Source organism: Sander lucioperca, chromosome 9 (genome assembly GCF_008315115.2).
Source record: "Sander lucioperca isolate FBNREF2018 chromosome 9, SLUC_FBN_1.2, whole genome shotgun sequence".
Taxonomy (NCBI): domain Eukaryota; kingdom Metazoa; phylum Chordata; class Actinopteri; order Perciformes; family Percidae; genus Sander; species Sander lucioperca.
Genome location: NC_050181.1, coordinates 5,907,891 through 6,196,248, shown reverse-complemented (window position 1 = coordinate 6,196,248; position 288,358 = coordinate 5,907,891). Strand labels below are relative to the sequence as shown.

The window sequence follows — 288,358 nt, the reverse complement described above, 5'->3', positions numbered from 1 at the left end:
ATTGAATAATAGAAGAGGTAGAGAAAGAGAGTTGCAGTAGAAATCCTGGATAAGGTGCATCTGGGCAAGCAATCAGAAGTGCTTTTTGACCCAGAAATCTCTTGCATGGAGAAGCTGGCTCACCCCAACCCCAAGAGGCTCTACCTAGTGCTGGAGTATGCCAGTGGAGGAAACCTGTTCTCCCGTATCAGCACCAGCACCAGGGGGTGCCTTTCAGACCTGGAGGGCAAGCTTGGGTTTTCTTAGGTCCTGTCTGCAGTCAAACATATGGTACAAGTCAACAGCAAGCCTTTAGGTGAACATTGTGAGCAGTACAGTTTGCTGTAAAATGAGAGAGGAGATTCCCAGTGCAGAACATAAAAACAACAGAATGTTTGTTTTTAAGGAAAATACATCATTTTAAGATACTTTTATAGAACTAATATTTTAGAGCTGTTGAATAATGAATCCAGGCAACACTTGCTTTACTTGTGACTTTGCATTTAGGGTTTTAAGGTTCTCATACTTTAAACCAACTAATATATATGCAGGAGAGCTGATTAACTTTCTAATGCCTCAAACATTTCTCTCTTTTCTCTTTTCCCAGCATGATAATAACGTTGAACTGAAGGCTGAGAACGTCTTCTCAGAATCAGAATCAGAATCAGAAAGGGCTTTATTGCCAAGTACGTTGCACATACGAGGAATTTGTCATGGTGTTGTTGGAGCATGTCACACATACAAATATAAGAAGGATAAAAATAATATAAACAATATAAGTATAAACATATACACACAGTATGTATTAATAACGATAAAATAAATTTAAATAAATAGTAAAATAAGTTAAACAGTAGTAAAAAAAGTAAAAAAAGTAGTAAAAAGGAACGCTACAGCAGAGTAGGTACAGTGGCATGAGAGGTGGGGTGTGGAGAGAGTCAGGATGGATTCCGGGCCTTGTTAATAAGGCTAGTGGCGGAGGAGAAAAAACTGTTTATGTGGCGTGAGGTTTTGGTCCTGATGGACCTCAGCCTCCTGCCAGAGGGGAGTGGCTCAAAGAGCTTGTGACCGGGGTGGGAGGGGTCAGCCACAATCTTTCCAGCACGCTTCAGAGTCCTGGTGGCGTATAGGTCCTGGAGCGGCGGCAGATTGCAGCCAATCACCTTCTCAGCTGACCGAATGACACGCTGCAGCCTGCCCTTGTCCTTGGCAGTGGCAGCAGCGTACCAGATGGTGATGGAGGATGTGAGGATGGACTCAATGATGGCTGTGTAGAAGTGCACCATCATTGTCTTTGGCAGGTTGAATTTCTTCAGCTGCCGCAGAAAGTACATCCTCTGTTGTGCTTTCTTCACGAGGGAGCTGATGTTCAGCTCCGACTTGAGGTCCTGGGAGATGGTAGTTCCCAGGAAGCGGAAAGACTCCACAGTGTCAATTGTGGAGCCACAGAGGGTGATGGGGGCAGGTGGGGCTGGGTTCTTTCTGAAGTCCACAAACATCTCCACTGTCTTTAGAGCATTGAGCTCTAGGTTGTTTTGCTTGCACCAGGTCACCAGGTGGTCAGCTTCCCACCTGTAGGCGGACTCGTCTCCATCAGAGATGAGGCCGATGAGGGAGGTGTCGTCCGCAAACTTCAGAAGCTTGACGGACTGGTGACTGGAGGTGCAGCTGTTGGTGTACAGGGAGAAGAGCAGAGGAGAAAGAACGCAGCCCTGGGGGGATCCGGTGCTGATGGACTGTGAGTTGGAGACGTGTTTCCCCAGCTTCACATGCTGCTTCCTTAATGCACTTAAGGATCAAAATGGGTGAGTTTGGTTTTAGCTCCTCAGCCGCCCCAGCGTTCTGTGGCTCTCCATCTTATGCAGCTCCTAAGCTGTTCGAAGAGAATGGTTACATTGGTCAATCTGCACATATGTGGGCACTGGATATCTTGCTTTTATTTAATTATAAGCCTTTAAAGCTACTAATGGCGTTTTTCCATTATATGGTACCTGCTCGACTCGCCTCGACTCTACTCGCCTTTTTTGGTTTTCCATTACGAAAAAAAGTCCCTGGTATCTGCTAACAGGTATTTTTTTTAGTATCACCTCCATCGAGGTTCCAAGCGGGCTGAGGCGATACCAAAAGGTGATGTATAAACCTGCAGACTACTGATTGGTCAGAGAGAATCGACACTAATCACTGCTAGCGACAGACGGGGGTGTCCTGAACAAACCTACCATTTTTAAATAGTTTAGCTAGTGGTGTTTTATTTTTTTGCTGCCTCCAGCTTCTTTTGAAACAATTTTTTTCTTGCAGAGAGTAAAAAACAACACACCTTCGATGTTCTGTGTGTGTATCGTGTTGTGGTCATGGCAGTTTCCTGTGGCATCGCTATCAGGCATGAGGCGGTACTAAATCTGCAATGGAAAATGGAGGACAGGGAACCGCGGCCGAGCCGAGTCAAGTCAAATCAAGTCAAGTAGAGTAGAGCTGGTACTAGCAGTGGATAAGCACCATAACACAGGCAGGCTTAGGAGTGGTAGCCTACAGGGCTCCTATGCCATTCCTCCCTATGTACCCAGATCACGCAAGGAGATCATGAAGGGCCTCCTGAGGCCGGTTCCTGTGGACTAGCAACTGGATGAGAGGTATTGCTATAGCTTGCAGCCCTACACCTGGTCAAGCCTTCCCACATCCTTAGCTCAGATGAACTGAATGTGAAGGCAGCGCTGGAAGATCTTGGCATCACCAAGGTCCATCTCCTCAACAGCAGTCTAGACTTGAGAAGCCCCATTAATGGGGCTTACCTGGTTTTACTACACTGCATCCAAAAGAGGAGGCCTGTGGAAGCTGTGGGCTACAGCCAGACTTGCACTAAAGAGTCCCAGAACAAACTCACATGGAGAGCAGGCTCAGATGGCCTGCTAAACAAACACTCCTTTGTGGTCTGTATCATCATGTAGTTTAGCTTCTTAAAAGAATAGTTCGACATTTTGGGGAAATGCGCTTATTTGCCTTTGGTGCTTATAGGTGTATTTTTGAGCTTTGGAGGGAGCCAGGCTAGCTGTATCCCCCTTTTTCCAGTTTTTATGCTAAGCTAAGCTAATTTGGCTCCTAACACCAGCTTCAAACTCAACACACAGACAATTAGAATGATACTGTTCTTTGTATCTAACTCTTGGAAAGAGGGCAAATAAGCAAAATCCCCAAATGTTTGACTATTCCTTTAACAACCCCTCTAGTTTTACCAAAGCTAAATGGACATAATCTGATTTTGAATAGATGTAATGCTATGGAAGTACATTGATGACCAATGATTTACGTTCCTGTCATGCTAATGCATGTCACTGTGAAAGTGTGGACCCAATGGCATACTCTGTAACCGTACTCTGCTGTAAAATAACTAAGATAACATCAAACATTTTACAGTGGGAGCTGCATTTAAAGCAACGGAGCATGAAAGAAATTTTGCATGGGGGCTGACAATGACCCAGAGATTCCTCTTTCAGTAAGGCAATAGGAATGTGGAAACATCAAAACCAAGGATTTTTTTTTTTTTTCAGAAAAAGGCATGCCAAAGTACTAGGGATCTACCAGTTTTGTAGATCCCAATTTAGTTTTTGTTTGTTTTTGCAAATTCCATACAGATCTTTTATACAAAGAAGGATGTGGAGTTAATATCTGAATTTAATTAGGTCATTTTTATTTCTGCCAAACTGGGAATTTTCTACTCTTGTATGTCATTATATTTCAAATGTATAGTATTTTTTCATTTTATCAAAACAGTAAAAATACATGTATAAATGTAAATATCTTAATTTTTAATAACTTAAGAGATGAACCCTATAATGAATTGAACTCGACATTGACCTTTGCTGACCATTGTCATTCATTGGTGTTACAAAATATTTCTGTCACATGTTAGCACAATATAATAACATATTTATTAAAGCAGCCATATTATGCTCATTTTCAGGTTCATAATTGTATTTTAAGGTTGTACCAGAATAGGTTTACATGGTTTAATTTTCAAAAAACACCATATTTGTGTTGTACGGCAGTGCTCTCTCTCACTGCTGCAGATCCTCTTTTCAGCTGGTCTCTGTTTTAGCTACAGAGTGAGACCTCTTTTCTTCTTCTTCTTCTGTACTATCTTTGATTGCACTGCACATGCCCAGTAGCTCAGATGTAGATCATGTCAGCTAGCTAGCTCCATAGACAGTAAAAGAAAGGCTGACTTCGGTCAGTTACAAGGCAGGATTAGCTGGGAGACTTCTAAATGAGGGCACACATGTAAGTAGTTCTTTTGTAGATTATGGTGAACTTGTGTGTGTTGTAGCAGTGCTTTGCTACTGAGAACGAGGTAGCATGCTAGCGTTAGCATTAGCGTTAGCATGCTAACGCTACGAGCTAATGGTTGCGGTTAGCCTGCTCGTGACGTCACAAGCCGTGCCGATTTTGAACAGCTCACCGAGAGACTGAAGGCAGGACACATTCAGAAACCGTATCTCACTCTAAACAGCATGGATGGATTTTTTTCAAAGTTTGTATGTGTGTGGAAGCACCATAGACAAAACATAACACCCCAAATCCCAGAAAAAGTGATTTTTTCATAATATGGGCACTTTAATGACCCTGCAAATACAGTAAAAGAAATAAGCTGCCATAACAGGTTTAGGGCTTAGGTTAAACAGTACACAACATAACAACTAACACAACTAACACGCTATGTGTGTGTGTGTGTGTGTGTGTGTGTGTGTGTGTGTGTGTTTGGCAAATGTTTATCAGGCAACAGAACGTGGCTGCGGTACCACTTGCCAGACGGCAGCAGCCGAAAGGCTGCGGTCAAGGTGACTGTGGTCTCTGATAATCTTCAAATAACGCTTTCTGGTCTATATGTGCTTAATCATCCTATTTCCTGTAATGTATCACATTTGTTTCAGTGTAAAGGGATTCCTCCACATATTGGTTCCATCTCATGTTTTCCTTCCATGGTATTTTCCCCTTGATAAAAGAACGAAAGCTAAAATTTCTGATCACAATGCCAACCAGCTATTTCTTTGTGCCCCAGCATGCAAAAGCAAAGAGCGCAGCACATTTGTCTGTTGTGATATAAACAAGAAGAAACGAAAGCCGCTGCACCAAAATCCTTTTCATGCTGCAACCCAATTCTTTGACCTCTGGGGGTGGTGCATCTATTAGTTATACAATGCAATTTTGGATTTCCATCAAAACTGTATATGCTGATAATGTCTTGGTAATTCATTTTGGATTTGTCAGGTTATCTATCACCGTTGCCTTTGGGCTATGTTGGCAGTCTATTCAAACAGATACTTTACCTGCGTGCATGGAGGATTCTCTGCTTTTTATTTGATTTCTGTTGATTGCCCTAAACATTTTTTTTCTTTTTGACTCTCACCTCTCAGTCAAGTCCACATTAGCTTAGAAGATGTGTTCATACCTTTCCTTTAACCAACAAACATCAGATAATTAATACACTGTAGTGCACAGGCCTGTATTGTCTGATAATGTTGCTATGGAGGCACACACAGTTTGCAAGATGAAGCCTCTGCAAGGCAAAATGTGTGGAAGTCATAAATCTCCACAAACAGCGCAGTCAAACACACTGCGTTACTCATAGTGAGATTTTATCAGCTGCATGTCCCAGCAGTTCTTGTGGATGCTCATAGAGATGAGAGAGTAACAGACGTAGATCAATGAGTAAATCCAGCACCATGTCAGATCAGATACTGCTCGGTGTAAATCACCACATCACATTCACACATACTCTCTTTGAAGCTTTATGTGTACCTGCTTTCTTTCTGCAGGTACTTTGCACTGCAGTTGCAATCAGAATATTTAAATCTTGGGATAGTACAGGCTTAGTTTGTTAATTGTTAGATCTAATTAGCTGTGAATCCTGTGCAAAGCAAATCAACTGCAGTCAAAGTTCTAATGACTGTGAAGTTTCATGAGTACATAGGAAAAGCAAAACATGAATATGGGGAGCATAAAAATGTATGATTATATGCATCTTAAAGGCAAAAAGTGTGTACAATTATTATAGCATCTAAATGACATGGGGAAAACATCTCACATTCACATGAGCCACTTATATACAGCAAGTGGAAACATTAAAATGTGTGAAATGATGAACATGTCACTTCAACAGTTATGCTGCCTACATATCAATGAGTTCAGATTAGTGTTGGTTTCTTTTTATTGCAGTGATCTGTAATGGAAACTGTGTTTAATGTGAGATTAGTTACATATTTACTAGTTACATAGAACTGTGTTGTATTTAAATTGTATTTCAACTTTTGTAAAGTTAAATATTGCCAGTATAAAGTATATTTAATGATGATAACATCAGCTGATGAAAGCGGAGAATTATACTTTATAGCAGCCTCATAAAGAAACCTTGAAATGAGACCATGTGCAGACATTTTAGCGAACTCAGCCTTTTAAGGTAAACATTTAGATTGTTACTGCTGTATGCCTTGTGTTAATACAATATAAACATAATTGAACCTTGCTTACACCATACAATTCCCAGGAGAAGTATTTTCCTCATATAATTCAAACTCTTCATTAATGTATACCAGCAAAGACAGGAATGGAGTGTTTCCTTTCCTCTTTCCTCCTTTCTTTTTACATAATGTCCCCAGAAAATACAGTGTAAAAATGTGTTGAAATTTGAACAACATGAAAGAATAAACCATAATTGGGCCAAGAGGAAAACACTGTATAAAAACATTTATGTGTACATAATCATAAACCTTTAAACAACACTGAGAGGGCGGTGATAAGAAAGTTTATTGTAATAATGTTTTTATGAGAACGCATAATAAAACACAAAACATACGGGGGAAAAAAACAGACATTTAAACTATTTAGAAGAAATTAAGACAGGAGTTTCTCCTTTTTCTATGACACACATTTCAAAAAGGCATTAACATTTAACAATTAGTGTTTGCATACAAACAAGTATTTGATGAACATTTGGACACATCATGCAAGAAATACTCTAAGTATTACATACATATTATTATCATTTACATTCCATCACCATTAATTAAACAGCTTATTGAATACCTCATGAAAACAGTCGCAAATATTCTCATTGAAACAGCCATGCTATGGAAGGCATTTATATGTGTGTGGTGGCCAGTCGGCATTAGCAGTCCAACCCTGAACAACAGTGTTGCTGTGATTCTACCCAAGCTTTGACCTTTATCTGACTGCAGAGTGAAAGCAAAAGTAATGCTACAAAATTTCCTTGGCCAGCTTCCTCGACTGCCTTCCAGTAAGACACCATAAAACCATGTGTTGCTTGATAAGATTTGGCAGCTGGAGGAAAGATGACTGGGGGCCATTGTCACATGCGGTCACCCTCAGCCTCTGGACGACCATTGATGCTGTGAAGAGCAAAGACATCCGTTTGAACACCACTTCACACATATTTCAAATTGTTTTAAGCACTTTCAAATGTGTCATTTTTGTTGATTCTAGAGCAGCAACATGTCTTCACGATGCAAACACTAATTTCTGGATATATTAAAAACAATGATTTCCATTGGAAACTGGTTGAAAAATCTACTACTAGTGCATACTAGTAGAGTTTTTCACTAGTTTTAAGAAAACAAAGTTGTTAGGACTTAAATATAGACTGACATGACTTGATAAAATGATGCAGTGCAAACATCTCAGTAATCACCCACCTTCCTGGGTTTCTTGTGGCCCTTTTTTGGTATTTTTTCATCAATCTTTGTCATCAGTTGTTTGACCCATGTGTCTCTGGGGTCTGTGCAAAACTCAACCCCCTTCTTCATGGTGAAGCTAGAGCATAATTGATGCAAACAAACGTTTATTTTGAGTAGTAGTGATAGAAAACTTCTGTTAAAATATGAAACATTTAAGAGTTGTGTAAGTCGGTTTTAAGTGGATGTTCTTATAGTCTGTGCATGTGTACTTACATTATAGCAGGGATGTTGCAGCCTCCGTCTGTCACCTGCCTTCTGTACTTCACTGCACGTGTTTGAGTGGCTTTGCTCATTCTTTTCACATACCTCAAACAGCAGTCGTCAAAAGTCGCTGAAGAATTAGAAATCCAGTAGTTAGAAATTCAGTACAATCCAGCACCACTACAGTATGTATAGTATACTATTAGTTGTACAACATTAGTTGTACAACAGTCAAATAATTCAATCAAAAGGTAATTGACACAATGCTAAAGGTCTTAACAAGTCAATAAGTACACAGTGAGGCCACATCTGCCCACGCAGTTATTGAGGCAATAAAGCTGCCTCATCATTTTATCTTTGCTCTGTATTAAATGCCACCTATGTGACACTACTGTCAGATACCAGCTGCTCTTTTACAGTGTCTTACTTTGTGCCAGTGCAAGGCAAAGACAAGATAGGATCAGCAGGATGATCAGCGTGGGGAAGCGCATGGTGCAGTCTGTAGTTGCAGCTCTGAAAGAAGTCAGACGGATGCAAAAATGATCTGCAATCAGCCTTATCACTCTGTGAATCTACTCCCACGCCTTTGAAACCTTGAACCTTTAGCAAATAAATATATTTCATAATGGCTCTCTTATACATTCTCATATACATATGTATCTTAAAACTTTGACCTATGTTTCTCGACAACTCCCTGTTGTTAAACAAATTTCATTCTCTTTGAGTCTCTTTCCATTACAGGACATGTTGACACCTGTTGAATAAAGCAATCACAGTTCTAAAAAATGAACCAATTTGTTTTTTGATGGCCATAAATGTTTCCATTATTTCTTGCTTTTTTGTAAGAAACAAAATTAAATGTTACTGTCTGTTCACTGAATATGTGCTTTTACTTTAAATCTGTTTGACTTAAGGCATAACATTTAATTTCTTAACATAAACCTGCCATGACATTGCAAAAAAAAATTGCCTTTTGGCTAAATCTGACACATTTACATTGATTTGATGTGAATTGATATGTACTTTTACTTTTAAAGTAAAGTTAAGTAAAGTAAAGAATAACCGAAACAAAACTTCTACAAATTATATAAATCTTAATCTTATCTGAAATAATACGAATGACCATTACTCCAAATTAAAACAGTGCAGAGTCTCTTTTTATATGAGAATTAACAGGTTACTTACCTCTAAAGCTCCAGGTGTATATTGTTGCGCTCTTCTTGTCTCTGTGCAGGTGAGGCGAGGCACTCTTATAAAGGACTCAGGGGCATGGATCATATTTCCATAAACGCAACTCACCTTTGCCCCTCGACTCGTATTTCTTTTTTTCCCCGAACCAATATCACATCAGTGTTTTTCTAAAAGATTTTGGAGTTAAACTCATTAAGGTTTTAACATCCCCTCACACTGACAGCTACATATTAAGAAACACTCAGTCTTCAATGGCTGTTGAAAAAAGGTGTGTATTGCACTTGTTCTTACAGAACTTGTTCTTAAACTCTTATCTAAAAAGTTCTTCTGGTTAAATCATTGCACTTAAGAACAGCATTTAACACAAAGGATGGAATAACAGACTTAGACAGTCACATATTTGTGCTAAGTTGCAACGGTTAAAGCTCATCCTGCCCAACATCCTGGCCTTATATAGTTTCAAGTGTTTTAAAATAAGCAACAGACCAGATATTTGTATCTCAAATGATATGTTTCTCTTTGAATACAAGCACACACTCATTTCATTGTGTCCTTTTTTAATTATTAGGTTGATATGCTTTTGCTCAAACAGGGTAGATATTAAAGGAAGGAACACCAAATATCTATTGATATCAATAAAACAATTATAACAATACAACATATACACTATATATATATATATATATATATATATATATATATATATATATATATATATATATATATATATTATGCACATGTACATGAACATGCATTTTCACCATGGAATGTGCACATTTCTAGAGAAATCACACTTTCAGCCTGTTAACTTGCCGTGAAGTAATTTCTAAGCTTCATTTGATGATATAGAGAATGATCACCATGCGCACAGTCAGAAATGACATCCTATCTCTATTTTATGGGTATTACTTTATTGGTAAGTCATTTAGCTCTTATGCATTCTTTTAATGCTGAGATGAATTACATTCACTGTCTCTGGCTAGCTTTTTAAGTGTGAAACATAAACACTGCATATAATTTAGAGAACATTGGTTGATGTACAGTATAAAGGTGAAAGTGATGCTGTTGCACATTTACTTTTAATTGTGTGTGGAAGTCCCCAAGTCCCCAACAGATGGCACAGAGCAAGTTTTATCAGACCATAAAAGCTGTTTCTCAGAATCAATAAAGCTCGCCTGAACTTGTTTGGACCCTTGGAGCCGACGAGAAATAGAAAGGAACAAGTCATTAGTCACTGTGTTTTAAAGTAATTATAACTATGTCTAGAATGAATGGCCTATATGTGTCAACTTTATTAGTCTGATATCACTATTGCCTGTCCGTTTAAAAACACCTTATATCGACTTGAGTAAAGTGTGACAAATAAAGCAATTACAAAATGTAGTTGATGTACATACTCGAACCAGAAAAGTGTAAAAATACACCATGTCTCATGTAAAAACCTGTTGACTCCCTCAGTCATGCCATGTTCTCAGGAGAGCTTCTTCCGAATTTCAGATATGAACCAGATTTGAAGTAACCTTCTTTTAGTCATATTGTTATCTGACAGGTAAGAAGCTTTGCATTAAAAACACTTGTCAGCATTGCCATATCGCATATCCACCCAAAGCCTTTCCTGTTAGCTCCTGACAACAGGCATCAGTGTTCCTTTCACAGAGATTTGTTGTTGAGCGCTTTGTGACAGATATTAATGAGCCTTGAGTGCCTGAGTGGACATTAGAGAGCACTGTTCACTGTTTATACTTACTCACATCCAAACACCCGACTCAGCCCAATGAGGTGTATCCTGAACCTGCCCTTTTCATTTCCTTTGCCTGCAGGATACTGGTGCACACTTCAGTTGTTTACTGCACATTTTCTAAAGTGCCCTGGTAGCTCACCTGGTTGAGCGTGTGCCCCATATACTAAAGCTCAGTCCTTACCGCAGTGGCCGGGGTTTGAGTCTGACCCGTGGCCCTTTGCTACATGTTGTCTCTCTTCCCCTTTCCTGTCTTCAGCTGTCCTATCAAATAAAGGCCAAAAATGTATCTAAAAAGAATCTGAGAATTTTGTGTATCTTTCCAGTTCCCACCCAAATATTAAAGGAGTTCATATGCATTTGATTTGCTGTAATTTATTTACTATTTGCCTCAGTCTTTTTTTGCAATTCTGGTCTTGCTAGGCATGTGATTTTGATCACAATACAAAAAGAAAAAGATCTTAATGTTCGTTGGCAAAGTAACCTGCAACTTGAACAAGAAGAAAAAAACTAGAGATTTGGCTGTGGTTATCTGTATTCCTGGTTGCGCTTGCATATTTGAAAAATATCGTGAAGGATTAATGGCATTGAATATTTGTCAGGAGATGATGGTCCACTGGCAAAGGTACTTGGACCCAGGCCGTGTGATGATATAGTGTGTTGTCTTCAGCATTCCTTTCAGACAATATGATATGTTTTTTTCATCACCGTTGCTGTAGTTTTGCATAGACATCTCCAAGAAGCCGTTTATCAGTGTGTGAGAAACTTTACTTTGGCACACAGTACAAAACAAGTACAGCAGAGATGAGGACAGAGCTGTCTCACATGCTGTAGACTGAATAATGATACTGATTTACTTTTTTTGCAACCCTCCATTTGTAAACTGCATGTGCATGGAAAGGAAAAATTAAAGCAAACATGGAGGAAAACAATCAAAAAAGAATTTATTCTCTATCGGTTGTCTTATTTCTTTTTTTTATTTCTTTTTTCTTTTTATTTTTTTTTTATTGATTTTTGAAGCATCATAGGGGTTCAGGTTTTCTGGGCATGATAATGACAAACAGAAAGGTTTCTCTCCTGCTTGGAGCATGATAAAAAAAAACATATATGTTAATGTCAAAAGGTTCTGATAAGTTCATTTGATACATTTGATTAAAGATAAATTTTGCCCTGACTGTTTCAGATTAGGAAACGTCATCAAGATCAAAAGGTGTCTTACTCTTGGGGGCATGAATGTACTAGACAGCAAACTTCCCTTCAATCCAGCCATTACTTTACTTTTCTTATACCAGCAACAAAAAACATAAAAAGAAATGACCAACAAAGGCAATCCCATAATTAGCAGAGGTGAAAACAGCAATAGCAACAACAAAAGAAACAAACAGGCCACAAGCCGAATCGCTTTGGTCAAACAATAAAGTTGTTCTGTGTACTACAAGTGTTGCTGGAGTTTTACCTTTTCAGATTTTTTTCCTTCTCCATGCACCTTGGAAGTGAAGTTGTGTCAGAAATCCCTACTCTGCTTCTATAAAAAAATACTTCCAAAAAGCACTTTGGTATACTAACTAACTTAGCATACCTGTGTGATTTTTCATGGGGGAACAAAGGAATTACATTCAGATTAGACAAATTGATCTATATCCAGTACCAACATGTGGTGCCAATGCAAGTAGTGTTGTCTTTATGCAGCAAAGTAAGGGTGTATCATAATGTATCTGACTTTTTTGCAGGAGACTGGAGTTCCTTTCCCTTCACAGACCTGTAACTAATTTTTTTTGTACCTTAACCATTATGTTTATCTAACCTCAACCATAGTTGCCATGCACAGATATTGTAGACAGAAGTTTAAAAAAAATGCAGGCACTGGATGTTGTTGAACAAATGTAATCTAGAGTTTTGCACAGACGTCCAATATTAAAATTCTTTCTGGAATTAGGCCTCTGCAGTTTTGTTATCCAGGAATATCCTACGCAAATATGTGCAAAATTGACCTGAAATTTCGATCGGTTTCATTGCTCTATTGTGAGTTTTTGAACTAGCATTCTTATTTTATTCTAATTTATTCATCACTCTGCTGTATTTAGCTCTACCCAGAAGCTGTGTTCTTCAGATGACACTGCTCAGAAGATAAGATCAAATATTACACCACTCAACAAGTGAGATGGTTTTGGGTTTTGTGAAAGAATGTTTGCATCATAATTACCTTTGTTTTTTTCCAGTGAAATTCCCCTGGGTTTTATCTTTAGGTGTTAGTTACAATGATCTGGGAGGAAAAAAAAGAAGTCTGTTATGTAACAGAGTGTGGAGATGGTCTTATTGTACTTCTAAGCAGCACATATGATTATTATAAACATATTACACACATCAGGAGGACAGGAAGTCAGCTTTTTTTTCAGTCTCTGATAGAGCCACTTGTACTATATTATAACAACAACAATGTTACAGAGCATGTTTAGAAATCTGCACTGGATGGTAACAGACAATTTTGTCAGGCACAACACAAATGCACAAACATTTAGTTGGAGTATAATTAGAGGTTAGTGAGAGTTAAGCTCCCTGGCCTGCAACCAATAAAAATGTTGACTCACTGATTTGCAGTGGACATTGGACAACGGCTATGCTGATGGATAAGAAAAGAAATGAAACTGTTATGGCTCGAAGCACAAGCCAAGCTCCCTTGACAGATGAGGGCTTTTGTGGCAAACAGCATAAACACATGCAGTGGCTTGTTTTGAGTTCTGCCTGAAGGAAAATTTGAAGCATGATTCTTGCTGAAAACTTTTGGTCGGTATTGTGCAATGAAAACTCTTATGAAATGTGCCCCATACAGTGTTCCTTAACCATAAATTGCTTTACACTGTACAGGGACGATTCACACACACATTCAAACACAATCAATTTGGGGTTCAGTATCTTGCCCAAGGACACTTCAACATGTAGACTGTAGAGGACAGGGATCGAACCACCGACCACAACCGCTCTACTTCCTGAGCCAGCCACCCCATAATTGAAATAACAAAGGCAAACAACTGGTTTATGTTTATGTCTGTGCTGTATTTGCCCGGTGTTTTCTGTCTAACTCCTGTTTCTTTATCTGGCACCTGGTCACTTCCTAATGGAAACATTTCATATGTTGGAGAGAGAGAGCGAGAGAGAGAGAGCGAGAGAGAGAGAGAGAGAGAGAGGGAGAGAGAGAGAGAGAGAGAGAGAGAGAGAGAGAGGAGAGAGAGAGAGAGAGAGAGAGAGAGAGAGAGAGAGAGAGAGAGAGAGAGATGAAATGAATGTTTTTTTAAATCCTCAACAGAGAAGAGTTATGATTGTAATTATTGTTTTAATCCAATTATCTAATTATATTTATAGTTTATCTATGATTCTATGAACATCCATTGCCCTTGATTTAATTACACCCACTGGATAAAGTAAAGTATTTTGTTCAAATTATTTATTTAAAACCTGCTCAAGAATTGCAAGCACTGAAAAGCGTGTTAAGGACTACTTTTTCAGTTATACAATGTTATGTTATGTCTGGAAAATGTGTATAAAAATGATTCATGAGACATTTAGAATATTTCCAGTTGATGGAATAGTACAGCAATTAAAAACATTATAGCTTCACTGAGGTGTTTGAGCAAGTTGATTCAGAATAATAGACAGTGTTGTATAACTGTCTGTGTATAAAGAAGGCCTAGCTCCAGCATTCAAATTTAAAGCTAAACTGTTCTTGCCCTCCAGTGGCAGATGAAGTAAACTGCTTTGGCTTAAAATAAAAATAAAAAACAACACATGCAAAGCAGCAGATCATCTCAGACAGCTGTACACAACAAAAAGTTGTAAAAACATCCATATGAAAACAGTTGGATTAGACATAAATGTCAGGCAATAATGTCCAGAAAAGATGGACTGAAAGTGGTAAAGATTTTGATTCATGCTTGCATTTGTAGGTGCCCCAAATGCCCAAGCATGTGACAATCCTGGGTTTGATCAGAGCAGAGTGGCTTTTCCGTATTTACACGTCTGGGAACCAATCTGCACTACAGAACAGTCCATGATGCTTTCATGTCTGATTCACAGCATAGTAAATGTGGCCCTCCATAAAAGGCACCAATACACCAGTAAAAGAGGAGAAGGAAAATGCAGGAAGGTGGAAATAATGCTCATTTAAAAACACTTTTTGCAAATTTTTGGTTTTGCAAATGTTTTATGAGGTAGAAAATGTATTCAACGTCTTTGTTAGAAGGATAAACACAAAGTGTTTTGATGGGAACAATGACCATAAAAACTCAGCAGGCTATCGTTAATTAAGTCTGTTTACTGAAATTACTCATTGAAATAGAAAGAGCCTCAGATTTTAGTTTTGATTGAAAATCCTTTTGTTCATTGCCATAATTAACATGCATATTAATCATCATATCTGTTTGTATCATTGTCGTCAAAGGTGTTTTTCTGACAACGCTAAAGAAATGCCCAGCTCTCTGATAAATTCAAACCCATTAATGTTCTCACTGTGAGGCAGCACTGCATCACCGTGTGTATAAATGTAAACATATATCCAATGGAATGCAGCGGAATGTTAAAGTAGAAACCATTGTGAGAGAACCATTCATTCCTTTTCAGTGCTTTTTTTCAGATTACCTGAAACCAGGGGAGTAGCATTTTGGGCCCTGTAGAAAGGCATTCTCTATGGGCCCCTCCGAGCATCCACAGCTATTCATTCTAGCATCTTTTTGGGCCCTCATCAAATGAGGGGGCCAGCAACCCCCCGCCCCCTTTGCTATTTACTCACCCTACCCCTGTCACATCTGACTTTGCTGCAGAAGCTTAATTTTATGTATTTTTCAGCTTCTTTTCTGTGGTTGCTTTTGCTTGTGAGTGTCAGATCTGTGCAGCATTTCCTCCTCCTGGCAATTTGTCACATCCCTCAAGGCCTTGATCATCGTGATTCGTGACAATAATGATGATGCCAACTAAGCTATCTGTTTTCCAAAAAGATTGTATAGTAGGTTAGGCTATCAAAGCAATTCATTATTTAGAGCTGGTTGAAACATGTGTTCTATTGAAAACATAAACATAGTGAAAGCCATGGACAGACAGTATTTTTGTGGCTAACTGACGGGCACAGGAGAGAGCAGGGGGTCGCTTACTCACTGCATTAGTTAACGTTACGGTGGCAATGTGCTTTCTGCCGCTGAAAACATTTCTGCCTCAACTTGTGTTATCTGCGCGGTGGGTTGTGGGTGTGTGAGCGTCGAAGTAAAATGGCGGACTTGGCAAACGAAGGTGAGTAAGTGGCAGTATGAGAAAAACAATACAGCTACTGTGCCGTTATAAACGGTGCCTATACATCGTCTGCATATTTGATAACTGAAATGACGCTGCTTGGCTACATGTTAATAGCGAGTTCAGGTGAATTATAGTTTCGCTGCGTTTACAAGACTACAGCGTTAGCAAGCAGGCTAACAATGTTAGCGGCTGGGCTGTGGGTAATACCTGGAATGCCTCGGAACGCCCTCGGATGCTGCCTGCCACTAGCTGGCTTATAACACTAGCTAGCACCCGGCTATTTATAGGCAGTATGTTTTGCCATTTGTGGTGAGCTAAAAGACCTAACGTTAATGTGGAAATAAACCAAAGCTTGCTAGGCCAAATATGCAAAGGCCTGCTTGTAACAAATATATTAAGGTGGTCTTTCAATTAATACGAAACATTTGTAACACGACATCCTCCTTGGTTAATGTAGCCAGCGTTAAGTTGCAGAATTGCTTGACGTTCATTTAGGCGCGTAGAGAGAAAAACGTCAGCTAAGAGACAATGCTTTGGTGTAATCGCTGCTTTTTTATATTCTCAATGTATTAAATTTAGGCAGATCAGTATGTTGATTAACAACGGGATAATCTATGTGTCATCTCAGACGAGATGACTCATGCGGGATGCGGGATGGAGCGCATTAGCAAGCTAACTATAGCCAGTAAGCTAAGCTAGCTACGTTCAGGGCTTTAGGGAACAACCGGTGGCGCCGACTATTTGCTGGACGGGTCAGATAAGTGTAAATACTAGCTGGTTAACATCATAAGCCGGGAGCATCTCGGGCCCCAAGGAATGTATGCAGTTCTTACATTTAATAGCCAAGATAGCTGACAACACGTCGCAGAGAGATACAAAGCTGGATGTTAATATAGGTCACACAACATTGTCTTGTTTTCTGCCATAAACGTGTTTCATACATAAACAGCTAGTGTTAGCCATGAGGGGTTGTGTTTGAGACGTTGACTGTTGGTCGAGTAAGCAATTCTGGCAATGTGCTGTTGTCTATTTGGCTATTATTGCATGCATATGCACCGACAAGGCTTACAACGACAACGATGCTCAGTTAATAGGCCCAATCCAGACAGAGGAAAACCTTTGTGTGCTCACGTTATAGGATTACACATTTTACAGAGGCAACAGTGTGAAGGTACGTTAGACGCAGTAAGTGGCCTGATGTGAAATCACTATCTTGCCTGGCGATTACTATTCTTATTAGTTCTGACAATAGCTTATAGCAGCAGAACAATCTTTGGTGGTGAGCTGAATAAAATCACCTTTTGATTACGAAAGTAGCTACACTTGCTTCTGGGCCTTGTGGAATGACTGAAAGTTTGATAGCTGTGGTATTGATGGGTATTTTCATTAAGTTTTTTTTCTTCTTTTAATTGGTAATATTGTTTGTTATTTGAGGATTGTTTAGTTTAGCCTAGGTCAACATAATGTGATTCATTTTTCCTGGTACTAATATGATTGCATGATTAACTGTAGGTATAGTATTAGTATGATTTAAGAGTTGATTTCTTTTGACTGGCTGACATTGATAAGCATTATAGAAATGTATTTTCTCGATTCACCTTGGTCAGATTGTTTTTACCTCTTCCTTCTTTTACTTATTTTTTGAATCAGCTAAATTTAAAGAAACTTTACCTCACTGGAAGCTTCACCAGAAGTATTTAAATTAAGGCAGGTATTGTAAGTTTGTGAAACAAAACCTTTGTCTGCCGTACAGGCTGTGAAATATGGGATGTCTGAGTGCACCTCTCCATATTTTGACTTTTGGCATAATATGTTAATGCCTGTGGTATGTATCACTGTGCTTTGCAATTTGTTTTGTTAGTACTAATGCACATAACCTTTTTAACTTTATCAACACTCATGCTGTCGCTGCTTGTTCAGAGGAAAATCAAGCCCACGGAATGAGTAGGCAATAGCCTTAGCTATTTTGTTTTCTACTGTAAGCCATGAATAAGAAAGGACGGAATTATCATTGCTGTGTACACTTTAAGTTAGTGTTTGGATGACTAGCCTTCATCTTCTCTTGACAGACAAGCCTGCCATAGCACCTCCTGTGTTTGTTTTCCAAAAAGATAAAGCACAGAAGGTAAGTTCCATGTTATTCAAGTATTTATTGAGGCTGAAGCCATATTTTATAGTTTTGCAGACTTTATTTATACTGATGTTCAGTCTGGACAGCATTCTTGAAAAGCACACATTGCACAAGAGTTGTTGAGCTCAAATCTTTTACTTCTTTTGCAGCGATCTGCGGAGGGCTCAAGTGCAGAGGATGGAGAAGGTAAATCCAATGTCCAAACTGGCCACTTTCTTTAATATCTTTCTCCAATATTTATTTTAACTGCAATATTATTTATATTTTGTTAACATTTTCAGATTCAGATAAAGACGAGGGGAGCTATTGCCCCCCTATGAAAAGGGAAAGGACGTCATCGTTCCCACCCCCACATTCTGGTAAGGGTATGTGGTGACTAAGCAGAACATTTGTTTTTTCTTGGTTCTTGCTTGTGGTGTACACATTGATTTGTATGCTGAGTGTAATGCCTGTTCGCTACTTTGCAGTTCCCAAGAACAATGTATTCATGCCCTCAAGTTTCTGCCAGTCTCCAACTGGGAACTCTGACTCTGAGCCAGGTGAGATATCTAGACCAACATTAGTTTCTCATTACATCTTAAAGACCCCCTGCAGTAAAAATCTTAGTTTCAGAGGTCAACAGTTTAAGGCAACAAATACACTTGGTAAATAATAACTTAGCTCGGCAATAACTAGCCCGAGGCTAAACTAGCAGACTTATTTGCTAAGGTTTGGGATCCCTGTGGGTCAAACATGCAGTATTTATCATATTGCACTATGACAGAATATTTGTTATAGTTACCATGTGCATTTAGTTGCAGGGAGTAATGCAAAACTGACATCAAACAGTGACTGAAATTATGACTGCAGCGGGACTTTAACAAAAATGTATGTGTGTTTTGGGGAATTATTTTATAGTGTACATTTAATGTTAATAATGTCTTATTAAATTAGTTGGATCTTGATTTGAATTCTTATCACTGGCTCAATTGTTAAGAGTTGGCAGGGGTGGTGTCACCAGTTAACACAGATTTACACCGAGGACGGGGCATACACTGGAGCAAACAAACAACCCATAATTAATTAGTTTGATAAAATAAGTTTATAGCATATTGTATAAAGCACTTATTTGGAAGGAAAAAACAAATATGAACACACTAAAAATCAAACTCTGATTGTAAAACTACTTGCATACAGAACTACAGGAGTATGGCAGGTCCACCGTACTGTTCTGTACTGGTCATTTTTGTTAAATTGGGCTTTTTTCTTTTATAGTTGGCTTTTTCCATTGCACAGCTGTGTCTTGTGCACCTCCATATCCTAAGAATTGTGCTAGTTAGTAAAATGAAAATAAGGTCCAGGTTGTAAAAAAAGAAAAGAAATGTCTTTTAAAATTGATGTTCACTGGACATGGGAGTGATCTCATAAGTGTTGAGGAAAAAGGGAATGCAGTTTATAAAAGTGCTTTCTGCTTTAGCACTGATTAGGGCAAGGTCAGGTCAAGGCTAATTAAGCCACTGAGATGTAGAGTCAGAGGTAGAAACAGATCAAAGGCCCTAGAGCCCGCCATGTTACTGCACAGGAGTTGGATTGCAACACAACTCTCGAGGCTCTACCATGGTTGCTGTGGTAACAGGCCCTGTGGTTAGAAAGGTGCAAAGACAGAAGGAACGTACCATTTGTACCATTTAAGTTTTTGCTTTAGCAGATACAAGCTTAATGCATACCATTTAGATAGCCTATCACTGATCTGCAGCTGAGGACCTGACAAGTTGCTGTGTGACTCTTGGATCTTTTTTTAATGTCTGCCTTCTCTTGTGCTCCGTTTTACCAGAGGAGAAGCCTGTAGGATTCCGTTTAAAGCCACCAACTCTCATACATGGACAGGCACCAAGTTCAGGTTGGTTTGAGGTTGTGAGCCTTCACACTGATTTGAATGAAATGGAAAAAAGACTTGAACCCAGACTTGCACCCTTTTATATGACTCCTCTTTGAAATGGAAATGGTACATCTAGACTTGAACATGTAGACCCAGAACATCTCATTGTGTTCAAAAAGTATGAGACAAGTTGGCTCTGTTGCAGGCGTCCCAAGTCAGAAACCCAAGGAGCAGCAACGCAGTGTCCTCCGCCCTGCAGTTCTCCAGGCGCCGCCCTCTAAATCACATATAGAGTCCAGTGAGTGCAGCCTGAAGTCACCTGCACTCATTAGTTGATACATTCTCAAAAATCTTTTAAAAAAAAAATTGTCTGATAATGCATTCAACTTTGAATATTTATAACTTGCGTAGTGCAAGCGCATAGTGTGTTTTTAGCATGTGCCTTAGAAGCTGTAAAAAATATATAAATAAGAAACTAAAAAGTAAATTATTTTTATCCTTGCTGTCTGTTCATTAAGATTCCAGTTGTGGAACCAACGGTGTGAAAAAGTCATCCGATGGGGCATCTGTGACCCAGTCCTTCTTCCTGAACAACACAGAGCACTCAGCCACCCTGGCCAAGTCACAGGTCAGGAGTGGCCAAATCTTATTTTTTTTTAATCTTATAATCAAGGGCTTGGTATCAATAAACAATGCCAGTCAGTTAAGTACAGGCTTTGTTTAAGGCATTAGACAGAAAGATTTGTGGTCATTTCTGTGCTCCTCTGTAATGAGGAAGTATATTGAGTCTGGTATTCATAAAAACTTAGGCAAATGTTAGATATCAAAAGATTCACTGTATTGCAAGTGAAATTCGTAAGTAAAATTGCTTTTATTTTTCTCGGCAATGTTGAAAGCATTGTTGTAGAATTGGCATTGTAAAGGAAAATACAGACAAATTACCCTGGTGCTTATTTTGGTTCCCATTTTAGAAACATGAAAATGAGGAAGATGGAGCAAGTGGTAACAAAGACGGAGACGAAAGAGAGAAGAAGGAGACAGATGTAGCAATATCTTTTGTGTTTGGTCAGAATATTAAAGACAGAGCAAAGGTGGGTTGTTTTCCACTCGTCTTACACCTGTTTTTTAATATACATTGAGCGTGATATGCACAGTTAAATGTGGCAGACAGAGGAGGGGCTTTTACACATTTGAGGTGATACTCTGAATAATGAGTTACCTTTTTATAGTCTACATTTAATGTTTAATTTGTGACTTCTAAGCATTTCTATACCAAAACTATGTCAAGGGTCTCAGGTCCCTTGCTAAGAGAATTTCCTGTAGTGTTTAGTGATTTCAGTTCCTGATAAGAGGTGCATTTTTTGTGGTGTTTTGTACAATATCCAAAATGATTTAGTATAATTTTGTGGTCAGTCTGGAACTATTGTTGCAGGAATGTTTGGACAACAACATTTTGGAAATTGTCACTCGCTTGCTATGCTGCATGTTAGTCAGGAGTTTCATTAATGTGGATTTATAAATGTTTTTTGGTCTTGCCATTTCATTATGCATATATCCAAATGTAACACTTTTTTTCCTCTAGTTGGAAGAGAACAGTACAGAAGGCAAGTCAAAGGATGGTGTGCCGCTGGACTCTCAATCAGAGGGCACTAATTATTTCTTACAGTACATCTCTACCCCAAGGTAATAAAAGTGTGTCCTCCTTCGAGTATTTTTAGCAACTCATCTTCATTCATAATTAACTTCCATCAACTATTTTTTTTTCTTTCCTGTGTCCTTTCAGTTCAGAAAATGCCGCAAACAGTACAGACAGTGGGGCAAAATTTGTTTTTGGGCAGAACATGTCTGAACGAGTTCTGGTGAGTTGATGCAACATGTTGTCTGCCATCTGCCATAAACTCCTGATAATTAAGCTTTGAAACAGTTCCAATCATCAACTTTGTTGTGTTTTCAGAGTCCCCCGAAGGGCGAGTCCTCAAATGAGGAAAATAAAGAAGTTTCAGCTGCCCCTGCTTCAGAGCCCTCATCACAGGAAACCACCCCAGAGAAGGGTAAAAGCACAACCACACTAATTATTGAAAAAGTGTTTGTTTGGCTTGTCTACTAATAGATTTAAGAGATACGCTTGGCTGCACTCTGGAGATCACTACAAACAACAAAAGCAAGACCAGGCACGGTTAAATAAGCAGTTCAACAGAGATGTGACATTGAAATTATAATATAACAGAAATAGTCACTGAAATATGTCTTATCTGTTCCATATGTAATGTTAAGTCTTTAATATCTGCATCAGATTTAGTTGGGAGCTAGGGTTTTATTAGCACTCCATAAAGAGCTGTGGGTGTAATAAATACATCTGTGATTTGAGTTGCAAATTTCAAACCACTAGTAGGGCTCAAAATTGTATGTGCATATGCATGGTAGTGCTCCTAAAATTTGCCTGATGGCCCGGGGCCAGGAAAAAAGTATGTCGGGCAAGTTAAATGGCCAGCTGCTGGCCCGTTCAGGCCAGTGATATTGTTTGTGCCAATCAAAGTCACTAGTAAGTTCTTTGTTATTTGATGCTAACGCTTGGTGCTCCACTATCTAACGTTGATTAGAAATGGAGTTCGCTAAAGTCAACCAGCTAGAGATGCACCGATTACAATTTTCCGATTCCGATTTTTCATTGAGTTTGACTTGCCGATAAAATTTCATTTTTCTAACCACTTTACAGCGCACACAAATATTTATTTTCTATCTTTTCTTTAATAGAACAGTTTACATTTTGCATAGAACATTTTTTGAACAGATAATCAATCACTATAAAATAGAACTATATAAATTACTCCTGGTGTGGGAATTTCACACACATCTAAAGTGCAATGTTATGGAAGAACCATTTCCTTCTTTTCACATCCAATATCCAACTAAAAAAATGTGATATATTTAGCAAACTAAACTTCTGTATGAAAACAAGTAATGGCAATACAAAAATATATAAACTTTTTCCTTGCAGGTGTTGCATATTGCAAACTTGTTATCATCTTCACACATGCTGAAGAATTTCCAAACAGCTGACATGTTGCAGGTTAATTCACAAGGTTTACTACATGTGCGTTCGTGTGCACATGTGATGCTGATGTTGCGCGATGTTAATCATGCGGCGCCCAAGTGCATTTGTACGAAAGGCCGTCATGTTAGAGTGCATGTCGGAGAATAGCGCGGACACGCGCTTCACACCGCAAGCAGGCACGCACGCCACCCGGCGGAAAAGGGAGAGAAAGGAAAAAGAGACCAGAGGATAACTAGCCAGTGGAGATTGCTTGTATGTGTGTCCTTGAGAACTGTTAAGTCGTATAACTTGTTGTTAGTTCATTGTTAGCTGGTGATTTCGTTGTTAGTGTTTTTCACCTGCTAGCTAGGTTGCACATGGCTGTTGATTCGATATAATGGCGATTGTTGAACGCCCTTGCTCACGTTTTTGTATTTTATGTGCATTATTTACATGCTACAGTAGTTACACTGCATTAAGATATTGTAATAAATTTGCTAGCCTATATATAATTCCTATGCATTGTGTACGGTAGCCTTTACAATGTTATTTATTTACAGCATTTGACCAGCATAAAATCGGCATATGTCAGACTGACCGGCCAGTCGCCGGTCATGCCCGATCACGTGAAAATCGGTCAATCAGTGCATCTCTACAACAAACAACTCTAGCACCCGCCACCGCCTCCGGAGCTGCTGTCCGCTCTCCTCCTTTGCTGGGAGCTATTTTGTAATATTAGCTGCAGCAACTGCTGTTTGCTGCTGTCTGCTCTCCTCCCAGTGAATTAGTCTCCTAGAGGCAGGGAGTTAAGCAGAGGGTGTGCTAATAATTACTAGCTAATGTTAGCTAACTGCATAGTAAGCTTCCCCAGTGCTGCGTTCAAACGCTGTCAGAATTTTACAATCATTTCAAAATGAACGCATAAAATAGCCCAGTAAACATGGTGGGGAAATATTCAGGTTACTACAATATGAACACGAAGAGGAAACACAGTGATGGCTGTAATTTTACCTTAAATATCTGATATTTTCCTGATCAGCGTGTCTTCTTCTCTTTTTGTAACATTGTGGCAAATTAGCTATGTTGCATTATTTAAGAACCATAATAATATATACCAAAACCATATCACAAACATTATCAATGATTGCTCTTTTTTCACCAAAATACACAAAATTGATACTTGATCTAGATAAGATAATCCCACACTGGGAAAATTCCTTTGTTACAGCAGCTCAAAAGAAAAATTCACACATCAGAATAACACAAATACACATTAAATAGACATTGGGAAAAAAAGAATACACAGAAAATAAAAATGAATTTGTTATTATTAATTATTATTATAATAATAATAATACAAACGTTTTTACACTATAAACACCCTTATATAAACAGTGTGTATATATACACAGATATATAGATGAGTGCGGATGAATAGAAAATGACATATTGCACAGTAGGAGGTGACACAGAGTAATAAATAAACACATATGCATAGTGCAGAATATTGTCAAGTGATGGCTCATGTTGCAGAATCAGTTAGCAGTGCTACATTATACTGTATTATAGAGCCTGACTGCTGCTGGAATGAAGGACCTGCGGTAGCGCTCCATCTGCACGTGTGAAGTGAAAATCACTTAGCTTACTAGAAAAATCAATTGTTTGTTTTAGGGAAAAGTAATTCATTACAATTCTGTTTTGATAAATGTTTACATCAATGGAGTTCATGGCTATATATTGATGTTTTGTTTTTAGAGAATGATATTTATTTGATTTTATGATCTAGTTATAATCAAGGTCAATGTGATAACACAAATTGGCAGTAGTCAGTTATACATGACCTAGTGAGATAATACTGTACATCATTTTTTGACCGTATGTTTTAGTGACTGTCCTCTTTGTCCAATGACAATGAAAAGACATTCAGCAGCTGCTGCGTGCACAAACATTCATTAATATGAGCTGAGAGCTGAAGTGTCTGCAAATGATCTGCAGCGGATTGTACAGCTCCTGTGTTAAGTGACGGAGTTCCAGCCTGGGTCTTTCATTATCACCTGTCAGAACTAGATTTTGCAGAGAGGGGTTTTTTTTGTGTCACTGCAAGAACAATATGGGAGTGAGAGGAGACACTCTCAAACTGACACATCAGTTTTTGATAAAGATCTTAGACACCAAATGTTAGCTCCAGCTAGGTGCAGATTTCTCACCACTGTATTTTATCTCAACAGTGAACAGCGTGTCAGAGTCTTTGGAGGAGTCTGCAGCAGCTTACACCAAAGCCACAGCCAAGAAGTGCATCTTAGAGAAAGTTGACGTCAAAACTGGAGAGGAATCAGAAAGCAATGTTTTGCAGGTAGAAGGCAGGCTCTCTTGCTTCAACACATGCAGTAAATAAATGTGGCAGAGCAAGCAATACAGTTCTTGTTTTTTGTCACTCTCGCTTCAGATGCAGTGCAAGTTATATGTTTTTGAGAAGACGGCTCAGTCGTGGATAGAGAGAGGTCGAGGTTTGCTGAGGCTCAACGACATGGCATCAACAGACGACGGCACGCTACAGTCCCGTCTAGGTAAACACACCTGCAGAAACTTTTTAGTTTCAAAGTCATCAAAAAAAACAGTGCCTTTTTTCTGAAAAGTTGTAATGCAAAACATCCTATTAGATCATAGGCTCATACTAGATAACATTTCTGATCTTATATTTAGATTAACACAAAACTAGCACAATAAAATCTTGTCAAACATCCTCACATATGTGTCACTTTGGAAAGGACACATGCTGGGTAGGTAGATAAAATGGATACAATTTAATAGTAGTTATTTTATCTTTCATGACAAGAACTCACAGCACTACATTGAGTCATGTAGAATACTATAGACAAAAAAAGCTACTTGGGCCTGTACTTCATTGCTGTTCTATGTGTTTAAACCCTTCTAGTGATGAGGACCCAGGGCAGCCTCCGGTTGATCCTCAACACTAAACTTTGGCCCCAGATGCAGGTGGACAAGGCCAGCGAGAAGAGTGTACGAATCACTGCCATGGACACAGAGGACCAGGGGGTCAAGGTCTTCCTAATATCGGTATGTAGGAGTTATATATACTGGAGAAAACTTTTCTTCCCTTATACAAATGCAAAAAGACTAAAACATGTCCTATACAAATACAGTATGTAGAATGTCACTACCACACGCTTCAATTAAGTAAAGCATGGACATATGCTTTAATATCTCAGTTGTAGTCGGAGTTTCCGTTGTCCGGTAATTACCGGTCATGACCAAACAAAAGTAAAGAGGACCGAAAATTCTTATTGTCTCCGGTGAGAATGACCAGTGGAAATAATTCCCTCTGCACAATTTGAATTGTGTCAAAATAGACTACAGTGATTTTCATATCTTTTGTTCTAATAAAACAATGAACAATCGTGTTTTATTCATTAAAAGTACATGCCGCTTTCTGAATGAATGCAGGAATAGACTACCGTAGGTTTACAAACTACAAACAGCGACAAGCAAGCGGGAAAGTCAAAGCCCAAGCCATGACGAAACAGGAAATATATTGCAAATTACTTCTGTGGTCTAATGTAAATTAAGCCAAGAAATTGCCAGCCAGGATGAGTCAGCACCAGCTACAGCCCCTCTCATTAACGTTAATGACACAGATGCACATCCAGATGCCATATATGATGATAGCCCTCCGCGGTTACAAGGCTTGATTTTCTCAACAGCCTGCAAGGTTTTTCTTAGGATTATGGTGAAATCTATCCAGAGTGGGTCGAACTGACCAAGGTAGCCTTCGTAATTACCGTCTCCAGTGTGCCGACAGAAAGATGCTTCTCCCTGCAGAATCGCATCAAAACAGCGCGGCGGCGCCTTGGGGAAGGCCGTCATGCGCATCGCGAGTTGCAGAGAGACACTTGTTTACAATTATTTTGATTCAAGTTTGTACTTTATAATTTTATGAGCCAGTTTGTTTGTACTGTAGTTTGTATTGTTTAATTTCCTCTGCCTAGCAAATGGAAAATAGGCCTATTTTAATTCAGATTGGCCCTGTAAAATGTCATGTGCATTGATTTAATTATTTTGGCCTCTCTGCCTGTAGCAAGTAGGCTACATTTCAATAAAACAGTATAGATCTACATCCCTTGATGATATAGCCTGCCAATCAGTTGTTTTTAAGCGCAATAAACAGAAAATATTTGACCAGAATTTTTACCAATTGACGGTAAAATGAAGAGAAACTGAAAGCTTTCTCATAGTTCAACTCCTCCCACTTCTCTTAACAAGACATCATGAGCCTGGTTATATCTGCATGCAGCTGGCTAGGTAGTGTTAGCTACACAGCTATTGGAAGTGACGGAGCTTAAAAGTGGAATCCGCACACTAATCAATTCCCTCCCATGGCTTTACCTTGTGAGATAATGTCTCTTCATAACACACAGCAAGTACAGATCAGTGAGTCTTATAGAGGTTATTTTAGTTTCATGACATAGCCAGAGCCAGCAAGCCATCTTGAGTCACAACAGCCTGATAAATGTTGGTGGGTGCACATGTAGTGTAACTATTCACCTCACAGTTTGGTGTGACTTGAGCTAATATAGCAAGTTGTCATAACTTTGGAAATAAAAGTAACCTTTATTTGCATGTTGTAAAAACTTGACTTCCGTGATGTAGACAATTAACACAAAAAACAACACAAGCCAAATAACACAAATAACTGTACTTATTTCCATATATCGCCTAGCCCCTAAATTAACCACAAATTAGCATCTTGTACCCTTTATTTATCCCAACCACTGAGAGAATCAGGACCTAGTTTAAGGTGGGCTCATTTTCAAGACAGGCCTATATTTAAAATGTTCCCTTTTATATTTTAGTAAGAAGCGTCACTGTTTTCTGATCTGCTCCTGGTTTAATTGGCATGATTCTGTTCTGGTTAATGCAAACGCAATAATTCCTTCATAATTACCATTCCAGTTGCCTATATTTTTATTTACCATTCCAGTTGCCTATATTTTCTTTTTTCTCTATTTCTAATTACTTTTATATGTGTATGCATCGTCAGGGTTCATGCTTCGTTGTGCGAGGACAATAGAGAAATGATATTCTGTTGATGAATTCAGGATAATGTACATTTCCACTGCACTAATTCTATCTGTACAACAGCGTAGTCATGCAATACTCAACCCTTTGTTTCGATTTTAACATACTGTAAGTACTGCTCTCATTCAATCACTTATTCATTTCAGTTGGTGCCAAGCTACTGTTAAGTAGATTCGAAACTTCCTGCACAGATTTTTCACATCAAAAGCCTTTCAGTGGCTCAAAGGGCATATTCTTCTTTTCAAGCAAGCTTTTAATGTGAAAGATCTACATAGGGTGTTGTTTTGTGCTCCATAACTGCACTGATCACATTGATATTTGTTTCTCCTTCAATGTGCTGAGTGGTCTCTCCCTGTGTCTTTTTTCTTCAGGGTAGCTCTAAGGACATAGGTCAGCTGGCTGCAGCGTTGCATCACCGTATCTTAGCCCTGAAGAGCAGGGCAGAGCAGGAGCCTGAGACCCCAACGACAACCATCCCCGATGCCGAGGTACCGCAGTCCAACGAGGACGACAGCGACGAGGAAGACAATGCCTCTGCCTCAGCTTCAGCCTCCACTCCTGCTACGAGTAAGTGACATTTATTGTTAGCGTGTGTGTGTGTGTGTGTGTGTGTGTGTGTGTGTTTCAACACTTCATGGTTCACTTATTCTTAAACCAAATGAATGTCATGATTTGGAGTTTTGTTGCTGCGTTTGCTTGTTGGTATCACAGCAGTTTGTTTTGTGATGTAAATATTTAGACCACTGTTCTGCAAAACCCTTGTCAACCTGCTGTCACTTTCCTTCTTGCAGGTAATTCAGAGGGAGGAGAGAGCCAGGCAACAGGAAGCACATAGCGTCACTCTTGGACAGCCTGCTCAGATGTTGCCGTTGAGGCATTTTGCTGTATGCATCTCCATGGACAACCCTTGACCAACATGGGTCCTCCAGACCAGTACTTTTGGATATTAGAAGTCTAGCTCCAGGAAATAACCCCTTGTGCCAGAGTGTTCCACCCAACTCGTGCAGTTCATCTTCTCTGCATTCAGCGTAATATCTGGAGTCGTTTATTCCCTCCCTCTCCTGTTTTGTGTTTTATTTTTGTTTTCGAGTATTTTTTCCTCTCCCCGATAGCAAAAATAAAGACTTCAAAGCTTTGGTTTGGGACTTTTCTGCTCATCATATTGATGAGTGTAAGGGTGTTTTCCTCTACATTTTAAAGTATGGCACATGTTAAGACTGCAGTTTCTACTTTGGGACCTTTTTACTCACTCTACAGCTGTATCTCTGGACGCCACACATCCAGAGGAGCTTCATTCACAGTGTATTTGACTAGTCATCAGTCACTTGTTCCTCCATTGAGTCCAACCCTTCTCCTAGCCCCCCCATCCCAACCAGTCTGTGCGTTAGGTTTCGGCAAATGTAATTTATTTTGGATTGTCCGTTTCATGAGGCATCTCAACCCATGTGTGCGGTTTGTAATGGCTAGCCAAGACCACTCGACATGACAAGTTGTCGTTAATAGCAGTTTCTTATATTTCCTATTGACCTATATTATACAGAATAAAAGACTGAAAACAATGTGGTTTCTGCTAATGTGAGTTAATGATGTCAGGACAAAACAGAATAATTCACCTCAAATATTTCTCTAAATTAATAAGATGTGTTTGTCATTCACGTTGTCGGTTTTTTAATGATTTCTTTTTCCAAATCAAGAAACTTGACTCATCAGTCTACATTTTGCATGTAACTCTTTTTTTATTCTTTTCAGCATCCCAAAGGTTTACTGTGTTGATACATATTTTTATTTTGAAAATATACAAACATTTTATCCATTTTCCTTTGGAAAATATGTTGGAATGAAGACTTAAGTTCATGTGTGGAAATATTTGAGTGATAACTCTAATACCCTTTGAATGTCATGTACATTTGAATATATCATTTAGTAGCACACCATGTTTTTCTCATCTCCTCCAAATACTCTCTTTACAAAATAAACCATTTTGGACTGACATCTGGGATCTTTCTGTCTGATATCTGATTTTCTGTGTGAAACTTAAATCCAAATTTTAGAGAAGGACATTAGTAGAGTGTGGCTTACTTTGACATTGCTTGTCTCCTGTAGATGTATTAAATCAAAATAACAGCTAAAGAAATGGAGAGTGGTTCATCTGTTTTGTATTCATGTGTTGGATTTGGCCTACAGGTTGATGTATGTTGTGCTCTGACTGCGCTGATTAGGAATAGGACCAAAACCAGCTAATATACAGTATGCATCATGCACAAAGTCATGAATATTTGATACCTATCAGCCCAACACAATCATATGCATCTGAACTTGAAATAAAACAGCTGCTTCTCCCAAAATGTATCTGCCTTCCTGTGGAGCCATAAATGACTGTGACAGTATAATGAAAAAAAGATGTATGGGACAGTATAAAACAAATCTATCTGCATAAGGAATCCTCGCAGAGGTTCTTCTGTTTCACCTCACTGTAATTTCACAAACTTCAAGTTCATTTAAATGAAACTACTGGAGAAATGCACAACCAAGCAAGCAGGCTTTATTTACAGGACTTTTCTAAACAGAAGTGCTTTATGAGAAGAAGAATGGGGAAAGAGGGAGATAAAAGAGAAGGCAATGAAGTGTACAACCAAAATTACAAAGTGTAAAAAATCGAGAAAGCCAAAGAAAATAGTCGAGGAGCAGTAGTCGAAGAAGTACTCTGATCTTTTACTCTATAGCAATACCACGGTGTAGAAATACTTATGCTTATACAAAAGTATAAGCATCAAAATATACTTATAAAAGTAAAAGTAAAAGTAATCATGCATAATGGCCTATTTTAGAATATTAAATATTTTTTATTATTGGATTATAATCATTGATGCATTAATGTGTTCATCACTTTGATGTTGGAGCTGGTAAATGTGGAGCTGATTTGAATTACTTTATATAGTGCTGGGAAACTTGTGAATTTACCCCCAGAAATCAAAGTCATATCTTAATCTATAATAATACATCATAATTAATTTATTCTTTATATTTTGTATTAATAATCTGAATCTGCAAAGTAATTTTGGTTATCAGGTAAATGTAGTGGAGTAAAGAGTGCAATATTTCCCTCTACAATATAGTGGATAGATGTATAAAGTAGCAGAAAATGGAAATACTTCAGTAAAGTACCTAAAAACTTTACCTAAGAACAGTACTTGAGTAAATGTATTTAGTTATTTTCACCACTGTCGAGAAGAAACAACAACAAAAGCGTGATGACATTTAGTGTTCAGCCAAAGAGGATATATAATTATTATAACCTGTTTGGTTCAGCCTTGACTTTGAAAAGCCAGAAGTCGCAACTCTGAAGATGTGAGCCTCCTCCTAGTGGTCAGAGAGGGCACAACAACTCGTATAAGTAGGACCATATAGTGCTCTGTATGTCAAAATTCAAAAGTAAGTAAGTATTAGCATTAATAAATCATACGATACAAGGTTGCCCACATTTCCTCCGGTCAATTCTTGTCTCATGAGTATATGAATAAAAATTGATCTGATGACCTGTTATCTCATTCATAGCAGGAACAAAAGGGTTCCCAAAACACAAACACCTTCTGATACTTCAAAACTAAAAGTACTCATTATGCAGAATGGCTAATTTCAGAATAATATATTGCACTCTATCATTGGATTATATATATATATATATATATATATATATATATATATATACTACCAGTCAAAAGTTTGGGGTCACTTAGAAATTTCCATTCCACTCCATTCCAGACAGAATACCAGCTGAGATCAGTTGCATTGTTTTTTAAATCAGGGCAGCAGTTTTCAGATTACATTATGTGTTTACATAATTGCAAAAGGGTTCTCAACTGTTGTAGAAAGAAGTGGCTGATCTTTAATGCAATATCTACATTGCCCATTATCAGCAATCATTCATCCAATTTTCCAAAGGGACATTCTGTTTACTAATCTGATATAATTTTAAAAGGCTAACTGAGAAAACATTGGAGAACCCTTTTGCAATTATGTAAGCACAGAATGTAATCTGAAAACTGCTGCCCTGGTTAAAAAAAAACAATGCAACTGATCTCAGCTGGTATTCTGTCTGTAATGGAGTGGAATGGAAATTTCTAAGTGATCCCAAACTTTTGACCGGTAGTGTATATATATAATAATTGATGCATTAATGTGTACATCACTTAAATGGTAAAGGTGGGGCTAATTCTAATACTTTATATACTGCTGGGTAGCTTGTGTGTGGTGGTCTTGGCCTTGGGCTGGGAGACACTGCTGTAGGTAACACAATAACTGTACAAGAACAGGATCTTTGTCTCAGTGATGTACAGTATTTGGAGGATTACATCTTTTAGGTATACTAGGTTCCCTCTCCCAGAATTTTACATTTTGCTTACATCATAGTCTTAAAGTGAAGATCAGACACTCGATACAGTTATTTTTAATCTCTCAAATAATCGTTTTGTCACATAAAATGTGAAAAATGCTCATCTCAACTTCTCAGAAATCAAAGTGATGTTTTCAAATGTCTTGTTTTGTTAGATCAAACAGTGAAAACTTCAATATATTCTATTTACAATCATACAAAACTAAGCAAAGCAACAGCAGAAAATACTCACATTTAAGAAGCTTGTTTTTTTAATCACTTTTTTCAACATACTATACTATGACTATTTTTAACATGCAATACTATGACTTTTTTCAACACACCATACTATGACTTTTTAATGGCTTTTTTGACATGCTATAGTATGACTTCATCAGTTTTTTTTACGTACTGTACCATGACTTTTTAACCCCTTTTTCAACACACAATACTATGACTATTTTTGACATATACTATGACTTTTTTCAATAAACTTTACTATGACCTTTTTCGACATACTATACTATGACTATTTTCGCCAAACCAGGGGCGATTCAAGGATCAGACCTTTAGGGGGGCTCAGCCCCTATGACAATGTGACACGGATACAGTGCCTTCAAAAGTGATAACCTCCCTGCTAAATCAGTAATTTCACTGGATAACAATGAATATATGTATTTATTACTATAACAGAGGATGAATGCAAAATATTGAACATATGAAAAAACTATGACTATGACTATTTTTGACATACTATACTATGACTTTTTTTTAATATACTATACTGACTTTTTAATGTTTTTTTCGACATTCTATACTATGACTCTTTTATCACTTTTTTCAACATACTATATACAATGACTTTTGAATCACCTTTTTCGACATTCTATTCTATGACTTTTTTATCACTTTTTTTGACATGCTATACTATGACTTTTTAATGGCTATTTACAACATACTATACTTTGACTTTTTTTGACATACTATACTATGACTTTATCAGTTTTTTTACATACTATGACTTTTGTATCACTTTTGTATCACTATTTCATACCATACTATGACTTTTTTAATGGCATTTGTCGACATACTATGTTATGACTGTTTTCAACATAATTTCATTGCTTGTAGAGTGGCTCTCTGATTAGCACTGCTCCAACAGGCCACCAGCAAGTAATCACTGCAGACTCTGACCCAGGTTCGATTCCCAGTCTGGGTTGGTTCTTTTCATGATGTTTTTTTCAACATATAATACAATGACTTTTTCATTACTTTTTTAGACCTAGTATACTTAGCTTTTTTTCGACATACCATACTATGACTATTTTTGACATACTATACTATACCTTTTTGATATGAAGTGCCCTTTTCAAAATTTCTTGTTTATTAGTGTGCCATGTCAACATTAAGTTTAATTATGACATCACATCAAAATGTAATATCCAGGGAATCTGTAATTTAATTCCATAGCAACATTTGATAACATTTATTTCCCATAATCAGGACATTGTAATTATTATTATTGTATATTATTATTATGATTACAGAAACATGGTTGTAGTATGCAGCGTCCTGATTGGTGGAAAATGCTTGCAGAAAGAAATGGCTGTTGTCAGGTAAAAATATTGCTGTCAAAGAGGCTGAAGCGAAAAGTTGACGTGGAAAAGCCCAGCTTTAATGATGAATGGACTGATAAGCAGGTCCTGTATGCCTCATTTGCAATGAAACAATGCTGTTGCAAAATAATACAACCAGCATCATCATCAAGAATGAAGAACGCAAACATAACGATTGCGTCATTCACATGCATATTAAGTAGCCACATGCATCTGTTTTTGGTCTTAATACATCCATAGATTTACCGCTCCAGCGGAGAGGATGGTTCGTTTAGCCAGCAGTTAAGTTTATAAAAATGTGTCCAAATTTCAAGATTCCAGGCAAACTAAGATAAACAGTTAGACTACAAACCGACTGCTTTTGTTTTAGCTTGTTTGTAAAAATTCGCTATTTGCAGAGTAGAGCTGTGTTTGCATAAAACAGTACGGTGGACAAAAGTGGACTGAGCAGACAGAGCAGATTGAAATATTGCTTTCTACATGTTTATGCCTGTAGACAGGTGAGTGCATTGATAAGTATTGGCTTTTTACTCACAAAGGTTTTATTGTAGCCAACTTACAGTAACGAGACTAGCGTTAGTTCATCTGCCCCGGCGGCCATTGGTAATCCTCTTTGTATCGTTCCCAGTCAGAGATATGAGTCAATCAAACTACCGTAAATAACAGGTTGCGCAACTGTGAACGTTGTAATTTGGCATGCGGATGAGAGAGTGCTTCATCATTTCCACCATGATTTCAACACATCAATAACTCTCTTGCACACATATTGTCAGCGTGCCATTGGTTAAGGTCCCATGTGCCCATGGTGGCACGCGTGCCTAAGGTTGCCGACCCCTGTACTAGGCTATGATTTTTTTGACATACTATACCATGACTAGACTAGTGACTTTTTAATCACTTTTTTCAACATACTATACTATGACTTTCTTATCACTTTTTTCGACATACTATACAATGACTTTATTCTACATACCATACTATGACTTTTTAATGACTTTCTCGACATACTATACAATGACTTTGTTATCACTTTTTTTGACTAACTTTACTTTTACTTTTTTTATCACTTTTTTGACTTTTTTTCGATATATTATACTGAGTATTTTTGACATACTTTACTATGACTTTTTTCGGCATACCATACTATACTAGTCTTTTTTAACACTTTTTTTCGACATACTAGACTATGACATTTTTCCATAGACTATACTATTACTTTTTATTACTTTTTTCGACATACTATGACTTTTTATCACTTCTTTCGGCATACTATACTATGACATTTTTCGATATACTTTATTATGATTTCGTTAACATTCTATACTATGACTTTTTTATATATTATGAGTATTTTTGACATGAGATTTTTTTGATATATTACACTATAACTTTTTTATGACATTTTTTGACATTCTACACTATGACTTTTTTTAATATGCTATACTATGATTTTTTAAACATTTTATACTATGACTTTTTTCAACATACTATACTATCACTTTTTTTTAAATACTACACTATGACTTTTTTAATATACTATACTATGATTTTTTTAACATTGTATACTATGACTTTTTTCAACATACAATACCATGACTTTTTTATTACTTTTTTCGACATACTATACTATGACTTTTTTTTCAATATACTATACTATGATTTTTTTAACATTCTATAATTTGACTTTTTTTACATACATACTATGACTTTTTTATCACTTTTTTCGACATATTATACTATGACTTTTTCCTTCATACCATACAATGATTTGTTTCTTTTTAAATACTATGCTTTAACTTTTTTTGACATACTATGACTTTTTTTCCGATGTACTCTACTATGACTTTTTTTTTTTATCAGTTTTATCAACATACTATACTATGCCTTTTTTATCACTTTTTTCAATTTACTATACTTTGACTGTTTTCGACATACTATACTATGACTTTTTATCACTTTTTTCAACAATCTATAGTATGACTTATTTCGACACACTATACGATGACTTTTTATCACTTTTTTCAACATACAATATAATTATTTTTTGGGAATTTCCGCTTTTAATATATAGGACAGTTCAGATATGACAGTAAAGGGAGAGGGGGAAGACATGCAGGAAACCGTCACAGGTTGGACTCAAACCTTGGACCCGTGTGCATATAAGTGTGCCTGCTCTACCAACTGAGCTATCTGCCCATGACATGCTGTACCGTGACTTTTTTCGACATACTATACTTTGACTTTTTTCAACATACTGTCCTATAACTTTTTGATGGCTTTTTACGACATACTATGCTATGACTGTTTTCAACATAATTTGTTGACCCAGGTTTGATTTCCAGTCTGGGCTGGCCCTTTTCATGACATTTGTTTTCAACATACAATACTATGACTTTTTAATGGATTTTTCAACATACTATACTATGACATTGTTATCACTTTTTTCGACATACAATATTATGACTTTGTTATTACTTTATTCAACATACTATACTATGACCCTTTTCAATATACTATACTATGATTTTTTTCAACATTCTATACTATGACTTTTATCGACCACTATAATATGACTTTTTCATCACCTTTTTTTGACATGCTATAATAGACTTTTTATCACTTTTTTGACATACCTATACTATGACTTTTCAACATGCTAAACTTAAAACATTCCACTATTGTTTAATATATTATTGGTTATTCAACATTTCAATGAAATTCGTACTAATTAAAACCATTCCCACTTTTCCAACTATTCTCACTACTACTTTTTTTTCAAATATTACTTTTAATTATCAAAATAGTTGCAGAAATTAAAGGTCAAGCCCAGTTTTTTCAGCACTGGTTCTGTCCTTGGGAGCTTGTTTTTATACATTTAAGTTTTGGAGTTACGAAATATTGAACAGAACTATAACCTTGAATTGATTGTCTAGTCTGCTATACATACCTATGTATCATTCCTTTATTCCCCATTTATCTCTCTCTCCCATTTCTTTTGATATGCTGCAAATTCTTTATACTGTCATTTGTAATAGTTTTATTATTTTAAAGGTTTCTAGATATAGATAAATCTTTCATGAAGTTTTTTTTAACTTTTATTTTATTAATTAATTAATATTAATATGTATACATACATAGATATAGATACATATAGATATAGACTATGACTTGTTTATGACATTTTTATGACATACTATACTAGGACTTTTTATGACATTTTTATGACATACTATATGACTTTTGATATAATATTTGTATGACATACATTAGTATACTATGATTTTTTATATACTATTTTTATGACATACTATACTATAACTTTTTATGAAATTTTATCACAATGTGTTAAATTTATTTTCTTCCTCATTAAAGTGCTCATATTATGCTTTTGGCTTTTTCCCTTTCATTTATTGTGTTATATATCTTTTTGTGCATATTATAGGTTTACAAAGTGAAAAAGCCCAAAGTCCACCCCAAAGGCACTTACCATCTCCAACAGAAAACACTGTTCACAAACTGCTCCAAACGGCTCTATTGTAGTCCAAAAACAAGATGCAGATTATGCAAAATAATATGATCCGCTTCATACTGTCTAAACCTTCTAGGTATCATGTGGGAACAAATGAGTTTAAGAGGGTTGAGTTCTTGCTTGTTAAGCTTAGGGTTGAATAACTTAAACTCAATCATATGTACAGTATTATTAATGGTGTAGCCCCAAAGTATTTGGGATTTCAGATTTTGATTCCTATACTAGGATTTTTTTCAACATTTCATTCTCTGCTTCTGACTGGATTGTAGTGCTGGCCTAGGCACTGCGCATGTGTGACTCCCAACAAAGATGGAACAGAAGTGAGATGCCTCACTCGGTAGCTAAAACAGAGAGCTCAACAAACAGGGTGAAAAGAGGAGCTGCAGCAATGTGTAGTACAACAAAAATATGGTGTTTGTTGAAAATTAAACCATGTAAACCTATTCTGATATAACCTCTTCATACAATTATGAACCTGAAAATGAGCACAATATGAGCACTTTAAGTATTTGCAGTGCAGATATACAGTATTACATTTCAAATTGTGAATGGATTGTTTGATGGTGCACACTCAACATGCCCATGAGACTAGGGCTAGTGTCCGTTCATGTAAGGTGCCAGGTGTGAATAGTGAAGCAAGAAAATCCTTTTTTTATACAGGAATTATTTTATGGAATAGTCTTCCACTTCATATTAAAATGGCAGCAACGAAAAGGGATTTTAGATATAAAGTTAGGGTCTACTTGTGGAATAAAATAGATAATTAAGGGAAGATAAAATCTAGACTGGGGACAGGGTAATTTATTGCATTGTAGTTCATGGTGTTTTTATCTGGTATTTTGATGTGTAGTTTTTTATTTTTTATTTGTTTTAACCTCAGAAGGACTGTATGTGTTTGTATGTGTTGTATGTCCTGTTCTCTTACATCAGGGACCATGTTGGAAAAAAGTGTTTTTCGCTTTTACATGTTATCCCTTGGATTTTACTTTAACTTTTTTAGACATACCATACTATGACTTTGTTATCAGTTTTTCGACATACTATACTATGACTATTTTTGACATACTATACTATGACTTTTTTTTCCGATATACTCTACTATGACCTTTTTATCACTTTTATCAACATACTATACTATGACTTTTTTTATCACTTTTTTCAACTTACTATACTTTGACTGTTTTCGACATACTATCCTATGACTTTTTTATCACTTTTTTCGACATGCCATACTATGATTTCTTTCGACATACTATGCTATGACTGTTTTCAACATAATTTGTTGACCCAGGTTTGATTTCCAGTCGGGGCTGGCCCTTTTCATGATGTTTTTTTTCAACATACAATACTATGACTTTTTTATGACTTTTTTCAACATAATGTACTTTGATTTTCTTTTCAACATACCACACTATGGCTTTTTAATGGATTTTTTGACATAAAGTACTATTATGACATTATCACTTTTTTCAACATACTATACTATGACTTTTTTTCGACATACATACTGTCTTTTTTATTACCTTTTTCGACATACTATACTATGACTTTGTTATAACTTTTTTTGACATACCATACTATTATTTTTTTCGACAATTACTTTATCACTTCGACATACAATACTATGACTTTGTTATCACTTTATACAACATACTATACTATGACCCTTTTAAATATACTATACTAGGATTTTTTTCAACATTTCATTCTCTGCTTCTGACTGGATTGTAGTGCTGGCCTAGGCACTGCGCATGTGTGACTCCCAACAAAGATGGAACAGAAGTGAGATGCCTCACTCGGTAGCTAAAACAGAGAGCTCAACAAACAGGGTGAAAAGAGGAGCTGCAGCAATGTGTAGTACAACAAAAATATGGTGTTTGTTGAAAATTAAACCATGTAAACCTATTCTGATATAACCTCTTCATACAATTATGAACCTGAAAATGAGCATAATATGAGCACTTTACATATTTGCAGTGCAGATATACAGTATTACATTTCAAATTGTGCATTATTGATATTCATGTTTCATGTGTAGCAGTGTTCTCCTTCCCTACCTTAGTGAGTGCTTTACTGCCACCAACAATCAGTGACCCACTGATAAAAACATTACTTCATAGCGCTGCACAGGGTATCTTAAATATTAATCAGGGAATGTTAAAATTGTTCTTTGTTGTAGTTGCCCAAATAGAATTCCTCTGTATCTGCACAGAATTAATTTGCATTGCTTTTGGATCAAATGAAAATTCAGACTGTTTTTTTGCCCAGTAAATGTAAATGACACAGCGTAGAAATGTATTACTTCAGACCAGGTGGAAGCTGTAGTAAAGTGATACCCCTCAGTTACAGCAGCTCCTGAATTTCAGTAGACTTGGACAACTTTCAAGCCTATACATGTCATGATGTCAGAATGAGAAGCACCTAATATGCATTGTTTAAAAAGTAAAAGCCCAGGAAATAACCTCTTATGTCATTCCTCAAACAGCTCCTTTTAAGAACTCCTTACAGAGAGCAAATTGCACCTGCTAACACTAAACTCTTTCCTCTTCTTCACACAGTCAGGTCTAGTGTTATAACTCAGCGAGTCTTTAAAGGGAGTACAACATTTAAATTACCGCCTCAGACGCCACATTTTTAAGACCTGTTATCACCTGTGAGCTAAAGTATGTTTATAAAAGGCAGATCTGTAAATGAGTCATGCACTTCTAGTTGACGTGGGAAGTTTTGGCAACCCTTTAAAGACAATCATGTCAGAGTAGATTAAGTTCAGAGGGGAAGTTGATAAAAGATTGTGATGAAAATACTTAGATTAAGAATTTGTGGAATGCTTTGACAGAAAAGGGAGAGTAGTGTTTTTATATCGGTGAACAGTAGTAAATATCTATCAAAGTCTTACTATATTCTTCCTTCTGAGCAGCTTGGATAAACAACAGGTGTCACATAAAAAACAATCCTCAAACATTTATATGATCTACCATATTTATGATTCTTTATTTGTGTCATTTATCTCCTTACAAGGAGTCAAGACATTAAGAGGGCTGGGTAAAAAAGAATCACTGCGACATGACTTTCTTTCAATGAGGCATTTGCAAGAAGCGTCCTCCTCCAGGATGATGTTGTATAAAGTAAAGATTACTAACAGGAATAAATGAGTTAGCATGACGTGGATTTGAGTTAAAAGTCCAAACCTCAGCATATAAATAAATAAATTACTCAACAGTCAGATATGGTTCCACACTCACTGCAGTCTGGGGACGCTGAACAGACAGACATGAGACACAAATGTTTTGTCTTTTTTCCACATTGATGGTCTAGGAAGATAAGACAAAAGTGTAAATGCGTGATTATGTATCTGCAGCATTATAACTATCATTTCCATTCTACATTGATTTTAGATTGAACTATAACTACAGTGCATTCTTATACCCTGTGATAATATAAATACAAATAATTGCCCAGGGGCCACAGACTTTCAACTGACCCAAAGGGCAGATATTCATTGTGTGTCAGCTGGTCTGTTATTGGATTAACTGTAAAATTACTTGGGAATATGCACCACTACAGCAGAGTATCAACTGAAATGATCAGGGCCTTACTTATGCATCTACTTCACATTGCAAAGGCAAAAAAAAAATCTTTTTCCTCTACTACATTTATTTGAATGCTATATCTACTACTACTGTACTACTACTTTACAGATAAAGTTTAATAAAATAAAATAAAATGTAATAATGTACATACAAACTGTGTCATACGCTTATAAAATATGATACACATAACCACCCAACAGTAGGAATTAGCTTCACCTGGACCAGCTGCAACATTAAAGTTATGCTTACAAATTAATGCATCAGTAAGAATAACCAATATTCTCATATAATATAATCCAAAGCCATTCTGGCAGTACAAGTACAATTTGCTATCATAACTCCCAGTCAGTCTAGAAAAGCCTCTGGGATGTGATCAAAATGTTATTGATATTTAATTATTATGTATTCATGTATTCAATGTTTTCATATAATAATTTTCAATTAAATTGACAGTATTTTTAAGAGATTGCCATGTACATCCACGTACAGTAACCCCAGTTAGATTAAAATGTTTTTTTTCTTGTCATTCTTTTGTTATTCCACAAGGGGGAGCTGTTATGTGGAGAAAAAAACATATCCTGAATAGGATATTTCCTAATACTGCGTGATTCATTTATGAATTTCAGATATGTTAAAGGTGTAAATCACAGTTTAACAGAGGTGCTTACAGGCAGTTAAAGTTAACTCTTGATTCAGAGGGTCAGTGTGGATTTTGTTAATTATAATGACAGTATGAAACTGTAAATGTTTTATTATATGATGACAGTAGAATCTAAATTCTACCTAAAATGATTTCAGCCTTTAGTGTCCTAAAGGGTCCCTTAACAAACCTCCTGTTGACCATCAAACAGAACAAATAAAAAAGGACGTGGCCCAAATACTCCTTCAACTCTCCTTCATACCTTCTGTCATTTATTCCTCTTTCTGTCTCGGATTCCATTCACACAGTACTAGATTACTACTACTAAATAAAGCTAATTTTTGAGTATTTTGTTTTGAAATTATAATCAAACAAAATCTTTATCTAAAGGGATTTGCTAGCTAATTACTGTTGTTTGTGACACAGCATGCGTTACAACTGGGGGAGTTTAAACACTGAATGCTAAATAAATATCCTGGATCCAGGTCAACAACATTAAATATGGAGACGGGAAGGCTCTATACACTCAGGTCCAATGCACGTATTCAACAATAAAGTCTATGTGGTGGAGAAGGGCACAGAGGCTGCATGCTGGAGCGAGTGAATTGATCTGCAGGATCATCACTTCCTTCGGCCTTCCAGCTCTACACCTTGCCCCATTTCTCCCTCTTCGCCCTCTAATCCCCCCTATTCCATCAAATCCTGCCACTCCCAATCATCACCCCACCCCCATGGCCCCTATAAAACACTCTACATGCATACTACAAACACACACACACACACACACACACACACACACACACACACACACACACACACACACACCACTAACATTGAAAAATAAACATCCTGGCATGGACAGACATTTTTATATCTGACTCCAATCAAAAGCCTTTTGCCAACTTAAAATGCTCCCTTCTGCCTGTACAGTGTTTGAACTGTGGGGCCCTTGTATAAAGAAAAGGCAATGAGAATGCAGTAGGTGAAAGGCTTCAAGGTGTGGAGCATATTCTGATCCACATGGGAGCCAATGATCTACAGTAATAGCAAAAAACAATGACTAACAACAACAGCACTACAGTGAGTAGCACACAGAAAGAAAGGAATATGAGGCAAAGATAACTGTTTCTACAAAGACCTGACATATCTCTTTGTACCATCAATAACATTAATGTTGATTGTTAAACAGTGAATCCATCTGCAAAATGTCCAAACAGCTCTCCACATAGACAGCTATCAGCAGCATCTCTACAACCACATTCACCTCAACAAGAGCCAAGTGAGACTGTTTGCAAATTGTCAGACTGCAGGACATTCAAACCAGCAAACAGACAAGTATCTGTTCAACCAGACACACGCCAGCCTGCTCAAAGAATGGCCATCATTATTTTCAACAGCAGAGCTGGTGCCATCCAAGATCTATTTAGATTCAACACTGCCAAATTAAGCAGTCTTTGCTTCTCCAGTACCACCCTCTCAAACTCAAACCAGCCAATCAGAGAGCTACAGCACTGTAGCCGCACCACCAGCAGCCCCTCTGGACCACCTTACTCTACTCCAGACTATGTATTAACACTGTTTACATGACATAGACGACAGTCATTTATCATGAGTCGAATCCGCCAGTAAATTGTTATTCTCTGAAACACTAATTGTATTCATGCAAGTCATCTTTTCAATCAGAAGTTATATAAATTCAGTGAATTATTAATTGGTATTTAGGTTGAAAGGTTTTAAATATTTATGGATGTGAATAGAAAAATGCACATGAATTATGAATGAATTTGAGAAGTCAACAAGGACATCTATCTCTTTTATGAAATGATGCATCCATGACCTCACATTTCCCCCCTCAAACCAATCCTGTATAAATCTTAAAATGCAATTAAAAAACGCCCAACGTCTAAATGTAACAATTTCATTATTCAAAAAATAAAATAAAAATACAGCCAAAATGGATTGTGTTAATTCATCTTTGGAGAGTTCAGAGTTGCTCAGGAAGAGGAGAAACACCTGCTCGCAGCAGTTGTTCAGGCTGTCCTCCAGAGTCACTGCTGCATCCTCCGTCCTGCTATCTTCCTCTAAAGATGTCTGAACTCACCAACATGCTGCAGCTGGACATGGGAGGGGGTTGTAAAAGTTTGGCATGTTTATTGTAGATCATGTCAGTGCTGTTACCAACAACAGATGTCTTGTATACAACAATACTAATATCCTTCAACACGCCACAATGTTGACATGAATATTGAGGGGTTTCCTTTAAATCTACAAAAAACATAATTGTTCATTTGAGCAGATAGGATAAGAAGAGGATCATCTGTGAAGTAAATTACTTTAGTCTCGCAAAACATCTCCTCTGTTCAGTTTAAGTCTCTAGCTGGCAAAGAATTTTACTTCTTTCATTTTGGAGTTCATAAACTCCCTCTGGCCCAAGGTCTAATCAGCCATTATCACCCCATGAAAAATATGTCAAGAAAAACAAATAGCTGAAACGATGATTTCTTTGAAAATGTCAAGCGTGGTACAAATTCCTGTAGATTAATCATAGTTTGTGATCAAAATGGATGCCATGTGTTATTATGCAGTTTAATTTTCTAGTGTTGCTTTCATTAAAAGGCTTTTGTCTTTTCTTTCCCTCAAGTCCTGCAATTTTCTGCTGTGGGTGTGTAGATATTTTGGTTGAAGGCCATGTACTGCAGTGGCAAGTAGTGAAAATATCTGTTTATATAGGAGGTAAAGTGGTTCCACTTTTATTGCTGTTTTAAACATTTTAAGCATATTTTGGGTGCTCAGAGTAAAAAAAAAATAAAAAAGTGTGTAAACACAACGTGCTGGGAAATGCTTTCCAAATCTTTCTCTTTGCTCTTGTAACATGGAGCGAAAGTTGTTACCGCTGTTGAAATTCTTAAATTGGATTACAATGTTTGAACCCTTTGATGTGAGGGCCATGTACCTATCTGTTATTCCTGTGGTTGGCTTTAAAATATGAAATTCCTCAAAATACAAACTGTTGAAGTCATTTCTCCCCCACAGCTGTAGTAAGTAGTAGTAACCCAGTCAATCTGAAACATGTGCTCCGCTTGGCCAAATAAAACCCAAAGGGAAAAATACAACAGGCACCCCAGACCATTCATCAGCCACATAATCCTGTGTGACCTGCCTCTGATTGACTCTAAACTCAGATAACTCAACCTGACTTCTGTATTGCTTCCAAATGCCTGCAGCCATGGAATAAACTCCAAGAGATGCTGTTGCCTCATTGGATCTGTCCAGGAAGTTGTGTAAATTATGTTGTCTGGCCTTTTCTGGGATTTTTGTCTCCTAGGGAAAAACACTCAAGTCTTCATGCAAACATAACTCAGGAAGAGCTTTTCCTGCTTAATATAACTGATACTCAAGAGATGAAATATAGTGATAACATATTCAATTTAAGATAACTTGCATTCAACGTTCAAGCCAGTGTCCAGGTTTTTAGGGTGAGCCATATACAGCACTGTGCCACCATTACTTTTACTAGACCTTCAATATATACTGTAGTTCATACGGACTCCAAGTCAGAGCTGTCTATATTCTGTATACAGTATATCGCTGCCATCACGCAAGAACCCTCTTACTCCACTTTTGGTGTGTTTAACGTTCTGACTTCAATTTGAAGCAAAGTTCCGGCTCAGATACTCTGTTGTATATTATCAAATGTCATTTTCAATGTACTGATGAGTTGTCATAAACTGTTGATGTTAGCTTTCTTGATTAAACCACATCCCCTAAACCTGCCCTCTCCGCTTCCTCCCAGTTAGTCACATCCGAGAGTGCATTTCAATGGTAACGGCAATAATTTTTCACAGACATTTTGACTTTTCCTAGCAAGAAAATCACAGGTGTAAATCATGACATTAATTATGGCTAAGTTTCAAAAGAATTTAGCTACAATTATGGTAATGACGCTATGACATGTCAAAGGGATTCTCCCTTGGAAAAATCTAAAGTTATGCATTTATGTCAAAATGCCAGTGCATTGTATTGTGGCTGTGCTACATTCTGCTCTACTAGTTTAACCATTAGTGGATAAATTTGCATTCACTACAATCATGGGCGTAAATTTCATCTAACAGTTGGGGGGGACAATAAACATGACATTTCTCAACAGCAATGTTTAAAGGGGACACAAATAATACAGCCAAAATTGTACTTGTACAGGATACGTCCATTAACTCCAGTAAGAAAGCTGGCAAGCGATTTTATTCACTTTAAACATCGGATGAAGTGATTCTTTTCTCTAATACAGATGATGCTGAACTGAGAACTGAACCCCGTAGCAAGAAAGCTAACTAACTAGCATTTTCTGTAACCAGTGAAAGCATGTTAGTTGGAATTAGCAAGCTAGCTAGCTAACATTAACTAACTATCCAACAAGCTAGGTGACGTTATACCGCTAACATACATAGAGGATTCATGGAAAAATCTTTTGTCATGACTAATTTATTAAAGCAGCCATATTATGCTCATTTTCAGGTTCATAATTGTATTTTAAGGTTGTACCAGAATAGGTTTACATGGTTTAATTTTCAAAAAACACCATATTTGTGTTGTACTGCACCGCTCTCTCTCACTGCTGCAGATCCTCTTTTCACCTGGTCTCTGTTTTAGCTACAGAGTGAGACCTCTTTTCTTCTTCTTCTTCTTCTGTACTATCTTTGATTGCACTGCACATGCCCAGTAGCTCAGATGTAGATCATGTCAGCTAGCTAGCTCCATAGACAGTAAAAGAAAGGCTGTTTCTACAACTTTGGTCAGTTACAAGGCAGGATTAGCTGGGAGACTTCTAAATGAGGGCGCAAATGTAAGTAGTTCTTTTGTAGATTATGGTGAACTTGTGTGTGTTGTAGCAGTGCTTTGCTATTGAGAACGAGGTAGCATGCTAGCGTTAGCATGCTAGCGTTAGCCATAGCGTTAGCATGCTAACGCTACGAGCTAATGGTTGCGGTTAGCCTGCTCGTTTCGGCTTGTGACATCACAAGCCGTGCCGATTTTGAACAGCTCACCCAGAGACTGAAGGCAGGACACATTCAGAAACTGTATCTCACTCTAAACAGCATGGGTGGATTTTTTTCAAAGTTTGTATGTGTGTGGAAGCACCAGAGACACAAAAGAACACCCCAAATCCCAGAAAAAGTGATTTTTTCATAATATGGGCACTTTAAGGACACAGTGGAAATAATCACTTCCCTCGATTTTTAAAGTGAATAAAATAGATGCGTCTACTTATTGGAGTTGCACAACTAACCTTAAGTTACTGAAGTGATTCAAATTTTGTTCTCTCTCACACCCTGCGCTGTCTCTCTTCACAACGCAGCTCCCACCAAACGGACCAAACCACTATGAGGTAAGGAAGGGGGCTCAATATATTTTTAAACTTAAAACGCAATTTTTGCCCCGTTTATATTGTTTTACTACTTACACAATTATTTTAATTATATATTATTACATTATTTACAATACACAGCGTGTTATTTAATGATTTTTTTAGGGGGAGACAACCCTCAGATTGGGTAGGTCCCGACCCCCCTGCAATTACGCCTATGCCTACAATACATCTGTCTGTATGATTAAAAGTCCGCATAAAATGACTAATCTTAACAGAACTTTGTTTGGTGTTGATTCATAATTTTCATCTCTAATCCAAGCGTGGTTTCAGACCTCAAAATTGCTGCACAGTGATGACCGGAAATGAACAAATGCATCTTTTTAATTGATGCATTGAAGAGAAGTTTTGTGGGGCGGGCAGCACCTGTGTTGTAGAAGCTGATGTGCATGTACTAAAACGGACTGTGTCACTGAGAAATTGGCGCCATATTTTGAAAAAATAAATAAATTTGAAAAGGTTCGATACATTTACATGTATCAACTCGAAGGAACCGATTCTGTGAAAAGAGTCTGTCCGCCTATCACTAGCCCACATCTCTGAGTTTTTCATTGATATTTGAATTAGTCTTTTTCGTAGTCTTCTTAGTTTCCTTGGTTAGAAAATGTGTAGGTGGGACTAAGAATGACAGCCCCTGCCTGTGCCACAGCCTGAAAAATGGCGCCAGAAATTTATGCAAAAATTGAGACACTTGTGGATGACATTAACGCAGCTGTAGATGGTTGAAAGTCAATTCACCGGAAAAAAGAAAAAAGAAATCAGCATTTTTTTTCCAATCATCACAAAACATTAACTGCAAGCAAATCTAAACCAAAACGTTCTGCATGGCTAGATGCACTGGGGGAAGTTATATTATTATTATTATTATTATTATTATTATTGTTGTTGTTTTTGTTGTTGTTGTTATTATTATTATAAATCTGAATTTGGATGAACCTACCCCCTAAAATGGAGCTTTCCTGTAGAAAATGTAATGTTCATTTAGGGGTTTTTCATGGAGCCCTGTGAAGCCCTCATAAACTCAAAACTGCATGGTGGTCAAGTCAAAAACAAGGTGTTTGTTCATCTTTGAAAAGCATCCACTTAAGGTCATCTTCAATTACTTTCCGTCTGTGGGCACTCAGCCCCAAGTCCATTGGTTCCTGCTGAAAATGTAAATCTTTAAAAACAGCTCACAGATGTATAGTTTCAGTAATTTCACAAAACATCTGGGCACTGTTGTTAAGCTTAAGTTTCTCAAATAGGAGTAAATAGTGCACTTTCAGCCGTGGATAAATATACATTTGAAATGAGTAGCTGTCACAGTCACATCCTTGCTGATTTTTCCTGCCAGCTGGAGGGATCCAACTGTCTGGTCACATTGTATAAGCTTATGTCATCACTGCTGTTCAGCACATGAGCTGCTGTATAATAGATGATTTCAGGGAGAGAACCTCACTGAGTAAACCAGTGTTCTCGAGAAACGTTTAGATATTATCATGATAAAGGTATTGTGTTTTTATCTGCCATATGGTTTATTTAGTGTAATCTGATCGTTTACTTTCCCAATAGGGATCCCCTTCTTATAGTACTTTATTTCATTACTAACAGCATCTCACATTGTAATAGTTTTATTGTTTTATTTATTAATGTATTTATTTATTTTATTTTAAATACAATCTGAGTACAGAATATTTGATGCCAAAAGATCGATAATTTGGGAGAAATGATAACATCCATACCTCTGAAATTATGTTTATTCAGCAGTCAATATAGAATGTTAGATAAAACATTTTTTGGCACTTTGCTTAATGATAATAAGCTGTCCCGTTTCTGTGTGGTAATCTAAATAAATATGCAAAACCATAATTTACTTCCCAAATAAATACAATATAAACTACAATAAAGATGCACTGCATCCACACCCCACACTGCACCTCCTAAGGAAATAAAAAACAAAAAACATAATTTATTGTACTTCACACTGTTGCAATGGGTTCAAACCAAATAAAGATTGTTGAAGGTGAAAAAGTTGCTTCATAATTCATTTCAACAGCTTACTTTCTCCTTAAACTCTACCAGGCAATACAACAAGGAGGAATTTGATGGGCCAACAGGAGGCAGTACTGTGGGCTCTGGATCATAGTAAGTTACAAGGTTTTATGGAGGGGCGCAAACACATTTCCAGATCCTGACTCTACGTCATAGTTTTCTGTCAGCAAGAAAAAAACATGCCATTACTGATCACTAAAACCATTCTTCTTTTTCACACTTGAGCCTCAGATTAGCTAAAAGTGTAAACGTTCTTAAATTACATCCAGAGACAATATTAAAGAGGTAATATCACCTGGAACTTGAGACGTGAAATATTTAGGAATCTAAGTTTGTGAATTTGTCATGCATGTTGAATTGTCTTGGAGTGTTTTGGCAGTCTTTGAGGAACATAATTCCAAAGGATTATGGGTAATTACAATAATGGGTTATTTGGGAAAAGTATAAAAAGAAAGAATTTCTTTGAGTGTGATGAGTTATTTCATGGAGAGCAGATGGGATACATTTTCATGTTCTATTATTAAAGATAGTATTTATGTGTTTTGAAACAGGCCCTTATTGTTAATCTACACAACATCAATATACACAATAATTAAAGGTGGGTATCAAACCTGGAGCTATAGAAGAGGATTTTCTTTCATCGTCAAACTCTTATCAATAACACTTGCTCTTTACCGTGTAATAACACTGCAATCAACAGCAATGCAAACAAGCAGGGAAACAGGTCCCAACGTCATAGCCCATGATAACAACTCAACACACAAAATACCTTCTGGAGACAGCTGATCATTTTAGGTCAATGGTGCAAACTGTCCTGCGCAGAACTTGGAGTAAACATTTGTGCATTACATGTATATTCATTTTATTTGTGGCTTTGAAATCGATTTTTGAGCATTTTTTGCCTGAAAGGTGATTTACTGTCACCATTATAATTATGCAAACTAAATTTCGAATTACTGAAGTGAACGCCCATGGATATGAAGTGTAGTAACAGCAACAATCTAGTCTCTCATGGCTCATAATGTAGCTCATCTATCGCCTGTTCTACTACTACTCAAATGTAATTTCACAAACATAACGTTGCTACATTGTTGTTGTACCACAGTTTACAGTGTTACTAGACAGATAGAAAAGTTAATAAAAACGTTTTTGGTATGAACAGTCATTTTCTGTGTATCTTTACATGGATTCCACACACAAACACAGCACTTGCTGTTCATGTGATGTGGTTCCCATGTGTATTGACAGACGCACAAAAAAAGGTCTGCCTGTCACAAAAAGGCTGCCATGGAGCAGCCTCAAACATATTCCCAGCCTTTCCTCTTTTCCTTGAGTTTATATTCCATAGTTTGTCTTTTAACATAATTCATGTTCAACTCTACCAACAGAGGCTGAGAGCAGCATGAAGAAGTACATTTTACTGGGTCATACACAACCACAGTTCTTCGCCGACACATTTTGTATCGTGTGATAGCGGCTCTTGTTGTCCAGGAAGGAAAATTCCTTTTCGAAAGCGGTGGGTCGGCAGCAGGGCCCGTTGCTAACTTTGTCCCTGCGGTCCTTCTTCCTGAAGCCTGTCCGCATCATGTGCTCCATGGTGATGTCGTAGTTGTGCCGGTGGGCGGTGCATTTGCCGCTGCAGTAGCGCAGCAGCACCGTCTCGTCGCTCTCATAGCCGAGACCCAGTTCACTCACGGTCAGCTCCAGCTCCCTCAGAGAGCAGGGCTTAGGCCTCCTGGCTCTTTTAGTCCTTCGGGCCTGGTTCTCACCCAGGCGCCGGCTCTTCCTTCTCTTCCTGTCGAGCAAGGTCCCGACTACATGCTGAAGCTCACCCTCTGTGAAGCTCTGGAACATCATGGAAACTGGTAGAGAGGAGATAAAATCATATGTCTATAGACAGCAGGTGGTAGAGGGATTATCTGATTTCTGCGTAATTTTGTGACAATGGTCAGATCACAGAGATAGCATAGGGTACTGTAGTTGGCACTAGCAGGATAATGACAAGTTGTACAAACAGTATAACACAAGTTTGTTTTATCTGACATCATGACAGCTACAAACTATTATCATTATCAGCATCACAGAAAGAGTTAGAGTTCCTTGAAGCATATTTAAGTTGATGAATGCCACTCAATGAGGCTGTGTGAAACCAAAAGGGAAAGTGGGTATATCATCCTCTCCTGAAGGTTATAGTGGCTCTATGGAGAGCCAGTGAACTATGAGGTGCTAATTGACTGCCTGTTATTGTGAGACATTAAAACCTGCTCTATAAACAACAGAGTCAGGTACTAAGTGTTCTGTCTGAACCCCAGCCGCCCTTTCACACAACACCCTATCTCAGACCAGACAAAGGAAGGAAGACAATAACAGTTTATCTTACACTCTGAGAGGAGAGAGTTCATCTCGCTTGCTGAGCGGGTTCTCCTATGTGGACCACCCATCTGCCGGGACAACACTGTTGATTCTGCTGCTGCTGCTGCTGCTGCTGCTACTGATGATGATGATGAGGGTACTGGCGGTGAGGTCTTGGGTGTTGATTCTAATGATGAAGACGGTCTTGATGAGGATGGAGATGTGTACGGATATTTTGTTTTAGGTTTGAACTGTCCGATATTGGCCATGTTTCTAACAAGGAGGATGGACAGGGCTGCGCCACAGAGCATGAAGGCAAAAGTAGCACCTTTCCATAACTTCATCTTAGAACGTGGAGGAGCATTGAAACTCTGTTGGGAAAGGCAAAGCGGACAAACGTCAGACATGTTCAAACAGTCACACCAGTCGTCTAAACAATCTCATCAACTTGTCACATTAAAGCACAGAGAACAATGCAAAAATTGTTATCTTCTGTGCCATCACAGTTCTTTGACCTTCCCATAAATCCACTTCTCTCACCAGGGCTTTTATTTTACCGTCAGTTTACATTTTCTGATTCTCGTGTCAGCTCATTTTCACTCTAAGTGGTTTCATGATCCGCAAGCTTGACATCTCTTGCTGACACATAAGAATGCAGTGTGTTTAAGCTGTCTGAAGAAGAAAAAACATAACTTGCTTTCTTATTTTAACTGAAGGCAGGCTGGATTAGTTTCGCAACCCCTTGCCCCATGAAACCTCTCAAAAGTTTGGAATTTTTCGGAGAAGACACTTTTTTTGCAGAAGTAAATGTACCTGAACCATCCTTTTAAAGGAGGGAAATCCATTCCTTCCTTTACAGGAACCACACCTATTCACAATGCTATGTATGATGAGACCTCTGTGAACATGTGTGTTTGTACATCCCTTTTTTCTTATACTGCCCCTCCCTTTCAATAGACACTGCACCACAGTAGCCACAAATTTGTTTTTGCAGGAATTCGCAGTATTCAGAGTTATATCTTATGTTTTCTTTCTTCTTATTGTTATGATACAGGTATTTGAGAAGTTTTACAACCTCACTTCTTTGTATTTTTCATATCATGTCACCAGTGAGCAAAACATTTCCCCAGAGCAGGAAATGGTATACTGGCAGTGACTAACAGCAAATCCAGACCAGCCTCACAAAGTGTTTTGCCAGACTGGATTCTGTAGTGTACATATACAGGCTGCTGGAGTGTTTACAATGGGACAAAATGTCACATATCTTTGTCTAGTTTAGTACAGAAGCAAAAATCTGAAACGAATAACTTCTGTAAGTTTCAGCGTGTGGGTTAGTCCTGCAGATCACATTTAAGACAAAAGTTTATGGAAAATACAGGAAGATTTTGGTTTTCTGGTTGAACTGAACTTTTTGCAGTGATGTAAGTAAAACAAAAGAACTAAATGCAAATTGAGATAGCGCTCCACAGTGTCTGACTGTTTTGGACACCGCAGAGGGAAAATACAAAGACGTTGCACGCATGAGTTGCAGTGCTATAAACAACGTATAAACAGGTAAAACCAGTCCTATCAGTCAAAGCTTGACTCATCACTCATAATTCCATATGGGTTTGACGTGGTAAGCAGCCTCTGCACAATGAATGGGTAGAATAGTATTCATTTGAAAGTCAAACATTTCAGCTAACAACCTCATTTGACACAGTCTATGTAAATCAAATGTGAAGCCGCGGCTGCTGCAGAATGTTACTCGGTGCCGGGCTATACGTCTGATGTTCGTTCCTCACTGTTTATATTGTATTTAATCACCAGACATGATAAAACCCTCTATGGAAAGTCTCATTTTGTTTCTGTTGGTTCAACACCAACTCCTAACACCAGAAATCTTGCTGCTCCTGCTCTAAATATGATACATTTTTCATTTTAAGATGAGCCAGTTTCTTATGATATATGGCAGAGGATGAGATCATTGTTTTCTTATGCTATTAATAGGTCAGTTTGGGACAATTACTCAGCCTCGGAGTTAGCTGTTTCACACGGCCGTGATACATCAATGTCTGTGGCCCGTTAGCTCTGTGGCTCATCTTGATGAAACAATTAGCTCGTAAAGAACAGATGAGTCCTCCGATGTCTCAGTCGCTGACACTGGACGAAGCCTGGTCATCAAACACCTAATATCATGTCCCTGAAGACACTTTGATTGTCATAATTACTCCACTCAGAAACACATTAGTCCCATCTGCAGTCGATTGGCGCCAATAAAAGTGCCAAGGAGCATTCTGCAGCTTGTTCAGATGGTCATGGATGATTAATCAGCACAGAAATGTAATATCTACCACTGCCCCCTCGCTGTCATGGACATAAATATACAGATATTGATAGGGGGAAGGGGCACCAGTGTTTTCTTAGGAGAGCAACGGAAAGACATGAATGAGTAGTCAACTTCCTGAGATGACAAATGCTGCTGTTCTCCAGCAAACAGAGAAGAGCAACAACGCAGAGGATATAGCGAATACCCAGAGGACTCCCCAGCAGAAGGAAAAGACATCCTCAAACTGAGACATAAAAGTGCAGATGACTCACAAAGACAACTAAAACAGCTCACACACAGGCACAACATGCCTGGCCGTCACAAAGCATCAGTGCTGATGTGCCCATGCACGCTCCTGTGTGTGGAGATAAGGCTGGTCCCAAGGTATGAGGCCCAAAAGAAATGCAAAACATCATCTATTCACAAGGAGAAAGGACAATTTGCATGCATGAAGGTTCTTATTAGGATTTTGTGTTTCTAGTGAGAGTGGGAGTGAATAGAAAATAGTACACCTGATGTTTGCTGTCAGCCTTATGTTACCCAAAGAGCTACCAGCAGAGTGAAAACTGTCCCAGAGCATCATTAAGATGTTTGAGGCAAACCATGAAAGTAAACTGCTAGGCTAAAACCTTCTCAGTCTGTCAAAGCCATTCCTGAGACATTATGTATTCTCCCACGCATGCATCATACAGTTGGAGCACGATCCTCAACCAAGCTCTTGTTGTGACTCAAAGGTCGCATTATTTCAAATGACACAATAAAATTGATGTTTTCAAGGAATAATTGGGCCACTGGCGATGGTGCTGCTAAGCTGGCGGTAATGTAATTACAGCAGCATGGCACTCGTGTCCTCCCCTCCCTCCCATGCCAGAAGAAGACACTCAACAGAATGCCACAGCCTATGGAATATGAACTAGAGATCTGTCAAAATGGGGATAAGGGGCGTCTGTGGTTAACACTTTTGAATGAAGCGGGCAGACAGGGGGTGCCTTCTTGTCAGCTTGCTTGGATCTTGACCAGTGTGACATGATTACAGCGAGAGAAGATCACAGAAAAGGAATGAATGAAGAGCGTCTTTGTACTGGAAAAAAGCAGATACCAACTTTTATGTCTCACAACTCTGTAGAATTTGCTCCTATATATTCCCCCTAAATACAGCCTGTTCTGTCTTACTCACTCTCCCTTACTGTGACTCACACATACCATAAACACACAAGCAGCACTTGCGTGGTTTCACTTTTCCCAAATCATCTGACACGGGCTTGTTTAGAAATCTAGGCAAAGTCTAACCTTCCATGGTTGTCCAGACTCCCAATTACTTCCAGGGCACACACACACACACACACACACACACACACACACATTCCCAGTAGCACCATCACATAACACTAGATAATCCAGTTTACATAATACTGCTACTTCTTGATATCTAGAAATGTCCACAGGTCTAACCATTGTGTATTTGCCACTGCACAACCTAAGGCCTCTACCTACAGAACATTATTACGACACTGTGTTTCAGCTCAGCTCCACCCATGTGACCGGCTGTCTCTGCGCTACTCTGAACACACCCCATAAATACCTGCACTGAAAAGATAACAGAGGAGCATAACAAACAGCGGGAAAGGCACCTACTGTGTTGTTCCAATGAAACAACGTGCTTTAGGGAGTCCTAGAGAGGCCTTGTCTTGTCTTTTCCCTCTTAAGTGAGCATCAGGAGGCCTGGGGACAGCTAGAGAGTGCTTGGGGAGGTAATAGGGACATATTCCAAAGATCAGGGCGGGATTAGCACTAATGCCTGCCGGCTTTATCTGCAATCACGTGGGTTAACACCTGGCTGCAGTGTTGGTGGCGCAGCCTCGGCCTTGCTGTATGTGTGTGTGCGTCTGTGTTAATCCATCAGACACCTCTAACTCAGGGGTTAGGCCAGCATGCAGGGCCCACAGAGAGAGCACCTTCTTCTTCTACTAAAACATGTCCTGCTTTCAATCAGAATGATGAAGAGGAAAAGTGACGAGTTTGATTAGTTAGATGTTTTGTGTTGGCACCAGGGTGGGCCAAAAGGCTGTAAAATAAACTGGATGTTCTGAGCCAGGATTGGCTCTTCTAAATCCAGCCTTGGTTCTAATGCAACTGAAAAAGGCTTAGGTTAGACTTCGCTGTAATTGTGTTGGGCAACTGCTTCAGTTGGCCTGCGTTCTGTCACTCAGTAACCAAAGGATAATTAAAACAAGCCTGTACCTTGTTAGTGAGAAAGCTGCCGTTCATTATTGAAAAAAAGAAAGGGGCGATACATCTTTGGGCAATGCCAGAAAAACTGTGATAATTTTTAAACACATTCTGTAAATACTAAACAAGATTCCTTTATCCTTTTACTCGACTGGATGGAGGTGAGTTGTTAAAAAGATTTTTTTTATTGTGGAAGCTTTACTATCACATCCCAAGGATTTATATGGATCAATCAGTGACCCAACAGCCTAGCACAATATCTCACAACTCAAACCTGTTGCTGTCAGGGTGGCGTTAATGAGGTGTGAGGGGAAAATACACTTATAGATGCACATTTGACACCAGTCCCAATTTGTCTGCCCTTTGCTATTCCTGGAAGAGTTCAGTCAAGGTATAGTTCTGACATGTATTAAAAAAGGCTTTTCTAACAGAGGTTTAGCAGGAAATTGTTTTTGTGTGAGGTGGTAAGATTGATGATTGTTGTCTTGGCTACTTTCTAAAGAAGAGTCCATAAGCTGCTATTCTGGCTGCTAATCTGTCCATGCCAGATCCTCTATTAACATAACAGCATAGCCTCTAAACCCATGTTAAACATGTTGATTTTGCTGTTACAAAAGGTTGACTGCCATCTGGCACACGCTGAATACTACTTTTAAATATGACCCACATGAGCATGCACAAGCATGTGAAATATGATGACATTTTGCGTGTTTAGCCTATGCTCTTTTTAAACTACTAACATACTAATTATTTTCATGCACAATGTATATTTTGACAAGGATCTGACAAAAATTGCTGATGACACGATGAGGAGTGGTGCAGGAGTTCAGCTTTCCCTTTAGTTTCCTCCAGTTATGACCAGCTCTGGCAGGTTATGACAGTTGAACGGCTCAATTGACTTTAGGCTTAACCTCTATCCGGCCTCTTGGGGCTCCGCTGGATACAGTATAATCTCTAAGTATGATATGAGCTTAGGGAGAAGGGGATCATCACTTCAGTAAAATGCCCAAAGTGAGTATTATCAAGTTGCTTCTCTCAGAGTACCTTCATTATATTTTTAGATGACAAGTTCAGCAATTTGATCCAGCTCCTGTTTAATTATTTAAACTATTAAAGGCATAGCTCTGCAAAACGGTTGATCTCTAAAATGATGAACGCAGAGAATAATAATTATCTAAAATCAGTATTTCATAAGCGTTCAAAGTAGCGCTCAAATATTTGGGAGAGAAAAGCCAGAGAGAGTTGAGGAGCAATTACACATTATAATGAGGTAAACCACCATGTTGGATAAGTGACAGGAAAAGAAAATATTCCTCTCTGATAAAACAAACTTGTCTGTGTGGTGAGAGGTTGTTCAAATTCTGCAAGAAAATTACAATAATAATTTATTTTTCTTGTTTTTTTTCCCCAACATAGTGGCATGCCTCATGTAATCAATGGTAACTGCTCTGCAAACATTTCGTGACAGGCTGCTCTTCACTATTGACATGCGTTTCCAGCAAGGGCCGCCTGTTGATACAGATAATCCAACGTGTGTTTTCTGCCACTCAAGCACTTGGTGAGGCATCCCTGTCAGTGGCACCTAACGCCTTCCCCATAAGCCGCCAGCTTAAACTAACAAAAGAAGATGTGGTGTCCTTACCGTTCGGCCGGCTAATCCAGACTTAGCTGCGTTGCGTCGTCTTCAGCTGACCTCCACAGGCAAGTGCTGGCTGGGTAAGTCCATCATCATCACAGGCGAGGGCTGGACTCCTGCATGTTACCCAGAAAATCATCACAACTCCCTATGCCTGCAAGTAGGGGAGGTGTCCTGACTTGATTCAGGTCCAGACTGTACTATTCTTTTATCACATTTGCATTTCCATAGAACACTTAGGTTGCAAAGATCAAGATCAACATTCCTCTGAATGTAAGCGTGCGCTTCATGGCACTCAGGTTAATCCATTCGAAAAGAGGAGAGTTTGGTGTTTAGAGAAGTCCCTGACTTGGCATCTGGTTCACTTCAGAAAACTTCTGTCATTATGTTTTTCCATACAAATCTTCTGGTCCTCCTTTTAGCACAAACCTGAACCTGAAACAGAGGAACAGAGCAAAACAGTGTCATGTAATAAACAGATCATACAGAAGACTTCACTTTTTTCCATCTGTTGTTAAACTCCTTCCACTTTGAATCATTTTATCTCCATGCAACAGCGGCGTTGGAAAGATAATGCACATCTCCTTACTCTTTTACCAGCAGCAGGTCTTCGCTTCAGCTCCAGGGAGGGGAACTCTGCGGGTTGAGAAGATGGGTTAGGGTGAGGAGGGAGAGCGTGGTTACCGTAAGTGGAGCAGAGAGCTTCTCTGATGCCTCTGCCTCCTGCCTCCCCCCCTCAACTGTTGCTCCTCCTCCTCCTCCTCCGTAGTTGTGCTTGTAGGCCGAGTCGGATTACTCCTGACATGATAATCTCCCTGGCTCTAGCTCCAGGAGCACCAAAGGATGCTTTGGCCTGAGCAAGGGCTTACATTTACCTTCTGCCGCAAGAGAGTCTGCCATCTTAAGTGGGCAATTGGTAATAGCCTCAATTGGGCAGATAAGAAGGGTCTGCTGAAAGCAAGGGTTTTCCAATCTTTTAGGGGGAATTAAGGAAGTTTACAATTGGTTTAAATGGTGCTAAGACAATACTAACCCCTGTTAAATGGAATTTTCACAGCAGACGTATTTCATGATGATTTAATCTACAGTTGGCTTGAGATAAAACCAGGGATGTTGTTGTTGAGAATCTCACGTTCACGTCCCCTCCCATACAACTAGTATTTTAGCCCTTGAGCCTCGACGGCAAATGAGGTGCAGATGGTTGTGCTTTTGGAAGGCATCAGGCACTCCAGACTGCAATCTAAATAAATACCCCATCCATGAGGGGAAATGTGTCAGGTGTGGAGGGTCAGTCATATATAAACAAAGGCCAAATAGTTTGGAGACAAGTGAAGCAATGCATGAGGGAGGGAAAGACGAGGGAGATACTTAGTCTTACACGTGCCGTTTCGGAGCATAAACCAGTCAAATAAATCTACAGGTACAATGTTGATCTAAACAGAATTGATGGTTTCAGAATTGTGTCCACAGCCAACGATGTTGAAATAAAGCAGCTATCTCTATTAGAGAAATGAAGTCATGGTCACAACAGGAAACAAATTATTTGCTTACAAACATCTCATTCTAATGCCATGAGTCATTCTGATGTTCATGGGCCATATTATACACAAATCACGCTTTGCAAAGTTCCACTAGTGAGTAAGATGTGGCTAAGCGCTAACTTTCTAGGACTTAAAATTCCTTTAGTGTTGACTGAGAGAAAAAACCAAAGGAATCTTTACCTAAGCTTTGTCTCTAACAAAAACATGTGTAGTGATGGATATTCTAAAGTTGTTATCTCAGTGACCTAAAATGTAGATTTCATTTAAAGTTTGAAACGAAGCCAATATCAACTCTCCTTTTTACTGAAACCCTTCAGTGCTGCCACAAACCAAGAGAACACTTATGCTCTTATTCATACTGAGAACATTTTGGTCAGCAGGTGCAAAGTCATCTAGATCCCCTCCCCAAAAAACTAAGAAAAAAATGAGAATTATTACAACTAACTTGTTTGACATACCCCTCAATTATTGGTTGAGGAGACTATGTAAATGCATAATGACTTCGAGTTAGCAGGAGATATCGTGCTTTTCTAGCCTTGAAAAGGCACAGCACAGAAACATTTCCTGACATTGGCCAGGAACATTTCTACTCTATACATATTGTTCACAGATGTGTAAAGTTTTCATACTCCACTACAATAAAAGTCAGACAGCTGTTAATTGCTAAACCAAGTCAGAGACAATAAAAGTAAAACATTTGATCTGCACACAATGCTAAGTCTCACTCAACAGCTAAGATTACATTAGTCATGAAGACAGTCTGACATTCAGCGTATACAAGCAGAGAATGTTTGCAATTTGAATATGATAGAATCCCATACACATTGGACTGAATCTTTTCCACTGGGCGTGGATGAGTGAAGAAACACATTTTGTTTAGGTTTGGGCAAGATTTTAAGGAAGCCCTCAATCAGTAACACTATAAACACACCATTCCAGCCAAGGTGTCATTAGAAAGTCTAGAAATAAGGCACAAATGTTGCTACTACACTCATCTTGCACAAGATGTGGTTTGATGATTGGACAAGTAGCCTTCAGCCAAATGTCATCTCAGTGAATGGAAAACTACTTTTTAAAGAACCAAAACCTAAACAGGCATTTGTGAAAAAGATGCAGTGAGACAATGAGGGCTCTTTTCTGAGCGTTTCATGTTGAAAGACAACACCTCCCACCCACCAGAAAGTGGTAACAAGGTAAATCCATCCTGCCCCAAGAATAAATATACATTGCAATTTGCAGTTGTGACCAGATGAGCTGAGGCCCCAGGTGTGCAGAGGCCACTGGTGTTTCAAAAACAAAAACTTAAACACCTCGGTTTGTGTAACAATTTGTACCTCCAGCTAATATGTGTTGTAGTCTTTACATGCTTTGCAGTCTATTTACATCCTACATAACTACTGCTTGACAAAGACAAAGTGAGTTTTGTTTAAAATAACACAGCTGTGAACACAGCTAAATGCTGCCCCCATCTGTCAGTGGTTTGCACCTACATGTAACCCAGAATAAACAATCTCTCACCAATAGAGATACCAAAACCTAACTAGTTTTTTTGTTTAATGCAAAACATTTTTTATTTCCTTCATCAGCTTATACATATATAAAAAATTTTTTTGCTCCACAAATCTGTTATCTGCTATCTCAAAACTGTTACTGAGCACTAGTGGTGTTACAACTTCCAAGGGAGAATTTGAGCTCTTCATGCTGCAGCAGTTTCCCTCTGCTCTGAAAGCCCTTGGTGCCATCAGGGCCGAAGGGCTGACGCAGCACTAAGCAGGGCGCCTTCACGTGCCGAGCCACCTTGGGGTTTAATACACTGGCTGCAAATTTGCGCCTTAGCACCCAGGGGCTCCGAGAATTCTCTTTATCACAGTCTCCAGAGCACCAGCTGGTCTTACTGTACCTCTGATTCAAACCGGAGAGGGACTGGCTGTTACAGCTGGTGGAGATCTGCTCAAAGGTTTTTTGCATGGAGTTATCCAAGGATGTTTGGGGCTGAGATGTGTCTGGAGTCTTGTCAGAAACTTTAACTGGTGCGGAGGGTTCCTCCTGGACTGAATCCCCTGAGGTTTCAAGTGGATTTTCCTGGGAAGGTGTGTCCTCAGGTTGGTCCTTTTTGTTTTCCTCTGATGGTTCGTCCTTGGCCACTTGGTGCATTGACTGGAATCCCAAAGGTACCACACACATGCCCTCACCATTAGACTTCTTCTCTTCTGCTTTCAGGGCGTTGTAGGCCTTACGAACTTCCCCCAAATGATCAAACTTCACCACTGCACACAAATGTTGGCCGAGCTCTTTGTGACACTTGGCATAGCGCTGTAGCTCTTTGGGAAGCTCTTTGCCAGGATGCAGGATCCAGACTGAAGTAATGTTGCCAAAAGTACTGAACTTTTGGAGGATCCTCTCTGAGAGTAAAGGGTGCTCCAGGCCTCGAGCCGCTCTGTCTTCTCCAGTTGTTTTCTCCACAGAAAGATTCCAGGCGAGGAGGAGCTTGGTAGTGGGGGAACACAGCAGCCATTTGGGAAGTGGCTGTATCCGCCTCACTTTGGTGCATTCATCGTTCACCTCCAGAAGTTCTGAGTACTCTGCTCCTGCTAGAGTCATGTACCAGTTGGTGGTCAGGACCTTTATCTGTGACAAACAGTGGCAACCTCAGCTTTGTTTGCATTTGATTGTTTTTATTCAAACTGGTGGAATGTAAACCACAGAAAGCACACTAAATCTTGCTATTGTTAGATCCAAAGTGAGATTTCTTACCTTTTTCAAACAAGTGAGGAGCTTGAGACTGACGTAGCCCTGATTGTTCTTCTGCATATGTTTCAGCAGGAAGCCGTCCTCTGCCAGGTGGCTGTCGGAGAGCAAATCCTCCAACTGGGCTTTAATCTTCAAGCAGAGCAATTCACCCTCACGGTCTTTTTCATCTTGGACAGATTGTGCATCATCTCTACAAGAACACACAACCCAGCATCATCATATACTGCAATGTAGATTAGTCAACCATATGTTTTCTCATTTCCTTACCCAATCGGATTACTCATGGTATCTCCAAAGGATAGTGATAACAGGTCACAGAGCTGTGCTGTTTCTTAGTGAAGCAAAGACGGGTATTAAGGAAAAGCAGCAGGCTAGATACAGTTAATACTACTGAATGAGGAAAAAATGCACCTGGACACAGTTCATACAACCACAATGATGTCAGTTGGTTCTGTTAGATCCAGAACAACATTTTGTAAAAGGCTACAAGAAAAATTCTACATTACACAATACCACCTCTATTACAAATCATAACTTGCACTCAAAACAACTGTCAACAAACAAACTATTGGTTGCTATAAACAAGAATATTATCAGTGCTAACATTAAGGCCCACTCTGCAGAAAGAGAGATGTACCAGTACTATTATCATAACACAAAAGAGCAACAGCATCATTAAAGTATTGAATTCATGCAACGTGGTTCAGAGCTAAATGCACAATAAAATCAAAAGAAAATGATATTCCTAGATTCCCAAATACACAATATACAGCAGCACTGAAGTATAAACCAGCTACAGTAATTATCCTTTAAATCCAGCTTTGTATTCTGTTTGTGTGCTTTTCTCTTGAAATAATTCATCCTCTTCAGGATGGTTCAAAATCCCAACAAATCTGCCTAATCAGGACTGTGAGGTTTTATCTGACTTGATTGACAGTGACTGACTTTGTGGCATCAGATTTAAGTCCTGGTTTATTTAGAATTTCTATTTAAATGAAAACAATGGAAGTGTATGTGTTTAGCAGTCTGGAGCATAAAAATAATAATACATCTCTATCAATTTCTATGCTCTCTTGCTGTTGATACATGAACTTCAAGTTTTCAGAATTGTGTGCATAGTTCAATTTTTGTGTGTGAATAAAATGGATAACTGTAATACAAGATTTCTTCCAAGAGATGTCACACCAGACACCCAGTTCGTAATACTGCAAACATATAAATATTGCAATATTTTCATCAGTGGGCCATAGGCCAGTCACCATTGTGGTACCTCCTCCAATGATAGATAGTGATTTAACAGACATTAATTCAAATGAAAATGTTCGAGATTACAGCTTTAATCACTGGATAATAAACACTATTAGAGTATTTAACTTTATAGTAAGCAATATATTGATTTCAGGCACTTTTTAATCAACATCATTTTGCTTCATTACTCACGAATGTCGTTTTGCATGACTGTAATTATTGAATCCACAAAATGAGATGCATTGCATTGTGGATTTTTTTTCAGTTGATATTACTCTTTTTTTGTAGGACGTGTTGAGGGCACATTTGACACTTAGAATTCGGACATTAAATATAGTGCGCTATTTAGTAAATAAGGGTTCATTTTCGACAGCTATATCAGGCAACAAAAGCAAACAATGTGACATCATCTTTCACCAACAGAGCTGGCCCACTTCAAACCAGTCAGAAAAGCACAATACAAAAAAATATCTTAGCTGAAATGATCTTAATAATTACTGATGACAACTAAGCTAGCTCCATGACAACTGAGCAGAAAGCCCTGGAAAAATTAAGTTTTGGGGGGCCTTATAGGAGGGGATTACCTTGTACGGCAGCTGGATTCTCGGGATTTACCCCTGCAAACTCACACAGACATACACATACACACTTTCAAGTATCTGACCATTAAGTTGCATAGTTGGAATAAGAAGTTCCTAGAAATACCATAAGTCATACATCAGGAAAAAAAAATTGGGCAAATTAATGGGCAACATTCCTGGAAACGGGTGATAAAGCAGACAGTTTCCTGATGTCACTAAGGGTGAAGGGCAAAAGAGCGAACTTGTACTATGAAGGACTTATCGGTTAAGAATTTAACTATTCACATTTTGTAAACAACAGCATCAAGAAACATCACAAGCCAAGATTTGTACAAAAACCCAATTATTTAACTTTATTAACATCAATGTTTTTTCTTTTTCATCAACAGTTTCTTTTAAATTCCAGTTCTTTATCAACAAATAGAAAACAGACTGTGTGTACAACAGATCGAACCCCTACAGCACTAAGCATTCACAAGGTAAAAATGAACATTTTAGTTTTTCGCAAGCATTTTCAAGTCCCCCCTCCCTCCCACCACCGCCTCCACCACCGCCACCACAACGTTTAGGCCTCTCGCGATCAGACACTTCCCTCCTGCGGCTCGTGTGGGAGATGTGTGCTTGAGTGGTGCAATTGGGTGAGGACGGGTGGGGTGGGGAGTTGTGCTGTTTTTCCTCATTCAGACGGACAACCAGCTGTCAAAGTTACTATGGTAGTACAGTAGATACAACGGTGTTTCCATTAATACACACTCTAGGACAGCAGGCTCTCTGCAGTGTCTCTAGGGTTGGTAGATCAGCAGAATGAATCCTTTTTAACAATATACCTTTGAAGCTGTGTATATATCTATGTGTAATTGTACATATATATAATCAATCATAATTATATATATATTTATAGTTCTATTTCTGTATAAAATAATATCAGGTTTCAGTCCAACGGGCCGAGTCTCTTTCCCACTGGTAGGAATGGTTGATTCTGTACAGGTGCCAGCTTTGATGGCTCTACTCCGCAGCCCATATGAACCACTTCCGCTCCTTTCGGTGTGTGTGGCTCAACTCCAGCAAACTGACCAGGCTAATGGGCAGCGAGGAGATGGGAGGGACTTGAAGAGCAACTTTATTTAGAGATCAGGGAGTTTTTTTGTCAACTACCCTTTGGGTACAAAAGTCTGTTTTCCTCAGGTAAATTCTCCGCTGTGGAGTATGAAGGCCTCAATGCCATAGGCTTCTGATGAAAAACAAAACAGACAAAAAAAAGACGTAGAAATCATGTGCTTTCCATTTCTGTACATCTCTGATTTAGTCTCTTGTTAGCTAATTTACTTCTTGTTTTATAAGTACCTACCACGTTTACAGGCCAAACGTTAGTTTAAAGGTGTGCTCTGAAATCAATTTTGTCAAAGTTGATTTTTTTTTTAATCCAAACTGGCAAGTGAAAAGGCAATTTTTTGAGTTATTTAACTGAGTAAGACCAATGTTTATGACATATATTGAATAAAACAATAATGTCATGTGACAAAATAAATCTGACAGCAGCTCAGAGAACAGTGGTCCTCCTGTATTAGTATCTAGGAACGTGTTAAAAATACATGTCCCTTGTGCTAAACCCTAAAATAAAAAAACAAACAAAAAAGTACCGATTATGAAAATAATGCACGCCCCAGGCTGGGCAGTTTAAGACAAAATAAATGTCTGATGTTAAAATGAAAATTAAAAACAACAAATATACTAAACAATAACATTTGACACAATAAATCATAATATTGACAATAAAATTAACAAGAAAACAGAGAGAGAGTGCTCTCTTAGTGCTACCAGTAGCCTTTGACAATCAGGGAGGTTTGGCTTCGACAGAGCAGAGAGGCGGGCTGCCAGTCTGCGCTGTCGCATCTGTACAAGTGTTGTCATATTTGTCATAGTCATTGTAATGTTTTTTTGTTGTTATTTTTAAAGCAAAATCTTATGTGGTTGGTTAAGTCAGCGTGGATCTCTGTGATTGGTTAAACCCGTCGCCGGGCGCATCCCTTTCTCCTCCCCTCTGGTAGCTGCGAGGGGTCAGGTTTTAGGGGGTCAAGTGAGTGGATGGTGGCTGAGATGGGACACTTGGCACACTCCTGAGAGGTTTGACCAGGGCGTCTGCTCGGTGAGAGTGGTTATGTTGCATAGTGGTCAAAGCTCCCCAGGTACTCCAATGCTGCTCTGTAGCACAACTGGTACTGGTCCTGGAGAGAAGAAGAAGAAGCCTCAGTAAGAACGTCTGCATGCATGGCTGGAATATCACATTTCAAACCTGTAATTTTACTATTCTGGTCTGCTCTTTAAACACGACATCTATTGCATTTCTGTCTGTCCTGGGAGAGGGATCCCTCCTCTGTTGCTTTCGCTGAGGTTTCTTCCATTTTTCCCCCTGTAGAAGTTTTTTTCGGGGGAGTTTTTCCTCATCTGTCTAAGAAAAGAGGGTGTTCTGTGCTGTACAGATTGTAAAGCCCCTTGAGGCAAATTTGTGATGTTTGGCTATATAAATAAAATCGACTTGACTTCTTGTGATTATGGCTACATTTTGGGTAGCTAGCCAGTGTATGCATTTTCTTACTGTGCGTCAAGCTTTTCAGGTGACGCAGAGAGCTTTTCAACAAAAAGCTGGTCATGTTCTTTTGTCACTGCAACCTCAGCAGTAAATAGATGTGTTGAATCTCACTGCTGTTACTTATAGAAATTGATCATTTTGCATTTTGCAAATGTAATTTTGTTCTGTACAATAAATAATGTTATAATGTGTGGTGAGGTTAACCACCATTATGTAATAATAAGTGTATTGGTGTATATCCAAAAATGTTTTTGAACTCATTTAAATTCACATCATGGGTGGCTTCTTTTATATGTTTTTTTAAAATGCTTTGCCTGTTTGTTATAGAATGCAGTTATCAATTCTTAATTTGAGGAAAATTTGACATTCTGTGATAGCACCAGATGTGTTTGCTACAGGATTTCTGAAGCACCTCTAAAACCTCTATTAAAGAAATAATTGTTAGTAAGTCAAAAAAGGACACTTGCTAGATAACATAATGTGCACACCATAAAATATTGAATATTGACTTTGGAATACTATCCTGTCACTGTGGGATACTGAGTATGAACAATCTCTGTTCTTACCTCGGTCTGCACCATGGCAGGCCGCTGGGTGCGAAGTGTCTTCACTGTCTGGAAGAGGTCGACCACTCCTTCGTACCTCATCCTCTCCAGCACGATGCTGAGAGTGATGAAGACTCCGGTCCTGCCCACCCCGGCACTAAGGAGCACAAATTCAATAAACGCCTCTTTAAACGATTTTCAAGAAAAATAAACATTATAACCTTCATGAAGGTATGACTTACTGCAGACCTAAGGCATTAGACTGCATTACCTTTATCCAGGTCTACTTAATAAACTGGCAACTGAGTGAAATTCTTATGAAATCTTAAACAAATTGAAACACCATTTACATGTGATTTTTTTCACACAGGATGATCTGAAATTTGGTATAAATCTATGTCATTATGTTGAGCACAGCTTATAAGCCTTTTGAAACTGCAGAGAGAATTGTGAGAACTCTGCTGCTACACAATCAATAAAAAATAAATGTTGCAAGCATGTATAGAGCTCTAAAATAGCAGCCATCCTTTATGCCTACAGATTTGTCTTAATTGTATTATTAATTTGTGCCACTTTTCCTCCTTACCTGCAGTGTACAGTGATTGGTCCATCCTGTCCAAACTGTTCCTTGGTTTTGTGCACTTGTCCAATGAAATCAATGAAGCCTTCTCCGGTTTTTGGCACTCCTTGCTCGGGCCAGTCAGTGAACTGGAATTGGCGGATTGTTCTGGACTGCCCGTCCTGAGGGACAGCAAATAGAGGTACATGGTACATTTAAGAGGCGTAGAAAAACTGACTTATATGTGATATATATTGTGTGCATAATTCAGCTGAGCTTTCTTTGATGCTTTTATTCAGCTCTATGAGCAAATAACACTCTTACACTTGGGATGCAGTACGAATAAAGCTGACAACCTGGCAGGAGAGAAAACTAGAAGGGTTGTGGCACTCGAGGACCAGGACTGACAGACACTTAACATGGAGTCCCACATTTGAAGGCACCATGATGTCAGCATGTGTGAATTAAATGTTTTTCGTGCATATTATCTAGTGCTGTCAAACGATTAAAATATTTAATCGCGATTAATCGCATTAATGTCATAGTTAACTTGCAATTATTCGCACATTTTTATCTATTCTAAATGTCCCTTGATTTCTTTTTGTCACATTATTTTTTCTCATTTTAATGCTCTTATCAACATGGAAAAGTGGATCGGCTTGCTTTGTGCAAATGTGCTTCTGTCTGAAATCATCCATTGTCGTCTAGCTTTGACGAGGGGGCGGAGAATTCGCATCAGCTGTATACTTGGACATCAAGTGGTATTTCAGACTGGACGTGCTGCGATGATAGCTCAGTTCACAACGACAAAACACACGGATCACTTTGGTCTTGTCAATGGAACCATTTGGCAACTTTTTAAAAGTAAACTTTCCATTCAGAATCTTATTGGCATCCATTTTGGCGTCTCGCACTCGCCATCCACTCAAAACGTAATGTTAGCCTACTACTCTTTGGCCGCCTCGCAAACCCAAACAAGTGTGTGCGGCGTGTCTGTTGTTTTGTTTCCGGTCTAGCTAGATCCGGTGTGGTGTTGCAACAGCACGTGAAAAAAAATACAAAGTTTGCTAGGCCAAAAAGAATGTTAATCTCGCAATAAAAAAATGTATGCCGTTAAAATGGATTTGCGTTAACGCCGTTAATAATGCGTTTAACTGACAGCACTAATATTATCATATTATGTTTCATGCATATAATATCTCTTTCAAGGCACATACTGTATGTATATATATGGCTGTGTGTGGAAGAAGGAGTGGATATGGGATTAGAGTGCTGTGGGCCTTCTGATGACAGTAAAGTATATTTATAGACCATTGAAACTACTGCATCACAGGGAGCTGCAGTACTGGCCCTTGGGGATTGAAGGCTATGCTTTTCATGTATTTTCACAGTGATCTCGAAACACACACACACACACACGCACACACACACACACACACACACACACACACACACACACACACACACACACACACACAATCCATAGATCAAGCATACTAAATCCGGGTAAACATGTTTGATGGTGCATTCACTTGATGTCAGCCTGTCATGAGAAATAACACGGGATGCATTCTGAATAACTCTACCTTGAAATCACAGCTGGTATCATTTTTAACACTTAGTACGACTGTCTGTATTTGTAAGAAAACCTAAAATTAAAATGGATTTTGGGTTAGTGAATCCAACATACCCTGGCATCTGTGACTTTGAACTCTCTGAGGATGTACTGTGGCATGTTGTACTCAGCCATTGGATCCACCACAAAGTATTGGTACCTGGCTGAACGCTCTGCTGGCCAGTACTGATGACACTTCTCCTACAAAAGAAAAGGGAGGCAAAATTTCAAGTACTTATATTTGAAGAATCTTTTTTCAAATGCATTCAGGGAAAAACAAATGGACTTCTCCATAATGATTGCAGGATATGATTAGTACGGTTTTATATAAGTTATTAGTCATTTTGAGTCATGAGAAGGTCTGCTTACAAAAGAAAATTGAGGAGAGACTTATCTGTGGTTTTGAAAAAACTGTCTGATTTATCTTAGGTCGCAAATATTTACATACTTTGTGTTCTTAACTACAGCAATGATGTGCATGAGGGCTTTTGTTCATAAACTGTGATTATAGATGAGAGGGTGATAAAAGCTATGAAATGCTGTTGAGTGCTGTTGGAATCACTTGCTTAAAACTTGCACAAAAAACAACTCAGTCAAAGATATTATGAATTTAATCAAACTGGTACCAAGATGACAGCACTGATTTTTTCCTTAAAGGCTTAGTTTGAAGTTAGGGAGATACGCTTACTCGTGTTTTGCTGAGAGTTAGATGAGATGATAGATACCACTCTCCTATCTGTCCATTTGATATGAAGCTTGTGCCAGCAGCTTGCTAGCATGGCTTACCATAAAGACTGGAAACAGGGGGAAATAGCTACCGTTGCTCCATCCAAAGGTTAAAAAAATCTGCCAGCACCTCTTTTGTTTTTGTTTGCATTTTTGCCTTAATTAGATGACATGCAACAAAGGTCCTTGGCTGGAATCAAAGGCAAACCAGAAGAGAATCCAAGAAGTTACTTTTGACAGAGCCATGCTGTATTTCCAGTCTTTATGCTAAGCTAAGCTAAGCTAACCCTCTCTTGGCTGTAACTTTATATTTAACAGACAGATGTGAGAGTAGTATTGATTTTCTTGGCAAGAAAGCAGATTATTATATTTCCCAAAATGTTGAACTACTAAATTTAAGATTCACTCCTTGATTTTGTTGTGGTGCCTCATGACCCCTCCCAAAATCCCCACATTTTCTTCAAGGTCACTGTTGCTATTTTGAAAAAACTACTCTAAACTTTCTTGAGTTCCAAACTAGCTTAAGTAGTAGGGGTGCTATTCCAAAATTATTAGTGTATTTCTATAAAGTGTCTGCCTAAGAAAACACTTTTAAAAAGTCAATATTTAGCTCCCTTATTACCAAAACACTTCCTGTTTTCTTTTACAAAGTTTAATGCAGTCATGCAGTTCGGGAATCATCAGTATGCTTGGAATACAACCAATTATTGACAAGCATGCTAGCTTCAACCCAGATGTATTCCAGTCGTGGTGATAAGGAAGTTAACTTTCAACCAAAATTACTGTTCAGGGTTGGAATTAATTAATATTTGAACAGTGTAATGCAGTAGCATAGCTGAACCGACCTATAAACATTATTATCATTCCCTGAAATGGTCCAAGGGCCTTACAGGTGCATGCATTTATTACAATATGTGTTTATGTATTACCCGTCCCATCTCTCGTAGCTTCGTGAGCATAACGACGATGGTAGAGTTGTGCTCCCACAGCATCCTCCAGAAGTCCTCGGTGGTCTCTGCCAGGGGGCCCTGTGTGGCCAGGTAGGCCTTCTGCTGTCTAAAGACACAACACCACATAGAGGAAGCAGGATTAATCATAACACATAATCATTATGAACTTTATGGTGCTTTTACAACTGATATTATAAAGCACATCACAAAGCAATAACCAGAAATGGATTTAATGATAAAGGAGTGCTGCTGTTGTAGAGGCTGTTAAACCATCTCGCACCCCAATATCTAATAACAAGATATAAGTCATGCACAAAACTGGTGTTTTATAAATTGCTCAAATACATTCAAACACAAATGTATTCAAATAAAAATCAATGCCTGGGGAAGAGCTTTCTGTGTTACTCCACTTTTGTTCTATCAAAGCAACACATACCATTTAGTGGACATTTGTATACAAGGAACCTACAGTGGCATGACTTGTAGGAAAGGCAATGAAATTCTGCTTAAAAGCATTCAGCTGCAAATTGTAGTAGAGGATGTACGGTCCTGTTGTCCTTTTACTGTTTGTCAAAATTGTCTCTACCCTACAGGGGCGGGGCTAGAAGGGGTGCACCGCCCCCCCCAATCAATAGAGTGCTGTCAATCTGACAATTGTGATTTCCATTGGTTAAAAGTAGTGCCACTTGGCTGCTTGTTCTGCCAATCTTCCCAGCCCTTGTCACATGACCAATTAATGTTTCCATGACAACTATCCAAAATTCTGATACCATGGAACCAGCACTGGAAAAAAAAGTGGCAGACTGAGCTTATAGAAAATGTGTTTTGTATTTGGATATACAATTTGTTTAAAATGAAATTAAGTGAAGTTAATAATGAATGTGATGTTTTATTTAGCAGAATTACATACCCCCCCCCCCCAACACACACACACACACACACACACACACACACACACACACACACACACAGATTATTGCCCCCCCATGTGCCACCCCACTTAAAAAATCCTGGAATTGCCCCTGCTACCCTAATGCCAACTAGATGAACATAGCAAACAATCCTTGGCACTTATCATCATCAATGAGCTATTTAAGCCTGTATATACCCTCTACATCGTCCTCCTTCCTCTCTGTAAGGCATCACAGAATGAGAGAGAGAGAGAGAGAGAGAGAGAGAGAGAGAGAGAGAGAGAGCTCTTGATATGCTGACAAAACTAGAGATGAGCTCATCCACTGAGCCAGAGCTGTGCTGGTGTCCTACGTGACTTCAGCTGAGCAGCAGTTTTTCTGTCAAACAGCAGGTGGCAGCAGCGCACCGATCAACAGAGTGAGAGGGAGCTGAGTAACCCAACACAAAACACACACATGATCGTGCACGCACACTCACATGTTTGCAGCACATGTAAGTTTGCATTCAGGTGTACACATATACGCGTGCAGTAGTTTCGCATGTATATTCAGACACGCACACACTCAGTCACACACTGAGCCACGGCTGAACAACTAATGAAGGTGCTGCAGGCAAGGCACTAATGTGGAACCGGGAGATTAGAATATGCTCAGAGCCTCACTCTCACAAATAAAGAAACAACAGATTGGTTGAGAGGAGAGAAGACGGCATACGAGGAGAGGAAGGCAAAAAGTGAGAAATCAAATTAGAAAGATGAAAATGGAGGAAAGAGAAATGCGAAGTATAGAGAGGAGATGTACAAAGTAAAGGGAGAAAATGTAAAGAGGAAAATGTGAGGAGATGAAAAGAGTGAGCACTACTCTCCAGCTGGTCATCAGAGCGCAAAGTAAAACTGACTGGAGAGGAGAGGAGAGGAGAGAAGGAAGAAAATGAGAATGTAGGAAAAGGGATTGTTAGAGCAGAAGAGGAAGAAAGAGAAGGGAAAGGAGGCAAACCTAAGCACGGGGATGAATGCTAAATTTCAAATTGATAGGATGGACCCCTCTAACCTCCCCATAATACAGCCCCTAGCCAAAACAAAAATAATTCTAACTGTATCACACAATACTGACTTCTCTGCACACAGTGTCCTGATGAGCGCTCTGCCAAACAGCACAAAGCACTCTCTGCATCATCCCACATGACTGCAGTGCTTGAGGACATAGCGTTTCATTTCAACCTCATTACAATGCTAAAACTCCAGCCTGCATCGGAGCATATCCAGGGCTCCCGCCCCTGATAGCATAGCTGGAATCAATGGTTTGCCTCTCATTAGCTTAGCATATTATTGGCTTTTCTTGAAGACACTGGGGTGAAGGGCACTGGAGGCCACTGTTAGATTTTTATTTATGCCCAGCCTTTAAAAGTGGCTTAATCACACAGTGCCGCCGGTGCACACAACAGGTCCCCACCCGGATATGTCTGTCTGCCATGATGTTTGGATGGAAAATTAAGATGGTGAGTGAGAGAAGAGGGTGGGAGGAGAGATAGTGAGGAAAGAGTTTGCGAAGAAGACAGATTAAGGAGGAGAATAGAAAAGGAAAAAGAGAGAAAAGCAGAGAACATGGAGGAGAAAATAAGGGAGGGAGGGGTTTGGAGAACACACTTCATTATACTACTCTCTTGCTGCATTTATGCTATTTACACAGCAACAATAGAGGTTCTGCCTCTGCGAATCATTAACAACAGGACCGGAGAAAGAGGAGGGAGTTAGGGGGTGGGAGTGGGGAGGTGTTGCCCCGTATGAAGCAAAACCCCATATGGACTCAATGGCGTTTCAGGCTTGCTAAATCCATCTGTTAAATACCTGTGCACTTCAACCACAGAGAGTCAGCTCTGTCTGTCTCTTCCGTGGTACGTATACAGGTACAAAACAGAGAGCTGCCTTTTCATCTTCCTAACTCTAGGAAGCAATTTGGACTCAAAGAGCACACAATGACATGCAGTAGCTTCAATATGAAAGCGGTAGTGGCTCAGCGGTTGAGAGCCACATTGACAGAGCCGGGTGTAATTCTTGCATCTGAATACTTCCCAGTGGGGACCCGTCTTCAGTCCCCTCCCATACATTTTCATCTAATCCACTGTGAATACCTACTGAGTTTTTCACGCCTATAACAACCTCTGATGCCAGAATACAACTGCAGTCCGAAAGGTATTAGGACAGTGATGCAATTTTTGTTGTGCTGGCTTTGTTCTCCAGGACATTGGATTTGACTGTGAGGTTAAAGTGTAGACTCTCAGATTTTATTTAAGGATGTTCATCCACATCAGAGGAACCATGTGTGAATATAGGAGACAAGCAAGTAATTAGAATGTGTAACATATCCTTCGATATTTCTACCTTAAAGTATGTGACTCATTAACATCTACAGAATGCTCCAACCAGGCCTAAACAGCATCCATCTTCACTTTTTGCCTTCAGTCTGGTCCAACCTACTAAGTTGGATTGACAGGTAACTACATCACTGTGGAGCCAAAAAAAAAATTGTTGGTTGCTTTGTATGTGTCGTGTTGTTTAGGACCACGGTTCTGCTGAATTTTCCAATTTTCCAATGTTTTTAATAATAATAATACAATTATTAACAAGGACCTCCTTGATCTTAGGGTCAAGTGGAATGTTCACAGACAAGATGAACAGGGTTTTATTGATCACCTCCCTCCAGAATATTTTAATTTTGTCACACTCCCAGACAGTGCATAGATGCTCCTTTAGCCTCATTGCATTTAAAGTCCTTAATTTTTACCACAAAATTTATGTGAACAATGCACATGCATTAAATACTCACTAGAGTACCAAATATGTATTAATCCGTCACTGAAAATAGTCCAAAACAAATGCTCCCATTTGAGTAACGTTTACTATAAACTACAGCTGTTTTGGAAAATTACTGAGCCTTGGGAACTACACATTTGTGAACCAGTTTTTAAGAATACCTCCCCAGTAAGAACAAATGGGCTTGGGGATGAGAGCCAAAAGTAGTGTGGCAATTGGGTAGTGAAGTTGGAAAGTATTGAGAAATGAAAGATTTGGTCTTTTTAATAGGATTTGTTAATATATAAATATGTATCTATAGATACCTCTCCTGGAACCATCACCTTATCATGGTGGAGAGGTTTGTGTGTCCCTATGAACCTGAGGGCTGTGTTGTCTGGAGCTTTGTGCTCCTGGTAGGGTCTCCCAAGGCAAAGTGGTCTCAGGTGAGGGGCCAGACAAAGAATGGTTCAAAAACCCTATGAGTGACCGAGGAAGAGATGGAGTGACCCTGCCCGGAGGAAGCCCGGGGCCCCCGTCTGGAGCCAGGCCCAGATGGAGGGCTCGTCAGCGAGCGTCTGGTGGCCAGGTTTGCCACGGAGCCCGGCCGGGCACAGCCCGAAAAAGCTACGTGGCATCCATCTCTCCATCCCATGGGCCCACCACCTGTGGGAGGAACCGCTGGGGTCGGGTGCGCTGCCATATGGGTGGCAGTGAAGGTCAGGGGCCTCGACGGACCAGACCCGGGCAGCAGACGCTGGCTGGCTGAACTGGTGCGGGAGGTGGAGCGCTACCGGTTAGATCTGGTGGGGCTTACCTCTACGCACAGTCTCGGTTCTGGAACCATACTCCTGGATAGGGGTTGGACTCTTTTCTTCTCCGGAGTTGCCCAGGGTGTGAGGCGCCGGGCGGGTGTGGGGATACTCACAAGCCCCCGGCTGAGCGCCGCTACGTTGGAGTTTACCCCGGTGGACGAGAGGGTCGCCTCCCTACGCCTGCGGGTTGTGGGGGGGAAAACTCTGACTGTTGTTTGTGCATATGCACCAAACAAGAGTTCGGAGTATTCGGCCTTCTTGGAGACCTTGAGTGGAGTCCTATATGGGGCTCCAGTGGGGGACTCCATAGTTCTGCTGGGGGACTTCAACGCGCACGTGGGCAATGATGGAGACACATGGAGAGGCGTGATTGGGAGGAACGGCCTCCCTGATCTAAACCAGAGTGGTTGTTTGTTGTTGGACTTCTGTGCTAGTCATGGATTGTCTATAACGAACACCATGTTCGAACATAGGGATGCTCATAAGTGTACTTGGTACCAGAGCACCCTAGGCCAAAGGTCAATGATCGATTTTATAAACGTTTCATCTGATCTGAGGCCGTATGTTTTGGACACTCGGGTGAAGAGAGGGGCAGAGCTGTCAACCGATCACCATCTGGTGGTGAGTTGGGTCAGGGGGTGGGGGAAGATTCTGGACAGACCTGGTAAGCCCAAACGGGTAGTGCGGGTAAATTGGGAACGTCTGGAGGAGGCCCCTGTCCGACAGACTTTCAACTCACACCTCCGGTGGAGCTTTTCGTGCATCCCTGTGGAGGCTGGGGGCATTGAACCCGAGTGGACAATGTTCAAAGTTTCCATTGCTGAAGCTGCGGCGAGGAGCTGTGGTCTTATGGTCTTAGGTGCCTCAAGGGGCGGTAACCCACGAACACCGTGGTGGACACCGGTGGTCAGGGAAGCCGTCCGACTGAAGAAGGAGTCTTTCCGGGATATGTTATCCCAGAGGACTCCGGAGGCAGTGGCAAGGTACCGAAGGGCCCGAAGGGCTGCAGCCTTTGCCGTGAAAGAGGCAAAGCAGCGGGTGTGGGAAAAGTTTGGAGAAGACATGGAGAAGGACTTTCGGTCGGCACCAAGGTGCTTCTGGAAAACCGTTCGCCACCTCAGGAGGGGGAAGCGGGGAACCATCCAAGCTGTGTACAGTAAGGATGGGACGCTGTTGACCTCAACTGAGGAGGTAATAGGGCGGTGGAAGGAGCACTTTGAGGAACTCCTAAATCCGACTAATACGCCCTCTATGGTAGAGGCAGAGCTGGAGGATGATGGGGGATTGTCGTCAATTTCCCGGGTGGAAGTTGCTGAGGTAGTTAAACAACTCCACAGTGGCAAAGCCCCAGGGATTGATGAGATCCGTCCAGAAATGCTTAAAGCTCTGGGTGTGGAGGGGTTGTCTTGGTTGACACGCCTCTTCAACATTGCGTGGAAGTCTGGGACGGTGCCTAAGGAGTGGCAGACCGGGGTGGTGGTTCCCCTTTTCAAAAAGGGGGACCAGAGGGTGTGTGCCAATTATAGGGGTATCACACTTCTCAGCCTCCCTGGTAAAGTCTTCTCCAAGGTGCTGGAAAGGAGGGTTCGGTCGATAGTCGAACCTCAGGTTGAAGAGGAACAATGCGGATTCCGTCCTGGTCGTGGAACAACGGACCAGATCTTTACTCTCGCAAGGATCCTGGAGGGAGCCTGGGAGTATGCCCAACCGGTCTACATGTGCTTTGTGGATCTGGAGAAGGCCTATGACCGGGTCCCCCGGGAGATACTGTGGGAGGTGCTGCGGGAGTATGGGGTGAGGGGGTCCCTTCTCAGGGCCATCCAATCTCTGTACAACCAAAGCGAGAGCTGTGTCCGGGTTCTCGGCAGTAAGTCGGACTCGTTTCAGGTGAGAGTTGGCCTCCGCCAGGGCTGCGCTTTGTCACCAATCCTGTTTGTAGTATTTATGGACAGGATATCGAGGCGTAGTCGGGGTGGAGAGGGGTTGCAGTTCGGTGGGCTGGGGATCTCATCGCTGCTCTTTGCAGATGATGTGGTCCTGATGGCATCATCGGTCTGTGACCTTCAGCACTCACTGGATCGGTTCGCAGCCGAGTGTGAAGCGGCTGGGATGAGGATCAGCACCTCTAAATCGGAGGCCATGGTTCTCAGCAGGAAACCGATGGAGTGCCTTCTCCAGGTAGGGAATGAGTCCTTACTCCAAGTGAAGGAGTTCAAGTACCTTGGAGTCTTGTTCGCGAGTGAGGGAACAATGGAGCGGGAGATTGGTCGGAGAATCGGCGCAGCGGGTGCGGTATTACATTCAATTTATCGCACCGTTGTGACGAAAAGAGAGCTGAGCCAGAAGGCAAAGCTCTCGATCTACCGGTCAGTTTTCGTTCCTACCCTCACCTATGGTCATGAAGGTTGGGTCATGACCGAAAGAACGAGATCCAGGGTACAAGCGGCCGAAATGGGTTTCCTCAGGAGGGTGGCTGGTGTCTCCCTTAGAGATAGGGTGAGAAGCTCAGTCATCCGTGAGGAGCTCGGAGTAGAGCCGCTGCTCCTTTGCGTCGAAAGGAGCCAGTTGAGGTGGTTCGGGCATCTGGTAAGGATGCCCCCTGGGCGCCTCCCTAGGGAGGTGTTCCAGGCACGTCCAGCTGGGAGGAGGCCTCGGGGAAGACCCAGGACTAGGTGGAGGGATTATATCTCCAACCTGGCCTGGGAACGCCTCGGGATCCCCCAGTCGGAGCTGGTTAATGTGGCTTGGGAAAGGGAAGTTTGGGGTCCCCTGCTGGAGCTGCTACCCCCGCGACCCGAGACCGGATAAGCGGACGAAGATGGATGGATAAATATGTATATCTCTATATTATATATAAATATAGAACAATGCAGCCTCATCCTTTAAAGCTCAAATTCAGCACTTTAACCTCACTCATTGTCGTTGTAAGCAGCTCAAATCTTAAAGTTGAAGTCTTTTGCTTACCTGTAGCCATCAATGCAGCTGGCATTGATATAGTCAGAGCCCTCGACGCCACGGATGGGCTGCAAGCAGACACGGGTGGACTCAAAAGGCATGATGTTGACCAGACGGTTCTTGAACTTGTTGCAGGGCAAGTTGGCGCTGATGAAGCGTGACGTGTGGGCTTTGGAGTTGGCCAGTCTCTGTTTAAACAAAAGGTTGGAAGAAATCAGACAGGGAGAAGGATGGAGAGAAAAAAATGAGTGACCTGTGACCCGCAGTAAACAAACAAGGAAGTCTGAAATGCTTCGCTGTCAAGTCTCTATTTAGATGTAGACTTAAGGTTTCTTGTCAAGATAAATAAGAAATGCTGCTGGTAGGTATAACTAAGTACAGTGGACCTGTCTCCCATAGAGTGGGAGTCCCAGAGTTTGGAGGACTATGGGCGTGACAAGCTCAGTGCTGGCAGCGGACAGAGCACAGATGGACAGCACAGGAGTGTGTGTGGACAGTCATGATACTCCGGGAGAAATGTGTGTGTGTTGTGGCCAGACTGTGTGGGCATGGAGGCTGTGGCCCCCACATACGCCACAATCATTCTCTCACTCTTTCATTCTCCATTGTTGGCAGGAGTGTAGATGCTATTATCACTTCAAACAGAATGGATCATGGTCATAAGAGGGCTAATGGCAGAGTCGCGCTGGGAGGAAAGTGTGTAATAACATTGCAGTCGATGGCTATTGACAGAAGGTGTGCGTGTGCATGTGATTGCAAGTCACCTTGAACACCAGCTGTGTGTATGTGTGAGTGTCAGTCATTTTGTAATTTTCCACGTGTAGCTGTCTTTGTGTATGTTTGTTCTGGCCCATTGTCCCTGAAAGATGTGTGTTCGTATGAACTGATGCAGTGCTACTGTAGCTGCTGAGATGTCTCAGCACCAATGTCACAGAGACCAATTCCTGTGCATTGGCTTATTTGGCAGATTAATCATTTCAAACATGTTTAAACCTCTATATGATCACACTGGCACAATAGTGACACCCTGGACATGAGGTGAGAATTCACAACTGCAGTCTAATGTCTTTTTTCATGACGTTAGACAATAACAGTGCAAGTGCAGCCTGGTGCTTCCAGATCAGAGTGGATTGAGACTTTTTCTAATTTCTGTTAATTATTAACAAAACTCACTTGATGTACAGTGTCACAATGTCACCCCTGCAAACTATCCAATGCACTATAAATCAGAAAAAGCTATTCTGAAATGTCTTTTCTTAAACCTACATTGTGTAATGTTTTGAGTTGATTCTTAGCAAAAAAAAAAAACTTTGTTCTTTCACAAATATGTGCTCATTCAAGTGTAATTACTTCCACCAACTAATCAAATTATTCTTGTAAGCGTAGAATCTGCCATTCAGAATCATTCAGAATACATACGAGCGACTCGCTCGAATGACGGCAAGCCCCCAGGAAGAGCGCCTGAGTCTAAAAGCCACCATGGGCTTAGCGGATAACGGTGGTACTGCACCCCATGGCCCAGAAAGCCTTTTCACATAGACTTTGCATGGCGAAAGAAACGTCTATATTTCAGCGGATAATTTGTTTCTGGGTATATCAACTTACCAGCCCGAACACTGAAAGGGTCCTTGTTTAAAACGTTACGTTTTTAACATTTTTAACATTCACTAGAAGCAAATCCAGAATTATTAAATTTGACATGATGAACGCGCATAGTGGACGCGAGCAGAGCCGCGCACACATGACTGTTCTCCCGAGCTCATGTAGCTAGCTGTAATAATGGATATAGCTAATGGTTGTAATTCACCATGTGTTCTATTAATACGTCCATGGTATTATCTTATGAAGTCATGATACATTCCAGGGATGTATGTAGCTGCTGTAAAGCCTGTTAGCTACGTGGATGTAACGTCATTAGCGTTTCCCAAACTGGCGGGCTATCGGCTAGCTAGCTAGTTGCTAACATCAGGGGTAGCTAGCATGGCTGTATTAAGATCTATACATAGCTAGCTATATGCCTACATAACGTTACTACAGACATAGTGATTACATCGCCTTGGTTCTCTCTTATAATACATCCGAGGGCTGTATGCTGTAAAGCTTGTAACGTGGATGAGAGCTGAAGCCATGGATGAGCTCTGTTCACGAAACTGCAGGCTAACAGCTAGCTAGCGCTAGTTAGTAGGTAGCTAGCTAGTAGCACAACATAATTATTAAATCTCCTTGGTTGTCTAGCTAAATACATCTATCGTTTATTTAGCTAAGCATATAAACGATAAGGAACAACGAAAACAATGTTTAACGTTAGTGAATATTTTAGACAATTAAAACGGCGAGTTCATGAGTTCGCCAGTAAGAGACACGACAGAGAAGCTCATGAACACGCATGTTGCTACCGGTTGCTACGACAACGCAAACAAATTGTTGCTAGTGCGCATGCCCATCGTGAGCCAACCAGCGTTATGGGCCAACAATGCGGAAGAGCCGAGCTCCATGTTTGCTTTATGCGCTTTTGAGCCAAGCCCCCAGGAAGAGCGCCGAGTCTAAAAGCCACCATGGGCTTAGCGGATAACGGTGGTACTGCACCCCATGGCCCAGAAAGACTTTTCACATAGACTTTGCATGGCGAAAGAAACGTCTATATTTCAGCGGATAATTTGTTTCTGGGTATATCAACTTACCAGCCCAAACACTGAAAGGGTCCTTGTTTAAAACGTTACGTTTAACATTTTTAACATTCACTAGAAGCGAATCCAGAATTATTAAATTTGGCATGATGAACGCGCATAGTGGACACGAGCAGAGCCGCGGGACTGCGCCCGCCCGCTCACATGACTGTTCTCCCAAGCTCATGTAGCTAGCTGTAATAATGGATATAGCTAATGGTTGTAATTCACCATGTGTTCTATGAATACGTCCATGGTATTATCTTATGAAGTCATGATACATCCCAGGGATGTATGTAGCTGCTGTAAAGCCTGTTAGCTACGTGGATGTAACGTCATTAGCGTTTCCCAAACTGGCGGGCTATCGGCTAGCTAGCTAGTTGCTAACATCAGGGGTAGCTAGCATGGCTGTATTAAGATCTGTACATAGCTAGCTATATGCCTGCATAACGTTACTACAGACATAGTGATTACATCGCCTTGGTTCTCTCTTATGATACATCCGAGGGCTGTATGCTGTAAAGCTTGTAACGTGGATGAGAGCTGAAGCCATGGATGAGCTTTGTTCATGAAACTGCAGGATAACAGCTAGCTAGCGCTAGTTAGTAGGTAGCTAGCTAGTAGCACAACATAATTATTAAATCTCCTTGGTTGTCTAGCTAAATACATCTATCGTTTATTTAGCTAAGCATGTAAACGATAGGGAACAACGAAAACAATGTTTAACGTTAGTGGACATTTTAGACAACGAAAACGGCGAGTTCATGAGTTCGCCACTTGTAAGAGACACGACAGAGAAGCTCATGAACTGTTGCTACCGGTTGCTACGACAACGCAAACAAATTGCTAGTGCGCATGCCCATCGTGAGCCAACCAGCGTTATGGGCCAACAATGCAGAAGAGCCGAGCTCCATGTTTGCTTTATGCGCTTTTGAGCACTCTCATTGGAACGTACGGGGCTTCCCGCCGAACACTGTATCCAGTTCTCTTAATACATCCATGTTTTGAGCACTCTCATTGGAACGTACCGGGCTTCCCGCCGAACACTGTATCCAGTTCTCTTAATACATCCATGAATGACGGCCGCCATGTAGCGCCTCCATCTTTAAAAATGAGGAGGACTTACCTCCGCCTTTCGCGCTTTTACACTCAGTGGCACGGTGATGAATGCCAGGGAGGGGGAGAAGATTACTCACGACTGCCGGCAGATTTGAAAGCCTGTTGAAGATGGAGGGTCACGCCTATTCTTGAGGACATGTAACGGAGTCGCCAAGGAAGTTAAAAAGAGAATTAAAACGACAACGCGACAGGCAAAGCAACAAGACCAAAGTTAATATTGGAGCGGCTTTTCCAAGATGGAAAGAGGAGCAAGGATTTTAAAAGTGACTCTGAAGTTGCCTGCTTTCTTCTCGACAGGTAATTTAGCTTAACTCACATCATGCAGTTGTAACACAGACAGCTAGAACAGCTGTGTGTAAACGATGGAGATACTAAGAGCTAATTTCGGGTTCGGCCACCATAGGAGTTACAACGCGCTCAGAATGGGAGGGGCTAGAAAGTAATATTCAGTTGGTTGTCATATACAATTTCACCACTAGATGGGAGAAATTCTTACACAATGTAGCTTTAAGTTAAATGCTTCATTACATCCTGCAGGAGTCAATAACAGCACTAGTAAAAATTAAACATAAACTTAATACACTAAAATAACTCATCAAATAGAACCCAAAGTAATCATTGTCTGAAGTGTGTGCTTATCAGTCACCTTGAACTCCAACTCCATGGCAGTAACTGTCTCGCCGGGTGGGGGCTGGGTGAGTTTCTGGATGTGGGCGTACAGGTTGCGTGCCGGAACCTCAGTGTTGCCGCAGGTGGCGGCCTCCAAGAGTGCTTCATGGATAAAGATGTACTGGTCCTCAGTCTGGACCATGTAGTTCCTCTGGGCACGCATGCACGTCACATGGCCGTAGATGTCTACAGACTTCTCGTGTTTCATGCGCTCCAGCATGGCATCGATCACAATGAAGCAGCCAGTCCTGCCCACGCCCGCACTGATTGAAAGAGGCAGAGAGAGAGGAGGGGTAAATAACTTTATGTTTCTATAAATAAAAATAAAATATGAACTTAATCTCTCTATGATTGAAACAAATAGACCTGAACAATAAATATCTCCTGTGAGAAGGATTTTAATGCTCTGTGTAACGTCTCAAGCACAAGACTTTTCCTCAGACTTCTTAATTTAAATAAAACTTAATTTCTCTAACCTTCAGCTTATTTTGCTGTGTATACCCTTATTGTGATGTATGCACATATGTGTGTGTATCAAAATGAAATTTCACGTAACATCAGGATATATGTGTGCACGGATGTTCATCTGAATGTGGTCAAAAAGATAAAGATGAGCCAAAATGCATTGAAAATATGTATTGTAAGTTTTCCAGTCCTATTATGTTCTGGACATTTTGCTTTTTAGATTAGTTGATTTACACCTTCTAGCACAGGAGCTGGAGCATAATGTTATTGTTGCTGCAGATTCTGCACAACGTTTGTGATTGTAGAGGCATCCTGAGAGGCTTTTCGACTGGCTGGAACATAGGAAACAAAGAACTATTGAGGTCAAATTCATGGGGAAGAAAATAAGGTGTTGACCCCAAAAACAGGATTTCAGCATCTCTGTTGAATGCGGTGTCCTTTCAGGGTATTGGCACTGATCTTTGATTAAAGAACACAACCCTGTCTTAACCAAACCTTTTCACCCATGAAGAAAACAAGCCATGCAAAATAAATACATGTGATGGTGACAATTAGCAGTTTATTTACTATATGCACACATTCTGAGCTTGTTCCAGTCTACACCCACCTGCAGTGGACCACCATAGGCCCAGCATCTGGAGGATTGCAGGCCTTTACCCGCCGTAGGAAGGCCAGAATGGGGGTGGGGTACTCTGGCACCCCGTGGTCTGGCCAGGCCATGAACTGGAACTGTCTCACCTCTCTCTTCTCACTGGAGCCATTCTGCAGGAGAGTCAGTGAAGTAGAAAGGTATAAGTTTGCGCTTAGGTGGATACCCTGACATGGTAAATTGTAATTGGCTGCTTTTTGAAGATACATTTTGTCAGGCTGGGAAAAAAACATTTTAAACAGGTTAAGTTCACACTGTTTTGATGAAAGGGAGCTGAAATTCGACACATTTGGCACTAGTCATTTAATCAGAAATGTAGCTATTTTAAGCAAAGGTCTCGAGTTCACTCATAACTTTGATAGCAGCACATAATGTGTTCTACTTAATGGCTGTGATCATTCTACAAGTGTAGTTGTAGATAAAGGGTATAATGTTTTAATTAAACAGTTTTTCGGAAAAGGTTTCTTGGCCTTGTCACCATTCCTGATAGAAACCGCTGCAGCTGGAGACTTTGCATTTAATTAGGAATTATAATAATGTTAGAATTTATAACGGGAAGAGGAGAAATAAAGCACACATCAGTCACATCATCATGGCACTGAAGTATATGAATCAAATGGAAAATTGAAATATCTTGACTTTTAGAGAACAAGAGACCAATCTTGGATGTTAAAACCCAATTACAGCAGTAAAAAATGATTCCAGTGGTAATAGCCTTTATCTGTCTTCAGAAAAATAAGAAATTACATTTAAAAATGTGACCCCAGAAATTATGAACTGCAATTACCGGCTGGAAACATGTCCTTCATGAGCATGCCTCTCTATATGGTTAAGTGCAAATGAAAAAGGCAGTACTGTACCTTGTACAGGGCGAAAGTACGAACGCTGTAAGTGGCCAACTCCACAGTGTCCAGCATGGTGACCTGGATCATTCCATAAGTCTCTGTTCCTCGTGATGGCCAGTACTGGTCACACTTCACCTGGCAGAGCGAGAGAGAGGGCACACCGTCAGGAGTGAACTGCCGCTAACATCCACCATGAGGCTCGTAAGATCACACTGATTAACAAGGACAGAACATTAGAGAGGTCAGATCAGAGGCTTTGTCCACTGTCTAATTAAAAACTGAACACTCAGAGTCAGCTCTTGCTAAAAAATGAGCACAAGTGATTTGAGCATGTGCATCCATGTGTGTCTGCATTTGAAGCAGGCTTCAAAAGGGTATTAAAAAGCCCATTTTGTCTTTTACTGGCCTGCAATCATTTTCAATTAGCTAATTGTTGGGTGGTTCGCAACCCTTTGTCATGTATGCTTTTGGCGCATTTGTGATGATTGGGCGCTGCATTGTGGAGGTAGATGTGTCTAAAAGCCTGTTCACGCCTGCCGTGAAGGGACAGCAGGTCTAGCCACCTGGCTCCATATGTGCACAGAACTAACTGTGAATGAGGCTAAAGATCTTCCAAACACTGGCATTGAGTGGCTTTACTTCACTCTGTATATTTATGAAAATGACAAACTGCCCTTTGCCACAATTGTCACTTTACTCCCTCTCTTTGGCAAGGATCAATTGGCATTAGACCGGAACAAAAAAAGGACTTTAAAAATGGTTGAACTCTCCTTCACTCAAACATTTACATGAACCTTTCCTCATCACATTGATAATAGTCACTACTTGCTGTCCCTGGAGTTTGACTCCGGTTTTAAAACAGCAATAATAAGGCGTCTGTTCTGAAAACGTAGGGTAAATTTTTTTTTTCTTTTTCTAACACCTAATTTAATAGTTGTTCACAGGGTCTGCAAGTATCTAGAGGTGATTAGCCACATCATTATCTAAACACTTGGCATAGCCCGCTGATTGGCTTCTGGGCCTTAACAATTTCCTCTACCTGCTATGTGTCTTAAATAAGAAGATTAACTAATTTTCAATCTGAGAGGCGCACTGAATAACAGCATGAGCTAAAAAACTAAACATTTTAGAAGTGTATAAGTAAAGATTTTCATTTCATAGAATCTCTCCAAGTCTGCTTAACTCTCTTTTTACATATGTAAACTGAGCAGATGCAAACTGTCAGAATTGCATGGACTTGCTGTTATTGACTTGGATAACACGAGAGGAAGAGATGTGGCGTAGGTAAGCTAATCATTTTGATACCGCAGTACCGAGTTGACATTTGGAAGCACCTGAGCTGTCTCAATGAGCTGGTACAAATCGACAAACAAACTGTGCTAAAATCCCACCCCCCTCACATTTCACCTTCCCTGGTGACAGCTCCCATTCAGAGGCATAGGTAGACCTTGCAGGAGAAACTCAATTGCGTGATGGGGAACCGCTTGCAGTACAAACATATGGATTTGCAGTCACCATTGTAATGAATATCTCTGTGCTGTCTGAGGTTGGGTGGCATATTCTCTCTCGCAAACACACACACACACACACACACACACACACACACACACACACGCACACACACACACGCACACACACTGCAGGTTTCACTATCATCTGCTTCTGCTTTGAACCTTGCTCTTACATGTCGCCACCTGACCTTTTGCAGAGGACACAGACCCCTTATCTAGTCTCTCACACACACACACACACACACACACACACACACACACACACAGTGTGAGTAATACCGCTGGTGTCACTTCAAGTCCTGACCTTTTAGGGTTTCACTAACTGGTAATGATAATGCTAGAGGAAGCTGAAATTTGCTTGCTGCCGGATCTCATCAGATTTGTCAAGCTCCTGCTCTGTTTGGCATAAGACATCAGTCTGGCTGTGTGGTGGGAGGTTAACTCACTCACCATATGTGTATGTCCGCGTGCATATGTGAGAGAGAAATAGACAGAGGATGTGTGTTTATGTAAAGAATATAACAGAAGTAATAAATAACAGAAATCACTAAAAATGTGGCATACCATGTGTCTAATCAGGAGTACAGCCAGTTTTTTGTTATGTTTTGTCTACAGTATTAAATGTCTATTCATTATCAACTTGCAAATATTGTTTGTATGATGCAGTTTGCAGTCTGATAGGATTTTTCATGAAAAATTTCACATTTTAGATAACTGTAATTTTCGGGACTGATGCAAAAACAATTTAATCCATTCAATTCAGAGTTAGATGCTTCATAATGTATTGTGAAAAGTCATTTAAAATTTGTGACAGACATTAATATCACAGGCATACTGCTATTTGTAATTTAACTAAAAATGAACGTTTCTGTATAGCTGAGGTTGTAATTGTGATATACACCAGTGCTCAAGGGGTAATTACGTAAACAAAATAGTTTTTTTTAAGCTGTTAAACCTTTATTTATATTGTATATGGAAACATCTTTCAATAGTATACATGTCAGCAATGTTGATAAAAACTTTACATGCTCAAGAGTGTAATTAAACACCCTCTTCTGATTTGGAAATTCCAGCTCCAAACCGTTTTAAGGTACCCTGACATAAGTGGGCAAAAAATGTTTCTACCCCCATTGGTGAAATGTGCTTTGGTTCTCTACGTCTCTCGCCATAGTGTTGGCAGGCCAATTGATTCTAAAATGTGTGTAGGAGGTGGGGACAGGCTGAGAGGCTGTTTCATTTCTCTTCAAGATCCTTATGTGTGGTTATTTTGTCCCTGTCCATGTACTGTATGTGCAGCTGTGAGTCTGAGATCAAAGCAGGAGAGCACGTTCATCTGTCACAGAGCTCTAAAAATTGCCTCTCAGACACACTAAATATATGGAAAGGTATTTGTGAGGATGTGTATATCCTCGCTGAGATTGACTGAATGTGTAATAAAAATCATTTTATCAATAATATCCGCGCTGCAAATATTCTCCAAGGTACAAATAAATGAGCTCTGACATACATACTGTGCCCACAATTTGCCTAAATGATTGAATGCATCCATAGCTCAAAATTAAAACAGATGATGGTATGTTTTGAAGTAATTTTGGAAATTATTTCACTTTCATTAACAATCCATGTTACTTCCAGTCCTTAGTCTAGGGAGTATCTTTCTTTAGGGCCCCCAAATGCACAAACTAATAAAGCACCATGCACTGGCAGGGCTCCATGCTGAGTTATTTTCTCCAAGGAATTCATGAGCATGATTTTGTGATGGTAATTAAATAAGCCCTTCCCAATTTTGAATCTCAAGTTGCCCATGTGCTCCTTTTTGTGCTTTTATTAGCATGAATGTATTTTTAGGAGAACACGGGTGTTGTTGGGTGACAATCCTCTTAACTCCAACTTAAGAGTTTTCATTATAGTGGTGATGCTTTTAAGAGCCAAATTCAGACAAATGAGACTCTCGATATCTATAAAATCTTGTCATGGTTTTGCAAAAATAAATATGTAGTTATCAAGTATTGAACTCTGAGCAGTTTTTACATAACGAATGAAATAGAATTGCCTTGATTATGAAAATCTAAATGTACGGTACATGTTTATAATCTAGCTGAAAATTGTTATTTTCTGCAGAGTATATCCACGTGTTCTCATCGTATGCAAAGTTGCCATGGTAACTTACCAACACCATAAGTGGCAAACACTTTGAAGAAGGGCAAATAGGAAATAGTAAAAAAGCTGTTTTAGAAGGAATTCATGGAGAAGTTTTTAGAGATTGACGAAGACTCAGGAGAAGAGAAGCAACATGAAGCGATACTGTCCACAGACAACCAAAATATCCTTTGAAGTGCGTGTGACTTTGATCAGGCTGACAAATCCTGCTGGTGTCTATATGCCTTCAGGCTTTGTTGGGTGTAACTATACTTCCCCGGCATTGCGCTACATAAATATATACATATATATGTCAGGAAACTCAACTTTCAAGCACTGACTGTCTGATACATCTGATACTGCTGACTTAAATGCCTTTCAGTTTTACAAAAGAGCCATCTCTTTTCCTCCTAGTATCGCAAGTCTTCCCATTCATACCCTTTTGGTTGGTTTGGTTCGCAGTAGGGCTGCAACTAACAGTTTTTCATTATCGATTATTTTCTCGATTAATCGATTAGTTGTTTGGTCTATAAAATGTCAGAAAATGGTGAAAAATGTCGATCAGTGTTTCCCAAAGCCCAAGATGACGTCCTGAAATGTCTAGTTTTGTCCACAACTCAAATATATTCTGTTTACTGTCATAGAGGAGTGAAAAAACTAGAAAATATCACATTTAAGAGAATTTTGACTTTTTTTCATATAAAATGACTCAAAGCGATTATCAAAATTGTTGGCGATTAATTTAATAGTTGACTAATCGATTAATCTTTGCAGCTCTAGTAACTAGGTAGTGGTAGGATGTGGTATCATATGAAAAAGTAACAATGTATTACCCTGGCTTCTTTATTTACTAGTTTATGACTAATATCAGGGTTTCTGCAGGTTTCACCAAGTCAAATTTAAGACTTTTTAAGACCTTTTTAAGACCATTATGAATGAACACTATGAAATGTAAGACCTATATCACGACATAAAAAAACAAAAACAAAAAACCGTCAGATGTCATAGTCCGGAAACATTGTCCTGAAACAGTTCCCCGATTTCCTCATTCGCATTATAGGACTGGTGTCTAGTCACCGTGTGGAGGACCCAGAGCACCTCCGCTCTTAGTGTTGGCTCTGATCCAAAAGCGACATGGAGGTCGCTCGGGAGTTGCAGAGCTGCTGTGGGGGTCTTGTCTAGGCAGTGTGGAGGTAGTGCTGTGGCCGGGGCTGGAGCCGCCAGATACTTGGCAGAACTGGCTGATGGCGTTTGCTGGAGACCCTCCACAACAGATAGATGGTTCTCCATTGTTGCATGAGACTCCAGCGGCCGTACACCCAACGTTCCCAGTTTCATTGCTTTCTAGCAGTAGGCTTCAAATATGTTGTTAGCAACTGGCTTTAACCAAGACCTAAATTCAGTTTTTTCAAGCCAAGTAACTTGCACTTCCCCATAGCTGAAGAATAAAATCCGTTTTATGTCTGTGGTACAATCCGAAAGAGACTGGATGGATGTAGGAAAATTAAGATAAATTATTTAAGACCTAGAAAACAACACTTTTTAAAGGCCTAAAATTTTGATTTTTTAATTTTTGATTTTTTCTGGGCTTTTTAAGACCCTGCGGAAACCTTATGAGTTAGTCATATATACAACTTATTATTCACAATTAAATAATTTATAGTGATTGAGTTCATATGTTGTTTATTATCATGACATTATATAATGTATGTTTAAGTATGCCCATGTCAACACATCATTAAATCATAAAGAATTAACCGATATGGAATTAAGTCAGTGATTGACAGCCTTTTACAGTAAATGACACTTTCTCTCCTTACCCGTGACTTCTCCTCCAGTCTGGTCATCATGATGATGGTGTTGGATCTTTGCTCCCACACCATCCTCCAGAAATCGCTCAGTGTCTCTGGCAGTGGTCCCTGTGTAGCAATGTAGGCATTCTGCTTTCTGTAGCCGTCGATGTAGTTGGCATTGATGTAGTCACTGCCTGGAACGGCTGTAACAAAGACAAGAAGCAAGGATGCAACTGATATATTACACAGTGTAGTTTATTTGATCTAATAAGGTTGCTCGAAAAAAACAGGGGGCAGATTGATTAATGAAAATGCATTATAAATCCCCCTGCATGGCACTTTCCTAACTACATGTTATGATGAACACTCTATATTGAAGCAAAAAGTGTACATGTGCTTTGTGGTTAAACTGGGGATTTCTAAACCAGCAGCTGCAGGCATACAAAATGTCTGTGGTACTTGTGAAGGAGGTCTCAGGCGATGGCAGCCTCTGTCAATGGCTATCAGAGGGGTTGAGTGGTTACGTGAGCTCTTACCATCAACAGAGGTGAGCACCACTCTGGAGTGGTCATAGGCAATGACGTTTGCATAGCGATTCTTTGGCTTGTTGACTTCCATGTTGGAGTTCTCCCAGGTAAACTGTTGGCCTGGATCAATAGACTGTGAGAGAGGGCAGGAAAGAAAAGAGACAGAAAGATAGTGAGAGAAAAAGAGACAGAAAGACACAAACATAAGGAAAGGAAAAGAAAAAAAAGAAAATAGAAGTATAAAAGGAGGCTCTTGAGTGTTAGATAGATAAAATGAAGCAAGACGGGAATGTAAGGGCATAGGTAACAATTACCCTACTGTCTGCTGTCACCCATTCAACCGCAGTATACTATGGACAACAAAGCCTTTTAATGGAACATATACCAACATCATGTCTTTTGAAAAGCAACAGTGAAGTGCTACAGGTAAGTGGTTTTATACTGTGTGGGAGATTGTGCAGAGTCAAGCTATCAGTTAACAAATCCATGTTGCTGGCTCCACTGCAACTACTGTTGGTACATTAACAGGTTGATAATTTGCATGACGTGATGCCTTGATTGCTAATGAAGCAGTAATATAAATGCAACTGTTTTGGGGATTTAAATCAACAAAAAAGGCCATCGTCCATAGATTGAGCCAAGAGAGCAAACATATTTCTCCAATTGTAAATCCAACATGAAGAAAATGTTCATTTTAGCTGGAAAATGAGTAAAGGTTTTGCTGAAGCTTGCAGCCAACCACAAACACACATTATCTCCCTTTAGAAGCCCTATTGAATTACCTAATTCTGAGAAGTTACATGCATGACTTCTTGCGGTAACCATGATTCTTCTCATCCTCTGTTTTTTTTTATTTTCTCATCTTATATTTCTGTTGCCCAGTCCTATCTTGTATTTTGTTGTCTTGTCTTACGTCATTTGTCTCTCAGGCTACGACGACAGTAGACTGCATACATATTGATTTCGGGAGATATGTGACGGCCTCCCATCCCATGGCTCGATAATGTCACAGAGTCACTTGTTATTCTGAATCGATCCCCCTCTGCTCACACCGGAACCATGTCCACTAATTCCCCAGACCTTTCACCTCGCAAATCCAGCAGGAGTCAGAATGACACCTTCGAAATTCCTTCACTTACTTAACGTGGCTGTAGCACTAATTTAATTATTAGTGGTTATCTTGTGTCAAAACGTGACAGCTCAAACATAATAATAATTATTATTGGATAATGGACAAAAATAAGGGCACAAGGTGTGGCCTGGAGAGAGTGAAGATTAGGATCCTGGGGCTTCATTACAAAAAAATATCCTAACTGCTTATCTTAAGTTTCAAAGATAGGAAAAGTCCTATCTTCCTATTACAGAAGCAATTCCCAAACTCATGTCTGTGTCCTATCTCAGACACAATATCTTCTCTTAATTTAAGAAATCCTAACTATAATTGTAAATTTGATTCTTCAACTGGCACTTGTCCTGTCATGCCTGTATCTTTGATTAGAATGTAACCGTCGGCTACTCGAGATGGACAAGCCGTAATACCTCTGGCTCTCTAGACAGCTATCATTGACAAAAAAAAAAAGACGGGCATTCAATTTTTAGGAGTCGGAGGCACTAATCGTGTCGATGGAGGAGAGGAAACCCCACCTTTTCGGGAAGTTTTCTTCTTAATTATCGGCCAATTCAAAATGAATCGTCTTGGCAGTCAATATATACCCGTTAATAAATGGTCCGGGAAATTTTGTGTCATCATCAGTTTGAATAGCCTTTTAATCATTATATTTCGATATTCATGTTGTTCCCTATCATAATTTTCATTGCCATACAGAACTAACAACAGTGCTGCTGCCATTTTTGGTAGGTATTTTAAATTTAGGACAGGGTCTATGCCATCCTAACTTAAGTTTGGAAATCCCTAAGTTAGGACGGATCTGTTATAGCTAATAAACTAATAGTAATAGGAAACATGTTTCTGTAATACCAAAAGTCCTAAATGTCATCCTAAACTGAGATAAGATAGGATTTCAGACTTAGGAACTTTCTGTAATGAGGCCCCTGGGCCATAAAGTGATGAGCAAAATAGCATTTTTAAAAGGTGTCTGGGGTACTAAGCTGCACATGAGCCAGATGTGGTTTGTCATACTATTATATATTTACAATGTTCCACTTCCGGGATTGCATTTTGGTGGATGTAGTTTGTAGTGCAGCTGCACTGTATTGAGGTGTTTCTAATATTTTGCCTATTTTGCCTAGTCTATATCCACGACGTTCCACTTCCATGATTGCTCCGGTGCCGCCGGAAATTCCGCTGGATGTCTTTTTTGCAATGGCACCGTGGCTCTGTCCGGTGCTTAGAGCGCCCATGAGGATTGTAATTGGTTTAAAGAAATGCCAATAAACCAGAGCATGTTTTTCTCCCATCCCGGAATGCAAAGCAAGAATAGCCTTACTATCTGTACATACACACCGCCGCCGACTTGAGCTTCTAAGTTACCGGAAGTCATTCATTTGGAAGCCGGCTTCTCTCAGCTGCAAGAAGCGGAAAATCTGTCTGTGTTTTGGGCGTTTTGAGCGACCAGAGCGACCAGAGCGTCAAGCAGAAAGTTTAAAGTAGGTCAACTTTATGATAATGAGCTATGACGCAGTTCAGCGGCAAACAGCGGCAACCAATCGGAATATAGATGTCCTTTGTGCTGGCTGATTCTGGAAAAACATACGATGTAAACTTTCGTTCCTACCAAAACATTAGTTCTGAGAAAATGGAGGAAAAACTCATCTTTGCTGTTGCCGGGTTAATACATCCATGGTTAAAACCCGTTGACACTGCTCCACGTGGTTCTTTCTTCATCTCTTTTTTTTTTTGAGGGGGGGGGGGGGGGGGTCATTCTTTCTTTCAGCGTTTTTCCCTTCACAGAAAATCAGCGTTTCTAAACCTGCGAGGGGAGTCTGAGAGCTGGAGCGAGGCACGTTCCCCCTCTGCACCTCACTGACAGATGTAATGGGCTCCGAACAACAGCGCTCTGAATGACATGTCATATGAGCAATATTGGTAATCCTCCCCGCCTCCCTGCATCCCTCCCCCTGCCTGTTGACACTCACCGACACGCTGAGAATGCTGCCACGTCAGAGCGGCCAAAGCGTCAAAAGCGTCCTTGACAGGGTGGCCAGAGCTTCTTTAGTAGCTCAAGTCGGCGGCAGTGTGTACGTACAGTATAACAATCAAGATACTGTCAGTTAATTTGTAAATCACAGGTACAGCAAATTGGCTTTCAATTGCTCTCCTATGACAATAGGAACTTTTCTAGCTCTCACTATGTTATCCTATGGATATAATAAGTGGCAGCTGCATAGGTTAAAATATGGCATACAAGTTAAATACAAGCTATTTTAGACTCAAAGTTTATTTCCAGAGAAAGCCATGTACGTGCTATTTGTTTCTGAACAAGAAAAACATGGAGTGTTCATATGCAAGAAATTTTCCACTACAACCTCCAAATCAAGCAGTAAGAGTCATGTGGGTATAGGCCTATTGCTGCTGATGAGCTCAGCACTGCCAATTTCTCTCTCCGGGCCCACCAGAACGAAGAGAAAGATTTTATTTGCAGTCAAAACATGTCATATCCATTTGAGAGCTCAGTGAACACAGCAGGCACACTAGACTGAAGACAACTAGCAAACAAGTTAGGTAGAGATGGTAGAAAAAGGTAAGAAGCAACGCCCAATCTCACTGACATACTGGAAATGCTCTCAAATGAACATAATGATGCTATGACGTCTGCAGCATGATATTGCTTCCTGCGATAAAAAAGACTCTTAGGGGGAGCTGCAGGATGCCTGATTGTCAAATTCTGCTCATTACCCAGTGTGCTCATTGCTCAGTGTGATGTGGACTGGAGTTATTTGTAAAGGAAGTATCAGGCCGCCTAAAAAAATCAGGGAGAGGAAGTGGTGAAGCCTCTACAAACTCTGTGCCTTGGGGTAAGGCGCAACGGGAGCAGCCGGCGAACGTGACTGTGACGAAGCACCGTGAGCTCTGCCACAGAGCCTTTGCTGGCACAGAGATGGTCGGCCATCTGCCGGGCCATGGAGGGGGTCTTCCCTGGCTTGGAATGACTGGTGCAGAGAGGGAATGGGGCCTGGGCTGGTTGCCTGCAGTCATACAAGCCACTTCCCTGGCTTGATTCGTTTATACCAACTCAACAGGCTGGGAGGGTGATGTGCTAGAGAGGCACTGAGCAACACAAGAAAGCACTTAATTGAGTGCAGATTTTTTACCAATGCCTAATTATCTCCCCAGTTAGCTGTTAATTTTAATAGTGATTCACATAAATATGTTTTATATATTTATATCATATTATATATCACTAGTCTTGCATTGCCAGACCTTCTTCCACAGTGCTGCGGAGAGGGGTCTGGCTAGTCCACACAGCATTCCGGGATGGGAGAAAAACATGCTCTGGTGTATTGGCATTTCTTGAAACCAATCACAATCGTCTTGGGTGGTGCTAAGCGCCGGATGGAGCCACGGTGCCGCTGCAAAATAGCCTTGGGAAGGAACTTGCTTTGGTGGAACATGTGTACGTTCCAAGGTTGTTTTAGTTGTGCAACAGAAAACTCTTTCGACACATAGCACCATATATGGTTCTAAATGATTTTTTTCTTGTCGGCAATGCCACTGGATAGATGGTAGTGTGGTAATTTAAGTTGATCAAACATGTTATTTTAACAATAAACACTGGACAGGGCAGATAACAGGACAGTTATAAAGGTTTTGGCTAGTGGTGATGCTCCGGGAAAAGTCATGATGTCACCAAAATAAATTTGCTGTTTTTCTTGGGAGTGTGAAATTGCACAGCAAATGTCATGCTGTAAACATCAACATCTTCTGGTCACAGCCAAACACAAAAAAGCCAAGATCTAAAATCATTCCAAAAGCTTTGTTGGATCCATCAATGTGAGGAACAGAGCTGATTAGACAAAACAAATTGAACATTAAGAACAAATAAATAAAAGACAGCTCTTGTTTTCAAAGATTTCTCTCCTCTTCATCTGGCCTCACTTCATCCCCAAACCAACTATGTGCAACTTTAAATGTAAATTAACTTCCTTTTTTGGAGGAAGAACACTGACAAGAGATAATCCCTCACAGAGTTGCATTGGGGAGACCGCCTGAAAAATAACATTCTTCGGGGAAACATCAAGACGCACACAGATTGCTTAAGCAACTCGCCACCTGCTAGTTTTGTGAAAAAGCATCTCGCAGCATTCATTGTTAAGTGTTGGTTTCCTGGTGGGATTGGTAATAGAGTTGTAAAAATGACTGAAGAATGTCTGTGAATGAAGTCTTCCATAATCCATTAGAATACATGCATATGAGATCAGAGAGGCATAAACACAAAACTTCCTCCCAGACACGATAACAAAGAAACACATTCATATGCCTGAAAAAGAGGGAAACTGATACAGCATTAGTGCATGGCTCTTACCTCATACTCCTGGGAAAAGCGGAGGCCGTCGTTGGCCTTCAGTCGCTCTATGTGGTCAGCCAGGTCAATGACAGGAATGGGTGGGTGCTCCCTCATTCCTGGGAGAGGAAGAGGAAGGGGGGAGAAGACGTGAAGAGTGAGATCTAGCTGTTCCTAAATCAGACATGCAAATCAACTTGCACAAACACTGGTTGGACCACAGGGTGAGTGAGGCTGCCAGTGGGACCATGAGGTGGCTGTGTAACGGTGAGGAGAGTGCACTTTGTTCAACAATGCATGAAGAGAGGGGGAGAAGGGAGAGGAGAGAGCGCACAAGTTGAAACAGGCTGGTGACATTTGGTGACATTTGGTGATATCGTCATGCTAAGTGAGGAGGACAGAGGTGGGGCTGGCACGGCGATGCACATGAGTGACTGGGTGAGCATGCTCCTGGAGGGAAGCAGGAGGCAGACATCGCTCTGACTCCACAACGCTCAATTGGTGGCAGAGGTGGGATCAGAGCAAGTCTCTACGAATCAGTCACACTGTCACTTCCCAGAGAGGAAAAAAAACTGACTGGTCACCAGCCAAAACTCATTTCTTTGAAATTCTTTTTCCCTACAATAGACTATCTTTCGGCCCAGCTTGGAGCGTTTGGGCTGGATTAATTTCAAACAACCCCCATGCCACTCTCTAGATTTCTCATCGCAGAGTTATTGGATGATTTATTGCTAATCTACCGACACAAATTCCCCCTGTGCCTCTGAACTTGGCAAGGCTCTGTGCTTAAAAGGATTGCTGGGAACTTGTCTTATGTGTTAAAAGTTAACTATATGCGATGCATGAAGAGGCTCTAAAGTTATACATGGAGCATCATTAACCTTACATATAGCCTTTAAGTCACACAAAGATCAGAGAGACACTTTAAAAATATACATATTAACATTAGTGCCTTTGGCTGAGCACGTCTGTAAGGTCATGGGTCATGCTTTCAGATGAGCAATGATGATGATGAAGATGATGCTGCAAGCTCATTATTGCTGTAATGCTAATGGCTGGTAACTATGGCCACCGCACAGATGAGACCTGACCTATTACACTAATTTAATACTATCGCGCTGAGGGACCTATGAGCACATTAACATCAGTGTGTATGTGTTTGTGCATGTTCACCCAGGTCTTTTACAGCCATGTTGTTGGGTAAATGGAGAGTGAAGCCATAGATAACAAGGCTAATGTACGGCAAGAGTAACTGTCCGCACTGCTCAACTATCCATGAAACCATTTAGTCCTCTGCTTCCGCACCAAAAAAATGTTGTGGGAGGTTCACAGCCAAAGAGAGGACTTTGCGGCATCCTTGGAGCGCCAGAGGCTACAAGCTTGTAGGCTTGTGATGTCTGTCAGGATTGCAACGGGAGAATGGGATCAGGAGCAAGTGAGCGAGGAGGAGAGACTGCATGTGTGGGAAATACACAGTAGGTGAGATAGCAGACTAACTTGGAGTGTTGGGGCAGCGATGAGAGCTGGGACCTGTGGAGAGAGGAAAGTGAAGGAGGGAGGAAGAAGAACACTCAATCAATGGGGATGGCTCAGGATCAGACCAGGGCCAAACAGTATCTGCAAATAACCTTTCAAGCTAGTCTTTGCCCTTTCAGGACAATTCAAGTAGTACAGTTTAGGTGGTTAAACAGAACTGCATACAGAGCCTGACTTTAAAACACTCCCCTGTGACTGCTCACTGTGAACTGCACTACTGTCTAAGGGGCACTACATGTTCAGTGTTAAAGGAAATTTTCACTTTATTAGAACTTGGGTTATTTTAATTGTTATGGCCATTATTTTGATGGAAATCGGTGATCACATTATAATCACCACAGTAATTACTGAGATTTGGAAACATGAATTGCAAGTGGTAATATGATTAGTTGTTAACAAGTTTTGCCAGATAATCTAAACCACTTTAATTGGAGGTAAAATAATAGTGATTGCACCTGAAATGTTTGTAATATTCCCTCATTGCACATTAAAATACTCCTCCGTGACTACCTACTGTAAATTGCACTACTCCATAAATGGCACTACATGCTTCATCTGAAGTGTCAAACACAAGTGATGTCAGTTAGGTATTTGCAAATACTATCTGAACCAGGTCTGCCAAGGATAAACCAGGTCATCGAACCACACGCCTGCTGCTGAAATGCCAAAAGATGCAGCCGAGGTCTGTTCAACAAACCAACATGCTGGAGACATGGGCTGCAATCGGCTAGACCACTTGACAACAATCAGAATCAGAGCAGGAATGTTCACCTTCTGTGGGTGAATCAAAGAGAGAAAAAGCTAAAAGGACAGAGGAATGGACTGTTCAATATTCGTTCAGCTCAACCTTGGAATCTTGCACGTATTCACGAGCCTTGGTGATTTTTGATAATAACCATTCTTGATTTAAACAGTGAGGTGGAAAGGGAGAAAAAGAAGGAGAAAAATGTTGTCGTACAGAGAGAGAGAGGGGGACAGAGAGTGAGAGAGAGATAACCCTACAGGGTGAAATGGAAGACAAAAGAGGAAAGAGGTGGAGTGGGAGGACGGGAGAACAGGGTTCTTTTAGAGCGGCAGCACTGCTTAATTCCTCTGCAGGGGTTCAAAGGGGCTGTGTGTGTGTGTGTGTGTGTGTGTGTATGGCGAATGGGATCTTTAATAACCCATGAGAAGACACACACACACACACACACACACACACACACACACACACACACACACACTCACGTGCAACGTGTGTGCACCGGGGTTGACATTTTCTCTCAGCTCCATTGTTCCCTCCGCCTGGCTCACCTTGACATCAGAGGCAGCAGGACTCATTACCAGAGAGGGGGAATGAAAGGAGCTCACGGAGGGAGGAGGAGCGCGGACCGGGAGGAAAAAGGAAGAAGGCTGATGCTGAAGCGGGCACCCTGACACAACCCCACCTCACTTCACCACTGCGCGTGGATGGAATCTAAATTCACTTGCCCGTACTCCATTGATACCGGGTATGATGGTGAGCATGATTTATTTATTTTCTCTTATTGACCAATTTTTTTTTTTGAGAACTGGTCCGATCTACAGCCTCAGGATAAATAACACAATAAGCAAAACACATGACTTTTGTACAGCAACACCTGCTACAAAGCACTAATAAACAAGAGATCCCTCAAAAGAACAGGCAGGTGTTCATTGCAGAAATAGATTGCTTTTGGAAAGGCTAAAAAAACAGAAAAATCATTCCAAAATGTAATATCTACCATTTGACAAACAAGATATTAAGAACCCAAATTAAATGTATGAGAGAAGATAGGGTCATCTGATACATTTCAGGGAGGATTTTCATTTTGGAATGAAGCCCTTTTAAATCCTTAGCAGGGTTCAAAACTAAGGGTTGCTCAATGGCCCGGAGCAAGTAAAACGCCACATCGGGCAAGTAGATATAACAATCCAAATTGTGTTCAGGCAAGTGGGTTGTCTTCATTCACAAAACGAATGCTGAAGTGCCATGATGAAAGCAAGCAGCATCTGGCTTGCATGGCAGTTAAGAGCAGTAGCGTTTATTGGCACGGGCGAAGTGGGCAGCCGCCCGGGGCGGCATTTCTTAATGACACATGGGGGCACTTAAAAAAAAAAAAGAAAAAAAATCCTCTGCGCCGCGAAGCAGTTCCCGATCGCGCGTCTGGCCATACCAGACGTGCATTTCTCCGCAGCGGTCACAAGTGATCCTTCTCCTCTCCACTCTATAAAACGGCTCTTTCTCTCCCCGTGATTGTTTGGTTGTGTGTGTGTGTGTGTGTGTGTGTGTGTGTGTCAGTGTGAGCGCCTGTCCTACCAAAGCAGAGAATTAGCTTCATTATAGGCTAATTCTTAAATATATTTGGAATATCCATTGAAATGTTCACATTTTACATGAAAAAAGTTACTCTCAGATGTGCCCAATTTGGGACGTCGCATAGCATTACTGTATGTGCTGGGGAAGCGCTTGAAGGGGGTCTCGCCCAGGGTGTAATTCAATGTAGAACCGCCACTGGCTAAGAGGGCAGCTGACAACCCTCAGGCAAGCAAATTGTTTTTCTTAAAAATAACGGCAGAATACACTATTTACACACATTGACTGAACCTGCACCTCTGATTAAATTACTTAGTATTAAGACATTCACACAATACATTACAAACTTGCCCAATACAACCAACCTTCCTCAGTTTACCACTAAGCAGGTAAATGAGAGCAAGTGGGGGTTGATTATGTGTTCATGTCATTTCAGAGTTATCATGAATTCAAATTTTTGTCGTAATTGCGATAGATATGGTGCTGTATTTTTCATTGCACAGTATTTTCAAGAACTTCATTTTAAGGCAGTTGCTGAGGGTAAGCAGAGCATTTGTAGCTACAGGGATGATTGTTAGACTGTCATTTATTACCTGGGGTCTGGTAGTTGAGTCTTCTCATCTCCACAGGGTCAGAGGAGTTGGCCAGCAGGGAGTCTTTCACCCCACCGGAGTGCTCATCTTTGGGTAGGGGTGACGCCCGCTTCCTGAGGTGGCAAAAACAGACAATAAGGCGTTAACCACATCGTAATAACATGCTTAATACAATAGCTCTAACTTAGCCATCAATTCCTCAAGCTAACTGCAAGTGAAAATGACAGGATGATTAAGATTGACCTCAATGTTTCCTCTTTATGTTTAGGAAACGCACACATTTTCACTGTGTTGCACACTTGATGAGGTTAATGGCATAGTTAATGGTTCTCGAAACTAGTTCTGAGGACCAGCACTTCAAGAGACACTAGGTACCAGGGCATCATCCCCATTAGTTTCCCAACTGAAGTTTAATGTGTTTGAAGAAATGCCGTCATTTTACTGGAGTGGGCTAGGTTGGGTTTGTTTGCTGCTGGATAGGTGACAGCTGCTGTGTGGGTATGTGTACATGAGCGTGTGTGTTTGAGTGTAGCAAAGATTTGAATGTGTGATTTTTGCTGCTGTGTGTGTGCTAACAACACATTGTGTTTACTGGCTTTCCAGATTGAGAGGAAAACAGGCGGATGCTGTAATTAGCTCATCAGCTGGGTGGCACAACACTGGGTAATTAGACCAGTTCTGCAGCACCTGCGCTGCCAGGCCTGGCCTAGCTGAGTCTAGCATAGCACAGAATAGAACAGCACAGCTCGGACTGGCTCAGCTCAGTCGACCGTAGCTTTGTCCATCAGGTGGAGAGAAGAACAGAAAACGCAGCCTGCCTGTATTCTAATGTTCAGACAGCCGGCATCTGTTGACATACACACACAAACAGGCACACAGATGTATGCTTTCCCACCTCTCTCACTTTCACAACTACACACAGTCACAGATACAGCTGTAGCTTCACAAGCCTTCTGACTGCAAATGGAAATGAGCGGAAGGAAGCATCAGGGCGCCCTGTGGAAATTTCACATCTCATTGCACTCCATTTGCAAGAGGCGAGCGTGGGTTTTAGGCAGGAGCATGGCCTTCTGTTGAAGCCAGGCGTGGTGAGAATACATAAAGCTGGTGGTGCACGCACAGCCTTAACCCAGTCCACCTCAGCCGCTGGGGCTTGGGCCTCACTGCCACCTGTTATCTTATGCTGCAGGGGCTTAAGCTAATGCTAGCAGCGTGACGGCTAATCTATGACAAGGATCTTTTCCTCTCCAGCCGAGAGCTGAGCCAGACCGTATCCGGTTTTCCCAGAGATCACTGCTGGTGCTGGGCTGGGCTGGGGGAAGGGGTAGAAGAGTTGGGCATCTGCGATCTGTTCTCCACACCCCTCATCTCTCCCTCTGACCTAATCAGATGCCAATCTACATCACACTTTAGTGCTGGGCTAAAGTAAACATGGCAGCGATCTCAATGGGGTTATTCATCTCAGGCTAAAAGTGAGGTTTAAGACGTGTGAGAATGTAAGTACACACACACACACTGTATGAGTATGTATGCAGTACAGGGTTCACTTAATATGTATGCAGTACAGGGTGCACTTAATGAGGCTAGAACAGGGCCCTTTGTTGAGACTCCTGCCACGAGGAAGCAGGGAGTGGGGTAAAAAAAGGCTAAAAGTTGGAGGAATGGGTCTCAGTGGAAAATGTCAGCTTAAAAGATGGGAACATTTCCTTTTCAGCAGTTTCCCTGTCTGGCATTTACTTCACAATGGCCCATTCAGCAGCAGGTGATGCCTTGGCATATTCAGATGGGGCCAATCCTGAAGGGGTGCGCTGACACTGGCTGGATAATGAAACGCAGCACGGAAACAAACCATGGCAGACAGGACGATCTGAGGAGGAACACTGGCACTAGATGTGGAACATGCACGGGTACACAGACATGACCTGGGGGTTCCTTTGACCCCAGTTATCAAGGGCTGCAGAGTCAGCTGCATGTCATGTCTTGTAAAACAGAACAAATCAGATTAAATATGTTTCCTTAGTGGAATTATTTGTGTAATATCAGAGCTGAGAGTAAGCTGACCCTGCAACCCTAAAGAGCTGATGAATACCACCAATTTCACAACACAAATGAAAGGGACTTGGGTGGTGGGAGATGAAGTCAAGACTAATGTAACAGTGACAATACCCACCTTTCCTGTTTGCTGCTTTCACAGAGGGCAAAAAGAGGGGAGGGGGGGTTAATATGTAATTATTATCCATATGGACCTATAGCTTCTTTACTCAAAGTTTGCTCTACTATTTTCAGAGAGCTAAATCTAGTTCTTCAAAAAACCTAAACCATATCTGGAAAGAACAGCGTAAAAAGTTATCTTAACACTCGCTGGAGACTTTTGAGAATAATCTCATCATTGTTCACTGCTCGTATTGGTCTTGGCGAATACGCAGGTAGCGATAACAACCCGAGCTAGAGTGTGATTATTCCTTTGCACATTTACTGCCAGTCCACAGGAAAAAGGGCACACAGCCACCTCCACACAGTCCCTCCTGTCGATCTGTGTCTACATGGAGAAAGAGCTTCCAGACAGAGGATGTGCTACTCAGCAGTGAGCTGTCTCAAGGCCTATTATTAACCAGTCCCTTTGTAAGTCTGGCAGAGATGGTACACAGCATTCTGCAAGGCTGTGGATGGCATGTTGGAGAATAGGTATGATGTGAAATGGAGAATTTGTAATGGAGCCATCAGGAGAAGATAGATGGTATTTTGATAGTGTCCACACCACATTATCGTTATTGTCTCCTCTGTTGACATTGTTTAATTCTAATAAGCCTAAAGACAGGCTAAGGGCTGCAACAATTAGTTGATTAACTAATAGTTCGAGGTTCTTAAATGTGAGAGTTTGCTGCTTTTCATTAATATTTCTTGCGTTTTGACAAAGCAAGACATTTGATGAAATCCCCTTGTAATCTAGGATATTTTGAAGTGAATCAATTGTTTTCTAATGTTTTATATAGCAAAAAATTATTTGGGAAAATAATTGACAGATTATTCAAAAACAAAAATAATCGTAGGTTGCAGCCCTACTATTTTTGTTATCGACTAATCTGTCAATTATTTGTTTGATTAACTGATTAATCATTGCGTATATAAAATAATTAAATAATCCATTTATCATTATCCATTTATCTGTACCTCTCCAGCCAGCACCTCGTTGGCCTGCGTGTATCCACAGTGTGCTGCACAGTGGCAGCTTAAGTACTTTTAAGAGATATTGACTGAGCTTTTAGTTAAGCCCTCTGTTGCAGCCTTCGGTTTCTTATTTTAAAATGGCCAATGGTGTTGGACAAAACACATTTCTCACTCCTAACTGAGGATTTTTGACAGCCAAGCTGTGCCTATCATTATGGAGTCAATGTCAGCTACCAGTTCAACTGACACTTGACATAGTGCTGTTAAAAACAACCAACAGGGCCAAAATCTGTTAGGGTAAAAAAGAGGATTTTCTGAAAGACAAATCAATCCGCCTTTGGTTTCTTTACCATCACACTGTATATTATGGTAAGGAAATCGGATGTTACAGTTTGGTGTGAGAACAGCCTGGTGCAAGTGGCAGAGGGGAGCATGTCTCATTACCAGTCCTGATGCAACCAAAAGAAACCTAAGTGTCACTGTAGTTCAACCTCACACAAACAGAGGAGAATGACTGAGAACAGCCTCTTACTTCTTAAAGAGCAGGATGGCGATGACGATGATGATGATAAGGACCACAGCCAGCACTGGGCCCATAACCCACAACATTTCGGGTTGCTCCATTCCCTGAGCCATATTTGTTGTGACCTGGATTGGGTCTGAGTATGGACTGGCTGAGAATGTCATCTGTAAGGGGAAAGAAAAGAGGGAAAGTGCAGGTGCATGAGAGCCAAGTCACTTCGGAGCTATATGTTTGCAAGGTGTAAGGATAAGAGTTTTCAGACTTCCCTAAACACAAAGAATAGTCCACACATCACAGGAAAAAGACACAGAATTTGAGAGAACAAGCATGTTAGCATGCTGTCAAGGTATATTCAACGTTAAACATAAGAGTTTTTAATTGTAGATGAACCACAGGAAACCTTGGATGATGTATGAAATTGGTCTAAATCTACATTTGAATATTTTTCTTAACTTTTTAGTTGGCTTTCACAAAGTATACTGGCTAGGTGAAAACCTGCAGGTGCTTATTACAACATCAAAACCTATAACACACAGACCTAAGGAAAGAAAAGCTTTTTTTTTATGATGCAGATATTACGAAAGGATCGGGGTCATACATTTCTTGTCATACATTTGAGAAGTGGCAAACAATTGGGAGACAATGACAGACAAGCTAACATGCAGACTTCTTATTCTTACATTAAGAAAAAAACAGAACTACATCATCAAAAAAATGGAAATAACAGACAATTATTATACAGTATTTCTGTAGCTAATGTAACAATGTTGAAAACAACGAAATATATAAAAAATATATATAGTGTTAGCTATGTCTACCTCGATAAGGAAAGGGAATTAAAATATCTGACTGGAGATTTCTTGTTTCTGGCACCCTAAGAACCAAGTTATTTCATGCTAATGAATGGTTCAAGAATGCAGCAGAACAAGCCATAAAGCTATCGACCTAACTCAAAAGACACTTTCCCAAAAACAATAACCATCTCGGCTAATGAAGTTATTATTATGTTTCTATTAAAGCATTGCATCACGTTAGACATGATGACAGAGCAAGTGTGAGACAGGAGAGTGAGAGAGGCAGAGACAGAGAGGCAGGAACGAGTGCATGTCCCTTGGCCGCTGAGATAAATGGGGGCACAGGAGAGGACTCATCTCTTCTTCATTAGTGTTCACACCGTGACGGAAGAGGAGGAGGAGGAGGTAACGGTGAGGGTGTGTTTCCACCTTGGTTGTAAATGAGACATCTCCATGCTCCTCTATCTTCAAATGGCGGAGGGGAGGAGGGAAGGAAGGGATGGAGGTGTGTGTGAGTGTGCGTCTGAGAAGTGGGTGCACGAGGCGACGCAGTATGGTGTTTTAAAAGTGTCTGAAAGAGGAGGGAGTCCAACTGCAGGAGAGCAAGGTGACAGATGAGAAAAAGAGAAAGAGTAAGAAGGAAGTGCAAGGCATCTGTCATTAGAGCTCAGCGTGCCTCCTATTGGATGACAATGGGAGATGCAGGTCCTGGAGGGTGGTGGGGGGTGGGGGGGGAATTGGGCTCCCAGCAAGCAGCGAGAGTGGCGGGGCGGCAGGCAGCAGTAATCCGGATCATTAGCCACACAGTAGCCTGCTCTTCGGCACACAGGCAGATATTTATTGGAAAGATAAGCTGAGATGAGCTAAGAGAGTCCTGCGTTCTGTCATATAGTTCTGTTATCTCTCATACTCTTGGGTAACTGCTGGAAAAATGTACAGTATGGGTGTATGAGTGTTACAGCATGTCTTAGTCATGTATGTGCAAACCAGCGTGGCTCTGATATTAGGCAAAGGCACAAAATAACTCAAGTAGGAATGTAAAACTATTCACATTTTCGTATTACAGCAGTAGGTTACAGCAGCAATGTTTTTTTATTTGTCTTTGTCTTCAAAGACAGATACACACACCAGGCACATGAGACTGGTTCTCTCTCGTTCTGTGTGCCTTTGGGAGGAACCTATTAGATGATGTGACGACACCCCAAGGCTTCCTGTTCCTTTGGGAGGGCCCAAAAAAGGCTGGAGGATATGGCCCTGCAGGGATTCCTGGGAAAAACTTTTTTTTCCCGTGGTGTAACAAATGACTGCAGCTGTGCTTTCAGAGAATGATAAGGGAGGACAAGTGAGAGCAAAGGAGAGGGACGAACAAAAAGAGAGGGCTTTTTGTCTGTTGGTCACGGCAAAGTACTGGGATCATCCATTTGAACGGCCCTAATATCTGATAAAAGCTCAGTCAAGCAGCTCCTAATGCCTCGCAGAGTGTTATCACAATGGAAAGATGGTGCAGTGAAGGAATGTGTGAGCCTGAGAGTAAGTGATTCAGAGACAGTGAGAGACATAAAAGTAAGTATATGCATATATGTATCTCTTATCACTGAATCTTTGTCTATGTGTACAGTATGGACATGGGTGGGGTTTGTGTATGTGAGAGGTAGGGTCAGCTCCATGTTGATAACATACCAACGTATATAACATTCAGGTACTGTAGGAGGCCTTTCATTTTTAACCTCCGCTAACCGACACTTTGAATGATTGAAATGTCTCAACTGTAGCTAATTAACCTTGATTACATAGGGAATTTGCATTAAAGCCAAATAGAAGTTTTTTGTCTGGTCTGTTTAAGCTGGTGTCTGTACTCGGCTGAAGATAGGAAGAGATAAAAAAAAGGCCTCTTTTGCATGCTGCTCAGATCTCATTTTCACGTTGTGCTGACAAGTTGTGAAAGGTAATGAAGCTGCTACTCAAAACTGAAGTGCCTTCTCAGTCAACAACTTCTCAGTCAACAAAAAGTGATTACAGATCTCCATTGGTCTTTTTAGTTATGTGTTACTTAAGTTGCTTTAAAGTGTTGAGAGCCAAACCTACATAGATTTAATAAGGGAATCAAATTCAAAAAGTGGAGAAAATATTGAATTCAAATTTGACAAAATATTATTAAACCACATCCCTACTGATAAGAGACACAGGAGAGTATATGACTGTTACAGTGTTTGTCAAAACTGCAGATGAGTATTATTACTTTACTGTAGATACTGTATATACAACTAGAAGCATTATGAGTGAAATAATGTATTTGCTTGTGTCGGGTACATGTGTGCATCCGTCAGTGAGAGAAAAAATAATAAAGAGAAAGCGTTTGATGGTGTGCAAAGACTGTAAACAAATGTGTGTAAGAGAGATAGAGAGAGGGAGAGAGAGTGTGTGTGTGTGTGTGTGTGTGTGTGTATGTGAGAGCATACATGAGTTTTTTTTTTAAGCCTTTTCTCAAACTCCTCTGAGCCTCCACAAGTGTGTGTGTTTGTACAGGTAGCAAAAACCCTCTGAGAGTGTGTGTGTATGATTGTAAGTGTTTGTCTGAGACAGAGTAAAAGAACATGAGAGAGAGAGAGAGAGAGAGAGTGGGTGATGAGAGATGGCAGAGAGTGAGGAGACAGAGAGGGAGAAATTGAGGCAGAGGTGTTATGGTAGTAGCAGTATATTGAGTCTGCTATCCAGCCCGTGGGCTACACAGCTTTCCTAGTCAGCCGCTGCTCCGCCATCCTCTGAGTTGCAGAATCCGCTATAATTTGTTTCAATTCGCCGTTGACCCCGGTAGCTCCATGTCTGTCCAAAAGTGGCTTAAATAAGCCCCAGGGGTGTGGGCCAGACAAACAAACAAACAAACAAAGACGCCCATTATGTATCCTCCGCTCCTCCTGGGAGGCTGAGGAGCCCACACTCTCCTCATTGTTGCATGACACATGGAAAGAAAGTGAGAAGGAGGGAGAAGGAAGGCAAGAGAAATAAATGGAGGTACAAAAAGTGAGAGGGAAAGATGATAGCATGTGTGAGCAGGGCATGAAATTGGCACCCGCCCACCCGCCAAATGCGGGTAACTTTTGTGATTGGCGGGTGAAACTGTCAATCTACCTGCCACATTGGCGGGTAGCCAATGACAATTGAGTGATTCAGACTCGTAACTATCGGTAAGCAGGGTACACGGTTGCTTACGGGCCTGGTCCAATCAGGGGCCCGCATCACTGGAAGACATTGATTGACAGCCGGGGCCCCCTATCGCATTTTCATTACTAACACAATCCCAGCAGTCCCACGTGCAGCCACTGACCAAGCAGGAGTGAGAACGGGTGAAGTTAATTTCCTAGTTTCTGATATGAAGACGAGACGTGTGTGTGACTCAAACATCTCACATTTACCAACAAAACGTACAGCGAAAGACCGTGCAAAACATTTCAGACCGTCCTGCCAACACGTAGACATTTTAACATCAATGTACGCTGTAACGTTTTTTCACTCTAAAGTCAGCGCTGCTGTTTCAAATTGTCGGCTCTCTGCAGCGGGCGGGACTGCTCCGTTTCCCCCGCGAATGACGCGCACACACAATCACACACACACACACACACACACACACACACACACACACACACACACAGAGAGACACACGCACGCACAGACACACACACAAACGCACACAGTGGATGCAGGAAAAAACGCAGATGAGACCTACAGGATGACCTAAATTGAGGACAGCTACGTTATTGTAAGTGCAATGATAAGTTAAAGTCCAATAAGGACTTTATTAAACCGTATGAATGTGTCCCAGGCCAGGATAGGAAATTAACTAACAATGTAAAGATCAACAAGCCACTGACAATGACAGCTATGTTCATATTTGATTCATCCAATAAATTATTTTGTGTCTTAAATCCACCAGCCTTTTTCATATTTTACCAACATTTGCAGCATCCTGAGCCTTTTTGGTAAGGTTACTTGAAAATCTCAGCCCAGAGTAGGCTAATGAATTAATAGTAATAAGTATTATTCTCCCTAAAACAAGTTTCCTTTTTATTTATTTTTTTATTTTTAAGAACTATACAAAAAACATTCATGTGTTATGGTGCGCATTCACCAGTGTTTTGTTGTTGTTGTGGTGGCGTAGGCTACTCCAGATTTTGTCTAGTCATCTCATCTCATATATGCAGTGGCGTAACGAGCCAACACAGGATTATCAAGGCGGGCCCCCCTACTACAGCACGTGATGACAGCGCAATGTTCACGAGTAGGCTACCATCAATAGGACAGGATAGGATCATAGAGACACAGCAATTCCTGTTTTTCACCTTTATGACGCTGGTAAAAAGTCCCTGTGGCAGGTGGATTTAAAAATCCACCTGCCACAGTGGCTGGTGGTCAAAAAAGTTAACTTCATGCCCTGTGTGTGAGTATGCCTTTATCTATGAGGAACAGAAATGTGGCTGCGGGGTCTAGCCTACCCTGTACGATGACCCTTCTCCTTCATACTGTAGTTCTCCACTTTTTTCCCCCTCCACTCCATCTTTCCCTTGCATGTCCTCTTTCTCATTCAGCACTAGAAACTGCCTCTCTAGCTGCCTGAATACCAAGCATCTAGATATCTAGAGGGATCGCTAGAGGGAGACGCGTCTAGAAGCGGAAGTGACATGGCATAGTTGAACAGAGAAGCCCATGCCATTGCCTATATGATGGACATTTGTGCTTGAATATGCTTATACTCTCTGCTAGAAAAAAACCCTTGTTTTCATAATTCATTCCTGATATTGTTTGTCAAAGCCAAATTGTCAATTTTAAAAGAAGCCAATCCTCCATGTTAAGGGTGTTTTGAGCTCAGAGCACCAACATAATTAGTGCTACAAAGCCAATTGTTGTTGCGAGTGAGTAAAATATAAACGCCTGGATAAAATTGCAAACAGAAAACTGTGGTAAACACATTTGAACACTCAGTTCCTCTCTATGCCATAAACTCACCTCTTCCTTATCAAAAGAAAAGCACACATTAGCACAATCTTCTCCTCTTCCAACAGTTCACTTTCTCTCATTCGAGCTTCACAGGCTGGAATGTTGCTTTCCTCTTTTCCTCCCTCCATCCCCACCCTTCCTCTCTGTCTCACATCACACAATATTTCATGCTACATCCATCCCTCACTCTCTTCTCACATTAAATGATACTGTTTATACACACCCAGCATCTATCATCCCATTTCACACTTCCCCCGGCTTGTTTATCTGCCTTGGGTGCTGGGGAGACATGAAGGCACACTCTCTTCTTCCTTCTCTCTCTCAACCCCCTTTGCCTTCGTTCCTTCTCTTCTTCCCTCCAACCGCTGCTGGCTGCTCGTGGCCATTGATATACGAGGGCTTATTAAGCCCTGGCGGTCCTGTTTGATCTATGCTGAGGGAGTTTGGGTGGTGGCGAGGAAGTGTAGTAAAGACACAAGTCATTTACTTCGGTACTTGTTGTCTTATTCTCCTGGGTCTGGTGAAGATCCTGCTAGAGGCAGCTTCTGCCAACTGCTCGATCCCGCTGCACACTTTACCTTTTGTACCCGTTTGTGTTTGGTAATAAACGTTTGCAAGTGCCGCGTTGGGGGTGACAAAAACAAATACTACTGTGGTATCTGAATTTCCCAAAGAGTGCGGTTAGGGGATTTGTGCAGTGATCAATGACAGCCTGCCTGTAGTCACCACCTTACAATTCAATATGTTTTCATGCACACAAGAAACCAGGCCACTGGGAGTAATGAGGAAATCAAGGTGTTCATATGCACTGCAGTGCACTTGTTACTGTATATCCCATGTTTACTGTATGCGGCTGGTCAGTTATTGAATTTCTTTCCTATCCTCGACTGTATTTTTGAACCAAGGATGGCATTTTGAGTGAATTTGTGACACATTAGGATTCTGCAGCCTGAAGAGAGTTTTTTTTATTTAAAGAAACTGCCAGTTTCTTGTTTCTATGAGCACACGTCTGATTTTCTGCAAACCGTCTACTGTTCAGCTGTGGATGTAAACTTATTCAGGCTTCTTTTTTCAGCCTGAGCGTTCGACTTTGGAATTATTTTGGGTACAAGGATGCACTGCAACGAGTAACAATCTTTTCTTTGATCCCTTTCAGAGTGACACCTTCTCTGTATATAGTCTTTGTCATGCACATGAAAAACCGTTGGAGTTTATACATAGTCAATAAAAAAATCTCCAGCAATGTAGCCCTGGTAACTAAGTTTCTGTAAACCTTTACCCCAGTTAAGGATATCAGTTGTCTGATTTGCATGAAGTTTAAGAAATAAGATTACTGCAGGAAGGCGTCAATAACCAGGTTACCGAAGTGAAGGTAAGCACACTGATTGACTCACCTTGTGAGTGAAGCATGATTAATCCAAGCAATTTAGTTTAAAGGGGGGAGGGTGCTTCACAGTTTAAGGAGGGGGAGTACAAGGAAAAAGACATCTTGAGCGCCACTGAGCCAACCTGGTGTGTCTGGCAGGTGCACCCGAGTGTTGTGCAGCGATTTAAGCATCTCCTTTGAAGTCAAGTGTATCATGGCTGCCCACTATAGCCTCCTTTGCACCTCCCTCCCCTTCGCTGAGCGAAGGAAGTGGGGGATTTCTGCGGGGTGTGTGTGTGTGTGTGTGTGTGTGTCTGTGTGTGTGTGTGTGTGTGTGTGTGTGTGTGTGTGTGTGTGTGTGTGTGTGTGTGTGGGGGGGGGGGGGGGCGTGTCATTAGTTACATATTTAAAGCAGCATTTCAAGGGAATCAGGCCTGCTTTACAGACTCCCAAGGCCCTGTGACCAGGCCCTTGTCTCTCTCTTAACTCCAGCCACACTAATCAATCTCCTCTGCTCTCTTCATGGTCGAGAAAGATGAGGAGAGGGAGAGAGACACAGAGAAGCAGAGAGTGTGTGAAAGAAAAAGAGCTGAGAGGGGAGCGAGAAGAGAAAGAAATAGGTGAAAAGTCTAGGATTTGGTTTTGGACATGGAGCACTTGCTCTCTTCTCCCTCTGTGGTTGCCCAGGGCCCAGCTACTGAATATGCATGTCCCGGGTAGTGGGGGAGCCCAGAGCAATCGCAGACTCTAGTTTTTCCTGCAGTGGAGTTTACTCCAAACCATCCCATTGAGAGATGGGCCTCTGTGTTATTGCTGTTTGACGAGTGCATAGGGTCTCCACTTAAAAAGCCAAGAGTCTTGTATAAACATTGTAAAGAGATCTGCATGGGGTCCTGCTGGCTACTGAAATGGCATAGCTGGATCTCTGATGTCATTGTCGACTGATAAGGGAGTTATCAGGACAAGCTGCAATGACTTTTAGAGGCAGCCGTATTAAAGGGTAAGTGGCAGTAAAAACAACATCAATTTCGCTTGCCGATACCATTATGGAAACGCTTGAGGGGCAGCATGGTTAGAGTCTGAGGATGGGTGATAAACTTATCTTGTTTGTCTGAAAAAAGAAAAGGTGATACATGTACAAAAAAACAGAATAGGCTCAGGTAAACTCAGTTTTAATCTAAAAAAATCCAGGAATGGCCTTTACTCAGAAATTCAAAAAAACACTACTATGGGTTATGCTGTCGAAAATGATTGTCAGTCCTTAATTAGTAAATGGAAATTTTAATTAATCTGTGCGTGTGTGTCTCTTACATAATTAGCAGCGCTGTCTGTCCCTTCGTATCGAAGCACGGCCAGGACAAAGCAGAGATACTCCTGCGGACTGGTCAGGGGCTTGTTGTAGAAGCCGTTGTACCTCTTCTCATCACCCACAGTGAAGGTGGTCGGCAGTGAAGCCAACTTGGCAGCAATGTGAGGCTTGGAGGAATCCAGGTGACGTCGGCGCCTCAGGGAAGGGCCTTCACTTGATTTCAGCAGCTGTAGAAAACATAAGAGAGCAAAGGTTTAGTTCAAGTTTGGCAACAAAGAGTTAAAGTGAGTAGAACCCTGACCTCTGATCTCCTTTCAGGGAGAAAACAAAAATGTAATAATACATTTGCCATTAGTAGAGACTTAATTTACTGCATCATACACATTGAGGTCAAAGGCTCAATCTTCACAACAATCAATGGGACTTTGGGCAAGAAAATTTGTGGGTTGTGTGTGAAATCTAATTTATTTAGTTGAATATTTCTTTCTAATTTATGTGCATTAAACAACTTCCACCAACTTCTCTCAAATCTCAAAACAACAAACCTTTTGCATTCACACATGTCCAAGTCTGGTTCTAACTATGCCTCCAAATAAGAGTTAATGATTTCACACAGCTTAAATGGCCTTTGCTCAGTGATATAACTTTGCAAACAATGCAGCCAAGTTACGAAGTGAGCAATTAGTGCTTGCTCCAGCACACAATCTCAGCATGACTGCCAGCCTGCTTAATAAATGAGGAGGAGCATACAGCACTGCGGCATTGTGTTTTCAGCAGCATTTTGTTTTCTGTCAGCGATGTCTCATGTGCGGCTCCAGATGTAGCTTTATTAAATCATTATGTCGGAGGGAGGAGACAATGGCCTGCTCAATGTTTAATGACTCAGGGAGTCCCATCTCTCTCTTGGTCTCTTCTGCTATTTCTTCAGGGAGCTTGAACAATAGCGATCCAAACCAACGAGCCTCTCAGTTTACTTAAACATTATGCAATTAATATTTAGGCATGTCATTTAGCTTCAATTCTCTTGTGAGTGCAGAAGACCTTTATTCAAAAGAATAATAAAGCAGTCATAAATCTTTATCCTAATTTAAATACCTTATGTAAAACTTTATTTGGAATTGCCAAACCCTGACTATAAAGACTATACAGAAAAATGAAGTAATGTGTAATTACTGTTTTGAAAACTGCCACTACATCAACAGCTATATACGATTGATTATTATTATTATTATTATGATACGAAGATTATTCTCTGTGCACTCAAACTGTTGGACTCAGCAGATGGGTACTATCTGCAGACCTGGCAGCCAATCAGGACATCCCCCACCTGCCCGAATGAGTCATTGTTTAAAATCTCTCTGCCCTTCCACCCCCCCCTCCCTGAGCCCAGAAGGGTAGAGTTAATTAGCTACAACCAGTGACTTCCTACCCAGTTGGAACAGGAGATGCTATTGGTGACCCATGACCTGGCACATTAGCATATCAGCCATCGCCTGGCACTCACCTCGTCCAGGTCCATCTCGTCTGGATTCTTCCACCGCCGCGTTGACTGGGACACCGGCACCACCACAATGTAGTACCACCTGCCAAGAAAAATAAAGCCTGTGTTAAGACAGACTGACTAAAGCACATACACGCTGAGATCAAAGTGGGCCAAGCGCATTAATAGCACAGTCAAAACATTCAGTAAGACATACTTTCACTGTGAGGCTTGCTGGGCTGAATTCAAAACTTGAGTAGTACACAAGCGGGTCCAACCAAGGTCGAACACCAGCAGATTGGCACTGCATTCTCCAATTAATGGCTAATCACTAAGAACATCTGCCATGTAGAATGGAACAAACACTATCCCAGAGAGAGGAGCCTTCAGCTAATAGAGAGCCCCATAGGACTCCTTAGGTTAATAGGACCAGCTATGTGACTACTTGTGTGTGTCTTTTACTGCTATCATTATAAAGACCAAAAATAGAAGAAGAAGAAAGACATTTAGGAGTTTAGGGTCAAACTAAGAAGTCAGGTAATGAATGAAGGAAGGTGCTTGTGAGTACACAATGTCCAAACATCAGTGCCTGCATTTATTATTATGTGCTGGCTCTCTCTCTTGCTGTGTCTCTTGTGTTCTTTCCCAGTCTGTCTTCTCTCAGCTCAAAGTTTTTCCCCCACTGCGGCATTCAACCACTTGTAAAATCAGCTGCTGCTGACAGTGAAAGCAGCTGCTCCTTTCCCCTTCTCTGCAGGCATAGACTCTGTGATTCAACAGTCAGTCAAGTCTGGGAATGGGAGAAGACATGTATAACAAGACTCCTCAACCCCCCCCTCTCACCCACACACCCACACACACACACACGCACACACACACCTCCCAGTCACGTGCGCTCTTTGCCTGTCAATCTGAGCTGGAGCTTGGCCAGCCCTGTAATCTTTTTACCAATCAACCTTGTGCACTCCACCACTCAGATGTGTCTGTAACTGTGTGTCTGAAGGAAAGGCTTTACTTGTTGGGGTCAGGCACAATTCTGCTCTTAACAATTTGAGTCAAAAGATAATACAGCTTGTACTGCTGTTGAAAGCCTCGATAATCATTAGCCACTGTGTCATAACGTAGGCTGAGATTAAAAGTTGAAGTTTTAAGTTTAAAAACAGGTTTAGTATTGATCAGAAACAAGTGTGCCACTTGTGCTGCTGTTGCTATAAGAAAGGTTGTTGAGAGTTGCAGTTGAATTAGCTTCTGAATGATAATGTTTTTTGGCCGGTAAATATTTCAAGTACAAATTTCTTTGTTTATTTCTTGTCTTGTTCTTTTGTAGTGTTTATACAATTGAATAATCAAACACAAGTGAAGCTACATTATCCCTTATGCTAATTTAAAAAAACAATTAATTGAGTCTACTGCCTATCAACAATCATCATTTATTGGTGGATTTATGCCCAGAGTCAGAGCTAGCCTGTGCGTTCGGTCCAATGTGTCTCAGTACTGACCTGACACGTGTGGTGGTCTGGACCTTAGGCAGGTTGATGGTCATTTTGCCACCCTGAGCCTGATGTGTGCTGGGCTTAGTCTTGATCAGGTCAGGGGCAGTGCGGATGGACACTTGCTGCTGCAGACCCCCAGCAATGTTGCCCCTGCTTGTCAGCACAAAAGAGTACTCTGTGTCTGGCTGCAGCTGCGCGATCAGCTTCCTCTTCAGGTTTCCCTGCACTTCCACACTTTGCTGGTTGTACAAAATCTGTGAGCACACAAGGGAGTTATGGTTTAAGTTAACATACATGCACAAAATGTATATCCTCCAGACAAATGCAATACTCTCTCCTCTTAGTCCCTCCCACACACACAGACACACACATGGAAAAAAGCAGCATGGTCCTGAGGGAGGCGTCCATCTCATCTGACACCTCATCTCATGTGCTTCAGTGTCACATTTGCCCATTGGTGCATATCCAATAGTTTTTTTACACTTCAAGTTGTCTTTGCTCCATTACCATGGGGTGGGAATTGATATAATATCATTTTGACAGATTATTACACCTCATAAATGAGCATGAATCTAGCTTTTTAGATTTTTCAGTGCAAACGGGGAAAGTCACTGCATCACGCCTTGGTGAAAGTGTTAACAGCTGATAGTGTGGTGCTGAAATACAATTATGTTACAAATATATGTACAGTAGTGCAAGTTATATGTACAGTAGTGCAAGTTATACATTGTATTGTAGTAACAATGACAGAAATAGCTTTTCAATGACATTTTTTTAAATCATTTTTCTATTGTATTTTGGCAGTTAAAAATGTGTGAATACAATGATATAAAACAAAGTATTATAGTTTATAAAACCACTGAAAAGTTATCATTAAGGTAAAGTCTATGTCTATGTAAATTGTGTTCATGGTGACATTTCTTGAGTCTGTCCTTGCATAAATGGATGAGGATTCTTTTCAGGATTGCAGAAATCTTGGCACTCACCTTGAAAGGCACTTGGGATTTGTAGTTTGGTGGCAAATCCCAGGTGAGGAGGACAGATGTTTTCATGACAGCTTTGACACCAAAGTTCAGGGTGGGAAAATCTAGGGTGGGAACATTCTTTGATTAATGTCTTAGTAAGACATTTTGTACACCACAAAATGTAAGTTCTGCTTGTAATAACATTTCACACTACTGTACAGTACAGCAAGTAACCCCCTTAGTAAACAATGAAAACATATTCCATGGCGATACCTTATGACCAAACTTGACAAGCCACAGGGGGGTACCAAGAACATCAACAATCTCATTCACGCTTGGTTATAGATCACATAAAAATAGCCTTCATCTCCCTAAGCCACAACGAGACATACACAACAGGCAGAGATCTCTGTGATTACCAAGATATGTATATGGCAGTGGGAGTGGCAACATGTGTCTTAAAATAGGCATCTAACACAACTGGTTATAAATAAGAAATCATACATTTATAAGATTATAAAATGCATGAGGAGGTACATGCTCAGTATGCTTCAGATTTGTGTCTAATGGGAGGGAGGATGAGGAGGCATGGTAATGTGACTGTAGCGTGTAATGAGATTAGTACTCTATAAATCAATACACACAGTGCTGTACTTCACTGAATGGTAGATGAGAAAGACATGGCACTGATAAAGACAGAAAAAGAGCCAGCTATAACGTTCGAAATATATGTTGTGGGCAAGGTTGCGTGTGTAGATGTCTGTGAGTGTGTAATGATTATGTGTGCATGTATTAAACCCTGAGTGTTTGTTTTCAAATCAAACACCTCTGGCATTTTTATGTATTAATGTCAGCCATGTGTCCTACCATTGGACATGGTCCTGCTCTGAATGCTGGGGCTGAGGGGTCCCCCGCCCTTACTGGTGAACGCCTGCACCCGGATGTCATAGGTGGTGTCAGGATTAAGGCCCTGGATAGTCATATGCGTGTCGGCCGTGCGGTTGGTGCTGTTCTGCTGACTGTTGATGTCCCTGTACACAACCATGTAGTATACGATCTTCCCGTTCCTTTCGGCTTGTAGTGGGGGCTCCCAGGTCAGCTGGGTGCTGGACTGGGTCAGCCCTGTGACTTGAAGGTTGAACGGGAAACCTGAGGGTACGTCTTCAGGGGTGCTGATCTCCTTTACGTAGGCCTCGCCGATGCCTGCACGGTTACGGGCGCTGAGGCGGAAGACATAGGTGGCGCCTCTGTGCAGCCCAGTGACAGTGTAATGGTCGTCAGTCTTTCTCAGCTCGCGTGATGTGTAGGTTTCCTCATCAGTGCGCTTGTACTGCAGCTGGTAGCCCATCAGCTCCCCCACCATTTCCTTAGGCGGCTGCCACTGGATCAGTGCTGTGTTGCCCATGGTGGTGCTGATCATCATGGTGGGCTTGCCTGGCACTGAAAAAAGAAAGAAAGAATAAGTTGTGTTGTAATTCCTCAAAATATGCAGGAACTATCCAACCCTCAGATTAAATTTGAATTGTTCATAATTTTGGAAAATATGCTTTTTTGGTTTCTGGCAAATAATTGATGAGCAGATTTCTACCATTTTCATATGTGTCTGTTAAAAATAATGCTACAGCCAGTAGCTGGTTAGCTTAGCTTAGTACTTAGACTGGAAACAGCTAGTACGGCTCTATTAAAAGACAACAAAATCAGCCAACCAGCACCTCAAAAGCTCACTAATACACTACGTATGAAGATATGAAGGTTACATGCCTTTCTCATATAACTTCAACACCAGTGAGTCATGGTAACCACTAGTCAGGGTGTTGAAGCTAACATACATGTAGCATCCCACTAAAACTAACATGACATTCCGGTCATGCACACAGTCTTATAATCATATTACAAGAGTACAGATGTTATCAGTTTCAAGCCTTAAAAATAATACCACAGTATTCACTGTAAACACATATTCTATGTCTTACATGATAACCCTGATAAAACCAACTCTGACCTGCTCCAGTCGTGGTGATGACTTTAGCTTTGCTACGAGCTCCGTCTCCCTTCGTGGTGTACGCTGCTACAGTGACAGAGTAAGTGGTTTCAGAGTGCAGTCCACCAATGATGGCCTCCTGCAAAATGGACAAACCACGAGGTCAGAGATTATAAGGAATCAGTGAGTCTGAGCGGGACCGCCCTAATGGCAAAAAACAAACAAACCCAAAACAAAACCCCCCTCACACAAGCTCCGAATGCCCTCACAAAACACACAGCACCAAGAGAAACCAAATGAGATTAAACCCCCTTCTCCATCCACTTGTAGTTTCCTGATCAATTTCCCTATAATAGGAAACAAAACATTTGAAGCATTTAACAGAGAAAGGTTTTAAAGGCACCCAACCAGGACCTGGAACTTTTCTTAGTCAAACCCATTAACCAACAAACCAACCAAATGAACAAGAACGTCACCAGTGTATCAGTGTTCATCCCTGCTGCATGGATAAACATGAGATTATACCCAGAGGAGTTTAGGATCATCACTACACTGCAGTCTATAAAAGCCCACAAATTGTACACTTCTGACTGTGGGACATACTGTAAAAAAACTCTTCATAAATCTTAAAGATGAAAAATAAAATCAGACAGATGTTATACTTTTTTTCTTTTTTTTAAATAAATAATTAAGTTTGATTCTTGGTATTTCTTTCCTCTGAATTCCCATGCAAATTGGGTTAAACAGTCTCAAAAACACAGACACACTATGGTGGTTGAACAAATCAGTAACTTAACAGTCAGGAACAAACAGTGAGCAGAACAACAACAAACAACTGAGGTAACACACCGTTATTGGTAACCTGCTGCAGTGCTGGCACTCACCTCACCAGACTGCATCAGTCTGAATAAAAACACACCCACACACGCTGGAATTAAACACACTAAATATGCATGCATGTCCGTACAAACCATAAATGTTCACGCACATAATGATACACGCAGACATGAGCGCACACTCAATACCAAGAACAAACTAATGCCTGCGGCTTGAGCACACATGCTGGAGTTTTCTGTGTCTGACTGGGGCCACTGAAAGGACGAATACGCCAATGGCTACAAGCCCTCCTGCCGGAACTCCTCGCAAACTTCTAATAATCTTGGAATATTATACGACTTTGCCATAATGCTGTTTCTCTAACTAATGAAGTTTTAATTTCCTAACCATAGAATAACATTTAATAGTGTATAGGCCAGCTCTGTTTGACAATGCTTTTTTACTGCCCTCTCTTAAGGGACATTTGGTTTTCCCATACTAGCCTTTAAGAGAGACAGGGGAGAAAATGCTAAATTACTGTATCATAAAACCGTTTTAACTTTATGGAGGACGTCTCATTACTTTAATCATACAAAATGGCTTTAACAGTCTCAGCAGTGGCAGCCGCAGAGATCTTCTTTCCCCTATTCTGGCAAGGTCAAATCGGGTCTAGTAACACTTTTGAAACTCAGCAGAAATAGAAAAAGCAAGGCTTCAAAGTATAGAGCAAATGCTTAGAGCAGCACCAAAGGGCATTACAGAGATTATCAAGTCGACTAGTTATAGAAATGGATTCTTCTCTACAAGCCTCCCTACACCAATATCCTCACTACTGTAGAAAATGGGCAGCAATGTTAAAACAAATACATAGGCTTCAGACATTTTTTTGCTAAAGCGCAACATTTGAGTTCAATTCATTTCAATTCAATTCAACTGAACATTTGAGTTTCTATTTGTGTTGATTTGCCTTAAAAATGCCATAATTATCTGAAAAAATTGGTTCAAAATTCTACTCCCTGTGAACATGCCATGGGTCAACAAGAAATGCTAATGTTTTTGCTGTTGACATCTGTCTCTTGCTAGTCACTAGACACAGACTACTGTTGCCTAAACATGACTGCTAAATAAATAATAAAGATGTGTGAATAGCTGTCTTCTTCTGACAGCATCTAGCTCTGTGTCTGTCAGGTGTTAATCAACACATTAAGAGGAGAGGGAGAGGAGGCAAGTCTGACTCATGCCTTGTGGGTGTCCCTGAAGAAATCTGGCCATGTGTGGTGTGCAAACAGATTTCTGTTTAACTGGCTGTTAAATGAAATGATCTGCGCACATCCCGCTTGCTCTTTTGTGAAGAAAGAAAGCATCCATTGTTGCTATATAAACAGATGACCAAAAAAAACCAGCGTCCATCAACCTTTGCAGGTGGTCACTAGATTAATTAATCAGTTCTGTGAGAGAGGAAACTAGTACCTAAAATGTATCAAATTAATTGAATGAATGAAGACAATAAACCTTTTTTTGGACAACCTTGCCCCTGTTTGAATGCAGTATTTTTTATTCTGGCAGGTTTCTATTGAATTTCTGACTAGGAACATTAAGTGGCTCTGCATTTATGCTAGTGCAATATGACGTCTAGGAGGTAATAAGCCATAACAAAGGGCTGCGTGACAGCCATGGTACAGTGAGCTGCCATCCACGCAAATGAAAAGAACATGAAAGGCTGGTGGCAATCTTGGAGATGTGTGGAGTTGATAAAACACACAGCTCCTCCCCTCAGATAGACATGTCATTTGAACAGTAGGGGAGACAGCAGGTTAGGCGAGCCTGATTAATGTCAGCATCACACTGGGATAGTGACACATAGTCTTTGACTGCACTGTACACTCAATGATGGGGAAAAAGGCTGCATACTCGCTGCAGTAAGTGCCTCAGATTTGCGTGAATGCCCAGCCTACAAGTTTGTCTTGTGGTAAAATGTTGAAATATTAGACTTGTATGCAATCATCAGTTGAAAAAATCCTCATGCTTTGTGGTTGTAGTAGTTCTAGAGAACACGCATGCACGCACGTGCACGCGCGCACGCACGCACGCACACACACACACACACACACACACACACACACATTAATATAAAACCCAGGAATCATCAGGACACATACCTCTTCCTGTGGTTATGATCTTTCATGAGGATTCACACCAAGTGGATTACAAGCATGGCTTACACAGAAATAAACAAACATACAACTCATAATCCAAACAGGCAAGCACACACAGCAACCCCAAATTGCAGAGGGGAGAAGAGCCTGCCCTGCAAGACAACCCAGCAGCACACATGAGGGTTACTCACATGCTCGGTGGACTCCTCAATATTCCACTGATGGAAGAGAAGACACAGGACACAGGATGGGGAGAGAAATGAGTCAGAGACAACAAACAGGAAAAAAAGCACTAGTCTTTTTTTCACTCAAAGACAGATGCAATGTAGGTGTCAACAGAGTCATGCAGTAGGAAAAAAAACACAGAGGGAGAGAGTGTGCTGAAAGTGAAGGAGTAAAAAAAAGAAGGAAGTTGAGTGGCATAAAACAAACTGTGTAGCCAAGTTGAGCAATGGTTGTGAAATGTATTATTGCTTATGATGCACTGCCTTGTTTCCAAATAAATCCAATAAAAACCTCTCTCTTCCTTAATCACAGAACACCTCTATTCAGTATGATAACTATCTCACTGTAGACATAAAGCATTAAATATGCAGACTCTCTGAAGCATTTCCTCTTTCCTCTTTGCAGAAATGGAGGGAGGGCCTTTTATTCATTATATTTCAATATGTTTTCAAAATGTTCTCCTTTCTCGTTGTGCTTGGCCAAGTGATTCCCAGGGGAAGTGAAAGCCCATTTCGTGCCGCGGGGCTCCGTCGGTGACGAGCGTGAAATCCTATTACCAGTGCTGCTATGCTAGCCCTGTGACATCAAACCCCATCGATGCAGAACGCAACTGCTGGTGTTTACCAGCAACTCGCTCCAGTTCAGCTACTGCAGAAGAGTTCACCGATGGGTGGCCTGGCTGACAAGAGGCAGGAGAGATGACACTTGTGACAATGATGTGGGACAAAATGGAAAACACAGAAGAAAGGGGGCCTGAAGAAGAACGGTGGGTGAGGGTGGTGGCGGAAAGCAATTACATTTAAACATTAGGGTGCGTAACTACAAGAGCTGCTGGTGGAGTGGGGGACACTGGGAGAGATGGAGGAGACTGGCATGCAGGGATTAGGGAAGGAGAAGAAGTCACCATAAAGCACCTAACTTACAAAAAAATATGGTATCAATCCATGCAGATAGTTATATATGGATAGTCAGTCCAATATCAAAACATTGTAAGGTGAGACTTGGCTGTTTGTCATTATTACCATAAGTGTACGATTATGCAGCTGTTATCATGAAATAGAACGCTTCTTTTTGATATGATTATTTCTGAAAATTACTGAGTAATGTTGTTTGCTAAGTTTACATGTAAGTTGAATTTTCTGAAGATGAAAGTTTAAAAAGGAGCCTGGGCGCTGAACAACAAGCTACAACAAACAACTGCATCAATTTATCAGATTTTCTTCTTGTAGAAATAAGCTTGTGATTATGCCTGAGCTTTGTTTAATGTAGACCACCAATACAGGCCAGGAATTATTTTATAAATTTAAATCTCACTCGCGATTTTGGCAAGCAAAATTGCAATTAATCTAATATTTCAGCCCTTGAGACAGATACATTAAGCAAATCAAATCAAATCTTATTGATACGATCCAAATACCATGAAACGTAATTGAGAAAATGTCTTTTTGTAATTTAGGTGAACTAGTCCTTTAAGAAGAACAACATGAAGTTTATACAGTAGACACAATGCGCTAAACACAAAAGATGCCTGCCTTCCTGCTTGCCCATCTTTCCCTTCTTGCCTCTCCAGATTTTCACAAAGGGAGTGAGCCTTACACACTACTGATTTATTGTGCACAGGAGAGATGTGTTCATCATCCTCCATTGACTTTTGGCATATGAAAAGACAAAAGACCCAACTTCTCTGCCCTCCTCCCTGTGAATGGGTCTTCATCAACAACCAGCTAACTGAAGCATAAGCTAGGTCTTTGTGCGACTGGTTGATACACTTCACGCATTCAAAAACTGCTGCATCATGCTCCCCCGATGTAGCAGCACTAAAGAGTACCATTTAATAACAGCTGCTACTTAACTCCATCAATAACAGTTTGCAACGTGGCTAATTGCTTAATTTGTTTATTGTTGATTCCACTCAGTATGTCAAAAGAGCAGCAACCACATTAAGGTTTGCAAGAGTTCCTACAGTATCTCATCTTGGGCTTAATCCCTTTCTAACGCAACTGTATTTGCTTTCTGCTTAAATCCATGGGAGAATTATAAATTATCCCCCATTTATATTTCGAATGCCAACGCAAGCTGAAAACACATCATTGCTGATAAGCGTCGTTTGTGGAAACGGAGCGGTATAATTTGCAGGCGGGTGAATGCAAATGTGATGACATGGGCTGAGATGTGTGGCTATAAAAATGGGAACGAGGGGGGAACGAGTGATGTGGAAGAGAAGGAGCTGTCATGATTGATGGAGTGAAACGGGCTGAGGTGCTTCTTTTCTCTTTTTTCTCGGATTCACATTCAACTCCAATCTGAGGCAGTGATGGCCGTAGACGCAGTGAGGCATGGCCTTACTCGCCCCGACTCACAAACGCGCACACACACACACACACACACACACACACACACCACAAAAACGCTTTAGTGGTCGAACAAAATGAACCTGGAAAAGTAGTGCTGAATAAAGGCAAACTTGTGCAGAAAGGCAAACTTGTACAGAACATGTATAGAAACACAGACAGTGGCTAATGGCTTCAAACTCAACTTTTATAGACGGCTATGTGAAACACATGAGCCTAGAGGTGGCTGTGAGCGCATAGTGATGGAGCAGGCTATGTGGTGTGTGGTTGCCCACTCAGGTTCAGGACACTTTCCCAATAGAAGCATGGTTGGAAAAGGGTCGATAACATCACACTGTAACATGGTCTCTGGTTTAAATTTAGCAGGGAAATGAGGGCACTGTGTGGGCTCCTGCTTGAAAAGAAAAGAGGCGCTTAAACTGCCCACGCACAGGCATGCTCTCCTAGCTCTCCTCCCAGTGTTTCAGCTAACCCTGAGAGAGGGTGAAGAGGAGAGAAGGAACTAGAAACAAAGAGACAAAGACAAGGGGAGAGGTTATAGTGATTTTGACACAATCTGCAATCCAACCAGTCCGCTTAGATTTATGATTGAAGCCTAAGGTGAGGTTGTGCCATATTATTGAGAGCCCTGGAAAATGTGGATTTTTCTTTTCCTCCTGGCAGGCTTACTGTGCATTCAATGCAGGTGAAAGGGTGGATATGGAACTGATTTCACAACACATGAGGCAAATTCTTGAGAGAAACACTACAGGATGTGCCAAGGGATTTTTTTTTCCTCCTGTTATTCATCATCAATTACAGGTGTGCGTTTGTGGGATTTGCATGAGTCTGGGATGAGTCATGAACTCTTCTCAGCCAGCTGGAACGCCTACTGCAAGGTTGATCTAACAGTGAGCATGTCTGCTCATGTTATCTTCTTTTTTCCCCACTTGTTGTCGGGGTACGGGAATGGAAAGATGTGTGAGAAAAAGAGGGATTGTTCTAAAAACCAGTTGGGTGAACGTGGACAAGGGAGCGTCGGCTGACTGTGTGGTCTTTAATGACGTCTGGGCAGGTCCTTGCAGGTTGGCTACTCAGTGCTGTTGCATAGAAAACAATCTGTTGAGATCACACAATGAAGGGTAAACAACCCGCACGCAAGCCTCTGGTAATTATTCAACTGGCTAGAGTTCAAAAAGAGGACACAAGAGAAAAGGGAGGCAAAAGAAGAAAAGGAAAAACGTAGGAAGAGGGTGGAGAAATTCAGGTATCTACCAGGGAGGTATCGGTGAGTTTAAAAGGTATCCTGGACACCAAAATGGAACATGAGAGCTATCCTGAGCACTTTTATTTTGTGTAAAGCTGGCATAAATGAGACATGGCAAGGAGTATTGTTTGCACAACAAGTAGGGTCATGTTCAGTGCAGTTTTTACAACGCAAAACAAAGTCACGCAAAACATGTCCAAAACACTTCCAGGAAGACAAGCAGCCACCATGTTTTTGTCTTCTTTCAGACCAAATGATGCAGACTTGGTTGTTAACCCCTGTACTACACAGTCAGATAACAATGACAATGAGGTGTAGAGACATGGACAGGCGATATCAGCCAGAGCCTCACTTACAGTTATTCTCAGCTCTATCTGGCCAAAAGTCCCATGTGCCACTTCGGTGGCTTGACAACCACGCAAAAAATACTCATTATGTATTTAACACTGAATGCCCGGGCGGTTACACAACTGGGATCCACAAGCTTCTACTTAGCGTCACTTGGGATGTAGCACATCTGCCACATCATTTCAAGGTAACTTTGACAGTGCATGCTCTTGTGTAATGATAAGACTTAAGACAGCGGGGTGTTTGCCAAAGCAAATGAGGGTTAATAGCTCCACTCAAGGGCATAGTAGCACACATTGCCAGGGAGCTGAACCAGCAACCCGTTGGTCTCCCTAAATGCTGATTCAAAGCATTTATCAGCAAATGCTGCTAGGAGACACATGAAAGGTTGTTGGGATTTTCTTGTGGTGTTCCTGCGGCCAGGGAGCGCTTACTTGTTCAAATGAGATGTTTTTGCAAGAGGCCATGGGGGGTGTGAGTGAATGCGTGTCCGTGCAAATGTTACTCCCGGCAAACAATCAGAAGGAGGCTTTTAAGCTGGTGTCTCCTCTCCCAAGGAGAGGGAAAAAGTGAGAGTGGGGATTTTTTGGGTTTGAAGATATTCATGAATCTCTGAATCCCTCTTAAGGATTACAATCTCTTATCCATCTCATGGTGTCACATAGCTTTTGGCAATTTGAAGCAGCCTGCATTAATGTGTAAAGGGCAGTGTCAGGAAAATAACTCTAATTTATAAACATGGTAACAAGGCAGTGCATATGTATTACTGCTAAACCCCGCAAAGAGAGGTGCATTGATTCCACTAAGCCCCATCCTGATGTTGCACATATAAAATATTTAATAGCTATTACTGTAGAATTAGAATGGATCTTGTTACGACAGCTAATCCAAAGCTGTGGGAGCAGGGTACCAATTTAGAGTCAAATGTCACATGTGGAGAAAGATGAAAAAAGAGGGGAGGGGAGGGGACTGCAGTCGGCAGAAAGAAAATACTATGTGTGTCACCCGGTATGGGGGAAATGAAGTGTGAACTCAGAGAATGGAAAGGAATACGAGAACGGTGGAGAATGAGAAAAATGGGAAATGAACACAAGACGGCTATAGACAGTAAAAGAGAGATAGAAAAAGACTGGCCAAGAGTTAAGACATCATCTAGTACCTGTGCCTCTGGCAAGGCAACATCCATGATGTTAGGCTGGCCTCGCGGTTCACCGTTTTCAAGTCGAGAGAAGATGACTTGGTAGCCTCGGATTTGGCCGTGCTGCTTCCCCTGCAGGGGCGGCTTCCATGTTACCCGGATTGCTGTGGAGTTAATGGCCTCAACCTCCAGCTTCCTGGGGGGTGCTCCCGGCACTGGAAACCAAAAGAGAGAGAGAGAGAGAGAATGCAGAATGCAAGAGTAAGACAGAAAGAGAAAAAGACAGACAGTGAAAGAGAGATGGAGGGAGGAAAGTCAAAAATATGCTGAGCTGGTGATTTTCCTCACTTCACTGTGTTTTGTGATGAGGAGCCAAAAACGATCAAAATAATGACTGAGTTTTTTTTATGGACTTGAGTGCTCAGTAGAAGAAAGTGATACTAGATTTGGCCATGAATCACAATCATCTCTACTCAGTGTAGACCTTCTATGTCTACTGTGTCCCCAAAACACTCTATGCGGGACAGAATGTGGTCTAGCGATGTCTGTAATGCCTTTAATTTCAGTATGAAATTAGCTGTGTTGCAGCAAACTTCAAACACATTAATTATAGACGACGCTCTCTTAGGAGCAGCCGCTCTCTATCACGCTGCAAACAAAACGAGGAACGAGTGAGTAAAAGAGGAAAGAGTGATACAAGGGAGAGGGGGAGTTCTGCTCCACTTCTATTCCTCAGAACAGAAGAAAGAAAACAAGAAGGCATTTAAAACAGTGAAAGAGGAGGAAAGGAAAGTGGTGCAGAGCTGGGGCCCGGGGGTGATGAGCCTTAACCTGTCGTAGATGTAAAGTGTTAAAGCTATAGAGAGCAAACTGGAAAGAGGAAAAAAGAGAAGGTGACCCCCTAATCTACCACAATTGGCTCATTAACTCAAAATTGATCAACAGGACACAAATATGCAGTAGGAGTTGAAGGGAGTGAAGGAAAATAGTGGCAGGCAGCCCCAAGCAAAGGAGAGTCTGAGAGCACTCTGCTTAAAGGGAGGTATCAACCTACCATCCTCTTTGGTTTTCATCCTCACTGGGGCACTCTCAGGGCCCGGGCCCACGTGAGTGTGTGCCCTCACCCACACCTGATACTCAGTCCACTTCTCCAGGCCCTCCAGCACATAGCTGGTGGCATCTGCGCCGATGCCCGTCACCTCATGCCGCTCCGTGTCCTCTCCAGCCAGAGCCTGGTAGCTGACTGTGTAGCGCACAATGTCGCCGTGGCGGCTAGCGGCGGGCGGTGCCACCCAACTCACCTTGAGACTGGTGGAGCTCAGGCTGACCAGCTGTACATCCTGAGGGGGGGCGGATGGGGCTGTAGGGGGAGGGGAGCAGAACCACATGTACGGGGGCACGGACCAAGCAAACAAAAAATAAACAAAAATGCATGCAAACTAACGCAAAATGGTGAAAGCTTTTTGTACAGCAGTCAATATGAAAATTAAAATGTAATATTCGAAATGTCAATGTAATATTTGTGAATTTCACCACCTACAGTATGTATAAAAAAATCAAGCTACATATGAAGACTGAAATTGTATAATTTTCCTGCTCATCTGACACATATCCATATTGAGCAGATTTATGTATTTTCTATTGCACTGCATATGCATTTTTTTTTTTTTTTTTTTTTTTGAAATCCAAATTGGGACAGGCGTTACACACAGTATCTGTGGTACCAAGTGTTTAGCAGCCTGGGGCGGCTTTTTGTAATAGTTTTCAATGAGAATAAAGCTTTTTGCTCACTGCTTTTGCTTTGCTGAGCGCCTTGTGTTTTTTCTGCTTTATGTGCCTCATGTTTTTGCATGTTTTGCTCATCCTGAACGCCTCAAGATGAAGAAACAGTGAAAAAAAAGCGTCCAACGTCATTTGTGTTTTCCTATTGCCCAATCGGCCTTCCGAGAGTTACTCGCCAAACAGAAAATCTACCCGCATTTGGTGCTTGGCGGCTGTTAATTTCGGACCCTGATTACACATTAGGCTTGGAAAGTGAAAACCGTGGTAAAGAGCATTAGTCTTTTCAGTGGAAATGCAATGTTTATGTATGATCCAAATATTTATGCTTATGTGTTGCCCCTATAAAGAAGGCCCTCACACAGTACAAAGCTGGTTTTGATGTTTATTTTCTTTCTTTTTTTTTAATTTTGATTCTATCTGAAGTAAATTATATCAGGGTCCAGCAACCTATTCCATGTTTTGTAAATGTCATCTACTGTACCTTATAACGGAAGTCTATTTTGAGTTATTTTCTGAGCTGGTGAGATTCACAAATAATTTTTACTCATACTGTAGGTCACGTATTACATTGAAAGTTGGAATATTATATTTTCATTTTTTATACTGAATACAAAAGCTTCCATACTAAACAGGATGCTGCCTCCAGACTGAGAGATTGGCTGCAAAAACACATTACTAGGCTACTGCTGAAGCTGTGTTTGGCACTGTATTTATGCGAGAGGCCATGAAACTACAGGGTGGGATGAACCAAATATACAAAAAGCCAAAATTGTACAAGGCTATGTTGTTATAAAGACGTAATTTGTTCCTAACTGCCCTTTCTGTTGCCTCTCGCAGTATGCAGATTGAGCAATAAACTAGTCATAGATGTGTGTGAGATGTGTGTGAACAAGTGCTTGACAGTGTTGATTGGTGTTCACACATTGATGCAGAAGCTCTGGGCTTCCTAACAGTGTTTGTCAGACCCTGCTCAGTGCTGCAGCTGAGATACACTGGGCTGTCTTCGAAGTCATACATAAAGCTATCATTACATAATCATTAACAGTCATGAACATTCCAGCTATTGTCAACATCTGGTTTGTAGCCACCGCAATGGAAAACAATATTGTTATTATTATCAGATGGGACAAATTTCTAAATGTTTAAGATTTACTGCAACAATGTGCTGCTCTGTTATTAACCCCGTTGTATTTGAATGACTGTAATTAAACCGGCAATGTTGTAGCAGTATGGTTTTGGTCTTTAAAATGACATCAACGTTCCATTTAATGTCTCGGCATAATATCGACATGCCAGATTCAATTAAATTCTGTCCACCCCACCCTGCTTTGTTTTATAATAACAACCAACTTTGGCTAGTATGTGTAGAAACACAAATAACATATACAGTATAACATGTCTAGAGTCTGGAATTATAAGATTACTGCAATAAATAAATAATTATTTGCAACAGCCGTATTTTAAAATATATGTAAACTCTTAAGTCCAGAGGTAGAAAACCAATAAACATTTTTAAAATAGGGAACAAGAACAAAACTGAAAACAAACATTTCATGCATCTAACTCAATCACAAACATATTCAATTCTACAAAAAGGCCTCTTCAGAGGAGTATAAAAAGAACCAAACAAAAAGGAAATTCAAACAAAGGTGTTCTTACAAAGCATGCCCATGAAATTTCTTATTTAATAAGCAGAGCAATGAAGAGTTAGCTCAAATATGAATTCAATAAACTCATGCCAGAACATTAAACTCCACCTTTCCAAACACAGAAGATAACTGAGTCTCCTCAAGTGGTCCCTGATCCACAAACAAGTGGACAGGAAACCACAAAGACCTGATAACAACGTGTGTATTACAAAAAGGTGACAGGCTGAATCAAAATAATGATAATGATTTGCAAAATAGATTGTGATATTCAGGTTCTGATGAAAAATCTGCTAGATCAAAGTCAAATTGGATGAGGGGAGGACAACACCAGAGGAAATACATCCGCCTCCAAGGCAAAAATGAGTAAGACAAAGCGTGGGCTTAAAATAGAGACACAAATTATGGATGAAGATAAAACACCTCTATCTACCTCTCCCTCCTCCAAATGACAAAGTCCAATATATATAATACATATATAGAACTGTTTCACTGCTGTCTTTGGTTTCCATCCTGTGTTCAGATTTTTTTGCTTTGGAGATAACCTTTTGTTTAAAATCTGATTATGAATTGCACCTTGAACTACTGAGTTTCAATTGTTACTTATATATATAATTTTCCTTTTCGTTTTAGGTAAAGCATCACACAACTTTTACAGACTGTGTCAAACCTATGGCTGATTAGCAGAGTTGTACTGTTACATCTTATACAAACAGTTGAGTTCTGTTCATTGCTCTGAATCTTAAAAAAATGATACTAACATTTAAATGCAGCACTAGAAAATGTCACACTTTTCCACTGCCTATTTGCCTCAGAACCTTCCCAAGGCTGATGCTTATTTCATGCACACCATCCTCCCGCCGCATGAAATTCAAATTCTGTTCTCCAAATTCTGTGTCCTTGTGACTCCTGCTGTCAAGAGGCCCAAGGACACAGACTCATCACCACTCGTGATCTCAATCAACAGTTATATAACTCTGTGGTTGTCAGAGATGTTAGCTATTCAATGATAGTGTCTGTCCTAATGGGGAAAGATTTTTCAGAGGTATATTATTTATAAATTTTATATTTTTAAGAGATATCCATACCTTCTGTCCAGTCTATTGTATTCTTTTCTTTTCTAGACCATTGCTAAATAAAACGTAATATATCGGTATCCGCTAAAAAAGCCAATCAAAATCTGATCCTTCCTTTACTGTTTTCTACTGTGTCAACCACAGCCTGCTAGTGTTGCAGGGCTCTACAGTGCAGCATTTTGTGGCATATGCAAGTGAAAATTAGAGTGTTTAAATGTGCGAACCGGTGCGAGTGCGCACAAATCAGCTGTTACTAATTAACATTAATTCCATGATTAACTTGCTGGCAGGCCAAAAGTAAATGTTTCTGTTGTTGGTTTTGTGTGTTCTCTGCAAGCTGGTGTCTGTACTCAAAGGTTTATTGTGAGGGCAGAAGCTCCACTCTGTAACATCTCTGAACAACCGCGAGTAGACTGAGAATTTCTGTACTGAGTGATATGTCTACTCTCTGGCTCTCTGGTTCAGGAGTCACATTCTTCCAGTTAAGTCATACCATAGATATAACTAAAGTACAAATTAGAAAAGGACAATTATTCATATGAACCTTTTGTTTTAAATAAAATGTAGTTCTGTTCAGGGCAAATGTAAAGAATATAAGCCTCCTGGGTGAGGCAGTACAATCATGGTGCCATCACAGCAAAAATAACAGCAGTCAGCTGGAAGAGAGTGACATTTTAAGTGCTGGTACTGTAAAAGCACATAATGATATGAGGCAAAATAACACAGCACAGCTCACGAATGTGGGAACATGACACATTAAACGTACCTTTGACAGTGAACACAGGGCCTGCCCTCAGATAGACGGACAGGAGGGTTAGTGTTGGAGACAGAGGGGAGGTGGTGGAAGCGTGAGGCTGACCGGGATGGCTGCAATGTCAGCATTTTATGTTGTGCTGAAATTGACTTGACATTCACGTTTCCAACGCTGTCTGATTTAAACTCTATGAAACTCTCCTGCCTAAACCTAAACCTGCTTCATCCGGCTGTGGTTTCTCGACAAAAATTACCGGTTAGTGGACAACAAGGACATAAGACACAAGGAAAAAATGTACTTACTGGACTGGGCGGTGCGAGCCTCGATGGGCTGGGTGTAGACACCTAAACCCATTTCAGAACGGGCTGCCAGCGAGAAACGGTACAAGGTGTCAGGCTTTAGACCGTCCACAGCATAGGAGCCAGCTGGGTTGAAGAGCACATGTATCTGGAGGGGTTTGAATTAGACAGAAAGATACCAATACATTTAAATCACAGTCACACAAGTCTCCTCATGTGCTAGAATGGTAGTAATTGTTGTATTGTTTGGCATGGAGTAATTAATGTTCAACTGAAATCCTAGCCTAGACTGCTGTCTCTCCTTCCTTCATGCATACAAAGTAGAGAATGCAGCCAAATGTGAGAGCAACTTGTTCCAAAAACAAATTGTCCTCAAGTTTACAACTGGTGCAGCGGTCCAGCAGAATTGAAGGAAGGGCCACAACACAGACAGACAGAACAGAACAGAACAATTTTGCTGTCTGTTACTACAGTAAATCTTTCTCATCAGCTGGGGAGTTGACTGCATAACTACAATAACTTTGCTGCAGCCGATGCTTTCCATTCAGAGAAATTGCATCATAAAAAACAAGATTAATTCGTCTGCAATCTCAGAGCAGAATATGAGAGAGTATAAATGAGATAGATAGATCGATAGATAGATAGATAGATAGATGGTATGTAGGAGAGAAAATAAGGTCATACAATAGTTATAACTTCATGTTGTTATTCATTTTGTTATTCTAACCTTGTTCTCTGAGCCGGCCTCCCAGTACTGCAGCTCATACTTTGTGATAGGGTCCTGTACGGGCCACAGCCATGTTAGCATGATGCGGCTGTCCAGCTCGGCTTCAGCCTCAAAGCTAGACGGCTGGGCAGGGACTGGGCACAGAGGGGCGAGAGGACAAAGGTTTTAAAGAACAAAAAAGAAGAGAAGAATTAAAGAACAAAAAAGAACATTACTAAAGCTGAATGTTCTCCACAGCATCAGCAGCAATCACATCCTCCCCAAAACTGATTGTATGGAAAGGCATTTACATGGGGGAGACAAACAAACACAAATAGCCTTATGAGCCCTTTTACATATGCTATAGGTACATACAATACACACAACACTGGCCAAATAAAATACTTCAGCTAAATATACATGCCTAACCTAAGCTGTTACCTTGTCTTGTCATCTGCACATGAAGATACACACATTATCAAACAGAGCCACACACAGTGACTGGCTGCTCACCTCCCTGCTGGGTTTTGACTTGCAGGATGTCAGAAGGTGGCCCGTCACCTACAGAGGTGAAGCCCAGCACCCTGAGGCTGTAGGTGATATCAGGAGTCAGGCCAGAGATGGTAGTCAGACTGCTGTCATCTGTGTTGTGTTTCTGCCAGGCGCTGAGCGGAGCTGTCAGGTCCGAGCTGTAGTAGACCCGGTAACCCCTGATTTGCCCGTTGGGTTCCTCAGGCGGTTCCCACTGCACCAGCATTGTACTGGCGCTCAGCATGCGCGCTTGGACGTGCAGAGGTGGCGAGGAGGGGGCCTGCTCACCGGTGCGCGTCTCCACGGGGTCGCTGGGCGGCCCCCGGCCAATGTTGTTGACAGCCATGACACGAAACTCATACTCAGAGTAGGGGCTAAGTCCACCAATGCTGTAACGGGTAGTTGCCACACCTTCCACTTCCTGAAAGCCATTGTCTGAGGACTTGGCTCTGTACTGGATCATATAGTAGGAGACAGGTTCTGGGTTTCCAGAGTCCCAGGTGAGAGTCACACTGGTGGCTGTGGTCTCAGTCACAATGAGGGAGGTGGGGGGCTTTGGCAAGGCTGAGGAAAGAGAAGCGGGGTATTAGCTTTGACATCAAGAATGGACTTTTAGGACTTGTGGGTAATTTGAGAGAAACTGGATATCTGACACATTTGATACTATGATTCTCAAAATGCAGGCACAATACAGCTAAAATCAGCTCTTGTGGAAAAAAGGCATGACTGGTCTCTGTAACTCATAGCACTGAATGATTGTTTCATAAGCTAATCCTTATAGTGCTGTCAGCAGCCATTATCCCCAAATGAATAGAAAACTTAATTTGTGTTATAACCGGCCTGGCCATTACTGACAATACAAGAAAATTGCAAGAGTGATTTCCATTGTGACTGGACAACACATACAAAACAGATGGTCTTCATTATGGCTTCCTTAAAGGGTTGTGTATTGCTGTGGTCCCTCTAAATGACATGAAAAGTGGGATCAATACAGACAACAACTGATAAGAGAGGCTGCGATGTGTAGACTAAACACGCAAATACTCACCTACACAAAGGTGGGTAGAGCCACATTCACACAACATGAAGAAAGAAACATACCTGCCCCTGACATCAATGCTCATTGACAAAGAGACTGCAAACAGCAACAGCCTTTCATTTTTACCTCTCAGTATCAACAACAACAACCACACCACACGGGCTGCGATGATTATGTACAAGATGTTTCAGAAGCCTTTTTAAAGTGGTTTGTTCCGTTTTATAAGATTTCATAATCAGATCTTTGGGTGACTCAAATCAACTGCAATGTTCGCATCGTCACAGCAACAACCTACCACATAGATAGATGTAACAACAAGTCTGAACTGGTTTGAACAACAGCCCTCACCTTTGACAGTGACCTGAGCGGTGGCTTCTATCATGCCCAGAGAGGAGATGGCCACGCAGGTGTAGTTGGCCGACTCACGGATGTTAGTGACCTCTAGCACGTTTCGTCCCAATGGCATCTCTTCCTCCTTGGTTAGCTCCACCTGACCCATCGTCCACTTGACGTAGGGCATCGGCGAACCCACTGCCACACATGTCAGGTTGACGCTGCCACCTGGCATGACCTCTTGGTTGGTGGGTGGAATGGAGAATCTGGGTGGGACTCTTCGCACTAAGGGGATGAAGAGAGGAAGGGGAAAAAATAGTGATTAGGTATATGTTAGGTGAATATGACAGTTTTATGTGATTTCATGAATGGCCTTCCACCACCACAAGGCTAAAAACTAACTCAGGAAAGCTAACCTAATGGAGGGATGATCGTCTTTTGTCCTGATGTGCAGGCGAGCACAATGGGAATATAATATAATATAATATATATAATAGGACTGTCTCAAAATGGCTCTGGAAATTCACAAGAAAACTTTGAAGGGGTGGTTTATCCTCTTGCCTACAAAAGGGGATATAATCAAATAGCTCAGTTTTGCTGGAGACTATGTCTGGCCGTCTTTTGTCAGAGTGTCAAATGGTAGCGAGAGTTGCATCATTGAGGGACCCTGTGGAGATGGCATTGTTTGATTTCTCCTCCCGCTCCCTCTCTCTGGCTCCTTCTGCTCAGCCTGTCTTTCTCCCTCCCTCTCTTTGTGCAGTTCTGATATGCAGATAGGCTGACATTAAAAAGGGTTCCCATGGAGACAAGAAGGGCCCGTTGACGTCGCCAGGGACAAGGCAAACACCGATGCAGAGGCTCCATGCAATACTGAAAAGCTTGCCCAGAATAAACAGGCAGTCAGCATTTACATATGACTTGTTTTCTGTCTAAATAAAGATACACAAGAAATGCTTGCCATATTTACACACTTCAGATCTTTTTACTGGTAACTTTTGGCAACCATAACATAACTTATTCGCTTGACATGGCAACTGCCAACGACTGCTATGTGAACATCCATCAGTGTCAGACCTGTTCAATTTATGATATGCTGAACATTTCCATAGTAAATGTAAGAAGGAGCAGCTCTGACTTCTTTAACCTTGGTTATGGATAAAGTGAAGCCAAGCCAAACATTTAGCTTCCTAGTGAGGACCTATTATACCTACTATCCCACAATTGCTGCTAGTGTGTATTCAAAACACTATAGCATGCATTTATACCGCTTGTTTCCCCTAATGCACTACAACATCTCTGTGTCTCTCTGGAAAAAAGCCCTTGACTGTAATTGCTCTTTTGCACCGGCCTCCATGAAAATGGATTTTCAAATGTGAGTCTCCCTCCACCTTCCCTCTCCCCCCACCTTTCACCCCTCCCTCCCCAAACTAATTTGAACCAGAACGTTGTTATAGCCATGCTTGTTATTCCCCTCATTATGTGGTGAAATGGAAAAAACACAAAAGCACCTTTTGAGATTCCAGTCAGGAGAAGGCTGGTTCTCTGGACCGTACCATAATAAGGGGGGACCTGGCTCACACTCATCTGAATTTTCCCAAAATAATTGTGGTTCTGTATATAGACCCGCTGTTTTTTTTTTGTTTTTTTTTAAATCAATACAATCATGTGGGCTTAAACTACATGGCTCGATATCTCATAAAAATATTAATATCCCAAGTCTGAGCCACAAAACACACTGAATCATGCATGTTTTTGGTATTTGGGCTTTTGTTTGTTTCACACGATTACCCAGATAAATCAAAGCTTTGCAGTTTGTTTAATAAGAACTAACCTTTTCAGAGGGTGTGTGGCAAACAAAAAAATCCATTTAACACTGGGAGCAGTTAAGATGTCAACAAAGGTTTAGGACGAAGTAATGATGACCATTATTATTATATACATATTAATAATAATAATAATAATGTAAAGTTTACAAAATGACTCAATGGACAAGAGGGCAAAACTTTGGTGAGTTTCTGCATAATAAAGGAAGGAAATAAGTGACTCATATTAACAGTCCAGAAAGAATAACATCCAAGAGCGATGACATCTGTGAGGTTCACAGGCATATGGCTGATTTTTAAATGAAAACGCCGGACAGGCCGAGTAGTGTTACCAGCCTGGGAACAGGACAGGGACGACATTCTCAAGCAAAGCATGCACAGGAGCTGAGGAAAGATATGGGATGGGATCACAAGTCTGAGTACACTTGGAGAGGAAGATAAAGGAGGAACTTTAGGTCCAATTTGACTGAGCATCTGATTTCCAGTATGACTAATTCACAACAGACTTTCCTTTGAGTATTTGCGAGAAAAAAGCGTTAGTATTCCACTTATGTTGGTAACCACTTGGGTCTTCTCATACAACTGTAACATCTGCAAGTGCTGCTATTTTTCACAACACATGCTTATGAAAAAAAGAAACCTGAGAGGAGCAGCGCTAATGTAAGACCATTCCACTCAAAGTATCTGTTATTCTTTCATGATTCCATAGACTAAACAGTGCTAAGAGCAGTCAGTCAATGGGGCCTGTGTATATTGAACACTTAATGTTGTGAATAATTCATGGCGTGCGGTTAAGTTTGGAGAGGTGCTGTGGAACAAAATGACTAGAGGGCAGGTAATTGTTATTGATTTCCCCGAAGCCTCTCTCCTGTTGAGAGCAGCGTGGAGAGACGGGCTCCAGGACTCTATCAAAACCACAAAATAAGCCCCGTCTCCACTCTGCATGCCTGCTTGCTGGATACCTATAAATTTAACTGCCTTGACAAAGTGCCCAAGGATAGCAGAACATGTCCAGTCAATCAATATCTGAGCAAACTGGCACACAGTCAGCGGGCCCCCACGCTTCCTGGCAGCAGCGCTGGGCGATGCTGCTGCCATGATGGCTGATCATCCCCCCTGTCAGCACACTGCCAGCTCATTCTTAAATATTCTACAGGTCAGCTCTTTGAGCAGCAGTGTTTTATGAAGAGATCATTTCCAAAACATTAGCTCTTTCTTGGACATTGTCAATGTCATCAAACCTTAACTCTAAGGACCAAATCTCCTGATATTAACTATTCCCTTAATGTTTTTAATGATTCATTTAGTAAAAGTGAATTATTTTTTTAACTCTTACAACACAGCATAATACATGTATTAATAACTTATTTCCTGCAGGGCCTCCTGCTGCAACATCACATGAAGATGGGGTGGATGTCTGTCTTCCCATTAGGTTAACATGTGCCTATCACATCCTTTAGTCTCTGGGTAGAGGATGCCCATGGCGGTGCAGACATACAGTAATCCCCTGAGAACGGCTTTGTCAGTTCAGATACCCATGTCCCTCAGTGGGAAGCAGGGGTGTTGCTGCCTAAATACCTGACAAATCTGGTTGCCACCTGAATACCGGAGTAATCCATCACGCACCTCTGATGGGCCTACAGAGGTGGATGGAAAGCCTGAGGGTGAAAAGAGCTAACGTTCTTGGTGGATGTGGTTGACTTTGACAATATGGGTGTGGTTGGAAAGAATGCATGGCTACATAACACAACAGAGATCTAATAATGACTTAAGCAAACTTCACGGGGACTCCTTGTGTGTCTTGGCAAGACTCAAATCGAAACACGGTTTGGGGGAGTGGCATTGGAAGGCATGCAAGAACTATTCCGGGATTCATGCAAAACACGACACATTTACACTATCATGGATTAGGGAGAGCTATTATTAATATTTTTGTTTTTTAAAGGAAGGGAAGGGATATCAATGTCTTTATCAGAGGGTGTGGAAAGAAGGGTTGACCTCACCTAAAGTCTGCATTAAATTGGGAAGAGATTAAGAGTGAAAATGACCAACCTTCACGCTGATCTGTTTGTGGATGAAGTGATTTGATGAAGGTGAGCAATGAAAAGGTGGGGAGAGGAAGACAACACAGTGAAACAGTACAGCGTTTCCATAGACACAGTGGAGGTTAGTGACATGGCCAAGATAGGCAATAAGTAACACAGCATACATACAGTACCAGGGAGAGAAACTCACTTTTACAAATTATTTATTTTTATTATTTGTCATTTTTCATTGGCATCTTTATCAATTGGTATTGCAATTAACACATTACATTGTCTATATCTGTAATATCAAAAAATATTTTGATATTACCGATTTAGTTTGACACACTTACTGTAACAAGTGTGCAGTTAAATCTATTTGATTTCTTATCATTAAGGATAGACTGAAAGGGCATTTCTCATATCAAGAGTACTTGTTGATGTAAAGGACACTAGATGTGCTCCTGCACACAATCATTTTCTTCATAAAATTGAATTGAATTGATCATTTTGTAAGTTTCCCCTCTCTGACACACAGACACACACAGAGAACAGTATGAAGATATTTTGGTAAGAGAAAAGCCCGACTGCAGCACTTTATCCTCTGTGGCATATTGACATATCACATGGATATATGAAGGAGTGCCAGCAGACAGAAGCTGACATCCCTCCTCCGTTGTGGGATAAGCACTTGACAAATGAGCGATCATGCACATTCACAGGACGCTTGTGATTCTGCCCATGTTGATGGAGTCCACCTTTAGAGGAGGGTCACCAGAAGCGACCCACAGCAAACAAGGTGTGTGCACGCACCTGAACACATACAAACACGCACACACTCTTAATGGATGAGAAGTGGAAGGACATAAATAGATGCACAGACAGGAAGAGAAAAACGATCCATGAGCAGACCCCCCCTCCCCCTCTCCCCTTCAGTCTCACCCTCCCACACACAGAAATATAAGGACATCATTTTCTGGTGACTCTAAAATGTCAAGACAAGGGTGCTGACAGTGGTGCTGGCTGTATGTTTGTGTACCTGCAGACATAAATTGAATCAGGTAGCTACAGTGAGTGGGAAAAAACAGATTCGCTGACACAAAACACCATCCCATAGCAAGCAATTTAATGTAAGTCTGACAGGTGTGTGTGTGTGTGTGTGTGTGTGTGTGTGTGTGTGTGTGTGGTGTTAGAAGGGGGTTGATAGAGAATGATACCACAATTCGTTGTCCCATGGTAATCTTTTCATGTAGTTTCAAGTAGTGGTAATTAGTAGTACATTTTATTTTAAGGCTACAGATTAATGTTCTAACCAGGAAGGATGGAATTCTTAAAAGGTGCTGAATTTAATCAAGTAAAAGAGTCTTATAATGTACTCAAAAGTTTTATATATATATATGTATATATATATATATATATATATATATATATATATATATATATATATATATATATATATATATATAACGCGTTAAAAAAAATAACGCAGATTAACGCAGATCCATTCCATATTGAGGTTTGACCCGGAGCCATTCTAGCCACCATTGGACTGTGAAGGAGGGAGACGAGAATGTGCTGCCTGGATCATTGATTGGAACATTTACTTGTAAAAATCTTCTTCCTGAATAGGGTTGGGTACCGAAATCTGGTGCCACTGATATGTCTGCTCTTCTCTCTGGTGCTCTGAAACAGACGATACAGGCAACACAAACACCGCTGCATGTGACGCTAGTTAACACTACACTCAACAGCAGCTAACGCTAGCCTACCGCTAGCTAATAGCTGGATTAAACACGGTGACAATGCTGACAGCTAACGCTGAACGGTGTAAAGTTTGACTGTGTTTTACTGTAGAGGACTGTGACTCAACAGCGGGATGTAACAATCTGCAGCTGCCGAGCTGCCGTCGGAAAAACAACACAGACGGTGCGTTCAATGAAACTGGTAAACTACAGCTTCGTGGTGCATTTGAAGTTATTGTAAATGTCCTTAGTGGTTGTTTTTGTCATTCAACAGCAATTTACTAGTGAAATAAGTTATTGTTATACATTATTATTAAATCATTTAATTTTGACCATATGGCTTTAGCAATAAACAAGCCGTTCTTTAATGTCACCAACTGTTGTTTAGTACCCTTTGTTTTCTTTTCTTTTTTTGCTTTCTTAAAAAGTTATTAAAATCGGTTCAGGCACCGTTAATTATGTATGCGATTAATTTCGATTAATTAATCACAGAGTCTGTAATTAATTAGATTAATTTTTTTAATCGATTGATAGATATATATATATAAACACCATTAATCTTAGCACTGAATTGCAATATTTTGTACATCACAATGCATTAAGAATTGTAACATTAATGCATTTATTTGTTCACAGCCCAAGTATCAGTTTAATTTTGTGCTGGAAGTTTTTACAGCCTGCTGCTACACATCAGCACTGTAAAATGGAACAGTTGTCAAATGATGGCAGTTTGCTTCCAAAACTTGTCATGTTAACAAGTTTGAAAGCAGATGTTGTAAGTTTCTAAATGTAAAACACCTCTGGTGTCTCGGAATAAAAACAACAACATATAACAACAGGAAAGGAAGAGAGGCATGTCAAAGGCCACTTGTCTTGAGTCCCTCATGTTTTAAACCCAATCAAGCAGCTCTGTTATAGCACAGCCCCAGGTCTCGTCTCCTCATTCTTGCAGCGGTAACAAAGATGGAGTGAAAACATGGCTAGAGCCTTTGTTCTCCATTGAAGACAAGTACACTTTTAAAAGGTTATGGTTGGTTTGATTTCTATCTCTCCACTGGTGTGGTGAGTCTGGCGAAAAAGTTGGTTTCGGGGCCAACAGGTTGACAGCTACCTGGGTGGTGTTACAGACTAGCTGGGCCTGGGGCCCCTGCTGGCACCACGCCACGCCACACAACTACTGTAATTACCTCTGAGGGGGGAAAAAACTGAGTTTGCACCTGTGACAGACATGCTCTGATTAATAGATGAGACTTACATCCCTTCCTCGCCTTTGCTGTTTGGCTGACTACCTCTCCTTGTCAAGATTTAAGATCTAAACCTTCTGGAGCCCACAGTGTTTAATCTGTAAATGTGATGCTGCTGTGGTCCTTGAGGATGATTTTTACCTCTGATTCCTCTGATCCAGGAGGAGGTTCTGTCAGTTGGAAAAACCTTTTACTCGGATACTTTCCTATCAGAAAAATACTGATTCTAAACATTATTAGCACACATCTTAGTGAGAGAACCATTTGTTAAAAAAAATAGACCTCTTAATTCAATTTAACATTTCCTAATTAGTGGTTTGTGTCTGGAGTAGAAGCGGAAAATTGAACACTAACTTACTTAATTTATCTTGATGGATGGAAAGAGACAGTGGAATCACCTGTATGTTACACTACTGTATGCTTTTAACAAAATTATGAAGTGATAGCCGAGTGTGTCTCTTTCTTACTCTGACGGTTTCACTCCCTCCTCCCTCCTCCACCCACACTAACAACTGGAGAAGCTATTCTGTTTCATGTACATCAGACATGGTGGTGTTATCCGCAGGGTTGACTGAGTCTGCTCTCTCTCCTATACTAGCTTTTTTTCCAGGATGGGTGCAATGCTGCCCTTGCCCTGCATTAGTCTGCTCACGGAGACACCACAACAAAAACAAACCCTGAAACTCCAGACCCCTCCATGCCATTAGGAGCTCTGGGTTGTGCGGGACGAATAATAGAGCCTTTCGATATAGTCAAAATAAAAAAGCAAGGAGGCCTGGCATGGCTTTCAATGCCAGAGGAGGAAACGATTTCAATGCAGCTGTTTTTACAGAGGCCACATCTGGTCGAATTCCCAGCCAAACAGGAGGTTGAGGTTAGTTCAACTCATTGGTATGGGAGGAATGGCAAGGCAAGGATAATGATTAGAGAATAGGGCTGCACGATATGAGGAAAATATGTAATTGCGATTATTTTGACTGATATTGCGATTGCGATATGATTCACGATATAGGAGGGAATGATCGTTTTTATAACATTATTCTCATTTTCATTGAAAATTACTAACATTGAAAGAAAGACAAAGATTTTTTTCTTTAGTCTGTAGGATACGATTTGTAGAGCGGGACATCTCTGCAGCACCACAATACTTAATTCAGAATGGTTTGACACATATTTTGCCATTAACAAATATTGCGATTTGGATATTGCACTAGTCCATATTGCGATTTCGATACAATTGTGATTAATAGTGCAGCCCTATTAGAGAATTGGTTGAAGTAGTGAAAAAGAGAGAAATAGTGGTTTGTGGTCATCAAATGTGGTCATCAAATGTGGAAATTACACTCAACAATCAAAGGCCCTGTGTTTTCCACAGGTGTTTTCACTTCCTGGCTAAGTAGAACTCTGCTTAGATTGAAGGTGGACAGAGCTATGCCGAGAATGACTCCATGCACTGATAAGAATTATAAAGGTGTAACTAGTAAGAAAGGTGTCAATCAAACACAGCCTGCACACTCCCACACACACTCCTGAGAAGAGTTCATCATCTAAAATAACTGAAATCAGCTGTGTGGCTGTACCATTGGAGGTACAGTGTCTCTTAAGGCAGAATTACGATGCATGGTCACTGTTGAGTGAACAACATTTAGAATGAAACAGACAAACTGTTTTAAAAGGGTTGCATTGTTGTTTGTGGTTTGCAAATGTTTGATACAACAGAAATGACAGATTCATTCAAGAATTGAGAAAGACATTTGACTTTACCTCGTACGTAGAGATTGGCAGGAGCGGAGTAACGGGTCCCAGCACTGTTCATGGCAACGCATTCATATTTCCCTTGGTCGGACTCCTCGCTGTTCTCAATTTGCAGAGCTCCTGTGTAGAGGATTAAAAATGTAGCTGTCTTGACAGTTGTGGAATATGAGATGTAATTTGGCATGAAACCACGGCAGATATCTGTACAGTGACTCGCTAGAGAGCCTGTAGTCAACCAGTCTGACACAGTTCATGCATAATTAAGTGTCCCTCTGACATGGACACAGTTTTGTCATGAAAATGCTTAAGGCAAATGAAACTGCTAACAGAATATTTGCCTAGTCGTGTTACGGAGAAAAAAAGACCATGACTGAGGGTCAATTAATCATCTAAATAACATGTCACAAACATCAAAGTCTGATTAGGCCTTCTGCTTATGGAAATAATTGACAATCCAAAGTGTTTGTGTCATGGAGGGTTATTTATCTCAGCCAGATATTAGAACGAGGCAAAGCTACACTGCCGAATAAACACAACAAAAGCAGGAGAATGAATAATATCTAATAGTAATATATAAAGAACTAATCAACCTGCTGCTTAATATCGACAACTGTGCAATCTGTGTTTTACCAAAGGATATTATTTACAGTTATGGGCCTCAAGAGGAATGCTACTCTAAATAAGTATTCTGAGGTTTTGAGCTGAGAGTAAATAATGTTTTTAGATATCCTAATTGTTAAAATAAAATAAAATTTGCAACCATATTTAACCAAAATGAGTGAGTAAAATGTAAACTGATGACTCAACTGTTTGTCGAAGCCACTATTTTCTTGATGGCCTAAGATTTTGATGCAAAGCAACTGCCAGTGCAGGTACCTTTTCTTCAATCTTTGTTGAGTACGCATTTAGCAGTGAAGTCATAATTGTGTTCTTCCATTACCGACTATTTCACCATGCCTCCCTGAAGCCCTCAAGGGAAACACTCCTCTGCCAGATGGCTTCGATTAGTTTTCACAATCCCAAAAAGCTGTAGTCATCAGACAGAAGGCTAACATGTTGTTTCTAACAAAGCATGAAAGCCCAGGAGACCTGTCTTTGTGTGGTCATTTTGACACTCCATGTCCATTACCATCATATAATCGCTCCTAATGAATTGCAAATGGCGAGTTGTAATTTGACAAATTGAAAAAGAGACCTAAAATAGCTAAATGTACCTGCATCCAACAATTAAAAAAAAATAATACATATTTAAAAACAAAACTACTTCTTTGAGCAATACATATGTATGCCACAAGCGAGTGATGACATTTACCACATCTCCAAAACAGCATGGTACTAGCATGAAAGGCAGCCAGCCACCATGCAGTTTGAAAATGCCAAAAATACTCAGCATAGGATGATTTCAGGATACATTTTTTTTCACATCATGCAGTATGAGATGAATGCAACAAACAGGTTCACCACCAACCAAAGGGGACTCGAATCAGGACAAGACCAAAAGAGAGAGACGTGAAACAGGGCGGGGCAGTAACATGTGATAATACCACCTCAGATCTAGTGACAACATATCTCTCCAAGGTGTTTGCTCTGCACGCTGAGCTCATCGCTGCCTGATTCAGCACTGACATGCACTTGCATATTAATGCTGGTGTCACCAATCTGTCAATCTGCCCATTCTCCCACGGGAGAAAACAGTTTGAGTACTACAGGAATGTAGAAGGTTACTGCTTTGACAGTTGTCAGAGGTGCAACACTAAACCCCTTCAATGCTGCCTTAACTCCTAAAGAGTTCAACATTGAATTGAATATGGGCTGTATTAGGAGCCATGGACGCACAGACAGTGAGACAGACAGCTGGTAGCTCCAAATGTATTCAGCGTGCCCCAGACGTCCACTACTTACCTCACTGTTGTTGAACGGAAATCATGGTTTCACTCAGGGGAAAAGCATGATTACCATAAAAATGGGTTGAAGTTTCCACCTTAACAATCTCGATCAGGCATCCTGTTCCCATGCTGGGCCATGCTGCATAGGCTATATGCAAAAGCAGCTATTTCAGTTTACATTGAGGCTGCATAGAGGAGGCAGGTAGATCCTCTTGTGGCCACAGTGGCCTTTAGTTTAAAATGCAACTCCTCTGCCCGTTTTGCTGAAAAGCCAGAGCAGAGGCTAAAGCCGAAAAATGTTTCTCTGTGAATGTGTGTGTGTGTGTGTGTTGTGTGTTCACAAACATGGTTCATTTAAACATGGTTCGTTAAAGAAGAAGCCTTGAAAAAAATAATTTACAGAATAACACCTTGGATTTGCTTTTGCATTTGCATTTCCCATTCTCCTGACATGACAGGGTTGGTAATCATTTGTTTGTTATGGAGCAGACAGCAGACAGGACATGGTGTGAAGAGACGAAGGGGGAAGTTGAAGAGGGTGGGTTGGCACTAACAGCGTGGATGAACCTGGTGATGTGGCGTTTGGGGGGAATGCAGGGGTCTGATGTGGACGTGAGGGAATGGTGTGGAAGTGATATTTTCCATCACACTTATCATCCTTACCTCTAATTGGTGTACCACCTAGGTGGGAGTAATTTCGATGCAAACAGGGTTGAGAGATTAGTTAGTAATCCACTTATATCAGTGGGAGAGAAAAACATGGCTTTTGACAGGCCACAGATAAAAAGGAAGAAAAAAACGGATACAGAGTAGAAGCCAATGACAGTAAATGCAATGTGACAAAGTGTACTTAATCAATACTAAGAAACAAGTATACATTTTGGACTGTAAATGTTGTCTGTAAATGACCAAGAAAAAACACAGCATTTAAGAAGGATCCGTTCTCTCAGGAGAACATTTTGAAATATCATGCCGCTACTTTTGTAGTTGCAGACAACAGCTACAGCCACACTTTTGCTTGCTTCATAGTAGCATTAAAATAGTATGCAGTTTAAGCAGATTTTACAATTAAGCTTTCTCATTTAAAATGACCTTATTCTTTGTACAGACTGCATTTGTGCTGAAAGCAGTTAGTAAAATGGGCAAGAGAAATTAATAAAAATTCGTACACAATAAACAGAATGATGCACAGAAAAACATATTCAGGTCAGAGGTATTAAATTGAAAAGAAGTTAGTATCTCTACAGAGTGAATGATTTGGATGGTGTGAAAAGATAGACTAAATGTGTCTGTGTGCTCACTAAAAATCGAGCGATGCAATAAGAGGAACTGGGTCTGCCTTTTCTGTTAAACTGTGGCAGCAAATGAATGCACTTTTTTTCTGCCATCGCAAAATTGGTCTCATTTCAGGTCATATGCTGTAATGTAAATCCTGATACGGCAGCAGATGTCAAGAAAATGGTGGTGGATAAAAAGAATTGTTAGTCTGAGGGCATTACATATCAGCATATTTCCAGGCACTCTCACTATTTGTAAGAAAGAAAACTAATTAAAAGTTTGTTGCTAGAAGTAAAAAAATAAAAATAAAAAAAAAGACTCACGGTTTTAGGCACAGTTTTAACCTTGTTATAAAAAAAAACATGATCAAACAATTAAGTAGTTGTGTTATTATCTAATTTGTGAGAAATCTGTATCTAATTGGGGTCGTGATTGTGTTAGGGCCTCATTTAAATGGACAGTCCAAGTGAACATGCTCCAGTGACCTGTATTCGCCTTCCGCTGGGCAGCTCTAGTGCCAGGCTTTTTCTGGAGTAGCTCTCATCGTTAATCTTTGGGGCCTCAGACCTGCAGCCTGACCTGACACTCTAAGTGAGGTAGATTAAGTAAGGAGTCACGAGACTGAATCTGGTCAAAAGCCACTAATCTTTCCACCTTGCACCTTTTCCATCTGATCCAGGTCAGACAATCACTGTTTATTTATCAAGTGGACTGCTACTGTGAACAAAGAGCACCTCATAATTTTGCAAGGTTGAATCCGAGCTAGTGCATCATCGGCTGGCCTCATTGTCACCCAACTGCATGTTTAAGAGGGGATTAAAGAGTATTTAATGTGATGAGAAAAATTCTCTTTCTGTACTTTGGATGGTTACAAGCTCATACATCACTGTCAAATATTGCAGAAATTCAGGAACAACTTCATTCCAACTTCTGTGTAACTTTATAAGTGGCTGCAGCTGTGAGGAATAAAATTCTGTAAGAACTCCGCTAACTAATCAATGTGACAACTTTGAATCAAACTTTCATGTCCTTTGTGATGAAAGAGAATACATGAAGTCATACATGACTACAAAGACATTTTGTATTTTCACATCATCCTCATGTCTAACATGTCTCATGTTTGTCGGTGTTTGATGGCATATTGTACTCTACAACTTTCCTTAGCTATATTTACATTATCAGTATGTCATGTAAAGTTACACCTTGAAGAAATAAAATCAGATCAAATCAAATTTTACCTGAACGAAGCTGTTTAATGCGCCCGTTGCTGCTGCTGATGTCCACAGGAAGCATGTCCTTGAACCAGGATATTTCGGGGTCCGGGTTTCCGCTGGCGGCACACAGCATGGTGGCAGTTCTGGTCTTTTCAACCACCTTCAGCTGAGGACCCATATCGATGGTGGGAAAGCCATGGGGGATCTGGTTCTCTGAAAATTTAGAAGGACAGATTTTTAGTATATCCAGAGCCACAAAAAAACAAAAACATAGGGATAAGGCAAACAAACAAACAAACAAGAAGAGTAAAAACATATTTACAAAAAGATTATGACAAAATAGGCCCTCAATTGCTGTGAGAGGCGTTGAGTGCTTTAAAGCTGTTGAGTTGGCAAGGACAGAGAAAAGGATGAAAGAGAGGAAATACATTTCAGGTGCTACAGGCCGAACAGTATTCAGAAAGCACACACACACAAAAGTTAGTGCAAGAGCAGAATATACTACAGGGAACTGAAGATCTGGTATGATTTGGATTTTAAATTTGGTTGAAAACAAATCTGATTGATTATCATAGCAGCCTTATTACCCAGCACGGGGAGTCCCAGGTTTAGACTGAGGAAGGATTGCAATCTGTCTCTGGGCACCCATGCATAAATGAGCTGCCTTAGGCTTAGCAAGCTAAACAAACCTATTTGAATAATCCAACTCATCATTATAAATGCAACAGCATATCCATGACAACAGATAAAGTATAATCCTTAAAGTACAATTTGGTATTCTAACGTATAAGGTTGTTCTAAAATATATACTGACATCATATCATAAGATTAGCAAAATATGAACAATAAATAGTCCTGGGCTATTTCAGACTCAGCTTTGGCGTATCGGATTCCAAATGTCATCAGGAAGAGGTGCATCCCAGCATACAGTATCTGACATTTAACACTTACAGTATGTGTTTCTATTATGGAAAACCTACAGTCTAGTCATGAGAGTAAACAGCTACCTTATAAAGGCAGACAAACTAGGAACACTTAGGCAATTGTTAACCTCTGAGTTCTCTCTCTCTTATTCAGATTAAACCAGGTAGAGTTTTGACAATGTTTGTTGGTGGCAAAACAGTAACATAATTATTATCTTTAAAATAAATGACCCAAATGATTTACGTGTTTTGTAATGGTTTCTGCAATTCACATTTGGTCTCTTTAATAAAAAAAAATAAAGCTGCACAAAAACTATCATTGGCATGGCCTAATTGTGCTGTAAATCCTAAATCAGACCCAACTCCCACCTGCCCTCATAATAAACTCTAATTTAACCTCTGGACAGCGTTAATAAGGAGGAAACATGATGGCCCTTGAGAGGTCTTATTATCAGCTTGCTCTTAAAACTTGTAATCTCTTTTATCGTTTTCCTCATATGTAGATTTGTCCCTGAGGCCAGAGTGCTAAAAGGAAATCCTGAGAACAGTGCTAATGATTGTAACTCCTGTCTTTGGTTCACCATGAAAAGATACCTAACTGCAGGTTAAGCAAATGATAGTTGGTCTACAGGGATGAACAAAATTAATACAAGACAGAGATTTGCCTTTTTAAGAAAGATGAGGAAATACATGTCCATCACAGGATTACAATGTCACTAAAGTAAAACGGAATGGTCTACTAAAAATGAACTAATGAATAAATGTATTCAGGAGAATCTGTGTCATGATAGGTGAGGAGAACAAAAACAAGTTGTCTTTGCCCTCAACATTTATTCTCAAATTAACACCCTGGACTGGTCAACCATGTAAGACTGTGATTGAGAGAGAGCCAGCATTCTCTGCAAACTTCTAAGACATGAAAGTTGTTGTTCATTCTGGACTCATCAGACACAAAACAAATATCTTCTGTAACAGTGTCCATTGTGAGTTGAGTAACAAGTGAGACAAGGTTGTCTCACATCAGTCATCAGCTATGAGAAGAACAATACACAGTAATCTCCTGTATGTAGAAATACCCAAACTATAAGCATTTAGTGGCAAGAAGTGATTCTCCAGGACCCAATAAATGCACCTTTAAAAATCTACTACTGACTCATTTGTTCTGTACTTTATTTACTCAAAGTATTATTGGTGCACTTTTTCTACTTTCTTAAGCAGACATTTATAACGTGGACCGATGTTTTGATTTGATTGTCTCTAATATTACATCAGCAAGAAGTCTGTCTAACTTAAGATCAAGCCTAAGGGATGCATATAATTGGATTTCTCCTCTTCACTTGGCTTGTCTCAGTCAAAAATCCATATGTAAACGTATATGGCTGGAGCACGAATAGGTGCATGGGTGTTGTACTTTGTTCTGATCCCCAGCAGAGCTGCTTTCACCCTTGTGTTTGGCCTGTAGCCCGGATCGTCTCATATTCAGATTTAGTTGACAGATCTCTGCATGGCCTCTTATCTTTGTGGTGGGGCTTACTTCCTGTCTAACGATATAGGATTTGTTTTCAGACATCCAAACTGAAATCAGGATACCTCTACAATACAGACAACTACAGCACAATGAAAAAATACTGGACAATTTGTCATTGTATGAATAATGGTAACAGTAGCGTCCTGTGTTCCTCTATGGTTTGCTCTGTCTAACCTTCAAAGAAAAAGAGAAGGGAAAGGTAGAGAGAGAGAGCGAGAGAGAGAGGAAACTTGTAGATACACACCCAACATAATGTTAAAGCTGCTGTCATTTTCTAAATTACAGTTTATTTAGAAGAAACAAAAATGTCAAAAGATTTGGTGGCAAAAAATAATACACTCAATACCTCTGCTATTCTCCTTTTAAGGTGCAATGTGAGGTAACCATTATTTATACCAAACCTAGAGAGAGCTGAACTCCAGTCTCACCTACGTACAGTTTACTAAGAACATGTTCATAATGGCTACAGATCACCTGAGAGGAGGACCCTTTGTGCCTGCTGACATGGACCCAATTTTTGAATCCCCCCGCCCCCAAAAATGCCTTTCATAAATGTATTTTGTATACACATATTTAATCAATTAATTTTAGTAAATTTGTTAGTTTTATTGCTCAGGAGTAATCTTTATAGAAAATTTAAATGTTTAATGACCTTGTCTTTGCACACATGATGAAATTGATGAAGAACGAAGACAAAAACCTTGTGAATATAGAGGTGTATGCTCATCTAAATAATCCATTGATTAAGATAAGTTGTGTCCCAACCGATTACAAATCTCTATAGATTTCAGTGCTGTAGCCCCGAGATGGTAGCTGATCGTCAATCAAGCGTGAAAATGGGGGGGGGGGAAGTCAGTACATTGAAGTCTATCTACCAGTCCTCTGCTGTGTCCCAATGTTGATGTGTTCATGTTGTACATGTAACACATGGTTGGGCCCCCCAAATCACTCCGTGTCCCAGCAAAAAATGGTGTAGCTTCCTGCTAGGTCTATTATAAAGTATCTATATGATGGACACCAATCGATGCAATGAGGCATGACACTGATCTTATCAATCACACCAAGCAGTTACCCCAGGAATTATACTGAGGAGTATTGAGAAGTCTGTCATACCATATTGAGGTGAATAGATATTTATGCTATTGTGCTTTGTGGAACTATGCCTTCCACCAAAGAAACTGGAATATTAGCATGGGATATTTTCTACCAAACCCTCTTGTATTGCTGTCTATAGAATATTTATGATTACGATTATTGGCAAAGGTTTCTGGGCTGTGAAAAATGCAAACCACTGGTAAAACAGGGAGAAGGACACAAAGGACTTATTACACGAGTCAGCGGCTCTGTCATATCAGGAAGCACAAACAGAGAATCCTTTAAAAGGCTGCTGCTGTAACGCTTATACATATATGAATCTATCCCCTACGTTTAAATGTTTAATGTTTGCATTGCAAGTGAACTGTTATTACAACTGGACATTTTAAGTGGAGTGCACCATGGCTTCATTTGGTGTGTTCATTTTAACATGGGAAATTGTTGAATGAGACTGGCCAGGCTGCTTGTACAGTAAATGTTACACATATGTAGGAGGCAGACTAGCTTCAATGTTATTTCCATATTGTGTACTGTTACGGGAGCATGACATAGGTTGGTTACTCTTAGGGTAGTGTAACCAGAAAGAATACAGAAAAGCAGTTCTATTTCTCACGCAAACCAAACAGATTTCATTGGTATAGAAATGAAACAAAAACACAATCCCTGGCCAATTTAAACTGTTAACACAAAGGAAAACAAAACCTTCCATGGCCTGTTTGAACCAGGTTAAAGCAAAGATAATACATGTCTGTAATGTTATGTTAATTGAACAACTTTCAATGTTAATTGAAAGTTCTCTCTACAAACATACTCATCAAGATCTTGTCAAGATGATAGGTAAGATTTGAGCCCCGTCTGTCTTTCCGTCTACTCCAACTCCTGTGGCTGGCCTTGTCTGCCAACTTGTCATCTCAGGAAGACAAAGACATGCCTTTGTTCAGTCCTCTTTAATTTGAAGGGAAAATAAAAGAAATGGGGAAATTTGAAGAGAATCCAATGAAATAGTGCAGGCAATGTAGGTTGATGTTTGTCAAGATAGAGTGTGTTTTTAATAAAAAGGCCCTCTTGTGCTGGAGTATAATTCATCAAAAAAAGCTCCACTTCTCTGTCTAGTCCAGGCAGGAAAATACGAGTCAGGCTAAAAACCTGTGATAATGTCACACAGGCATTAGTAGATAAATAATGTTGCAATAAAAAAACAAAACAAATACCAATGTCATGCATGACATAACTACCAAACTGGTAATTTATTCTGCACGTATGCAGATTTAACAGTCAGAAATTATGCATGTTGCACACAAACCGTACTGCTGCTAATCTAAAATAGCGTAGTAGATGTCTCACTCTGAGAAGTCCAATCTGTCTTAAAGCACAAGGATTTAATGAGACGTATTTGTGAAGTGCTTCTGTGATACAGTTGTTACAACAAAGTAGAAGAAATGCCCTGGTTTAGCAATGAGTAAAGCCAGAGGCAGAAAGGTGTCAGACCTATGCTAGGTAAGCATGAACTGGTTCTACCATGATGTGAAAAATAAGGACCATTGTTCTCTCAACAGCCGTTTATCACGCACAGTGTAATAGTGCAATATGAGCAACTTAGCAGATAAACCTGTTTGTAGTGGTTATAGCAGTTTGTTAGAAAAGAGGGCAGGAGGGGAAGGCTTTATGGGGTTTTGTGGTTGTACTACTCAATTAGGACAGCAGTGGGGGCCTCAACTATACAAACAAGGCATGGGAAAACATTGGCAACATCGTTTGTACAGAGAAAATTACAAATATGGTAATTAGTGAAATTAAGAAAACATGATACAGTAATCATAAACTATTTTGTCAAGGAAGAGTGCATCTGCTTTAATAGCCACAAGCAGGTGAGGTAAGATTTAGATGAGGGGAGAGAGAGGGGAAAAAGTAAAAAGGAGGGGGGAGGGGAGGAGAAGAGGAGGGGGCAGGGGAGGGGTGCATGCCAACCTCCTGCCAGCTCCAATTACCAGTGTGAGTGGAGCGTGGCAGCTAGGGCGATGGGTCTAATCAGAGCCCTGCTGAAAGAGACCCGTCCCTGTCCTCCTGTCCCACTGAGAGGCTGCTGGAGCTCAATCCCACACTAACATCAGCCAGCGTTTTCCCCTCAACTCAAACACACTCATCTCAATAGGGGAAAACACTCCAGACAACCCAGTTCCTTCATAACAGGGGAGCCCTGACACAGTGGCACAAGATACAACAGTTCTACATAAAAACATGCCTGTCTCATTTCAATTTCAGTATGTCCTAGTATCTCCTTCCTTCATACTCTCAAGTGCAAAAAGTGGTGAATGGCATGTGCTGCTATGAATGTTTTAAATGAGAGTTGCACCAGAGAAAGGTCCCTTTACAGGAAACATGCAGTCATGAAACACATGTCGAGGAATATTCATGCAAAAACATTGCTACAACGTGAACAGGGGTTGTGTGCATGCTTGCAAGCTGCCCAAACCATATTGCTTCATTCTGTATCAATAGTTAATCTAATTCAGCATCAATGTGTGGCATCAAAAATTAAGGTGATAGAGTGAGCCTTTCTTAAGTTCCTTCTCTTATGCATCTGAGCTGATCTCATTTCGAGCAAGAAAGAAAAGGCCTTATGATCTCCACATGTGCCTGTTGCCAAGTGATGGATGACAACAATTAAAGGTGATGTCTCCTTTGATAGTGCGAACCAAACGACCACTGTGACAGCAACACAGCCACTTGCCTCATGAAATATTACTGCTCTAAAATCTACCCTTTTAAACATACATCAGTGGACTGTCTTTATAGGTTAAAAAAACCACACTGGGTTTATGCACTGCTAGAGAATATGTAGGCCGTTTGGATATTTAATTTGCCTGTGTGTGTGGATGTGTAGCATTAAGCTCTTAGGGGTGGCAGTAGCTCAGTCCGTAGGGACTTGGGTTGGGAACCGGAGGGTCGCTGGTTCAAGTCCCAGTACGGACCAAAGTACAGAGTGTGGATTGGTAGCTGGAGAGATGCCAGTTAAACTCCTGGGCACTGCCAGGTGCTCTTGAGCAAGGCACTGTACCCCCCCAAGCTCAGGGTGCTGGTCCAGCACTGGCAGCCCACTCACTCTGACATCTCTCCATTTGTGCATAAATAGGTCCTGAGCATGTGTGTGTATTTCAGGCCTGTGTGTAGTGTGTATTTCCCCACTGGGGATCAATAAACAGTATAAATAAATTAACTGATGGCTAAATGTTTGAAAGAGAAATCTATTGTGTTACATTTGTGAGAAAACAAAGATTACAGTCTAAGTATTTCCTATGTTTAAAGGGCAACTATTATATAGCATTTCATACAGGATTATACTTGCATTTTGTGTTGGTACTAGAACATGTACATGCTTTAATGTTAAAAACTTAAAAAAAAAATTTCTCATACTGCCCATGACTGCACCTGTATTCACCCTCTGTATGAGATGCTCTGTAGGAGCGCATGTCTCTTTAAGCCCTCCTCCCGAAAAAGTCCTGTCTGCTCTGATTGGCCAGCATGCTTCCTGGAAACTCTGGAGCCTCCACTCCGTGTTTCACTCATAGACAGTATATAAAATGGACCAACAAATCCCGTTGCTCTGGACGGAGACCAGTGAAGGCTATTAGAAGCACTTTTCCGGTGAGCGCCGAGCGTTACTGCGCAGCCTCCAACTGAGAGAGACGACGTAAATGTGACGAGAGCAACCTGTCTGAAAGTTGTAAGTCTTCTGGTAGCTGTGCCATAAGAAATCTCAATCATTCCGAATATTGCAGAGACGGAGAGCGTAGGTATATGTAAGGAGATAACATGGACACATGCTAAGTACTGCTAACTAAAATGCTAGTTAACATTAGTAATTAAACTTAAACAGCTAACGTAAGTCGAAACTGCCTGCGAGCTTCTCCTGTACTATACGGTAATTCCTCTACTATGCCAGTAAGTCCCGTGGTTATGACACAATCGTTAGCTTATTTTTACAAAAACGTCTGCTATGGAGCCATAACGTGAGGTACAAGGTAATGGAGCCTTTTATACATTGTCGTGTTTCTCTAGAAATAAACAATGGACAAATAAAGTCTTTAAACGCTTCAGATGTAAAGTTATTCGCTGTCAAAGTGACGTCAAAATGAATGGCAGTCAATGGGATGCTAACGGGGGGTGAGTGCTTGTGCCATAGGAGGTACGCGTTGTGAAGAGAAGCTTACCCCCTTGGGTTTCAGGACTTTGTACAGTCAATTACCAACAAAGGCTTCTAAACCAAATTTTAAAGTGACCGGAATTTGGAGAGAAATGACCAGCATTGGCCAAGATTACAGCTATGTCGCCTTAACATGTAGCTGCTTAATAGTTAGCAGTATGCTAACGTTAGATTGTAGTGGAACGAAGCAGCACTTTCTACCGTCAAAAATCACAGATAAAGGCTTCTGAACAAAACACTACCCAATCTGACCTGTTTCAGCAGTAATGCGACCTGGAAATATGGGGAATTTAACAACATTGACTACCAACATGACATATTTTACTGCCATTGCATGTAGTCATGCGGCCGGCTTAGAGTTGCGTAAGACTTAGCTGAGAGTAGAAAAAAACTGTTGAAACTGGCGTTCAGAATAGTTGGAAATCTGAACGTTTTAGCTCACAGGGATTTGTCTACAATATGTTTCCCTCATTATATGATATGAAAATCCAACATTATAACATTGTAGATATGACAGAAAACACGGAAAAGCATAATATGTCCCATTTAACCCTTGTGTTGACTTCGGGTCACATTGACCCATTTTAAATTTTTGTTTTATATCAGAAAATATGGGACGTAGAAATAAGCGCTGAAAATGTGTAGAAGAAAAATTTAAAAATGTTGGAAAAAGCAAAAACAAACTGTGAAAAAAGGCGAAAAAATGTGTTTTTTTTCAAGGTCGAAGGGAAGACAACACAAGGTTTAAAGCCTTTTAAACGTTCACCTTTCCGCTAGCCCAACCTGTGATGGAAACTAAATATAGTGCAAGAAGTGTTTTCTACGTCTCAACTGGTCTTGAGGCAATCTGGCAGTAAAAGCAGATGAGTCGTCTGCAGAAACAAAGCGCATGGCCTGCGGCTCTTTCTAGCCAAGAACATCGTCGAGACAGACATTTGCATCTGCCTGAGACACAGAAATGTGAGACGTGTCGGCGGCAGCAGGAGGTGCAAACAGATAGCCAAAGCAAAGATCAGTGCAATTGAAATAGCTCTATGAATAGTTAGATCACTGATGGTGTGTAAAACATTCAGCAAGTTCACTTGGAAAATGTTTCACTGCAGAGGATTTATGAGGAGCAGCACAGTGGTTCACTATTTACAGGTTTGAACCTGCTGGCTTGCTTTCTGTGTGGAGTTTGCATGTTCTCTCCATGCCTGTCGGGGCTCCACTGGTTTTTCCCCTTAAAGACATGCAAGTTGGGTTAACACACCTACATGCTGTAAGTTGCCAGCCTCCTGCGACACTCAAGGATAATAGAGTATAGCTAATGGATGGATGGATTTATAATGAACACAAAGGTGATGGTGGTATTACACTCTGTTGTTGTTGAACAGTGGTAATGGATAAAAATCTAGGGCTAACCAGGTTTTTCAGTAACAATACATGGTTGCAGCTATTGCTTATTAACATTTTCTGTGATTCAGTCAACTTTTACCTTGTATGTCTCTGATAGGTAAAGTACTACTTGCTGGTGTTCCTTCTGAAATCCTGTGACATTCACGCAACGACAGAAACACCCCACAGAAAAGGCTGACAGCCCTGACTGGTATTCATGTAACTGCCTTGGCGCTTTTGACTTGCAAAACATCAGGGGCAAGGAGTTTTCTCACATTTTCTGCCATAAAGGGCATGTGAGCAGGACCCTCCTGCTCCTCAGAGAAATACTAGCTGGCAGAGCTCCCACTGCAGAGGTCTCCTCAGCAGGAATAGCACGGCACACCCCTACATCAAAGACCCAGCAAGGAGGCCATTGATGCAATACTGTTGTAATGACATGAATATGGTGGAAATCTCCATGGTAATGGAGGCAAATGTACAATGTGCATGAAATGTGCATTGAAATAAGTCTTAATATGTTTAAGCCTGTTGTCTCTGGCACACTATCTCTTAGACCAGGTGTTATGACAGTTGCTATGGTGGTAGTGCATCAAACAAACAGTGCTCAGGATAGATGAACTGCACACACTGACACACCTGCATGCAACGGACCGTGACAAAAACACAGTCATAACAAAAACACTGTTAATGCCATTGTTAGTACACTCAGTGCTACATACTAGTGGTCGCGCTGTTATTCTGCTGTTTATCGAAGTATACTTGGAGTAAAAAAAAATGTAATGCATGCCATGACCTTTGAAATAATACACTTTTTTGTCTGGCAGAGCAGAACATTTGGCCTTACTTCCTTGCCTACAGGCAGATAATCAATAACAGTCATCTAATTCCCCCCCAACTCCTTCCTTCCCTCCCTCTTTTTATCATCTCCCTCTTTCCACTTTCCTATTCATCTCTGCGTCTCCCTTTTTCTCCTATCTGATATCATACTTCCACTGTCGTCAGTATGATCTACGACCCTGCCAGATGCCCTGCGCCTGTTATTTATGCTGCGGCGCACCAGTTAGTACATAACCGTGGCCTCCGACCATTACTGGAACCCAAGGGTGGTCTTCTGAATTCACATGGTTATGCTGACCGAGTCACCTTGTAGTACAAGCACTGCTGCACTGAATCACATCCTCCATTAACTACCCTATATGAGTAGCACAGCTGTAGGCTTTCATTTTGAGATTACAGCTCAACGTCTTGCCTTGTGGTCCTACCAACAGGAGTTTGATTGAAGACCATTGAGATTTTAGTATTAGGGAGTACACGGTTTGTGGTTTACTACTCATATGAATGTAACAGCCTCTAAGATGGAAGAACCTAAGGGCTCATGGTAAATTTATGTGGTAATACAATGTGGCTAATAAGGCAGGCTATTCCTCTAGGTGTCTTGGGAAAAAAGAACAAGGACAGGACCAAAAATCAGGAAGCGTGACGGTTAATGAAATCGGTCTACAAAAGGAAGCAGAGCGGCGGTTTGCAAATAAATGAATTAATTGATCTTCTCCCCAACTCAAATTAATCATCGGCAGAGCTTTATTGTGACATGTTTAGTGTAATTACAGCAGATAGGGATGGCTTTTATGAGTTCTGAGAAAGGCAGTGGATGTAGTGGAATGTGGCAGGTTCTGTTAATTAAATCCTCACGACTGGGCTCCTGTGACAGCCTTTACTTATACTCTCAGTCTGAGAGTCAATGTCGACAGCCTCAACTTTGTAGTGGTTTGCAGGAGTGATGGGTGTTAAAAATATCACTCTGTGACATGACCTATTAACTGTTCACCTCGAAAGTATGTAATCACGTCATCAGTGCTGTTCAACTGTAGCAAAGAGGCAAGAGAAATTGATGACCTTTGACCATAAATTGCTTGATGGTTGGTATTATTCTGTGGTTGTAGTGAATTAGCTTGCAGCTATGAATGTTTTTAGGAGTGATCAGATCCACATATTATCACGTTTACAGTAAAACCAAATCTGATTCTACTACCTATATCTAAGGCTAATAGTCCAGTGACCATTTTATTATTTTGTTTTCTGTAGTTGGTACAATCTTGGTTCTGACCTCACCAGAATTTCATCAGAAAAAAACAAACACCTGCTTTATCCAACAGTCACAGTTAATCATTGGCTATTGTTCTTATCTTACAAATAAGAAAGAAAGAAAAGAACTACTTGGTGAACATGCCCTGACACTGTGAGTGTTAAGCAGGGCAGACCTGAATCCGAGCATGCTTGCTCAGTCAACCTCCCCTTGCAAAACAGGTTAAATATATTGAAGCTGATGTAAGGCATGCAAAATCAACAGTGCCTTTGACAGCTGTAAGCAGGCCGATCAACTACAACTTTGAAAAACACAGCTTAGCAGCGTTGAGAAAATGGGATTATGCCTCTTAAACATAAGAAAAATGTCAAGTTTAAGGCCAAGCTATAAGGCTGATAGTGAGTCAAGCCGTTCTCCCCTGCCTTCTATGGCCCAGTGGGTAAGCCAAGAGGGCTTGGTGTGTAAATGTGTGAGGAAAAGGGGTCAGGGTGAAAGGACTCCCATTAGCCAGCTCATTGAGTGTAGGTATTAGAACCCCCCTGACGTGCAGTGGGCCCATCCATCCATAGCCAGTGAGGGCCTGGGGTGCCACTGACTCATTGGCCTGCAGAGCTTTAAGGTGGACCTTGCTCTTTACCTGCTGGGGTACAGGCCCAGGGCTTCATTATTAACAAATAAAGCAATGTCAGGTGAGGTTTTTCTTATGTGCACTGTGTGTTGTTTTTATTTATTATTCCTATACAGAAATAGAAACGTGCAAAATATGATGCAGCAAATTAAATATAATCAAACAGTCTGGCAATAAATATATATCACATTTTTGTTGAAGTTGTATCAGTGATGTGTTACCTTAGTACTTTTTTCGAGGTGGTGTAAAGGGTGGGCAAATTAGAAATGTTATTATTGTTATATAACTTCTGCTCTTATCAACTGTTAAGCAAATTCTATACATTTCAGCCCACTTCTGATTTGCATTGTGATGGGTTTCCTGTGCCATGGAGAGGATATAAAAAGTAATAGACCTCCTATTAACAACTGCTGAATTAGAAAAATGCAGTACGGTGGGGGGACAGGTTGAACCATGGCTGAAGCATAAAACACGTTTAACTAAAGTAAGAAAAAAAGATGAAGAAATGAGCAAATTGATTCGATACAAAAATAACACCGTAACTGTCTGCAGGGCTCAGGTGTAAGTAAGCGTTTGACTTCCATTTGACCCTTCAAATATCAATTTGATTCAGGAGCGCATTTGTGAGTGACAGTTTCCATCACCATCTGTGTTAATGTTCACTGAGGCCACTTACATTTCTGGAAAAATAATATTGGATCTTCACATTTAGATGCCTGACTATCTCTCCCTGCTGGGCTCTTGTCTGGTTTAGAGTGAAACACTCCAATAAAAACATCTGGGCTCAGATAATCATGAGCAAGTGCATACAAACACAGAGAGCAAAAAGGCAAAAAAAAGGATGAAAAAGATGACCTGGTTCTTTGCTTCATACTTACTAATTGAGGAAGTGTCACTCAGTATACACGCATGGTGAAACACTATTGATAATCACATCGGTCATGCTCTCACAAACAAGTCTTCAGTAAAATCTGTAATTGAATAATAAAAGTCTGTTGCAGCTGTTTGTGGCAGATATTTAATAGCAGATGTCAATTTACGGATAGCCCTGTCTTTTCCGGACAATGTACAGATTTCAAGGGGATGTGCATGTCTTGTCACATCTCCAATATTTTTTTAAGTCCAGAGACAATGTCCAGATAAGGAGTTCAATATGTCCTGACAATCAACAGTAGCCAGGATGTCAAGTTTAAAACAGCGACAGGCTACAGCAACAATGTTTTACTGTAGCTGCTATGTAGTATGGAGCGTGGACACATCAACAGGAACAACAATGCAGTACTAATACTTTTTTCCCCACTGTGATCTTCGCACAATAGCAGTATTTATTGCGGGACTATTACTGTACAGGTGTTACTATACTGTCTACCCTGTGTAGGTGACAATACACAAGAGACAACAAAGATACATTTACCTGCACACTTAGTTTATGTTCAGCAAGAGGAATGGTTTTGATGCTTTCCCACAAAGACTGGAGTTATAATAAAAATTATCAATGCATCAGATGATACTAAATTGCATCTATTTTCGTTTCTTGCTTTTTGTACTTAAGAGTTTGAGCAAATTGTGTTCTTTGGGAGAAAGTGAAAAGCTCTGATGTGTTAAACTCTCTGAAAACCACTGGCCCACTCAAAATAGGATAAATAATTCCCGGCATTAGCCTTTCCTTAACACCTTTCAGGATGTTGAGTTTTCACCAAAGTGGTTGAAGTTATGGGATAAATTAGAGAAATGTAAATCCCCTTTTGAGTCATTAGGACAGGCTGCAGATGTGTTGTGAGGATTTAATACCAAATTACATGCTTTCAACAATTTAGAAAGTGGTAGGAAGTAGCCAAAGCTGTAATGATCAACTGACTTTCAAAACCGGTCTCTCGGTCTCTCTCCCTTGGTCTCTCTCTCTCTCTCTCTCTCTCTCTCTCCCTCCCTCCCTTCCTCCCCTTAGGCCATAGATATGATCAGCACTGACGACGCAGACATACCAGACATTGCTGTCTTTAAAGATTCAGCTTGCCAAAAGCATGGATGATTGATGAGTACAGATGATAAAATATTGCCTTAAAGCAAGAATAACTTCATCCACACATCTACATATAACGTGAAAAATGTAGTCCAGTGTCAAACTAATCTAACGGGGCATATCAATTAACTGTGGTTGGTTTGATGAAGATATCTATCGATCATAAACTTGCAGGTTAAATCATCCTAAATGATTTAACTTACCAGACAGTGTGTTTTTTTTAAATCTGCGTCCCTGTTTATTTTTTATGATAATTTATTGATCACACACAGAAAGACTACAACAGAAGGTCAGATATAAAAAGCTGGCAGGGATTCTTAGAAATGTAGTGACCTGCTCAAGGACACTCAATCAATGTGGCTGCCAGGTTTTCTTTTAAAACTAATATTAATATTAATTAATAGTCTGATTTTCCAAGTTTATGTTTGTAGTCTTTTTATTTACCTGTGCGTTTTGGTGTGGTAAATGGAGACTACAATATAGGTGATACAGCCCTGACGAAACCTAAAAAACTATCTGTCCCCCTTACAATGCCCAAGTCCTTGGAAGTAAGGATGTGAGAATGCAGATTGGGTGGCCAAGAGGGTTATTTTATCCTGCCATATTGTGTGAGTCCTTGGGAGAAGCATGCATAGACAGATGCAGTTTGTATCTGTCAGGCTGGATATGATCTACGACGCTGGGCCTCCAGCCAGCAGATGGTGGGAGAAATTAAATCTGTGACACAGACCGACACAATGGAGCTCAAAAATACAGTATGGGGTGTACACCTGTAGTTCGGTGTGTGTGTGTGTGCGTGTGTGTGTGCGCGTGTGCGTGTGTGTGTGTGTGTGTGTGTGTGTGTGTGTGTGTGTGTGTGTGTGTGTGTGTGTGGGCTTGTTTAACTATATTTGTGAGTCCAGTATACTCGTGGGGTCCCGATAGCTTTGTGGGGCCAAAATGCTGGACCCCACAAGTTTAAAGGGCTGTTTGAGGGTTAAGACTTGGTTGTAGGATTTGGGATATAATTAGGTTATGGTTAGGGTGAGGGTAAGGGTTAAGGTTAGGCATTTAGTTGTGATGGTTAAGGTTAAGGTAACGGGCAAGGGAATGCATTATGTCAATGACGGGTCCCCACAAAGATAGTGCCACAAACCTGTGTGTGTGTGTGTGTGTGTGTGTGTGTGTGTGTGAGGATGCATGTCTCTGACTGGTTTTGTGTGCGTGCAAGTTTGTGCTTTTGTATCCTACAGCACATGTACTACATGTAGTGACAAATAACAGCCCTGCCCCTAAGATGGAAGCCAAACCGGTTCTACTAAAAGTAAACGCAAACTTCCACACCCTGCATCATTTTCATTAACATCCTACAGTATATAATGGTAAACAAGAACTGACTACTTACTGTCTTCAACAACATGAGGGAACATTTATAAAAATTGCAGCATGAACATTACAGATACCCACCAGCATTCAAAAAGAGAATCAGAGAGAGTGAAAAAGTAATGTGGGGGAATAGCAGTTGCACAACAGACCTTATTTTGGTCATTGTGGATGATTTGAATAGCGCGAAGGAAAGGAGAGGATTAAGTTGTCGGAGGAGCAGGGCTTGGTATTAAATCATTCCGATATAGCTTCTGTATGTATTTATCTGGCCTGGGAAGAGGCGCAATGCGATTTCTATGCTGTTTATCCAGTCAAGTTTGTTGTCCGCACTTGCCTGGCTCCTGAGATATTTATTAGTGGCATTGTGTCTCAGTCATTTTTTTGCCTTTGCACCAGGGACTATAATGCATGCCAAGCAAATAAAGGCCTTTTCTAACCAGGGAGGCCATAATTTGTTTACTGCCACCAAACACAGGTCCACTAAATACAGTCAACACAGTAAAGTTGGGACACTGTACTGAATTCCATTTAGAAATCTTTTGAACTATGTGTAGAAACTGATGAGTTTTTAACGCTGCTGTATAATTATGGCCTCTTTTCCAATCTTAAAGTTAGAGAGGCATAACATGGACTCAGTGCAGAACTCTATTAATATTACAAGGAGCTGTATCACTCCAAAGTTTGATGTTTGACATGTTTTCACCAAGCAAGGGGCATATTTCTTCTCCACTGGAAAATCTTTGAATCCTTGCATATTTCTCATTTGACCTTTCCAAAAAAAATTACATTTTTTTCTCGACATTACATGTTCAGAAATGAGTTGCCAGGGAACTTCAAAAACGGTGTGCAGCCGATCTGAAGAAGAACCTTTCCAATTCACACTCTGACAGCGGAGGATTCTGGTAATGATGAAGCTTTTGATCTGGTACCATTAGATAACATTCCTTTTCTCTGGAGACAGGTCCGCTGTCTTCCAAAGGAAAAGAAAAGGTTCTCCAGCACAGAAGAAAAGTCAAAGAATATACCTGAGATTCTGCTCATACTTAAAGCAGCCATATTATACTCATTTTCAGGTTCATAATTGTATTTTAAGGTTGTACCAGAATAGGTTTACATGGTTTAATTTTCAAAAAACACCGTATTTTTGTTGTACTGCACTGCTCTCTCTCACTGCTGCAGATCCTCTTTTCACCTGGTCTCTGTTTTAGCTACAGAGTGAGACCTCTTTTCTTCTTCTTCTTCTGTACTATCTTTGATTGCACTGCACATGCCCAGTAGCTCAGATGTAGATCATGTCAGCTAGCTAGCTCCATAGACAGTAAAAGAAAGGCTGTTTCTACAACTTTGGTCAGTTACAAGGCAGGATTAGCTGGGAGACTTCTAAATGAGGGCGCACATGGAAGTAGTTCTTTTGTAGATTATGGTGAACTTGTGTGTGTTGTAGCAGTGCTTTGCTACTGAGAACGAGGTAGCATGCTAGCGTTAGCATGCTAGCGTTAGCATTAGCGTTAGCATGCTAACGCTACGAGCTAATGGTTGCGGTTAGCCTGCTCGTTTCGGCTTGTGACATCACAAGCCGTGCCGATTTTGAACAGCTCACCCAGAGACTGAAGACAGGACACATTCAGAAACTGTATCTCACTCTAAACAGCATGGATGGATTTTTTTCAAAGTTTGTATGTGTGTGGAAGCACCAGAGACACAACATAACACCCCAAATCCCAGAAAAAGTGTTTTTTTCATAATATGGGCACTTTAAAGAACATTCACGAGTCACAGGGAGCTCTGCAGATATCTGATTGACATTTTTATGTTAGTTTTAACTTTTTAATTTAGAGGGATTTTGCTAAAACTATTGAAAGTTACAGTGATAAAGTAGATAGGGGTTGAGATTTTCACTTTCCTGGGGTTTGATAGGACATTTGATTAAAACAAATGACTGCAACAACTATGGCTAAAGTTAAGATTTCCGGCTTTTAGCTTGTTTTGGAAATACAGAATTAATGCAGAGCGAACAGTACTGCGAGACATATCATGCTATACAAGGCAATAAGAGCAGCATTAATGTTTGTACAGTGTTTTTTCTCTGTGATATGTGACCTCCAACTGGATGTTTGTGTTGAATCGCCTTACCAAGTACTGTATCTTGCTGACTTGTTTTCACTTGGAAAATATGCATTATTTTGTTCATTAAGATTTTGCAAGGCCTTTCCCAGGATATGTCAATGTTGCAATTCCCTGGTTGCTGATAGAAGCCAATTTAAATCAAGTAGCTTTAAGGACTTTGCCAATGGCAGTTTCATCAGAATCTGGCTCTTGTTTTGGAGAAAGCCTGTCAGCTTCCAATTGTGGAAATTTGTTGTTGTCACTCTATTCATTGCACCAGAGAGTCTCATCAATGTTATCATCACTATTAGTGTCATGACATGGCTTTGACACCACCTTAGTCATTTCTTGATCTGAGTCATTGCATTTTATATTTTACATGCTCATCAAATGTTAACGGATATGAAAATATGAAATATTGCCTTGACATGGAGAAGTGGCAGCACACTACATCTAAGACTGATGTTCTGAGCTGAGATGTCTTTTCTGGCCGGCAGTAGTTTATTTCATACATCACCGAGACAAGCACCATTTACCTGAACATTTACTGAGGCAGTTCAATTCAAGAGGGGCACTCAAGGTCAAAACATCGGCATCGTTACCCAAGTAATGAGTCATTCTTCCCTCTGGTCATCTCTTTATACTACCCTACAACGTCAAAGCCACACTGCCCACTATATTTAACACACAAAGAGATACAGAGATAGAACAGAGAAAGGAGTAGAGCAGATTCACAAAATAAAAGTTACAAAAACAAGAGGGCAGGAACAGAAATGAAAGAGGGGAAGAAAAAGGGAAATGAAAGGCTGACAGCAACAATATTTCTCCCCCTCTGGTCTCAGCATCGTCTGCATCATTATTTATCCATACAGGTCAGACCTGCACACAGCTGACTGACACTCTCACTCTCTCTCTCTCTCTCTTTCTCTCTCTCTCTCTCTCTCTCTCTCCCTCTCTCTTACGCACACCCAATCGAGGTAGGATTGTAGATTGTACATTTGCAAAATAATTTAGCATGTAGACCATTATTCAAAGCATCACAGTTAGAAAAAGATGATTATAGCCTCTGGATTCTCAGATTTTGACAACAATAAAGAAACACAACTCTGCATTTTAATGTTCTACCGCTGTGTCTCTCTCTCTCTCTCTCTCTCTCTCTCTCTCTCTCTCTCTCTTACACATACATACACACACACACACACACACTGAAAGATGGCTAAGCTGATTTTGGGCACATATGTAAGTCTCAGTAGTGTGACCTCTCGGCACGGGGCGTGAGAACCGCCACGAACAAAGAGCAGGGCTGTTACAGCGTGACAGAATTACAGAGTGACTCGAGACTCATGACTGCAAAAGTGCTAAGCCAGACTCGGCTCTGGTGTGAAAACATGCCTTTGCTACATCCAACAGGTAAACGGCATGCTAAACGATACAGTCACAACCCAACTCTGACCATCTGCTCAGGTTAAAAAAGAACTCTGAGAACAGGTCTAGTTTGACATGCATTTTGACACACTACAGTGTGCTTTAGTGTACACTACTGTACACTACAGCGTACCTTTGAGCACAGTGAAAGCAAGTGTAAAGCTGCACCGATATGACATATGCTCTTCATAATCCATATTTTGCAGGATTGGCATAACAAAATAAAGAGCCAGTATATGGAATATTCATAATTAATGCTTGGCCTTCTTTTTCTCTGCTAAAACCTATAATCCAGATCAGACTTAGTGGTATAATGACTTCACCATTCTCACTGCCTCTCAGGATGTGGGTGCTCAATATATTATGACAACTTCATGTGGATGCAAAGTCACATGTACTGTAAGTCATGCAGCGATTGCATTTTAATTATTTGATTCGAAACAGCAACATTCTGACGTGACACCGGCCCCTCAAACCTTCAGGCTAACACCGCCCTATTAAGAAAGAGGATCATTAGTCTCCATCTGTTTGCAGCTGCCCCAGTATTTTCTTGTGTAGTGCTAATGATATGAACTTGATGCATCGCTAAACTACAAACAATAGTCCAAAAATAGAGCCGAGATGACAACGTAGCTCCATGAGCGTGTGTGTGTTTGTGTAAGTGAATATGCATGAATGTGTGTATGGTCGTACGTTTGTGTGTATGTATAAACATGCTCTAAGTTGTCCAGCACACCCTCACCCCCAAAATTCCACCAGGTGCGGAAGTGGCGCGTTCCGGCTGTGCCGCGGTTTTGTTCGGTCCTCCGCCATGCGCCATACCACACCTGGAATCGTCTGGCGGAGCGTGTTAGAAGCGGAGCGTGTTAGAAGCAGAGCGTCTTGCCTGCCCGACCGACACTGAAGGCTATCCACAAGTACTTAAAAAGAACAATCAGGTGTTTATTAGCTAGTATCTACCTTCCACTCCAAGCACTCCTGCAATTAAACTTGTGTTTTTCCACCTCAAAGATGAATCTCTCATTGTCCATGGTGTTGTAGAGGAGACGTATATGATATTGAGGTGTCTTTTGGTAAATTGACTGGATGCTCTCGTCCTTCCACTTGCTGCCCAGCCTGTCGAACGCCCTGTGGCTCGCATGAAAATTTGACCTGGCGCATATTTTTTGTGGAGCGGAGCAGAGAGCCGCACCTAGCACACTTCTGGGACGTGCTGGGTCCCGGCTGGTGGAATAACAAGCATTGTCTTAAATGGCGGCGATTGCTGGCAGTGTGCGCAGCGCCGCAACGCAGCGCAGGTGCGCCTGGTGGAATTTGCCGTCAGGTTTCTGGACGAGCTGAAGAGTTATTTGGATTAATTATGATGTGTGGTTCAGTTCTCTACCAGCCTCTGTGATTGCATTAACAATTTTCCAAAAGCCAAACCACTTATTTAAGGAATATAGTCCTATTACATTCAAAGATTGTCCTCTGTTTGCAATTGAATGTACTGTATGTATGTTCATAAATCAAATTAATAATTCAACTATATGTCTAACTGATTATTATCATTACAAACATTCTAATTATTTACAGTAAACAAATCTGTATGAAGATATTTTGAACAATACAACAGCAACAAGCCTCTATAGTATATCAGCTCATAAGGTTATCATTTTCAGTTTTGGCAGAGAATGCTTACTTGTAGCAGACACAAAACAACTTGGTAACATCCTACTTAAGTCCTAGTTTGGAAATAAATACCTGTCTCTCTTTGCCTTGCTAAATGTTCAACGAAGACTTCAACTTCACCAGCCATTTGTTTACTTTGGCTGCCTGCCATTTCACTCTGAACAGGTAATGTAGAACTTGCTTGCTTGAGCTTGTAGGCTGAGAGCAGCTGTCCACAGTTTCAATCGTTTTGTTTTGTCAGACCAAAACAATGAGCTTACAGTGGCTCGCCTTTGCGTAGAGGCACTGATTCAGGTGTTGGCACTCATAACCCTTTTGTGTTGCTGTCACCCAATTTAATATTATCATAAAGGATATTACTAATAGGAGTGTTAAATAGGTGTGTATATTATGAAAAAGAAATAGTAAGCGTTGTAAAAAATACTTTTCAAATCATACCGACTTTAAAGATTTTATAATAACTGTACTTTCACATGTGGTTCAAGCCAAAACACAGACACAGTGTTGGTAACGCTGTCGTGGTTAAAGGTCTGGTTCTCGTGCTGAAAATGTATGCAGTGAATGTGGACTAGTAAAGCCTAATAGATAAAAAGCATCCATCATATTACATATGTCTGCATGGTGCTTGACTCTGGGGTTAGCAGCTACAACACTGAGCACAGGATCACAGGGAGAAGACGGCTTCATGCAAAGCATGTCTGCTGGTGAGAACAGTTGCTCACTGTTGAATGAGACTGTCGTCCGTTTTTCTATTCCACTAACTGATGGGGATCCGGACTCGGTGCCCTCCCCCCATAGCCCCCACCACTAACACTGTGATTATTTCATCTCATTCATGTGCGCTTCATCTCATGTTAGTGCTGTTTGTTAGTGCTGCATTCCTCACAAAACAGTGTAAAGGAAGGGTAGAAAGAAAAGCTTTCTTTGCGCAGGAGAAAAGTCCCTTTGGGAAGATAACACAAGCCTGGCTGATGATATTATCAAATCAGCGTGGGCAGAGAAAAAAGGAAGGGTGGTTGTAAGTAAGATGGGATTCAAATGGGGGATAGGAAGGCTGTCTTTGAATGAGAGGGGTTCTGCTTTAATGCCAATGTAATGGCTATGGACGGCCTTAATCCTCCTGCTGGCGAGCTCTGGAGCTTTTTTCTTAAAAAGTTTCTAATGAAATCAACTCCTGCTGTGACTAGCACCAGATTACAATCAATTAAGGAAGAAATTCACACTCACAGCTCAAGTTATATGGAAGGCTGAGCAGGGAGAGGTGCAGAACCTCTGTCAACATACTGTAAATCACATACATTAACTCTATATGCGAGAAGGGATCCATAAAGGTCAAGAGCATGCAGGCATGGAGGATGGGCCTGTATGTGCAAACACGCTAAAAATGGTTTATATATTCATATGGAGCATTTTTCTGGATAAGCAGGGAATCACTTACACATAAACATTTATTAAAGTTGTATATTTTAGCCATCAGTATTATTCACAATAAGGCCTTTGATAAGGCAATTTTGTTTAATTGATTATGGGATTCATTTGTTTAGGCTGACTGACTCTTTGAGAGAGGGAGACAAATTAAATCTCCTATTATAGCCAATAAATGGAAAATGTGTCTTACAATATAGCTGGATTCCAGTCATACATTTGCTGAATTGCTGAACTGTATGCTATCTTATTTAAAAACGCATTCCTTGCATTTTCTTTTTCCTCACCTTGTGGAGTTTACATTAAGAAAGATCTGCTCCTCCACGACACTGCCAATACCAGGAATCCTCAGCGCTTGCAAATGTTTACGTATGAATTATGAAGGTAAACACTCTTATTTGCGTTTGGACATATTGGAATAAAAACTTCAAAAAAACAGCATAAGCAGCAGGAAAAGAAGGAGGGATAAAATAAAAAGAGTGAAAGAAAGATGGAGAAAGAAACCAAGCGGAAAAAAATACTTATTTTACCTTCGAGCACTGTAAGCTTGGCACTGGTGTTGATCTCGCCAGCACTGTTGGTGGCTGTGCACTCGTAAATGGCTTCGTCTCTGTGTGTGCGCAGTGGTTGGATCCTCAGTACGGAGCCCGAGCCGTCATCAAACTCAATCACCTGGGAGAGTGAGAGCAAAGCAAAAGGGCAGGAATGTTATTTTTAGTGGCCAAGGATATAACTTTATTGCAACATATAAATAACATTTACATCGTTAAGACGGTTGTCTTGAGTTTTTGTTTTTCTGATCTGAGAGAAGGAAAAATTGAACATGAGCCAGTTTTGCAGCTTTACCGTTTTTCAAAAGCCTATTTTCATGTCCTGGTGCAAAATTTACACTTTTTTTAGAAGTAGAATATAAGTCTGTTCTCACTAAAAACGGCTAACAAAAGAAAATTAGCCAAAATGTCCCCTTAAATTACAATTAAGAATCGACCATGATGTTTAGTGTGAATGAATACTGTGATGCACAGCAGAATCTCAGCAGCTATCATATCAAGATATACAAAGCAGGGGTATAACCCAATAGTACCTCCAGCAACCACGGCTACATTATTTTACAGAGAAAGGATTGATCAGAAACAGTGCGAGTTCCCACCTAGGGCGCTTCCTTCTGTCCACATAGGTTCAAACGAGGGAGGGGAAATACATAAAGTAATACATCAAGGGGATGTATGGCTAGCAATGGTGGAGCTGAGGAACAGAAGGGGAAGGATGAGAGTGTGAAAAGACTGAAAGAGATGAAGAGGACTATATAAATCAAGATGGAAGGAGATTAAAGAGAAGGGAAGCCAGTCTGGTCTCGCTTGGAGAAGAGAGGAGTTGGTGTGATGCTCAATAACAGGGCAATTGATTTTGTGTGAGTGTGTGCTTTGTGTAAACGCTGCGAGTGTGCACGCACGTGTGGGTGTGTCTGTGTTAATGAGAGGCAGGGTTATAGAGGCAGTCTAAAGCCTACGCCCGTAATGTTTTGTCCCATGTGTTGTGTTTGTGCCTTGCTTGCATTTATGTGTGTACATGTGGGTGTGTATGTGAGTGTTCAAAGATCTGAAAGTCATGGCACGAGTGCTCACCTCAAAGCGCTGGGAGCTGACTTTCTTGCCTTTTTTCATCCAGGTGATTCTGGGTTTGGGTTCCCCGGCGGCCTGACACACAAACGACGCAACTCCACCCGAGATGCCCGTCTGGTCTTCTGGGGATTTGACGAAAGTTGGCAAAGCTGAGGAAGCCAGAGCAAAGGGGGTAGAGGGAGATGGAAAGTGATAAAAAGAGGGAGGGGAAAAAGTCAGGGAGGGAGGCAAGGGAGAAGCAGAGCAGAAGGGATGGAGAGAAATGATGTTAGTGCCTTCAGCCAGTTATCAGCATGTGAAACTTGGTTATCTATGGGTATCACTTTCTCTGCACAAAGGCAGCAATGACAAAACCCACAATGGCATTGTTTCTCTGCACACCTGCAGCTCCGTCATTTCTCCTATGACGGACACATCTTTGTGTGCCTGCCTGTCACTGCTATCATGTTGAATTTCTCACTTCTGCTTTGACACACCATTTGGAACAGCTCACAGACAATAAAGGTGCAGTTCCATCTCTTGAAAATGAGGGACTGCATTAAACCCAATTGATAAACTCTTCCACATAAAATGAAGAGTAAGAAGAGCAAGATTCTGGTTAATTAGGCACTTTGGCGGTTAATCAGGTTTTTGAGCATTCTAACCACTTTTGTTCCATAAGGTATTAAAAGTGGTTGGTGTGTCCTAAAATCCAAACAAGGCTGCTACTACTATGTTGTGATTCTGTAACCTGGTGACATCCTAGATAATGTGTGATTACAACAACACAGTGGACTACCTTGGAGAACACTTATTGACGTGGTTCCCCTGTTTGCCTTCAGGGTGTTTTTTACCGAGAACCACACCCAACACCATTGTGCGCAGGACAATGGAGTGTGTGTTTCGGTGACAGCCTGTCTAAATTAAAATGATGCTACAATGAGCGCACCTTAGCTCCATGCTATAGCCGCCATGCTTAATAGTTTATTTACAGCCTTCAGACGTGCATAATACGAGTCTGGCTTCAACAACATGACACAATGTCGTTATCCAGCTCCGTCAGCTCATGTTTCATCTCCAGAGTCATTAAAGAGAAAGGTGGGGACCACCCAAACCGCAGTGGTGACGAGCAAACTGCCCTGCAGAGACACGCACAAAAGGGGTGAATCATTATAGTACATAGACAGAGGAGACACCATCTTAGCACACACCTGGGGAAATCCAGCAGTGGCTGCCACCATTCTTTTCTCTTTTATGTGCTCTAATATAACATTGGTTGGAGAAGGGTGGTGGTGGGCGGGTGGGGTAGGGTAGGGTGGGGTGTGTGTGTGTGTGTGTGTGTGTGTGTGGGGGGGGGGTTTTCCAATATCTAGTGTGCATAATATTGTACCTTTTTATATGGATAGGGCCTTCAGCGAGCATATTCTCCCGGTCTACCCAGGGCTCCAGACTGCGACCAATTTGCTCACATTTTGCGTTAGCCTAAAGGCTGTTTTATGCTTCTGCGTCAACTCCACGCCGTAGCTACGCCGTCGCTCCTACAGCGTCGTGACCCTTTCGGAGTTCTGCGTCGGGTTTGTTTTGCATCGCGGTGCATTTCACCACCATAATGCTAGGGGCTGTCTGTGTCGCTCACCACCGAAACTGTACTCAGAATGGCAAACCCCATAGACTGTCGTGCTAAAATATTAATCTTATTTGTTTGGCCTTTTCTTGCTTAGATTTTTTTAAAAAGTATCAAGAAATAGACACAGTAAAATCCATTGACCTAGCTACTGTAACCAGAAAATAAGTCTTTATTATTATTAGTTATTTGTGAGGTGTCTGCCAGCCAGTTTATGTTACGTTAGCAAGCAAACGTTAGCACAACTGCCCACAAAGTACTGCTTGCTGGCGAAGTGCTAATTTCAAAACGTTACTGACATATAGACACTTTACAAACGGATAACCCCGTCATTGTAACCAAAATATGTCTGAGTTTATTTGCAAAGCTTATGTCAGTGAACTAGCATGTTGCTACTACCCACAGTAAGCTGCTTGAACTATTAACACACAGGACAACACACACATTGGAGTTGACCAATCACAGTCCTTGCGGTCTGAGTCGCCTCAACGCGAAGTTACACATTTTTGGAGGTGTACATCGAACTACGGCGGAGGGCTCGCGGCGACGCAGAGGGGTCTGCGGGGGTACGCCGTCGATTCGACACAGAAGCATAAAGGCTGTTTTATGCTTCTGCGTCAAATCGATACTGAAGGAGTTCTCTACCTCTGTTAACCGGGTTATTAGAACTCCGATTTTAACCGGGGTAAGGTGTTTACATGGTGTTTGAGAAATCGGGGTATTGACTTAACCCGAATATACCGGTAATCGTTTTTTTAAACTGCATGTAAACGCACTGACAGAAAGCATGCCGGCAGAGAAGTGTGCATGCATACATAACACTTTAAGGTGAAATGATCATCCAAACTGGATGGAGGGCCAGAAATATAGCAGAAACATGAAATGTATAATGTGTGTGTTATATGTGGCTCCTGAAGAAAGCTTACTGTCCATGCAGGACAAGCCATGGCATACTGAAACATGAAACTGAAACTACAAGTTGTCTTAATACTTGCACAAAATGAATTGCAAAGTCAAGTATCTGACAAGGTTGGGTGCCACAAGTGTTTTACTGTAAGATAACCATATACTGTAGCTAACAGCAGTGCAGTTACACTAGAGAACAATATATCTGAGTAAGAAGTGTTTGTGTGTGGAAGTAATGTTGTAGGTAACATGCAGCTCAGTGTAAGGAGATGGACTGGAGAATAAGAGGATTTAAAACATAAAAGAAATATTGTAACAGCTGGAATGTATGTTTATGTTTAAAATAAACACTCATACATCAGTCAAAAAGAACAACACTTCACATAGGAATGCACCAAGGTACCATCTCTTCGCTGCTTTAAACGGTAAATTGCAGGAATCTATCTGATATTATTTACTTTTGAAATAATCGATTTTATGACCTGTTTTTCTTGGAGTAAGTCACCGTCACATTAGAGACATGAGATTAAAGCTAACATGGTCCTTTATAAAAAAAATAAAAAAAATCACGATAAGCTAACAAGGACAAAACCCAATTAAATCCACAACATCTTGCATAACACTGAAAGGCTGAAGTGTGCTGTTGTGCAGAGTAGTGTGTGAGTAGGCAGTTATGCGTGCTTGGCGATACACAGTAATCCAACATATACATCCATCCATCTGTGACCTGTGACGTCTTCATAGTACTTAAACCCACCTGACATTTGAATGATATTTTCATCTTTCCAGAGACAAGATTTAGACTGCAACAGCGCAGTTTTCTATAGCGTCAGAATGCGACTGTGACACACGCTCGCAGGCAGCAGCAGGAGAGTTGTGCTAATGATTCAAACCCGATAAGCTCTTAAGAGTGTATGCCTGAGCATGCATCTGTGCGTGCTTGGGTGGTGAGTTGGAATCCTCAAAACCTGATTATCACCATTTTGACTTCCAAGAGTTCCTGCTCACATCTGTACAAAGTAGTTCCATTTAAGTTGAAGTAAGGGCTTTCCACATTGTTGCTGAGATGGAGGATCAGGCAGCATTGAACAGTTCTCGGCACATGCTTCAAAATTAAAAGTTAAGTTCATGTATTGCCATAAATATTTAAGTGAAGAACCACTGAATCTTAAAACTCATAAGGATTTTTAGGGATAAGTGGAAGAAAAGGGTAAACTGGCCCTCACTGAGCTTCTCCATTTTAATCCTCTTAAAAAAGCTTCCCCTGAATTTTGATAGTTAACCTTTGACTTAAAGGCGAAACTATGGCAAATTCCGAGCTGTCCATCGGTAATCCAGATCTCACCAAGCATTCAATCACAAAATCTCAAAAAGGTCTGTGGTGACCCTAAACCCCTGACTTACAAACAGGGGTAAATAGTAGTCCTAATACAAACGAAAGGGCAGACACATTTATTTTTGGACTAAGACTCTGCAAAGTCCCTCCATCACTGTGCCACCACTGGCGGGTGAGGATATCAAGCTGTTAGGTTTGTCAGTTCTTTTCTTAGAGAGACAAAATCCAGACTCAACCCTTTTTTTCTCTGCCTGTGTCCCATTTTCCTGGCTGTCAGGCAGTTGTCACATGAAAACAATGGCAGGGACGAGGTGGAAAACACATAAGCCTACCTATGCAAATCCTTCTCTCAGCCAGTGACTGCAAGCTTTGAGCTGCGGTGTTTCTAAGCTTAGATATATCACATTCAAAACTCATATCTTGACACACAAGACTTTAACGCATGCTCTCTTTTCACTGGCAATGTGTAGGAAGTGCTGCCACAATTGTCAGGCCCAATATGGTTACAAGGTGCCAGAATTTCAGGGTTGAGGTTATCAACTTATGAATACTTCATATATGCCACATTTAGTTTACTCACACTAACAAGATTAGGGCGCTGCTTTTATTACTGTTGCTATCATGTAAACACCTAAACTGGCTTATAAAAATCAAAGCAGTTAAACATACCAGAAAGACCAAAAAGTGATCCACATGCAAAACAGTGTTGCTGTTCACAAACAGTAGCATGGCCGGTAGCCGTGGTAAAAAAACAACAAACATTTGTTAGTAAAGGAAAAAGTCTTTCATGTCCAGTATTGTATTGTGGGTGTTTTAATTTTCTCTCGATAGATCTGAAGGTGTAACACCAGTCAATGTACAGCAAACAGTAAACAACTTTGTCAAGGACAGCACAAGAAAATGAGTCAGTTGAATAAACTAAAAATACGGGTCATATTTCAGCACAAGATCAGATACAAGCTTTTACGAGACTGGATACATTGGAAAGTGGTTTACTAAAGTATTTATTCATATATATAAACTTGTGTTGGTCTGACCCACTGAAAGCATACAAGCGTATGGTATGGTAGCTGCTTTACAGTTTTCTATTTTATTCTTGTCGTAGGGCCTCAGAGCAAGACTTGTAATAAATGCAGAAACAGAAGGAAGAGTGGCGTAAATGGCACTTGTGTGGCTAACAATTAGTGTATTCCCAAGCCTGCCAGAGTGCCCAATAAGAGCTTCTCTGTGGTGTAGAGTATCAGGGATCGATACACACGCGGCAGAGAGAAAACCATTAATTCGTATTAATAATGGATTAGCAAGTTATCATTTTCATGAGGCAACACTTAGTGGGAATTTGTCTGATGGCATCATCACTGGTTGTTTTAATGGAACACTTCCATTAAGGCCTTTTTGGGCCATTAGCAGGCAACTTGTTTGCAATTAATTCCATATAAAGCTGCCCACCCCCCCACCCTGCAAGTTATTTACCCTGATAAAGTCAACTGCACTTCAGGCTGTTTGTTTAAACCAATAAACATCATGTTTGCTATCTGCACTTCTGTTTTACAGCGGAACACCAAGGAACATTGTGTTGTTTTTTCCCCCAAATGACACACAGTCCACAGCACATGATAGTATTTATGTTGAAGGGGGTTTTCCTCCCCTTGGTCCATGTATTTCAGGCAAACATGATTTATTTTTATTATCTAATTTAAGGTTATTTCAAATCTGTCAAATTGAGTACATTATAAAAATATAGCAATGCAACTGTTGTTGTGCAATGCACAGTACAGCAGAGTCCACCAGCTCCTCCACTTGTTCTTGCTGTGTCATTAACACCATATTGTTCCCCTCACTGTGAACAAGCTAAACATACAGAATAAGTTGAGTGAGACACAGAATGTTGTTTTTAGCTCAGGTAATTAGGCCTAAATATCTTTCGCCTAAACATTTGTGACACAAAGCTTCAGTGTCTCCTATTTTCACCTCATAAGAGAACATCCTGCTAACAAACCCAACAAGGACCTATATAGGTGGAGTTTGCTTATTTCTCTATGTTTGAACAAGACTTTGCTGGATGGTCCGGTTTCATTGCACTTTCTAATCCCAGTCATTGACAGTCCTTTCGCACTGCATTCACTTGTGATAACAGAAACCAAAGAATATTTTCTTTCTTTTTGGAAAATGATAGTGTAGTTGCAGAAGAGTGATGGAGCTTTTAAAGCTTCAGTGAAATCGAGAGTCCTTCATCATCTCTGAGATACTGTACTAAGAATTTACAGAGTTGTATCTGATTGGTCAAGTTTTGCCTATAGTCGACTGATAGTCGAATCGTTATTTTTTTTTCTTTCTCATTTGCGAAATTGGCTTGCATTTTCTCCACGCTGAAAGACGCCCAGGGTCACAACTTGTTGTATTGTACTGTCTTTTTGCCCCCTCTGTTTAGGCTTCATGTAGAAAAATAGCAAAAACAACAATGGTGTAACTATCTCTTAGCTGTTTTGTCAGAACAACAGACAGCACTGTTTGTTGTGTGTGTGCGTGTGTAGGTGTGCGTGCGTGTTTGCGTGTGTAGGTGTTTTGCGCTGTCGGAGTGGAGGACATCGACAGACAGAACACATCACTTAGTTAGCCTGCTTGCTTTTAATGGTTGTAAATAGAATTTTCGGCCCTAATAATTTCTACCCATTTTAGCAATTCACAGAGCGCTGTAAGCCGCAAACAGCTGTGTCTAAGCTCCTTCCCCTGCTGATTTTGACAGAGAATCATTCATAAATTTGAAAAAAATATGTAGCACTCTGCTCATGCTACATTCTTATGTAAAAGGTCTGATTAATAAATGTATTCCAAAATAGGCTATATACCATGACTTATTGGGTGAAACCAAGAAATTATATGTAAAATCAGACATTCAGCACCCCAATACAGCCTAAATGGAATAATCCCTTGTTTCATAACCACATTTTCCACCACTGCGGCGATTCAACTGTGAGATTGGCAGTCAAATCAGGCTCCTTAAAACATATTAACAAATAGGCAACTATTCGGGGTCACCCCTACTGTACTTAAGACTAAATGTCTAAACCTATGGAAGAGAAAAGGAAAAGAAAAACATCAAACTTTCAATACCCTCGTGGACCACAGCTTTAACTGTATATAAGGCCTTCCTGCCTTCAGTGAATTATTAAAGACAGTGGAGAAGAACAAGAACTCTAAGTGCAATTACCCTCCATTCCTCTCTTCCCAGTGTGAGCAACATTAATATAATGGCTTTCATCTTCTCAAGCCGATTATGAACGAGAGTCTAGTCAAGTCTGCTCTTTCTCTCTCTTTCTCTTGTCTGTCAGTCACAATTTGGAAAAAAAAAACACAAGGTGCTTTTGTGACCAATGCCTGGAGTGGTCATTCAAAAATAACTGTTTAAAAAAACATGCGAGGATAAATGCTTCATTGTGTTATTGATGGTGAGGATGTGGGTGTGTCTATTATCAAACTTTTGGGAATCTGAGGTTTTATATTACCTGTGGTATTTAAACTGGCGCCCAACCGAAATCTAGTCAAAGATGATTCACCACCTGTGGCTTTTTTCCATCCACCTGATTCCTTAAGGGAAGGTTTTAACAGACATTAGATAAAGGCAGACATTAGTTTCTTTGTTATACTTTCTTAAGGTAAAACTACTTCTGTTGCATTATTGCATATATTTTTAATAAAAATGATGGTTATAAAATGAGGGCAAACTATACTTTATGTTTTACATTTCTTTACTCAATGCTAACACCCATAATTCCCTGCTGGTTGGAGACTCACCATATCAATAACTGAAAACAACTGATGGATAGTCTGCCACACAATGCAAATGTAAAATGCAAAATCACTCCCTGTCTCCAAAGAACAGGCTCTTTATGAAGTGTGTGGCCCTAACCTACAAGACAAGCCTGCTAATGTCTCAACTGAACTACACAGCTTATCTTCATAACCCTGGGGCTACATCACCTCCAATGTTCATTTAGCTCATTGGATGAAATGTTCTCATTTACCCTGTCATGAAACTAAGCGTTTTCCCTTCTGAAACTGTGAAGGACGACTGACTGCTGAATTTGGAGGCATGTGGGTGGGTAACAGACTGTCAACCTGGGGACACTCGCATGCAAAACAAAATACAAATAAGCAAAAGCACATTTTGAATGCAGCTTGAATATGTAATAGTATATAGCATGACATCTTTGTTATGGAAATCCAAACTACTCTGTAAAGTTGCTGTGGGAGTACAAAAGGACATTTGGGGCAAATGATGGGGGGGCTTTGTTAATGTTGTTGGGTGAAATCCAAGAGTCACCTTGGCTCGGACCCTGACATTAATAGACCAGTGTGGGGAAAATGTTAAGTGTGTTAAGTGATCCCGGTAGGGGGTGGGATGGGGATCTGCCACTGAGATGGCTCCTAGCTTCTTCAGAGATCCTATTTTAGGGTTAGCTTTCCATCCATCACCACAAACCCCCTTGTGACCTCACTAACCTCATTAATTTGCCTCCCCTAGATTAGCCCTCCCTCAGAGACCATAAAGAGCCTCTACCATTGTTCTCATCTTTTCACCCACAAGGCCTGGAGGTCTTAAGTAATTCAACTCTCCACTAGCCAAAATTGAGGGTGAAATTAAATTATGTTTACTGTAGGGATATGGAACAACAAAGAAATTATGCCTTAACCCCAACAGGCTCTTTGTTGTTTCCCTTGTGATTTGCATCTTTGAAAAGCTAAGGTGACCATTTACCCATGAAATAGTTATCAATTGAGATCCAACCATGCGTTATACTGTGCCATGTCCACAGGCTGTTTGGTTTGAGTTTGATGCCTTTAAATGCACCTTGGAGGATGCTCCAACAGTAAACACTACCTGGGTGTATGGCAATGTGCCTTAACATTACTTGATTATGTTCTTTTTAATGCCAGCTATCTTAGATTTCTCCAATCGCAGCACAGTCTGATCAATGAATGTAACAAAAAAATGTTGTATGGGCACAAATTAAATCCACATCATACCTTCAAAATCTCTGATAATATTGGATTATTTCAATTCAAAGTAGCCAAAGATTAAGTGAGAATGTAGTCTGGATCAACAGAAGTACATTTCCAGAAAAAACTGCCTGACATCCGGTGCGAGGCTCACACACCAGATGTCCTTCACTTTCTGCTCTCTGTGTGTTGCCGTTCTCAAACTCTGTTCGCTTTGGGAAACAACAAAGTTCAAGCTAGCAAGCTACACGCTAAAAATGGAAATCTTGCAACAAGGCAGGTCTGCTTGGATCTTTTGTGGAATGATAGTAAAGATTCACAAAGAATATGTGCACAGCATTTACTATCTAACTGGGACGTTTTGGGACCGATCGGTGGGGATGGCTATGGACGAAGTACACACGGCGATACACTGGTAAAAGTTAATTACGTTTAACCATGTATCCAGCTAATTTAAATAGCTCACGTTACTGTATTGTGTGAACAGTTAATATTGTATGTGGCGTTTTCTTTTGCAGGGTGTAAATGTTCTACCAAAACAAGTTCTTTCCCGAGACCATTTTGCAGAGCCATTGTCGCTGCGTCTGGAGCTTAGCGGCGCCCAAGACGATTGTGATTGGTTTAGACACACACTGCTGTGGAGATAGGTCTGGCAATGTGAGACTAGTAAGAATGTAAAAAATAATAAGTAAAAGTGAGGAATTGAAGTGACTTCTGTCAATATAGCCATCACAGTGAACACAGAATTTAAATGTCTTTCTCCAACTGCCCTGGAAGGACACTGGCGGTTGTTGTCATCCTGTGGCATTGCTAAATCCGGGACACAGCATAGGGTTTAGGTGACTGCCTCTGGCCCTGCTATTGAGCTCCCTAATTAAACTATTAATCTCACATCATTAACATCCAATGACCCTTTCCTCCTTCCATTCTGACATTGCTGCACTGGCTTATGAAAACAACTACCCATCAAATCTCCCCAACGTCTAAATTGTGTTCCTCTAACACTTTATCTTGCAGATGTTTTTCTCACATACACTGCTGTTTCCCCACTGCTTTCTCAGAGTGCATTTTCTGTTGTTTAGTTCTCCCTCCACCTTAGCCTCTCTCAGTGTGCCTGTCTGTATGATGTGTGTGGACCACAGCTAACTGCATTACTCTCCAAGTGGCTCTCCAAGGTGGATGTGGTTACTTTTAATTAAAAAAGAATTAATTTCTATCCCTGTCAGTTTTTAAACTGGGTGACCATATGGACACTAAAAGATGCAATCCAATTTCTAGCCACCCGGTCGCCCGTCTGGCCACCCCTCTCCAAACCACTTTGGCACAATCACATCAGTCCATTGTAAGAGCTTTAGAAATTTCCAAATCATTCTATTGACATTGTCGTATAGGTTATGTTTTTAAGATATGCTATATTACTGACTAATTGTGGATATTTTTTGTCCAAAACCAGTGCACTTGTACAGTATATTTAGCATAGCCGCCCCATGGGAAACCTCTCAGAGGTCTAGGAAATGGACAATAAAGAAACACAATAGCTAATAAATTGTCTATAGAACTAACAAACTACAATGAATCTAATAGTGGCACGTGTGGGGACACAAAAATAAGACACTAAACGGTTGTGGCATGACAGTGGTTTGATGTAAAAAGTCACTTTAAACTTATTAAGTTAATTATGGTCCCATTGTAATCCTCCTGCCACTGGGAGTGAAAACAGCAGGCTTGGGTCCAAAGGCTGCGGTAGTCTTGCCGCACCTCACATGAAAAGCCACCCAAGATTATAACATGAGAGGCACAAGAAGAGACACATACATCAAAAGCTTATTAAAGCCAATGAAATAACTCACAATGACAGCACTACAAAAAGATAACCATTACATTTAAGTGCTGGGTATGTATGACTTTGAGGCTGACCTTGTGGGCCAGTGGCCTATTGTGTACCAGAAGGCTGTACAGAGAGCTGGTTGATTAGGCTGAGCTCCCCAGGGATCGATGGGACGTCTGCGATCAGCACTCAGAGTAATCACACTGTATTGTGTGCCTACTCAGTCACGATACATGAATGATGTCATAGGGCTATTACATTGATAGTGCTGGTGGAGGATTTCTTGTACTTATTTGTGCTTCTAAATCATGATGAATTGCACCATCTTAAGTTTTACAAACAAATAGTACGACAACAACCTTTGAAATGTAGCCATCAGGAATGTGCGTTATTAGTCGACGGGTTGATTAAATGTTGCTACCAACGCTAGTCAGCACCAGAAATACTAGTCGGTTAAACATATTATTAAAATTATTATTATTAGGTGAACCATGCCGCCTGCCTGACTTTCCCTCGTTCCATAGCTTAGCCTCGTCCTTCCTGCCGGTCTTCGGTCTCAAAGCGGACATTGGGGGAATATTATTGGAGAGATATTATTGAAAAGTGTGATTAACGTTTTCAAATGGATCTTATAATATATGCAGTAGAATCGTTAATTAATAACGGAAAATGTATAACCTTTTAGATTAAATTTTGCTCAATTGTGACTGTTTCTCAGTGTTTTCTTACTTTAGACTAGTCCACTAGTCAAAGTTGAATTCTGTTTTAATGTTTAATCAGTTGTTAGGAAAATTACTAGTAGCCATCCCAAACCAGCAAACAATGCACTGCAAATGGAATTGTTATGTAAGGAGAAGGCCTGCTTTTCAACCTGTTGTTGCTTTGCCTGCTAAAGCTTTTCAAGGTGGAGAAAAGGACATCAGACCGAACCTATGTAATCAGAAACTTGCCAGGCACCCCGCCCATAATATCTGTCTGGTGTCTGCCCTGTACTTTTATACAGGAAATCCAAACCAGAACTATTAAGTTCACATAACTAAGTTGCATACAAATTACAGGCATCCAATGCACACAACCCCGCCATTAGTGGTAGGTGTTATTTTTGCCCCCCAACTGTCTTATTTTAATTCTATGTCTGTTTGCTTTACAGTCTGGGTAATAGCAGGCCTAGGCCTTTTCCCACGTGTGCTTACATTAAACTATAACCATGGGTTAACCTCGGACCAGAGCCAGGCTTTTCTATGAGTCTATATACGTTTTCTTTTTCTTTTAAGTTGAAATTCCATCTTTTCTCATGTTCCTCATCCATGTATCATGTGTATATCTTCAATAGAAATGCTTGTGCCAGCTTGTCACAGCAGAGTATCTTTGTCTGTTGTAATTAAAATGCTTGGCTCTGGGTTTTTATCCGTAAATGATATGATTACCGAAATTAGAGACCAGGGCATTCTTGCTTTCATGGAAACAGAGAGGCAGAGAGGAAAAAGACTAGATATACATAAGTATAGATGCTGTAGAACATTGTCCAAATCAACCCACTGCTCACAGAACTGAACACAGTAAAATACAAGCTAGCAAGCCGTGTCTAGCTGTGTGTGATTCTTTGGAAATATGGCAACTGAAGACGGCCAACATCCCCTAGAATAAGATACAGTGGAGTCAACCTACTTAATATTCACCTTTGTATGTAGCTGCACAATATATATTTAAATAAGCACATTAGCAGCACATATTTAAAATTAGGGCCCCATCCAAAATCTGGGCTACATTGGGCGTCTGACAGATTTAGGACATTTAAATAATATCTTGGCACCTTCAATGCCCCTGACATTACCTTGTTTTCTTGATGATCTCTGATAAGCGTATGTAATTGAATCAGTGCTGTGAACCCCTTGGTGGCAATTTAAATGCAGGCATAGAAGAGCACAGGTACAGTACACAACATACTGTAACACAACCATGAACGGTGCACAACCAATAAATAACTAACTGACATTGCAGGTGTTGCTTTGTCAAAAAGAGTGCCATGCCAATTATTCATAGACCAAAAATTGTCTTACAATGATTTAATCAATTTCCTCCAAACAATTATTTATCAGCCACTCATACTTTATTTTAATTATTAAGTAACTTGCCTATTATTCTGAGTTTGTTATTTTATATTGGGGTGTAATGGAGGGAGTAGACATATTGCAACATATTGCAATAGTTTTGGTTGCATAGGAAAAGCAGCATGTATGTGTGTTTAACTCTGGGAATGGATACAGTGCAGCAGGTCTTACTACTGTCCAATAGTAAGTCATGTTTGATTTGGTCCGATCACATTACAGGCAGAGCAAAGACAAGTCTTGCCAGACCACAAGAAAAAAAGAAACTCTAGACCCACTGCAACAAAGATGATAACACATGGCTGAGTGACACGAGGCAAAGGGGTACAGAAAAACAAATCCTATCGGACCCATGTATGTCAGGACAGGGCAATTGGCGTGGTCGGGTGGGGGAATCGGAGGGGTCGAGGTATAATTGAATTAAAGTGACCCCATGACAGCACTATAGGTGAGGTCATGTGCTGAATTAATTCCGTCCCTGACCGCGTCTTCGGCAGGGCAGTGCTGCTATACTGCCCTCGAGACCCTAAGGCACAGCAACGATGACACATCTTCCTGAGCGCCTTCTTCCAGCCAAACGTCATTCAGATTTACAGCCAGGCACAGAGGCTGATAGAGCTTTACTTTGTGCACTGTACGCTTATTACTAGTACAAATGCTAAAGCTCTTTATACTTTAGGACATGCATTAGACAAGCTGCTATTTCTGTTGGAATCCACCAAAGACACCAAATGTAAATTTAATCTATATTCTATTTTAAATGAAACTCTTTGGTGCACAGCATGACAGCTTGCTCTTTGTGAATATCCCTGTATATAATATACAATACCAATATAATATACCAATTAATGTTCAACAATGTAGTTAATGGGTTAAATTCCACTTAAAGATAGATAATGCTGTCAGTCCCTTAAAATGAGAAGAATGTCAACAAAAGGGCTGCATTTGTTCAACTGATGATTAGATAAGGTAATACACCTGAAGTTATTTTAAAATAACTTGATTTTTAACCTCCCGTGTGTGTAGCAAATGAGGGGCTTAAATGATCTTACTGTCAAAATACTTATGAAGCTTAAGGTAGGATCAGATTGTACAGGAATCAAGGCAGGACTTCACAGGTGAATTAGGTTATTTACCTTCTGCCTGAAAGGAGAACACCATGCAGCTGAGTAGAAGCAGGAACAGCAACGCCCCTCTGGGCAGGAGGGGCACTGTCAGGTGAATATTAGGCACCATGTTCCAAGTTGGCACTGCTCCCTCCTCAGTCCCCTGCTAGACACGTCCCACTCTGACAGGATCAAAGACTAACACCTGGGAGAGAAAACACATGCAGAACAGGAGTACAGAAACATTAGTATTCAAATACACTATATATTTGCATACATTTGAATGTGCATAATAACACAGTAAAGCAGAAATATCAAAAGCAAGTCGCAGAGCAGAACCAAAGGAGACTGAAATGTTGTGCACTTGTAAGAACCCCTAACACTACACACTACACACAACACTAGAGATCTTTGGTCGCGATCAACAAGGCACCCAATACCCATAACGAAATTCTGCTCGGGGCAGAGGAAAATACAAGTGAAGCGAATGTAACACGCAAACTACTTCGGCAAAAGAGCTAGGAAACAAAGGCAGTACAGTGCAACAGAGAGAAATCATGGTAACAAATAACAAGAACAAAGGGGAGGTCAGGATGCAGGATTAAGCTCCTCAGCTATCCTCTCACAATAGGGATCAGTTAAAAACCCAGAGGACCTCCCAAACAGTACTCCCTAAGGACTGCCGCACACTTAATGTTCCCCATTAAGAAATTGAAACTGTGTCTTCCAGATGGGTTCAAATCACACTAAGTGCCATGATCTCATAATATGACAACATGTATACATACATAAACAATGAGCATATAACACAGCACAAGGGGGACATGGTTGGTCAACAAAGCAGCAGCAGGTGTACCACAAATTAACCATAATTAACTGAGCAATAAAACAGAAAGCATTACTCCATAGTCTTAAGCAGTGGGTGGGGACACAAAAACAAAGGCTGCTCCTCAAATTAAACCACACCAGCATTGATTCTTTGTCTTTTTAGGAATTACATTTAGCGTAGGAAATGACTAAGCCAGCTGATATGATTCTGATATATGACCCTAAATTTGTCATAGCCAGTAGTTTTGATGTCTAAAGCTATTATAAACAAAGTAACTGTGTATCCCCATGACTTGAGATAACTAAATTTGTTATCCCTACACTCTTGCCCATGGCCATGTGTGATGAGTAATCATAACGCTGCAAAGACCACAATATGGTAAGGATAGATATCTCTCTTTTGATGAAATTAAAGCAGTATTTCCAGAGGACTTTAGAAAAAAATGAACTAAAATAAGAAACGTTTTAAAAGTTTTCAAGTAAGCGTACTTTCTTCTTCAAGGGCTCCTTGACAATGATTCTGTGTAAAGCTTTTACAAGAGGCATATCGGAATTGAATTAAAAACTGTCTTAGCTCGTCTGTTCAGTCTCACTGTCAAGTTTATAGTGGCAAGTGAACAATACTGATTGCTGATATTTGTGAATAGAGAGAGAGGCGCTCACAATGTGAAATATCTTGAGGCTTGCTGGGTGGCCGTCAGCTTTAGTCTATTCAGTTCAGCTAAATAAGTTAGAGTGTCAGGAACACAATGCCTTCAGTATCTTGTGGAAAAAACCTTTCCATTCTTAAGCTTGTGGAGGTGTTGAGCAGCCCATTACTCATGTGGCTGTTTCAATGTGTGTGGAAACACTGAAAAAACGCACACACCGGAGACCTTTTTGACCACCCTCTTTGTGATACAAGACCAAGGAAAACACTCTGCTAGGCAGAGATCTCCGGAAAGCAAAATTTCAAGGGTTTCCTTTCCTTCATCGGAGTTCTGCTTTAACCTTTTTCGACAAGTCACTTGGCAAAGGAAAAGACAGACATGGCTGAGTAAAATGATGTGAAGGAATGCTTTGTGTGAGTCACGGTGCTTGTGCCTCACCTGGGCACAGTTACAGACAGGCATCATTGACGGCTAGCTCGGCATCGCTGTTTGTCACTTACAGGAATGGGCCTCTAGGCTTTTATGTCTACTAAACTCATTTCCTATGCAGCACACCTTGCATCGAAGCAATTTCCAAAAACTGTTTACAGCCAAGATCGTCTATCATCAGTGAAAGTTCAAGTTGTGATCGTATCAAGCTGTATTTTACTTCTCCCTGCAAGTGGACTTTTAAGAAATACCCACAAGTGCAGCTTAAATAATTTAAAACCTCTGGAAAAAGAGATTCCCCTTGTGTCTTCACCTTCACTGCTAATGAGAAAGCAGCTTATTGTTGGTGTGTTAAGATGTAGCAGTCTCGAGATGAAAAATATGCACAAATACACTGGTCAGGGTGCCAAAGAACTCAATCATACCCCTACTCTGCAACCAGAATTAAAGACATTTAGGCCCCATTTGTATTTCAACTTAATACCCCAAGTTAGCAAAATGAGTGTAACTCACATCAACTTTGTTGGCTGACAAATTTGTTTTGACACTCCTTTTTATGTACGCTAGTGTTGCATTGGTTCATGGTAGTGGTTAGACAGAGTGAGTGAGGCTGATAGAGTTGGCTACTCGCCGTGCTCCAAACCCTTGGCAGTGGAGGGATATCTTTTACAGCAGATGCCAGAGAGAGGCAGATGCTTTTCATCTTCAATGAGACAAATTCCTAGAGCGAGGTTTATTCTTTATTTATATAGCTGCATATTTATCCCAGTGCAGCTTGGTGCCTCCCAGCTGCATACAAATACTATGGGACAACATTCACCACTATGTGCATTTGTGCTGTGGCAGTAGTGCTACTGAGAGAAGGACAGGGCACCAACATGTAAATGGTACAGGGTGATCCAAAATCTGAGCAAGTGGCTCAGCACAGAGGAAGACATTGTTTGCAACTATGTGGGAGAGCGAGAGAAAAAACAATAAGAGCATGAAGGGGTGGATGTCTGCCCTTGTGAGATTGTATTCTGCCTTGGTAATAAATTAATTCTCATGCCTGGTTAGTGTGTGAGAATAAGAGAGGAAAGTGTGAATGAAAGAGAAAGAGCTAGCACAACATAATTGCGGCTAAAATGATCATCCAGATTATTTCACCAGAAACTGAAAACTAATTAATAATCGCAATAATTTGTGAGGATGAATTTAGGAGCTAAATAGTTTTACAGCTAGAGTAGATGATTTTTTATGAATAGCCTACAATTTGAAGGTTTCATAAACCGGTATGCCACAACGTATACCAAAACTTCTACTTTTTATTATTATTATGAAAGGTAGAATTATAGAATTATGGCAGAATTCGATGCCCTGATACAGGAACATAATAGACAAGACAAAGTCAAAGATTTGTTAGTTCCCTATCACTTATAACCCCTTGAAGAAACAAAAGGCTGTGTTCAATAAATTAAAGCTTTCTAGCTTGATTAGCTAATGTGTAGGAACAACTGGCCTATTCATTGGAGCCTAACATGTTTTCAATCACTCAACAAAATTTGAAGTGGGGTAGGTGGGGATTCAGGCTAAACACAATTTAAGGTGCAGCACTGGGTCTTGTGTCAAATTTGAATGTGAATGCTTTATAAAGAGAAAATACTCACATTTCATCTAAACACAGACACCATGAAAGAGTGGTGAAAGGTTATTAAATTGGTACTCAAGTTGAAATAACCCTTACCAGCCACTCATCAGGACATCAGGCAGGACTTTAAAGTCCTTTAAAAAGAGGCTTTGGAGTCTTGAGTGTCTGAGGAGTTCTCAGTAATGCAGAGCGTATACTGTATACACGCTTTTTTAGGCAGACGACTAAGAGGTTTAGTGAAGTAAAAGAGCTTTTGAGTGAGTTCAGTAGACAGGGGAATATAACAAAAAAATACACACCTTTCCTGTGTGCTTGTTTGCCACCCACATCAGATGCCTGTCGTTCAAGCCATTACCCCTAGTGTTTGTGTGCATGTGTGTGGCAAAGGAGTGGCCACCCATACAGAATTGGTGGTCTACAAACAGACAATGATGAGATGAAACGAGGCACAGCTGTGCAGAGAGAGCGCAAAGGCTGAGTAAACACTACTATTACACTAACTACAGGTAGCATCTCTGCTCTCTATCGTTTCCATCCCTCCTACTCATGTTCTCCCTTTTTCTCCGTCTCTTTTTAATGGGTCATCCTGAGGGGGTGGGGGTGGGGACAGCTGAGATATATGGCTAGCAGTGTGGGGAGCTAATCATGGCCGTCTCTGGAGGTGATAAACCCAGACCAGAGAGGTTTGTGTTGGCGCAGCCTGCAACAGCTCCATAAACACAGTTACAAGCTGAATTTCGACAGCAGTGTTTTGGCCCCTGATTAGTTTTCCATGCCCTAGCAGGCTAACCCTCACAAGTCTGTGCTCCTTTTTTACCTCAGCGGTGAACACGCACCCCAAGACCCCAGGAAAATTACTGCAAGCCTACGAGCCCCGTATTGTAAAATGAAAGTGTAAAGTAACAAAATTAGGTTTTCCCTCCAACTCTGAAAGCCTTTCTGTATACACAGACTTGATGGTGCATGTCTTTTTTTACAGGGCTGCGACAAGGCCCTGCATTGAAATTCACCTAACAAAAGGTAATGTCCTGTGACCTATCACGTTTTACAGCACTTTTGTTTACAAGCTGATTCCACAGAGTTAATTGTTAACACCTTCCTGCCGAGCAAAAGATTGATAGACTGAAAGGCACCTATAACACATAAATGCACTGCCTTAAGTTGAGCAATATAAAGTAAGGAGCACTGATTCTGCTGACCTACAATTAAAACACTAACGTAGTAAATCACATGAGGAACGTGTCTGCTTGTGAGGATGACTCAGACAAATCCATCAGGTAGTTCATTTAAGACACCTCAATAATAATGTATGCTAATACTACATCCATACGAAATGTATGCAGACATTTACAACATAGGTCTCCATGACACATTGTGATGTAATCTGTGACGCATGAGGGTTGAATTTAATGCACCAGGCTCCTGATAATGTCCTGAGGCACTAACTTGCCTCTCAACAGAATGCAAAGACCATCGCATAATGGCTTCACCCATATGATACAATGTCGATTGGCATTTAGTCTGGTTGAGTGAACATTTAACAAAACTCAAGCGCCTCCATAAATTGCAACTGAAGTGGGGATTTACAATCATCTCTGAGGGGGCTACCAATCTTTTCAGCTGCAAATCAATCTTGGAATGAAAGGTGGTATGTATTACACTGATATGTATTACACGGAGTAGAAGAGACATACCAAAGCGCCACTTCCATTTGAATTTATTGGACAGTGATTATTGGCGTTGTCGAGCTGCAGAGCAAGGAGAAAATGGCTTGCACTACAAAGTGCTGGGCAAAGGGCCTGCAATAAATCAAAAAGCAGGCTCAATGTAAAACAGACATTCATCAAATAAAAGCAATGCTGTGCATTCCTGGAACAATTGAGTGGATGAAACAGCTTTCTGTAAAGTAGCACTACCCTTAGGAGCCATATTTACAGATACAAACTAGTTAAAAATGTACAGATATTAAACAGTTAAAACCAGTCTCTCCCCTCTGTCCTGTAAAAAAAAACTATGTATTTTTGTTCTCGCTTAAACTTGTAGGCAGGCTACTTAGTAGGCCAAACCTCCGGGACCTCTTAACCTGTGACCCTTGCTGTCATCAGGTCAGCTGCTAGCTGCTATAATTCTCGTTTTTCCTGCCGCCACGGCATCACTATTTTATGAATGAAACATGGCGGAGAAACCTAAAAGTGCTGATAACTCCTCTGTATCAAAAAAGAAAGTAAGGCTCTATCTCGAGAGTTACCTCAACTTCGGTTTCGGAGGGGGTGCTCAGCTTTTCTTAGACATAAGTGGGGGGGGCGCCAAGGAAAAAAGGTTGGGAACCACTGCTGTACAGTATGAGTATTAGTCATTTCAATCATTCTGATCAGGATTGGGATCCTGATGCAGTTATATAGTGGCATTTCTACGAGCATTACCATACTGTTTCCTTTGCAAACCTGTGGGCCCGTAAAGCCCTTTGAGATGACACACTGTGATGCAGCTCTAGCTAACATACTCATAAACTTAAATTAGCTGCAGTCGTGAGCCTTTGGCTGCGGTTAGCAGAAAGCTAAACTATTAGCAACATTTTCTCTCCATCTCTAAAATGCTTTGCCGATATTAATGTGTTTTATTGCGTTTATGTCCGACTCTTTTAGACTCTCTCTTTGAAAAGTCTGTCTTCCTTTTTTGAGTTGCTTTGCAGTGTAGGCAGTTGTGCGCCAATGCTGGAATAGCAACTTTTTCGGCAGGATTTTCCACCGTTGAATCAGGCTTTCACCAAAGAGATGTGCATTAGCATCTGCATTTGTATAACAGCCAATAGGAACACCCTCTCGCTGACATGACCTGTGACTGGCCAAAGTCTCCAGTCACGGGCTAGATTTTTTTAAAGCCAAAAAAAAGAGAGGTCCATTTTTCTTTCAGACACTTGAATAACAAATTGCTGAAAGGTTTTTTGCCAGTAAATTTTGCCCAGTGACGCCAAATAAAACTGCCTACCCCAGCTTTAAGCTTGAAAATTAAAATGAAATAGTCATAAAGTTATAAAGTAAAATTTTAAAAAATAATGTTTAACTCAGACAAGTCTCACAAATACACAGCAGGACACATTTTCTGTCATTTGTTAAACAATGCTTTGAGGTGTGAGACTTTATTGTTTTGAAAAGTGGCATATAAATAAAGATTCTCATTGTTATTGTGTTGGACAAGCTCAAAGGTAGGGCCTAAATAAAACTAATGGGGAATGATAAAATAAGTAAGCTTTGTATTCAATTCAGGGTCTCTAAAAATGTAAGCAGCCAATAGCCTTGCCCTAGTTCAAAGATTTTTATTTGTATTTATTTGTACCTGTTTACAGTTTAGAGTTCTACAAATTAATTACTGCATAATTAAGAATGATTCTGTTCTATGGCCAAACATTAAACTAGCAATAGAAACCTAGACACATTCTCAACAGCAGATGTGCATATATATCAGAAGGAAATTCATACTGTCAAGCAAGAAAGATGGGAAAGACGTAACCACTTGACGGTTTGGTTTGCTTGTGGACAGATGGTGCCATAAAATGACTAGGCAGGCAGCACAGAAGGCATGGACACCCCCTCCCCCACCCCTAAGACCACAACTTTAACTCCCCCACCCCCTGGGCAGAAAGCCTTGTCTCCGCCAGTAAAAGACAAATAGAGTGAAGGCATGTGAGGAGAAAGACTGGCAAATACAGAGCTCCATAGATGAATAGATAGACGGATATATCATGACTGGATCTTTAGCAACCGGAAAGAGCAGAAATATTAGAACAATTAGCAATGCAGAACTATGGTAGGACATATGTAACACAACACAAACTAAAACACATTGTGTAAGCAGGTTTTCTCACTAGTATTGCTCAACAAGGAATTAAACCTTCCCTTTCTCTTTGGGTTTAAGTGTAGGCTATTTATTTTCTACAGGTGGCACTGAGGTTAAAATATTGGGCTTAACTTTGTATAAGAGGGTAGGAGGGGGCTTTATCAGGGCGTCATACTATTCAGCAGGTGTCTACACTGTTCTAAATCAATTACCTCTAGTGAGTCAGTGCTTAGGGTAGGGGGGTATTGTAAATCAGCTTGGTGTCAGGCCAGATTAGTTACTGTAACGGGCTGGGAATGAAGCTCTTTGGCCAACAAGGACCTTCTAGAGGCCTACATAAGAAGTAAGCTGTGGCCTCAGTGCTCAGTGACAGAGCAGCAACTCTAGTAATTGTTTGCCACAATACTTTGTACTAAGGTTGGTGCTATATGAGAATGTGATCAAATACCTTTATTTGTCAGGTATTTAATTCTCAAAGAAAAAACAGAAGATTCCCAGTGTCTGTTTTATCTAGGAGTTTATCCATATTGCACAATCAAACTTTGTACACGTTTGCAGTTCTACAGTAATTAGGATTTGCCTACTCATTCTAGGGAAATTCAAATTGGCTGTGGAAGGATTCACCAAACTGCTATGCATTGCATTGGTTATTAGTCAAAAAAAGTGGTCATTCACTGGCTGAAGGGTACTGGGGGGATGGTTTGTACTTGTCCAACTGCAACCACTTACTGTATATCACAACATTATTTTATGCAAATCTAATTCTGAGTAACTGTTATGTCAACAATAGGGCTGGGTATCGTTCAAAAATATTCAACACCGGTACCGATACCAATACTGTGACTTTGATACCGGTTCCTAAACGATACTTTTTTCGATACCAATTTCATAAAATACATTTTTTCAAAAGGAAATTACAACATTACGGCACACATTTTTATTTTTAAGCTCCTAATACGTGAGCCCCGTCTCTGTGTGTAACGTAGCGTTTTTCCTGCGTATCTCTACGACGTGTCACGTTAGACAGCCAATCACAGACATTATTAGATCTTGGTAGAAGCATGCTGCAGCTTATTGGCTCACTGACGCTGATAAGATTTGCTCCTTAGGTATTGAAATTGGGTAATGACGAGGCATTTTTTGATACTCGATACTAAGGAGGCAATTCGGTCTGTGCCTAAAAAGTATTTAATTCGGTAGCCAGCCCTAGTCAACAATAGCAAGTGCAACAATACTCCTCTAATGTATCACCACTAAACACAGAGGTGAGGTCATGCAATTGTAGCCTACATTCACTTCATGACACATAATGTCCAAGATTTTTCATATTTTACTGGATAGTTTTGGGCTTGTTTGGCTTCTGTTAAAGATGAAATGTGCGGATGAAACTGTATATTGACACATGATTTTATTATTTTACCCTATAACAGAGCATGTAAAAGACACAGGAACAACCCTCTGTGGTCCAAGGTACAGAGGAACAAACCTCCCTGTTGACACAGGGAGGGGTTAGACTAACTCAGGGAAGGCTGAGAAAATATATAACCAAGCATCTGTGGTGGGAAACAGAAACATTGGACCTGATGGTGTCTGGGGCGAAGCATAAGGTTCTATTTATAAAGGAGGACCCCTTGATGAGAAACGTGTTTGAGGAATCTAAAAGGCACACATAACATATGCTATTCTGAGAGCTATCTTGAAACAAAAACCCTGTGTTACACCAAGGAAACCCAAGACTCCTGGTCTACCTGAAACAGTTGGGACCTAACCTAAGATTTAACATGGCTTAGTTGCCATTGCAAATGTGGAATAAAGAGGATCCCCGCACCCTAATCCAACTTTTTTTCCAGCCTTTTATTCCAGACGGCTATCCTCTCAGCCCGTCTAACTAGTGAAAAGAGGCAGATTCTAATAAGCCATTCTGTCTTTCTGTCAGTCTGTGTTTCTCTCCATCCCTCTATTTCTCTCTCTCTCTCTCTCTCTCTCTCTGTGCCATGTCTCCTTCTCTGTCTCTTTCTCTGTCTGAGCCACAAGCCAGTCTGTTGGAGCAGATGGAACCATATATCCCCATCGCTCTCCGGAGGGCTGGGGATTTAAAATGTAAAAGAGATGAGTGCGGAATATGCAGGGCCGTGTCGATAAAGGGCAAGAGAAGCATGGACACTCAGCTTAGACCATGTTCATCAAACAAGTACAGTACTTCTAAAAACTGTTTCTGCTATAGAGCAATTAACTACAAAGATGTAGCCTCTTATCTCAGCACAAACCTAGCATTCTATCTGTGTCTAATCCAACATTTTGTCCTACATGATATGAGCAGAACTGTATTTCTATTGGAAACAGAGGCAGATGCCCAAAAGTGTTTGTGTTCTGTTGATAGAAAATGAATCAACAACAAATTTCATAATCAGTTTTTAATCAAAATAGTTGTAAATTGTTTTGCTCATACAAATACAAAAACAAGACTTTTCTAGGGTTAAAACAATTATGTAATCCATTGATTAGTCAATGGACAGAAAATTTATCTGCAACAATTTTGATGCTCAATTTATAATTTCAGTGAATTATTAAGAAAATATGTCATATTTCCTCTGTTTCCAGCTTCTCAAATGTGTGAACTTGCATTGCTTTGTTATATACAGCCCTGAACAATTAATTAAAATCGATATCGCAATGTACAGTAATAGAACACAATTTTAAAATAGCAAACGTGAAATTTTGAATGCTACACAATCTAACTAACCAGAGGGTCAGAAACACATAACACCTGGCCCCGTGGGCTTTATGTGCACACACGCTGCCCTACGCTCAATGTGACAACTGTAAATAAGAGTACTGTAGATGAAGAAAACTTGTAAAATGCCACGTGCAAGCTTTGATGCTTTCAGTACTACTGTGTGAAAATGGCCTATGTCTGGTTTAAGTGCAATCCACATGTCTACATATTACATTGTTGTAAGAGTAGCGTAATGTGTGTGGTTGAGCGAGGGAGAGAGAGAGAGAGAGAGAGACGTTGGATGCGCTCAGAGCAGACAGGTGTTGGCGATCGGAGCAGAGAACAAATTTGCAGTAAAGTTGTCAAGTGATAGTAAATGTACAGTGTAGGTTTTAGTTTGACCATGAATAAATGCCTCAGCTCATCAACCCCAGAGTGAGCATCAACATGCCGACCACGGTCTGGAAGCCGAAGCAGGAACAGTTAACAACATATTTACAATGAGGCTCTGAGTTATCTAAATATTTCGAGTGGTAGAGCCATAGTCAGTGTGCACTTAAGTTTGTGTTTCTGTCTAATTTATAGTCGCTCTAAGCAGAGCCTACACCGTAGCCTACGTAAGTGGCCTACGCCGTTGGGAGGATTTTTACTTGTGAGCTGGTGTGTCTCCGTTGTTCTAGCGTTCTAGCCCTCACTCTGTGCTTTCTGACCACGGTCAGAAAGTTGTAGCAGAAAAGTTAACCCTCTCTTTGATTTCATGTTGATCACGGAGAAGCAGAACCCAGAAATGAGTATGAGGAAATGTAACCCTGCCAAGCCACGGGCAAGCGGAACAATGACAGTTGTTGTGGCGTTGCCGTGATGTGTAGTTACATTTCTGGGGAGGTGCACGTCAGGCTACGGCGTAGGGTACAGCGTAGGGTACAGTGTAAGGTACGGCGTAGGGTACGTATCTACGCATACCTATGTACGGACCTACAGTGTAGATTCAAAGCAGAACCATAAATAAGGCTTTACTTTACTTTATCAGTAAAATTGTTCAATAACAATAATAATGCTACAGATAAGGAAGAAGATAGAGGAAGTTAAGGAACCTTTTTTAAATGAATGGCATACTAAATCGTAATAACAAAAAAAAAAATCTCAATTAGATTATGTTTTCATATCGTTCAGCCCTAGTTATATATCAGCATAGATGGAATATATTTAGGTTTTGGACTTTTGGTCAAACAGAACAAGGAATTTAAAAGCGACCCCTTGGCTCTTTTCTGACATTTAATAGACCAATACAAAAAACTTCACCGATTCATTAATAAGAAACATAAATAATGAGTTGCATCTCTAAAAACACAAGTCAAATTCACATTTAATAAACCAACTGAAGGCTACAAGTTACCAAAAACAAACAGGAATTAATTTGGAAGTTACTCCTGAGGCGTTCTCTTTAAGTTACATTCACAGCAAATGTGAAGTCAGCCTGCCTTCCCCTACACCTCACCTCATGCCACCTTTTGGGTAATGAGAAAGTATCTGGACACTGTATCTGTCGTCTGGGAGAAGATTCTGCTTCGTCCTCCATCTCTGGGTGGCAGGTTGACAGACAGGAAGAGTGAAGAACAACAGGCAGACGAGCTCGTGAGCAGTACAATCGATTGCCAGCTGACTAGCAAGGTCCGTTATACTGACAGGCCAGCGCCACAACACGACGACTTGCACTCCACCAACGCCTTCATTACTACCTATGAATCTCTCACTGGGACCAATCTCTCACACGCTTGACCCCTTTTTGCTCTCCCTTGCTTTCTTTCTACAGTAGGACTACATCTCCCTGGGCAACGCTTAGGACTGAATTTCACTCTGTCAATCTGATGGAAACGTTTTAAACGAGGCAAAAGCCACACTTAAACCTCTGTACTTAGCTTCATGTACTAGGCAAGCAATGGATACAGAACAAAGATGACATGGGGTAATACACTGTTTTTCAGAGCAATGTTCTTGAGAAAAATGCAGCCTAAATGTACATTTAAGCCTGTGCAATCTTGAAGAAATTTCAACTGTCTGCGAGGGAAAACCTCTGCCTTATTAAACATTTCTCCCACTATCACCCTTTCTGATATCTGCTATCCTTGTCCTCTTTCCCTCCAACATCCCCTCTAGTTATTCTGAAATCCTTAGTCCTTGGAAGACTTATTTATACTCTCTCCCCTACCCAACTCCTCTCCCTCACAGTTTAGCTGCAGATAGGATTTACCTGCAGCTGAGACAGCCTCCAGACTATCAATTACCACCAGTGTAGAGTCACTGTTCTGCAGTTTGGCTAACAAGATACACACACAAATTGACTGTGAGAAACAGGATTTTACTGACTAATCAAATAGTTCAGTGAAAATCCACTTCATAAAAAAAGAATCTAGACAAGAGCGTGGATACGTCCAATCAAGCATTAATATTTTGGTATTCTGGTATTTAGATCAAGTCTTCTATGAAAAAGGAGCAGAAATTATAAGTGAAAATGCCAGAGATGCTATCTTCAGAGTAAAAACTGGTGCCATTTATGGAAAAATCAGTAAAACTTAATAATTAGTTCACTTAAACTACAGTTGCATGTTGAAAAATGAATTAAGAACCCTAAATAACAGCAAAGGTAGTGCTCTGACTACATAACATACAATATGTTGTTCAAAGATGTGTGGGTAAAGTGTAGTGCTTGCATTTGCAAATTATTACAAAGTCAAAAAAACACAAACATGCAAAACATGGAGCCCTCAATGCAGTCCATTTGTATAGTTGTGATGTTTGACTGGTCTGTGATGTGCTGAAAACAGAACTCTCATAAAATTGTTCCTGAAATGTCATCTCACTCTCTGACAACGATTAGACTGAACACCAGCCGTTACACATAGAGAAAGACACGCAGGGACATGACCTGTCACTCACCCCACCCAGATCCACTCTGACACCTAAAGTGCCTCTGCCAGGTCAGCAAATGAAAAGCCATCACAGCCAATGTTGCAGTCATCAAGCTGAAGTCATTCCATAGACTGGTAAATGCTATCTTGCCACATCCTGTTTGTTGAGCATGTTTCAGTTCAAGGTGTCAGTTTTGATTCCCGGGCTTAGTGCGTTGTTGATGCACCATCACAGGAGGTGAACAACCCTCCAGAAAACAAAAATCATGTAAGGGGCATAGGCTAACATGCCCTAATAAAACTCTCATGAGGATTACAGCCTGCAATCTAGCAATGCTTTGGTCACTTAGTCAGTCCATACAGCCCAGTACAAGCCTGTGAAGAAAGATCTGAGGAAGGGAATTCCTTTTAAGTGACCCATCGTGTCTAGCCGCGGCAGAAGCACAGTGATCATTAGGATAACATATTCAGGTCAAAAAGGTAATGCATGTGCATTTACAATGGACTGTATGGTAACGATCTGTAAAGTACAACACATTTGCAGCTCACCACCAAACTATTAAAACCATTACCATCATGGGATACTGACCAAGGGGGATTTTTTAATGCCTTGACCATGTGCAGAAATGTACTATGCATTAGTTACCTCATACATGAAATTAGATCACCTTAACAGCAAGCTTAAAGGCTTTTCCATGGTTAAAATGTTCATTTTAAATTGAGTTTCCAAGAATGATATGCAAAGGGACTTTCCTATTAACTATACAGAGGGAACTGGTTATCCCTGTACTTCCCCTTTCATCAACAAGTCCTCTTGTCTGACTGTCAGCCTAGGCAGCCAAGTCTCCCATGTTTACTAATGTAGAATCAACCCCTTTATCAGGGAAGAGATTTGTAGGGAAGAGGCAGGGGATTAGCCATCAAATTACCAGGCAGACAGCATCCCGGCTCCAGGGTTTGTGAAGCGGTAATCTCTGAGGCTGAAGGGGGAGATCCAGATAAAGGTTTGGGATTGGTGCTGTGAAACTCCAAACTGTGCATAAGTAAAATATTAAAGGGTGTTTCATGGGAGTTGTCTAAGCAAGTTCTTTCTTCCCTTCCTTTGTGGTAAGTACTTTTATAGGACCAGATCACATTACATAGTTTCCCCCATGTTGTTAAGCTATGTGGTATCATTACGTAGCCCAACACCCCCACAGTGCAAGACTTTTGATAGGTGAAAGCTCTCAAGCAGGAATGCTGTAGCTAGGCAGAGCTTGTGGAATTAGATTTCAGTGGCCTTGCCCATGGTTCTTGCATTGTCACCCCGCTGCCCTCCCTTAAACAAGCAGTGCTCTCCTCAGAGAATACCCCCTGGACACAGGAATGTTTCATCAACGCCTCAGCCCCCAGCATCCTTACAGGGCCACAGTGGGCCAAGAGGCACTGCACAGGCAGGCTATAAATAAGTCAGGCATTATAATGAAACCAAATGAATCCCCATCCATCTTCCCAAAACAAGCCAGGGACCTCAGAGTTCTGCAGGAAGAAAAGTCATTACCTGCGTTTGAGGATGAACCACAAGATGAACAAAAGCCAAACGTTATACTGATGCTGAATACACCCTACTCCAAACATGTAACACACGGGCCATACTGTCAGATTAGAGTAGAATGGGTATGTCCAAGTCTGTGTATGGGTATCCAAGACTTCAAAGACTTATTATTCAATTATATGGCATCTTATTGATAGAGAGAGGCCAGTCCTTATTGCGCCTATTTGAGAACAGCAGCAGTGAACTGTTAAAAAAGAGGTCATAACTTTGGAGGAAGTGACAGGACGGCTGATAAAGTAATCAAGTAGAATGTCGAGTCTAAGCCAGGCATTTGTAGAAATTGGGAAGCTAAGCAAACAAGGGCGGTGGTAGAGGCAGAGGGATAAATCAGCCACATGACTATACTTTCAGAACCAAGCACCAAATAAATCAAACACACATTCAATTTTATTTGCTTTACTGCAGTTTAGCATCAGTTATCCCCTCACACTCAAGAGCAAGGTAAAGCTGCGAGCCTGGCACCTTTAATTCCCTTTAATGGCAGCCCACAAGCAACCAATTTGACATTGTCTCTCTGCAGAAAAAAAACTATATAAGATATTAAGCAGCATATCATACAATAATTCCATGATATAATATCAAGGTATCATGCAACAGAGCAACAGTGATCCCTAGTATTCTCATTTTAAATAGTTTAATGCATGGTAGAATTCATCCACTGTATTTCTCCAACTTGCATTGCTGCACATTTTACATACAAAAGCGTAAGCTTTGGCCTTGTCATTCATAAGAGTACAAAAACTGCAGCTGCCCCAGAAAATAGAGGCTGAAAATGGAGGCTGTTTCAATCAATGTGGAGGCGTAAAGGGATGATGTGGAATTGAAATTAGTTTTGCGCAAGGAGGGAAATGTCCTCTCTGACAAAGTGGATTTGTGTTCCCATTGAGAAACACATGGCTGTAATGCATAGAGCTGAGGTTTAAATGAAAGGTGCAAGGCTATGAACACAAAACAGACCTCTGTTGGCTAGCTATAACTGGGCATTCAATTTAGATACTATAGAGATACACTTAAAATGTAGAATAGAATATAGAATGTAAAAAAGAGCACATGAAATGACAGAAGGTAAGAAAAGAGCTGAATATCATATAAGCCTGTGCATTATGGTCCACTTGAATTCAGTTAAAAGAGACAATGGCCCTTTTCAGACCTGGCATTAACGTGCATCTTGGGTGACAGGGGTGTGACGAATCAGGAAAGGATGATAAGACCCAATAAGGAAATGAACGTGGGTGTTTGCGTCATTGTTTCCAAAGGTCTCCGTTTCTGCCCGCCCAGACTAAAACACAACCCAGGAGTTTTCAAACTAAAACGGGGTCAGCAGTGTTTTAAATGTCTCCATTTTAGGGGTTCTTCAACACCGGAGTAGTGTAGATGCAAGGATTAAACATAGCAAAAGTTATCCGTTTAAAAAAAATCGTACTGGTGTGGATGTATCCTAAGTATGTCAGTTCACACCTGGCATTAGCTCGCGTCTCCACATAAGTTTTGAGTGGCCACTTGGAAAGTAATCTCACTTCCCCTTTATGCAATTAAACTTGCATCATTTCCATTTGCAAAGACCAAGCGAGATGCAGCAGTAGTAATATCCTTCATTTTTGTGAACATTTTATGAACCAAAAATATAAAGTTATTGTCTACCGGCAGTAATCAGGGACCTCCATGCCACCGACACATTGCCAGGCAACGGCGGAGCACAGAGCTCCAGAGAGCCAATGGGCAGGTGTCAACACAGACACATCACCAACAGTATGATAATATCATCCTAAACACAACATTCACTCTAAGCTGTTTCTGTGACATGATAAATACTTTCAAAATACTAATTTTAGCCTAAGTTTTGCCACCTCATGGAAAAGTCACACCACCCCACTGAAGAAGTGAAAACAATACAAACTGGGTATATTGCTTGGCATGTTCCAGGCAAAATAAATCGCCCAAGATGTTTGACGCACTCATATATTTCTATGCATTTTTCAAAGCCAGCAAATGAGTACGTACTTCCACTTACGCAGAGGGTGTCAGTTAAGTAGGCGCTCCTTTAATTTGGCCCAGAACACATTCGCGTACACACTACTAAAAGCATGTGGTCATATGCAGCCAAGACCACCTCCGAATCTGGTCTGAGAGACCGGACCTCAATGCATCTTCAATGTTTCTTGGGTGCATTCACACCTCACTTAGAGCTGTCCACTTGTGATCGGATCACCCAAGACACATGTTAATGCCAGGTTTGAACAGGGCCAATGAGCTAAAGCTACACTGCCACAGATGCAGTGGGTTTTTACAGTTACAATTTATATAAAATAAACCTGTCTGCTAATTTGGATATGATCTCATGTCAAAACCTTAATCTGTGTTTAGGAAGCGTGTGTAGATGTCAAAGCATAGACATAGAGCTAGTTCAATCAAATGAGGTCTATGCTTGAGGCATCTGAGGGAAAGTGTTTCTTGTCAAAACACTGCTGATTTTAGTTGTAAAGAAGCCATTTTTTTCTAAACCTTCTCCCCAGTACCTGTCACAATGAATGAGCGACAGTCTGCAAAGAAGTGTCACAACTGGGACAAAAAAGTGACTATCACCACAGCTAACACATCACACAGGCAGTAGCCTCTGATTGACATTGCACATTATGCAGGACATATCTGGCACACTCAACCCTATCTGCATAAACATGTTTTTAGTACAGAACAGAGGATTGACAATTAGGCCTTGTCATCATAAAACAACTACTCACAACCTTGTCACCATCAGGCCACAGTTCCTGACATAAAAACAAATGAGAAACTTCCCTCTGCAGGCATTTTAAAGTCAGAGACCTAATCATAAATATGTCTACACGTCAGGTACAGCATCACAGCTTTGAACTTTAATTACCCAACACAAGCTAGTAGGTTTTCTGTCCACTTACAGTATGCGTCATAGACAACATGTCTGGCTCAACTGACAAAATTGCCTTCACAGACATTGATCTGTGATTGTAAGCAAGCTCTTTCATGTCCCAACTGGGACTAGAGTGATTAAGCAGATCCATCATGCGTTAACAGGCCATTACACATCACCCAATTCAACGATGATTAGAAATCAAGTTCTATGGAAAAATCAATATGCTCAGCCCATAATTACTTTTGAGGAATCCGATGGGTAGAGAGATTGAATGATTGACTGTTCCACAGAGTAATTTATTTAAAAGGAAAGAATTCAGCTGAGGTAGTCATTTAAGTGATGGATATTTTGTCTGTTAGTCAGGGAATCTAATAAGGAGCAGTAGTATACAAATGGCTGTAGTTTTTATAAGGAGGACGACCTACAGGTCATCCAGTGTGGACAGGGATTGGCTTTATATAAACAAATGACCGTTGCTGACAGTTTTTTTGTCTTGTTTGTTCATGCTACTGAGCAGCTGAAAAGACATTTTAACAGTGTCTGTCTTGATTTTCGCCTCAAGGTCATTTTTTAATCAAGTCTGAGTTACCTCTCCCAAGACTAAAAAGAGGGGGGTTGTAGAGTCTGGGTTGCAGTTCTGAATCATAAACTAAAAAAGGTAAAATATAAACAATAAATAAATAAATCGCAAGCTCAACTAAGAAAGAAAACATCCACAAGTTCTCATTGCAGTGAGACATACCTGAGGGGAAGTCTAGCCGTTTCAATGGCCAAACAAAACGAGACAAAAGCTTAAGACAGCTTTGATGGAAAAAAAAAAAATTTCATTGGACCAGGCTCCTTGTATTGAGCAACACATTTATTGTGCAAGAACTGCCACATTTATTGTTAACAAGGACAAGATGAACTCAGTCCAAAAGTTTCTCACACAAGCATAAAAAACAATTTAAGACATAATTACAATAAGCTTTGTTGAAATGAAGGTACAAAAAGTTTGGGTGTCTTTCAACAAAGGTATAGCTGATAATCACGGTAAGAGAAACAACTTTTTAACTTTAAACTAAACTTAAAGACATGTGTATTACAGGTTAAACTTTGTTGAAAGCAAGGCCAAAACATTTTCCAAAAATCATAATTTGTGACTGCCAAAAGTTCTCCTCTACAATTATCTTGAATTTCAAAGCGTTTCAGTGTCTCCTTCTAACTGGAATTCTTGTCGCTGAAACTTTACCCTCCAGATTGCCCAGGGAGATAAAGACAACTGGAAAAACAGGTTGTTTGGCCTCAGTGTAGGCCCTAATGCAGTAGAACGGCAGGGTGCCTCACCTTAGCAGCGGTAGCTAAGGGATATTCTATGGCCCTTCTATTCAAAGTCCTCTGAATACGTAGGGGAGGGCTCGCACCAGACAGGGCAATTTGCCAGAGAGCCAGCCAATAGAGCTAAGCCAAGACGAGGTTAAACTATTGTTTTGGCTTAACAAGCAAGAGTGAGCAAGGACAAAAGAAAAAGGGACAAAAGAATAGTAAGAAAATACCTGACTATTTAAGTGTAACACATCATCTTATTTTGTTACTTTTATACTTTTAAGAGGCAACTTGTAAAAAGTATATCCCAAGATGAAAAATAAATACATACTGGAACAGGAATAGATAGAAAAATAAAGTTCAGAGTAGGACAGCCCTGCCAGTTTAAAAAAAAATGCTCCTGTGCCTCATCTCTTATTAAAAAAGTAATAACTTTAGTTTTCTTCACTGACAAGGTATAACAATTATGTGGTAGAAAATTCACACTTACCAATGCATCTCAATTAGGTCCACTTATAAATAAATTATTTGTATTCCTTATTCCAGAGAGAGAGAGAGAGAGAGAGAGAGAGAGAGAGAGAGTATCCAAATCCTGGAAAAGAAAATCCAGCAGTATCCACTAAAGATTATCCCAGAACGATGTCTTATAAAAAAGTGTTTGAGCGAAAGTAGTCTCCAGTTCCTGCTCAGTTATTCCATTCACTGCATTTCATTAAACCAGAGGAACTGTCTTTTGGCTCTCCAGCAATACGTTTCCAGCTGTGGCGATAGAGAAATGTGGCTAGGGGGAGAGATCCTTCTGAGGCAGAGCTTGTTTCAGACACACACTGAGCGGGTGTTCAGGGACTGCCTGGGAGAAGCCAAACCCACAATGTGATGTCACTGGTGTCAGATTTCAGTGTGCAGAGGGAGGAGGCTGCAGGGCCTTACCTTTTTGAACCTTGGCCAATGAGAAGCAATGTAGTGTGCAGTGCACCTGCATGTAGAAAAAAAGATTTGAGGTACAAGTACACGTGATGTTATGTATTTCTGCAGCAGAGAGACTCCATTTTGTCATCTATTAACCAGCTTCCAGGGAGATAATGTGACCTAATGTGCAGGCTTATCCTAAACCTGATTAAAATAAGCAGGCTAACTGGCATGGCCAACATTCCCAATTCTACTTTCAATGTTCTCCTGCATATATTTCCAAATCAATTTGCCTTGTCATTATCACTGAAACTATGGGGTTAACAAAGTGTGACCTTGAAACATACAAGCATTCCCACGGGACTGTGCAAATATAACATGTCGAGTAATGTGAATTGTGGATAATGAACTTGTTTAAAAAATAATTTCTCCCTATCTTGCTCTCTTGCTAAAAAAAGGAACAAAATAAATATATGTAAAATCCCCATTCTTAAATCAGCAAGGCATTGAGGATACACACACACACACACACACACACACACAACCAACCAACCAAACACACTGGTTCTCACTCCCTCCGGTCAAACTCTGCTAGCCGTGGAGCTAATCATCCACAACAGATGTTCCGAAATGTTCAGTTGGATTTATGACAGAGCTCAGAGGAACGGCCAAGTCAGCCGCTGGTGCTGTTTTTCTCTTCTGTCCTACAAGGACAAGGGATTGCACTGAGAGAGGATGTCAGCACAACCACTCTCTTCCCCAAAAATTCCCTCGCTCTCTGAGATTCACCATCCGAGACGACAGCGCCTTAATATATCACAGAGCCTCGGGACCTTGGGGAGAGGTTTGCTCATTTATCCCAATAATACTGTGTGGACTGTAACTTGACTCATCCAGCAATGTTTCAACAATGTTTCGCCCTCGACGTAATGATGGGTTTTTTATATATATCAGTGGCATTGCTGACGCTGCAAGCTGTGACCTAGTCGAGACAATTGTTTTCAGATGAAGCCATATATAATATCATGGTGCATTAAAAATTAAATTATACATTACAACTATATCATAATATGTTAATACTTTCTGAAAGGGAAAATAAACTTGAAGAATTGCCATAGTGTTGGCTAGTGTAATTATTAATAATATAAGCAGGGCAGTACTGCTGATACAGTACGTAACAAAAGATATTCAGAGTGAGATTCTAAAAAGCACTTATGAGGGTTTCCACAAAGAGCAAGAATGTTGAATGTCTTCTGGGCTTAAACTCTGCTGAAGGAAATGGCAAACTGCAATGTGTTCTACATTTCTCTTTGTTGTTAACAATGGGAGACAGTCTTATTTTACTGGAGGCTTCAGATTTGTGCATACAACAGACTTTTTAGTAAGAGAAAGAATTGTTTTATCTTTAACTTTCCTTCTAGTTGAGAACAAATGGGATGTGGGTCATCTGATTCAAAAGTAATTCAATTTACGGCCTAACATACAGTATAGTATATTCTAGCTGTATGTGTTAATCTTACTAATGAAAAAATGGGATCTCACGCATGCACCATTTACAAAAGCTTCCTTAATCACAATTATGAAATCACAATTATCTGCAAAAAAGGAGAGCAACCAATCTGGATATTTTGGAAACCTTTCCTTCCTTGCAAACTCAGTTTGAGAAAACCTTATGGGTAATAATAATTACACCCACACACCCCTGAGAGGAGAAAAAATATTTTTTTGTGGGTGTAAAGAGTCTGTGCCAACTTAAATGTCACATTCACCTGAGATCAAATCACTGAACAAATCACACAGTGGTAAAAGGAGCTAAAACGATTATTGGCTGGTAGTGGGAGTGGGAGAGAATATTAATTGTGAGCTACAGAAATGTAGTGTACAGTAGTGTAGTGTGTCAGTTGCACAGCATAAGCCATTTCATCTCTAGTGTAATCTCATATTAGTGCAATGTAAAACTGAAAACCCAGATAGACTCGAGCAGTAACCAACTACGCAAAAATGAAACTGTTGTCTCCAGTGAGGTTTTGTAGCCCCCCGCCCCAAGAGCTTGAAAAGAGTTGGAAACACCCCCTACCCCTAATTTATAACATTGTGACAACCACCCATCCCCCACTCATTTCATTAGACTGAAAGAAAAGGTTGACAACCTCTTCAATCTGAAGGAGCCGGCCTCTCCCTGCTTTAAGCCTGTCTGCTAACAGTACCCACTTAATAGATTCTAGTGTCTTATGCTTTTATAAGGTCAATGTTTGTTCTGGCTTTATTTTGTGAGTTATTGTATGAACAAAATCAGTTGTGCAGCTCAAGGGTTATCTGCAGGTGAAGAACACCTGGATCAAGCCAGACATCTTAGCTCCTCTGTGGTAGCTACAGTTATCAGATGGGAAACCGCGCTGGCTGCTGTAGGATGGGATGAATCCCATTGACCCTGGGCTTTATCAATATTAACTGTCTGCACCATCTAACAAGTCGGCCAAAACATTTTAACAAGGATCAGCTTCAAGGTAAGAGAATAAGATTCTTGGTCTAGGGTCAGGAGATCACAGATGGACTGAATAAATGGTATGTATCATTACAAGATTATATTGTATTTACTGTATTTTGAAACCACATCTAGACATATTATTATCTACTTTTCAAAAAGCATCCTTTAAATTAGGGGTGCACCGATCTGATATTAAGATCGGATATCGGTCCCGATATTGACAAAGTTTTGTTAGTTTTTTTCCCTCTGTCGCACGTGTGTCGCATGCTGGAAGAGTTGAGTGTACAAATAAATAAGAATTTATACATCTATGTTATTTTGTCTTAGTTAGGAAAGTAATGTTTAGTTAAGAAAGTCTGGTGCCTTTAGTCTCTTCCACATGGTGGAAGGAAGGTATAAGGTGGAAGGTATACAGTGTATTATTAATTCATTCCCCATTCAGCAGGGTCCCTGACGAACACAATTCTGGCTGCATGCCAGTGAAAAAATGCTGACCTGTGTCATAAACACTGAGCTGTGAAAGTCAGTGTGCTGCTGCTGATGGGCTCTTAAGACTAGCACTATGTCATCATGTCCAAAAGCACAGCTGGGCAACACCTGTTAGCTGAGAATTCCCAGCCCAATACACAATTTACTGAGGCTTGGTTACTGTTGTTGTCTGTCACGACGTCTCTGCTAGCTAATTTACGTCCAGATTGCAATCGGGTGGTATCTATATCGCATACATGGATCGTATTATAATTTCCAAAATGGGTTAAGGGTACTTTCAAATGATCAATGTAACATTTAACCTCAGCCTGTGATCTAGGACAAATACTGTATGTTATAGGGATGATAGCTTAAGCTACACAGGAAGCATGTGAAAGCTATATATCTAGCCTGATGAATAGGCCTGCAGCGACGCGTCGATTACGTCGACGCATCGACGTCAAAATTACGTCAACGTCGTATTTTTGCGTCGACGCTTCGCCACACACACATGTGGGAGACCAAAACATTGCAGGAAACAGCAACCTCCTCACAGAATTCCCAACAAAGCCCTGCAAAAAGCCCCATGAAAAGAAGAAGTCCTAAAAAAACAGCTCGCCCTTAATCATCGAGGGTATGGGAATACTTAAAATATAGTCCCAAGTACTAACGTTAGCTAAATTAATTTCATGTTTGTGTAGTGTGTTGTGTAGCCTGCGCACTTAGGTGGTGCTAGCTAACTATCTTAGCTCTCCGTGCAGTTTGTTCGTGCTAGGTTAGTAGCTAACGTTAACGTTAGCTAGCTACTGGCGCCTAGGCAGCTGTGTTTAGCTAACGTTAGTTATCATCTAATGTTGGCTTGAATGGTAGCTAGCTTACAGCTGCAGAACACAGCTATCTATAGTAGCTAACGTTAGCTAACGTGAACGTTAGCTACTAACCTAGCACTAGCAAACTGCACAGAGAGCTAAGATGCGTTGGTTAGCCTAGCACCACCAAAGTGCACAGCTGCATTAGCATGTAAACCTACAGAATAGCAGTTAAGAGAGTCAGTTTGATTATGCATCAGGTTTTATGTTGGGACTGTTATGTTGTGTTAAACAATCCAAGGAATGTCTGTACTGTGCACTGCACAGTGTTTTTCTTTTTTGCACTACAACTTGATTTTTTTGAACAAGAGAGTTATGTTGGTACTGTAAAAGAGTAAACAGGCTGGCCTTTCATTTTGTATAACAGTAAAATAATTATTTTATTTTGTGTAAAGCAGAAGATTTTTTGCTGTGCAAAATTGTTTAATAAAATATATTAAGAATTTTTTGGTATATTTTTGAGATGCATTATGGTTTTTATTAATCGAGCAACAGAAAAATAATCGTTATATTAATCGTCCAATTAGTCGTTAGATTAGTCGACTAATCGATAAAATAATCGCCCGATTAATCGTTTAATAAATAATCGTTTACCCCCAGCTCTACTGATGAAACTAGCTTTCATTTTCTTTATGCATGCCACCACATTATGCTTATGATCCATCAGTTAAGAGAATAAAGGAGCAGCATTTGCACAGAATACTGTAGATAGTTAAGCCACACAAAAATGAATTTTACATCATGTAAGCATCATACTTCTGCTCAACAGTCCAAACACCAAGGGCACACTGAATGTTTCTCAGGACTGTCTGCAGATAACACTGGCTCCAGCGCTGAGAGGGACAGAAGGTGTGAAAAACACAAGGACAGTGGGAACCAGAGCACATAAAAACACAGATAAGACTGCTGACCTTCAGTGAGTGCCTGTGTGTGTGTAAATGCCCGTTCCGATGTGTCTATGTGTGTATAGCATGTGAATGTGTGCATGTGTCCCTGTGCCTCTGTGTCTGTATATGTGTCCATCAAGGTAGGTGCATACCTATATTGACTTGTTAGTTACAGACAGAATGAGAGTACGAAAAAAAGAAATAAAACTAAGACAAGAGGGGTAGAACTGACAAAGAAAGGCACACATTTTCCTGCTACACGTTGAAAAAAAACAAAAACAAAGCGCGTTCTCCATTACACTGTTGCTGACAACTGGCGGGGCACGCTCTCTAAGGGGAACAGCAGAGCATGCCGCCGAATGCATGAGACAAATCATTTTTATCTGGGACCCTGGCGGGTATTGACAAACCGGGGGTGCATTTAGATAGCCCAATTAAAATGGGGAAATGAAGCGACATTGAGGCACTTTACAGCACTGTGCCCCCTCTCCACCCTCTGGCCCCCTGCGCTCCCTGAACCTCTCCAGAGAACGAGACTTCTTGCATACTGCACTCAGTGAGGGGTACGGGGGTGGCAATGACAGCTCAGAAAGTCGCTTTGAGGTGAAATCTGCACTACGGGAGGTAATGTTTGTGAGACGTAGCATCGTTTTTATTGTTTCATCTTGCATTCCTAATTTTTGCACAGTCGCTGTTCTAGCTCTAAAGACTTCCTGCAATGCAAGTCTGTGCAACTTCAAAGGGTAAGTTGGCAATCAATGATATGGATGTTGGCTCCATTTGTCCAAACGTGTCTTAGCGGGTGACCTACAATGTCATCCACTCCCTACTCTAAAGCCTGCGTGGTTCAATTCACTTCTTTTCCCACCTAAATATGTCTCCTCCTGGTCTAATTTTCAGACCTCTATTTGTCTTTTTGATCAATGATCATTCCACTGAGATTACTGCCAGATGCATTTTTGGATAAGATAGGCACCTCAGCACTGCAGTTTCCTTCAAGTATATTATAAGGTCACGAAACCAGGTTATCGCAAGATGGTTCACCTTTTGTGAAGGTGGAGAGAGGGATCGCAAAAGCATCCTAGTTAGTTCTCCAATCAAGGAAAAGTCAGCGTGGAGCAAGAGCAATGCTGTGGTGTGCTGTGAGCAGCTGTTCAGCAGTGTTACATTTCACAGGCTACCGTCAACAGATCCGCAAAGATGCAAGCTGTTTCTACAATGCATCCTGTTTCGTGATGTTATTGTGGGAGGAGGAACTGATAGCTCTGATTCTTTTATGGTGTATTTCTCCCTGAAAGTTTTCAAACCTTGTCTTTAAAATTGTCTGCTACAAATAACTGTAATTTTTTCAGAGCAGTTTGTAAAATGAAGTCTATCATGTACATTTGGCCAGCCATCTTAAGAGAATAAGGAAAACCACTCCCAAACAGCGAAATGTGTACTGAGGCGACAAAGGCACAATGCCGAATTATGTCTTTTATTTAAGTGTTTTAGCACACACCTTTTTTTGTAAAACATATACTGCCTTTGAAAAAAAACAAGAGAAATGTGGCTTAGATGTGGCACCATCAAAACAAGCACAAAACTTGCACACAAGCATGCAATGTACGAAAGAATAGGGCAAGGATACGATCCAAACAGGGGCCTCTACTTTCTGCTGTACTTCGGATGGAGTAGGCATGCTGTGTATTAAGGAGACTTTGATAAATCTGAAAATTTTTCAGCAAGAGGTTCCTCATAAAAGCCCCACAGAGCAGTCTCTCCCAACCTGAGGAGGCTACACTTTGTCGCTGCCAAGACAGCTTTCTAGATGCTTACCTACAATACATTTCTGCCTCACACAGAGGATAAGGTGCTAGCACTGATGAAGATAAGTAGCCTGACTGGCTACTGTGAAAAGTGTCAACTGCTTTTCAAATGCACACTATGCTTCGTGGATGTTCAATGGTGATATGTTCAACCACACAAAAACAACCACATGATTGTAGTGCTTCTCATGTTTCTCTGAGATCACTTTCCAGAGAACAAACCGGTGGTGTTCTAATAAGCATTTTATTATTCTAATAATTTCCCATTGGCATGCAAGAAAAACAACTTGGACACAAAGGGCTGCATTCAAAAACACACATCAACTTCAGCATTGTTAATAGCTCTCATTAGGAAATCTCCCCAAGCTTGCACTAGAGTGCCTCACTTTGCTGGAATCTAAAGGAGGGGGAAATTATTGCAGAAGGCTGCTTCCACTGCTAACAGGAAATAAACTACAAATTATGAGTTAGCTTATTGCATGAGTAACTGATTAGGGTCTGAGTATGGCTTAGACTATGCAAATAAATAGTTTAATATTTTGATAATATGTCTAAATAGTTACATGATTATACTAACATGAAATGGAAATCTTATATATATATCCAATATAAAACTTATGATGTAGTGAGACTGATATTCATAACACAATTTTTTTTTTAAAGATTATTTTTCTGGGGCTTTTCCCTTTATTGTACGGTGACAGTGGGTAGACAGGAAAGGGGGAGAGAGATGGGGGACGACACGCAGCAAAGGGCAGCAGGTCAGACTCGAACCTGCGCCGCTGCAGGACCCAGCCAACATTAGGCGAACACTCTTACTGGGTGAGCTAGAGGTCGCCCCATAACACAAATGCTTCCCCTGTATACTGTGTTATACTAACTAAATGTTTTAAAGTTTAAATATAACCAATGGACACTGAGATTTGGGAATTCTGAGTTGAACTGCAGTCAAATTGTTTTTTAATGCTTCATATTCGGAAATCATGGTCATTTTTGAATTGATCAGCTTCAGTTCATTTTCAGTGTTTCCCCTAAATGAATTTTGGCTGCGGCTGAAACTGAAACTGAATTTCACATGATCATAATATCCTTTGCTCTCGTGTTTCATCGCGTGTGGAAACGGACAAAATACATAGGCACGGACACGGCGCAGATCACGTCCATAATAATCAACTAAAGCTCCTACGCTGACCACGGAAGGCATCACACTGCACACACGGAGCGGAGAGTGGAGCAAAGGAGAGACAGGTGAAGTGAAGATAACGTTGTTGGTACCGTTTAACAGGTTCAGTGGTAAACAACTAACGTGCTGACGGATTTGGTGTATTAAATAAGTGCTGTGTGGTGGATCTAATTTATGCTGATATGAAGAGAGGTTCATGTGGATTTGGAAGTAACTGATAAATATTCTAAAGTTCCTCTAAATAGTTAAAGAAACTTTAAAGTGTTACATTTGAGACTGGCATTTTGTATGGTGGTAGAATGAGTTAGCCCACCCGCTGCCCCAAAGCAGTCAACCTCAGGGAAACACTGTGTTCTTCCAGATGTGCAGAACAAACCTAAAAATACGCTGCACATAAAAAAAATCTCCCATTTGTCTCACACACACACACACACACACACACACACACACACACACACACACACACACACACACACACACACACACCATTTCAACAGATGAAAAGCCTGCCAAATAAAAGAGTAATCCATCACTTGCGCCATTTTGCATTTGCAGGGTCCCTCTCTTCAACAATGGCTTGACTGACAGGGAAAGATAAGGACCCTCTGTTGACCAAAACAGTGAAAACATCAAAGCAAAAAGAAACAAAAATGGAATGACGTTTTGTGGAAATAAGTATTTAGTATCCAAGGTTATAAGAATTACAAAAGTGACTGATATATAATAAAGATTTGTGTTTTCGAATTGCTATCTTATTAGCCTAAATCCAATGTCCAAACTTAGATTTAGACTAGACCTAATGGTAAGACTGGATCCTCTATATTTAACAGCTATCAAATGATACGCGTTAGGAGATAATTGTACTGCAAATGGAATACATAGTGTTTTTGAATGCATTAAATAAATAACTGACAGCTAAACTGTAATCTGAGCCTACTACAGCCTTACTGGAAATGTTGCAATGTGCTTTTCTCTTCATTAACTATTCATAGTTAGGAGTAACAAATGGACTTCACGCAACTGACTAGAAAGCTCGCCCAAAATAATTAAGGAAATTAAATATTCAACATAAAACTTCTTATTATAGCATCAGTGCCTCATAAATTTATAGAGAAGAAATGACTGGATTAATCTGAGTGATAATGGGGAAGAAAGACAGTTATTTCCTCTTTCTCCCATTCAACTTCATTTTGCCTTTTACAGTAAGAGTTACACCTACTTATCTCTGGGATTTCTGGCGCATAGCAGATCAGCCAAACTGGGTCCACGGCATTGATCTCTGTCATTATAAAAGAAGAATCTGAGGCTAAGGGAGCCAGCTAATAATGACAATGATCTGAGTTTAAGTGCTCCAAGGGGAAAGTACAATTTTGCAGTCTAGAGCTTTGTGCCGTTTTTACCTCTTGATGGGGAGTTTTTGCTAAATGTAGAAGTGCTAAAGTGCAGTGCTCTTTGGGGCGGTACAAAAAAAACCCACACAAAAGAGAACTGTACCTCAGGGACAAATATGTCTGGGGAAACCTAGACTGGGGAAAATACCCACACATCTCAACCTTACTTCAGACACCAATACAGATTCTAACCACCAATCTTAAGCATTTAAATGAAGTAATATTTCATAGGTTTTATTTAATTTTGTTGGGAAATTTGTAACTTTTCCTCAAGCAAAATGTTTAAGCTTAAGACCTGTGGGACTTTGACAGTCAAGTTAGGCCAACTGTCATGTTGCTCTCAGACACCAGTGGATTGTGTGAGGAAAAACCAAGTAGTGACTTCTTGCTTCCAAAGAGACAGTAGCACAGCCGCTGCACAGGCACCTTTTGACTCTGAGTGTAATATAAATTGTTAGTAATAGGAAAAAACAGTATTAGATGCAATACCGTTTGAATTAAGTGAATCCAGAGTCAAGAGCTAATTTAATACTATCTACTGAGGACTTAAATGTCATTCAAGTGCACCACAAAATGCACCATTTTATGGGCTGTTCTTGATGATCTTTACCACACATTAAAATACCAAATATAAAATGAAATTAGATAGATTCGTTCTTGTCATGGGGTTTGTATCACCAAGTGTTTGCACTGGGTGTGGCAAAGGGATAAGCATTCCTAGAGTTACTAAATTCCATTTAGGCTCCCTACTGTCTGACCCACCAGCATGTCGTTAACAGGGCCACCAAGTGGGTAACACTGAATCACCCTGGAACAATCCCCACTTCCTTTAATAATCAAATATTTCAGGCTGAGGTCAAAGCCATACTGAAGGTCACACTTTGGGTATTGCTACCCAGTAAACAGAGCATGCCATCATGATCACAGATCAGACTTCATGAGGTGCTACATGGTTTAAAGTTAGACTGTCAAAAAAGCTAGGCCCCTACTCATTCCAAAAGTCGATCTCTCACCTGAGAGCCATGCAGCTGATCCCATCGGACAGCCCCAAACTGAAATGGTAGGTGAACCGTGATGTAGTTTCCTCTAGCATCTCCTAATGCGTCTCGCCTGGTGTTCGCCTATGAAGAGGCTTCCCGCTAGGAAAATGTTCAGATCACTTCTGATCCCTGTAATGAGTTTTGTCACTCTGGTTATATCTCTGACAATATTAAAAATAGCACTGCAGTGGACAAATGCCACCTCTCTGCCACTGTGTGTCCATTACACTTGTCTTTTCAATGTGACCTTTGTGTTTGAATGTGGAAAATGTGAAAACATGTCTGACCACGCTGACGCTTCCAAATTTGACACTAAAATGTGAATTCTTGGTATTTGGATCAATGATCAGATCTATCTTTTTACATTATATTATTATTATAAATACTTGCAACATCTAGATTGTAATAGGGCTGGGTGATATGGACCAAAAATAATATCTCTGTAGCCTATATTTAGACTGAATGGCAATCAATATACATCTCAGTATTTTCTACAAAGTGGGCTAAATGTTCAGTTCTAAGTCAAAGACACATGTGAGATGTCACAAGCAATTTTATCAAAACAGACTGTGATCAAATAAAATTAAAAGACAGGATTTTCTTTCCTGTTTGAAAATATACAGCTGCAAAACCTATATTTATGCAAAATAAATAGCCTATATTAGACACGAGTCATTCTCAACCCAGTCGTGTTTTTCTCCAAGACTCAATGAATGTTATTTTGCGTTTCACCTCGTTGTTTTAGGATTGAGCGCTATTTTATTTATAAAGTAAACAAGCCTGTCAGTTTCATTCTTCGCGCTACAGAAGGAAGTCTCGGAGAGTAGAGCAGACACACTCTGCTCGTGCACTTTTTTGAGCACTAGCTAGAGGTCGACCAACATGGGTTTTCTCTGGCCGATGCCGATGCCAATCTTTAGAAATCAGGGTCAGCCGATGGCCGATAAATGCTGCCGATTTATTTTGGCCAATGTTTGGCCGATATGTGCTTGTTTTTAAACCTCTATTTGAAAGATAAAATGTAACACTAATATACACAGAATTTCTCAACAAAAACATTTATTGAACACTTCACCAATCTACACTTCAATTAAAAATGTATAATGTAAAAACATACTGTATATTGTATAATGTATGAAAAATATATTAAATAAACGAAACAGGTAAGAAGAAAATAAACTTTGTCAAATAAACCTTTCAATGAAAAAATAAAGTTTAGTGCACTTATCAGCATTTATTAAACTTCTGAGAATACAAATCTGCTTCACACAAAGTGACATGTTATTATTAATCTCAACACTATTTCCTCCTAACTCCTGTTGAATCACATAAGACTAGGGCTATCTAAAGTCAATTCTTGTTCACCTTGTTTGTTAGATCATTGTTCATTTGTTGAAGTGTTTTATCTGTGTTTTGGGGATCCTACTGTTACATGTCCTGTTGACCTCATTAGGATCTTATCTGAGCACATTTCTGTCATTCAAACAACTCTTAGTTGTAATTTAAAACTCGTCCAGCCAATTTAATAAATTAAGGGTTTTATTCGTGCTCGAGTCCATAGATGCAGTTAATGGATACAGGAACGGAGAACTGAAGGCTCTGTTAGCAACGATTAGCTCCGTTAGCGGTTAGCTCCAGTTAGCGCCGTTATAGGAGTGGATGAGACTGCCACGACAGGGGTAACAGCCAGACTCTGATAAATGACATTCGGGGAGCTTCCACAGCGTTGTGGCCGCGGTGTTTTGTACGGTTTTATTATACAGTTAATCCCAAGGCAAAAACACCAGCAATATGCTACTACTAATGGTAGCGTCTGAGCCTGAAGTGACTGTGCGAGACGATGCCGATTATGTAAAAAAAATGCCAAAAATCGGCTGATTAATCGGCCGGACGATTGACCAGTGTTGGAATCCTTTCGAGTGAAATACAACCACACTTAACACGGTTTAGTTTTCAGCATTATAACTGTGTTTAAAGTAGCTACTAGCTAACGGTAGGTTATCGTTACCTGCTGCCAACTGTAGTGTTAACTAGCTGCATGTGCAGTGATGCTTTGGTTGCCTCTAACATCCGTTTTGGAGCACCAGAGAGCAGCACAGGCATTATGTAACGCAACATCAAACTATATTGATATAAACAGAATTGCCTCATCCCTTATCTCGTTTGAAAATATATTGGTGTCATTTAAAAAGTCGATATACCGCCCAGCGGCTAAACTGTAGCCAAAATTACGTCAAACAGGTCTCTCTTTAGAATGAGACCCTGGGTCTCAATGAGATTACCTGTATAAATAAAGGTTAAATAAAAAAATAAATGTCTACCTGTTATTGGGCTCTGATAGAAATGCAAGCCTGGCCACTGCAGAATGTTGCTTTTTAACATGGATTGTTCAGATGCCACCGGAAATTCCTCCGGATGTCCCTAATTTTCGCAGGATGTCCGTCACCTCCGCTTTCTTTGTGTTGGCATTCTAAACTCTGGTCGAGTACTATGGTTAACTGCTCCTCAGATCTCTGCAGGGTAAATTGAGACAGCTAGCTAGACTATCTGTCCAATCTGAGTTTTCTGTTGCACGACTAAAACATCTTTGTAACGTACACATGTTCCACCAAAACAAGTTCCTTCCTGAGGCTATTTTGCAGAGGCACCGTTGCTCCGTAAACCAATCACAACCACAATCATCTTGGGCGGCACTGACGATTATGATTGGTTTAAAGAAATGCCAATAAACCTGAGCACGTTTTTCTCCCATCCTGGAATGTTGTGTGGACTAGCCAGACCCTCCTCTGCAGCGCTGGCGAGTTAGGTCTGGCAATGCGAGACTAGCATGGATTGAACATTTCAGGTGTATTCAACTGACAGTTATGCAACCTTGTTTGATAGTTTGACTTGAAAATACAGGTGTTACCGCAACAAACCCAATTTTAAGACCCACTTTTGTAGATTTGAGAACAAAAGGGCAATTGGCTAACAAGGTTACAACTACAGGAAGACGATACAATAAATATTTTTACTTTGGTCTCATTTGTCAAACAGCATGATTTATACTATTAAATAATGAAATTATATGTACATCTAGGCTAGGTTTATGCTAGAGGGGTTGGACATTTCAAAAGTTTCTAAAGGTCCTTAAGTATATAGTTGTATAATGTAATCAAATCAAACACCCCTTGCAATAAATGCTACCATTGTGCTCTGCTTTGTCCTTCGCCCATAAATATACAGTAGGATAAAATATCATAAATATAATGATTAAAAGTATAATGTAAAAAACACCAGGAATACAACCTTGAAAACCACAACCAAAATGGAACATTATAACCTTCACAAAGACAGTATTTATTGCAGGGCTATTGTATCAGATTCCATTACACTGTACAGGTGTTTATGTTATTGTGTCCTTCCCTGGTTCATTATTGTGGTGATAACAGTGTATTTCTGGGGAAAATAACTCTTCTGGAAACCCAATGCCTAATTTTCCTGGAGAGAAGTTTAGAAATTGTGTCACCAGATGGCCAATACTTGTGGGCGGACAACCCACCATGGCAGCAAAATATGTTCACTGCTGAATTAAAGTAATCCCATGTCCCTTAAGTGACTATGCAAATTAGTCTACATGTCAAATGCCCTAGACTAAATTGGCAATTTAAATCAAGTAGCTAAACAGTAACTAAATAATCCAAGTGGGGGAATGAGAATAGTCTCTGGGGCTAAATATGACTAAAATGTTAAGTAGCAAGTTGGTCAGCCACATCAAATCCTAACAATTTAAAGTGTCTGAGGTGTCACATTAGCTTAATACACTTATTTAAAGAGTAAACTTATTTCATCCCCTTCAGTCTGTCATTTGATAACATACAGTACAGGATTATCAATTGTTCAGTAGACTGAGTTGAGGGTGCTGAAAGCCTAGATTAATTATTCTTATATAGCCTCGTGACCTCGTGAAAAAATCCACAGTCTCTTTTCTTATTATGCTGACAGCACAAAATTCTGTAGCTTTTTCTGGATAAAATAACACACAGGCTTCCATTTGCAAGTGCAAACAGGCCAGTAAAATCCAATCAATACACATTATTGGCTCAGTGAGGGCCAGGATTTGTAAGAAAACAGTCTAAGGGGAAATCCTTTGAACTCCTTAACTTGAAATCTGAATGAACATTTCCTGTTAACTCGACTGCAAACTTTTTTCTTCATCACTTAAGTCAGGAGGAAACCGCACTAAAATTTGCGAATATAAAGCCTAAATGACATCAGCTTTCCATAGGCACAGCACCGCAGTTAAGATGAAAATAATCAGAGCAGACAAGAAACTACAGAAACATGCTGTGACCTTTAAGTCTAAGGGGGAAAGGCTGTGTATACAATTACAAAATGTGAGAGGATAGTAAAATAAATTCCCATCACAGAAATTGGAGTGTGACTAATGGGTAGTGAAAGAGCTGGTCTGTAACCTGAGCTCCAAAATAATCTTGCCGAAGTATCCATGGCCACTTTGGGGGAGCAGTGGGGGGTTTGACAAGGGGAATGAGGGACCACCTGCACACCCAGCGGAGCCAGCTCTGTACTGGCACCACCATTTGTTACGCTCTCGATTCCCATTACTTCAGAGCTAGGTTGGCTGGGAAATCCATCTCCCGGTGTCAGGTTTATCAAACTTCTATGCAAACTGCAAAGGTGGAAAGGGTGAGAATGATCACAGTCATGCAAGGAGACTACGGAGGATAGAGATGTGTTCAATTAATATGCGGGAAATCCAGTGTATCAAAGTATGCAGGCTCACCTAGCTCTGATCTTGTTTCCTACTGTATGTTTATTTTAAATATTAAATATCTAACATCATTTTAGTACAGTGTGAAGCATTAGATAGAAGCCTCCACATTAAAATTATAAGTAGCAGCATTATACTATACGCATGCAAACCAGCCTCAGCAAGCTTAGTGTCAGCCCCAAATTTAATGGGCACTTGACGTACAGAGAGAGCGCCGAACAGAGGTAATATATGCTGTATATTAGAGGGCAGCGTCAGCCAAGCCTGGTTTGATTGCCAGCTGGGAAAGTCTGTGGCAAGGAAAAAAGCCTTTAACCTCCAATAGTTTCATTTGAAGTGATTACTGGTCAACAGTGAAAAACTACGATTCCAGATGCTACTGGATTGGCACCGACACAACCTAATTAAGGTGATCCGGTAGCAGTCATATGAGACCAATCCCGATTAAATACTGTTTCCTAGTCAGTGTGGTTATAACATTATAACATTATCAACTATTTTGATGAACAAGTAATCATTTAATTCATTAATTAAGAAAAAATATCGTACATTTGCTGGTTCAAGCTTCTCAAATGCAAACACTGTGACCCATCTCTCTTTTATATCATTGTAAATTGATTATTTTTGGGTTTTGGACTAAACAAGAAAAGCAGATTAATCGATAGCGAAAATAATTGTTAGTTCCACCCCTGAAATTAGGAAAAAGCTAAAAAGCATTTTGGTGTACGATCGTCTTTAATTACAATTAAGTAGCGAGTAGGTAGTTTAAGCCTCATGTTAAAAGAATGATCCCAACCAGTTCCAAACATATTGATACACATATTTAAACTGAAAAATAAGGATCAGATTAGCACTTGGAACCTGATTTTAGGTGTCAGAATAGGCATAAAAAACATTACTTGCACGGCACTTGATACATATGGGACTTTGCTTTAAAAAAAAAAGGAAAAAAAAGGCTTACAGAGACAAACTTCCGTGAGGCCTATCCTTTCTACATGCTTCTCTGCATCAATAATACAGACTGACATGCACAAGATACTCTCAAGGAGAGCCAGTCAGTTTACGTCACCAGAGTGCTTGCCCTGAAATAAATAAATGAGAACTGACAATCTTGTGATAGTCCATACATCCTCATGAAGAGGGTACAGCCGGGTCTAATCTGTCCACCCCCTATGAATTTTACACAGAATCCTGGCAGCTTTGTTATCCGCTACAAAAGACATTACCGAGACGAAGAACACCACCCCAAAGATATAAAAATAGTTTGGAGTTAATTGAAGGTTTTTTGCTAAATGTCAAATGTCTTAAAAACATGGTTCTCCTGAGTTCAAACACATTATTTCAGATTTGTCTTCCCCTGCTGATATTCCAAAATTTTTCCATGTAAACCCCAGCAACTTTTCAGATGAAAGCCTTGTTTTAAATAGCTGCCAATCATTCAACATAGGTGCAAACAGCAACACTAATGATGGCTGATCCAAATACAGGATGGATCAACATGGATCATCCAATTAAAGAGGTTTTCCACATAATATATAACATATACAATATACAACATTATATATAACATAACGTTTCTTGCAAATGCAAAAATGTAAGACTTAACTCAGATCAACTGTCTGTCAGTCAGACTGTTAATTGATTTGGTTTTTATATGAAAAAGTTGCCAATGTAAGACCAATACAGTAGGTCTGGAAAAAAGGAAGGAACAGAAGAAAGAAGAAGGCAGTCATATGATGCATTTCTACAGCTTTGCTCTAAAGCTCCTAATTAGTTGAGACATTTTGCTTAGTGGCTTGGCATTTTAGCCACAGGGGGGCTGATACAGTAGATTGTATTGGACATGCTAGCAGAAGGACACAACCTAAAAGGCTGATTCAGGAATATAAATCCTGTGCTCTACTAAAATTTTGTAAAACATTGCCAAACAACAGAGAGCAGAGAATACAGCATTAGAATGTCATGCTAATTGTGATGGTTGGAATTTGCTATCCTTAATGCAAAGTCATTGTATTTTAGTGAAGGTGTGGAAAATAAGCATCAAACTTAACAGTACAAGGACATAAGCAATTTGCAGAAACAAGTCTATCCTGCATAAACTTCATTCAACAGTGGCAAGGCCTAGATAGAGATGTTCATTAGCCTATTGCTGAGACAAACACATTTGATAGATTAAACAGTCAAATATAACAAGATGCTTGAACTGCTGTCCTGGTTGTTAAGGGAGATCAAAGTGGGGCCTGAGGGTCTGGTAAGTATGAGGAGCAGGATTGGTTCAGCATAGCTCCAAAAGAACAAGTGCTGGACCAAGGAGATACGACGACATCAGACTTGTGTACTGCATTCCCTTAGGCCTGTTCTTTCAAAATTGTCCGCCTGCCCTGCACCAAATGAGCTGCAAAGGAGGAAGGCACAAACATTATGTCAGAAAGCACTTCTAATCTAACAATACGCGCATAAGCCTCGTTTGGTAATGTGCCATCGTAGTGAAGCTGGTTTAATATGGAAAAAATCAATTCAGTTTTTTGTTTTAGATGCCACCCCCTGTACATTCTCATCCTACTGTGAACATGTGACACATTCCACAGAAAAACAAAATCCTAGAAGCAATTAGCAATTATGGTCTTATGTATCAACAATAGGTATGCTTAGGTTTTATATTCATTAAACATTTCTAAAAAACAAAAAATGCATGCAGTAACAGCAAAATGCTTTGTAGCGTAAAAAGCTTACACCTTAAGACATGTTATGCTCGGGAGGAGACCCAGGGTTTTAAAATTTCAAGCCAGTCAAACCGGACCTCATATATCGACACAAATTTGGATGTGTGTGGCACTGACTCAGCTGGTCGAGTACTTTTCTCAGTGACACATATTATATTTGCTTGCTGATGGATTGCCTGTCTGCCTGTACTAGTGCACAAACAGTAAGGAGACAGAAGTGCTGATTAAATATTTTTTGCTTAGCTTTCAGGCACATCATAACAGACAGGCCTAGGTTGTCTGTTTCAATGACACATCAGCAACTCAACAATATCAATTTTGGATTTTTTTTGTACTGCAGATTTAAACTTTCTGAATGAATTAGACCTGGCGGTGTATATTTCTTCTTCTTGTCTGTTAAAGGCTGGTATGACAGTCTGAAAGATGTGGAAAGCTCTTTTCTACTGTAGTGCTCTAAGAGTAAACACAATAATGGATTAGTGCTGAAACAATTGGCCAACAGAAAATCAACAAACAATGAATGATGATCAATGAGAAGTCATTTATAAGGAAAACTGCCACACATTTGTTGGTTTCAGCTTAATAAATATGAGCATTTGCTGCTTTTATCTGTTTCTATGCTGTAAATTGAATATATTTGGGTTTTGGACTATTGCTTGAACAAAAAAAGCCATGTGAAAATGTTGCTTGGCTTCCCAACATGGTGGATGGTGCAACATACAGCTTGTTTTCTTTAAGTTGTTTCCCAGCCTAAGAATTAGTCATTCCCTCAGTACGCAGTTGCACTTTCAGTAATACTTGAAACAAAATTGAAGAAACGCCATACAGCAAATAAGTTTACAGGATGTGGTGAGAACATTAGCTGAGGAGCTGGTATTGGTGCATTGACTTGACAGGCCAAATAATTCCCTTAATGTGTCTAAATCCACACAGGAATGCATAAAGATGTCTGAGGAACTGCATCGTTGCCCTAAGAGGATGTAATACCACAGTCCTTGTGCTAAGTGTGACCAATCAATTTCACTTCCTCTTGAAAAACAACACGGCGAGTGGGGAAAATCAGCATCTGCTATGTCCCACCCTCTGTTATATCTGAGGGTCATTCAGACATATGATATTATACAATGCTTAGTTTTTGAGGGACGTAAACAAGGGAGCAAGAAAAGGGAGGAAACAATAGGTGCATGAGTTCTGGAATAAAACAACATCAATAATATCTGATGTGATAGGATGTCGACTTCCTACTGACCCGATTGTTTTGTTACTTAATGATGACTCTAAATCACACCTGCTTGGGAGACAGAGGAAAGTTTGGCTAGCTGGCTCAACCGCAACCAAGAAAATGATAGTTCAGTGCTGGAGAGTGACTAGGCAAGGTGTGATTTCTGTTTTTGTTTATTTGTTTGTTTTTGTTTTCCTCGAGACCACAGAGGGTGGGGGGGTGGGAGAGGGTTTTTATTCTTGTTCAATTGTATTTGTATGTTCTGTATGTTGTATTGATCTAAAAAAAAAAAAAAAAGAAAGAAAAGGGAGGAAACTGTAAAGGGAAAGGGAAGAAGAGGGAGGCTTTTGTCTCTACATTTCTCACGGTGGGTATCGGAAACAGCCATATGCTGTCCATCACAAGTGAAGGCCAGAGAATAGACTGCCCTATTTATCTAATGAAGAGGTCATGGGTTGGGGGCTGGGAGGTAAGTGGGGCATAGCCAAGACTGTCACAATGCAACACCCAAAGAACTCATTCCAAAGGAGCCAGTGCATGCTTTCGGTCATGACTTGTGTAAGATGAGATTTATTGAAATGGGGGCATTTCATCTGAAGAAAGGGAAGAATGTAAGATGAGATTTATTTTGTGAGTATTTAGTTAACAGATGACCTTTTTAGGGTTACTGAAATAAGTCACATATTTCCATTAATTGTAGCTTCATAGTGTATTCTGTTCCTTGATAACAAGGGAGCTATCTAACATGTTGTACCCTGCCTGTAATTTAGTAACAGTTAGGTTGGCGGAGGGATATGATGTTGAGATGATGAAGCACGTTTTGTTATGAGTCTTGAGTTGTCCTACGCTTGAAGAGTGTCATTAAAGACGTTCTCTTACTCTATCCACGTCCCGAAAGTACTTGTAATAACGACGTTATTATATGTAATAACGACGAGTTAATAGTTAAGGCTAACAATAACTAGCGTTCATTTGTTTTTATCAATTAATTAATTTTTTCCTTTGCTTTTTTTGGCTCTTGAGCTGGGCTAGAGACAGTGTCATTGTTTTGAGACAGGTCGGGTGTGTTGCTGACATCGCCGCAGACCCCTGACGCACTGAGGACACTCACGCCTGAAGCAGGGAGAGAGGGCGCAGCGAGCACTGTAGTATCCACAGCCCCGGAAAGCAGCGGCGCGAGCCGCCTTCACCCTGAGCCTTTTCAAGCCAAACTAAGGCCAGTCGTGGCTCACAGCCACGTAGGGAATATGCCTAGCGAGCCAGCCAGCACGGGTCCCACGAGAGGGATCCTCCTACGCCGAGCAAGCGTCTCCGACCCGCCAAGTTGGCTTCCCCGGGCACACTGCGCGGACCTCACCCATTGAGAAGTGTAAAAATATTTTTGGTTGATTATGAAACTGTGGCGGGCTTAGACTGTAGGCAATTAATGGAGAACACTGGATTAGTCATGGAAAATGAGAACCGTGCAAGTTCCCCTTTTTGCGAAAAAGTTAATTATGCCTTTCTTGACATTGCATGCGATGTGACTATTGCACATGTGCACATTGCTATGTTGATGCTGAAAGATTATGTAACGATAGTATATTGTTTCAAATATTTTTATTATGAAGCTTCATTTCAGAATATCAAGTTACAAAATGTTATTACAGTGCTTTTTATATAAACAAAAATAAGGACAGGAAAAAACAAGCGGCCCTATTTCCTACCTACCGATAGTACAGTATATCGTGCAGCCCTAATGTGCAACACCTATTAGCCTGCACAAAGGACAGATACAATGTCTTCTGCATTGCCATGTTCCATTTTATTTGCTGTAAATTAAAGGCCAAATTAGGCAACAGAGGTTAGGGTGGAAATGTAAGTATACAACTATCAAACAACTTGAGTGGAGTAAAAAGAAGGAGTTGAGGATTTAAGCAACTCTGATTATAATAACTTGGCCCTTCTACACAAAAACAGATGATTGAATTTCTGCTGATTGCTCTGCAGGCCGTGCAAATTTTCATAAAGTGCAGCTCAAGCATGGAGGAAAAAAAAAGTGGCTGACAATTTTGGGGCCTCATTTCAATTAAACTATAAATAGCATCCATAGAAAGGAGAACATTCACAGAATTTGTATAGTCATATTTTTTCATAAAACTCTGAAAGCCTGACTTCCTCGGGTACTGAAAGTTGAATGGGGTACTTGTGCTACCTCACTAGGTGTGACATACATTTGATAACAACATCTGCATAATGGCTAATGCTGTTACCATAGTAACACCTGTGATTGATGGCTTTGTTAAGAGGAATAGTTACACACCATTAAACTGGTGTAATAGTGCATGGCAGTCATTTCAATAACTAGGGACAAAGCAATTACCAAGTCATTAGAAAAAGAAATAGACTAATACAACATGGTGCACACAAGTATGAGTGACATGCCTTGAGATCTGCCTGTGTGGATTTAAAAAAAATGGTATTTATGTGTATAAACTGTGTGTTCTGTCGAGCTCTTGGGATTACATTTTTGAGCAATCTAGCAAGGATATAGTTTAGATAAACTGATATAGATACATTTGTCTCATGAATGTTAAACTGCTATTTCACATCTTGTATGCTTCATCTTACACTACATATTAATATGTCATCTTGAATGCGCCTTTCCATTGCGATTACATCAGCAGTGTCTTTATAATAATTTGATGGCTAAGTCAAGAACACTCGTTCACAGGAATACCGTCCCTCTCTGCAGCCCACAAACCAGGGACAGAGCACAGCAGTGCTGAAGATGATTAAGAGAACTCAAAATTCAAACGGGAAAGAGGAGATGGAGTGACACAGATGTGCTGTTGTTCGGAGGGAGCAGCATGCATACAGCGTAAGCACGCACAACAGCCACACACCACTACACACAAAGCTATATCCACGTGCATAGACAGCAGCGCCACTCAATCATTCTAGTCAAGGGCCAATCCATCTATTGCTGGTTGACTGGGATCCAATCACCATTCCCAACAGGGCCAGAATGAAAGAATGGCAGCCTGTGAAGAAGCCCACTCTCTCATAGTAGATTGATGAGACAAATCTTGGGGGGTTCACAAGGCATCCAATATCTAGACGAACATACCATAAAATATCCCTGATGTCTTACAGCACTTGACACTCTGTGTATACAGTGTGTATTTGTTGCTCTGCGTTTATGTTGCCAAAAATACATGTTTTGCTAAGAAGATATTTTTGCCATTCAACCATAAGAAGCCCATTAGGATGTGTCATGAGTTTCAGTTTTATTTGTCCCCAGCAGATAACATTTATTTTCTTGTGTTTAATGCTGCAAAACATTCTTATTTTCTTAAAGCAATGCAGCAAGTTTGAGACAAGTGCAACATAGAGCAACAGACGAGCAAAGAATAAAAATAAAGAAGCGAAAACCTTATGAATGTCAAGTTGAAAATCAAATGTGTGTTCAGTGTGTAAGCTGGCTATTGAGTTGGTTATCAAAGACAATTGCTTAGATCATCTTAATGGTTGACAGAATACGTGAGTCTGAGAAAGTTAGGCCTGAAGAACAAGAAATGAAAGAAAACAACCTTGAGACTAGCAAAAACTAAAAAAACTAGAAAAACATTTGTGTGACGTTTTCAAGATGGACAGCTCTTAAAATGGACAAAGGACTTTAAATTCAAGTTTTTAGTTTGACAGGCAACATACTAACCAAATTAATCTTTTCAGTACTTATTATGCTGTGTTATACTGGCTGTTTTACAGGGCAAGTGAGAGCCTATAGGGAAAGTCCTTGGGAAAACCCCTTAGTGTTCCTTTAACTGACTGAATAATTTAAAATATATTATTTTTAACAACGCCATAATATTAATTGGCCCTTGCTGCACATTTGGTATCTATGGGTAAGCCCTCTTACATAACAAATAGAAGCTTTTCTGTAAATGTAATCAGCACTAACATGAAAAATCACAGAGAATGTCTATTCATGAGGCAAGTTAATCTCCACATCCGTTTTACCACTACATTAACAGGACCTGATGTGGGAGTGTGAGAAAGATACAATGCCAACATACAGACTAGGTGCTGCTGGCTCTGCTTACAGCATGGCCATTTAGTCTGTTTGCAGTAATTTTCCTAAACCATCAGCCAGATACATCTGCCATACACAGTAATCGCCTACACATTGATGGTCATCATTTTCAACCTTGCTAGTGGTTACACAATGAAACAAACAGCATGCAACCTTTAGGGTTAGGGTTAGTTTGTTGATGTCCCTACATGATGTCATATTTGTTCCCAGTGCCGCTGACTAATTCTGAGGTGGCATCCAGTAAGGCTGTCAGAACAAATTTTAATATTCAAATGTGAGTCTAATATAAGAAAAAAAGCTAATTGAACCAGCTCACAAAATACATTAGAAAGTTTTTTTTTTTTTTGTTTTTTTTAAATCATGCACACCCCAGCTCCTAATTCTCTCTCTTGCAATCTTTTAACCCAATGATTTGATTCCCCTGTGTAAAAGGCCAAATTTAGCAGAATATCAACCCAAACCTTTTAAGAAAATGAACAAAAGGAACAGTGTACAGAAGAAACTCTATTTATACAAATTTATAAACATTTATTGTGTCTTGCTTTAATTAATCACTACTTAAGGGGCACAAAGTCCAAAGCAGCTTGCAGGGGTTCATCCACAAAATGCAAAACATCTTTAATATCATTTCATGCAAGACAGTTTGTGCCTTCTATGTTATCATTTCATTGATAAAATAAGCCAGTATGCCTACAACCCTTTTGATCATGCAACAACTACTCATACAGTATAAAATTCATAACCATTCATAAGAGCAATAAATTAAACTTAGGGAATTATTAAGTTTCAGTTGTTTTTTTTTACTTTAAAAGTAGGTCAGAGTAGAAAAGCTTTGATGGCAGAACTATAATTAAAATGTAGTCAATAATTAATATGCATAATTGAAACCAAAAGGAATACAACATTATTTCAGAGAGCAACTATAGACAGATGGTGTCATTCTTAGCTAGCACTACCTAACTTTCTAACATGTGAGAAAGCATGGGATGCACTCATGCAAAAAGTTAATACATTTTAGTCAGTTCATAGTAAGGTCCAATTTTTAAGATAGTATTGATCTAGTGCGCAATCTCTGGTAAGAAAAACGACAAGACAAGTGAATGGACAGAGCAGAGAGGCAAAGATAACATACTTATCTCTGCACAAAATTATTAGACTTAAAAACCTTTTTAGAGCAACTGGCCCCAAGCAACAGGACAATTGTTATTGTCAAACCCTGCTAGTGGGTCTAATCCTTATTATGAAGATTAATGACATACAGCAGCCAAGATACTGTATTATTTGGAGTTGTCCTCAGGCAAAATCTCCATTTACTTCTCCTGACTGTTTAGACTGACAAGAACAGTATAATCCTCATCTTCCTGGCTGTTTATTAACATGTGCTAGATGATGCAGTCCTCCGCACAGGCTCTCACTGCTCCTCTTGTGTCAGCATCACACACAAACATTGTGTCGGCCTGTTAAACAGCTCAGTCAAATGGCAGCTGCATTGTTGTTCTTGCTAATGTGAAGAAGCACATGCTCATATTAGAACAGTTCACCAGAGGGGAGAAGAGCCTCAGGACAGACACCTACTGAGCTCTGGTCCTGTGGCTGCCACAGCACTCTTAAGATCCAGCATAAACCCCGAAGTGTCAGACTCTCCCGTCGTTTAATGACGGAGATAACCTTGAAATGTATCACATAGAAGAGGAACTGTTAAATTTCACAGCTTTTCGTCTCTGATTTGGATAGGGGCAATTTGTCTGGTACTCATCAAGCTTTGCAGGATTTTTATTCAGTTCATATTTGGATATCGTGTTGAATTGCAGCCTGCACTAGACAAAATGCTTCTTCAGTATTATACACTCTGAATTACACATCACACTGATATAACCATTGTACTGTGTGTTCTGATTTGGTAAATAGCTGTACTCTATGATTTTAGGAATATACTTAAATGATTATGGTGCAATGCTGAAAACTTGTCTATGGCCAATTTTACAATTTTGCTTTTGTGCAGAAAATGCACTATAACTGAGAGCTAACTCTGTGTGGTGAGGCTTTTAAATTCAAAACTAGCAATGCACCAATATGCTGTAGCTGATAGAAATCTTCTGTTGACACTAGTTGAAACTATAATCCAAACTTCATGTGCAATGAGGCCCTAAAAGATTGTAAACATGGATAATTCCACAGACATAAACAAATCAGAATCACATGTATTACCAAGTAAGTTTTCACTTGGCAATCCGTGGATGGAGAGGGTCGGCAGTGGGTAGTAATGAAGAGGCCCCAGCCCCTGCTGAGGGTTGGAGCTGGAGGATAGAGTCAGGGGGGATGGTGCCAGGACTGGCCCACTGTCTTTCAAAGTGTTGAAAGAAATTTTTCACATTGTTTATTAATCCTGCAAGGGAAATTACAATTTGTTCACTCTGTTTTATACACAGGAAACACACCTGATATACACACACATGCTCAGGACCTATATGTGCACAAATGGAGAGATGTCAGAGTGAGGGGCTGCGGCTGCCCATGGACAGGTGCCCCGAGCAGTTGAGGGTTCGGTGCCTCGCTCAAGGGCACCTCGACAGTGCCCAGGAGGTGAACTGGCACCTCTCCAGCTACCAGTCCACACTCTTGAACCGGCGACCCTCCGGTTCCCAACCCAACTTCCTACGGACTGAGCTACTGCCACCCCCAAATTAAAATTGCTATAAATATAAGCTGCAGATGAGAAAAAAAAAACATTACATGCTGCTACATAGCACAGCAGCAGCACATTCAGAATGGGCTAAAACATGCAAAAACACCATAGCGATCTGTGAACATTGTAATAAAAGATGCAGCAGTGAAGGAGAAGCAACAATGAATTCACCCTTCTGTAACCTAGGGTGCTTAGCAGCACCAAAGAGGGATGCACTCACAGAAATACCATATTCACTTCTGCACATCCCAATGAAAAATACAATAAAGTGTTTCTCCAGTTCCGGAAATTGCCCAACATATGTAGAAAAACACAATACCCTACTGAACAGTCCAATATCTAATAGCATATTGGTTGTAATTACCTGCTGAAATTCCATTATTGGAAAAAAATAATAGGCTGGTAATTACATTTTCCAATTTCACTGTGGATAATTTATCAGTCGTGTGTCCCCATTGTCAAAACATATGGATGTCCAACACATCATCATCACATCAGTTCATCCATAGCCCTGAAAACATGACTTTTTGGCCATACAAGGATTTTAGCAACTCACCACATGTGAAAGCAATCTACACAATTTGTCCTTGGCTAAAAACCAACAATGGTGTGATCTCATCTTACAACCAACCATTAAGACATTTATGACACACTTGTTGCTGATATGTAGATTGTCACACATCGACAGCAACACGTCATATTTATCAAACCAGGGGGACTGACATATTAATGACAAATATTTACTTGAACTTAACACCTGTGACAAAAATCCTGCAGATGAAAGCCTGAGGGAGCAAGATAATTGGCAAGATATCATTGCAAATTGGAAGTTAAAAGGCCTGCCTTACCTTCAAAACTTCACAGTAAAATAAATCCATTGATCTGACAAACCCAATTAAGTTATTAAATGATGATTACAAAATAAACGCTAACGTTTTGTCACCTTAATTTGGTTTGAACAAGGTCAATCACTGCCGCATGTCCCTTTGAAGCTTCAGAAGTGAGTGACTGCTCATCTGCTACCACCACAGGTCAGGCTGTCTCTAATCAATAGCCTCATCTCTTCCCTCAAAGAGTAAACTCATTGGAATGCTCCAGAGGCTTATGGGAGGAAGTACACACAGTCCTTGACCATGATATGCTGCTTAAAATGTAAATGACCCTCTGAATAATGGGACAAGTCAGCAATGAATATGCAGACGACCACAAATTAGTTTTGCTCATCTCATAAATAATTTTTGGGTTTTGGGCATTTTTGAGGACTCAAGCTTGTTGTTTCTCCACCAAAACCAGGGACCTTAGTTAATTTAACCCCGAGGCACGGAAAGTCCCTGCATCTATAACCTTTTTCCCTAGTATGCTTGGGTGATCTGACCACAAGAGAACAGCCACAAACATAGTTGTGAAACAATCAAGTTCAGACCACTCACGCCAAATTCTGATGTGGTCAGAATTTCCCATGTGGTTAGATAAATGTCCTGATCCAGGATCAGGTCCAATCCAGCCATTTTCTGATGGATCTATATCAGCTATGTAAAACACTATTCATTCCCAATCCTTTATTTGCTTCTGGTACAGCAGTCAAGAATGGCCAACCATTACCCAATGCATCTACAATGATGAAAGCGAAATGATTGCAGTTACAATCAATTATTATTATTATTATTATTATTGATTATTGGCATTCATTGGCAAGCAGAGCTGTTTGGGGAAAGCAGATCTGCCACAGCAAATAAGAGGCATTGCAACAGTAGACTGATACTCCTTACTTTATGAACTTTATATAAAACTACACAGTACACAATATACGGAATATAATATGAAACCATCAAAGAAAAGCAGTAATAATGACTATAGTGTGTTATTACAGAGCTATGCAGCTGTCAAAGATATTTAAAATGCTTTACCTTAAATTACAGTAGACCCACTTAAATTTGTGTGTGCACTCTTGAGCTGTATTATCTAGGAAATTCTATGTATGAGATTGGATTCAACCCAACATCAAAGGACTAGTGGGCTGATAAAAACAAAAGGTAGTAGGTCTGAGCATAGCCTTCTATCATCTGTCATCAAAACTTCCAACCCCACTAATAAATGACTTTTAAATGAGTGCAGAATGAATGGGACTCTATGGAGCTATACCCCTCAAAATTCACTTTTCTCAGGATATAATTTTTTGTCTAGTAATTTGAATGTTGCATTCGAAAGGGGAGGCTACGAAAATACACACTGCTGTGTGTTAGATTTTTTAAAGTGGCTTTTTTGTTCTAAAAAGCCTTTTAAAATGTCAATGACGTCATACACATTGTACGGCCAGAGATACTGCTTTACGGCAAGCACTGAGTCACTTCCTTTTTTCTCTTGAGGCATCGACAACACAGCTAACAGGTTAGACTCTCCCTGTTAATACACGTGCTAGAAAGAAGTTTGCTAATGTTTTAAAGACCAAGAAATATTCACTCTGACATTCTGGTTCCGCTTTGGATGCCGTCAAGTGGGATCTCTTGTCGTAATCAGTCCTTCACTGACCAATCAGCATTCATTAGCAGAATGCTAGTGTGTTATGGGCAACAACGACTCAACCTGTAAGAAATCAAAAGGACATAAATAATCGTTCATTCAACTTTCGACCTATAATCCATGTTGAACTTGCAAAAACTACAATCAAATCTGAGATTTGTCAACGGCAGCTGGCTAGCTCCATAGAGTCCCATTCATTTTGCACTCGCCTGCGATCACCCACAGTGGAACTCTGGTGGAACTGCAACCAAATTCGGTACAATGGGGCTTAATAGGGAGTGGAAAGGCTTTCCGTAGACTGGCTCTGAATCAACCCCATTTGTAAGCTTTGTTTGGGTGGGCATGTCTTGACTTCTCCCTCTGTCACTTAAGAGTTTTTTCTGAAAAGCAATCATGGCTACCACTATCAATGCACTTTTCCATTTACTTTGAAAATGTTCACTGAAAACACAGCAAAAGGGTGCATTTGGTGGTTTTTAGCCTTTATGTGATATTCCTGCTAAATCTTAATACCTGAATTTCGCAGAATTAATACACTTTTTCAAATATTACCTTGCTTTGAGTATCTCCAATTTATAGACACATTATCTATAATGTCTATATCCAGAATGGAAATACCCATCATATTCACCATTTTGTGCACAAAACATGTGGCTAGTCTTTACTATGTTCCATTGAAGAAGAGGACAAGAAAAGGATTAACCCTACCCTGGGAGTTCTCTAACTTGGCCCAAATCACATGAGGTGAGTTAGCACAGAAGACTACACAGCAAAGCAAAGAAAGGGGAGAAAAACAAGCTAATCAACATGCAGAGACAGGAAGCCGAGTGAGTCCGAGTCAAGCTGCCAGGCCGCCAGATAAAGATCTGTCTGACACATAGCCTTTTAAATAATCCACTTGTAAGTACACCATTTAGAAACATTAGCACCCAGCATAAAAAAGTCTGATGGGGGGGTGGGGGGTGGGACGACACCATGTGGAGACCTCTGAGACATACAAATGTTAAAAGTCACTCATGAAAACCCAAAGCAACTGCTGCTGATCCTAGAGAGTTCCAGTGACTCCTTTGAGAGAAGAGACGTGAGCTCCCTCTCTGCTTTTATGTAGATCTTACGTAACAATGGTGAGACAGAACTGGGAATTTTCTAATGGGATGGACTGCAACACTAGAAGCAGGTGATGTTGGCTAAAACATTCCCTGTCAGTTTGCATTTTAAACGCTTCACAAAGTAAGTCAAATCCGGTTTGTGCAACCCTTGTTTGCAGTCTGACTTTCCCGCCCCCTGGTTCTGCCAGGCCCTGTTATTTTGATGAGAAAAGGCTAAACACAATCCCAGGAAAGGACATGCTTGATGTGAAAACAGACTGATGCCTGCTTGCATGTGAAGCCTTCTCTGTGTATTGCAAAGGAACCAGCGTGGGAATCAGACAGGAGTTTGTCCGACTTATAAAGGACTAGAAAATTCATAGCCTTTCTGAGGGGCTCAGTGAATGTGTCTGCCACGTTAATTGCTTTGTAACAATTGAAGGCTTTAAATAAATCTGCACCATTTCAAGTGACTGAAGCTTTTTCAAACATTTTTAGTTTACTTTGTCAATTAATTATCTCAAATATTGTACGCAACATGACCTGGCTGAAAGTAATACTTCAGAACTGCTGGGAGGCTCCAAAGCTCAGACATGGATATAAGGCTTATTAGTGAGGAAGACACACAAAGCAATCAGCAGCCTTTCTTAAGACTCAACTATCCAGAAGGGCTTAACCACACTATTCCACACTATTTCAGATAGAACAATTGTATCTTCAGATTCAAGATTAAAAGGAACTTCTTCTAGAAATTTATATTTCTCTGAAGGTGGTTCCTACTTCATGTCAAGGATAAGGTTCATATCTCTATATAAGCCCTGACAAAGAAAGATATTGGTGGGAAACTGCTTATCCTTGTGCTTGACGTATTAGGAACAATAGGCTATTTCTTTTACTCCACAACTTTGGTGTCATAAATTTGGTTCTTTGGTTTTCTCTCCTAAATACATGGCCAGAGTAAACTTAAACTGAAGATGCACAGATTGTGAGCACTAAAGTGAGGAGGTGTGAGTATACATGTGAGTTTGTGTGCATGCCCGTGCATGCAGTGGTGGTGGGGGCTCATACCTATGCTGAAAAAGACAGCCAAACCGCACAGCGCATCTTGAGCTATAAATCAGTGCCCTGGTCAACCGGGCCAAGAGCATTTTCAAACCCATTTGCAGGAGATAATGCCAGCTATTCGTCCCAGCCCAAGGGACAGGAAAGCCAGCCTCATGAATCATTGCCCTTTTAGAGGAGCTGCAGCATGGATCTCACCTTGCTATGTCCATAGGGTTCTCTTGACTCTTCCTGGTAGGCAGAAACAAAGGGTGGCAGTGGAGGAAAATGTTTGAACTATGACCAAGGAGTTCCAAAAATCAAGTTATGAAGCATAATACCTACGTGCTGAAAAAAAATATGCTAGTGCACTTTCTTTTATAAATTTGAATTCTGGAAAAAGTGGCTGGTAAAAAATATAAGTGGCTGGTAAAATTGAGCATCAATTTTTGCCCACCAGCCACAGTGGCTGGTGGGCAAAAAAGTTAATTTCCCACCCTGAATACAATATTGCCAAATGCCTAAATAAGTACTTTATTTCAAAGCTCAAAACAACTGCATCCATATTAAGTAAGGATTTTGCGTTAGTTCACTAAATGACAAATGTGCCATGCCATGCTATGTCTGTGTATTAGTGCAACAGAATAGAATCAGGCAATTTTACTGAGTATTGACTTTTAATAAAGTCATTAAATAAATAAAATAAATAATTAATTAATGAGTTAATGCAAACGTATACAACTTTATATATATATATATATATATATATATATATATATATATATATATATATATGTAATTTCCTATGGTTTTTAGTGACATGGTTAAACATTTCTGGCTCAAGTATTCTGGGCTGATGTATGGGGAATTGTTAAATGTTTTTTTATTAAACCTCCTTTGGACAGGCCTACCTTCTCCTTATCCACATGTATTTAATATATGTTTGTGTCTTGTGTAATGGCATTGTTTTTCTTTTAATAAAACTCCATCTAGCAATAAACATTGCAAATTAGCTCAGGCTGTAAATGCTACGATATGTAGTATTTGAGGTTTTAGGGAATGCTCTTTGCTTGTATATCTGTCCCTATAAATATAAAACATAAAAAATAGGTATTTATATAAAGGACCTACCATGCCCATGGATGTGCTGCAGTGGAACATAACCTGTAGACCTTGCTAAAATGAAAAGCAGCCTTTTATCTAGTGTCCATAAACATTAAATATACAATAAATTCAATTTATTACAGACAGAGCCAAATGAGTTCCCTTCCCTCCATCAGCTAAACCATTCTATAACTTCATGCTGTGATATTCAATTACTTTCTGACTACAGTTAGGGAACTTCAACAGCTATGCACAACAGTGTGTAACCTTGAAACACACTTATTGTGAGTCTGATGAATGCTGGTAATGTGCAACTACGTACTGGGTAATCTACATTATCATAGCTCATATTTATATATAAACAGGATACAGGAAACAACTTATCATTTCTGTCACTGTGTGGACATTCCATTAAAGCAAGTTCAAAAGCCCTGGTGATTCTTTATTGCCTGTTACTTCATTTAGGACTTGTTCAGAGATATGCGAGTGGAACAGTTAACCATGTCTGTAATGGAAAGTATTACAAATTTCACTTTCAAATAGTATGTGATTAATTTAAGTATTATCACACTGAGTTTCCTTATATAAAAAACATTTGAATATGGTATGTGTCTTATACTAAAAAAGGTATATTGTAAAAAATTAAGCATGCAATTAGTTATACAGTACACCACTAATATTTATGGGCTAAATGGACCAAATAGTGATAAAGATTGCAACATTACGTATTTTCAATTTGGTATTTCAAATCTCATAATTTGTTGGTATGTTTTAGTATTTTACTTTAATAAAATCACTAAAAATATTGAAATCTATCTGTTTTTATATATATAGGTTATAGAGTAGAGGAGAATAAACACTCACATGCATGCTTGCGAAATTTCGATCGTGTTAACTATCTCAATTTCTTACCATTTAAAACTGTATCACTTGTAAACAGCACAGACCTTAAAGATACATGACTGGCTTCTTTACAGTCTGACCATATGAAACATTCTTTCCATCTTTCAGCAGTTGACAAGCACAGGCTGTAGCCCCGAGAGTAAATTATTTACAGTAAGTAGCCTCTTACTAATGTCTTTAAATTTGTTTCTAGTTGTGAGAACAGCACTCTTTAAGCCTTGCTTAGTCCTTAATTCAGTCACTGAATTATTGCAATTACATGGCTTTATTAGAGTCACTTGTCTTCACTTGTGTCATACATTCGCATTTAATCAAATCACGGCATCTTGAAAAACATCTCCAACACTAGCTGTAGAGGCTCTCAAGACAGTCTATGCTTGAAGCAAAAAGCCACAGGCTAAGGCAGCATTTGGACAGCAGGGGAAATATTGCAAATTAAGCATCATCTGCACAGTTATACGTTATGTATTAAACTTAGCAGAGATTTAATGTAAAAAATAATGTAGAGTGAAGAAATCTTCAGACTGGCATGAGCAAAATCCTGTTTATTTACATAAGTGTGCCATCTTTATTTTCTGTACTTACTTCTTATTTATTCATTCCTTGACCATGAGCTCCAGTGTGACATAATGATATGCTGTCAACACTAATGGTCTATGATGGCATCAAGGCTCTGTCAGGAGGACACACTACTGTAGGTGCTCAGAGCCAAGGCCCTTGGTAGCCCTCCACGGACAAAGAGCTGACATCTTTGTCCCTCACTGCCAAAGTGCCCTGCCTCCACTCCCTAAAATCCTATCCATCTGCCTTATCAGCGGGACAGACACAATGCAAGGCATGCACTTTTTCCTCATTCACTGTTGTGCTTTAGCACGCCCAGCTAGTGGCAATAAGGGTTCCTGTGTCAGAGTCTTCACTGCTACAATCAACACATGGTCAGCTAATAATTTTTTGTTTCTGTAAGCAAAAACAATTGCTTTTGGCTTGTCTTGACACAATGCCTATAAAGTCAGCCTTCTAAAACTATTATAGTTCCAACTGTCAGTCATAAACTATCTTTACCCCTTCCATAAGCTAAAAGCAACATGGTGGAGTGGCTTGACAGTGTCTTGATACTGATTTCTAATCTTTTTTTCTAACAGTCAGCATGATTTTTGCACCTGAAAGCGCACACAAAATCTCTGACTGTCCAAGTGCTTGTATAACTGTATTCTTGCCAAAACTGGTAATGGCTTGGACAGATATTCCCTTGAGAGAAGGAGCTTTTAGAGAAAAAAACACAGGGAAAAAACTATGATGTGCTGACATCCTTCCAATGACAGAAAGAGTGCTCGCTAAAACTCGCAAAGTCATGATTGATTCTCTAACAACATAAATAAAGAATAGCCTTATGACTGTCAAATGTCAAATATTTGTATCCCATTATCAGTTATGCAGCAAGTGTTACAGCATGTTAAGTGTCAATAGTGAATAATGAAGTAAATATGAGAAGACGAGAAGGATGTTTTCAATCAAAATATCAAAGGATAGGTTTGCTTGCCTGCCCTGCTAATCTGAAATAATGTTCCTAAATCCAGGCCAAGTTCAGTATGAAAACTGACTCATTGTCCATTGCATCCAATGTTTACTCTATATAAGCTATGTGAATTTGTCAAATGTCTTCCATTTTTGAAACATAGTTATGAGCCATTTAAGTCCAGCCTCAAGACAGCTGACTGTTTGACCTTCATGCAATGTTGTGTGTGTGTGTGTGTGTGTGCGTGTGTGTGTGTGTGTGTGTGTGTGTGTGTGTGTGTGTGTGTGTGTGTGTGTGTGCGTGCGTGCGTGCGTGCGTGCGTGCGTGCGTGCGTGCATGTTCTAATTAGATAAGAGCCTGAAAAGAGTAGGTGGACAATGACAAGGAAAATGAATGACACCAGCCAGTGAGCCGTTGCTCCATTTATCTGCATCGAGCGTTTGTCTGAAGTGAAAGAGTGCGTCATCTGTGAACTTCTGCTGACTGGGCAAAGCCAAGGCACTGAGGTGTTACATGCGTGTCGCATGTTCCTGTCATTTCCCTGGTACATTTACCAATACACAAGATGTGATAAAACTGTCTACTGTGCCATCACCCAGGATAAGCATCCATACAGAATCTATGTTAGGACGAAAGACGTAATAACCCACAAGTGGCAACTGTAGGACATGAAGCTATTTGGGCTCTAATGATTCATAAAATCCGCAGTTGGATTTGATGCATTACAGTGGCATCACCATTTTATATATTTTCAACACTGCAGCAATAATGACTCTCATATGTGTCTCATATTTCAATTCACACTCAACTTTATGAAGTTATACAACTATAATATTTGAAAGCGCAAAATTAAACAACATAGTGTTGTCCCATTTCAAGTGGTTTCTCAGCAGGATGACACAAAGCAATAGCAGCACTTTACAATGCAACAAAAACAACCACACGTGGTGTCAAAACAGGAGACATCACTTGAGCTGAACAACCACACCACTGTATTGTTTGACAGATACTGAGTAAAATGATATATGACTGAATGAAATAATAAATGTAACATGCCAGGCAGGGGCAACAAAGCAAAGCAAAGCAACACATCCTCACATTTAAGAAGCTGAAACCAGCAAATATTTCATATTTTTGCTTAATGTTTAACCAATTAATTAAAGGGCTAATTATTTCAGGTCTAGAATGTTTCTTTTTCTATCACAAATACAGCAAGGTGAAGGTGATGAAAACACGTTTTTTTTTTCCCATCCCATGCTGCCAGCAGGCATGTCATGAGTAAGCACTAAACTTATTTAGCACACACAAACCTGTATACTATGTTTGGACAAAAACACGTGGTTGGATTAGCAATGTCTATGATGTTAAGACATGTTTGGTAAATATACTGCTAAATAAATAAATTGATCTTTTTTGTATCGTATCAACATCTCAACCATTTACAGCTGCAGTGAGTATTCTACACAAAATTAAATGCTTCACATAATTACGCTTAAATGTCAGTGGAGAGAAGTAAAATAAGCAACTAGACATGAAAGTATCCTTATATGGGAAACAATGATACATAATTAAACGATTACAACACCATACAATCCACATGTATGTGTGCCTCTGTGGTGAAAATGCAAAGCCATCTGGGACCATCTGACATCACAGGGACAGCAGATGAATAGCAACAGTTTCTACATCTCACTACAGACTTTGGTATGGATACCAATAGGCGGCTAGTTCTGCACATTGTGATTATGATATTCCACAGTTGTCTGAAAGTTCCATTTCTCACATCAGAAAATCTCTCAACAGCAAAAAGAGCAATGATATTTTTAAGCTGTCAGCAAGTAATGCACTGAGAAAACCTTAACCTACTTCTTATCTTTGATATCTAAATTTGTGAATTTCCATTATAAATACAGCTTAATCTAGCAAACATGAACTGATCGTGCAACTCTAATGCTGACTGTGGTTATGTTGATGGTGTCTATATTCACTTGATCACTTATATTATGGTAATTGGTTAACAAAAAGCGAAATTATCCAAATACAGATTGAGAACACCTTTGAACTTTTTGAAAACGGATAAAATGAAAGTAAAGGCACCATTAATGACTGTAACTGAACACAGACGGTGGCTGCTTCACAATAAAGCCATAGTCAATTATCTTTGTTGGAAAGCTTTTACTGTGAAGTAGCTGCAATGTTGAGCTTTACTCATTAACAGAAGCATTAACAGAATATTGACATCCTAAAAGTTTAGCAATTCAATTTCAACATCCGTCAATCATTAGTCTTTGCATTTTCTCTCCTCTTGCTCTTCAGCAGCACTCTGACTCTGTAATGAGTTGTGTGTTTTTAAGGATTAGGTGGTAAAAATGTAATTAAGTCTTCTTGGTCCATTTAAGTAATGGCTACCTTCTAACATTTGTTGATACAGAACAAGTGCAAAGAAGTCATAAGGTCTCGACACAGCAAATTGCCTTAGTCAATTTTCACAGAACGTGGACTGCAGTTCTGATTCACACACAATGGCTGGAGGAAAAATAGCTCTACCACTTAATGAAAAGGCTGCATAATCCAAAGCATACGGACCCCCTATATCTAGCTGGTACTTAAATTAAAAACAGGACTGATTAAAATGTGACCTTTCAATGTCATCCATATTCACTACTTCACTCAGCTGCACCAACATACTTTGAAGTAAAGACAACAAATCACACAAGGATTGGATAAAAATAGGCCTCTCATAGCGCACGCCATTTTTAGGCTGTGTGTCTGTTTCCACTTTCCCCATTGCAGGGGTGCCCTGTAAAACATCAGTGTAAATGGTTTATAATGCCACCAGTGGACTCTGAAATGGGAGACCTGGTTTCAATCAGCAGTCAAATTGCTCCTACATTACCCTTGCAGACAGAGTAGTAAATCACTCTTTGCCTTTATGCTGCTGACGTTAAGGAACAAGCATTGTTAAAACTCCACCAAGCGTGCTACTAAGAGCAGCCTGTCTCGATGTGGGGATGGGATGCAGGACAATGGAGGTTGCTTGTGATGTTCATATAGAAGCAAGAGTAAAACATCCTGATATCTAAGCAGAAAAGTAGCACGCTTCGTATCTGTAGCTGAATCTTGAAAAACCTACTGTAACTAGCCTGACTTGCAGCGTTAAACGTTAAAAAGTTATAGTCTGGCTCCTGTAACCCCCATGCCAAAGAGCCTCATTACAACCAGTTTGAACCAGTTTGCCTAGTTAAAAAGAGTCCTTGGTTTCTCTGTGCCAACGCCCTGACAGTAGGCCAGTGAGGGATCTCAGAACAGTTATAATCCCCTATAAACCCGAGAAATGCTGATCCCGCCCACCACAGACCAACACACTCTGGGCAAAACCTCTCATTATAACTCCAAGGCCCTGAAATTATCAAGATTTTATCCATATGGAAAGCATGAGAAAGCATCAGTTGGGAGAGGGGTGTGCCGAGTGGTTTTTCAGTGTGTGGCAGCAGAGGAGCTGGTTTTCTTTAACAGCACCATTCAGCCGTGCCCCTGCCAGGGAGCACCGGCATATGAGGAAGCTGAGGCAGATGCCTTGGCTACTAGCCCCAGACCAGGGCTGCTAGGAAATACCCAACACCACTACAAATGCTCACACAGGCCAGGGATTTACGCAGGACAACAAACACAACAGATACAGCATTACAAATGCGAGTAAATCCATTTGAAGGAAGAATTTGTCATTCAAAAGTTGATAAAACAGGGTGGCCCTGTCACCAGTGTTCAAAATGCAACACTGGTTACTGGTGTCACTCCCACATTAGACCACAGGTCTTTTCATGAAGTTTAGGTGGCTGCAATGTCAGCTAGCTGATGTTTCCTAATTGTTTCTACGTAGCCTAGCTTTTGCCAATATGTATGCCAAGCAGATGATGTCACCAGCTAAGGGCCTGGTTATTTGTTTTCACAGGCACTCTTTCAAAAAAATCCCAACAGACACCAAATTGACTCTTCTGGCAAGAAACAAAAGAAGAAAGCACTGTGGTGATCCATCGTGGGTCCCAAAAGGAGTCAGGAGGGTTAGGTCAAATAAGTCATATGTCTTCTCAAGTGGTTGGAGTATAAAGTAGGCCTAATAGTTTGTGGGAATGTGTCAGCATTCAGCAAATAAGTTTACACCAGTGCACAAACCATGGTAGAACATTAACATATTGTACAGAAAATGCCAAAAATTTCATTGATTGTATAATGGCTTTCACAGCCCACAAAAAGAGAAAATAAGCAGTAAAATAAATCAGGATACTCACAGTAAAGAAACCCTGCAGCTTTCCAACAACAACTAGCCAACACGATTGAAGAAAACCTTAATACTTCAGCAGCATGGCACCTAACAGCACTGTCAACACAGGTTTAAATGATAAAATATCTTTCCACCTAGCCTAACTCTGAATCCTACATCCAAACCGTTTCTGAGAGTCACTCACGTTATGAAAGAAATTACAGTGAGACTATACTGCCTAATCGGGATTAGTATTATGACTAAGTATTCTCCTGTGTTGATAGAACAGCCCACATGCAAAAGCCATATTTTATTGTAGGCTGTCCCACTGGGGCCTTTGCTGTGTCGGCTACAGCCTATAGGACAGTTAACTATCATATTACCCTGAATCTAGAGTAGAAATACACTGTGTCACTTTCTTTTCAGTAGGCAGGAGCTTAAGGTTACAAACCCAAACATGCACAGCAGGGCCTAGGATTCAGTTGTAGAAAGCCTCTGATGCAATTCCAAGAAACTAACCCACCCTGTTTCATCCTGTTATAGTTTGGCTCATGGTTAGGTCTCTTCATTGTGTCTATGACAGCTATAATCGGATTCATGTATTGATAAAGGATGGCCATGAGGCTAGTTCAGCATGTCACTCTTGCTTCCAAATCCTTTCTTTAAATAAACCAAACAGGGCTGTGGGCTTGATGCAATGCCGAGAATCTTTCTGTGCATCCATCCTGTGTAAAAAACACTCCCCCTATTTTAGATCTGTTCCAGACCTGAGGAGGGCTTAGGCTCAGATGAAGTGGCGCACCTACAAAAGCTGTCACAAAAATGGTTTTACAATTGAATTCTCTAATGCATGATTGCTGAAATGTATGCTTTTCCCTCAGCTGCAAGGAGACAATGCATGACATCAAACCTGTCTTCACGGCCAGTGCTGCAGCAATAGTGACTTTTAAAGGCAGATGAATGACATACATCACAAGAGCTTTTGAAACTGATCGGCAAACAAGAACTCGAATACCTGTCTCTGGTAATGATAAATAAAGACAGAGAATTTCATCTGCCGGAGGCGCTCAGGCGCTGCTGACATGGTCACGCACTCATGCACGCGCACACATGAAGGGAAAAGGCAGGTTGGAGAGAGCTTGAACCTTATGGCAAAGCATTTCTAACATATGGTCAAAAATGGGAGCATTTCCTTACATTGCAATTAGACAGAAATAGAGTGACGACAGGCTCACACCCCACAGACCACCACTGCTCCTATTATTATTTCATTAGTGATTCTCGACAGCTTTTCTGCTTGATTAAAGATTTCATCCCTGCAAAGACCTACTGTTAACGTTACGTCAATTTGCTCACTGAAAAGTGCCTGCGCTCAGTTTATTGCCAACTCTGAGTTTGTATAACGAAAATCACTTTATAAAATAAGTGATTGAGACGAAAAGTATGCTGCTCCTTTCCCCATCCACATTAATGTAACGTTATGTGGATATTTTGTAAATATGAAGACCAAATATTTATGTGAGACTCATTCAAATAGACCAGTTATTTTTGCTCATGTCATTCAGTATTTAAATAAAAGTTATTGCTAGCTATACATTCAGGGTTAGCATAAATAAAAAAACAGCAACAAACTGTATGTGTGGCTGTCTGGCGTTAGCCGAACACCGATTTGGCCAGACAGAGCCGACTTACAATATTAACCGTTAACGTTAGGCTCCCTTTAAAAAGCATTTTCTAAGTAATTCCAGTTTATAAAACACGTCAAACAAACAGATACATGAATGCAAGTTCGCTAACGACAAAGCTAAAAGCTGCGTCTCAAGTTCAATGGGGGACATTGAAAAAAGATAACGGTGCACTTACTGAATCTCCTCTTTGTCACCGCCGTTGGCATTTCTCTCCTTCTCTGAACCACTGCGTTTAGTCCTGTCTTCAGTTTGTAGCCAGCACAAAAATCCACTTTATGTAATTAACAACCGCGAAACACAAGAGTTAGAACCAACCCAGAGAGTAAAAGAAAAGAGGGGGGAAAGATACGAGTCCACTGCCAGAGGAACACGAGGTCCTATCCCGGTCGGCCGACCGGGGTCGTGGATACTAGATCTATTCGTGGCAGCTCCCGTGTCTCGCTGCTAACGGGTTAACGTCAGCTTCGCTTAAGTGTTGAGTGTCGCTGCCTGCGCGCAAGAAGGCGAGAACAAATGTTATTTCTTCTTTTGCAAGTAAAATTCTTCTTTTGCAAGTTATATCTAAGCACAAGTCTGTATACAGCACCCCCAGAAGGAGCTGTGGAAGGTAGGGAGTTGTTACGTCTCTCCCTTCACAGACAGTCACGCTTCTTTCTGCCTCTGTGGAGAAAACACATACAGGTCGGTCAGCAGGATTTTCGGATTCACTCGGCTACACTCGCTGCTGTGTCCATTCATCCCTGCCCCTCAAGTCCTGCAGCCTCTGAAAACATGCACTAGACACAAGTGGATCCTCATACTTGTGATTTTTATTTCTCTGTTTATACTACGCACCCGCTAAAAAGAGACAATTAACCCATATTTGCAACGAGGTAACTTTGCATAAGGTGATTTTGGAAGTAAATTATGATTTAGGAGATATGACGGGAGGTTGGAGAAAGGTAGGCTATATACAAACTTTTTAATACATTCACTCATTATAACAGTGGAATTAAGCTATTCCTCATTTTCCTGGGGACCCCCTTCAGGTGGTCCCCAGGCCCCACTGTGGGAGCCTGTGCAATAAACAAAGTCATGAATCATCACTGAAAATAGAAATTTATAAATACTGCCCTATTATCCCCATTTTCTAGAGCAAATAAAATGCATCTACAGCCTCACTCCCCATCCTCATCCTTGCTCTCACCTTGTGAAGACTCAGGACAATCTAATTCATAATTTATACGTGCAGGCCAACTTTCTGGCTCTTTCACCAGTACTTGAAATAGTTTTTTTTAACACAGCATTGGGAGAGGGTTTCAGAAAATATTCCTCACGGTTCAGTGACACAGAGACATGTTATGAAGCTGTCTTTGAAGCAGTCTTTCTCTACAGTCCCTTAGTTAAACTGTAATTTCCGTATTTGAAGATGGTATCAAAAATAGGCTACTCAAAATCTAGATTTAACATTTTCAATTTTGATACAACCAACTGGCAATCAAGGACATATTTGTGGAACTACAGAATTCATAAGTGAAGCAATGTAATGGGCATAGAGAGAGGGCTCTGCTTACAGTGCAACTTGGCTGTTAGTGCATGAGCACTCAAGCGATGCGATTGAACGTGCAGGGCATGGATGCTGTGACCCCCAGTAATGAGGACCTGAATATCTTTAGGATTCTGACATCCCATCTACTCCGCCTTCTAACCTTACCGTGATCAATCGTTAGCTTGGACTCCCGCTGATCTGCAGCCCAGCTATCTACCACACCTTCCTAATGAAAAAGCTGTTTACACAAGTTTTACCTTGCCATAAATGTTTCTTGCAATTTGGCAATCAGATAGGTCCTCCATTCCATTCACCACACACACACACACACACACACACACACACACACACACACATTTTTCAGTCTATTAAACAACCTATATGCATCAGAGTATTGGAACAAAACTCCCACTCTAAAATACTTCCTGCTCTTAATTATTGCTGTTGAATAAATGGTTGGCTAAATTACTGTGAATCAAAAAGGGTCTGAGGTACCAAATCAGCCCCTAACCATAACACTCCTGAAATGAAGCTTCATACATGGATCCCTTTATCAGCTGTTTCTTCTTATTAATTTTTTTTATTGAACTCAATGGGGAAATTAGTTGGGAAAAGTTGTAAAGGGATTCATTTCTATCAAGAAGCCCCTCAGTTGGTGCTTGATGGTTTGAAGGCTGATTTAATACTGGAGCAGTTACTTTTCTGCCCATTATTCATATTGCAAAGAATCATTAAATATAGAATATAGGCTAGATCATGAGCACATTTAAAATAGTAACTTTATATTTAAAAAGAAATGCATATTGGGTTTCATAGTGACTGGAGATATTTTGATGTGTCCAAAATAAATCTTGCCATTTGTTGTATTGTACCAGATTTAATTTACCCTGGTGGGATATACACTACCACCCTCTGAGCAAAAATCCAAATTCCTATAAAACTGAAGCGTATACACAACCAGCAGTAGCCAGGGCTAATTGCATGCTTGAATATCCTATTTCAATAAGCTATAAGCTCTACTGTTAAGTGCAGTGATGCTGTTGTGTAGCCTGTAGGAGTCCATGATGATATTTGTAATCAAACTTTCAATCTTTTCCCACTGAAAAGTGTTAGGGTTATGTATTTTGAGAGAAATAACGTCCCAGTTTTTGCTAATGAACAGATTTAGCATATATGCACGATGTCATCAGCATACATTTCTTACTCCACTCCATGACAGTGTTATGGGAGATAAAAAGGAAATGCTTCAGTACTGATGCCTGTGGCACTATGTGTACATTAGGCCTGTGCAGATGCTGTACAATAGCTGCCCCCAGTTATCCTCCCCTTTGTCCACACTTGCAGTAAGCCGTTTGATATTTTTCCAGAATAGCTTACAAGTCCCCTTTGCCTTGTTCATATTTTTGAGATACTTATATTTTAGCTAATTTCAGCTCAAAGATAAGTGTTTCTAAGCCCTTTAACAATCTTATCATGTATTTGGTCTTGATTTCTGTTAGTGGTACAGCTCCAGTTTTCATCAGTGTCATTGAACCAAGTTAGATTCAGCTAACTACTAGATTTATTTTTCTGGATTTTTACCAGAAAATTGTTTGCTCATGAGACTGATTGGGGTTGTTAGTGTATTACAGCCCATCATATCATCAGAAAACATGAGATGTTCCCATTGTATTCTAATCAGTTATTTGAGACACAGCATGCTGTAAAAGTCTTAACCTATTATTAAAGGCTTAACCTATTATTGTCAGCTTTATGATACAATGTAGTACTAATTGATTTCATTCACAGAGAAAATGGGTTACCAATTAGAAACTGGCACTTATTTTAACTGTGCTGCATTATTATCAAGCTCCCTTTAAAATACAAAATGTGTAATACAGATCACTGTGATATTTAAAGGGATATATTCGATTTTTTAATGTGGGGTTGTATAAGGTACTCATCCATTGTCAGTGTATTCCCTAGAGTAGTGGGCGGTCGGCACAACCCCAGGTCGGAGAAGCAGGCAGTAGTACTGGCAACGAAGCTAAGCAACATACTGCTGTGGACGGGGCCACACAGCAAAACGTATTAGCCACCTAAAAAAGGAACACCTAAAAAAAACCAATATGAGTTTAAGTGTACACTATATTTAGAATATTTTTACCTTTTTTGTGGCTAAAATATGTTTTGCTGCTGTGCCAAATGCCAACACATTGCTTAGCTTTTGTGTTCGTATTCCTGTCTGCTTCTCCAAACTTGGGGTGGCCGACCGCCATCTACTGTAGGTAATACACTGACTATGGATAAGTACCTCATACAACTCCACTTCGAAAAATCTGAACTATCCCTTAAAGTATACTTTACTATGTTAATATACTGAACATATTGTTTTTATTATTAATTATAGTTGGCAGAAAGGTGTTTTACCCAAAAGGCTAACCACATGTAAATAAAATACAGTTAATACATAATGATCAGGGGACCTTAGACCCCAGAGCAATATGCTTTCATCTTATACCTGTTGCACAATTAACGCAGGATTCAATGAGGCAGGAAAACAGTTAATGGAAGTTAATGATGAGAACACACAGAGCTCTTTGCATCATTAACCAACATGCAGTCAAACATGATTGCGGTTTCTATCTCAGCAGCTGGTCAGAATGAAGACCCAATTTTAAAATAGGTCCTTACAGAGGTACTGCTGCACTTCGCTGGATTTTTTTTTTTTTGTTGAGAGGAAATGTTTGTAAGAATGAAGTCGCACATTGAACAGTGTGATAACTGTTCATAATAACCAATTTCAGGCACAAGGTACATGCGTCAGCAGATGCAGCAGCGACTCTTAAAGTACTTCATGAGATGAACATTAAAATATAGAACATAAAAAATCTACCAGGAAAAGTATGTCATTTAAATACTGTTGTTGTTGTTATGTTGGTTAACAGATAAAATGTTTCAATTTAGTCTATGTTGTTACTTATGTCATGTCCTTCTTTGATTAGCTCAGGCTACAACTAGTCATGTATCTTTCAGTGCGAGACAAAGAAAAACTGCCTCCTCATTGCCAGTAAACCAGTAACAGTGACATGGTGGTGTAAGGTATATTTGTATTGTTCAGAGCAGTTGCCGTTATATACATACTAATACCAATAAAAACACAGTTTTGAATATGAAAGCTAGAACAATCACAAAGTACAAAAAAAATGTTTTTCATTATCAGTGGAGGAGATTAGGGTTTGTCTCTTAGTGACATTGCAGATTAGAGTTTGCCTTCTCTCTAGCTTGACAAGCTATTCATGTCTGATATCTATGTACTGATTTATATTGCAAAGATTTAAGAAAATTCGCTTTAAGAGTTTAATTGTAGATAATAGGACGTGATCAACTAAACAGCATTGTACTGCATCACAAGCACACCTCTTAAGCCACGAGAGACAGACTTGATTTATCTGAAATACTTTGTTCTTTCAAAGACTGGAGCAAAAAGAAACACAGCAGCATTTTCACAGAAGCTATATTTGAAAGGGGGGATGCAGAGAAATGAAGAGGAAGAGACAGCAGCGGCAATCGAGAGAGAGAAAGAGAGTGGTGGGTTGGAATTGGATGAAGGACACATAAGCTCTCATTGAGTTGGCAACAGTGAAAAGAGCCCTTGGTTATTGAAAAAAGAAGAAATCAAAGGCAGAAAATTCCTGCAGAGGGATGGGGCAGAAACAAGCCTGTCCTCCTCTTTGTTTTTTATTCCCACTGTGGTAAGAGTAGTTAGCCATTCAGCAATACAGGAGAGATGCATGGTAGCCAGCAGGTTGGCGAGGCCCTTGAGCACAAGGATCAAAAAAGGAATAGGAGACGACACAGCACAAATTGTTTTATATTCTGCAATGTGGAGGGTTTTGCTGAGTGTCGAACACTGCTTTTGCAAGTAAGAAAAACAGTGACACTATATACAATATTTCCCTTTTGCAGTGCAGCACTTCCAAGCACAACAAACATGCCATCTTGTGTAGTGATGACACACTAATTATTCATGAAATGTTAAATGTATACCACAAACATGTCAAACATGCATGTCTCCCACTCTGCCTTACTGATAACAATGCACATGTAAGGCCAATAACAGCAAGGTCATGATGTGGTGTTGCACAGAATACAGCACAGAGTAATGTGTGCTGCATGACAGCTCAGGAATAGACTAGTTTTATGGAGGGGGTCTTCTCGCGGTAGCCAGCTGTTACAGACTTGAGTCAGTGGTGATGTATGTGATGGACAGGCATTATCCCTCTGTTTCTTCCTGCCATCTCTGTCAGCGTTTTCCCTCCAGCAGATTGGGTTCCACAAGTCCTCCCTCACGGACCATCGCTGGGGGAATCTGCTGTTTCAACCGCACAGAACATCCCATCAGACAAATGGATATTAGCTGGTTAATTTTTAATTCCTGAGATGCAAGGGAGCCGCGCTCTTTCATGGCTGGAAGGAGAGCTAATGGGCCCGGATTAGGTATCACGGGCGGATATCTGGGAACGGCCCCTTGGGAATGTTGTGTGGGTCTCTCCATTGAACACCATTAAGAGTCTTAGAGTAAGGCAGAAAGCCTCTCAAAGACACACTGTCCAGCTATTGACCTTTCGGAGCCACAATGGAGGTCCTCACTGAAGAGATATTGAGTGGATGCTGAAAGCAGTTCATTAAGCCATGGTGGGAGTAGAAACATGGTTGTTGATAAGGTCTGTACCCGATCCAACACAGCCAGACATAGATTTCTGTTTCCCACCAAACAACTGTCCAAGCCCACCAAGAGAGATCAAACTGCAGGATCTGCATGCTTAAACAATGGCTGGTTCACTGCAAGGCGGCATTCGCCTTTGCATCGCTAAAGAAAACCCTGCTGCGATCATCGATGTATTCCACAAAAAGACAAAGACAGAGGACTGTGATAGGTTGACTGGCTAAGTGCATATGAAGCTGGTCCCTGTACAGATAGATTCAAACACCTCGGCCATGTTTTCCTTGACCACCTAACATAATTTCCTTGCTTTCAGTACGATTGGCAGTGATGATTGTTTTTATTGACTCAGATGTTCCATTAGGCGACGAGCTGATTGAGGAAAATGGCTCCAGACAGCAGCACAGAGCCGGCTGATGATGCCCCGTCACTAGACCTCACACCAGGGTTATTAACTGGCCGCCACTGCTGCAGAGCACCAGCGCTCCCCTGACAGTGACACGTACATTTACAAAATACAATGCTGTCCTTCCCTTCTCCTAACAGAGCGTGAGTGAAAGCAGAGGACAGAGGATGGGGATGATGGCATTTAAGATTCAAAGAAGGTTTAAAGAAGGAATATTAACTGGGTAAGATTAATTAATTAATTTTCTTGCAGTGACTGCAGACACAAGGACAAGAGACTCGATTCAACAGTGCATTTACACTGAATAGCATTTGGTGGTTTGCATAGTATTACACCTGTTTTGTTGTTATCTGCTATGTTTTATTAAAAGGACCTCAAATTGCTACATCTTTTCATTTAGTGATCCAAAAAGCTTGACAATGTCTAATTGGGTGCACATATCATCTAATGAATGAATGTTATGCTCTTTTTTGGTGTTGTTGAAAAGAGTGGAAATTTGCATCAACATAAAATATAAAAGAAAAAAAAAATCATTGTTTAGTCTGTTTAGTCTGTTTATTGTTTATAAAATTTAAGAAAATTCTGAAAAATGCCTGTCCAAGAGCCTGAGGTGAAATTGCTTGTTTTGTCCAAAATCCAAAGATATTTAACAGTGTTACAAAACAGAGAAAGCAGCAAATCATCACATTTGAGAAGCCGGAAGTAGTAAATGTTCAGCATTTTTGCTCGATAAATAACTTAAAGAAACATAACAGTATGTTTGGGAGTTTAGGTTCCTCTGCAAAGCATATACACTCTTGGTTTCCATTTATTTTTGCAGCATGTAAATCAGTTAGCAGACTGTTGAAAGTGCTGATTGATTTCAAAAGTCCATACCATTATCTCATACCAATAATGTACATAAGTCAGACAAAAATGATTGCAGACTTTTGATTGATGGTAATGCTAATTGATTTATAATGATGTACTTAAATGAATGGAAGTCAATGGAAGCCAATAATGGTAGAGAAAATACATTACACTTTCTAAAAGCAATATGGTTCTCAAAAAGCTGGAATGTGATTTGTAGTAAATAAAATGACACAAAATGATTCATAGACCTATTGTTTCAGTGCTAATATTACTCTTTTACAGATGTTGCTATGATGTCTTGTCCAACATCAGGTGAAATAAAAAAAAATGCAGTGAGGAAACATGCAAGAAGACTGCTGAAGGGAGGCTCTCATTTAGTTCAGGCTCATCAAGGGCACTAAAAAAAACGAGAAACCTGTGGTTATGTCCACTGCCATTTTGTGTCAGGGTGTAAGCTATAAATCGAAATGCTGAATAGTGTGTTTACCAGGATGTCACCTCATCCTGTTGTTCAAATTGGGAAACACGCATGCACACAGAACTTATGCCTTGTCAGCATTTCCTAATTTACACTCACACATCTCAGAACTGCTGTCACTCCATGAACACTCCACCTGTGCAAAGGCAGCGTTACCGCCTGTGGTACCAGATAGAGCAATGCTGTCACACAGGAGTGATTCGAGCCTCCTTTTATAATCTCCCTCCTCTGTCCTTTCTCCACACATCATTACGGTAATACAACAGGCTCTATTACCCCTCAGCACCCTGTCAATGCACCACCGCCACCAACTCCCATCACCCCTCCAAGCAGGCCTCGGAGGGGTGATGATGATGGCGGGTTAAGGCAAGGCCCAGGGTCCCTGCAGCATGGCAGCTTTAATTTCACGCTTTGTTAATGTCCCCACTGCAAGTGATCGTCCTGCCCGATGCCCTCCACAACACCAACCAGGGTCACATCCGTCCTGGTTGGGGCTGTGGTTGGCTCAAGAACTGCATCCAGGAAAGTAATTGGGGACTTTGCTCCCTTTTCTTTTCTTTTCTCTACAACTGTCGCCCATTTGTTGGAAATCTCTCCCTCACAACCTCCGCCCCACACTTACCTTTATCTTATTCTCTACCCATTGTGCACTCTGTCACTGTCTGTTTCACTCTCAACCGCCCCCTCTCTCATTCCCTCGCACCCACGTTGATTATCTATCTCTCTTCTATTGCAGTCTCTTTCTCGTTTGCTGCCTTCCTCTCTCTGGTAAGCAGCTCTTTCTCTCAGCTCAGCCCACTCTCTGCCCATTCACTGTATCTTCCTCGTGTTCTCTCACTCCACCTCGATAGCTGCTCTTCATCTCCTTCCCTCTTTCAGTCCCATTATCTTCCCCTTTAATTCCGACACACTCTGTTTTCATTCGGCTCTGCTCACTGTCTCAATTTGGATGAACATGTCTCATTGCATCTCTCCCACTCTCTTTTCCTCTGTCTCCATCCTTAAGCCTCCATTTACACACTGTACCATCATTATTTTCTAAGCACTGAGATGCTAAGAATCATCATTCTGTCAACCTGCTCCTTCTGCATGAGTAGGCAGCCACTTTGAGACGTCCCTAAAAATGCCACCGTAAGCACAAACTTGTTGAACCATAGTTTTTAGAGTAAGCTTGAATTCTTCTCTGAAGGGCTGAAACAAAGGCCTGCAACCTGCAACTCCATTCTGTCTCAAAAACTATCTCCCTAACTGTCCTGTTCTTCCACACCTGTATTTTCATTTTGTATTTTCTTTTGTATACGGTTTGGCACTATTGTTGTAGTCATAGCTTTAAGATTAACAAAATGGAAAGAATAGATAGAACATGAGACTAAACTTTGTAAAGATTCAGAGTTGCTGGTTGAGTCCCACCAGCCAAATTGGCTATTAAGCTATAAGGATAATTTTGAGGCTGTCATATAGACTTATGCAGGTACAAATCATGCAAAGCCACTTTTAAAGGATAATTCCAGTTTATTTTCCTGTGCAATGAGGGATTATTACTGACATTTTGACTGCAGTCACTATCAGTTTCATCTCCAAATAAAGTGGTTTAGATAATCTGTCTCAACAGCTGGTATGTTTACAACTTGTCTGATTGTCTTAGTGTTTTTTGTCCCATCAGACTTTGTTGTAGCGACATGGCAGTGTTCACAGATCCCAGGAATTACTATGGAGAGTACAATGTTCCAAAACTGATAGAAATGACAGCCAAAACTACAAAAACAAAGCCTGTATATGTATAGTAATAATGTTTTAATGCTCTGTAAAGACATACATGTTTTCTATTCCACATGTTGATTATAGAAAAAGCCAAATATCCCCACAGCTAACAATATTTCAAGCTGATATGTAATTAAAAATAATGATACAATTTTTAAATCTTTTGCATTGCATTGTATTAATTGTAACCTTATGTTGGTATGTAGTGAAGGGTAATGTAAAGATGCAAATATGTAATTTACTGAAGTGATGAAATTGGACAGCAATTCAACTGCAACTTGACAAACCTAAACAACAATTCACAACAGCATACAGCAAGCATCTCCAGCCAACATACTATTAAAACAAAACATCACAAATTTCAGAATTAAATTTAGGTTTGCCCACAATCTAACAGCAAACATTTGGATGGGAATCAATTACAAGGAGGGAAGTGTACCTTTTATTATTCATTTTTTCCTGTATTTTAGTTGTTTCTTCTTCTGTGTATGTATGTAGATACGTATAAGTAGAGCCTTCCAACCAAATAAGCATGAAACACAAAAGACTAGATAATGACATGGAGGTTCTCCAAAATGAGAATGGTTGAAAAAAGCTTTTTGGTTTGAGGAGGGTCTTGTTTCCTAGACAAGGGGGAAAAGGTAACAGAATCTCTTTGTGAGTGAAGTCATGAGGTCTCCTGTGGGAGGGCATTGATCGGAGGTGAAACACTGAGGATAAGGGAAGCACCTATCAGATTCACCCCCCCCCCACACACACACACACACACACACACACACACACACAAACCCAAGTTTACTCATAAAAACTGTTTACACTCACATTCTTATTGGCATTCAAGTCCACAAACTTTTCCTCCTACTCAACACCACACTCACACACACAGCACCAGAGCTAGACACTGATATTCATCAGTGTTAAACTAATCAGACAAAATATCTATTCATTAGATCTACACTCTGGAACTGACATCTTTTGCCACAGGCTACCTTTTTACAATCACACCTAACACCACAAACCGGTAACCATTTGTAACAATTTTTTAATATTGTCTATCTGGAATTGGTCCCACAAAACAATAGCTCACAGTTTTAGCTTCCCCTAATGGTTTGGCAGAAACAGCCGAGCCATGATTGTTTGTCTCTGAATTTGACTTGCCCTCCTATGCTTAATCATGACAAATAATATGACACTTGCCCGCAGAACACGGGTTATAGCTATTGCTTGAGTCCTCTCTAAGCTGCTTGTTGCTAGGTAACCCGCATTTATCAACCCCCCCTCTACAATTCTGTTGTTGTACTTTTTACTTTTATTGCATGTCTTAAGTTGTTGCATCCTACAATTGCTACAAGGCCTGTTCCACATTTGGAATAATGTCTTTTGTAGTTACTGTAACACATGACAGATACAGTTTCATACCTCGGGCTATGGTGCTGTGACACATCAATACTTAATCTTTCCTTATACTTGTCGTAGATGATACTCTGCATGACTCTTTTCATGTCTGTTTGTATGCCTGGCTCCATGCATATGTGTGTGTCTGCAGAAGTGTTTGTGTGTGTATGTGTGTGTGTGTGTGTGTGTGTGTGTGTGTGTGTGTCAGAGACAGAGTTCAAGAGAGCAGGCAGTTTTTATCTGTGGACTGCTGCAGATAATAATATTGTTTTTGCAGAACACTGCAAGGATCCACACTGAGTTTATCAGTTTTCTGCTATTTATACTGATACACCCAGAGATGCTCCAGTAGGTAAGATATATGGCAGCATGAAGTATGGCCTTGTCCACAGTGAGAAGGTACTGAATGCTATTTTGTGATGAGATGGGGACCGGGCCAAGGTGACCCTTCAGTAATATATGGGCTGCGGCTGCCAAGGCCTCCCAGGAAGGTATTTGTCATCAGTGTCCCCCAAGTGTAAGGTTACCGACAAATCAGGTTATCAGTCTACTGTTTTTGGCAGGAATGGCACAAAAACACAGATTATCTTTTCAATATGGCTCAGCGTTGCAGAAACAGACACAGGTGCACTCATACAAAAACAAACACTACAGTGCACACAAACACACACACAGCCACCTTGTTTAAGGTGTACCTGTCTACTGGTGTATATTAATTCCTTAACCCCTAACATTGCAACATTACATCCCTAACCTTAACCTTACCCTATGCTAATATTACCTACCACAGCACTGTACAGTACACAATGTACTCTTTTACAAGCAAGTATAGTGGCAATGATCTGTTTGTGTTAAAGTCTATTATATTTGTAATGATCTAAGCATTCCTGGTTTATGTTCTGTATATAATAACACAATTTAAAAATAGCAAAGATGACACAAAACAAAGGTCAAAACTGGTCAAATCAACATAATGCAGTCTAACATTGATTTGCAAGCTGTCTAAACTTTTGGACTTCTAAAGAATTGACAGAATATTCAAAACCCCCTTCTATAAAATCCTACTTAATACATCATCGTTGCCCTTCCCGGGAGCCATTGATCATTGGTATGCTGAGTTTATCTCCACCGATAGCCTGGAGTGCACAGCCACAAAGGATAATCACACCAAGACAGAGTTGTGCTTTCATAACTGGAAACATGTAAAATGTTTATTGAATAATGAATATGTACGCCGGTGAGCGTGTCTGCCCTGCACCACCTTGTTGCTATAAAGGGGAGGTTGCCACTCAAAAGAGCGTGAACTCTCCTGCATATCAGAGGCGGAGCGTGTAGGCGGAGCGGGGGTGACAAATGAGCAGCATTATGTGAGAGGAGGCAGGAAGCTGCACAACATGTCAGGATACAGATGCTTGCATCTCCCTCACATCGCCTCTAGTAATGTATATTAACCCACAGGTTTAATTGTGTTTGCCTTGAAAATATCTATCATGCAGGGGTCAGGCACTTCTACACTAAGTGCTGTATGGAGCTACTCAGGGTTGTGCAACTATTACATTACATACCTACTGTATAGAGATATACCTTATGTCCATCCTGAGTTCATTACTGCATGCCACAACTATTATCTTTACATACCAGAGGGTAGGGCAGATAAGCTAAGATTGCTTTATCAGTCCTATAGATGTGAAGTTTGAGTAAAAAAAAATGTAATCTCTAAAAATGATTTCAATTAAAGAACTACTTTGACATTTTGAGAAATATGTTTCACATTCTGCTTAAAAGTTAGATGAGAGGTTCGATACCATGGAAGCAGGGAGAAACAGCTAGCCTGTCTAAACTACAAATTGTCATTTTTATGTTTCTGTTTGTGAACGGATTAAATAAAAGACATACAATCTGTTAATTACTGAATTTTAGAGGTGTTGGTAGGCATATTCTTTAACTTTGGACAGAGCGTAGCTAGCAGTTTCTTTTTGCTTCCAGTGTTTTATGCTAAGGTAGCTGCTAATCACCTCTGGGCTCCAGCTCCATAGGCCTACTTATTGCATAGACACAAGAGTGGTTTAAATGTTCTCATCTAACACTTGTCAATAAAGCCAATAAGTGTATGTCCCAAAATGTCAAACTACCCCTTAAAGATCTCTCTAAAATCTCTTTTAGATAATTAGAATAATACTGAGACTGAGATCACAACTCCTGGTGGTGCATTCTGAAAATATTGTATTGCTTTGTAGTCTCTGGCCTTGTGAAGTGCTTCGAAAAAATGTGCTGTGCCTTTTTAGATCTAAATTTAACCATAGCCAAACCTTGATCTTCGTCTCACCACCACAACCACCAACAAAGCAGCCAAAGCTCCCAAACACAGCGGGCAGCCTGATGAATGATGAAGACAGAAAGCCTACGACGGCCTTTGTCTCTCTAGGGATGTAAGCTGCGCCAACCTAAGTAAGGAAATAAGCCCTTTTGCAAGCCAGAGATGACCCACAGCCAGCTAGGTGACAGAACTAAATAAAGACAAAAGCTGTCAAGAGGCTTTGTAATGAGCAGCTGACCATACAAATGACAGACATTTCTGTGTGCCGGGCTGTCTGACCAGGGGTCCCATTTATAAACATGGCGTACGCACAAAACGGGGCTGAAAATGTGCGTACGCCACTTCCCACGCAAAGGTTGTGATTTATAAAAAAACAAACTTGACGGGAGAATGTGCGGTCCTCCACGCAAACTCTGACCCATGCTTACGCACATTTTGGACACAATGGGAATTGGCGACACAGATGGTGAGGTGGTGAACTGAAGTCAGACTGCAGAAAGTAAATGTGGGATTAATGATTACTCGTAATATTTTCAAGTATTGATGTCTCACGCACATTTTTTCACTCCATATCATCCACGTTATTGAGTCATGAAGATTAAATCCAGCAGTGTTATTTGTGCTTGTACAGAGTGATAATTGTTCCATAAACACCTTGTAAAATCTAACTCAAATCTTAAATCAATTTAATATTTAATCGCCGCTGTTTAATCGCTGCTTTAATACTGTGCATACATCATCAAATGTCAAAGTCTGAAAATACAGACGTTAAGCTCTCACGCAATCGTTACACTTAATGTTCTCGTTATCGGTCCGAACTTTAATACTGTTCGTGACAAAACCTGCATGAAGAAAAGTGTGTTTGCAAATTGTATCTCGGGGTGGGGGATACCACTAGTTGATGCTGTGATTTTTGGCAAGGAGTTAACAATCACAAATTGTTGTAAACATAGAAATACTGCGGTGAGAAATAACATGTCCATCTTTTGTTGTTGTTTATGTATGGCAGTCAGGTACAGTCTCTTTCCCTGCTTGCATTTTGAAATGAAGGATACAAAGCAGGTCAGCAGGTGCAAGTGGGAGGTGTTTGCCTTGAACGTGTTGGATCTTTAATTAAATATATTTAAAAAATAGAGCGGTTACTGAATAAATCCCTGTCAAACAGCAAAATAAGTGTACAAAAGGCTGTTTTTTTATTGATGCAGACACCTGGCCTTTCTGTTTTCAATGCATAACATTACACTCAAATATTTCTCAGCATGCTTATTAAAGCATTAACCAGAGGTAATAAAAACTGCAGTGCCATTAGAGCAAATAAGTAATAGATATGGTAATTTACTGCAACCGACTAGCTGGTTCATCACATACAGTAGCAACAAACCCAACAGGCCAACGATATGAGAAGTAATATAATCTAGAAAGTGGGACACAGCTCTGGAGTCAAGGAATATATCTAAGAGGCTTGGGGAGATCCTATTAAACACGGCTTTGTGACACCTGCTCCTCTCGGCTCTGACCAGGAAATGACTGGCTCTGCTGACCCGTATCTTCATCACACGAGCCTGAGTCATTTATGCTCGTGTTGTCGACTAAAGAGCTAAAGCCAGTATTTCATAAAAAGTACTTCTCTGAACTTTTGTGATCCTACATCAGAGCCTTCCTGCCTCTGCTTGTGTATGATGACATTGAAAAATGTAATGGGTTAATGTAAAGCCCTTTTGAAATGGTTCTTTATGGAACTGGGCTGAAATGGTGCTACATTGAAAAAAAACAACCTGTTGGAAGACAACTAGCAGCAATAAAAGAAAACTTTAACAGCCCTGAGTGTGACCTTTTATTTTGATTTGCCTTCTGCTGTATTTGCTAAAGAAGTCTTTTTATTTGAGTCCTTTTAGTTTTATCAAGACAAACTTTCTTGACTTAAAAACTTGAGGGATCTTTCTTTTTTCTGTGTACATTGTAAATCGCTTGCATAACAAAGCAAGGCTTTTAGGCTCTGAATAAGCATGAATTCAAGGTGCTAGTAGAAACATTTGTTGGACTGAGGAAACATTAACTGCTCTGATTTATCAGCTTAGTTATAATATTAGCTAGTACTCATCTGTCCAGCTGTAGCACTGTTGGCTTGCACAGTAACCGTTTTTCTACTTGCTATTTTGGTATTCCTTTTGCCATACTTTAATCTCTATTAGCTAACCCCTCTCCCACGGGGCATGTGCATGAGCTTCACACGCACAATAATAATAAGCTCTGTTTACTCCACAAACATCATTATGTGGAGTAAACTTATCTAGCAGGAGGCAATACACAAGATAGTGGGAGATGCAGAAGGTGGAGTCAGTATGTGACAGGCCTTTCACGGGGTTAAGGGTGGGATGAAGTGACTTGGAACAAATAGAATGATGGGCTCAATGTCATTAATGTCCGCTGTAATTGAGGCAATGACATATTGATCTTTGGGTTAATGAAGACAAAGCACACACAAGATAGGGATGTTTAAATCCAACATGGTTAATTCCTCTGAATCCTAGCATTAATCTTAATGTATTTACTGTGCATGGGATGCGTGACATTTTTGTCTGTGGGGGAATACTGCAAAGAACAACTGGCTGTCACATATTGATTTTGAGTTCTACTCTATGCTTTATTTCAAGAAGGATTAAATGGTGATTCCAGTTTCTTACAATTTGGTTTTATTTTAGGAATAATGCATTTTTTGTCAATGGGACAATCAGAGGGGTTATAAAATAAACCATAAACAGTTCAGCCAGATTATTTTAACCACTTTATTTGGAATTAAAACCTATAGTGAATGCCCCTGAAATGTTGGTAATCATCCTTAATTGCATAGGTAAACTGAGTGCAAACTCAACTATGCTAAGTATATTAAAATGTTGGTCTGAAGTTCTGTAATTTTATCATTCGCTAATTTTCTTTTACATTTTACTTTGGAAATTGGCTAACCTGGGGCTTTGTTCAAAACCTGTACCATCGTTGACTGATTGTGTTCCTTGCTGTGTCTACAACTTCTTTATGGCAATGTCGCCATGCTCCTATTTTAATAAGGCAGGCTTTTGTCTTTATTATATCTGTACATTTTTGTCAACAAATCCCGTGAAATGATCAAACGTGTTTCTCAACTCACTTTTCACTTTCACAAAGCCCATTCGTTCCTATTAAAGCTGTAGATATTCAAACATTGGTCACAAATATACTGTATAGTTTCACTTCAGCAAACTTGCAAACATTACTCAAACAGGAACAATGCATTTGTTGGGGAATATTTTTAGCAGCGTATTAGTACACATTTCTCTGGTGACTATTTACAGATGATGTTTGTGAAATTGACTCAAAATAAACAACAATACACATGTTGATGGTAATGAAGGAACAGTAGTACAATGGTGTGGCTGTGACAGCAATAAAGGTCTACGGCACAGAGGATAAATAAGGCTTTGTCTAAAAAGGCAATACTTGTTAGTAAGATAATTTAATTGGTTTTGATGAGTTTTGTTGATAGTAAGAAAAATGTAAAAAATCACAAGCCTTATCTTTTGAGGACACTTGTTATTATTACCTATGAGAATGATTGCCAAAACTACAAGAATAAGCCCCAACTGCAATAAACAGAAATGGTAAGCCATTGCTTTCATGGCTTTCCCTTTACTATGGTAAAACACACGTCTCAGCTGTGCAGAGAAAGACAGAGTGCCTCAATTTTTACCACACGTGTCTACATTTTAGCACATGGCTCCTGTCACTGGCTGAGAACTGGCCAGTGAAGAAAGTGTCACAGAGAGTGGCCGTCCATGGAAGCTTCCAGCAGCAGGGGCGATGAGACAGAGACGAATCACAACCATGTCCATTCTTGCAGCTTTCAGCAGAGATCAGCCCACGACTTACTCCCCTCCTTGTGTGACTTCAGCAGGGGCACAACCTTCAAAGATCACAAATCTTGCAAGTGTCACCAGTCATTAACCAAAGCAATATGTCCTGAGTCCTCTCTCTGTGACCAAGTCCACAGCAGTTCACCTGATAGCCGCTGTCGAGATCCCTTTTTGTGCATCTATCTTTTGCAAGTAGTGTGTGGGCTGTAAAATGGAGTGCAAACTATGACCTTCAGCTAGTCATCACCATAAGGCAACATTGAGCAGAAAAGTATATATTTATGTTGTATAATGTACATCTGTGCAATTTTCCTCTCTTATAGTATGCGTATTATAAAGATTTACGTCAGCCTGAACAGGTTATTTCTGCAGCCACTTCCTCTGCATACTACAGTAGAATTAAAAAAAGTCATATGTAAATTTGTCAAATGATTATTTGTCAAACCACTTCTTGAGCTTTATGACCTCAGATACGAGCAGTTCTCAAAATATGTCTTATTAATAATTCATAGTAGATATTCCTAATCAATTCATCACGGAGCAGAGCAGAAGTCTAGCATATGTAAGCCAGTGCATACAGCACAAGCATTAAAATAAAAAGTGAGATTCCAACAATGTCAGTACCCCTCGGTTCAGTTGAAGAAACGGCTGTCTTCCTCTTTTGTACTTTTTTAATGAACTGTTTTGGGAAAAGAGTAAAAGATAACAGAGAACTGGGGTGAGGAAGAAGAAGTGTTATGTAATTTTATCATCAATATTTGTCTCTTTGAAAGATGCTAACATGGAAAGTGAAGCTGGTTTATGCATTCTCTAGCCCTTACTGTATTTTATGGAAAAGGAATTTCACAATGCAGGGCACCTGACCCACGCACACACACACACAACTTACTGGAGCCTTTATTTCTAAAATCCAGAGACAGTTTTTGTGAGACTATTGATTCGCCTCCTCCCACCTTGTGAAAGCAAAGCCACGTATGTTGAGAGCCATGTCTAATCAGGGGAACGTTCGCTGAGGGTTAGATAAAGTAGAGAGTGGAGTGAGGTCGACATGTTTTGATGTGCTTCACTGAGCTGGGCTGTGGGTAGACTTAGTTAGCCACGGATAAACAGCCTACAGACACTGCTCAATAAGACTGATTAAAATAGTAGCAGATGAAACGAGTTGTTCATATCACGACCGGCATTTTTTAGTGTTTAAACGGTTGCCAACTGCTGTGATGAAGTCAGGAATTAAATTACCTGAGGCTAATCAACATTCTGTACCTGCACAATAGAACTGTCTAGAAACCAAATTACTGCTGCTGCTTTCATTACACATATTATTACACATTACATATATTATTATTACACAGTATTATTGCCGAGATGTTTTTAACATTAAGGATGGGTATCAAAACTCAAAATGCATAGCCAGTGTGTCAAAAACTGTCCAGAAAATGAGCAAGTTTGATCAGATTGTTAGGGTGCGAAAGAATTCTCGCGTTCCTCACATGTATTCGACTGCTCGGCTGTATATGCAGTCAGTGTTTATTTGCAACAAACAGCAAATTTAAGTATTTTTATCAGAATTTCCCTGCTTTAAAAAATACATTTGCAAATTTCAGACTGACTGTCCTCATCCTAAAAACGCCCCCCATAAGTAATTTGTTCAAGCAACAATTACAACCCGTATTTACGTTTATAGCGGCGGAAACCTCTAGTGGCTGTTGTTATTATCATGGGAGCAAAAGGTAAAAAGTATAAGAGTGCCAAAACTCTGCGTAAGGAGGTAGGTTAGGGTGGTCAATAGGTCGAACAAACACGAGACCGGGGTTCTTGTCCCGTTAAAATAAAAGAAAATGGCAATGGAAAATGTTTTTTTACTATATGGAACAAACAGAACCATAAGTGAAATAACGTAACAAATGTACTGATTTTAACCCAAACCACAATCGCTTTCTAAACATAACCAAGTAGTTTTAGTACCTAAACCTAACCGAACTGCGACTGTTTTACAACGTTAAAGTGTTTAAAAACTGTAACGCTAATATTCACTCTCCCTATAGCTCTGTGTTGGTCTCAAACAACTCAACAAGAAAAATATACCCAGCTATTTAGCTGCCAAATGTCCACTATATTCACCAGCTCTTGCTGAAAACAGCTGCCTGCTGGAAACAAGGGTGATGAGAACTACGAGTACAAAATAAACCTAAACAATGTGCTGAAGAAAAAAGGTGTGAATTACAGTGAATTACACCTACTGCATAATTAATACCTGTAGCTGCCACAGTGATACAATTACTTTTCAGACAATTCCAGCAAAGTGAAAGATTTATCTGTGTGTCATAACCTTTCTCCACTTCTTTCTGATCATTGGGAACTTTCTGAGCAATGTCAGCAAAGTCATTTCCTGACCGAATAGGATAGAGAAAAAAAACGTTTTCTCCCCTTAAGGCAGCTGTATTTCAACTGGCCGTTGTCATCAAACTGAGATGTGCTGAGCCTTTGTAGAAGACAAACCATAGGAGGGAATCTCATATGACGAGATAGACGGAGACAAAGCTGGCAAAGGGAGGCTGAGAGTCAAAGAGACCAAAAGAACAATGACAGTGAGAGCTCATACGCAGTTTAAAAGCAACTTGGTTGTCAAAAGTCACACTGTTGTACTGACATGATATCAGTCAGGTCACCAGCCGGTTCTTCTCTCTGGCAGAGCTGGGTTTCATTTGACAGGCCAGTGGTGACAATGGCATGACAGGTCTGTTTCCATGGGAACACATTTGTCACTTCGGTGGAGCGCAGCCAAAGTGTTGGAGGGGAATCACCAATGAGGATTGTAGGATAGGAGGGAAAATTAATCACACTAATGATGATTCAAAGCGTGAGTTGGGGCAGAATGCGAAAATCACTTCTGCTCCTCTAGTTTTTCTCTATTTCCCCTGAAACTGAAATCTGGTGGGCTGCAACAGGGTTTTCTTTGGGTGGCTTTTTGCAGACATAATATTCCAAATAATTTGATGTGGATGTTGGAAGTGAAATAAAGCAGACAGGAGAGGGACTGCCAATGCTGTTGAAAGATGTAAGGATATTGCGGTGGTAGTTTGGCTTTGAATTAGAAAGGAGGACCAGTAAGTAAAAAGATGTTAAGATGTTAATCCCTGGCATGGACTGATGCGTGCTTTCCAGCTGCAAGATGGCAAGGATGACTGATGTGCTGTAGCAAACCTGTTTTCTGTCTTGGAATTGGATGCAGCATGTGTTGAGTGTTGTATAATTAAATCTCTGAAAAGGGGTCATTATACATATTTTTTCAAACAGATCCAGGATTTTCTTTGGTGCGAATTGAATATTAAGGAACAGTTGAAAAGGAGTCATTCCGATTGAATAACATCAGTTGCAAAAACAATCCTGGTTTTATAAAGACCATTTGCAACACAGCCTCTCTGTAGTTCAGCCATTTCTTTTTCTAACATCTTTCTAACGTACTTTGAAGGACTCAGGCTGCTAATAGACCCTTTTTTAAGCCCTTCCCCCCTTAGGTACTGTTGCTACGCCTGAAGCTTTTGCACTTACTGTATGCAGTTTACAATTATAACAGTGGCAAATATACCACTGGAAAGTTGTAGTGATTTTTTTTAAAAACAATGGGTGGGTCTGACTGACTTGAGATATATGCAGCTTCTCATTTCTTCCCGGTGGCCATCGACTATCGGCTAAAATGACAACTGTACCTAGCAGATAACTAGCAGCTAATTAACATGAACTCCAAGTTGGTTGAAAACCCTTTCTCCAGCTGACTTACTAATGTATGTATATATGTATATATATATATATATATATATATATATATATATATATATAAATAAAGGGACAAGTGTCATGAATTAGCTTCAACTAAAAACACTATGATACTGTTTAAGCTTATCTTTGTTTTTTTTTAAACTTTAATAATATATATATATATATATATATATATATATATATCAAAAGACAAATTACAATAGCCTACTGTACATGAGAGGTACCCCTGCAGGTACCTACACTTGGCAGCTTGATGGTTTCATAACATAACTTGACCAGCCTTGCAATATCATAATTCTTCAAAGCCATTTCAGCTTAATGTGTGTCTGTCAGACAGTGGTCCTTTCAACATCATTTTGATAGCACTCCAACCTGCTTAGAGAAATCAGCTTAAAACTCCACTGCCTTTGTCCTTCTGTACTGTATTACCCCTTAGAGGAACTTCACTGCTCAGAGAGCCTATGCATGCTCATTATGTAGTTGTGTGTAATTTATGCAAACTCTCCATATATGTGATGCAGTTGCCACAAATAAGTGTTCATAAGAATCATTATTCTTCACGTTTGATCCATGAATACTAAGTAACGATAAAGTTTTAGGCTTCAGGCGCCACAAATGAAAGAAGTCGATAAATAATTTATTGAAAGCCACTGAGCTGACCATCTGGATGGTGTCTATCCTCCACAGCAGTGCTCTCACTGAATCATTTCCGCCGTCTTACCATTTGTATCATCTCCCTCTCTCTGTTCCTAAGTTGGCTTCTCTCAGTTTGGCTTGGCACTTTGCACTTTGGCGCTCCTGGTTCTGCTGGTGAAGAAAATCCTGGCATCAGTTCCAGGGACTGCGATTCCTCCGCCTCATTCTGAGTCCTCGCTTCCTTCTATTTTCCCAGACATGTTCCCAGAAGCCTGTTCTTTCATGGCATGGCCGAGCTCTCCAGATTCCTCCATTTGGTCTTGGTGAGAACTGATTTGGAGCTGTGCTGAGAGGGTGGTGCCGTGGCCCCTCTCCAGTTGCAAGGCCTGCCAGGATCCACAAGTCTTTCCAGTAAAGGCGCTGGTGCCAGGACGGATGGGGGGTGGCAGAAGAGGAGGAGGGCAGGAAGAGAGGGTGGAAAGCAGGCATTTGGATTGTGGGATCACTTCGCTGTGACCCATATCCCTCCGTTCTGCTCTGAATGCCTCAATATGAAAACAACCCAATTACTGTTGACCCCTGCATCGCCTCCAAAACACAGCAGCAATGACTAATTAAAACTGAAAGGGTTCCCATTCCCTTCTTTGTTTTTGCTCAGTGTGTGAGTTTGAGTGTGTGTGTGTGTGTGTATACTTGTATTAAGCTGAAAGCCTCCATTTATGTGTCTTGTGATTGTAAGGAAAAGGATTGTTTTACGGGTGTTTCTGATAAATAAAAGTATGATTGTCGGTGTGTAGTTATTACCCACTTGTTCAGAGCAGGACAGTTAAAAGGCAAAAGCAAAGCAAAGAGACATCCAAACAGGCTGTTTCTTTCTCACCAGTCAGACCCTGGAGGCCTGCAGCGACGAGTCATCAACCTACCGATATGTCTGGCAGTGACAGGAGCTTCCAATCCAATCTCTATTTCATTCAATTATCATCCCCTGCAACAGGCCTCTGCGTTGTTTGCCCTCAAGAGGAACTTGTGTCACACCCACAGAACTAGCTACTGTGGGTGCGACACGAGTTCCTCTTGTGTTTAATCTGGGCTGCTCTCTTGCTGTACCTTGAGTAAAATCCATTTCTGTTCAAAGACACATCCATGTGATTCAGATAAACAACCTGTAATACAAACAGACCCTCTGAGGGATTGTGTTGCCTAACAATGAGCCTTCGAACTAATTCTTTCTTGCTAAAACCATATAGGAAAAGGACAAAATAAGTATGTTTATTAGTTGTATGTGGTGGTAGTTAAATCATTAATTGCTAAAATGAACAAATGTCTACCAAATCAAGAAACTGGGCAATAAATGCTGTGATCTGTGAAAAAACCTGGAGCCACTCCACTGACAATTAATTGGTGTCTGCACTTTCTTGGCTCACATGATACTTGTCTGAGCTTCACACCCAAATGATTTCACTGTAATGCTAACATTTGTTAACAGGACAAAGTGCCCATATCTACTCGTAGCTACACCGGGTGGCATCATTGCAACTGCATATTCATTGTCAGATGTCCATGGATCTTTCTATTGTTGGCACATAACAAACAGAATCTTTTTCTTGACAGGAGGAACTCACAAATGTTGACCAATTGTCCAAGGACACAACTTATTTTAGGAGTGGATTTCAGTAACACAGTGATCTTTCCTTTCCAGCAGGATTGCATTTCTAGTATTCATTCATTCAGGATCCAGGTGAATAAGTATTTGCAAATAAGTATTGGTTCTTGTTTTAACCTGCTTGGAGCAGCTGACAGCTGGGATTTGCCATGTAGAGAGAACTATGATGAAGACACAGCATATCAAACCAATTTTCAAATACAGTTTGACTGAGATCTACTAGTTTTACATTCAACTACTGCAATACTTTGCACTGCAAGTACAGTCCTGTCTTTATTCCTGATTTTGGGCTTTTGTATCAAATATGGATGAGAAGTCCTTAACGTGTTTAGGGAAGATAAAAAAAAAAATTTGACCATCAAAACCTCCAGAAAAGCTATAAAATGGATCTTGTTGTGCGATTGTTTTGTTAAATGTACATATAACAGATTGTGTTTATCCTAGTCTATATCCTCGATGTTCCACTTCCGGGATTGCGCCGGTGCCGCAGGAAAATCCACCGGATGCATGTCTTTCGCCGATGTCTGTTTCCTTCTGCTTTCTTTGTATTGGAATTTTACTATGGTTAACTGCTCCTCAGATCTCTGCATGGCAAATTGAGACAGCTAGCTAGACTATCTGTCCACTCTTGAGTTTTCTCTCGCACAACTAAAACAACTTTTGAACGTACACGTTCCACCAAAACAAGTTCTTTCCCGAGGCTATTTTGCAGCGGCTCTGTGCGGAGCTTAGCGTCACCCATGACGATTGTGATTGGTTTAAATAAATGCCAATAAACTAGAGCACGTTTTTCTCCCATCCCGGAATGCTATGTGGACTAGCCAGACCCTCCTCGGCAGCGATGTGGAGGAAGGTCTGGCAAAGCGAGACTATGTGTATCCTTGAGGCCTAACAATCACATAGAATGCATGCCCTTCCTCAAAACTTTCGCAAAGCCAATTGTTTCGAAACAATTGCACGTTTACATCCATGTTTAGCTGTTTATCACCATCTGTTGATGAGTGTGACACCATTCATTGGGGGGAATGCGTATCTCTTCACCCGCATGCTTGTGAGTGTGCATGTGCACGAGATCAGGGGCGTCGGACTGGGGGGAAAAAGGGGACTGAGCACCCAGGGCCCTCATGTGAGGAGAGCCCAAAAAGATGCTAGAATGAATAGCTGTGGATGCGGGGAGGGGCCCACAGACAATGCCTTTCTACAGGGCCCAGAATTTAGTGCTACGCCCCTGCACGAGATTCACACAAAACGGAATCCATCCTCATCAAAACATTGCGCCGTTTTCACACAAGGAATTTTGTCTCTTAATATTTTGACCCTTACACATTGCAAGTAAATACATTTTTGTATTTACAATAAACAAAACTTTCAATATATTACCAAAGATAATTTATCATGTATATTACCATATATGTGCTTCCTGTTTGGATCCAAATGTTGCACACATTGCATTTTCCATTTCTTTTGATATTGCCAAATGCATTTCATGACCTCTAAAAATGGTTTGAATAACTTAATCTCACATTTACATCTGGATTTTTGCATCTCCTGGATGCATATTAATCACTGGTTTAATGAAGGGCTATATGAAGAGTTTTTAACTGGCCTTCAAATAGCATTTTCCCTTCGTTCATGTCAGTCCATTTGGTTTCTCTTTATCCTTCAACCTCAGCAGCACCTCTGTCTGTCCTCTGGGAGACTTCAGCCCTTCTCCCACCTACTGCAGCAGATGGTCAAGGTTGAGCACTTAACTCGACTCCGCTGAACATCAAACTGTCTCTTGAAAATGAATTCACTATAAAATGTATCACAGTAATTCTCTGATGAATGTCACTCCTGGGAGTACAACTGAATCATTTTTTAAAAGAATTTTTTTGGGCATTGTAGGCCGTATAGGACAGCTTAGACCTGAAAGGGGAGAGAGAGGGGAAATGACATGCAGCAAAGGGCCGCAGGTCGGAGTCGAGCCCGCGGCCACTGCGTTGAGGAGCAAACCTCTATACTAGGGTGCCCACCCCACCAGGTGAGCTACCCAGGTGCCCTCAACTGAATAATTTAGACTGAATTCTTCTTTGTGTATTCATTGTTTTTGTCATTGTTTTCTTAAATATAGTACGTGTGATACTGGGACTTCAATATATTTTGAGACATGATTTAGGATAATATAATTACCAAAACCAAAGGAAACTGCTGGACTGGCAGATTCTGTCTGCTCCTGGGTAGGTGCTGTTTATCCAGCACAAACAGAGCTTAAGATTTCAAGATTTCACAACAACAGATGGTAAAATGAGGGAGATGCAGGATAAACAGAGAGAAAAACAAGAACAAGAAACTTCTTGACATGCTTATCCTTTTGCGTTCTGACAAAGAAAGAGATTTTACATGAAGAAGCAGGAACATTATTCATGAAAATTAGGTGGGGCTGTTGCTCATACACACACAAACACACACACGGTGGATGCAGGAAAAACCGGAGATGAGACGATACGATGACCTAAATTGAGGACAGCTACTCTCGTTAGTGTAAGTGCAATGATAAGTCCAATAAGTACTTTATCAAACTGAATGTGTGTCCCAGGCCAGGATAGGAAATTAACAATGTAAAAATCAACAAGCCACTGGTCCGTGTACTTTTTCGTTCATTCGATTTTCATTTCATAAACAGGTATTAAAAAACAAAAAACGAATGGTTATTTGATTTTTGTTTTAAAATACAAAATTTGAAATTGAAATACAAGGCATTTTTTCCTTTTCATGGTCAAAAGGGGATGGGAGAAATTTAAAATATATTTTGATTTTCATTTTCATATAACAAAAAATAAAATCACTCGAAAATAGAAACGAAAAAAGGCTTGTTTTTTCATATTCAGAGACCGGATGTTGTCATTTCCACGGCAACAGCGCCAGTGTAGCCTACCAGTGGTGCTTTCAGCCCAGGCTAAAATTACTTTGGAAACCCTAATGCATATGTTTATATGTATTGCCTCATTTATGTATTTCATGAAATGAAAATCGAATGACCAAAACATGCACTACCATATTTGCTTTAACTCAGGCTGCAGGGGACATTCTAAAACGGTTAACATGAAGAAAAAAAAACACTTAACCATCACCATATTTCTCATGACCATATCTTGTCATGAACACTTAGCCTGTCAAAAAAACTAAACTGAAATTCAACGATTATAGAAGTTCTCTCACGTTAACGTTTTCTTCTTCATTGGCGCCTATGGCGAGGAAGAAGCTTAACGCGGTTTAATGTACCTAAACAATGATCAATGATTACCAAATTTCTATCTCATATTGCTCCTCATAACCACTGAAAACTGTCAAAAAATCTAACCCAAAGTCCAATTATTATGGACGTTATCTGACTGATAACTGACTGATATCTGATTGATCATTGTTTAGGTAGATTAAACCATGTTAAGCTTTTTCACGTTAAGTGTTTTAGAATGTCCCGGCTGCAGTTGAGGGAAACTGTAGCCTATAACTTCCTAAGTGACTGATCATCCATTTTTTGCCCCCCTTTACATAAATATACATAAATATGGCTATGAAATAGATCATGAAATACATAAATGAGGCAATACATATGAACATACGCATTAGTCATTATAGGTCAATAGCCTAAATACATATGTTTTACTTTTATTTATTTCAGGGGACTTTTATTTATTCCGTCTATTTATATGCACGTTATATTCAAAGGAAGTTTTGTTATCTCACAGACTTCGACTAAAAGCAACTAGCAAGCCTGCCTGACATCAGTGCATCATAGCATATCATTATCTGCAAACAAAAGAAAATATGACTAAAACACGAGTGCGGCAGATTCCCAGCTCAGCTAGAGCGGGTATAACGCCAGCTCTGCAGACGGACCAGAGTCAGTCAGCACTGGGCAGCGAACCGCAGGGACCGAGGTCACAGGGCTGGAGGCTAGCTGCTAGCTAGCTGCAGCAGCTAATATTAGAATATTAGACCCAGCACCGGAGGTCTGATCCCCATGATCTGATCCCGAACCCCCGGTGACTCTCTGCCAGATCAGCAAGCAACAGAAAGTTTGCTGGGATTGGTAATGGTGGCGTAACGGTAACGTTACAGCCGTGAACTGAAATTCTATTTCCTCAGCTGGTTCGACTCTCTTGCGGCGAAGTTGTCTGCTGCGGGTAGAGACAGAGAGTTCCCCCCAAGCATTATCAAGAGTATGTTTCCAGAGTAATTTTAGCCTGGGCTGAAAACTGTCGGTACACGATCCGTTCTGCCTGCACGATCCGTTCTGCACATGCGCAAAATGTTCGCGCATGCGCGGTTGTACGAGGATTTACGACACTGCACGATCTGTTCCACGCTTCCGGTCAACAGCCAAGCTAACGTTAGTTTAGCTAACAGCTAATTCGGCTAACTGCTAGCTGAGACAGCATGTAATAACTTTAAAAGACCCTCAAAATAAAACTTGAAAATAAACGTTGACATATATAACAAACACCTAACATATATAACAGCTGTTACGTCAGTTCTACTTTACTTGTGCTCATTTAAAATACAATCACTCAATACTTGTCTTTATTGTTATTACTGTGAAGTCTTAATTTAGCTGTAGCCTGCTTTTCCCATTACGTTTGAGTTAACGTTATTTTAGACTGAATCTAGCTGTCAGCTAGCGGTTAGCCGAATTAGCTGTTAGCTAAACTAACGTTAGCTTCCCGGTGGAGGCTAGCCATAGGCTAGCGTGGAACAGATCGTGCAGGTCGTATGGATACGTAAAACAGTATTATCTTGCGCATGTGCAGAACGGATCGTGCAGGCAGAACGGATCGTGTACCGACAAAAGCAACACTGGTAGGCTAAACTGGCGCTGTTGCCTTGGAAATGACAACATCCGGTCTCTGAATATGAAAATAACAGGCATTTTTCATTTCTATTTTCGAGTGATTTTATTTTTGTTATATGAAATAGAAAATGAAAATCACAGCATATTTTTAATTTCTCCCATCCCCTTTTGACCATGAAAAGGAAAAAAATGCCTTGTATTTCAATTTAAAATTTTGTATTTTAAAACAAAAATCAAATAAGCATTCGTTTTTTGTTTTTTTAATACTGTTTATGAAATGAAAATCGAATGAACGAAAAAGTACACGGACCGCCACTGACAGATATGTTCAGATTTGATTAATTCAATAAATTATTATTTTTTGTCTTAAATCCACCAGCCATTTTCATATTATACCAACATTTGCAGCATCTTGAGCCTTTTTGGTAAGGTTACTAGGAAAAGTCAGCCCAGAGTAGTTTTATTCTCCCTGAAACAAGTTTCCTTTATATTTTTAAAGAACTATACAAAAAAATATTGCAACTTTTTTTGCAACTTTCACTGTCTCCCGCAACTTAATTGCAACAAACATACAAAAGACATCACAACTTTTATTGCAATTTTTTACAAAAGCTCCCGCAAAATCAGGCATTTTGGGCTGCAACAATCTATAAAAAAGGCAGCAAAATCCTGGAGAGACTGGTTAACCTGTTGCTTGTTACATGCCTCCTGTTTCTTGAGTGAGAGCGAGGGAGAGATTGGCTGTGTGTGTGTGTCAGATCTGGTCCAGACCCCCAGGAGCAGAGGGCTTACAGAGCGCAGTGAGGACAGCCACATCAGGGCAGCCCACAGACAGCTGGCTCCCTCCGATGATGCATTGGCCTTGGCATCCTAATTGGCCCTAGTGCCTCAGCCAGGGGGCCTGGTGTTTCTGTATCTGTGCCTCGATGTGTGTTAGTCATTGTGTTTATACTTGCTTTCTGTATGCATCTGTTTGTGTGTGGTACACATCTGCATTCTGGGTTTGTTTTTTTGTGAATATTGTTCTGTTCTGGTGTGTGTGTGGGTGTGTGTGTGTGTGTGTGTGTGTGTGGCTCTTGCAGTCCCTGTCTTTTTAAATGTACACCACATACAGCGCTTTGGGATGTACTTCCACCGACCTTTCATCTGCTGCAGAAGCCGCACTGAGCATGAACACGCACATTTCCGCAGAGGACACATGGTGTTTTTTTAATTGTGCATGCATGGAAGCGTGTAGCTTTACTGTATATGTGTGTGTGTGTTCTTGCACGTGCTGGAAAATATTCAGTATTGTATGTATATTATATATTTATTTATCATTTACTGTATGCTTCAGTCTGTTTACTGTATGTATAAGCTGTGGCAACATGTTTTTTAATTAATTTGATTATTATCAAAATCTCATGCCAATAAAGCTTCATTAAATTAAAGGGAATTAAAAAGAGAGTGTGTATCCAAGTGTGTATAATTTCCCCACATGTGTATGGCATTAAGCATTCAAGTGTGTGACTGTGGTGTTAGAAAGAGAGAGAGAGAAAATGTGTGTGTGTGTGTGTGTGTGTGTGTGTGTGTGTGTGTGTGTGTGTGCACTCTTGCTGTCATGACTAATATCAGTCAAATTAAGCATTTATAAACAGAAATGACATAAGACATTTACATTATCCTGGACTATGTAATACATGGAGTTAATTATTGTTGTCAGAACTGTCCGGTCACTTTAGGTGACGGCGTTGGCCTGGTGGTAAGTGAAACTGTCCTGTAAATGAAAAGGTCACAGGTTGAATCCAAACAACAGTTTATGTGTGCATCACTGCAGAGGAGGACATTAAAGTTGTACTCGCTGCAGGGACCGAGACGCATCATGCATGTACAGTACATCCATCTCAGAGGACTTTACTGTACTGTATGTGTAGATTCGCTGCTGTTAAAAGGTTATAGTGTGCCTAAACAGAAACTACATCAGTCCCACATGCATCAATATCTCACAGCTGATCACTTTGATCACTGCTGGTATAGTATCCTGCCCCCCCCCTCTTGTTCAATCTTAGGACCTCATCCTGAAGCTGCAGGCTATAATAGCAATTTTAACATGGACCAATGTTGATTGACTGGAAAAATAGGCTGCGACTTGCTCGGAATTGGAAGTATATAGTGAACCAATTACCCCTGTGGTGATGGCAATATACTAGTGTAGCTATAGGCTGGAGCTGCTGTGGGTGTAATTGATGTTGCTTGGTGGCTGCCAGAGAGGTTGGAGGCATGTAGACCACAGAGACATTTCCTCTAATAGGCCCTGCCAGGGGTCATGGCACACACTACAGACCAAAGCACTTACAACCTGACCAGCTCTCCGATGTTTCCTCCAATACACACTGTATCACGTGTAGCAGGGTTGTTGTTGTTGTTGTGGGGGTGTAAACCCACCTCAACTCTCTTGACCGACCTTTTATACGTAGGACAAACTTTACTCACCTCTTAAGGTTAATAAACTTTGTATGATTTCAGTTTTAGTATATATAACTACATACCATCTGTGAGCTAAGTATACCACTGTAGTCAGTGCAGTACATGTTTAGCTTAGCTGAGTATAAAGTCTGCAAGTAGGGGAAAACAGCCTGGGTTTGTCTAAAGTGGGGGGAAACAGTCTCTAAAGCGCACCAATAGGTTGCTGCATTTTTTAGTTTGTGTTCTTACTATTTCTCAAACCTGCATTAATTGATTTTTTTTTTGCCCACATGGGGGCAGTGGGAAAATGCTGCAAACACAACACTTTAAAAAAAAAAAATGTATTAGCAAATAGTTGTCTATTTATACATCTAACAAACATGGAGCAAAATTAGCATTCATATAGAGTTGTGTTTCTGTCTATCCAACAAATGTTGTCCAATTTTCACCATCCTGTCCACTCTGATGTCCACGACTATCTGGCCCTCTATCTGCTAAATGCTCCACTTTCACCAGCTAGCTGCTAACATAATCTGTCGGCTGTTTGGTGCTGAGCAAGTAGTGACCAGTGGGTTTTCAGAGTTTTTGTGTGTGCTGAAAACAGCTGCCTGCTGTGTCTGGAAAAAACACAGATGAGTCTGGTGAGAGTACTGCTAAATTTAGTTATAATTCTCTGTGGGTTCATCACTACAACCGTCCCCTTTCACATTATATTGTACATACAGTAGTCATTTGATCCATTATTAATAGAAAAATATTTATTAGAACAGCTTTAAGGAAGAGAAAATATATATATATATATATATATATATATATATATATATATATATATATATATGTAAACATATACCATAAGCCAAACAAAATTGTGAATGAATAGTTATAAAAATTAAACATCTATCACTTAAATAAATCAACCTAATTGGAATTTGTTTATCATTCAGCTGTGGATCACGGAGTTGCAACAATTTCCATCGAGTGTGTTTGAATATCAGCCCTTAATAAATACATTTGTTTTACTAAAAGTTAGAAAATTAGTGAAGATGCAATTATAAAATGACTGCTGAAGTACCTTTTTGATAAATGTTTTTCTAGATGTAAGGCTCATACTTGTATAGTATATAGTATAGGGATGTAGCTCTGTCTGACCACTACTGCATTTTCTTTGATGCAGGCAGTAGTTTCTCCAGTGATTCTCACACGATCTAAATCGGTCAAAAAAAGGTATATTACTGACTACACCAGTCTTACTTTCATGGAATTGGTATCTAATAAATTACTACAGCAGTAGAAGATCATCTCAAACAGTTTAATTCCAAAATACTCGGGGTACTTGATGTCATAGCACCAGTTAGGACTAAAATAAGGTCTGGTAAACAGAAAGCCTCATGGAGAAATGTCCCGACAGTAGCTAATCAGAAGAAAGAATGCAGGAAGGCAGAATGAAGATGGCGAAAAATGAAAACACATATTGACCATGAGATCTACAAAGATGTTATGTGTTATGTAGTACGAAGCAGTCCCACTTTTCAGTAATTATTAATGATAATATTAATAATTTGGGCTGTCAAAATAACGCGTTAATTTCGATTAATTAATCGGAGAAAAAATAATGCGTTAAAAAAAAATAACGCAGATTAATCCATTCCATATTGACGTTTGACCCGGAGCCGTTCTAGCCACCATTCGACTGTAAAATGAAGGAGGGAGACAAGAATGTGCTGCCTGGATCATTGATTGGAACATTTACTTGTAAAAATCTTCTTCCTGAATAGGGTTGGCTACCGAAATCTGGTGCCACCGATATGTCTGCGCTTCTCTCGGATGCTCTGAAACAGACGATACAGGCAACACAAACACCGCTGCACATGACACTAGTTAACACTATACTCGACAGCAGCTAACGTTAGCCTACCGCTAGGCTTTTTACTTTCTTAAAAAGTATCGGTCCAGGCACCGTTAATTACGTATGCGATTAATTTCGATTAATTAATCACAGAGTATGTAATTAATTAGACTACATTTTTTAATCGATTGACAGCCCTATTAATAATACACGTGTATTATTTGCCACTGTTGATAGGTTAATTAATCCCCCCATGCAGTCGTGCCCTGACTTTGTCTCAACTAAACAATGTAAGGAGTTTGCCCAATTCTTCCAGAATAAAATTGAAAACATAAGATTCAGTATTAGCTCCACTCTGAGTGGAAACATTGACACTTTATCACCCCATAAAAAAGGAATGGTCTCTATGTCACAATTTATTACTATTAATGACAAAACACTCACAGAAATCATGCAGGTTCTTAAGCCATCCCATTGCTCTCTAGACATCATGCCTGCTAGTTTCTTTAAAAAGGTTTTTAGCTCGTTTGCAATGGATTTGTTGCTTATTGTAAATGGCTTGTTACTCACAGGCAGTTTCCCTGCATCCCTGAAAACTGCAATTATCAGACCCCGCCAATGTGTGCTGTGTTGCCTTGATATATTTTTTTTCCAGGTACAGTATCCAGCCCCAGGTACTGTAACTAAGGAAACCACCTGTAAGTTAAGTGCTGCAAATGGAAGGTTTTAGTTTAAAGTTCAGCTGCATATTATGCTAAATATGGTTACCCAGTGGAGTGAATCTCAGCCAGAAGGCTACAGCGAAATGTATGACTTTTTTTTTTTTACATCATCATGATAACTAAACGTATTAGCATAAGCAGTCTTTATTTTCCAGGAGATTCTTATTTTTATTTTTTTGCCCTGCACAAATGTCAGACCGTCCTGGAGGAGTAACTTGTGTTGTGTTACTTGTGTTAACTGACAATGGTTTTCCGACGTATTCCTGAGCCCACGTCGTAATATCTTTTACATAATGACGTCGGTTTTTAATGGTCACAGGCATTAAATGTTGGTGTTCGGCACTTACGTGCAGAGATTTTTCCAGATTCTCTGGATCTTTTGATGATATTATGTACTGTAGATGATGAAATCCCTAAATTCCTTGCAATTGTACTTTGCGAAATGTTCTTAAACCGTTGGACCATTTGCTCAGCCAGTTGTTCACAAAGTGGTGAACCTCGCCCTATCCATTGCTTGTGAACGACTTTTAGGGGATGCTCTTTTGCGCTTTTATACCCAATCATGACCAATTAACCTGGTCACCTATGTAATGTTCCAAACAGGTGTTTTTTGAGCATTACTCAACTTTCCCAGTCTTTTGTTGCCCCTATCCCGGCTTTTTTGGAACGTGTTGCAGGCATCAAATTTAAAATGAGTAAGTTTGAACATTAAATATCTTGTGTTTGTAGTGTATTCAACTGAATATAGGCTGGAAAAGATTTGCAAACCATTGTATTCTGTTTTTAATTACGTTTTACACAACGTCCCAACTTCATTGGAATTGGGGTTTGTAGTTTGTGATTAACACTGAGCTATAGTGTTCAGTTTACAATGATACAAACAGTGAAAAGCAGCATACCCTCACATTGGAGACGCTGGAACAAGAATTAGTCAATTTCTTTAAACAAAGACTTAAGCAGTTAATCAATTATCAAGACAGCTGCCAATTCATGTTATGTTGATCGACTAGTTGCTTAATTTGCGAATCATTTTAGCTCTGTTACTGTTGCTTCTTGTTCATTAGAAGTTACTGTATAATCTGATTTAGTCCTTTATTAGTTAACTAAACAAGTTTAAGCAATTCAGAGTTTGTGTACTTATTATAAAATGTTTATAAAAAAATGTTTATAAAACTATTATTTATTCTCCAATGCTCATGCCCACCAAATGCTCTCATCTTGTGTTTTATAACCTCAAAAGGGCTGAAAATATTATATAATAAGGACCTTCTGTCACTGTCTACCCACTGAATCATATTCTTTCTCCTCCTCTCTAATTCTAGTTTGGTCTCAAATGTCCCTTTCATCTGTTCCCTTGGCTCTGTATTGGCCATTTGTCAGTAAAATCAAAATCAAACTTAAATCAAAGGGCCACTGATGCACCATGGGCATGTGGTGTACGCAGGCAAAATAAGTCCATTGTCTGTGCAAAGTTTCTGAGTTTCTTACGATTTATTTCTCCAAAAACAAGCAAGCAAACAAAGGAACAAAGAAATAATGGCTCTCATTGCCTCTCTTGCTCTGGTAAAAATCCAGGTGCATACAACAACAACAACCTAGCAAAATAAAATGCTATCAAAAATCTCATCTTAATAAAGCAAACATCTAGAATAATCAAACAATACTTCTTATTATTAGTAAAACAACAACTAAATACTAACAACAAATAAATAGTTCCTAGGCTCTTTTTCTAATTTGTCTGCTTACATCCATGGTTGTTCTACCCTTGTGTTTATTTTACATGCAAGTCCTTATGACAACTCAATTGAGGCAGCTGGACTCACACTGTGGTGACAATAGTCAGTAACACCTTAATCAAGATAGAAAAGTCAAACATTATCCTAATAGGAAACTAAAATTCAATACACTCTGAGGTGATAAGGCTTGGGGACCTCTCTCTGAGGACAGCATCTGCAGTGGGCGTGTACAACCGAGTTGTGTACCACCTCGACAAACTGCTGATCGAGTAGCCGCAGCGTCTCCAGAAAGGTCACACTGTTTCTGCAACGTGTCCGTCAAGGGCTGATCAAACAACTTGCAATGACACTTCCTTACTGCAGTGTGACGTGACATTTCACTGAATTTGTCCTTCAGAATACACAACGTTCACATGAGAAGTTTACATCATATAGCCTTGCTGGCTGTAATTTTATAGAAAACCCATTGTGCATTCAATTATCAAATCATTCAGTCATAAATATGGATGTTATGAACACGAGAATATCTATTCACATCTCCTGTTGGAATGTTGTGGATTTGAACTTTGCCCTCCTCTCTATTAACTGCAGTTTTGCTAATAAGATTTAACCCTCTCCTTCAACAGAGAAACAAGCTACTCCAGACGAGAGACAAAGTTTAAATGCTAAAATACACGTTATTGTGTTGACACATGAACCTTATTATGAAAGTGGCTCCTTAAAAAATTTCAAACCGTGACCACATTGCCATATGTTTTGATTAGTTTGTTTTCAGCGGTTGTGGCAAGGAGAGTACGCCTCAATTACTGTGGCGTGTGATATTCAAGCTTGCCTCTTTCAAGCCCTCCTGCATTCTGAACTAGTGTACTGTTCCTCATTAACATTTTACTGTGGTGGGTGACCCTGCCATTCATTTACAGACAACTGCTTCCTGACAATGCTTTTTTCTCCTTCCTCTCAAAGGAGAGCAGCCCATTCTCTCCAGAATGCTAATGCCTTGTAAATCCAAAAGTGAGGCTGAGTTGAGAGGGAGCAAACTACCTTCTCTTCTTCAGGGGAGCGTTATTAAAAAAATCAATTAGGGTGTTGAACCATAGACGAAAAAAACATGGCCTTCAGTATAGGTGTGCTTTTTTCTCAGAGCACAAAGACGTTTTCTCTCAGCTGAAAGGGAGAAATTTGCCGGGGTTTGTACTTGACAGAAGATCTAGGCAACACAAAAAGGGATCGATTCTCAGTCGTCTGCAGGGTGAATTTAGAATCAATGCCGCAACAATGGAAAAGGTTCACATATCAATATAGGTGTCTGCTGGTGAATTCCTGTGGATCCAGTCATCATATATTTGGGTTTTCTTAGTTTGTGCTAAATGACTTTGTTGTGATTGCACAAACACAGAACACAGTTTGTCATTTTCCTTAAAGCTTTAGTGCGTAACTTTTTGATATTAATGAACGCCTGTTACATTAAAGCCATTGTCAAATGAGTTGTTCCATAGCTAATTAAGACTATCAGCTCCACACAACTCTCTCTGTATATCTCAGTATGGATATGTTCAGAAGATTGTGTCGTCCGGTGACTTTCCCACGCAGAAGCTCAAGTGAAAATAATTACCTCTTCTGAAGAGTCCATTGTTTTTTTTTTAATCCTCCGTGTCCTCCTTGGCTATGAGTAACTGTGTGTGTGTGTGTGTGTGTGTGTGTGTGTGTGTGTGTGTGTGTGTGTGTGGTGGGGAGGGGTAAGGCTTGTATCATGTGGACGTGGCAACTGTTTTGTTGTCATTAGTTAGAGGGAGCTGCTCCCCCCGCGACCCGATACCGGATAAACGGACGAAGATGGATGGATGGATAGTTAGAGTTCCTCATGGGGGCGACAGAAACTACTCACTATAGCTTTAAAGATACTAGCCAGAAAAGTATACATGCAGGCAGTGGTGGAATGTAACTAAAGTACATTTACAGTACTGCACTTAAGTACACGTTTTAGCTACCTACATTTGATGCTACTTTGTACTTTGTACTACCTTCATTTATCTGACAGCTATATTTTCAAAATAATATAATACAATAATACAAACTGATGCAGTGTTATAGGTTAAACTACCCAACAGTACGGAAAGTAGCTAAAATTAGCTTCAGCGGCCAATGACAACAGTAAAAATCTGCTCACACACTAATGCATCCGTAATAACAATCCAATAATGTGATATATAATGACATAACTGAGAGGAGCCATTCTGCTCCATAATGAGCACTTTCACCATTTTAACACTCTTAATGTGAAGCAGCAGCAGTAGTAGGAAATGTTTGGTTTGCATTAGCAGTAACTTGATACAGCTCTTAGGGCTGGGTAACGAACTTTGATACATTTGGGCACCGACAGAATTGCTTCCATGGTATCGAGAATACTATAAGGATTAAAACTCATCAGCGTCAGTGAGCCAATAAGCGTGCAGTATGCTTGTAACAAGATCTAATAAAGCTTGTGATTGGCTGTCTAACGGTACACGTCATAGAGCCATGCAGGAAAAACACTCTGCTACAGTGTGCGTCACATAGGTAGAAAGGAGCTATAAAAAAAAAATAAAAAAAAGATTTGTACCGTAATGTGTAAAGTTGTAATTGTTTTAGTTAAAAATAATTTAAAACAGCCATACATAGCATCACAAACAAGGTTTGGTTTCATTAAAATGTCGTACAAATTATAACTGAAAATACATTTTACTGATAATGCTTCTGTAATTCCAGTAACATTTTGAATGCAAGACTTTTAGAGAGTTTTTTTAAATTGTGTGGAATCGCTACTTTTACTTGAGTAAATGATGCCAACCACTGGTCTTCCACCATTGCATGCAGCTTCCTTATAGTCAAGGACAACGTGATAAAACTGCTGACTCTCAGAGCCATCACACCTCTTGCTTCTGTCTGCTCAGACGCACATGATGAGCACGACAAGTTCAACCAATCGATCAGATGTTGTACTGTTCCCGTGCAGACAGATCAATGCAGAGCAGTGGCATGTTGTTCACAATTGTGAAAAGGTACACAAAGAGCAGACCTCACTCCAGAACAGAGTCAGAATTTTGTTTTTGCTTTCATTTTGTGGTGCGACACATTACCCTCAAGTAGATGATGCATTCATGCTGCCAATATTACCTTAGGAGCAGAAAAAGAAATTACAGTTGCACTGAATAAAAAACTGTTTCATAACAACATGAAATTCCTACACAAAGAATATTGAACTGTGGAATGTTTATGGCACCGCTAAAGGCCACGGACAGCCTCTTTCCAAGCTGCCTGTGCTATATATTTTCCTCTTGTTACATTGCACAGGTTTTTCTGCAATGCTTCTTTTCCCGTTTGTGCAACAGCTGACCAGGAGGCATCCTGCAGCACCTGTATTAGATAAAGTCGAAACAAGGTTTTAGTGCTGGTTGGCTCATACAACTATACTTGATAAAATATAGCATCTCTCTCTTTTTCTCGCAGTCTCCTGGCATAGGCTAGCCTCCTCCTGTTTCCTCTGCTTCCTAAACCAAATCTCCCTCCTGGGGGACGTTGTCAGGCAGCCTGTTGCTGGGTAACCAGAGAGGATTGTGGGTCATAGAAATTATCAGTTGAATACCAACAGCAACTCCTCAGTCCTGGTGCAGTATAATGAGATATATATATATATATATATATATATATATATATATAAGCTAAATCCTGATCAAATTTGGTATCGCCTGACTGACCTAGATGTGTTAACAGTTAATTTCCATGTTCTTTACCTCTGCTGTTTTGAGTGTGACTTTTTCAAACACATTTGAAGTGTTATTTTACTGTTACAGAAATGTGCATTTGATTAGCTCATTGTCAAATAACTCTAATGCACATGTTATAATTGATTATTAATATGTTTGGTGAATACATGGACACAGTCCAATATATTACATACAACTGGTCTAAAGACAAATGTTTTAATGAATCACAAATGAGAGTCAGACAAAACCTTATACAATAATCTCTAGTCATTTCTAAGATTACAATATTTTCAGAAATGATGTGCTGGTATTAGGTTTATAAACAGCAGCAAAAACAGCAGGGAACCAGTTTCCAATCAGCTCTATCCAACTGAGACATGAAGCAACTCTGGCAGTCATCCATCTGTGAGCCGTTTAAGACATGTCTAGCTATTTCAGAATGTGAGATAAAAAATCAATGGCTTTAAATAAATGTGAGTAAAATATAATACTGAGCAAGTAAGTATATTAATACCAGTTATGTCTGAAGGCATCAATTATAAATGATGCAGTGCTAGTGGTCGGGTCAGTACCAGCTACAATTATTGGCTAAATTGGAAATCACTGACAAAACATGAGCGAATGTATTCTCTCCTTTCATAAAACACATTTCACAGCTCTGAGCTTTGACAGAATAGATTCCTGTAACTTTTCCCAGTTCATTGGACTATGTAATTGAGCATAGGTGGTCTACCTTTATTCAAGTGATGCCCTGCAAATGTATGTATGAATAAATGCACATTCTACTTTTTTTACTGATTGATATAATACACTGCATATAGCACTAGTGATTCAACCATTTATGTCCTGTGGGAAACAAGAAGTAATGAATTTGTTCTGTAGCTTGTTTGGACAAAAAGTTAGTGATGTATTGAACCCAAATACTGGATCAGTAAATTCTATTTATTAGTCACATTATTATCAAATGTCTATATTAATCTCTACATTTTCAAGTTGAAACAGAAAGAAGAGCACTGGTTTTGGATCAGTTAAGGTATTTTAATATTTTCATATTTATTATTGGGAGAAGGGCCATAGCCAAGATATTAGGAATACTGAGGTCATGAATTGAAGTCTCCCACAGCCTGTTTCCAACAAAAAGAAAGTATCTAATTTTATACAATTCTTTGGATTTTTTTTAGAGTCAACAACTTCTTACAAAGTCAACACAACTAAATTAACTCATATTAACATTTCTCTGTAAATAGTACACAATCACATTGTTTTTTCCAGGAAATTTCTTGATGAGATTGTATGAGAATTACGGACCTAAAATAAAGCGCTGTTTGATTTCCCAACATGAAGGTCGAAATGCTGATTCAGAGTGCTCTCAACGCTATAAATACTGAATCCTGGTTGAAAAACACTGGGTCTGTGAAATACTGGAATCAGCTGAAAAATGTGTAGGTATCAAATTATACAATGTTAAACCCCCCCCCCCCATGTTGCCAAAACACCCAAAGTCCAAGAAGAAAATACAAAAGGACATCACTTCAGTGTCTTCAATGGTTGCTACAGCCCTGATTTGAAATGTAAAAAAGTGGAATCAGTGCATCTCTAGTAGTAAGCATGTGTAACACTCAAAAGTGGTTTATAAAAAAATACCAGGAAAACAATGTCACACTGATTGTTTCTAGGGCTGAACGATTTTTGAAAATAATCTAATTGCGATTTTTTTCCCAAATATTGCGATTGCGATTCGATTATTTTTTTAAGCTTTGTCTTCTGTATTATTCAACAAAGACAAACAATACATAATTTTATAGTATGAACAACACACAATTACACACTAGACAGTTAAAAAAGTAAAAATATAGTATATATATACACACACACACACACACACACACACACACACACACACACACACACACACACACACAACAGTGTATTTTTTTTTACAGTGCACAGAGAGGATCTGCCTCCAGCCCCTCCCACTCGTGAAGTTGCGTGCTGCCGTGTGCACTTGTTCAGAGAGGCTAACGTTACGTTAGCTAGTTGCTGGTGTTCTTGCCATGGGATTAACTGTACTAATAAAACCGTTGAAACACCGCGGCCACGCTGCTGTGAAAGCTCCCCGAACGTCATTTATCAGAGTCTGGTTGTTACCCCTCTCAGTGGCAGCTCCTCCACTCCATATCTTTATAACGGAGCTAGCCGCTAACCGGAGCTAACAGCAAATCAGAGCTAGTTGCCAACCGAGCCTTCAGTTCTGCGTGTCTGTATCCATTAACTGCACGTATGGACTATAACCAGAATAAAACCCTTCATTTTATTAAAATGGCTGTAAAAGTTTTAAACTACAACTCAGAGTTGTTTGAATGACAGAAATCAGCTCAAGGTACGGCGTAGCGTTAGCGTGCTAAGTTGATGCTTTCTCTGCGGAGTGCAGACTGATTTGCTCTCGCGAGTCATGTGACCAAATCGCAGCCTTTGCGATTAGGAAATCGCGTTTTAACATATCGCGATATTATCGCAAATGCAATTAATCGTTCAGCCCTAATTGTTTCCCAAGTGAGTTCTGGTTAGTGCAGTTCAACACCAGAGCAATGAGGGCACGTGTCATCACAATAAAAACAACTAAGTTCTTGCAGATTACCACTACAAATGTACACAACTATTCTCAAGACTACACAAACTGTAAGCTATTGCATTGAGCTCAGTGGGGTAGCCAGTGTTGAATGACATGCAGACACAAACAGCTTGATGCTGGAGCAAAGGGAAGGTGAAATCATCTGCTGATCCACTTCAGCATTTTAATCAGGGGCCTTACCTTGGTGATCCAACCCAGGGAGCAAGGCTCAGCCAAGCGCAAACGGCCTGAAACATGTGACTGCAGCCATTTGAATAGAAATGGCTCCAGCTCGGCAGCATGCCACTGTACCCAACATCCATGTGTGTGTAAGCAGGAGAAGGAGAGTGAGCAAGAGAGAGACTATGATCATATTTGTCTGAGTCAATGAGTTACTCACCAGAGCTACTAAAAGCCTCAAAGCTAAAGCGTGGGAGGCTCTGCTTGTGTGTGTTTGGTATGTACAGTATATACAGATGTGGATATACATCTGGTATGTGTGTTATGTGTTATAGAGTGTGTGTGTGTGCATGTTTGTAATGTGGAGGGGGTTGAGAAGGGGGCACTGCTTGGTGAAGCTGAAAGAGGAGAGATGACAGGCTGTCAGTCTGAGTTGACGGTCACTGCTCAATGCTTTAGCGCCTCCTGACACTTTCTATTCAGACCAGGGAGGCCGCAGAGTGCCTCCGGCATGCCGAGGGATTACGCCTTTTAATTGAGCCTTTACCCGAGATTCATTTCACTCTGCACCTAAGGCCTTACTGGGAGCAGACAAAACCATGAGAATGACAAAACTGGGCCTCACATTGTTCGGACTTGGAGGCTGAGGAAACCTAGACCTACATAAGAAAGTTAACCTTTAGAGACATCCTAGTTTCACAGGCATTGACACCTCACCAATCTGAACCTTTATCACATAAAAATAGACCTCATTTTAATGTAGTAAGACCTCCATTAACCAATTTAGCTTTATGGTTAGAGTTGCTCCCTTGAGTTGGAAGATATTCTTGATAAAAGACAAATAAAAGGATGAGATGACCTTGTGCAAGATACCAGAATGCTGTAATATGATATTAAGATGTAAAAGACTTCATGTTTTTTGTCATTTTGATAATCATTTTAGGTCATTTGTTAACACTTATTTTACAGGTCTGTAATTTCCAAATACATTCCAAAGTCTTCTGGGGAGTTTTCTAACTATGCAATTTAGTACAGATTATAGGGAAAACAGAAACCGTAAACTTCCAATTCATTAATTCCAATTCATTACTACCATACTCTACTGAGTCTTTAGTCAGAGAACAGCAGGTCAACAGACGAAATCACAGAAATGTAAAATTTGTACATATAAACAGTTTCCCTATAATTAGCGCCAAATTAGAAACCTTCAAGAATGTTTTAATTAGGACCTGTAAAATAAAGCCTTACCGGCAATTTATCAAGCAAAAAATAACATAACATATCGCCAGATGAGGGACAGCTGAGGGTTTCTATCGCCAGATGAGGGACAACTCTGTCTGGCTTATTTATGTAGCATGGAAACTTGGTGGAATAGCATGCTAGCGTTAGCTAGCTAACTAGCAGCCAGCCCGCTTCTAAATAAATACCTTTTAATTGTCTAAACATTTTTAACAGTCAAACTAAAACACTGGCGGTGAGCTCCAGGGCCTGCAGCCGCAGACGGACCGTCATCAGTGGGTAACAGGTGCCAAGTTTCGCATCCCTGCCGAGAATTGCATCCACTAGGGAAAATAATGATTTTATAAGGCAAAGTACTGTTTAAAAACTAGGCAATAGTAAATCTCTTTGTCATGTTCATCAATAATGATTAGGATTTTAGAAGGTTTAGAGACATCAATGTTTTATCAGACTCTGTAGTAGCATTTCCTTGCTAC

At 40.3% G+C, this 288,358-nt stretch overlaps 5 protein-coding genes and 3 long non-coding RNA genes across 46 annotated transcripts; 2 read left to right on the top strand and 6 right to left on the bottom strand.

Moving 5' to 3' along the window:
• Positions 1-6,753: 6,753 nt before the first annotated feature.
• On the bottom strand, positions 6,754-9,371 carry LOC116045889 (C-C motif chemokine 20-like). Of its 2 annotated transcripts, none has more exons than XM_031293880.2 (5): positions 9,111-9,371; positions 8,353-8,438; positions 7,938-8,055; positions 7,683-7,800; positions 6,754-7,379 (listed from the first exon to the last, which is right to left on the bottom strand). In XM_031293880.2, exons 2-5 carry the CDS (start codon positions 8,414-8,416, stop codon positions 7,356-7,358), a joined length of 324 nt encoding a protein of 107 aa, XP_031149740.1. In that variant the 5' UTR covers positions 8,417-8,438; positions 9,111-9,371; the 3' UTR covers positions 6,754-7,355. The 2 variants fall into 2 exon arrangements, with proteins under 2 accessions (XP_031149740.1, XP_031149739.1); XM_031293879.2 differs by having other exon boundaries at positions 8,353-8,525; positions 9,111-9,212.
• Positions 9,372-15,942: 6,571 nt separating this feature from the next.
• On the top strand, positions 15,943-30,251 carry ranbp3b (RAN binding protein 3b). 10 transcript variants are annotated; one of them, XM_031293874.2, is made up of 17 exons: positions 15,943-16,131; positions 18,204-18,259; positions 18,415-18,451; positions 18,547-18,624; positions 18,733-18,804; positions 20,079-20,144; positions 20,329-20,421; positions 20,642-20,751; positions 21,095-21,214; positions 21,706-21,806; positions 21,907-21,982; positions 22,078-22,174; positions 25,386-25,510; positions 25,604-25,724; positions 26,093-26,235; positions 28,626-28,821; positions 29,046-30,251. In XM_031293874.2, the coding sequence occupies exons 1-17, from the start codon at positions 16,110-16,112 to the stop codon at positions 29,087-29,089; spliced, it is 1,557 nt and encodes a 518-aa protein (XP_031149734.1). In that variant the 5' UTR covers positions 15,943-16,109; the 3' UTR covers positions 29,090-30,251. The 10 variants fall into 10 exon arrangements, with proteins under 10 accessions (XP_031149734.1, XP_031149737.1, XP_035861146.1 ...); XM_031293876.2 differs by having other exon boundaries at positions 15,978-16,131; positions 18,246-18,259; XM_031293869.2 differs by lacking the exon at positions 15,943-16,131 and adding an exon at positions 16,910-17,305.
• Positions 30,252-47,347: 17,096 nt separating this feature from the next.
• Positions 47,348-54,360, bottom strand: LOC118495936. Its single transcript, XR_004898385.1, has 3 exons — positions 54,350-54,360; positions 49,335-49,339; positions 47,348-47,584 (listed from the first exon to the last, which is right to left on the bottom strand). It is a non-coding gene; the product is annotated as an uncharacterized LOC118495936 (long non-coding RNA).
• On the bottom strand, positions 49,142-58,797 carry LOC116045886 (neurturin). Of its 2 annotated transcripts, XM_036005488.1 has the most exons (4): positions 58,569-58,797; positions 57,986-58,414; positions 51,835-52,177; positions 49,142-51,316 (listed from the first exon to the last, which is right to left on the bottom strand). In XM_036005488.1, exons 3-4 carry the CDS (start codon positions 52,148-52,150, stop codon positions 50,880-50,882), a joined length of 753 nt encoding a protein of 250 aa, XP_035861381.1. In that variant the 5' UTR covers positions 52,151-52,177; positions 57,986-58,414; positions 58,569-58,797; the 3' UTR covers positions 49,142-50,879. The 2 variants fall into 2 exon arrangements, with proteins under 2 accessions (XP_035861381.1, XP_031149728.2); XM_031293868.2 differs by lacking the exons at positions 57,986-58,414; positions 58,569-58,797 and adding an exon at positions 55,750-56,004.
• A 2,281-nt stretch (positions 58,798-61,078) lies between these two features.
• On the bottom strand, positions 61,079-62,725 carry larp6b (La ribonucleoprotein 6, translational regulator b). Its single transcript, XM_031293866.2, has 3 exons — positions 62,539-62,725; positions 62,275-62,461; positions 61,079-62,148 (listed from the first exon to the last, which is right to left on the bottom strand). The coding sequence occupies exons 1-3, from the start codon at positions 62,553-62,555 to the stop codon at positions 61,168-61,170; spliced, it is 1,185 nt and encodes a 394-aa protein (XP_031149726.1). The 5' UTR covers positions 62,556-62,725; the 3' UTR covers positions 61,079-61,167.
• A 1,701-nt stretch (positions 62,726-64,426) lies between these two features.
• Positions 64,427-245,777, bottom strand: LOC116045884 (receptor-type tyrosine-protein phosphatase F). 28 transcript variants are annotated; one of them, XM_036005658.1, is made up of 37 exons: positions 245,294-245,777; positions 185,726-185,900; positions 171,811-171,956; positions 170,716-170,857; positions 148,354-148,542; positions 146,501-146,518; positions 143,961-144,071; positions 139,239-139,250; positions 135,379-135,648; positions 133,974-134,555; positions 133,482-133,615; positions 132,758-132,902; positions 128,252-128,557; positions 127,219-127,412; positions 122,081-122,107; positions 118,939-119,056; positions 117,804-118,376; positions 116,958-117,058; positions 115,978-116,225; positions 114,503-114,581; positions 113,001-113,225; positions 104,547-104,701; positions 103,017-103,031; positions 100,847-100,959; positions 97,901-97,933; positions 96,425-96,522; positions 90,951-91,074; positions 90,442-90,617; positions 84,987-85,106; positions 84,085-84,239; positions 82,990-83,275; positions 78,568-78,746; positions 71,065-71,191; positions 69,485-69,610; positions 67,822-67,976; positions 67,257-67,392; positions 64,427-66,325 (listed from the first exon to the last, which is right to left on the bottom strand). In XM_036005658.1, the coding sequence occupies exons 2-37, from the start codon at positions 185,823-185,825 to the stop codon at positions 66,257-66,259; spliced, it is 5,787 nt and encodes a 1,928-aa protein (XP_035861551.1). In that variant the 5' UTR covers positions 185,826-185,900; positions 245,294-245,777; the 3' UTR covers positions 64,427-66,256. The 28 variants fall into 28 exon arrangements, with proteins under 28 accessions (XP_035861551.1, XP_035861553.1, XP_035861552.1 ...); XM_036005660.1 differs by having other exon boundaries at positions 103,017-103,028; XM_036005659.1 differs by lacking the exon at positions 245,294-245,777 and adding an exon at positions 204,968-205,302.
• On the top strand, positions 230,756-249,323 carry LOC118495953. The gene is made up of 3 exons (XR_004898409.1): positions 230,756-230,920; positions 239,231-239,235; positions 249,312-249,323. It is a non-coding gene; the product is annotated as an uncharacterized LOC118495953 (long non-coding RNA).
• Positions 249,324-271,338: 22,015 nt separating this feature from the next.
• On the bottom strand, positions 271,339-282,842 carry LOC118495947. Its single transcript, XR_004898406.1, has 4 exons — positions 282,832-282,842; positions 280,305-280,308; positions 277,691-277,694; positions 271,339-271,484 (listed from the first exon to the last, which is right to left on the bottom strand). It is a non-coding gene; the product is annotated as an uncharacterized LOC118495947 (long non-coding RNA).
• Positions 282,843-288,358: the final 5,516 nt, after the last annotated feature.

Coding starts and splice junctions, on each gene's coding strand:
- LOC116045889 (XM_031293880.2), bottom strand. CDS start 8,416: ATGCGCTTCCCCACGCTGATCATCCTGCTGATCCTATCTTGTCTTTGC. Junction 8,056..8,352: donor TTGCCTTGCACTGGCACAAA/GTAAGACACTGT, acceptor CTAATTCTTCAG/CGACTTTTGACGACTGCTGT. Junction 7,380..7,682: donor GCCACAAGAAACCCAGGAAG/GTGGGTGATTAC, acceptor TGCTCTTCACAG/CATCAATGGTCGTCCAGAGG.
- ranbp3b (XM_031293869.2), top strand. CDS start 17,149: ATGTGCTGTTGTCTATTTGGCTATTATTGCATGCATATGCACCGACAA. Junction 18,260..18,414: donor AAAAAGATAAAGCACAGAAG/GTAAGTTCCATG, acceptor CTTCTTTTGCAG/CGATCTGCGGAGGGCTCAAG. Junction 21,215..21,705: donor ATATTAAAGACAGAGCAAAG/GTGGGTTGTTTT, acceptor TTTTTCCTCTAG/TTGGAAGAGAACAGTACAGA.
- LOC116045886 (XM_036005488.1), bottom strand. CDS start 52,150: ATGAAGTTATGGAAAGGTGCTACTTTTGCCTTCATGCTCTGTGGCGCA. Junction 51,317..51,834: donor GAACTCTCTCCTCTCAGAGT/GTAAGATAAACT, acceptor CCTCTCTACCAG/TTTCCATGATGTTCCAGAGC.
- larp6b (XM_031293866.2), bottom strand. Junction 62,149..62,274: donor TCCTCACTTGTTTGAAAAAG/GTAAGAAATCTC, acceptor TGTTTGTCACAG/ATAAAGGTCCTGACCACCAA.
- LOC116045884 (XM_036005658.1), bottom strand. CDS start 185,825: ATGGTGCCTAATATTCACCTGACAGTGCCCCTCCTGCCCAGAGGGGCG. Junction 134,556..135,378: donor CGCTCAGGTCACTGTCAAAG/GTGAGGGCTGTT, acceptor CTCTTTCCTCAG/CCTTGCCAAAGCCCCCCACC. Junction 104,702..113,000: donor CAGACAGCGCTGCTAATTAT/GTAAGAGACACA, acceptor TTCCCCTTACAG/ATGACATTCTCAGCCAGTCC.